General features: G+C 41.8%; 5 protein-coding genes across 25 annotated transcripts in view; 4 read left to right on the forward strand and 1 right to left on the reverse strand.

Annotated features, from left to right (window-relative positions):
• Positions 1 to 3594: 3594 nt before the first annotated feature.
• On the forward strand, positions 3595 to 214022 carry CAMK2B (calcium/calmodulin dependent protein kinase II beta). 19 transcript variants are annotated; one of them, XM_087706258.1, is made up of 26 exons: positions 3595 to 3714; positions 56531 to 56625; positions 103766 to 103825; positions 113461 to 113515; positions 119545 to 119610; positions 130397 to 130469; positions 155629 to 155731; positions 155848 to 155931; positions 157301 to 157395; positions 158713 to 158835; positions 159747 to 159830; positions 165688 to 165730; positions 168793 to 168873; positions 178480 to 178520; positions 178890 to 178961; positions 184583 to 184627; positions 187951 to 187999; positions 191580 to 191699; positions 192548 to 192673; positions 194108 to 194236; positions 195251 to 195379; positions 197033 to 197167; positions 204635 to 204710; positions 205882 to 205976; positions 207236 to 207470; positions 209807 to 214022. In XM_087706258.1, the coding sequence occupies exons 1-25, from the start codon at positions 3650 to 3652 to the stop codon at positions 207466 to 207468; spliced, it is 2277 nt and encodes a 758-aa protein (XP_087562384.1). In that variant the 5' UTR covers positions 3595 to 3649; the 3' UTR covers positions 207469 to 207470; positions 209807 to 214022. The 19 variants fall into 19 exon arrangements, with proteins under 19 accessions (XP_087562384.1, XP_087562382.1, XP_087562385.1 ...); XM_087706256.1 differs by lacking the exon at positions 130397 to 130469 and adding an exon at positions 143427 to 143499 and having other exon boundaries at positions 3596 to 3714; XM_087706259.1 differs by lacking the exon at positions 130397 to 130469 and adding an exon at positions 143427 to 143499 and having other exon boundaries at positions 3596 to 3714; positions 178483 to 178520.
• Positions 214023 to 221616: 7594 nt separating this feature from the next.
• Positions 221617 to 233746, reverse strand: YKT6 (YKT6 vesicular SNARE protein). 2 transcript variants are annotated; one of them, XM_087706277.1, is made up of 9 exons: positions 233655 to 233746; positions 231718 to 231815; positions 231406 to 231540; positions 230724 to 230806; positions 229068 to 229168; positions 227886 to 227990; positions 227625 to 227690; positions 226474 to 226575; positions 221617 to 224339 (listed from the first exon to the last, which is right to left on the reverse strand). In XM_087706277.1, the coding sequence occupies exons 3-9, from the start codon at positions 231507 to 231509 to the stop codon at positions 224304 to 224306; spliced, it is 597 nt and encodes a 198-aa protein (XP_087562403.1). In that variant the 5' UTR covers positions 231510 to 231540; positions 231718 to 231815; positions 233655 to 233746; the 3' UTR covers positions 221617 to 224303. The 2 variants fall into 2 exon arrangements, with proteins under 2 accessions (XP_087562403.1, XP_087562402.1); XM_087706276.1 differs by lacking the exon at positions 231718 to 231815.
• Positions 233747 to 254564: 20818 nt separating this feature from the next.
• Positions 254565 to 268231, forward strand: GCK (glucokinase). Its single transcript, XM_087703507.1, has 10 exons — positions 254565 to 254708; positions 254752 to 254914; positions 255166 to 255320; positions 255940 to 256059; positions 257102 to 257197; positions 258519 to 258618; positions 261726 to 261909; positions 263731 to 263886; positions 265472 to 265705; positions 267871 to 268231. Exons 1-10 carry the CDS (start codon positions 254565 to 254567, stop codon positions 268013 to 268015), a joined length of 1497 nt encoding a protein of 498 aa, XP_087559633.1. The 3' UTR covers positions 268016 to 268231.
• Positions 268232 to 273968: 5737 nt separating this feature from the next.
• On the forward strand, positions 273969 to 280744 carry MYL7 (myosin light chain 7). The gene is made up of 7 exons (XM_087706278.1): positions 273969 to 274112; positions 275292 to 275402; positions 276119 to 276194; positions 278823 to 278927; positions 279812 to 279890; positions 280026 to 280074; positions 280554 to 280744. Exons 1-7 carry the CDS (start codon positions 274110 to 274112, stop codon positions 280653 to 280655), a joined length of 525 nt encoding a protein of 174 aa, XP_087562404.1. The 5' UTR covers positions 273969 to 274109; the 3' UTR covers positions 280656 to 280744.
• A 6348-nt stretch (positions 280745 to 287092) lies between these two features.
• The window catches only part of POLD2 (DNA polymerase delta 2, accessory subunit), a 10953-nt gene continuing 9687 nt past the window's right edge, over positions 287093 to 288358 (forward strand). The window contains exon 1 of one of the 2 annotated variants that reach the window (XM_087706280.1): positions 287093 to 287402. The gene's annotated coding sequence lies outside the window, so the exon portion shown is untranslated. The remainder of the gene's footprint in view (positions 287403 to 288358) is intronic. The other variant, XM_087706279.1, reaches the window with a different exon arrangement.

Consider the following 288358-nt stretch of genomic DNA (forward strand, 5'->3'; position numbering starts at 1 on the left):
ACCTAGAATATGGACTGAGTGAATGATGTTTGAATGTTTATTTTATTTATATGCCGCCCTTTTCCCCCGAAGGGGACTCAGGGCGGCTCACAACTCAAACCAGGGAAGGGGGATACAAACAAAAAATTAAAACGACACAAAACAATACATAATTTAAAACACACGACAGTCATACCATTCGAGACGGGGGGGGGGCAACAATTCTTTAGCCCCAGGCCTGTCGGAACAGCCAGGTTTTAAGGGCTTTGCGGAAGGCCTGGAGGGTGGTGAGGGTTTGAATCTCCACGGGGAGTTCGTTCCAGAGGGTCGGAGCAGCCACAGAGAAGGCTCTCCTCCGGGTAGTTGCCAGTCGACACTGGCCGGTGGATGGAATTCGGAGGAGGCCTAATCTGTGGGATCTAATCGGTCTAGTGGAGGTAATTGGCAGCAGGCGGTCTCTCAAGTACCCAATGATGATTGATTTAATAATGGGTTAGTATGTTGTGTGACCAACTAGCATGTTGCAGGAAACATGAAGAATCAGATTCAGGTAGTCCTTGACTCACAACTACAAACTGGAATTGGAACTTCTGTCACCAAGCAAGGTGGTCATTAAATGAATCCTGTCCAATTTTACCACCTTTTTTTTGCTGTGGGTTCTGTTAAGTGAGTCACTATGGGCCTTAAGCAAATCTGTCTCCTCTCATTGACTTTGCTTCTCAGAAGCCGCCTTGAGTTGCCATGTGCAAGTAGGTGGCAATATACATTTCCTAAATAAATAAAAAGCTCACAAATGGGGATGCCATGACCCAGGCGCCTGCAATCGTCCTAAATGCATGCTGGTTGCTCAGTGCACTGGCATTGGTTCTTACCTGAAGGGTCCTTCTCTGCACACTGCGGGAGAGTCCAACCCACCCAGCTGTCCCGGGGGTGGTGGTGCCATCATCCAGTGACTTAGAATTGTGACTCTTGTGTGTGTCCTCTGGACTTGATCTTGAATCTTATCAGGACATCCTCACGGACTTGTACTCTACCTTATTGTGACATCCTCACGGACTTGACTACTTCCATTTTTTCTGGAGGACGTGGCCACGCAAGGAGGCGTGGCCAGGGAAAAGACTTCTCAGTCCAGGGCAAGCAGACTGTAATAATACCCGTACTTGGACTCTCCCGCAGTGTGCAGAGAAGGACCCTTCAGGTAAGAACCAATGGTCTTTTTGACAGTATGACTGCAGGGATGCTGTGAGGATTGGAAACATAAGGACCGATCAAGACCCCTTTTTTTCAGTGCTGATGTAACTCCCAAAGAAATGAATGGTTGCAATGCGAAGGGTGAAGTCGAGCATTGCAGATCTGGGCTACCTCATTTGAAAAATCTTCCTCAAAACAACTTCCTTCAAATCAAGATAACCCTATTTTGTGGCAGGTCTCAAGAGGTGATGAACGGGATGATCATAGTGAGGATGGTCAAAGTTACAATTCTATAGGTGGCACACAGGTGAGAATCCTGCCATTGTTCTTCAGCATCATCCTAGAGGAGCTTCTCTGCAAATCAGCCTCCCACAGCTAGGCTGTATTTACACCCTTGCACTAAGCTACCCCTACTTGAACCTAGGTATGACCCAGTGGTGGGTTTCAAAATTTTTTGGAACCTACTCTGTGGGTGTGGCCTCCTTTGTGGGAGTGGCTTGCCGGCCATGTGACCTGGTGGGAGTGGCTTGCCGGCCATGTGTTTTCTTTCTCTCTCTCTTTCTCCTTCCTTTTGTCTCTCTGTCCCTTTTTTCTTTTTTTCTTTCATCTCTCTCTCACTCTTTTTCTTTCTTTTTTCTTTCTTCCTTTCTTTCTCTTTCTCTCTCTCTCTGTGTCTGTCTGTCTGTCTCTGTCCCTATCCCTGTCTCTCTCTCTCTGTCTGTCTGTCTGGCTCTGTGGCAGTGGTGGGTTTCAAAAAATTTTGGGACCTCTTCTGTAGGTGTGACCTGCTTTCCGGGTCCACTGGTGGAACCTCTTCTAACCTGTTCGGTAGATTTGACGAACCGGTTCTACCGAATAGGTGCGAACTGGTAGGAACCCACCTCTGGTATGACCCAACCCATCTAGTTAATCAACAGTTCCCTTCCCGTATGTATCCCCAGAGAAACCAGGATTGGTAAAATAAAGAAGGCAAGAATCAATGGATGGAAACGAATCAAGAAGATACAGAATATTATCAAACTTGGAATTAATTTTACCAGTGATTGGAAAAAAGGGGGTGGAGATTAAAAATGTAATCTGTACTGTTAAGCAAATTAAATACCCAGACAACATGATGTTTATTAAGCACTAATAAATGTAAACAATATAAAATTAATAAAATTTGTTTTTTTTTTTTTAAAAAGAGGGGCATAACCTGGAATTGAGGAGAAACTTCCTAACAGCTAGGACAATCAAGGAGTGCAACAGCTGGCCTTCAGATGTTGTGGGTACCCCATCATTGGAGGCTTTTAAGAACAGACTGGAGAGCTACTTGTCTGAAATGATATAGGGTCTCCTGCTTAAGCAGGGGGCTGGATTAGAAGACCTCCAAGGTTCCTTCCAGTTGTTTTTGTATTCTATTCCAAAGCTCTTTTATCTATCATGCAAACTAAAGAGGTGGAACGAATCAGGGCAACAGAGGACCACATTGGCCAAGCAATCTTGCCTCGATTTTCTTGCAAGTAAGCCCCACCCTAGTCGAAGTCCGACTTCAAAGTTTGCATCTCGGACTTCTTTCTGAGGTGCTGACCAAGCACCTGAAGCCTCCCGAGCTGCAAAATGCTGGAGTCAGCATCAGGAAGCGGCTGTCATTGGGGGGGGGGGGGGGGAGAAGGTGGCAGGGCTGGATTTGAGGGGGACTTGCAGTGGCAGAAAGGGAGCAGCTAACTGGACTCAAGCGCCCATCGGTGGATGAGGGAAGCGGCTCTGGGGCAGAAGAGGCAGGAGAACAGTCTCTTTGGCAGGGAAAAGGTTCTAGATAACAGTGTCATTTTCTCCAAGGCCGGCCTGCTTAGGGATTCTTGGAGCTGCACGTGAGAGAGAAAGTTGTAAGGCGGGCTCGAGTTCACCTGGGGAAGGGGGGGGGCGTGGAAGTCACCGGGAAGAGTTTGGGGCTCCATCACACATCTGGATAAGGCTTTCGCCATCCCCTCCTCCGGGTAGCAGAACGCGCGCTGCAATTCAGCCAACGCGGAGGGGAGGGACGGGTCCATCACCCACCCCAGTCCAGAGGAGGGGGGCTTGCAGCAGCCGGAGGCAGCTAAGGGCGCAGGTGGGACTCCCAGCCACGCACAGGCGGCAGCCGCTCCGGGCAGTGAAGTGGGCGAAGCGACACCGTCGAAGTTGAGACGCGCCCACCCGCAAGACAGGCGAAGCGGGGGGGGGGGCTGGTTCGTGGAGACCGGTCGCCCCTCCCTCCCTCCCTCCCCCCCCCGGCAGCTCTCGCGGGCTCTGCCCAGTGTCGGGATCGCTGCTCGCTCGCTCGCTCTGCAGGGGCCGCGCTCCGCCGCCCGCAGCCAGGAGCGGCTCTTCCGCGGACCCCGTTGCTCGGCGCTTGCCTCGCCCCTTCCTCCTCTTCCCCGCCCCTCCTCCCCCTCCCCCCCGCTGCCAGCCGGAGCGGAGCCCGGGCGGCTCATTGCGGAGTGAAGCTGCAGCCGCGATGGCCACCACCGTGACCTGCACCCGCTTCACCGACGAGTATCAGCTTTACGAGGAAATTGGCAAGTAAGGAGCCGAGGCCGCGGGGTCCGCCGGGCGCCAGAGGCGAGAGGCTCCGCCCGGGCAAGTCGGAGTCTCCTTTCCGAGCTCGACGCAAAGCCTCCCCGAGACCGGGCAGGCGGAGACGGGGTGGCGGTGGGAAGGATAGGCGAGCCTTGGGCGCTGCAGCTGAGGAGGGGCGCCGGCAGACCCCGCCAGCCTGCCCGCAGAGCGACCGTCCAGGCCCCGGCCAGGTGGCGGCGGCGCGGGGGGGGGGGTCCTACCCGGCGCTGCGCAGCCATGACGCACGTTGCAGAGCCGCGGCCGGCGGACCCGCGAGGCGGCGAGAGGGGGAGCCGCGCAGCCCCTTGCCGCTCCCTTCGCGAGAGCCGCGCCGCCTCCTGCGGCTTCTCCTGCGCCCTCCGTCGGAGCTGGCGCCGGGGAGAGCGCCGGAGCCGCAGCTCCCTTGCTGCAGTGGCGGCCGCCTTGCCCCCCGAGTGGCTCCCAGGCGGGCAGAGCGAGCACGTGGCGGCGCCGGGGCTGGAGCGGGATGCCCGAGCCGGGAGGGGGGCTGAGAGCCCCTGCGCTCCGGCCCCTCGGCCATGTGTTGCCGAGGGCGGCGGTTCCCGCTGCCGCTGCTTGTTGCGCGCCAGAGCGGGGGAAGCCCTACTGCTCCCGCTTCTGGGTTCCCTCGGCCAAGCGGGGCTGGTTGCCACTGGGGCGATGAGGAGGAGGGGGAGCTCCTGGGGAGGGGCTGCCTTGGGGGGCGAGGGGGGGAAAGCGCCTCGGAGAGAGGGAGGGGGCGAGGGAGGAGGAGGAAGGGGTTAATCTGTTGCCTTTGGAGCCAGCCTGGCAGGGGAGGGGCTGGGCTCGGGGAGCGCCCGGGAGCCGGGCGTATTGCGTAACGCTGGGGAGGGGTCGGGGAGTCCGCCGCTCGCCCATTGGCGGGGCCGCCTTTGCTGCCTTCCGGAGGGACCGGGGAAGCCCCCCTCCTGGGCTTCGGGAGAGAGATTCTGCGGATTTCTCCGCAACGGGTTGGGAGGGGGGGGACTTGCCCATTTCGATCCCCCCCCTTCCCCGCCCTGACTTCAAGAGCTGCAGTTGGGCTGTTCATGAACGGCGGGCGCTCTGCACCTGCTCAGAGGCACTTCGGGCCCCTCCGGGGTAGAGCCGCGTGGCTCCGGAAAGCTAAACCGACTCCAGCCAGAATACTGTCCCGATCTCTGCCTTGCTCGCTTGGAGTCGAGCCAAACCAGGGTCGGGAGGGTCCCGGTGTTCGTCGCCCAGGCGCTGAGAGCGGTTTCCCCCGACACGTGGCCGAGGACAGTCCGACCCCTTTAATTGGGGCAGCCGCAGCCGGGTCCCGAAGCAGCTGCTCTCCTTCCTGCTTCCCACCCTTGCTCCTTCTGGTGGTTCCTCCGCCGCGGCTGATCACAGCCACCCTGCACGTTGAGCGGGGAGAGAGTGACGGATAACCATCACTTCCCCCTTTCTGCGTGTCTCCTCTCGCACCCCCCTCTCTCCTCTACCTTAAGGGCAGCCAAGGCTGGAAGTCCCGCTTGTGGACCTCTTTCCAAGTCAGCTTCTTATGGTCTGTTCCTTTGCACTAAATAGACATTTTTGCAATTCCCAGAGCCACAAGCAAAATCTTACTAGAGCTTTGTGGCAAAAGATCTGCATCACCTCCTATCCAGCCTATTGGAGAGATTTGGGCTTTAAAGCTAGGGGAGAAAAGCTGCTTTCAGGTTTCCTCCTTCATATCAGCCATCCGTTTAGGGAAACACCCCCCCCCCCTCGTTCTTCTCTCCCTTTGGTGGCTGCCTCCACTTCTCCCCCAGAAATGTGAATTTTCCTGGGGTGGCAAAGTCAGGTTTGTGGCTACCTAAGGCATAAAGTAATTTCAGAGATTCCTGGGGTGATTTGGGATGGCTGACCTCTTTGCTGTGCTGAATGAGTGTGTGTGTGTGTTAGTTTGTCTGTGTAAATGTATATTATATAATATACTGTGACAGTCTTAAAAAACAGCTGCTGGTATAAAAGCCATGGAAACAGGCTAAGCAGTGCTTTTTTGCGGTGAATAATGGCATGGGAAAAGCAGAACAGCGGTGGCTCAACTTGATATATTGTTAATTGTTTATTTAGTTTTTAAGGGACACCAGAAGCATTGAAGTCGTCATCCCCCCCCTCCCAACTTGTTTCTTTGGCTTCCCCATTAAGACTTTTAAAGAGGGAAGAAGTAAAAAAAATGATTTAGCATGTGTAAAATGCTTCTCATCTGTTTCACCCCTTCCCCATTTAGATTCTGACAGCATTCAGATGGCTGTTGTGTCTGTGGAAGGCCAGCACTAACGTTTGTTGGCTTAGGAGGTGGTTGCAAATTGTGGGTTGTGGTCATAAATAACAAGTTTTTAAAAGCTGGCAGGCTGTTTTTCCAAGATCAGCCTCTGTCCGGCACACATGCTTTTCAGCAAAATGTAAGAGGAAGAATTACGACCCTGGATGCAACCCAAATGTGTCTTTTCATATCTCCTTTATAATGCAGCTTCTCTTCTCTTTTTCCTTCTGATGCTTATCTGCATTCATCAGGTATTTTTTTTTTAACCTGATGTAAAAGATTCCGAGAACCAAATTTAAAGGAGAGGAGAGATAAGATGCACTTCACCAAATACGATCTTTGCTCACTGGAAATTCCCCCCCCCTCCCCGGCCAGAATTAATTTGTGGCTTTGTACAATAGAAAAACCCCATAGAACTACGGTTACGTATGTGTATTCCTGTCTTATTAAGAGGTGTAATGTTCTTCCTTTATATAGTTGGGTAATATACTGTTATGTACATGCTAAGAGCTAGTCCTTTCGGTATTAATTCTGTGTTGGGATTTCAGCACTGGCAACACAAGGGTTAGATTTATATCATGATTAAGCTCTCTGTTTTGCACTTGGGCATGAGTTCCTTGATGGAAGAGGTATGATGTGGCAGGTAAAGTTAAACCTGAACTGGGGAATCCCAGGTTGAATTCCACCAACAGCCAATTTTGAGAATAAAGGAAAGATCCTCTTGTAAGCTGTTAAAAAAGCTTCTGGGGGGAAAGGGTGGGCAATAGACCTTCCCAAATAGTTCCCAAAAGAATTGGGGAGAAAAAGTGGATGGAACCAAATGGAAGAACAACGTATAATTAACTTAAAATTAGTGACAATTAACAGGGCTGCTCCCCATACATTGAATTATTTTCTCTTTCCCCCTTCAAAATGATAATTCAGTGTGTCAGCTCTTGAAGAGACTTCTGATTAAGGGCCATGTACAGCCCTGAGTTAACATACGTCTAATGGTGATGCTACCATTTCCATGATTGGCTTCATTTCAGGGTCCATGGGCTTATCTTCTGCTGGTCAGGAGGCGAATGCTGCCTCCCTAATCTTCCCCAGCTAATAGCCAGCCAGAGCTATCCAGATTACAGGTTAGTCAGTCAGAGCAAACTCTTAAGAAGAGATGCGAAACATCTCGGATCACTGGGTCCACTTTTTCCACCTTGTACCTTCTAAAGGTCTTGGATTTCACCTGGCCTGTCATTGTCCCCAAAGTGCTTTTTCAAAAGGCAACTGGACTTTTTTCCTTGAAGACTTTTCACTTCTCATCCGTGAACTGAAGAAGCTTCTAGGATGAGAAGCGAAACATCTTCAAGGAAAAACCAAGCAAGTCCCAGTTGCCTTTTGAAAAAGCATTTTTGGGACAACCATGACCTGGATGAAGTGAGTGAGTGAGTGAGTGAGTGAGTGAGTGAGTGAGTGAGTAAGTAAGTAAGTAAGTAGCAATTGCAATAGCTATTGCTAAGTAAGTAAGTAAGTAAGTAAGTAAGTAAGTAGCAATGGCAATAGCAATTGCAATAGCTATTGCTAAGTAAGTAAGTAAGTAAGTAAGTAAGTAAGTAAGTAAGTAAGTAAGTAAGTAAGTAAGTAAATCTTTATTATGGTCAAAGACCAGCAATACACATTAGTTTTTGCAATATGTTAAAAAGTACTGACATTAAGATATAATTAAAAAGTATTGATGTTAAAATTGGAAAATAACATACATGTTCTCAGATTGTTCGGGTCACTCCCTGGTTTACCTGGGTGCAACGCTGTTAAGTATAGGAGTAAATACAATGGTCCAAAGATTGTTAGAGGTATGTCCAGATAATTGGTACCAGGTGACAACTGTACTTCTGTAGCCAATTTTTTTCTTATGGACATAGCAGCCGCACAGAACTTTGCCACTGCACACGTGGTAACCGGGTTAGTGTCCTGGAGGAGAAAGCCTAGATAGAAATGGTCTGCCCTCCCTGGCAATCTCTCTAATAAGGGGAGAATATGTGCAGACCTACAAGCTCTGTATAGCTCGCAGTGTAATAGAACATGTGAATTATCTTCCACTTCTCCTTTACCACATATACAAACCCGTTCTGCAATAGGTGTTCTCTTACACCTGCCCTGGAGGAGTGCTGAAGGAAGAATGTTAAATCTGGCTCTGAAGAAAGCTATTCTTTGTTTTGGGAAGATCAGATCATTTAGATATCTTGCCGATTCCCACACACTCTGTTTGATTCTGTCCCTACTGTGGAGAGGCAACCTATTTAGTTCTTCTTGGAACTCCATGTCCTTCATTCTGTTAATTACTACTTGCTTTGCTTGATCAAAGCCTAGGGACATTAAGAATAATGGTGAGAGCCCATAAGAGCCCATCTTATGACCAATTGCCTGTTTCCAGGGGGAGGGGACCTGGATGATGGAAAATCTCCATAGACACTTGCCTGTCATTCTTAGCCAGGTTGGCTGAGGGAATGATAGGCTTTGGAGTCCAATTCTTCTGAAGAATCTCAAAAAGATTGGATCAGGAGATACATTGATGTAGTGGTAGACTAGAGCCCCCTTTATGAAATATGTAGCACAATATTCTCGTTAGAACATGGAATCTTTTCTCCTTTGTCCTAAAATCAACCTTATTCTCCTTGATTATTTTGCTACAGCTATCTTGGTTTCTTAGCTAGATCTTCTTTTGTCGTTGAGTGATGGTAATCTTCAATTCTGGTCAGTCAGCAATTACTAAATGCAACACCTCAGGTGGATTTTTCCAGAAGCCTTTCACTCCCAAAGATGATCCTTTTTGTAACCCAAAAGAAAGTTGTTTTTTTTGTAGCTTCTCAACAATGGGCAGTGATGCCTTTACATAATGTTAGGACTTGGATTTAATGGGTTTATGAGATTCTCATGTGCATCAGAGAAAGAGAGGCTGTTACGTTGATGTGATAAAATGAGATCTCTAGCGATCATCTTCTCCATCCGTCCTCTGACTGTTGCTGCTGGATGGGATTGTCCGTGGCACGACAAAACCGCGCTCCACTAAAGCGCGCCCGATTAAACCGCGTCGCTGACATCATCAGCAGGACGACAACAGCGACCGCGGAGAAAAAAGGGCGCTTTAAATAGCGCTTTGAAAGCAAGCCGATTCACGTTAAGGTAAGGGTTAGGTTTAGGGTTAGGTTTAGGGTTAGGTTAAGGGTTAGGGTTAGGGTTAGGTTAAGCGTTAGGGTTAGGTTTAGGGTTAGGTTAAGGGTTAGCGTTAGGTTTAGCGTTAGGTTAAGGGTTAGGTTTAGGGTTAGGTTTAGGATTAGGTTAAGGGTTAGGTTTAGGATTAGGTTTAGGGGGGTTAGGTTTAGGTTTAGGGATTAATTTTAGCTTTAGCGTTCGCAGTGTGCTTTTTGTGTCGCACTGTGATGACGTCAGTTACGCGGTTTCATCGAGCGCGCTTTAGTCGAACGCGATTTTGTGGTGGAACCGGGATTGTCCTGTCTTCTCTAAATCATGGGTCCCAACCCTGATCCCTGGACCAGCACTGGGCCACGCAAACAAGCGAAGCCCCATCCGCGGGATGTAGGCAGCATACGAAACCACGCCCCCCTTTGGTCTGCGGGAAAAACTTCTCTCCATGAAACCGGTCCCTGCTGTCCAAAGGTTGGGGGCCGCTGATCTAAGTGGCTGTTTGTTCTTGAGCCCAGCTGGGATTTGAGATTTGACAGCAGGGCTGTTCTTGAGACATTTTGTTCCGGGAGGTGAAGATGTTGTTCTTGCTGTCACAATTCCTGGGGCTGATCCTGCCATAAGACAGAGTGACGTGGTGGGCCCAGGAATCAATTGTGTGGAGTACAGGAAGCTGATAATGTTCTCTGTGTTACACTGTAGTTACAGGTTGTCCTCAAACTGCAACTGTTCATTTATCGAACGTTTGAAGTTACAGCGGCACTGAAGAAAGAGACTTAGGACTGTTCCTCTCACTTAGGATGGTTGCAGTGTCTTCATGGTTGTGTGATCAAAATTTGGACACCTGGCCACAGATATGTATTTGTGAGGAAATTGCAGCGTCCTGGGCTCATGTGATCGCCATTCGTGATCTTCCCAGCCAGCTTCCGACAAAGTCAGTGGAGGTAGTCAGGAGTAGCTCAATGACCAGTGGTTTACTTAACAACTTCAGTGATTCACTTAACCATCATGCCAAAAATGTCAGGCCTTAACCAGCACCTTGCTTAGCAACAGAAATTCCCGTCCCAATTGTGATAGTAAGTCAAGGACTACCTAGAGGAGTGTTTCTCAACCTTGGCGACTTGAAGATGTCCGGACTTCAACTCCCAGAATTCCCCAGCCAGCGAATGCTGGCTGGGGAATTCTGGGAGTTGAAGTCCGGACATCTTCAAGTCGCCAAGGTTGAGAAACACTGACCTATAGAGGGTTACCCCTGAGCTAAGTTGCTTCCCAACAGTGCAGTGAATGACAGCAGTGCCCTCTCTGTTCCAGCTGTTCCCCCTGGAGGGCCATCTAAGTAAGCAAAAAGTTTTGCAGGCTTCTGTTCCCAGTTATTGTGCTAGAGTCAATACTTGGACCATGGAGCAACCTAAGTTAAAAGGTTTGGATGTAATGTATAAACTTCCGTAACTCAGTGATTATTGATAAAAGTCCTGCCTAGGCTGCCAAACTTTAGCTGGATTTTCCTGTTGTCCCCCGCCTGTGCCAGCTCTGTCCCCCATCAAATCCAAGCGGAGTTGGTACTTATGTAAGAGAGCCTCAGGAACCCCAGGGCTAAAACTGGTAAGTTAGACCCCGTGTTTCTCAAATCTTGGCCACCTTTAAAAAGTGTGGCCTTCAACTGCCAGAATTCTGGGAGTTGAAGTCGGCACGTCTTAAACGTTATTGACATTGAGAAACATTTGAGTTAGTCCAAAAGATAGCAGAAGAAAGCTGTGGCAGAGCCTTTCTATATGACTGTTAAAATCTATGTGGAGGTAACCATGAAGTCACCAGGAGTTGAATTTGATTTGAGAAAGTCTTTACAGTTTTCTTGGTATCCACAGAGAAGAAAGTAAGAGGTAGAATTTAGAATCTTGGTTGCTATGAATTTACTAGATGAGGAAGGATAGCTCAGAGAAATTGCTTTTACTGTTTTTCTATAGTTTATATCACACAGTTTATTAGCATTCCATACTATAACTGAAGAATATCTTTTTTTGGAAATGATAGGTTCCCTTTCCCTTATGCTTTCTTTTTTTTTTAAAGGCATGCTTACAAGCAAACATAATTGAATGCACCTCCAAATCATTTTGTCTAGAAAAGTGTATATTGCATATAGTATATTGTAAAGATACTTCTGCTGGATGTTTTGCCCCATGTAAGGGTGAGATAATGCATTCGTTGCATCCTTGAAGAATATAATTTGAAGACTCATTTATCTCTGTCTATGCCATCATACTGCAAGCTAAAACTGGCTTATTTTCAAATACATGGAGAACATCTCCAACCTCCATGTATAGACAAGATGGAACGCATTAGATTTGTCTCTCTCAAGAGTTGAGGAATATATTGAAATACAGGCTGTCTGTAGTGTGAAGAATGAGACGTGCCCACAGCTGGCAAGAGAACTGAGTGAGACCTACAAGCCATAAATGTGGGTCTCTTTAAAAAAGCCACAAAAGTAATCAAAGAATAATTATACTTCTATCTAACCTGATTTCAATTTTTTTAAAAATATTCCTCATGAATGAAACTTTTTATTTTGTTTGCTGTTTAACTGAGTTGGGCCGGGCTCAACATTCCATGAGAGCTCTCTCTCAACTTTGGAAGACAGTTGAAAAGGCTTGTTTTATAAAGCCACTCCCCTCATTCTTGGGTAGTTTGAAGAATCAGAGTTGGAATTTGGAGGAGACTCACATGGATGGAGTCAGCTTTTTAGAGGTTTTAATCCTGGGTTAGCAAGAGCTCAGTGGGACAAGCTTTGAGTACTAAAACGTCAGTCAAGGCTGGCAGTTTTGCAATTTCTAGATTGCGTTTGGAGCTATTCCCCCTATAGAGTTCACTTTAATGGTATATGTAATATGTACATTAGGGCAATGAAGGCCAATCGTATCAGATTGGAGGGGGATGATAAAACAGGAGATGACAAGAGATGCTCTTGTTACTTTTCATTCATTGACATAGGATATAAATAATGTTAATTGCACAAGCAGGATCCAGTTTTGTTGATGGTGCGCAATTGGTTGACAGCAACACTATACAGGTAGCCCTCAACTTAACAACAATTTGTTTAGTGACTGTTTAGAAGATTCAACAACACTGAAAAAAAAGTGATTTATGTCTGTTTTTCATACTTATGATCATTGCAGTATCCTCATTGTCACGTGAGCAAAATTTGGACACTTGGCAACTGACTCATATTTACGACGGTTGCAGTGTCCCGTTGACCCCTTTGTGACCTTGTGAACAAGTCAACGGGGAATCCAGATTCATTTAACAGCCATGTTACTAACTTAACAACTGCAGTGATTCACTTAACAACTATGGCAAGAAAAGTTGGCACATGGGGCAAAATCCACTTAACAAATGTCTTGCTTAGCAATGGAAATTTTGCACTCAATTGTGGTCATAAGTCAAGGATTACCTGTGTTCACTTGCAATGTATTTCAAGTCGAGAAGAATGACTTTTTGATGGTTTGGGTTTCAGTAATGTTTGTTGCCCAGGCCACAGTGACTTTACACATAACACGAAATCCTAAACTAGAGCTTGTGTATCACAGTGTCTGGGTTCACAAATCTAAACCACATTATGGCTTAGCCACAATGGCTTGTTCACTTTGGCAAAGTTTATTTTTACTTCATTATATAGTTTTGGTGGATCTCCCAGGGGTTAGGCTTAGCTACTGTTGCCATTGAAACACAGGAAGGGTCTTCACGTATCCAGTATAGTGTTGCTGTCAACCAATTGACAAGAGCCGAGGTGGCGCAGTGGTTAGGGTGCAGTACCGCAGGCCACTTCAGCTGACTGTTATCTGCAGTTCAGCGGTTCTAATCTCACCGGCTCAAGGTTGACTCAGCCTTCCATCCTTCCGAGGTGGGTGAAATGAGGACCCAGACTGTGGGGGCAATATGCTGACTCTGTAAACCGCTTAGAGAGGGCTGAAAGCCCTATGAAGCGGTATATAAGTCTAACTGCTATTGCTATTGCTATCCACGCTTAACCTAACGAGACTACTCACTTAACTCGGGAGTTCTAATTGCACCCTGAACCATAATAAATTAGTTAAGTAAGAAATGACATGTTCTATTGAAACAGGATTGGCAGTTGGTGGTTGAACATTTCTTGGTCCGCCATGTGTCTTGCTGTGAAGTACATGTGCACTGGGCGATGCCTTTGATGTGTAAAAGCCACCTTATGCCACGTATATTAAGGCAGCTCTTGCTTTTAAGGCACGTGCCTAGGACTATATATATATATAAATCTAATACAAAATATGTCGCTGTTGGTGGATGCTGTCAATCATCTTTTGCAGCCCGACAACATGGTAACCATCTGTGTCCTGTACATTCTGCCTGATTTATGTAGGGTGTCATTTCAGTCTTCTCTCCCCCCCCCCGCTCCCCACACAATTCTTTGGGCTCATCTAATTAACAAGGAAGCTGAATGAAGTATGAAAGGCTGGGAAAACAGGACAGATCGTGTGTTATCTTGCAGAATGTGGTTATTTCCCCCTATTCTGGTAGAGGTGTGAGTGGAAAGCTTTGCTGGAATCTGTTTGCTTCAAGGGCCATTCAAATTAGTTCATGCTTGGATGTAATGCAGTGAAGAAATTTACTGACAACCTGATGAAGGGCCCAGGCAGCCAGTGGTCATGTATTTCTTGAGAAATAACTGCCCTGGGAGTTGGTCAGAACTGAGCAAGAAATTGAAGGAAGAAAAAAAAAAGGCAAAATCAGAGGTTCACAGGAAACAAGGAATATGAAGTATGGAGAGAGAATCTACAACAGTGTTTCTCAACCTTAGCAACTTGAAGATGTCTGGACTTCAACTCCCAGAATTCCCCAGCCAGCGAATGTCCGGACATCTTCAAGTTGCCAAGGTTGAGAAACACTGTTCTAGAATTTGAGACTGGAGAAAGAAAAAGAAATAAGACAGGAGGGAGGAAAATGCTAGTTTCTATCTTAATGTATGAACAGATGGAAATTGACGCTAAAGGAAATCGTCTTCTTTAACCGTGTAATGCATTTAGTTGTTTTTTTTAAAGCAAATACTGAAATTAAAAATGCTCATTAGGAAATGAAGAAATGGACTTGAGTAAAGATGCTTAGGATTGCTATACATAACTTTTCAGAGATACGGAGATTCACTGTGTGGCCTGTTATAGATGACATCTAAGTTCTAGGCTTTAAGGAGAGGCCATCTCTTTGGAATAGATCATTGAGCAGTAGAGTTTCTGGCATTTCAGAATCTAGGGACAGATGGTCCTCGATTTACGACAACAATTGAGCTCAACATTTCTGTTGCTAAGCGAGATAATTGTTAAATGGGTTTTTTGCTCCATTTTACAACCTTTCTTGCCATAGTTAAGTGAATCACTGCTGTGGGTAAGCTAGTAACAGGTTTAAGTGAATCTTTGCTTGTCAGAAGGTCATAAAAAGTGATTGCATGGTTCCGGGACACTGCAATCATCATGAATATAAGTCATTTGGTAAACATCTGAATTTTGATCACCGGACCATGGGGGCTCCTGCAACTCTCATAAGTGTGAAAAACTCATACAACATTATTTTACAGTGAAATGAACTGTGTTAAGTCAAGGACTACCTGTAATGTAGATCATCTCTACCATAAGAACCTAGAAAAGGATGGAGGGGAGATAGTAAGTTGGAGGGGGGGGCGGAAGAAAGAGGTGTATGGAGAGCGGAAGAGGTATATTGGGTTTCTGTTTGAGTTTGAGGTTTATTTTAGTTATATTTCTGGGGGTATTGTTGACAAGAGGAACTGCTGTGATTATTGTTTAATGTTGTATGGCCCCGGTTATGCACAGTATACATGTGACTGTATGAAAATGAAAAATGGAAAATAAAAACATTTTAACAAGAAAAAAAAATTCCCCCAAAAAATAATATGAAAAAAAAAGAATAGAAAGAATAGCAATACAATAGCAGCAATAGCAGTTAGACTTATATACCGCTTCATAGGGCTTTCAGCCCTCTCTAAGCGGTTTACAGAGTCAGCATATTGCCCCCAACAACAATCTGGGTCCTCATTTTACCCACCTCGGAAGGATGGAAGGCTGAGTCAACCTTGAGCCCGTGAGATTTGAACAGCCGAACTGCAGAACTGCAGTCAGCTGAAGTAGCCTGCAGTGCTGCATTTAACCACTGCGCCACCTTGGCTCTAGAACCTAGAAAAGCTTCTGCCAAAATGGGAAATTAGCGGGATTTACATATATTCTAAGCTACGGGTTTGTAATTGGAGGAACCACATCCCAGTAGTTGAGCCGAGGTGACGCAGTGGTTAGAGTGCAGCACTGCAGGCTACTTCAGCTGACTGTAAATTGCACTTCAGCGGTTCAAATCTCACCAGCTCAGGGTTGACTCAGCCTTCCATCCTTCCGAGGTTGGTGAAATGAGGACCCAGATTGTTGGGGGCGATATGCTGACTCTGTAAACCGCTTAGATAGGGCTGAAAGCCCTATGAAGCGGTATATAAGTATGGCTGCTATTGCTATTGCTATAGTATACATCATGGGCCATGAAGAGATGATGAATGTTCTCCTTTTAGTACGCTTTTAAAGGAGCCATCCTCTTTGGCTCTTCCCTTGGAATTTAGCCCACTTTGCATAGCGGTGCGTATCTGTTCTCCTTTCTATGAAGTCGTATGTTGCTTGGAGCACAGTTCATTGAAGATTTTGTTCTAAGAGAAATGGAGGTCTCTCTGGTATAGGATGCTTTTAAGGAGTGGGACAATGGGAATAACATGGATCTCTCTCTCTATACGTGCACACCCATTTTGCCATCTCTGTATTTTATTAATGGTTTGGGATGTGCTTCCAAAGAATAAAAAGAATGGAGATACATTCCACAAGTCACTCAAGTAAGAATAGCAACTGAAATGTGAGCTGGGGCAGTTTTGCTTGCTCTGGCAAGGCTGGATTTTATCATTACAGGTAGTCCTCGACTTACGACCACAATTGAGCTCAAAATTTATATTGTTTAGTGAGACATTTGTTAAGCGAGTTTTGGCCCATTTTGCGACTTTTCTTGCCATAGTTCTTATGTGAGTTGATGAATTAGTAACCCGGTTGTTAAGTAAATCTGGCTTCTCTGTTGACTTTGCTTGTCAAAAGATTGCAAAAGGCCTTGGGATGCAGCAACTGTCATAAGTATGAGCCAGTTGCCAAGCATCTGAATTCGGATCACCTGATCATGGGGATGCTTCAGAGGTGGGAACTGAAAAATGGTCATATGTCACTTTTTTCAGTCCCGTTGTAACTTTGAACGGTCACTAAATGAATTGTTGTAAGTCAAGGATTACCTCTATTACCATAATGTTGTTTTTGCCTTCCCCCCCTCCTCCTCTTAAAGTCATCCTCTGTGCAATGTAAGCCTCCTCCTTGAAAGTCACTGGGGTCCTGTGAGAATTGGTAGCAGGGCTGGGCTCCTGCCAGTTCTAACCTCTTCTACAGAAGAGGTTCCACAAATCTACAGTGCCGTTTAGAACCGGTTCCAGCTCCCTCCTCCCGCCCGTCCACACATCATCAAGATGAAGAGAGAGAGGAGAAATTCTGGGAGTTGAAGTCCACAAATCTTACAGCTGTCATGTTTGAACACCCCTGGGGTTTTTTTCTAAAGGGTTAGGGGTGCAAGGGTCTTGTAACTTGACAGCTTTAAGACTTGGACACTTCAATGCCAGAGTTCCTGAGCCAACATGACTGGAGAAGGAATTCTGGGAGTTGAAGTCCACAAGTCTTAAAGCTGTTAAGTTTGAACACCCCTGGGTTTTTTTTCTAATGGGTTAGGGGTACAAGGGTCTTGTAACTTGACAGCTTTAAGACTTGCGTGCTTCAAATGCCAGAGTTTCTGAGCCAACATTTTGGTTGCTAAGCAAGATGGTTTAGGTTTAGGTTTATTGGTCTTATATGCCGCCCTTCTCCCAAAGGACCCAGGGCGGCGTACAGCATAAAAACACATATTACAAAAGTTAAAAGAAAAGCATTGTTAAGAGCGTTGTTAAGTGAGTTTCACCACATTTTACAAGTTGGCCACGCCCACCCAGTCACATGGCTGACAAGCCACTCCCACTCCAGTTACATAGCCAGCAAGCCATTCCCACCCGGTCACATGGCCAGCAAGCCACTCCCACAAAGCAGGCCACACCTACAGAAGAGGTTTTAAAATTCTTTTGAAACCTGCCACTGATTGGTAGGTGGGTGGTTTCAACTTCCCAAGCTTGAGCCGAGACAGAGTGACAGTTCCAAAGTCATCAGCTTCCAAGGGAGAATTAAGACCCAAATCATCATGCTTTCAGTCCAGCACCTTAATCGCAACCCCACACTGGCTTCCAACCGACTTTACTTCTAAAAATACAGAATAGCTCAGTGCAAACTCAATGCCAAGTAAAACAAACCCCAAGACCCTTAACCTGGCAGGCTGGGTGCTCCTGTGGTTATGGACAATCATGTCACATTTGTTGTTAGTCATGACTACGGATAATGGTTAGGTCTATATAGAAACACCTCTGTTTAATAGCAAGGTCTTAATATCTTTGGGAAACTGTAGAAAAACAACAACGATTGTGAAGTTTGAGAGCCAGATATTGCCTTACAGAATCTCTGAGTTAGTTTATGAGATAGGTATTTGGGAAACTGCAAAAGGATTTGCCTGGTGTCAAGACAGAGGCAACACTATTCACTGCCCAAATTGTGGTGGTGGGGATATCAAAGAGCATTATGGTTTAACTGAAAAGCTAAGCCACATTGAGATCCTAATCTTCAGCCTGTGGTTTAGATTTATTGGATTTATATGCCGCCCTTCTCCCAAAGACTCAGGGCGGCGTACAACATAAAAGAAAACACATATTTCAAAAATTAAAAGGGACATTAAATAAAGTATCCAAAAAAACCCCAATTGATATTTACAATAAAATTTCAAAAACTGAATTAAAATTAACAACCAAATGAATCCTATATTTTATTCTATACAGGCCAGGCTTGCTTGCTGGAAAAGCCAACTTTTTAGGGCGCGTCGGAAGGACCGGAGGTCGGGGATTATACGAAGCTCCAGGGCAGCTCATTCCAGAGGGAAGGGGCTCCCACAGAGAAGGCTCTCCCCCTGGGGGTTGCTAGCCGACACTGTCTGGCCGACGGCACCCTGAGGAGGCCAACTCTGTGGGATCGCACTGGACGGTGGGAGGCTACCGGTGGCAGTAGGTGGTCTCGCAGGTATCCTGGGTTTAACTAGTTTAACTGCTGCATTGCCCTGATTTTGTAGTCACAATCTTCTTAATGGGGCGTGGTGACCGAGTGGTTAAGATGCTGTGCTTGTCAACTGAAAGGTCGGCAGTTGGAGACCCAGTTGGTCATTGACTTAGAACAGTTTGCTTAGTGACTGTTTGAAGTTACAAAGGCACTGAAAAAAAGTGACTTATGACTTATTTTTCACCCTTACACCATTGCAACATCCATTGTCACATGATCAAAATTCAGATACCGGGCAACGGATTCATATTTATGATGGTTGCAATTTTCCGGGGTCGTGGGATCAACTTTTGCTACCTTCTGACAAGCAAAGTCAGTGAGGAAGCCCGGTTCACTTAACACAGTGTTTCTCAACTTTGGCCACTTGAAGATGTCCGGACTTCAACTCCCAGAATTCCCCAGCCAGGGAATGCTGGCTGGGGAATTCTGGGAGTTGAAGTCCGGACATCTTCAAGTGGCCAAGGTTGAGAAACAGTGACTTAACAACTGCATTTCTGACTTAACTGCAGACATTCACTTAACAGCTGTGGCAACGAAGCAGATTAAAATGGAGCAAAACTCACATAGCAATAGCACTTAGACTTCTATAACCCTCCATAGTGCTTTACAGTCATCTCCTAGCAATTTACAGAGTCAGCATCTTTGCCCCCCAACAATCTGGGTCCTCATTTTACCCACCTCGGAAGGATGAAAGGGCAAGCCAATCTTGAGGCTGGTGAGAATCGAACTGCTGGTAGGGAGTGGTGAGTTAGCATGCAATACTGCATTCTAACCACTTAACCATCATGGATCTTGACTTAACAACTGTCTCGCTTAGTATCAGTAATTTTGGATTCAACCGAGGTCGTAAGTCGAGGACTACCTGTACCAAAGGATGGGGTGAGCACCTCTTTGTGTCTCAGCTCCTGCCACCATTCTTGCCCCAGCTTCAGCGCCAACCGAGTAGTTTGAATGCATGCAAATGCAAGTAAATAAATACAGTAGTTACCATTTTAATGTTAAGGGAATGGCATTTCGGTACCTTGGCATATGCTGGCCATGTAACCACTGAAATGTTTTTGAACAACGCTGGCTCCCTCGGGTAGGAAACTGAGATGAGCAGGGTTCACCGACAAAAGGGCGACGGACAAAAGCGCGCCCGACTAAACCGCGGTGACAAAACCGCGGGTTCTAAAGCGCTCCGACGAATGAGCGCTGAATCGCGCCAACAACAGCGCGGCGACAGAAGCGCACTTTAAACCTAAACCTAACCCTAAACGTAACGCTAACCCTAACCCTAAATGTAACGCTAACCCTAACCCTAACCCTAAACCTAAACCTAACCCTAAACCTAACCCTTACCTTAACTTAAATCGCCCTTCTGTTGACACTCTGTTGTAAATCGCCCTTCTGTCGCCGCGCTGTTGTCGCCACGCTGTTGTCGGCGCGTTGATGACATCGCGGTTTTAGCTATGCGGTTTTGTCGGCGCGCTTTTGTCGTGCACACTTTTGTCGGGTCACGATGGGCAGTGCCCCCTAGAGTCAGACACAACTGGGTAAGGGAAACCTTTATTCTCTTAACAGGCTGAATTTAGGCAAGTTGCTTCAACAGATCTGCTGCATTCACACAACCTACACAATTTTGTGCATCAATTGCTGATGATTCCAATTTGAGGCAATGAGTTAATTTAGGATCGCCCTGAAATGGGTGATAGCGTATAAATGACTGGATCCATGAGTCATTTATAAAGGAAGTCCAGATGTAAAAGGTTTCAGTGTTTTGAGTCTTTGGGCTCATGCTGACCTTGTACACTTCATTAGAAGCCACTGACCTCGCTTTAGTCATCATTTCCTGAGAAAACAAGTTGCACCGCATCATTCAACAGTGAGGGACGTAGGCTAAATTAAATGACAAATAACAAGCATATACGCACCATATATTTATAGAGCTTTCCGTAAATATGGAATACTCTCCTCCCCCTAGAGGTATGCGAAGCCCCCACCTTGCTGCAGTTTGGTAAACACGTGGCAGCTGTTTCATTCCAATATACTTCCACTGGCAGCTGTTTGACTGTGGGCATCTATCGTGGGCTTTATTTTTGCTTTTGGGGCATCTATCGTGGGCTTTATTTTTGCTTTTGTTTCGTGGTTCGTTGTTGCTTTTATATTTATTACTATGTTTTTCTTTTGGATTGGATTTCTATGCTGCCCAGGATCCTTTGGGATTGGGGTGGGTTTATCAGTATTGTTAATAAGCAAATCAGTGGTGGGTTTCAAATTTTTTTTGAACCTACTCTGTGGGTGTGGCCTCCTTTGTGGGAGTGGCTTGCCGGCCATGTGACCTGGTGGGAGTGGCTTGCCGGCCATGTGTTTTCTTTCTTTCTTTCTTTCTTTCTTTCTTTCTTTCTCTCTCTCTCTCTCTCTCTCTCTCTCTCTCTCTCTCTCTCTCTCTCTCTCTCTCTCTCTCTCTCTCTCCTTCCTTTTGTCTCACTGTCCCTTTTTCCTTTTTTTCTTTCATCTCTCTCACACTTTTTCTTTCTTTTTTCTTTATTTCTTTATTTCTTTCTTCCTTTCTTTCTCTTTCTCTGTGTGAGTCTGTGTGTGTGTGTGTGTGTGTGTGTGTGTGTCAGTGGTGGGTTTCAAAAAATTTTGGAACCTCTTCTGTAGGTGTGACCTGCTTTCCAGGTCCACTGGTGGAACTTCTTCTAACTGGTTCGGTAGATTTGACGAACCGGTTCTACTGAACTGGTGTGAACTGGTAGGAACCCACCTCTGAGGCAAACTAAGGGGTAAAACCATCCTTTACAAAAGAAAGTGGCTTCCCCCCCCACAAATACTTCTAAATAAACAACAGGGAGCTGGAAAAAAAAAGAACTGCTCCTGTAGTGCTTTTGAATGTTGGTTCTGCTGTCAACTTAAGGCCCTGTCTTAGCTCTCTCTATCCCAGCTTTGATGTTGCAGGAATAATGCAGTAGACAGGGCTGTTATAAGGATTACAGCGAGATTGTGCATCGGGCAAAATGCTGTACAGTAAACACTCCAAAATGCTACGTAAGGGTTCTTGTTGTTAAAGAAATCTCTGGCTGAATTACAATTCCTAGCAGCTCAGCTAGCTTGACCAATCAGAAGAGAAGTCAGAAGCTCAGCAACATCTCAGGTTGCATCGCTGAACAGCATCTCAGGATGCTCACAGGTCTCCCGCTGAATGCATCCTCCCACCCAACACCCTCTTTGCCCAAATGAGATTTCATACTTAGAAGCCCAGCTCAGAATAACAAGAGCTGGAAGGGAACTTGGAGGTCTTCCAGTCCAGCCCCCTGCTCAGGGCAGGAAACCTTCTACCATTTCAGACAAATGGTTGCCCTCTCTCTTCTTAAAAAGCTTCCAGTGTTGGAGCGTTCACAACTTCTGGAGGCAATTTCTGATCCACTGGAGGCAATTTCTGATCCACTGATTGATTGTTCTCACTGATACGAAATTCCTCCTTACCTTTCGTTTTGTTTCTCTTATCCTGCCTTTAGGTGCTTTGGAGAATAGCCAGATTTTTCTAGGACAGGAGTGATGGCTGGGCTTTCGATCAAGTGCCCATCTTCTCTTGATGTGGGTTGTGTCAGCTCCATGACAGATGGCTTTCTCTACAAGTAGTCCTTGACCTATGGCCACAATTGCAACCAGAGTGTGTTGCTAAGCAAAGTGACGGTTAAATAAGTTGTGCTCAATTTTATGCCTTTTTTTCCCCATGGTTATTTAGCATCCTAAGATCACAGGATCAACATCTGTAACCCTCCCAGCTGGTTGCCAACAAGCAAAGTCAATGGGGGGGGGACGCCGGATTCGTTTAACGACTGCATGATTTGCTTATCAACAGTGGCGAAGAAGGTCGTAAAATGGTGCAAAACTCACTTAAGCAATGGAAATTTGGGGCTCAATTGTGGTTGTAAGTTAAGGACTACCTGCATATCTGGAATAAAACAAGTTCTGGTTCATCTTAGGGCCCATGGTTTGGTTTCTTCCTACGACACCTTTCCTATAAGAGAGAGTCACATTTTCCTGGCCAATCCTGAACCAGAGCAGGTTGCCTCTCTGCTCTCTGATTAGATTCCAGTCATCAAGGAGAACTAAGAAGACATTTCCTGGCAGTTAGAACCATTAATCAGTAGAACAACTTGCCTCCAGAAGTTGTTAATGCTCCAACACTGGAAGTTTTTTAAGAAGAGTCCATTTGTCTGAACTGTCAGAAGGTTTCCTGCCTGAACAGGGGGTTGGACTAGAAGACCTCCAAATGCTACCGGTTCGGGCCGGTTTGTCTGAACTGGTGGGAAAAGAAGTTCAGCTGTGCTGTGCTATGGGGGGAACTTTTTTTAAACTGTTTTTTTGGCATTTGGGGTCCATTTTTGCTCCCAGGAGGCTTTCCTGAGACTTGCTAGGCCAAAAATGGGGTGGGTGGGTGGGTTGCTGCAAAAGAAAGAGAGAAAGAGAGAGAGGGGTGGAGGGAAAAAGGAGAGGGACGGAGGACCATAAACTTGGCACTAGATGCAGCTTCAGAGGATACCTTGAAAGAGCATAGCAATACAGGGCTGGAAGGGACCTTGAGGTCATCTAGTCCAACCTCATGCCCCGGCCTGACATTGTTAAAGTCGGTTTCTGTCTTTTGACCCCCCCAGTCACATGACTACATAGCCACGCCCACCCAGGCACATGACCCCCACCAAACGATGCCCACAGAACCGGTAGGAATTTTTTTTAGATTTCACCACTGCTCCAGGTGTTATTCTATTCTATAACCAGGGAAATGAGATGAACAAACGAGGATGCTTTAAGTCTTTCCCCCTTGCCTTAGATTAGATTTTTAAGGGTTGTTTAAGTGTGGTTGTGTGGAGGTGAGCAGCTACTTCCCACTGCAATGGACTCTGCGCTCCAAGCATTCCATTTAAGAATCCACTGCAGCAGGGCCCCAACGGTGCTTTTTCAATAGGCAACTGGACTTCCTTGTTTTTCTTTGAAATAGTTTCGTTTCTCATCCAAGACCCAGAACTGAAGAAGCTTCTTGGACGAGAAGTGAAAAGTCTTCAAAGAAAAACAAGAAAGCCCAGTTGCTTCTTGAAAAAGCACCTTTGGGACCACCACGACCTAGATGACTTGAGAATCTCCATAGACAGATTGCAGTAATGGCTAAACTGAGATACTTGATTTCAGGCTGTTCATTCCTTGTTACAAAGAAAATTATGTGTGTTTTAAATTATCCTCTTTTATCTGAAAATGAGGATTTGTCTGAATAGAAATACGTTCCAAACACAAAAGTTAACTTTTCAAGCTAATATCTTAGCCTAGACTCTAGAACAAGGATGTCCAAACTTGGCAAACTTTAAGGCTTGTGGACTCCGACTCCCAGAATTCCCCAGCCAGGCATTCTGGGAATTGAAATCTGCAAGTCTTAAATTGCCAAGGTTGGGCACCTCCGATCTAGAATGTCCAAGAAATAGCACCCAGGAACCACAACACACCAGGACACTGGTAGTACTGTGAATTTTCCAATTCCAAGCCAATCCCTTTTGTTAAAACATGTTAGTCGGTTAAAGTGCTACTGGAATTAGGACTTTTTTTAACCACCATAAAACTAGCATTCCCTCTTAGGAGGGGGAAAAAATCATAGGGAATAAAGCCCAGAATTTACTCTGAGATTGGAGATCTATCCATGACGGGACTTGTAAAGTATTTAAGGGTTAACTACAATTACTCATTTTCAATAGTAATCATGTGTAAGTAGCATTCAAGTAAGAGTTTTGCAGTATTTTTTGATCTTTTTTAATTTTTAATTTTCCGTTTTCATAACATACAATCACATGTATACTATACATAGCCAGTATCCTATAGGATTAAATAGTAATTACAACAGTTCCTCTTGTCATCAACGCCCCCCCAAAATAAAAACGCATTATTAACTCTTCTGCTCTCCATACACCTCTTTCTTCTCCCTCTCTCCTACTTCCTATCTTCCCTCCATCATCCTTTTCTACTCTACTTCCCCTTCCTTTCTCCTTCTCCTCTCTCTACATTCCACTCCTCCTTATCCTCCTCATCTTCCCCCCTTACCCTCTCTCCTATCCCTCTCTTCCCATCTTTCTTCTCCCTTTTATTTCCCACTCTTCCTCTCCTTGGTGTATTTCCGCTTCCATATCAATATACTTAACATATCCTAGTTTTAAAGAAAAAATAAGAGAAAACAGTATACATGTGGAGTCAAATTACATTAAAATCTAACACCTCTCGTCAAACCTGATATATATCCCTCCCTCCCATCCTCCTCCCTAACCCCCCCCAACCTCCCCTCCCCCGACTTCCCAGAACGCATACACGGTATAAATCTTTAACAAAAACAGTCTAAAATATATTGGAAAAAAGAATAAAAAAATGATAACATCTTTACATTGAACTTAGCTCCTCCTTGCTAAGCTAACTTTAAACAATTTATATCATTCCTGATCTTATTCATAAGTTTTGCAGTATTTTAAATGTACTACAATACAGCTGAAAGTTTTGATGGACCAGAATTGCCTTCGGCAGAGTCTTCGCTGTTTTCTTCATTGCAGCAAAGCTGTTCCTGGAAAGTATTCAGACCATCCATTAGACTCTTCAGAGTACTCTGAATATGTGTGGGATGTTTGGCAGAATACATTAGTCTTATAAAAATTAACTTTGGAGTTTAATATTCAGCAGTAATTTAGATTTGACAGGTTGCGTTTGATGGGCTTCGGATATTGTATTAATCCAGTTACTGTGATTTGTGAAGAAGGTAAAGCAAGATAGTTGAGCACACTGTGCGAATCAAACGGGTGGTAACCGGAATGCAGCACTGGGACTGCTCCGAAGGAGTTTGCTGATAGGCTTCAAATGCAACTGCTTGGTAAAGCATAACCAGCCTGCAGAACAGGGAAACATTCTGTACTTAAATAGCAATAGCAGTTAGATTTATACATCATTTCACAGTGCTTTACGGCCTCCCTAAGTGGTTTACCGAGTCAGCATATTGCCCCCAACAGTGGGCCCTCATTTACTGACCTTGGAAAGATGGAGGGCTGAATCAACCTTGAGCTGGTGAGACTCGAACTGCTGGCAGCAGTCAGTCAGCAGAAGTAGCCTGCAGTACTGTAATTCTAACCGCCGTGCCACCACAACTCTTATTTAACTCTTAAATTAACTGGGAATCATCCTAGCCAAATCATGGTAGGTTACAAACCTTGATATTTGTTTACAGTGGAATACAGATGTTCTGTGTGGCCTTCTGGACATATAGTTAGAGGCGTGGAGCAGTGTGTCCATTCTCCCAACTGTAATCTGCACAGGGAAGTCCTTGATTTATAACTATTCCTTTCGTTACCATTCAAAGTTGCAATGTCACTGATGAAAGAGGGAGATGGCTGGTCCTCACTTACAACCTTCACTGCATCCCCATAGTCACATGATCAAGATTTCAGTGCCTGGCATGTATTTACGACAAGTTCAGCATCCTGGTATCCTTTGATCTTTGTGCCTTTCCCGGCCAAAGTCAATGGTGGAAACTGGATTTGCTTAACAACTACAGTTCATTTAACAACTGCAGTGATTAGCTTGATCAAAAAAAGAATCATTCCTGGATCACTTAACAATCACCTAGCTTAGCAACAGAAATTAATTTGTACCAAGTTACAAAAACTTAAGTTGTTGAGGAGGGTTGTAGAATTTTCCGATATGGTTTCTGGATTTGACTCCCTCTGAAGGGGTCTCTTCAACTTCGGTCTATTTGTGTGACTTGAGCGGGAATATCAAATCTGCCCAGATTGATAGGTGTCACCAGTTTTTAACATGTTTCCACAGATCCATTTCCCTAGATCTGATCAGCCCAAGAATGCCAAAATGGTTGGACGATTGGAAGTGCTCTTTATAAATGCAGAGAGTGGGATCCTGTCCTTAGTTCCCAGTTCCTTGGAAGGCAACCTGTACATTTTTCACTTGTGGTTCACTATTGGGTGAAAATGTTGCCATGAAGCTGGCAGCATTCACCTGCTGATTTCAGAAGGATGTGCTGAGCCTGAAAATGGTCACCTTGTACTGATGACTAGATTGAAGCACAGGCTCAGAAAAGCAGAAATATGGGAAACATGATTTTCTTCCCTTATTTTTCTGCTTTGTCGAAAATAATGGAAACTGGGGAAGGAAAGAAAAGAGGATCTGTTACATGAAGTATTTTCCTCGTGCCCTTTCTCTAAAAATCTAAATTTCCTTTGCCTCTGGCTGAGAATGCCAGGAAAATAGGTATGTATAAAAAGGAGAAGACAGATATGCATTTTCCCTCAAGCTGAATAAAAACACAACTGCATTTTGTATCAGAACTTGATTACATCTTACTGCACAGGTAGTCCTTGGCTTGTGACCACAATTGAGCCCAAAGTTACTGTTGCTGCATGAGAAAGTTAAGTGAATTTTGTCGCATTTTATGACCTACCTTTCCACAGTTGTTAAGTTAGTAACATGATTGTTAAGTGAAAATGGCTTCCCCATTGACTTTGCTTGCCAGAAAGTTGCAAACGGGGATCATATGACCTCAGGACATTGCAACCATCATAAATATGAGTCAGTTGCCAAGCATCTGAATTTTGACCACGGGGATGCTGCAACGGTTAGGTTATTCTACATGGGGCTGCCCTTGAAGAGTGTTTGAAGACTTCAGTTAGTCCAGAACGCAGCGGCGCGAGCGATTGTGGGTGCACCCAGGTACACCCACGTTACACCTATCCTCCGCGAGCTGCACTGGCTACCCATTCGTCTCCGAATCCGCTTCAAGGTGCTGGTCGCTACCTATAAAGCCCTACATGGCATCGGACCTGGGTACCTGAGAGACCGTCTCCTGCCGATTACCTCCCATAGACCGATCAGATCTCACAGGTTAGGTCTCCTCCGGATTCCATCCGCCAGCCAATGTTGGCTGGCGACCCCCCCGTGGGAGAGCCTTCTCTGTTGCAGCTCCAGCTCTCTGGAATGATCTCCCTGTCGATATCCGGACCCTTATGACCCTCCCGGCTTTCCGCAAAGCCACCAAGTCCTGGCTGCTCCAGCAGGCCGGGGGGCTGTGAAACATCCAGCCCCGCGGAAATTGTGAATGTTGCGGTTTTGTTTTTAAAGTGTTGTCTTTGTCTAGTCTTCCCCCTTCCCTTGTCTATTGTGAGCCGCCCGGAGTCCTTCAGGTGTGGGCGGCATACAAGACAAATAAATACAAATACAAATATCCCCCCCCCTTGTTCTGTTGTAACTTCGGTCACCAAATGAACTACCTGTATACAATTGCTTAACAATTATTGTTTACATTTGGGGTGGGGTTGAAGAATGAAAGCAGGCCCCTTTTCCCCACCTAGAAATATGATGTCGTGGGCAGGGATGAAATCAGATTGGAATGCCATCAAACCTTTAAAAAATTGAGATAAAGTAGCAGATCCCACAGCTTCCAAAACAAGCCTGGCTGGGCTGGAGAATATGGAGAACTTTGTAAATAAGAAGAAAGTTTGGTTCTTTCATTGGCCTTGCACAGTCTTCCTTCATAAAGTGTCCTGCCGAACACTTGCTGGGAATTTTGGAACTTTGGGTAGCAGCCAAAGAAGGAAACCAGCTTAGCACTTCCAGTTTTTTTTTTGCAACTATTTGATTTCACAGTTATCCTTGCAAAGCATTCTGCAGTCGGGTGCTAAGCTGAGGGATGGTCGTGGCATGTTGAAGAAGAGCCGAGGTGGCGCAATGGTTAAATGCAGCACTGCAGGCTACTTCAGCTGACTGCAGTTCTGCAGTTCTGCAGTTTGGCTGTTCAAATCTCACTGGCTCAAGGTTGACTCAGCCTTCCATCCTTCCGAGGTGGGTAAAATGAGGACCCGGATTGTTGTTGGGGGCAATATGCTGACTCTGTAAACCGCTTAGAGAGGGCTGAAAGCCCTATGAAGCGGTATATAAGTCTAACGGCTATTTCTATTGCTATGTTGTTCCTGGGTGAACCTCTGTGGCAGGGAGTTCAGACTAAAACATATGAAGAACGGTTGCAGGAACTGGGTGTGTCTAGTTTAATGAAAAGAAGGCCTAGGGGAGATATGATAGCAGTGTTCCAAAATCTCAGGGGTTGCCACAAAGAAGAAGGAGTCAAACTATTCTCCAAGGCACCTGAGGGCAGAACAAGAAACAATGTGTGGAAACTAATCAAGGAGAGAAGCAACTTAGAACTGAGGAGAAATTTCCTGACAGAACAATTAATTAGTGGAACAGCTTTCCTCCAGAAGTTGTGAATGCCCCAACACTGGAAGACTTTAAGAAGATATTGGATAGCCATTTGTCTGGAACGGTATAGGGTTTCGTGCCTAGGCAGGGGGTTGGACTAGAAGACCTCCAAGGTCCCTTCCAACTCTGCTATTGTATTGTGTTATTTTGTTGATTGGTCTTCATTTTAAAACAGGCCCTCCAGAGCAAAAGAGCTTCTCAAATAGCCTGCATCATTTTTCTCCAATCATCTAGAATGTTAAAGCAATCCCACAGATCAAAAGCCTCAACGTGTAGGTACTAAACTCTGGGGATACATTCATGAAGAAGCCCGACAGTCCCAAGGATGCTTTTTCAAGAAGCAACGGGCCTTTCTTTGTGTCTCCTTCAAGACGTTTCACTTCTCATCCAAGAAGCTCTTTCAGTTCTGACTCGTTGAGTTCTTCACTCAGAAATGAAGAAGCTTCTTGGATGAGAAGAAATCCCTGTTGCCTCTTGCAAAAGCATATTTGGGACAACCTTCACCTGGATGACTGAGAATCTCCATAGAACAATAGGCATGACAATTTGAAACCAGTTCTTTCCCAAGTCAAGATCCCTGGTTGTATCCTTTGTCTTGCAGATCAGGCAGGGATCCCAAAACAGTGCCGTACATTTATTCATTCCTTAGTCCTCCGGCTAATTTGGGAGCTCTTTTTACACGATCCCTTAGCCATCCTACATTTGCATTTTTCCACCACAGGGCTTTTCTTTTATGGCCTGGCAGGAATCCTTAAAAGCTTCCTGTTCTGCATGGTGGCAAATCACCAATTGTACCTTTTGCAGCCTACGTAATCTCAGTGGAGGCACTTTGATGGATGGGACTCAAGAATTCACTCCCCCTGCCATTTGCCGGCCAGCCAGGGATGCCTGGTGGCCTCGGGCCAAGGCTGGCGTTAAAAGGTTTGGCTGTGTCCTTCCTGTGTGGTTGAGGGCCGCATGTTGCCACCTGCTGAAGGATGTTTTATCTTGGGATAGGGCAGTGGTTCCCAAACTTGGCAACTTTAAGACTTGTGGACTTCAACTCCCAGAATTCTCCAGCCAGCTCAGCTGGCTGGAGAATTCTGGGAGTTGAAGTCCACAAGTCTTAAAGTTGCCAAGTTTGGGAACCACTGGGATAGGGCATCGTGGCTCACCTGGATATCATCTGAAGGCAGATCAATATGAGATTTTGCGAGTGCTTGTGTTATTTTGTTCTCATTCTGGCATTGATGGGCTTTTACTGGCAGTTCTGCAATATTCACTTTTACGGTGTCTTCTGCCAAAGCAGAGATTTCTGGATGCTCAAACTGAAGTTTCTGGATTGCAAATAAGTTTTGGAAGCCCAACAGACTTTGTCCCCCTCTTCCTCCTCCTCCTCCTTCTCCTCCTCCACATTTAACCCATGCTCCATGTTGCCCTCCTCCTCTGTTTATTTTTCTCCGCAGTGGCTTTGTCCCTTGATCTCACCCTGGAATCATCATCCCCTATTATCAATCCAAGATACTGATGGTTTCTATGGTAACAGCTGCCGATGTCAAACAAGGCCCCTGGTTTTACCCATCCATCTATGTAGAAAAAGTCTCTCCAGGGAAGCTGATGGTACTTTGCCCTCCGTAATTTCTGTAGTGGCCACAAAGAATCTCAAAGGGGGTGTGAGTGAGTGGGGAGGGACATATATTCCTCCTTTCCCCAGCTGTATTTCAGTCCGTCATAGAATGATTGTGAGTTAAGAAAGTCATTTGTAGTGATTTTTCAGGCACAATCTACAGCAGGCTATGTTGATTCTTTCCCCAATCTGCATCTTTTTGGAAGGACTTTTAAGATCATGCAGTCTGATCTCTGTCTGACATTTGATAGCCCAGTTTAATTAAGAATTTGTCATTTGTCTACGTATGCAGGTTATGGAAGCCATGGTAACAGTAACCACAAGGTATTTACTTGATCGTAATTGGCTAGCTTTGTTCAAGAGCACTGAGACACAACCCGATAAACATTATGGCTTAGCCTGGTGCTTCTCAACCTGTGATTCGTGGACCCCTGATGTATAGAGCCGAGGTGGCACAGTGGTTAGGGTGCAGTACTGAAGAGGCCACTTCAGCTGACTGTTATCTGCAGTTCAGTGGTTCTAATCTCACCGGCTCAAGGTTGACTCAGCCTTCCATCCTTCCGAGGTGGGTGAAATGAGGATCCAGACTGTGGGGGCAATATGCTGACTCTGTAAACCGCTTAGAGAGGGCTGAAAGCCCTATGAAGCGGTATATAAGTCTAACTGCTATTGCTATTGCTATCGCTATCATAGGGAGCATAAAGGCTGGAAGAAATATTTTAAATCTTGACTTGGTAATCCATGGCCATGGTCTGTGGCCACAAAAGATAAAGGGGGGTCAGTGGTGAAAAAAAAAGTTGAAAACTACTGGCTTAGTCCAAAGTGTGGTCTCCCAACTTGATACGTTCTTGATTTGCTGGCTTATAATTTCCATAACTCTTTGCTCTCATAACCTGAAGAAGAGGATTTAGAGAGTCCAGCTTTGGTTGGGAATAGGCTCTGCTAACAAGGAGAAGTTAGACTTCCACAATGGTGGGTTTCAAAAAAATTTCCAACCTACTCTGTGGGTGTGGCCTCCTTTGTGGGAGTGGCTTGCTGGCCATGTGACCTGGTGGGAGTGGCTTACCGGCCATGTGTTCTCTCTCTCTCTCTCTCTCTCTCTCTCTCTCTTTCATCTCTCTCACACTTTTTCTTTCTTTTTTTCTTTCTTTCTTTCTTTCTTCCTTCCTTTCTCTTTCTCTCTGTGTGAGTCTGTGTGTGTGTGTGTTTGTGTGTGTGTCAGTGGTGGGTTTCGAAATTTTTTGGAACCTCTTCTGTAGGTGTGGCCTGCTTTCCGGGTCCACTGGTGGAACCTCTTCTAACCGGGTCGGTAGATTTGACAAACCGGTTCTACCGAACTGGTAGGAACCCACCTCTGGACTTCCAGGCAATGAGAAAAAGAAACCCAATTACTCTCGTTCAGCCTTTCTCCACCCTTTTTTACACTAGAGGAGCCCCTGAAATAATGTTGAGATCTTAGGAACCACTGGTAAAAAATAAAATATTTACAGCTCAGGTACAGTGTCCTTGGGGAGGGGGGGGGGACGCACAATCTGTTGTGGAACTCCAGTTGAGAAACTCTGCAGTCGTTCTCCACAGGTATTCTTCAACTTACAACCATTCATTTAATGATTGTTTGAAGTTACAATGGCACTGGAAAAAGTGTCTTACAGTTGGTCCTCGCACTTACAACTGCTGTAGCATCTTCACGGTCACATGATCAAAATTAGGGTGCTTGGCCCCTGGCATATATTTGCAATGTTTGCAGTATCTCTTGAGTTATATGGTTGCCCTTTGTGACTTCCCCAACCAGCTTCTGACGAGCAAACTCAATGGGGAAAGCCGGGTTCACTTAACTATGATTTACTTAGCAACTGCAGTAATTTGCTTAACTGTTCTGTCCCGTCCCCCCTTCACGGCTCGTTAAGAAACGCAGGCAGGCAACTTAAAAGGAAGTCTTTCTTTATCAGTTCTCAGTTCAAACTGGCTTTGAGCCCAAAAATAACATAAATACAAGTCTCCGACAAGAATGCAAAACAAAAACTCTTACAAGCACTGCACTTCGTCCACAGTCTCCACGGATCAGGTTTACATGAAACACCAAAGCACTTATCCAAGTGTAACAAGCATAAATCACGATTAATAATCAAGCAATGTTGTACCAAACAAGGAACACACGAAGGAACGTTGACTCCAGCGACTAGTGGCAGCATCCGTCCTTTTATCTCCAAACTTCCCTCTAACCAGCCCCAGCTGTATAATGAATCTTGATCCCGAAAAGACTCACAGCAGACATCTGCTGAGTCACAACACTTAACATCTGTGCAAAAAGATGATAAACATAACTCATTTAACAACCACCTTAGCAATGAAAATTCTGGTCCCAACTGTGAGGACTACCTGTAATTCTTCATTTATGAACAACCAGGGCTGAAAGAAGGGCTGTTTTTTTTATTAAATAGAATTTATTTTTATTTTCAAAACAAAGACAACACATAAAATCTTCCTTCTTTACATATTGTAGAAAGTGTATCAGTTGGTTACAAAAGGTTTTCGTGCATCTCTTCCACAGTCATCAAGCATAATTCATATTAACTCAAGTATTTTAACTGAGATATTTATACATGTTACCCTTATACCTCCATTTTTATTTGACTATAATTATTTAAACGTCCTTCATCATAAAATATACCAAGATTTAATACATAACCACATACTGGCATTTCATTTAATATTTCTAAAATCCTCCAATAACACTGAATCCTTATGTCCTATTCTAGCTAAACAACCATAATATTTAATAACAAACTTTTCTAATCCTCCTTTCCAAATCACTGTTAGCAATTTTCATCTAGTTTCCTTATATTATACTCATATATATGTAGATAGGTTGTCATCATTATCCCTCCTTTATTTGACTATATCCTGTATCATAACATTTTCCCCCTAATAATCAAAACTTAACTATCTAACTTAATTCTTTGTTATTAACCAAAGAAGGGCTGTTTTAACACAGTGGATTTACACATGCTGTGAACTGTTTCTTTTAGTTTGGCACAGTGTGCAAACTCAACTTTATGACTTGGTATTCTGTACAAACCAGGTGTTTATGGATTATTCATCAATAGGCAGCTACTAAAAGGCTTCTAAGTTTAATGTATGAATGCAGCCAATTACATATTGCTCTAAGCCATTATGAGGTTTGTTTGGTTTTGGTTTAGCTTTATACTCAAAACCAGACACTCTGATTTGGAAAACCTGGTTCCTGGCATGATGCTGTTTGAACTAGACCCTAATGGTTTATTCAGTAATCCAAGGCTTTAATGAACCGTGGCTTTGCATGGTATATGAACTGAGCTACTGAAAGTTAGTGCACTATTCATTAAATCACATCTAATAACATTGCCTTAATTCTTCCGTATTAAGAGTAAAGCAGTATAACCAAGGCGCATAAGGGTTGTTGTTAATTAATCACAATTCCATTTTATAATTGTTGGTTCTGCTGAGTTTCCACAGATGCTCCATCTAATTGAAACTCCATATCGAAATGGATCTAGGGCAATGCCTTTCAAGATTGACAGCTTGATGAGTGGACTTCAACTCATCATTCCCTTTCCCAGCATTCCTTGAATGCCAAACAAGGTGGAATTTAAGGAATGCTGGCAAGGGAATGATGAGTTGAAGTCTACATTCTTTGTCCTGATCGAATTTATTTTAGAAGATTGATAGATACACTAGAATCATTTTCACTGTGATTGAGCCAAGGCTACTGTAAAATGGTGAATTACCTTTAAAAAAAAATTCTTATTGACACAGTTTCTTTTTATACAATATACTAACTCAATTGCAGAGGGTTACTAACCTAACTGCAAGCACAAGAATCATGTCTCTGTTTTACCAAGCCATGACTTTTTCAGAAGTTATTTGTTGCTCAAACATTTCTAACTCTTCACGAATGGAGGGACATCATTTTTCCAGGATTGCTTGTTAGTGTTGTCATAAAAGACAGCTATTAGCTTCCCTATCTTTTGAAGATTATTTTTTTCTAAATATTTCAGGGCTTTTTCCGGTGATTCTTGCCTTTGCAATATGTGTCCAAAATATTTAAATTATAATTTCATTATTAGTGCTTCCATGAGCAGATTTGACTTAGCAATAGCAATAGCAATAGCAGTTAGACTTATATATCACTTCATAGGGCTTTCAGCCCTCTCTAAGCAGTTTACAGAGTCAGCATATCGCCCCCACAGTCTGGGTCCTCATTTCACCCACCTCGGAAGGATGGAAGGCTGAGTCAACCCTGAGCCGGTGAGATTTGAACAGCCGAACTGCAGATAACAGTCAGCTGAATTAGCTGCAGTACAGCACTCTAACCACTGTGCCACCTCGACTTCAGCTGGTATTGAATTATCTGTTCGTTTTGTGGTTCAAGATATTCTCAACAATTTTCTCCAGCCCCACAGCATACAAGTCATCCATTTTCTTTGTTCAGCCATTCTGATGATACAGTTTTCACAGCCATGTATTAGAAATAGCCTTATATTATGCCCATCGTTAGTTCTGTTTTGTAGGGGAAAAAAATAGGAAGGGAGAATGTTATATATTGATTGATTGATGTTCATCCATCGTGTTCAAAGAGGACCTTGACATCTAACAAGTTGTGGGCTGTCCAGGATGTCTCCACAAGGGGCTGGTAAGGACTATACGGGCACGAAATGTTCTGCCACAGAACATTTGCGGGCACCATTGTTGCAGCATTTGCAGCTCTGGCTTTGCAGAGTGCTGGTTTCTCTTGTGCTATGGTTGTTCTTCTCTCCTCAGATGTCTGGCAGCCTTGGTGGATCAGCGTGCGCCATGTCGATCGGTCTTATCCAGGGTTTGCCAGGAGGTGGTGTCGATTTCCAGGGAGGCTTTCAACGTGTCTTTGTATCGCTTCCTTTGTTCCCCCGTGTGATCGCTTTCTTGGTAGTCGGCTGCTTTGAAACACATCAAATTTGGTACTAAACACATTTTGATGTGAAATTTTGTCCCAGTACTCATCATTTGTTTGGTATTCAACCCACAAGCTTAGAATTTGGAATGTCAGCTTGCTTGTGACTCACTACATTATTCCTTAGGAGAACAATTTGTTTCTTACTCCTCATTTTTGATACTCATCGTGCCTCCCAGAGCCAATTAATGAGGAGTACCAATATCTGTGGAGATTCTCAGTCATCCAGGTCATAGTTGTCTCAAAAGTGCTTTTTTTGAAAGGCAACTGGACTATTTTTTCCTTCAGAAAAGAAGACATTTAGCTTCTCATCCAAGAAACGTCATCAGAACCGAGGAAGCTTCTTGGATGGGAAGTGAAACTTCTTCCACCAGGAAAAAAAACAGTCCAGTTGTCTTTTGAAAACCTACTTTGAGAGGCACCACATATATCACTTTGCCTGCCTGAAATGGCAGGATATATATTATATTGATTTAACACATCAATAAGTTCCTTATTGTATAATGTATGCAATACCTTGTATAATTTTCTAAATTCCTTGCCCTTCAGTTCTTTTGCTTTGGTTACTGAGATTGATTTGATTTGATTTGATTTAGCTTTATTTGTATGCCGCCCTTTTCCCTGGGGGACTCAGGGCGGCTCACAATTCAGGGGGAGGGAAGTACAAAACAAGTTATACACATAAGGACAATACATCGTTAAAAACACAACAGTCATACTATTCGGGTGGGGTTGAAGTCTTTAGCCCCAGGCCTGTCGGGACAGCCAGGTTTTAAGGGCTATGCGGAAGGTCTGAAGGGTGGTGAGGGTACGAATCTCCACGGGGAGTTCGTTCCATAGGGTCGGAGCAGCCACCGAGAAGGCTCTCCTCCAGGTAGTTTCCAGTCGACATTGACCAGCTGATGGAATTCGGAGGAGGCCTAATCTATGCGATCTTATTGGCCTAGTGGAGGTAATTGGCAGTAGGCGGTCTCTCAAGTACCCAGATCCAATACCATGAAGGGCTTTGTAGGTGACAACTAGCACCTTGAGATGTCATTCACTGGATATTTTTTTTCTTGTTTTTCTCTGGAACTTAGTGTTTGGTTGGCCAGATATTCTTTTTCGGCTATTGCATTTTGCTTTCCATCTTTCTCCAGCTATTTTGAGTGAATCAGCAGGCAGCCATTTCATTGCTTTTTGCATTTTGGAATATTTTTATTTGCTTCCCCTTTGACGAAATAATGAATTTCAATCCAACATTCTTCGGGCAGTCTGTTTATCCAATCTAATCCATTAAAGGTCTTCCACTCTATAACTATGCTATTGGTTCAATGGTTTTATTTGTCTTCTTTTAATGTAAGTTGTAATTTGGCAAGGAGAAATTCATGTTCTCAGCCTGCCATCACATCCCCACCAGACCCTGATGGGGTTGACTGAATAAAACCTCTCCATCTTGGCTTGAAAAATAAATAGTCCTTTTGATTTTAGGGGGTGCTCATCCAGGGAGCTCTTCTAAATTGCTGAAATAACTCTGGTATGTTATAAGCACTGAATTTTCTTAGCCAAGTTCTATTAATCAACCTCTTGCATTATTTTGTGCACCAGATTTCCCCATTATTCCAGATCTTCTTTTACTTTTGGCTTTGCTATTCCAGGTTCCTCTAGTAAACATAATTATTAATGATGGTGTTGTGTCAACAAGGTTTTGCACATTGGCACAGAAGTGCCCAGGTTCCATTTTACCAGCATTTGGTAAAAGTGATTGGGCTTACTGCTGTCTTAACCACTGTCCATTCTGCCATCTTTCACTTTGTTGACGGTTTTCTTGCTTGTTATTATTTTGGGGTTTATTTGCTTTATGTTGAATTGAATTGAATTGAATTTATTATATTTCTATGCCGCCCTTTTCCCAGAAGGGACTCAGGGTGGCTCACAACCCAAGTCAGGGGGCGAGGGGGATAGGGGATACAAATAGGGGAAAAAAAGACATAGACAAACAATACCACAATTTTAAAAACAACTCAACAGGCACACCATTCAAGCGGGGACAGGAACTCATCATCATGTTCTCCACTGCCTAAATGTTAGCACTCTTTATTTGAAGAAAAGTTTGATCCATTTATTTTCTTAAAAATGAATGAACGGACCTGATGGCTAGAAAGTTGAGACATTGAGGGGCGCAGGATCAAGATGGAGAGCAGAATTCAACCTTTGGAAGAGGAGGGCAAGAGGATTCAGCCGTTTAAGAGAACGTGGCCCTTGAAATCTGGAGTGCAAAGAAGTCAGTTGTTTTTTTGGGAGAGCTTTAACCATCTAGGAATCCAAGGGCAGCAGGGCATGGCCGGATACTTGGCAGGCTGCATCTCTATGTGATTATTATTAGAATGAAGTGGCAAAGGCTAATGCACTAGATCAGGCTGTTTCTGTTGCCAAAAATGCTAACACAGAATGAAAAGCAAAAGGGATCCTGCCTCCGTGGCTAATGCAGCATTCTTAACACTGTACAAGACACCCCATAAATTACTCATTAAGTGGATGCCACAGTGTAGGTATATCAGCAATTAAACTGCTGTATTTCTCCTTCCCGTTTTCATGGCAAAATATTGATGGCATTGATTTAAACTGAAATTAGGACAACATCTTTTCACATTTCTGCCTTCTGGGAATGCTTTTGCTGATACTCTCTGAAGGAGATGTTCTAAATTTTCATTTTTTATTAAGGCAGAACAGACTCAACAGCCGCTAGCAAGGCTGCTGAAAACACAGTGTGTAGCAGTCGTCGTCCCCCCCTCCCTCCCCAAGGCTGTAGTTTTGTACTCTGTGCTGCGCTAGCCAAGTCCGCAATATGAGGCAATGCTTCTAGAAAGCACTTCTGTGCATGTCAAGCTTTGATCGGCTTTGCCTTTAGCTTATTAGGGTTGCTTCCGCATGCAGAGTCCACCCTGAAATCCGAAGGAGTCAGTTATTGCCTTCCCTAGCCAACACATTTTATTAAAAGGCACGAGGCTTCGAAAGCTGTAGTTCCCTTCACCAGATGTATTGAATGGCTAGACTGATGGGGGATTTAAGGTGGAGTGAGACGGAGGAGGAAGGAGAGGAAGACAGAAGATTGGTTGTTCAGATGGTGCTTACACGTGAGACAGATTGCAAGTACATTATGAATTATTAGCTGCACACTGTTGAAAATCTGGTGTACTTACTGAGACTCTCAGATAGCTTGAAACCTTTCCATGTACTGCATGTGAGTTCAGCAGTTTCTCACTCAAGTATGCTGGAGATGGCTAGTTTGAAATCTGCCCATCGCAGGGCTAGCCACTAGAATATAAACTGAAAGCAAACCCTATTCCTTACTAGCACTGATGAGGTTATCTAATTTGGGCAATGAAACTTCTGCAAGAAGCTCAGAGAGCACCAAGGACCCCTCAGTTTGAGATCCATAATGGAGTGTCCTGGAAGTTTGAGATGCTCTGATAGTAATAGCCCATGAATGCTTATTTCTTGTTATCAGATCTGTTAGTCTGGAAAGGGGGCACCAGATTCCTGATTTTGAGCTACCATGGATTTACATGGCTCTCCTACGAGACACCCGGGAGGAGCTTTGTCTGGTAGTATCATACAGTGTTGGCACTGCAGGACCTTGGACAGCGTCAAGCATGCGATTCTTCCCAAGAAATTGTTCTTTCAAGGAAATAAAACATGCTGTTTTAGCGATCACTTCCCGATGGTGTCAGTGGGATCAGGAGCATGACATGCTGTGGGACAGAAATGCTGAGCTGTCCTTTCCATCTTCTGCTTCTCCAGTTTTGCAAAATGATTTATCTCTTTAATATTTTGGCTTTTTCCAATAGGATTGCCCTCAGGTTCTCGTTCAAAAAATTACAATCAGTCTCTGTGCACCAGCACGATTGGGCTGATGAAGAATTAGGTTTTCCTCTCCCAAACTTGGTAGGGATCTGGTCCTGATTAGGCCACTTCTGCTTAAAACAAACCCATAAATAGGGCAGAAAGATTTGAGATTTCAGCTCCTTCTTGTAAGTGAGATCTCCCAAAGTATCATTCTCTGGTCTGGAGAATGCTTCCCGTTCAATGCCTCTTGGGTAGAACCTGAGCAGAGTGAACATGAGGTCCTGTTGAAAGTGGAACTGGAGAGAGCCGAGGTGGCGCAGTGGTTAGGGTGCAGTACTGCAGGCCACTTCAGCTGACTGTTATCTGCAGTTCAGCGGTTCTAATCTCACCGGCTCAAGGTTGACTCAGCCTTCCATCCTTCCGAGGTGGGTGAAATGAAGACCCAGACTGTGGGGGTGATATGCTGACTCTGTAAACCGCTTAGAGAGGGCTGAAAGCCCTATGAAATGGTATATAAGTCTAACTGCTATTGCTATTGCTACCCAGAAAAAAAAATGGCTCAAGGCTCCCATTTCTCAATATTTGTATTTGCTTGGGTAAGTGTTTTGTCACTATTTCCATGCTACCACCCACGCAAATAGGTTTCTTCAATCAGAATAGAGTTGGAAGGGACTTTGGAGATCTTCTAGTCCAATCTCCTGCTCAAGCAGGGAACTTGGCCTATACCATTTCAGACAAGTGGCTGTCCAGTCTCTTAAAAATCTCCAGTAATGAATCACTTACAACTTCTGAAAGCAAGCTGTTCCATTGGTTAATTGTCCTCACTGTTAGGAAGTTTCTCTTTAATTCCAGGTTGCTTCTCTCCTTGATTAGTTTCCATCCATTGTTTCTTGTCCTGCCCTCTGGTGCTTTGGAAAACAAGTTGACTCCCTCTTCATTGTGGCAGCCCCTCAAATACTGGAATACTGCTCTCATGTCACCCCAGTCCTTTTCTCTGGACTGACTAGACTCCTGCAACCATTTATCATATGTTTTAGTCTCCATGCCTTTAATAATTTTAGTTGCTCTTCTCTAAGACTGTTGTTTCTCTTGAGTTTTCTCTCTTTCCCCCATCCCTTATGGGATGAGCCTGTGTTTTTCTGGGCATTGAGCGTTCCAGCTATGCATGTAGCCACCAACATTTTTCAACAAGCCACCCCATTAAGTAAAGTAGAGCAAAAAGAAAGCAAATGAAGAGCAAAATGCTACCTGTTGGCCCCCAGCCCTTCATGTAACATGGGTGCTTCTGAGCAAGTGATTCACAGCTGTAGCATTGCTTGGATTTCAGAGGCAAGGAGCCCCCTCTTTTCTTTTTTCTTTTTTTTTTTTTGCAATTGGCTTCATCAACATTCATGAGACAACTTCTCTTTCGCTGGGGATGAAATCACTGAAATGCAGGCAGAAATGTTTCCTAACCTATGGTTTCCTTCCCACTCTTGACCAGTGTTCCATGGTTGTAGAGCATTTCAAGGCATTTTGGAAAAAGCAGGAGGGATGGTTTCTCTCCTCTCCATACTAGAGGGAAGAAGACCCCTTTCGTCATGCATTTGCGTTTAGGGAGGTGTTTTCTCAGCTCCCTTACTGCTGCCTTGTAGCCTGGTTGCTTAGCAACCATCTAACTCAGCGGTTCTCAACCTGTGGGTCGCAACCCCTTTGGGGGTCGAACGACCCTTTCACAGGGATAGCCTAAGACCATAGGAAAACACATATTTTCGATGGTCTTAAGAACCGAGACACCAATTTTATGGTTGGGGGTCATCACAACATGAAGAACTGTATTAAAGGGTCGCGGCATTGGGAAGGTTGAGAACCACTGGTCTAACTCTTTATTCTTTGTTTCCCTTCATTGTTGTAGGCTTCATGCTGCCTGATTTGATTGATTTGATTGATTTTGATTTTATTATATTTATATGCCGCCCTTTTCCCCTGAAGGGGATTCAGGGCGGCTCACAATTCAAATCAGGGAAGGGGGGTACAGACAGAAAATAAAAACAAAAACATAACAATACATAATTTAAAAATACACGACAGTCATACCATTTGAGATGGGGGCAACAGCTCTTTAGCTCCAGGCCTGTCGGAACAGCCAGGTTTTAAGGGCTTTGCGGAAGGCCTGGAGGGTGGTGAGGGTTCGAATCTCCACGGGGAGTTCGTTCCAGAGGGTCGGAGCAGCCACAGAGAAGGCTCTCCTCCGGGTAGTTGCCAGTCGGCACTGGCCGGCGGATGGAATTCGGAGGAGGCCTAATCTGTGGGATCTAATCGGTCTAGTGGAGGTGATTGGCTGCAGGCGGTCTCTCAAATACCCAGATCCAATACCAAGATATCTGATATGCCTGTTGCCATATCTGCAGTTATTTGAAACAGGAACAACAGCAGCATCTCAAGGGCTCTTTCAGCAGGGAGGGCCAGCAGTGGCCATTCACAAAGTAGTTACCAGTTTTGCAATGAGAATGCTCCCTGGCCAACATAAGCCCTAACCTGGGTGGGAGACCTGTTGAGTGACACTAAAGCTGTGACTGCTGCTAAAACCTTCTTCCCTCCCTGGAGGACGTCTTGTGCCCCAGTCTCTGCATTTTTTGGCTGTCCCCAAAAAGCATCCAAATGTTGCTGCAAGTCACAACATTCCTCGGAGAGCGACGTGACTCGAGACTCTTGGTTTAAAGCAAGTTAGGATTAACCGTGGTTTTATATTCCATTTGGCTCCCCCCAAAATAAGCATTTTTAAGTGTGGTTTTTATTCTCAGTTTAGTTTCATGCCATGGTAAGTGAAAAATGAAGAAGTCGTATTGCAGTCTTGGATTATGTGTGAATCAAGCCACCGAATGGGTTTGTGTAATGTGTTAAGCACTAATTGGTTTGGTTAGTTTTGTATTAGCGTGCTATGATTTAGCCGTGATCTGTTTCACGAGGGAGGAGTTCATTAGACTTTGCGGTAGAGCTTTAAGTGCCTATTGTGACTTCCATCACACCAGCACGTTCATCGCAAGGAGAACAGTTAGTAATTCTTCCCTGGATGATCAATCCGTTCCTTTGCTTGAAATATGTTTGTGTAAGAGTGAGGAAAGCTTGTACTGTAAAATCTGATATAGAAACCCTTTTTTTGGTTGAGGTTACATGCAGAAGGCTCGTGATACCATTAACATGAAACGTCTCTTGACAGCACAATCCTGAGTCATGACTTCCAGGTGCAGCCTTGGCATAAAGTTTCATGCTCTTATCTTTAATATTACTGTCACTGATGTTTCTCAGGGAAAGTTTTGAGGGGCTGAAAAAAAAATGACAAAAACGATCTGAAATCGTAGAACATCAAACTTCCTTTTTGTTTTACAGTGATACTGTAGAGCAGTGGTTCTCAACCTTCCCAATGCCGCGACCCTTTAATACAGTTCCTGATGTTGTGGTGACCCCCAACCATAAAATTGGTGTCTTGGTTCTTAAGACATCGAAAATATGTGTTTTCCGATGGTCTTAGGCGACCCCTGTGAAAGGGTCGTTCAATCAGAGCCGAGGTGGCGCAGTGGTTAAATGCAGCACTGCAGGCTACTTCAGCTGACTGCAGTTCTGCAGTTCGGCTGTTCAAATCTCACCGGCTCAAGGTTGACTCAGCCTTCCATCCTTCCGAGGTGGGTAAAATGAGGACCCAGATTGTTGGGGGCAATATGCTGACTCTGTAAACCGCTTAGAGAGGGCTGAAAGCCCTATGAAGCGGTATATAAGTCTAACTGCTATTGCTAATCCCCAAAGGGGTCCCGACCCACAGGTTGAGAACCACTGCTGTAGAGTTAACTTTTTTTAGGTTGCATTTTTTGAAAGACTTTTAAAAAAATATATAATAAAGAACCACAGGTCAAAAACATGGACTGGGGATTCTTTGCGCAAAATTTATTATTTGCGTCCAGAAACAGACTTTTCTTTGCCAGGTTCCTTTCCTACTTTCCAGCGACAGCACAGAAATACCATATCCTGCTCTTATAATACAGGTAGTCCTCGACTTAGGACCACAACTGAGCCCAACATTTCTGTTGTTAAGTGAGACATTTCTTAAGTGAGTTTTGCCCCATTTTATAACCTTTTTTTGCCACAATTATCAAGTGAATCACTGCAGTTGTTAAGTTTAGGGGCACCGTCGTTAAGCGAATCGGGCATCCCCAATGACTTGCTTGTTAAAATCGGATCACATAACCTTGGGACACAGCAACGGTCATAAGTATGAACCAGCTGCCGAGCATCTGAATTTTGATCACCTGATCATGGCGATGCTATAAAGGTTGTAAGTGTGAAAAACAAACATAAAACTTTGTTTTAGTGCCCTTGTGACTTTGAAACAGTCACTGAATGAACTGTTGTAAGTCGAGGACTACCTGTAATAAAGCTTCAGGTTCTTGATGGCTTTTCCCAGCAGTAAGCCTGCAATTTTCATGGCAGTCAAACATCTGAGAATCAGTTATTCGCCCTTGTTGCATTTTCAGTGGGTTTCTGCCCCATTGCATTCTCCATGCAGCACTTCCCTTGAGAGGCTGAGATACACTATGGAGGTTACGCTTCATACAAACTGGGATCTGGATGATTTTGAGTGTGCCAGTGCCAGATAAACCTCTAGGACAAGAATCAACACATGCTTGAAGGCACAAGGGGGGCAGATCACCAGATGGGAGGCTTTTTTTTCGTGCTTTGCTATGAATCACTTGGTGCTTCAGGGTTAGAGTAACAGTGATTCAAAGTTGCACTAACAGGAACTCATCCACAGCCAATCTCATTAGGTTTTATTTGATGTCACTGTGAATGTTCCTCTCTTGGGGGGAAAAAACTGCTTCCTATTTTGCTCCTTATAAAATTGCATTTGAAAATGAAGACTCCCATTCAAATAATCAACTCTTTCCTACCAGTGTGATGAGGCCTTGCCTATTTTGTAACCTTTTATTCCCCCAAATGGTTGGATCTAGTTCTTGGTTGCCCAAGGTTCATCCACTGTGAGCAAGATGCTTCTTATACGAATCCCTCCATGTAATTGTGTGTAAATACATCCATGAGCTGATGTATTTTTACTCTTCCCACTTAGACGATTTGTTCTAAGTTCAACCCGCGGAGCGGAAATTGATGGTTCTAAGTCCAGTCAGCAAGTTCAAGGATGCCACCTGTGATTAGGAGAAAAATCGACTCCAAGACAAATATATATATAAAGCTGTCCACAGAATCGCTACATAACTATCAGGAAAAACAGAATAAGTAAATGCTGATCTGTTTGGTTTTGATTTGGTTTGAAGGGTGGGGCCAGCTGTTGTGGTTTGTAAACATGGCTTTATATCTTCACCAAATTAAACATAACATAAAGCATATAAAAACCCAGATAATTCAGGCAATCCATTATGCCCAAACCAAAGGAAACACATTGCAGTTGAGTTGGGGTTGTATATCACACAAAGCAAAATGGGATGATATTGCGTTGACTTAATAATGGATGAACTAACAGTCGTGGCTTCCAAACAATAGTTGATAAGCTTAAGACTGTGATGAGAAATCAATTCTGATTTAGAGGAGACATACGCAGTGCATTTGAAAACTATGATCCATAGTTAGTGCAGTGAATGAATTTAGCAATAGCAATAGCATTTAGACTTACATAGCACTTCATAATGTTTTACAGCTCTCTCTAAGCAGTTTACAGAGTCAGCATATTGCCCCCCCCCCCACAATCTGGGTCCTCATTTTACTGACCTTGGAAGGATTTTGTATTTGTATTTTATTATTTGTATGGCGCCCTTCTCTGGGAGGACTCAGGGCAGCGAACAATTCAAGGGGGAAAGGGGAACATAAAAAGACAAATACAAATAATAAAAGTAAACAACAGTCGCACAACCATACATGTCGAGAGGGGAGGGAACTCATCACCCCCAGGCCTGCCGGCAAAGCCAGGTTTTGACGGCTTTCCGGAAGGCCTGGAGAGAGGTGAGGGTCCGAATCCCTGCGGGGAGTTCATTCCAGAGGGCCGGAGCTGCCACAGAGAAGGCCCTCCCCCGGGTAATAGCCAGGTGGCATTGGCTGGTAGATGGCACCCGGAGGAGGCCAACCCTGTGAGATCTAATGGGTCTGTGGGAGGTAATTGGCAGCAGGAGGTCTCTCAAGTACCCAGATCCAGTACCATGAAGGGCTTTATAAGTTACGACTAGCACCTTGAAGCGTATCCGGAGATGGAAGGCTTGAGCCAGTCAGGATCGAACTGCTGGCAGTGAGCAGAATTAGCCTGCAACACTGCATCATAATCATGGCACCACCATGGTTCCTATAAATAATTTACTTGTTTGTAGCTTATTCAGCAAAGAATAAGCACACATGGTTTAAGAGAACATAAACATTAATATCCCTGAATTTATGCTTTGCATGCAGAACACCTAAGGAGCAGTCTCTCAAATCAAATCTGGAAATATTATTTTTTTTGTAATGGTCCAGAGCTCTATCAGCCAATGCAGAGAAAACAATATTGAGCTAGATAGATCTATTGATGTAGAGCATATTCCTAAACCCAGTAATTCCTGAATAATAGATCATACCAACTTCTTTGGAAGTATAGTTTGGCCCCCATGGTCCGTAAAGCAGACTTTTTAGTATTGTTGGTATCCATCTACAGCTTAGCCTTCTACTCTAAAGATAAATTATCAACCTGTAGAAGAAAAGAGGTTGATGAAAGTGGCAGTTAGCTTCATTTTGAAGGTTTCTGAATTAAAATGAAAAAGATGGCCTTTCTAAAAGGTCAGAGATGTATTTCCAATTGAGTAGAGTTTTGGAAATATAGTTGCTACGAGTGGTAAGCACAAATGTAATTTTGGTGGTTTGCAAAGAAGTCTCTTCTTCCCTCCAAAGCTCTGCTCAATATTTGTTTTGATAAACAAAATGGATCGGGGAAGATGGGAAGCAGAGAAGGCTTTCAAACCAATGAATGAGATGAAAAAAGACACCACTCCTTGAAGGTGTTCCTGTAAGTATCAACTTGGCCTCTGATGGTGGTGAGGGGGATGGATGTGAAGCCCCACAGAGCAGAAGAGTTAGCCTGGAGGGCTGGATGAAGCCCACAGACCTAAAGTTCTTCATGTATGGTCTAAGAGGTGGGTTCTTGAATGATTGCTTTTCAGCATCATTCTCCAGGCAATATGGAATTTATTAGAGGGACTGTCTCATCCCACCGGAATTGGCCCATGCCAACAGAGGAGGCATGCGGCAGGCCCCATCAGCCAGGGAATTCTGGCTGGTGAAGTCCAGGAGAAGATGCTTCTCTGCCATTGTGCTTACTCTTTGGAACATCTTGCCTCCCTGAAGTGAGGTTGGCCTTCCCGAAGAGCATAGAGACCTGGTTCTGCCAATTGGCCTGGAGCTCCAATAATGGGGCTTTACATTGGGGGTGGTTGATAGATTAATAAAATAACCCACCTACCACCTGCACATCCAACTCTCTACCTATCCAACTTTTAGTTAGGCGTGCGTATTTGTATGTTTATAGTGGGGGTTTTTTTTGTATTGTTTATAGGTGTAGTATAGTTCTATCTTTTTAATATTGCAAGCCCAGAGTTACCCTGTAGTAATATGGGTGGCCAATAAATTTAAAAATAAATAAGTAAATCTTCTGTAGCTCAGTTTTATTGAACATGTTTATAGAATGGCAGTATGCACTCTGCAAACTCTTCTTCTCCATAGTTCTTAATGATAATTCCCCAAAATGGCATCCCCTCTTTTGCTATATTAAGGAGCAATTTTAAACCTTGAAATAAAGAGTATTTTGATTTTCAGTAGCTCCAAAACCTGGTTTCATGCATTAATCATTTTTATTTCCCTTTGGAATACTGTTAATTATGTCATCCTCACTTATTTTTCTAATCTGAATCAAAATATGTGGAGGGAAGAAGAAACACACATGGGGGGGGTGGGAGAAGATAAAAATTAGAACTTTCATTGGTATATGGTGGAAAATGGATGCAGATCATTGCCTTTCTGTAAGTGACTTATCTAGCGGCCAAAAGTAGTTAGTTAGAGATATTTGGCTGTTTTATTTTGGAGCCTGGATATCAGATGAGAACTGCAGACCATTGTCAAGAGAGCAACTTTAAAGTAGGCCAGGATGTTTTGTCCAATTAAGCTGCTCTTGCTTGCTCTGACTCCTGTTTTTTTTCTTCTCTTGGAGTCTCAAGGAATAAAAAAATATTTCCCATTATCTGCTATCTGATCATATTGTCTAGAAATGCCAGATATGGAACATCAACTTTTAAAAAATATAAAGCAATTATTGAGTCAAAGGCTTCCTCCAAAGTTTCATGGCTCATCTGCTGCTGAAGTAGGCATAGCACTGCAGTCTTAATTTGGAATTCGAGTCTGCTGTCCTGGAACAGTCTTCCCACATATGATGTCTTCCAGATGTGCTGGACTCCCAAAATTCAAAATTCCCTTTTCTCCTGTTAATAGCAATAGCAATAGCAGTTAGACTTATATACCGCTTCATAGGGCTTTTAGCCCTCTCTAAGCGGTTTACAGAGTCAGCATATCGCCCCCACAGTCTGGGTCCTCATTTCACCCACCTCGGAAGGATGGAAGGCTGAGTCAACCTTGAGCCGGTGAGATTTGAACCGCTGAGATGCAGAACTAGCAGTCAGCTGAAGTGGCTGCAATACTGCACCCTAACCACTGCGCCACCTCGGCTCTCGACCCACATGATCTACCCAACTTTTTTTGCCATGGTGTTTAAGCCAAAATGCTGCAGTTGTTAAAGTGGGTCAGGTGGGTCTTAAAGGAACCTGCCTTTCCCCATTGACTTAGCTTGTCGGATGCTGGCTGGGAATGTAGCAAAGGACAATCACATGAGCCCAGGATGCTGCAACCTTCATCAATGGATGGTGGTTGCTAGGCAACTAGAGGTGGACCATGTGAGGATGCTGCAGTGGCTGTAAGTCACTTTTTTCAGTGCTGTTATAACTTTTCTCCCTAAGCAAATGGTTGTAAGTTGAGGACTGCCTGTAAGCCAGCAGCCTCTTGCTGCCAACTACAGATAGTCCTTGACTTACTACCACAATTTGAGGACGGAATTTATGTTGCTAAATGAGAAATTGATTAAGTGAGTTTTGCCCCATTTTACAACCACTCTTGCCACATTTGTTAAGTGAATCACTGTAGCTATTTAAGTTAGTAGCACAGTTCTTTTTTTATTTTTTTATTTTTTATTAACAAAGGTGTAAAATACACACACACAAAACTTAGACGTACACCATATTTACACAATACAATACGAACAGGAGCTTCCTGTTCTTTCTAATAGCAATCATCAATAGATACCGCTCACTTTATATTATTTCCCCTTCCATTGTATTTCATTTGGATTTCACCATTCTTAATCCTCTTATTTTACTCATAACTATTATCTTTTGAGTTTTGTTATATTCCTTCATTGATTTTTGTTTCTTTCCTCCATCCACCTATACCATTTATCCCATATCTGGTAGAATTCTGATTCTTCTTTTCCCTGGATTTCTTTAGTTACTTTGTCCATTTTGGCACAATCCATAACCTTTCTTATTATTTTATCTTCGCTTGGAATTAATTTGTTTTTCCATTTCTGGGCAAAGGCAATCCTTGCTGCCGTAATTATATGTAGTATTAAATACTGGATTTCTTTTTTGTATTTCGCAGACATTATTCCTAATAAGTAGCACAGTTCTTCAGTGAATCCGGCTTCCCCATTGATTTTTCTTGTCTGAAGATCATAAAAGGAGATCCTATAATCTCAGGTCACCTAAATAGGACCCAGTTATCAAGCATCTGAATGCAAGTCACATGACCATAGGGATGCTGCAACGGTCGTAAGAGTGAAAAATGGTCATAAGCCAGTTTGTCAGTGCTGTCGTAACTTTGAATGGTCGCTAAGTGAACTCTTGTAAGTCGAGGACTGCCTGTATCATAATCTCTGCTAATTGAGGCTTTAAGGAGATGATTGAAAAGCTCAAAAAAGCCCTCCCTTATTTCTGCTGTATATCAGGTGACTCTTCAGAGGTGATAAGTAGTTTTTTCTTTGCCTTAATTAGATTGAGAGATTGCAGAAGTTAGTATCGCATGTTTAAACTTGTGATCCTTAGTTTTTTTGTGCAGAGAGTGTGACTTATTTCAATCACTAGGCTGGGTCTACATGTTTTCTATCCCGAAAAACAGGGCTGCTGTTCTAAGGGATTCAGTGTTAGGAAAGGCATCACACAATTAGATATTTAGCCCAATTCAGCTGTCAACAGTCAGAAAAAGAAAAAGAAAACATCTTATCTGAGATCAAAAAGGTTTTCAACATTCCAGTGCCATCATACTTTTTTTTTATTAAAGCTGCAGATCACGCTTTTGGTTATCTGTTGGATGACACAGTGCTGAATTCCAGCCTATTTCATGCAGCAAGATGAAATTTAATTTTTAAAGTTGCCTACAAACACCACTTCAACTCTTTGGCAAACGTTATTTGTGTCACCCACAAAAACCACTGAATCAGAAAGAGAAAAGGAGGAGGTAGGAAAAAGAAGTGGGTTCTTTGTTTGTAAAGAAGCTTCCTTTGAAATCTAACTGAGCATGTGTGTATATGTTACACTTTCAATATACAAAGCAGTCATGCAATACAAACATGGAATTTTATTACAATTAATAAAATAACATTGGACTCTCTTCTTCTTCACTATGCCAAATCTGGCTGCAGATCATTACAAGAAAGTAAATCTTGTTGAATAAAGAGGTTGTTTTTTTGAATCCATACGTAATATGTGCTATGTTTTTCCATCTATTTATTTAGTTTATATGTGATGGAGTTAACCTTTCTTTGTCCTGATTCTTTCTTTATATTTGATGACTTTTCTAATTTCCAGGACAGAAAATATACTTACAATTAGATTGGAAAAAAATCTATAACTTGTTTCCTCCCCCCAATCATTCATTTATTTATTTATAAATTTAGATCCCATCCTACTAGTTCCACTCAGGGTGGATCACCACAAATCCCTTGAAGTTCCTGTGGCCAATTCTTTCTTTGTAGATTATTGGAAACACACTGACAGCCTTATTGGGTCAGTTAAGATTATTAATGCAAACAACAGTTTTCTTAGGGGTGAAAATGGATTTAGATCTAAATCCAATACTGGGTAGCTGTAAATGCACAGCTGGGTGCCTGTGCATTGTGAGGACAATGCAAGTAATAAAATAATGCTGTAATCCCATTCTAATTCAGAGAAAGGCGATCGGTTAGGCATTTACTGTATATAACTCGAAGAAAGGAAAGACAAAGAACCAGAAGGAGCACGTGTTCCTTCATCACACAGTTAATTGCAAATTGGCACACAGTGCAAAAAGCAACTTACAGTTCCACGCAAATTGCATTGTCACAGAAATGACACACAATTGCTTCCCACCAAAACTCACTTAGCAATGAACAAGGGCAGTTTCTCCATCTTCGTTCTTGCAAAACAATTAAGGATGAATTGTATTCTGCAATTTAGTAAATGAATGGAATTGGTCATACAAGATTAATGGGGAGGCGGAATGACATAGGATTGTTAAGACTGCTGTCTTTCAGATTGAATGTGGGCATTTCGACAACCATGAAAGGATCCTCTCTTTTTCTCAGATTAGGAAAACAGTTCAGGTTTCTTAATCTTTAAGGAGCTTCCTACTTTACTACATGAAGGCGTATCATTCTCTATGAAGTTGGGTAACGGTCCCTATCTTTTTCAAACCTAGAACCGTGGATGAGGTGTAAGGACCTATGACTAGTAAAGCTATGAACCTAGTTAAATTAAACTAGCTTGTTGTGAGCGAGAGCTTTAATCAGGGACATGCTGTTTCCATGGTTCTACAAGCAAATTTGGAAATGACTAAAGAAAGCAGAGGCTGATATTCTTCTTTGTCCTAAGCTGTAGTATCTGCTTGGCTTGGGCTTGGTATATATCCTAAACCCACAGAATAGAATAGAGCTGGAAGGGGACCCTGGAGGTTTAGCCCCCTCTCAAGCAGGAGAACCTATACCATCTCAGACAAGTGACAGTCCAGACTCTTCTTAAAAACCTCCAGGGATGAAGCACGTACAACATCTGCAGACAAGCTGTTCCACTGGTTAATTGTCCTCACTGTTAGGAAGTTTCTCCTCCATTCCAGGTTGATTCTCTCTTTGATTAGTTTCCAACAGTGGTGTATTAACCATTAAGCAGGCCAAGCATGTGCTTAGGGCACCAGGCTCAAAGTGGGCACCACAAAGTTGAGAAAGAAAAAAACAACCCAATGAAGATTTGTACAGTATGTACAAAGATCGGGGTACCAAGATTTGTCAGTGCTTAGGGCACCAGTGAGCCTTAATCTGCCACTGGTTTCCAACCATTGTTTCTTATCCTGCCCTCTGGTGCTTTGGAGGATAATTTTTTGTGGCAGCCCCTCAATTACTGGAATGCTGCTAATATGTCAGCCCTAATTCTTCTTTAGACTACTCAGACCCAAAACCTGCAGCCGTTCTTCATATGTTTTAGTCTCCAGGCCTTTGATCATCTTAGTTGCTCTTCTTTCAGTGATGGGATTCAAATAATTTAACAATTGGTTCTCCCCCCTAATGACCATCTGGGTAGGTGGGGCTCGGTGGTCATGTGATCATGTGGGCGTGGCCAACTCAAGGTCACTCAGGTTGATGGACGCTTCGCCTTAGCTGTTACAATGTAATAAGGGTTAACCGGAGAGGCAGTTTCTGTAAGCACGTCATTAAAGATTAGGCTAGAAACAACCCCAGAATGTTTCCTTCCTGCCTTCCTTACAGGATTAGCCCTGTAAAGTGGAAAAAAACAAAAAAAGATTTCTTCCAACAACCAGTTCTCTAAACTACTTAGAAAGTTACCAACCGGTTCTCCCGAATAGGTGCGAACTGGCTGAATCCCACTACTGTCTTCCTTGCACATTTTCCAAAGTCTCAACATCTTTTTTGTGGTATAGTGACCAAAATTGGTTGCAGTATTCCAGGTGTGGTCTTACTGGGGTTTTATAAAGTGGTGCTAATACTTCACACGATCTTGATTCTATGCCTCTGTTTATGCAACCCAGGATTGTATTCGTTCTTTTGGCTGCTACTGCACACTGCTGACTCATATTCAAGCGATCATCCACTAGGACCCCAAGGTCCCTCTCACGGTTACTATTTTTGAGCCAGGTCTAGCCTAATCTGTACTTAACACCTTTGATTTTTTCCTGCCTAAATATAAAACTGCTTTTCTCCACATCAAAATTCATTGTGTTGGATAGGGCCCATTGTTCAAGTTCGTCAAGATCTTTTCAGATCCTGGGCTTGTCTTCTGGGATGTTGGCTATTCCGGCCAGTTTAGTATCATCTGCAAATTTGATGACCTCCCATTCTATTCCCTCATCCAAGTCAATTTTTGAAGATATGGAAGAGTGCTGGGCCTAAGATAAAACCTTGTGGTACCCCAGTGCTTACTTCCCTCCATGTGGGTGTGGTACCATTAAGGTTTACTCGTTGAGTATGGTTTGTCAGCCACTTACAAATCCATCTGGTGGTGATGTTGTCTATTCCACGTTTTTCTAGCTTAACAAGAAGTAGGTTATGGTCTACTTTGTCAAATACCTTACTGAAATCTAAGTATGTGCACAGCATTTTGCTGATCAACTAATTTAGTCACTTTATCAAAGAATGAAATAAGATTGGTTTGGCATGATCTGTTTTTAACAAACCCGTGCTGGTTATTAGTTATAACTTTATTTGCTTCTAGTTGTTCGCAGATCTGTTTTTAAATGATCTTTTCCGGGATCTTCCCAGGTATTGATAGCAGTTTGTTTAATCTTGTTTTTATTTTTTGGGGGGAGGGCGAGGGGATCAGAACATATCCTACATCTAGCCATAGTGATTGGTTAATCATTACTTTTGACTTGGGTTGGGCGACCTTAGCCAGCTATGCAATAAGCATATTTTGACTCAGTATATACTCTTTGGGATTGTGGTGACATACAGACAAGAACACGCACACAAACAAACACACACACGCACACACACACGCACCTGCTCTTTGTGCTCTGATCAGGGTACATTTGAGTACCTCATGACAGAGTGAGGGAATGCAATTAATATTGCTAGTTTCTGGGCAAGACCTGTTTAATTTGTCTGACTTAGCAACATAAATTTTGGGCTCAGTTGTGGTCCTAAGTCGAGGACTACCTGTAGAATTCAGGGAAGTTATTTCCAGTGAAAATGTGCTTGGATGCTCGCATTCTTTGGCGGAATTAAATATTAATCAATTTGGTTTATTTCCTTAAGCATTTATTTTTGCTTTTCACTTGTTATTTTGTAATACTTTCCGCCTGGGCCGCCTACGGTGATAGCCATCCGAATTCTCTCTTAATAAGAATACCATTGGGACTCTCAAGATTTCAACTTTTCCAAAGCAAAACAAGATAGATAGAAAAAATTTAAAAACGGAAGATGATACCCTGAGATAAATGATCAGCATTTCTACTGCGCAACAGTTGGGGTTTTGTTTATGGAATCTCTGTGCGATGAATTGAAGCAACTGTGTGCTTATCAGTGGCTGTTACAGGCAGTCCTTGACTTACAACCATTCATTGGGTGACCATTTGAACTTACAATGGCACCGGCAAAAAAAATTACTTGCAACTAGTCCTTGAACTTTTGACGGTCACGACATCTTCAAATGATCAGAATTTGGGCACTTCACAACCGGCATGATGGTTGCAGTGTCCTGGGATCATGTGATCATTGCACCATTCCCAGCTGGCTTCCAACAAGCAAGATCGATGGGGAGAAGCTGGATTCCCTTAGCAACTGCAGTGATTTCGCTTAACTGTGGCAAGAAATGTTGTAAAATTGGGCACTGGACAATCGCCTTGTAAGTCAAGGACTATCTCTAAACGGATAGTTAGGTAGAATCATCGTTACATTTTATATTATGTCCTTCATCAAAATTCACACATAGTTAATAATAATTCCAAATGATCTGCAACATGATTAAGAGCCGAGGTGGCGCAGTGGTTAGAGTGCAGTACTGCAGGCCACTTCAGCTGACTGCTATCTGCAGTTCGGCAGTTCAGATCTCACCAGCTCAAGGTTGACTCAGCCTTCCATCCTTCTGAGGTGGGTGAAATGAGGATCCGGATTGTTGGGGGCGATATGCTGACCCTGTAAACCGCTTAGAGAGGGCTGAAAGCCCTATGAAGCGGTATATAAGTCTAACTGCTATTGCTATTGCTATGATTTAAAAAACAATCTCTTGATAAAATATGTGTTGGACAGGCTCAGAGTAATCAATCGAACTACCGGTATTTGTCATGTCTAACTTCAGTCTTATTCATTTGAGTGGAATTGGGTCAATTCCCAAATATCACTCTGATGAAAAAAGAGAAGGAACTGTGGAGGATGGGTATTGTCTTTGTAGGCTTGGCACACTTCCCATCAGAATCCAGTTGTCCACCATTAAAACAACACTCTGGATCCTCTCTTATAAACCAACAGTCGTCGGGTTGTCTTAAGATTCTCCCTAGGAGGCAGCTAGTGAAGAACAAGTTTTTGGTCTTAAATGTGACAGTCACATGGCTTTAATCCCATGGTTTTCCTACTGGTTGGAATTGTGGCATGAGGAAAAGACAGCTGTTAGGAGTTGTTGACAGGAGAGCATCTGAGGTCACCGGCTAATGTGTACCACTCTGAGAATTGGAAAAGGTTATAGAATGATATTTCCAAAAGCTCACTGTCCCACAATAGAACAGGATTAATTAGTTTAACAATCCCTGAGGGGGGTGTGTGTGTTTGTCCCACTTTTAAAGTCTCTGAGTTGTGAGACAAATAAAGGTATTTTTTTTAACACAAAAGCCAAATGTTAAAGGTAGTATCAGAAGAGTTTTTTGTTAGATAAAAGCCAATTTCATTCAGAAGATAAACTCACTGGACAAGACCTGGACAAGATGATCCAATATAAATAACTATTCAGATATAAAGGCAAAAGCTGCCCAACATATTAGGCATATAAGGTGAGCTTAGACCAATATTCATCTTCTCCCAACATTTTTGGTCCATTCACACACACAGCCCATGAAATCAGAATGTTTTATTTCAGAGTGGTTTTTTCCCCAGTTTAAGCTGTAGTATAAATCCAGGAAGGGAGAGGGGCAGAGGTGGGTTCCTACCAGTTCGCACCTATTCGGTAGAACCGGTTCGTCAAATCTACCGAACTGGTTAGAAGAGGTTCCACCAGTGGACCCAGAAAGCAGGCCACACCTACAGAAGAGCTTCCAAACATTTTTGAAACCCACCACTGGAGAGGGGAAACATTATAGGGACTCCTCAACTAATGCTCACAATTGGAACCAGAATTTCCATTGCTGAGCACCCAATTTTAGAGAACTTGTTTGCTGTGATTGTTAAGCAAATCACTATTGTTAAGTGAATCACATGGTTAAGTGAAGCACATCCAGCTCTCTGCATCAACTTTGCTTGTCAGAAGCTGGTTGCCAAGCATCCCAATTTGAATCACAAGACTATGGGGATGCTGCAATGGTCATAAGTGCAAGGACCAGTTATAAGTCACTTTTTTCAATGCCGTTGTAACTTCAGATGGTCACTAAATGAATGGTGGTAAGCCAAGGACTATGATTTTAGTCCACCTTGGAGAAGAGAACTCAGAAACTGAAGGCCGAGGACTTGTCTTGATGGCCACTGTCTTCTTGAATGCTCAGTCTTGTTTCTTGATGTATAACCACTGATAGCCATTGGGTGAAATACTCTGTAGGGTTGCATTTATGAATATCAGGAATAACATTGCTGTATTCCACTTACCTAGGAAGCCTAGGAAAGCTGTAGTATGATTTAACAGGAAGCAGTTCAAAGACGGATGAAACTAATACAATGAAATGTAATTCAAGAGAGATTCTGTTGGTGGAGATTCTCCTAATCGGATCAAAGGGTCCTGTTTATATGTGGAAAGGTAAATCGGGAAGTCATGAATCTCTTTGATTCCAGCTAGTTGCGACCTGAATCACAAGCTTAAGTGCTTATGACTGAATTTGCTCTTTTCTCTTTCTTCCCCCCATCACCTTCTCCTTGTCTGCCACATCTGTTAGAGCGTGAACATGGACTAGGGGTATTCGTAAAAGTGTTAACTAGACAGTATGATAAAAATAGTTCTAATATTAGCATGCTAATCAAATGGATGCAAAGCCATACCTTTTTTTCTTTAAAAAAAAAAACAGGTGGAATTTTGCAATGAGCATGTCAATTGAATTTTCCTACCATGCAGTCATTGATCGATCTCTTTTTCCCTGTCCTTCAGGGGGGCTTTTTCGGTGGTGCGACGCTGTGTCAAACTTTGTACTGGACATGAATACGCCGCCAAGATTATCAACACCAAGAAGCTCTCAGCAAGAGGTAGGGTTGGTTTCCTTCTTTCTGCAAAATGGCTGTTGCTTTCTCTATTTCTGCTCTTCTGTTGTTTTGGCTCCCAAAGCTGCTCTCATGTTTAAAGAGACACTCTGAACATGTGGAATGATGAGAAAATAGATTGGCAGTTCTGGCAAACAAGGCAAAAGCTGCCAGAGATAAGGTGCAGAAATTACAGCTTATCAACAGGAGAAAATGGAAAGGCTCTTGAAGAATCAATAGTTCTTTCCACACGTTATTTTCAAAAGTAGTTTGCATCCCCTTTCTTTCCTTCGGTTACTAGGGAAAAGATCATTTCCCAACCATCCCTTTGCCCTTGGAGTCTTGAAATTTATGATGAGCTCAAAGGGCCCAGATATTTATATTTTATAGAGTGGCATGAACTAGTTGGCAGAGGAAATTTATGTGTGAAAAGGAATGTCTATGGGAATAATGAAGACAAAATGAAACAAATTTTGAGTTTGCTGAAGATATGGTATTGTGAGCAGTTGACCTGGGCCATGTGACAGTAGAGCCAGGCAGTAGGTGAAGATGAGAGTCATTAAGCCACGAAATACTAATTTTAGGAATCCTTTAAGCAGCAGTGAGGGCCTGAAAGTTCATTTTACCTTATACTTGGTTTATACATTGCTTTTAGTTCTTTTCTGACAGGAATTTCAGAATTTCACATAATAATCTTTTCTAGTGCCATTTGGAAATAGAGAGATGGTACTCAATGTCAGGGCCCAAGAACCGGTTCCACCACAAATGCGCGTATGACAAAAGCGCGTGTGACTAAAGCGCGGTGACAAAACCACGCCGTCAAAACCGCGGAGACGAATGAGCGCTGAAGCGCGCCGACAACAGTGCGCCGACAGAAGCGCGCTGTAACATAACCCTAAACCTAACCCTAAACCTAACCCTAACCCTAAACCTAACCCTAAACCTAACCCTAAACCTAACCCTAAATCTTACCTTAACTTAAATCGCGCTTCTGTCGGCGCGCAGTTGTCGGCGCGCTTTTGTCGGTGCGCTTTTGACATCGCGGTTTTAGCGCCGCGGTTTTGTCGGCGCGCTTTTGACGTTCGCGGTTATGTCGTGCCACGTCAAGAACCAAGAAGGACACACAGGATTTTCTTTCCTGCAGTTTCTTTTCTTGTTCCTCACATATATTGAGGTGCAGTACATGTGAAAAATGTCCTGATGGATCCCAAACTGAATGTGAGCCCAACAGAAGATGATGGCAAAAGAGCAAAACAATCCGAGGCTGCAACAGCTAAAACGTAGAGCCAAAATCAAGAGAAGTTGTTGCTCCTCTCTATTCTCAGTTGGTTACATTACACACAGAATAATGGCATCCATGATTTTAGGCAGGCTGGCAGGGGAATCCCAGAAGTTGAAGTCCACACAACTTAAAAAGTTATTGAGGTTGAGAAATACTGGATTAGACATTAGGAAGAACTTTGGTCGTAAGTACTGACAATAGAAGTGAAATAGATTGCCCATGGAGCAGTTTCTTCCCTTTCACTGGAGGCTTTCAAGCAGGGATTGGATAGTCCTCTATTACGGTGAATTTTGCAGCGTTGGGGGGATTGGATTTGATGACCTCTTATCTTCCTTCCAACTCTCTGATCAAATCCACAGGACAAGATAAAAGTACTGTATAAGTGGAAGATCCCACTTAAGGGCCTCTGTTCAGGGCAAGAGGGATTGATAAATAAGATTTAACATTCTGCTTGGTTCAGCTCCCTCTTTCCAGATTGTGGCAGCCTCGTCATCCCTGTGTCCATTTCCACACGAATAGTTAGCATTTCCTCTAATTTAATTTTCAAGCCATAATGTAGGATCCCAGAGGAAAACATGACTTGCTTTTTAATGATGATTGCTTAAAGATAAATTCCAGGCACAGCCTAGGCAGGATAACTAACTTACTAATTGGATTACCATAGTAAAGTTTAGATGCAAAGGAGAGGCTGAGGTTGAGATATTGGAGTTTAGAGAGAAGCTGATTAATGGCAGTACTGAAGTGTTTAAAAGATGCTCATGATGATGAGTAGATTAACTGTATGTGAGGCTGTGGAGAATGGTACGGGAGGTGCACAGGACTTGTAAGGAGTAGTTATCAAAAGGCATTTTATTCAGACTATGGAATCACTGTAAAAGACTGATAGGTAAAGCATTGGAAGCAAGTACTTAAGCTAACTTAAGTTAAAGTAGAAATGTGGGAATTGACAGTTACATTTGCAATGCATTTACATCCATGTGGGCCTGTTTAGGATCAGCCAGTGTTTCATTTCTCTTACGGGAATCTGAATCTATTAAACTCTACAGATGTTACACCAAACCAGACAGAAATGCAGCCTTACACAAATATTTCCTGTAAATGGATATGTTGTACATGGGAAAGGAGAAAAGCAGCAGCTTTGCATAATATGCTAAGCTATAAAATAATTGTGCTCAGAACAAATATATTTATTGCTGGATTTAAGCTATGGTTTGTGCCTAAGTGTTGATTGTCCAGTAAATCACCTTTATACAAGATTAATCACAACATCTGAATTCCACCATAGCCTCCCTTGTTCAGACCAACATCCATATTCGTCCTCACCTTGCTGAAGACCTGTCTTAGATTCCAGTTAAGTAGCTGTAGAGGCTCCTGTTAAACTAAGCTCATATTCCTGGTCTGGGTTTGAACTGTTTGGAATTTTACATTAGTAGTTATGGACCAGTGGTGGGATTCAAATAATTTAACAACTGGTTCTCTGTTCTAATGACCAGATGGGTAGGCGGGGCTTAGTGGTCATGTGACTGTGTGGGCATGACCAACTCAACATTACTCAGGTTGATGGGCACTTTGCCTTAGCTGTTACAATGTAATAAGGGTTAACCGGAGAGGCAGTTTCTGTAAGCAGGGCAATAAAGATTAAGCTAGAAACAACACCAGAATGTTTCCTTCCTGCCTTCCTTACAGGATTAGCCCTGTAAAGCAGGGATAAAACCAAAAGAAGATTTCTTCCAACAACCGGTTCTCTGAACCTCTTAGAACGTTAAGAACCGGTTCTCCCGAATAGGTGCGAACTGGCTGAATCCCACCACTGAAAGGACCAAAGGAGCAGTAAGAAATTAGTTAAGTGCACCAGATTAAGGGAATAGCAGTAAATTAAACAATGGAGAACAAAGCAAAGGGGGTGGCGGGAAGCAATGATAATGATAGGGGCAAAAGGAAAAGGATGAGGAATAAAGAATACAACACGGCATCCTATATGAGAACGGTAAACTCATCTGGTTGTGATTGCCATGGCTCAAAATCTTGCTCTCTAAATTGGTCACAGAAGAGGAAATTCACAATTTAAGATTGGAATGTCTTTTGATGATCTAGAGGTTTACCATTAATACAGGGCAGGAGGCAACTTGAAAGAACATGCATGATTGGTTCACTCTCTGAATCTGGGCCTACGTAGAGGGTTTGTGGTTAAGGCACCTTGCGAAGTCTCTCCTCCAACGTCTTTGAGAATAAGGAGACCAACCTCATCCAATGTCAATGCTTTTTTAAGAGCCTTACAGGGAATTATACAATATGTTATTCCCCAAAAGATATAGGAGTCCTGGTTTGGCCTACCTATTTTACAGCCCCCGTCATCTTTAAATTGAAATTAAAAAACCACTTCATTAACATTGGCTCCCCGCCCACCCCCCTAAAACCAGCATGAATAAAGTGTGGGTTGAGAGTCAGCAGTGAGCCCAATCAAAGAGAACAGAATTAGCAGCTCAGGAACTCAAAAGCTCAATTCAGCCAAGGTTCCAACCAATAAAGTATCCTTTGGGCCTCCAGCGAGGCACAACCAAGCTCTAGCTGGAAGAAAATGTTTGGAATTAAATGATTAGTATTTTACACAGCTTTTCTACGTTCTTCCTGTGAGCTGCATTAAGAAGGGTCCTCTGTCCAGAAAAGTAAAGTAAACTGATTGCATATCTATGAAGATTCTCAATCAGCCAGGTTTTCCCAAAGGAGCTTTTAAAAAGGCAACTGGACTTTCTTCGCTTTTTTTTAAAAAAAGTTTCACTTCTCATCCCAGAAGCTTCTTCAGTTTTTCAACTGCTGCTGGTTTTCCAATTCCGTTATTCAAATTCTCCCACCATCACCCCCAAATCAGAAGAGCGACTTGGAATCCCTTAGGAAATATGGGATTTTCTTTTATAACACCGAAACTATTTACCTGTTCTCAGCTTTACGGAAATTTCAGTAGCTCAGCAAAGCAGGACAATCCTACAGCTTATTTATTCATTTCGTTCTTAATGACAGACACGTCAGGCTCATCCCAATCCCACAGAGTTCTGAAGAAGCTTCTTGGAGGAGAAGCGTGACGTTTTCAAAGAAAAGAAAAAAAAAACAAGAAAGTCCAGTTGTCTTTTGGAAAAGCACCTTTGGGAAAACTAATTGCATCTGTTTTTTTTTTTTAATTGCACCATCCAGTTAGCAAGAATTTCATAGACTCTGCATTTCTAATCTATGTTCTGCATCCACATTGCTGGTTGGAGCCCTACATTGGCTCTGATGGATCTCAATTTTTTTTTGTAGCTATCAATGTGGATGGGGAATTGGGACAGAGAAGAAATAGATGCATGACTCTGGGATTGGGCTGAGCTTGAAGTGTCTGTCTTTTAGAAAAACACAAATAAATGAGTTTTCTTGCTTTGCAGAGCTACTGAAACTTCTGGAAACCTACAACAGGTCAATAACTTCTGTTACAAAGAAAGCCCCATGTTTCCCAAGGAAGTCTGAGTGGCTCTTTTAGATTGGGAGGATGGGGGTGGAAAGGGATTTAAACAACAGGATTGGAAAAACAGCAATAGACGAGTCAGCATTTGGGCTAAGTTCAAATATAATGTGCATAATAATACCTTCGCCACAATAAAAAAAATGTGCATTTTAAGAGCATTTCTTGGCACTCCTGTGAATTACAGTAGCTACGAAGATTGAGAAAAAAGCTACTTGCAAATATAAATATATTATTTCATAATGGGAACATTTCAATTATGGTTTAGATAAGTAAATATGGAATAAAAATGCTTGATTGTCATCTAGTTGGTTACTCTAGGACAAGAAATGCTTAGACCAATATCACTTTTGCATCAAGAAGGGCCCCCCATATATTTTTCTGATTTCCTCTTGCCTGATTTATATATTTTGTATTCAGATTCATTTTGTTAAACATTCTCACCATTTGGTACGCAAAGCTTTTAACCTGCCAGTTGGCACTCAGTTTTATCTCCTTAAGATGCTAACTGGTTTCTTATTATAACTGCTTCAGTTATGTTTTAATTGTCTTTCTGTATTTTAATCCTATAAGCTGCTTTGCAAAGAAAGCAGGATGAAAATGATAAAATATTTTTTTTTAGTGTCAAATTCCAATGGAAAAAGCTTACTTAGGTAAAATAATAATAATAATAATAATAATACTTTAATAATAATAATAATTTAATAACTTAAAAATCAAAATTCAACGACTATGGCACAAACCAGCAGTGATAATTCCAGTGGTAATTGGCACACTGGGTGCTATTCCAAAAGCACTGGAATTACATTTAAAACAGTTAAAAATTGACAAAATCACCATCAGTCAAATGCAAAAAGCCACACTGCTTGGATCTGCATGCATATTACGAAAATACGTTACGACGTCCTAGGCCCCTGGGTGGGGCCCGACTAGTAACCAATGCCAAATCTGGCGAAACAACTGGCCGCTGTGATACAATTGTATAATAATAATAATGGAAGTCTGGAAATTATTAGCTGTGCATTTTTTTTTAAAGTTAGGTTGGCAAGTTGAAAAGGGGTTACTGATGAAGATCAAAATTTGTTTAACTTAATTTATATGCCTCCCATCTCATTATCCAGAGTGATTGACTTACAATTACAAAAATTCACAAAGAACAAACAGGAGCTGATAAATATTATGAAGTTTGTTTCTCTCTGAGTGAACATTAAATAAAACATCTAAGGACAAAATGCAAGGATGAATTTTCTTACGATTTCAAGAGCTAATCATAGATCAACTTTTAGGTCTATCACTGTAATTTAATTAAAAAAGAAAAAAAATGCCCATAGCTTTTGCAGAGATTGACTGGGTTCACACGTTACATCACTCCGTAACCTGATTCGAGTTAGCCATTATGGTTAGGATATGCCAGACAAATATAGCTTGTTCGGTATATAGCATTACCAATACCATTGTTTATACGTTAAACTAATCATCCTCAACAAAGGTGTACATTGTCATTTTCAAAATCCTCCTGGGAAATTTGTCTGGGTGATTTGCTAATCAATTTCAGACTCTTCCCTCCCTCCCATCAGCCTTTCTGCCCCTTTAAATTTCCCAGTCAGTTTAACACCCAGGTTAAACAGCTGGAGAATCTCCTTAGAGGCTCATTCCCTTTTTTTTCCCCTTTAAGAGCCCCCTTTTGATTAGGGATTCCAAATTCTGGGTCTTCAAAAGTACGCTGTTGAAATTAACAAATTGTGCCAAGTTTTGCCTGTCTTCTTTAGAAAAAAAATATGAAAGTCAGTAGCTTGTGCATGATTTCAGAGTGATTCCGGCATGGTGATTTTCTTTTTATTTTTTTTCCCCCAATCTCCACCCTCATAGCTGCACCCTTCACATACTTTTTCAGAAATAAATATATCTGTTTTCAAGGCAATTTCTGTCTGTAAGTTCGAAGAACCTTTGGAAGATGAGAAATGACAAAGCTTGCAGAATACAAAATACCTATGCAGCTGCCAAATCTGGATGAGCAATAAAGGAGGGATATCCCCAGTATGTTATCCCCCTCCCCTTCCCTAGTATTTATATTTGCTGAGCATTTTCTTGGAATTAGGAAAGTGCAAGAGGAAAAATCATGGGAAAAGGCAGGATATGTAAAAATGGATTATATGAGGATAGCCTGGCTATGTTGCCTTTCCCTCGTAAAGAAAGCTTTGCAATCTGGGAAAGGTTCTAGGTCAGAAGTGGGCAACCAATGATAAATTTAAGATCCATGGACTTCATGCTGGCTCAGAAATTTTGGAATTTGATCTCCCAAGGATGTAAAGTTTAATGAAAAGGACCAGGGGTGACATGATAGGACAGGACAGAACTGGGTATGGCTAGTCTAGTGAAGAGAAGAACCAGGGGATACATGATAGCAGTCTTCCAATATCTCAGAGGCTGCCACAAAGAAGAGAGATCTATTCTCCAAAGCATCTGAAGACAGGACAAGAAGCAATGGATGGAAACTAATTGAGCCGAGATCCAACTTAGAACTAAGGAGAAATTTCCTGACAGTGAGAACAATTAACTAGCAGAACAACTTGGCTCCAGAAGTTTTGGGCGCTCCAACATTGGTTGTTTTTAAGAAAAGATTGGACAATCATTTTGTCTGAAATGTATAGGCTTTCCTGCCTGAGCAGGGGGTTGGACTAGAAGATCTCCAAGGTCCCTTCCAACTCTGTTATTCTGTTATAGATCTATTGTTATCCCTGGACCCTCAGTTGATTTTTGTACATAGGGGAAACTGCTCTTAGCTGAAGCTAGTACATCAGCTGCTCTGTTCCTGGATAGGGATAGCAGGATTGTGGTGGTTTATTACCACAGATTGGATGACTGTAATGCAGTGTTCCTCAGCCTTATCATGGTTGCTGGCTGGGGAATTCTGGGAGTTGAAGTCCACACATCTTAAAGTTAACAAGGTTGAGAAACACTGTTGAAATTCAGTCCCTCCTGATCAGAAGTTGGAATGCTACAAAATGTGACTGCATTATTGCCTTGGCTTCCAGACTTCTGCCATTTAGATTCAAGACAATGTTAGGGTGCCATCCCCTAAATAATTCAAGCCTGCATTACATTAACACATGCCTGCACTGATAGTTTTCTCCTTAGCATCCATGATCTCAGGAGAAATCTATCACTGGAGACATGTTTTACTTCCTATTCTCCATGTTCCTCTCTTGCAAATTGCTACTTGATGCTGAATCAGAGATGGGTCTTCTCTGAAATAACATCTGTGCTGTGTAGAATGACCTCCCATCTGCTTTGTACCACCATGGATGGTGACAGGAGTTGCTTTAAAACCCAGCTTTTAATGACAATTTTCACCAGCCTCTACATCTTCTTTGCAGTTCCTTATAGTGATTGTTTTGATCTTGCTCTGTTCTGCCCCCCCCCTTTTAAATTCTGTTCTAGAATAGCTTTACAGCTATGGTAAATTATACTAATGAGAGGCTACCTGGAGAGGTTTTTAATAAATAAATAAACCTCAGCTCTTCTATAAACGCTGATTGCTTAGTAAAAGCCTTCTTTGGATATGTCCTAAATAAATTCTGTGGTACAAATCAAATTATTCTTGATGATTATAAAGAAATACTTCCAGCACTGAAAGAATCTGCTCAAGTATTATGTGGATCTTTACCAGAGGTTCTTTTCTTTTTGTGAAACTTGGGTTTAGAATATTTTGAGAAAATTTAATTTTTTTATTTATCACATTTCTTCACCACCCTTCTCTCTCAGTTGGTTTTGTTCATTGTATAGCTTAGCAGGAAATCCTGGTATAATGTGAAGGCACTTGAAAGGAAAAAGCAATGTTCTAGCAAACCCTTTCGAAACAGCAAGTGGGATCATCCTGCTAATTACAGGCCAATTAGCAAGTTTATTGATTCTCTTCAAAACTGCTGGAGAAGAAACTGATACAATGTTCAGGCAATTTAAAATGTACATAAAGAACGCACAATTTATAACAAGAACACACAACTTAGATATTGTTATATAACAATGTATAACAAGGGCCAGGCAAAAGTATTTTTGGGAAAAAATGATTTCATCAAATCATTCTGATTGTATTTGTTGACTTACAAAATTTCACCTAATGACCATTTGAAGTTACAATGGCACTGACAAAAGTGACATAACCTTTTTTCACACTTATGACCATTGCGGCACCCCCTTGGTCAAAATCCAGATGCTTGGCAACTGACTCATATTCAGTGCTGCAGTCTGTGGGAGGGTGATGTGTTCACCTTTTGTGACCTTCTGACAAGCAGAGTCAACGGGGAAATCAAATTCACTTAACAACCATATTACTAACTTAAAAATCACTGATTCACTTAACAATTGTGGCATGAAAGGTTGTGAAATGGGGCAAAACCCGCTTAACAAATATCTCACTTAGCAACAAAGTTTAGGCTCAGTTCTGGTTGTAAGTCAAGGACTATCCTTATATGAATGGATAACCAAATACATAAGTAACACAAAGAAAGAAGTTAGTTGAAGGGATTTTTGGGGTTGAACTAATTTCTAGTGTTCGTTTTAGTGATTAAGTCTTCAAGATAACAGGATTCAATGTCCCCCAGGCTGTACAGAGCCTACCCCCAAGGGGTTGTTGTTGAAAAATAGGAGGAGGAAGAATAATTTGCATGGGACCTTGAGTTATTGAAGAAAAGCCAGGCTAGAATCTTCAAAAGAAAGCCAAATATCCATTGGAAGAATAAGTTTAAAAAGTTAAACCCTGGTACTCATCTTAGCATCTGCTTGACTCAGAATAACAGAGTTGAAAGGAATCTTGGAGGTCTTCTAGTCCATCCTCTGCTCAGGCAGGAAACCCTACAGTATACCATTTCAGAGAAATAGTTATCCAATCTCTTCTTAAAAACTTCCAATGTTGGAGCACCCACAACTTCTAGAAGCACTTGTTCCTGTTCTTGTTCCACTTGATTAATTGTTCTAATTAATGTCAGGAAATTTGTCCTTAGCTCTAGGTTGCTTCTCTCCTTGATTAGTTTCCATCGGTTGCTTCTGGTCCTGCCTTCGTACTCCATCAGTCATTCAATCTTTATTTCAGTTAATGATTATCAGAGCACCCTTTTAATCATTTCTGAGTCCTGTATACTGCAGCAGGAAACACGTCTGCTGGGTGTATATGGTATCATTCTTGTCTGCAGTAAAATAACTAATTAGTCTCATTCCTACTGTGGAAGGCTTCTGCTGATTAAGCCAGTTCTTAAACAAGGAGATTAGTGACTGAAGATCTGATGCTTTTAGACATGCCTGTATGACGTCTAATGCCGAAATGGGTATCTTTCAAGATTTTAAATAGGAACTTTCATATTGATGCTCGTTTCTCTTAAGATGTGAACACTTAGTTTGTTTTTCTCAGTCCAGGTCTTAACATCCTAAACTTCAGAGGCATTTCTAACCCAGTTTTACACACCCTCTCACAATTACCTCTTAAAAGATATTTGAATCTCTACCTTTTCCTGAATTTGGGGGGCTCTTTCCCCTGCTTGATTTTTATGAAAAATCAGCATGATTTTTCTCAATTAATACTTTATTGTTTTATTCCCCTGCGAGTCCATGGATGAGTGCAGGCTGCAGTCCTGTTTTCCCAGCACAGAAAAGTAGGTAGTGATATGTTATGTGATAACGTATAGTAATAATAATAAACTTTATTATGGCTTACACTAAAAAAAATCATTACAAGCTGTATCAACATTTAGTAATGTCCGGATATCATTCCTGCTTTTATATAAAATAATCTCTATACAAACCTACAATCAGAAAAGGAACTGAACGAAGTTCAGCAGCTGCCAAAAAAGCCAACACAGTTCTAGGCTGCATAAACAGAGGGATAGAATCAAGATCACATGAAGTGTTAATACCACTTTATAATGCCTTGGTAAGGCCGCACTTGGAATAATGCATTCAGTTTTGGTCCCCACGATGTAGAAAAGATGTGGAGACTCTGGAAAGAGTGCAGAGAAGAGCAACAAAGATGATTAGGGGACTGGCGACTAAAACATATGAAGAACGGTTGCAGGAACTGGGTATGTCTAGTTTAATAGAAAGAAGGACTAGGGGAGACATGATAGCAGTGTTCCAATATCTCAGGGGTTGCCACAAAGAAGAGGGAGTCAAACTATTCTCCAAGGCACCGGAGGGTCAGAACAAGAAGCAATGTGTGGAAACTAATCAAGGAGAGAAGCAACTTAGAACTGAGGAGAAATTTCCTGACAGTTAGAACAATTAATCAGTGGAACAACTTGTCTCCAGAAGTTGTGAATGCCCCAACGCTGGAAGTCTTTAAGAAGATGTTGGATAGCCATTTGTCTGAAACGGTATAGGGTTTCCTGCCTAGGCAGGGGGTTGGACTAGAAGACCTCCAAGGTCCCTTCCAACTCTGCTATTGTATTGTATTGAAGTTGAACTAGGAATAAATGGCAGAGGTGAATTGTAGGATGAATTTAACAGTAGTATACCTTTTCACTTGATTAAAATAATTTATTGACGAAAAACTTCAGGATAAATATCCCTGCAGTGTACAAGAAAGAGATGTGTCATTGCAGTTTTCTAAATAGGCAAGTAGTCCTCGACTTACAACCACAATTGAGCCTGACATTTCTGTCGTTAAGTGAGATGTTTGTTAAATGAATTTTGCTCCGTTTTACGACTTTTCTTGCCATGGAGGTTAGGTGAATCATTGCAGTTGATAAGTTGGTAAGACAGTTGTTAAATGAGTCTGGCTTTCCTGTTGCTTGTCAAAAGGTTGCAAAAGGGGGATCCAGTGACCTTGAGACCCAGCAATGGTCATAAGTATGAACAGAGTTGCCAAGCATCTGAATTTTGTTCACATGATCCTGGGGATTCTACAAAGGTTGTAAGTGTGAAAAATGGTCAAAGTTGCTGTTGTAACTTTGAATGGTCACTAAATGAACTATTGTAGGCCAAGGTCTACCTGAATGTGTAATTGGTTTCTTCTCGTATTATAGTAACCACCAACTATAGTTAAAGTGCTGCGTGCATTGAGCTAATTGATTATACATAATATGATAAAGCAAGCAAGCTATATAGCAGAATACTCGAAACAATCTGAACTGTGAGTTTGTTTTGATGTACCCGTGTTATTATTTATATGTATTTTTTGACAGGCATTACAGTCTTCATTCAGCTTCTTGCAAAATGCCAAGGATCCCCTCCCCACCCTGAATTAGATATTTGGTCTGCAAAGATCAAGAATGCTACATGGCAGCAAAGAGATTTTTTTTTTTGCCCAAGGTTTTGCAACTCTGATACGCTCACCTTGATCTGAATTACTGGTTAGGACTAGAGAGAGAAGCTTGTGGTTGAGCTAGCATGCCGAGGTATTGCAAAGCTGACACCCCATCAATGTTACAGCTGATTTCCCATTTGTACAATTTAAAATACTGGTGATTTCCTTGAAAATCACAAAGGACACTGAATTCTGCTACTGCTTTTGGGATGGATGATGTTGGGCCAGTCACTCTAAAACCAATCCATCTCACAGGGTTGTTGTGGGGTGGGGGGAGAGGAAAAAGGAATATTTGGATATGTTTGCCTCCTTGAGTCATTTATAAATTATAATGAAGGTGGGATAAAAAATAAAATCCTGAATATTAAGGAACTGGATCTTTAAAAAATCATTATTCCCTCTGTAGGAATGTCCTTCCTTAGTTAGGAATAGCAATTGGTTGGTTGTGCCTCATAGAAGTAGTACTTACCACTTATATACCACTTCACAGGGCTTTACAGCCCTCTCTAAGCAGTTTACAGAGTAAGCATATTGCTCCCAACAATCTGGGTCCTCATTTTATAGACCTCGGAAGGATGGAAGGCTGAGTCAACCTTGAGCTGGTCAGGATCAAACTGTCGGCAATGGGCACAGTTGTCCTGCAATAGCCACCATGGCTAATGTAATGCAGAACCAGTTTTCTTTAAAAAAAAAATCTGGTTCTAGTTCTAATGTATTGGTGGTTGCACACAGCGAGGTTAGAAAACACTTGCTCTTAAGTTTATACTGACCCTATCAAGTAGAGATTTTGTGCAAAATCTCTGTGCAGTAGGAATTCAAAATAAATTATGGGATTTAGCTACACAAAAGACCTACGACTCAGACCATTATTTGCTCCCCCTTTAGTTTTGTTATACAAAAGAGCCACATCATTCTGAGAGTAATTTTCATGAACTGTCATTACGTTCATGGGGAATGGTGTTTATCACCCTCACATTTGAAAGGCTTCTTAATAGTTAACTAGCCACGATTACCTGTAGATGAATGTCCATGTGAGCCTGTGATTCACAACAAGTGGAAGACCTCTGGTTTATGTTGAGTTACGTGTGTGTGTGTGTATGTGTGTGTATCTATATCTATATATCTATATCTATATCTATATCTATATATCTATATCTATATCTATATCTATATCTATATCTATATCTATATCTATATCTATATCTATATCTATATCTATATCTATATCTATATCTATATCTATATCTATATCTATATCTATATCTATATCTATATCTATATCTATATCTATATCTATATCTATATCTATATCTATATCTATAATCTATCTATATCTATCTATCTATCTATCTATCTATCTATCTATCTATCTATCTATTGATCTCTCTTCTCTCTGGGCTATTAAATGCAGTGAGTGTGTGTGAATCTAACACAGACTGAGTCACCACATATGGGGAATTATCAGCCACTTTGCAAAAATGATTTTTTAAAAAAAATCTAAAAGCCTGTTTGGCATTTTATAGACGAATAGATAGTATTTTCCTTAAAAAAGTTGACTGTATTCAAAACTTCTTTTGAGATCCCAATTCTTTACCACATAACATGTAAGAAATTAATTTTAGCCTATGTAATCCCTTGTTAATTGTTTGCTTCATTTCTCATTATTTTCCTTTTTTTAATATATTCTCCAGGACCACTTTGTAGGTCTAACTGTTGGACTTTCTTTAGAAATTTCTGCTCCTCAAAACCCAACAGGTTTTAAAATAAGAATCTTAATTTTTCTTGCCCTCCATTCTTCCTTTTGTCATCCAACCTTAACTTGACGCATCAGCTTTTCTTTTGACCAACACTTCAGATTTCATTTGAGACTTTGAAAGGTATTTATCATTGGTTGATTCTAGATTCACATTCTCTTTACTTGTTCCAAGCTGTGTGAAATCAGAAGGTAGCCGAGTGCAAGAGTTTTTCACAGTTCAGAGTGGGCAGGAATAAGTTCAGCTCAGAAGCAGAAACCAAGCACAGAAATAACCCAAATAATCCATAGATCCAACCAGGCATTAGTCTTTGAGCTGAAGGGTTTTCCTTTCTCTGAATATTGGCTGTGCATTGAATTTGAAAGAGAAAAGAGAGAACTGTGTCTTGGAAATACCAATGTTAACTCGTCCCTTAGAAAGGGCTATGTTTGAATAGAGTGCAACTGAGCACCCACGCACATACTCACGCTTAGCATGATGAGGAAAAGAAAATTGGTACTTGTCTTCTGTTTCTGTAAGCCAGGGAAGAATTATGCTTTGGATGGTTAAAGAGAACGAGGTCTATGGCAGTAGGGTAAGTCGGTGATGCAACCTGGTTAGAGGGCACTTCCACGCATATAAATAGAGCCTGAAGATGCTCCATCTGAACAGAATCAAGCTGGTGCACTTCTGGAGCATAAGGGAAGATCTTCCTCTTCCTCCTCCTCTTCCTCCTCCTCCTCCTCCTCCTCCTCCAAAAAATAAAGACAGGCTACAAATAAATAAAACTAAATAAAAAGCAACGGGTATGCACCAAGTGGAGGGTACATACTTGTGCTGCTTCTGCTCCTTCTCCATCTCCTTCTCCGCTATTTTAAGGCTTTAGCTGCAGTTCTCATGTTTCCTGGCTAAAGAAGATGGGGAGATTTTTGTTGCTGATTTTCAACATGAAGAGATCCAAAGACAGGAAGTCTTCGTGGGACCTTGTGTGTGTGTGTGTGTGTGTGTGTGTGTGTGTGTGTGTGTGTTTGTGTGTGTGTGTGTGTGTTTGTGTGTGTGTGTGTATGTATATCTATCTATCTCTCTCTCTCTCTCTCTCTCTCTCTCTCTCTATCTATCTATCTATCTATCTATCTATCTATCTATCTATCTATCTATCTATTAGATTTTTACAAGCCCTGGTAAGCCCCAATTATGGGAGGAAGCTAACTGCTTCCATCATCTGTCAATCGGCTCGTCACAAGAGTCCATCACGACAGAAACCCAATATTTTTTACTGTTGCCTTTGTTATATTTTGTGTTTTTTTTATTTGTGCTGATAAATAAAGGGAGACTAGTATAGATCTATTTCAAGCTATTTAGCTCTCATCAGCTAGCCATACCCTTACTGGGATTTGAACCTGGGCTATATTGCATACTAGGCAGACATCTTAGCCATTAGGCCACAGGCTCTTATCCGTTATCAGCGAAGCCAGGGTGAAAGGGAATATATATATATATATATATATTCCTGCTGTAGGCCTTTTGGAGAAACAAACAAGCCCAGGACTGAATTGGGCAGTGGTTTAAACAAGGAGAGGCATTGCTTTGTGCTTTTAATTCTGATTCCTGGCAGTGAAGGAGTCTGGCCTCAATGAACCCCTATGTGATTGATTGCAGGTTTGATGCTACAGCCAAACGGTTCTAAAAAGGGAATGGAAAAGAAGGAGGGTGATGTGTTTTATGCTATGGGGAAGGAGATGAGAAAGTGGGAGACTGTGAGTTCTAGAACCACCAGAGGCATGAAGGCCAGCTGGGTGACTTTGGGCCAATCACCAGGAGATGGTGGGTTCTTTCATGCCTTAGGCATGAAAGTTGGCTGGGTGACTTTGGGTCAGTCACTGTCTCAGCTCAAATCATCACACAGAGTTGTTGTTTTGGAGAAAATAGGAGGAGGAAGGTGAGTTTAAAATGTCCATTATCTTCAGTTATTTGTAAAAAATAAAGGCTGGCTACAATAAATGACATAAATGAACAAATATGTACCAAGTGGAGGGCGAAGTGGGGGATCAGGCTGAGGTGATCAAGGATATGTGTTGGAGAAGGGACAAAGTGGCATCTTTCTTAAGTTTCTGATAACTTGGGTAGCATCCCGGTAAAATGGATCAAATATTTGTTGGGGAATAGGTAAGTTCTTCACATTCTGAATCTTTCTCCATAAAGCATCTTACCACTCAGTGGTGGGTTTCAAAAATTGTTCGAACCTACTCTGTGGGTGTGGCCTCCTTTGTGGGAGTGGCTTACCGCCCATGTGACCGGATGGGAGTGGCTTGCCGCCCATGTGACCGGATATGAAGATGCCAACGACACTTGTCAGAACCACCTTAAATTACCTCACACACAGCACTGGCATGCTTAAGAATATGATGTAAACTTGTTTTTTAAAAGGCATCTTTGGTTTGCGTTAAAACAACTTCAACACATGCAATGTGCTGATTGCACCACAAACACAGTAGTCAACCTTACCTTTCACAGAGGCACTGAGTTTTATAAACATGAGCATGATAGTGTAGAATAATCATATCCAAGGACCAGTGGTGGGTTTCAAAAAATTTGGGAACCTCTTCTGTAGGTGTCGCCTGCTTTCCGGGTCCACTGGTGGAACCTCTTCTAACCGGTTCAGTAGATTTGATGAACTGGTTCTACCGAATAGGTGCGAACTGGTAGGAACCCACCTCTGTTACCACTATATCCATAATTTAATTTAATTTAATTGGCTTTCCATTTCTATAGCTCCATTTATCCTTTCCCCATATTTCCATCTGTTCTTATCACCATAGGAGATCTGTGTCCCTGTGGGAGCCTCATATGTTCTGATTCCTCAGTTCAGCTTAATTCAAACTAAGGACATAACCCAGGCAACTTTGAACCTGTTCCAGTGCTTTTCATTTTAGCAGAAGAGCATGTTTCTTAAGCACATGCTGTCTGTATGTTTTTATTAGGTGTTATTTAGAGAGGACAAATCTGTCAATTTCAATTTCTGTTTTTCTCAATTTCTCCTTTCCCCAAATTCATTTTATTTCCATATCAGTTTGCAATGTGGAAAAAAAGGCTCCTGAAAACGTAGGCGGTTTATTATATTTCCTATAATATATTGCAGTTTTCCTTCATTTCCTTCATTGTGTATGCATAGAGAGGGCTGAAAAGCACTATGAAGCGGTATATAAGTCAAAATGCTGTTCCTATTGCTATTTTTCACTAGTATTTTAGTTTTAGTTTTCCCCTGATAGGCACACATACAGATATTTTTTTTAAAAAAATGGAGAGCCACATCACAAAATTCTGCACTTTTTGAATTGTGTCTTTGTGCACTTCATGTTTTGGATTACAAAGAGTGAATTCTAATGAAAACCTGATCAATTTTTCTACTCAATTTTATCGTTAAGGGAAGACATGGATGCTTTTTCATTCAATACGTATATAAATGTGTGTGCTTGTGTATATGTATGTTTGGGAATTACTTTCCCTAAGGACAGATTTCTCTCCAAATCCAGTGTTCCAGATCTCTCTAACGTGAGAGAATTAAAAAAGAAGCCTTTTTATCCTTCCAATCTGGCAGATTTTGAGCAGCAGGGTTTAATTATTGGCCATTCCAGAGTCAGATAACTCTGCTCGGGCAGTAAGATTGATTTGTAAATGTGTAGTGGGAACAACCCTGTTGTCTTTGTAAAATCTTTGGATAAGTTTAGACGGTTGCAAATGCAGCTGAACGCAACAGATTGGCCCAAATCCAAGATGATTGATCTCCCTACATAGTTTTCAAGAATATAGTTTCGGTCATGAATATATTAACTTCTAGGATGGTGTTGGAATCACTGATTTAATTAAGCAGCAGTACATCTCTGTCCTTAACTCTTTGTTGACAAGCTGAGGAAAGAAGCTATTTTAAAGCGAATGTGTCTCATAGGAAGAATTGTGTTTTCCATTGGGGTGAATATCTGGTTCTTTTTCTTCTTCAATGACCTTTCAAAAGAAGCTGATTTAAAGGGTTCTCCAGCAGCTTCATGAGGAAGGATTTTCTGATAGGGCTGCTGCTTTCTTGTAGAAAAACTGTGTGCACGTCTGATGTACACTACACCATGTACCAAAAAGTGGGGAACACAAACACAAATGGCTACTTTAAAAGAGAAAGAAACAATTTGGTTATTTAGCTATATAGAATACGTACATGGTTCCCCTTATTGACAAGTATACAATAAAAGTATACCCACATTGGAATATATGTACATACACATACACTCACACCAGTGGTGGGTTTCAAAAATTGTTCGAATCTACTCTGTGGGTGTGGCCTCCTTTGTGGGAGTGGCTTGCCGCCCATGTGACAGGATATGAAGATGCCGCCGACACTTGTCAGAACCACCTTAAATTACCTCACACACAGCACTGGCATGCATAAGAATATGATGTAAACTTGTTTTTTAAAAGGCATCTTTGGTTTGCATTAAAACAACTTCAACACACGCAATGTTCTGATTGCACCACAAAAGCAGTAGTCATCCTTACCTTTCACAGAGGCACTGAGTTTTATAAATATGAGCATGATAGTGTAGAATAATCATATCCAAGGACCAGTGGTGGGTTTCAAAAATTTTTGGAACCTCTTCTGTAGGTGTGGCCTGCTTTCCAGGTCCACTGGTGGAACCTCTTCTAACAGGTTCGGTAGATTTGATGAACCGGTTCTACCGAATAGGTGCGAACTGGTAGGAACCCACCTCTGACTCACACATATACATTCTTAAAAAGCAGCTTCTGGAAAGAGCCATAACTCAGTGGAAGAACATTGCATGCAGATTATTGACAAGAAAACAATATACACACACATGCATACATTTTATCTACATGTGTGCATACCTATATTCCCACACATGTATATACTTTTAAAGCAGCTTCTGGACTAACTCAGTGGAAGAACTTTTCATGTAGACGTCCAAAGTTTAGTTCCTGGCACATCCAGTTAAAAGTATTAGATCATAGCTGTTGGAAAAGACTTCTGCTAGAAACATGAAGATCAGCTGGCAGTTGGCATAGACAGAACTAAACAGGAGGGAGCATTGGGCCTAAGAGTCAGAGTCGCCTGAATCGCATGATGGATGGCAAATAAATCTGATAAATAAAAAAAATGAAGCCAAGATGGAGAACTAGGTAGCACCAGAGAAATTCAGGCAACAGGGCGGAGGACATGATTAGTCAAGAAAATGGTACAAAATGAATAGCACAGCAGCAAAAATATGTGATTCAGAAAATTGCAGATTTTTAGCTGCAATTTGGGGAATGTTATGGAGGTCATCCTTTAGTAGGTTCAACTATGTTGTGTTTGGTTGGGAGGCTACCAGGAATTCCCATGGTTGATAAATTAGACTGGGAAGTCAAAAGCAATTTGGAAGAAGCAATCCCTTTGGTACAGCTGCCAAGAAAACTATGTGAATGTGTTCATGAACTCAGCAGAAGTCAAGCTTGGCTGGAAAGAAGGATTAACTTTACCTTATATGCCTATTGTAAGGCTTTCAGCAGTCATATCCAGAAAGCCACCAAAGCAGAGGTGCTGCCGGTTCGGCCCGGATCGGGCGAACCGGTAGTAGCAGTGGTGGGAGGCTCCGCCCACCCGCCCAGACACTTCTGCGCATGTGCAAGCATGCCTGAACTGGTAGTTAAAAATTTAACAACCCACCATTGGGGTAGTTTGATGGTCATTTCTTGCCCTACAGCTCCTACCTTAACTGCTGCCCCACTACCTGAACTCGCCTTCTTTATATACGGTAATGGCTCTAACTTTTTATAGGGCAGCACAATGCTATCAAGGTGAGATGGGTCTATCATCTTGCAATCACCTGTGTGGTTTCTTTGGTAATTCTTCCAGGCAACCCATAATCCAATCTTTTTGGTGGCTTTGGTGCAGTGCTGGGTTGCTATATTTGTTTACTACTGGTTTGGGCACGCTCCTGTGCGTGCCGCTTCTGCGTAAGCATCCGGGCGGGTGAGCAGAGCCCCCTGCTTCCGCTACCACCGGTTTGCCCGATCCAGGCTGAACTGGCAGGAACCCACCTCTGAACTACCCCCCACCCCAATTATAAAGAACAAAGCAGTACCTGGGCAATTTTAAAGGTGAGAAGCATTAAGTGTTAAGAGATTAACTCCTGCTAGTTTCTCTATGAGCCCTCTACGTCTTGAGTTTAACTGCTTCCCTTATGATATTTGGTTTCTATGTATTAATGACCTTGTATTTGCAGCATGCTCAGCGGTGTCTAATGAGCAGGCTTGCCGCGCTTGTGCAGCTTTTATCGGTTGTCCAACGGAAAGGCATTTTGGGAGGCTGTTCACCTCAAAAGTACCCCAGCTTCCCCACCCCACTATCGAACTGCTTCTTCCCTTTGAAAGTGTGAACTTCTGTGGAGTGTTTCCATGGAGACATGTTCTAGCTGAATGGATGACCCTCTCCTGCTGTTTCCATCTTCCATCCATTAGACTCGGTATGTCTTCTTTTTTTGGGGCACACTTCCATTGTCATCTTGCTTTCCTTGGCAGCCCTTTTTGCCTTGACCTCAGGAGTGAGGAGGTTGAGGTCAAGGGCAGTTGTTGCTGGCTTCACATCCGTTCTGTATTTTGAGCTGCAGCTGTTAAAACCATACCGTTTCTGCAAAGGTTTGGTGGTGTTGATGAGCATCAAGTATTTGAAGGATGTCAGGATTTTGCTGACAGTTTTGGCTCATTTTGGGGGCAGAAATTAATATGCTGGGGAGTGGCATGATATCACATGCCAGTGCAGGTCATCAGATTTATTTTCAATGTTACTTTGTTGACTTTCTTACTATGTTTGTTTTAAAACGTTTTCGACCAACGAGTTTCATAATACATCTTATTTAAGGGCGGTCATGTCCCTTAGGAAACAGATTTTTAAAATGGACAAAGCATAGCACAGAAGGAAAGTGAAAGAAAAGGGAAAAGGAAATAAAGCAATTTTAATCATCATTTGTTAACGATTATCAACCACTTCTTAAAAGGAGCAATTGGCATGAAAACTTCTGGGGAGGAGGAGCAGAAAAATGGTCTTTTTTTCTGAAAATCAGAAAACGCCCAATGGATCGCAGGGCTGAGAAAGCGGTTAACAGTTTTCCAAACATTGTACCTCCCCCCTGCATCAGCGGGTGGTTTGAAAGAAAATCAAGGAATCCCGTGATGGTGCAGTGGTTAGAATGCAGTATTGCAGGCTGACTCTGCCTACTGCCAGGAACTCAGTCCTGACCACCTCAAGGTCGGCTCAGCATTCCATCCTTCCGAGGTCTGTAAAATGAGGATCCAGATGATTGGGGACAATACGTTGACTCTGAAAACTGCTTAAAGAGGGATGTATAGCACTGTGAAGCGGTATATAAGTCGGAGTGCTATTGCTGTTGTTATCCCTTGCCTAAAGATATTTAGTGATGAATGGGGTGTATTACTAACCCTTTCTTTTAAATAAATGTGGCTAACAAGATTCAGTGAGACTGTAACTTCCTCGAGGATAAGGGGCTGCAAGGAACTTTACCTCCTGCCTGTACATTTCCTTGTTACTCTGCAGAGGCTGTCTGGTGAAGGCTGAAGGAGAAGCGGTTCCCATCCAAATAGTAACAGGGCCTCACTTCCCATGTCTTCCTTCCAGTTTTATCTCCTCATTAATTGGCAGTAGACTGTTGTACAGTAGAGTCTTTCAAACATACGTCCATGCTCCCTTGTAAAGGACCTTCTCCTTTCCACCAATTTTGGGATCTTCTCAGTCTCGGAGACAACTTTTGTGAAGGCCAGCAAGATGGACAGTGAGTTTCCACCAGGTTTTCCAAGGCTCTGGTGACGCTGGTTCGCAGCGCCGAAGTCTTAATTTTGCTTCTCAAGAAAAAAAAAGGTCATTTAGATGCTGAGGAGGAGAAGGAGGTGGATGATGATGATAGTAATGATTGTAAGACACTTACGCTTGATCTGTTACCGAGATGGGTTTGTCCTTCCCCTTTTCTCTTTCCCCCCTCTTTCTCCCTGCTTCCCCTCCTTGCTCCGTTCCCCACCCTCCTGTATTCAGAGCAAAAAGTCCCTCCTCTGGCTCTGCTGCTGTGCTAATCAGTGTCCTGGGTGGGCATGATGGGATTAGCATACAGCTGGGTTAATAGAGGACATTTTGAGCCACTGCAATGCAGGTAGATTGGAGCATGCTCAATCGCACGTTCCACTCCTCTGCCAGTGAGAGCACAGCTTTGCACATTTGACTGACAGCATCCAGCCTAGGCAGCCTTACCAGGCTTGGCCTATGTTCAGCTGCTTCGGAGTTTGACCTATATGCTCCTGAGCCTTTAATTTGTCTAGGCTGCTGTGAGGTCCCACGGTCCCAACACCAGATTCTCTTTCGCTGAGAGTCACAAAACAATACAAAGTAGTTTGAGGCTTCTGCTCCTGCCTCTTACTTGCTTACCAACCTCACGGGAAGAAATAAGAGACTTCTGGTGTGACTCCATCTCCCTTGGACAATTGTGGAAAATACTGAACAAGGCAGTCCAGCCAGCCGGCCGGCCAGTCAATCTGTATTCTGTTAATGCAAAGGCAAGCAGAATAATAGTGGCCATTGTCTATCTGTCTGTCTGTCTCTCTCCCTTTCTCTCTCCTCTCTCCTCCCCCTCCCCCCGGTGTGTGTGTGTGATCTGTGTCTTCTTCAGTCTTGGATCCTCAACCCGAGGCCTGGGAGTTTGAAGGCTCTACATAGGACAGGTAGTCCTTGACTTACAACAGTTCATTTAGCAACCATTCAAAGTTGCAACGGCACTGGAAAAACATGACTTCTGGCTGTTTTTCACAGTTACGACCTTTGCAGCCTCCCCATTTTATCACACGATAAAATTTCAGATACTTGCCAACTGGTTCATAATTGCGACCGTTGCTGTGTCCCAAGTCATGTGATCCCCCTTTGCAACCTTCTGACATGCAAAGTCAATGGGGAAGCCAGATCCTAACCCCACTGGGACCCCTTTGGCTTCCACTTAACACATCCACTCGAGTTCCTCCTTCAGGCCCTGGTTCCTTCTTCAACACCTCTACACCTAACAAATAAATAAAGTCATAAAGTTTTGAAGACAAAGTTAAAAACTAATGTAAACTAATATATTGTAAGCCCTTGAAGCTAACCTTAAGGCACAGCAGAGTACAAATCCCCTCGTCCGCGGAGTGGAATAGTGATGTGCAGTTACCTGTCCTATGAAAGCCGACCTACTTCATCGGGTATAGTTTCTGGCTTTGCAGTCCCCAGTTCGAGCAGCTGGCCATATGCTCAGAACCAGAGCTTTGTTGAGTCCAAAGATCATGTAGTTCTCCTCTTCGTCTGTGGCCACTGCTAGCAAAACATGTGTACGAGGCAGGGGTGGGTTCCTGCCAGTTCTAACTTCTTTTACAGAAGAGGTTCCACAAATCTACAGTGCTGTTTAGAACTGGTTCCAGCTCCCTCCCCCACCCGTAGGGACATCATCAAGATGAAGAGCGAGGGGAGGAATTCTGGGAGTTGAAGTCCACAAGTCTTAAAGCTGTCAAGTTTGAACACCCCTGGTTTTTTTTTCTAAAGGGGTAAGGGTGCAAGGGTCTTGTAACTTGACAGCTTTAAGACTTGCACACTTCAATGCCAGAGTTCCTGAGCCAACATGACTGGAGGAGGAATTCTGGGAGTTGAAGTCCACAAGTCTTAAAGCTGTCCAGTTTGAACACCCCTGGGTTTTTTTTTCTAAAGGGTTAGGGATGCAAGGGTCTTGTAACTTGACAGATTTAAGATTTGTGTGCTTGAAATGCCAGAGTTTCTGAGCCAACATTTTGGTTGCTAAGCAAGAGTGTTGTTAAGTGAGTGTCACCACATTTTACAAGTTGGCCATGCCCACCCAGTCACATGGCTGGCAAGCCACTCCCCACCTGGTCACATGGCCGGCAAGCCACTCCCACCCGGTCACATGGCCGGCAAGCCACTCCCACAAAACAGGCCACACCCACAGAAGATGTTCTAAAAAAAAATTGAAACCCACCACTGGTACGAGGTATTGTAACTGGTGGGTGTTGATAGAGCTACCCTTCGTGAATATGGTGTAATTTAAGTTTAGAGGTTTCTAGTTCGGAAATGGCAGCTGAATATTACGATAACAAATTAGGTAGCTTAATGTGGGCTATTTTGGCTGGGTAATAGCTGTTAGAAATACCCTTTGCCCCATTGACAGAGCCTGCATTGTAAGCTAGAAGGCTGCTCTAATAATGTGTCCACCTCGCTAGAACAGCTAAGCAGGGTTATGCTTGGTTAGTTCTCAAGATGAGAGACTACAGGTAGTCCTCGACTTACAACAGTTAACTTAGTGACCATTTGAAGTTGTGCCGACACTGAAAAAAGTGACTTATGACTGTTTTCCACACTGATGACCATTGCAGTATTCCCATAGTCAGGTGATTAAGATTCAGACACTTGGCAACTGACTCCTATTTATGATGGTCACAGTGTCCTGGAGTCATGTGATCCCCTTTTGCAACCTTTTGACAAGCAAAGTCCATGGGAAACCATATTCACTTAACAACTGTGCTACTAGCTTAACAACTGCAGTGATTCACTTAACAACTGTGGCAAGAATGATCATAATATGGGGGAAACATCACTTGTGTCTTGTATACCAACAGAATTGGGCTCAATTGAGGTCATAAGTTGAGGACTAGTGTACAAGAGAATCCATGGTGTATATAACTACAGATAATCCTTGACTTACAACCATTTGTTTAGTGGGCATTTGAAGACATATGAGTGGTCCTCACGCTTATGGCTGTGGCAGCATCCCTACATTCATGTGATCAAAATTCAGGCGCTTGGCAATTGATGATTTCAGTGCCCCCTGATTATATGATAGCGACTTTCCCAGCCAGCGTCCATCAAGCAAAGTTAACGGGGCAGCCGGATTTGCTTAACAACCGTAGCAAAAAAAAAAAAATTAGATGTGACTCATTTAACCACCCATCACCTTGCTTAGCAATGAAAATTCTGGTCTCCCTTGTGGTTGTAAGTCAGGGGTGGGTTTCAACTGGTTCGCAGCGGTCCCCGCGAACCGGTTAGTCGGCGAACCTGGAAGTAAGTAACTTCTGGGAACGGCGAAGGGCCCACCCACCCGCCCACGTTCCTTACCCGGTTTTGACGAGTTCTGTGCTTCCACGCATGCGCAGGACGCATACAGTGCCTGCGCGATCCTCCAGGAGCAGCTGGAGCATCGCACAGACGCTAGTACGCATGCGTGCGCTGCACGCGTGCACAAGGACACCGCCGGCCCCGTTCCAACTGAACCGGTTGGAACGGGGCGAGAAACCCACCCCTGTTGTAAGTTGACAACTACCTGTAGACTTGGAAGCTGAAAAAACATTCCTGTAAAATACAATGGCAGTCCATTTGATGCAGATACCCAGGCAGTTATCAAGAGTTGAGCTTGACTTGAGGAAGTTCTTACTTTCAGAAAATTCTAGTTTTGCTCAGGACTTTGTGTGTTGTTCTGAGTGGCTAGGAAGTAGACACAGAGGTATCATAAAGGCTTTGCAAGAAGGCTATACAGGAACAAGATCTTAGGTTTTTGTTTTTTAAACGAAGCCAATCACTGTCTGAACATGCAACAATGCAGTGAGAACCATACAGTATATAAGAATTAAGGAATTTGGCTAGACTTCAGAAAAAGCTAGGTATGGTAGTCAAGGTTATGGGATAGAAGATGAGATTAAGAAGATGCAGGCTTGCAATCATCTTAAAAACCCAAATATGGATGTTATAATAAAGATTCCTGATTTTTTTTTTATGCTTCCAAAAAATACAATTTCACAAACTGTAGAAAGTGGCCGTTGTCTATCTTGAACATGGTTGAAAGACAATTTCTTGAATCCATTTTTTTTCATGAAGCTTTACTTTCCCCTTGTAATTGGCAGGTCATTCCCACTTAACTGCTGCGTTATCATTACTTTTAGCACTTGTTGGTAAAAAAATAAACAAATGTTTTCTGCAAAATCACTAAATCAATACTTGAATGAGTCCATTGGACAGTTTGGGATATTGAGTTGACATCTTAAAATTCCTACGGTTGAAAAGCACTGTTCTAAAGTAGAGAATGCCTCTGGAAGGGAGAAAGTGTAACTTCACCTATATTTAAATTCCTGTCTTAAGCTTCAGCTGAACTGAGCCATGTAACCTGAATGTAAGTACATGTGATGGAAGGAACTGTTAGAAGAAGTGTTAATTCTTCCAGGAGGTTTGTGTTGCTGTTGTTATTTTGGATGCTCCACAACTTGCTAGACTAGATAAGCAACAAACCAGGATCCAGACTGCTGCCGACCAGTGTGAGTTTCAGAGGAGGAGGTCAGCTATATAAGTGAACTGAAAGGAGACAAAAAACTTTATGGAGAATTGGAGGCTGAAATATCTGATGCTCTAAAAATTATCTACAGCTAAAACTAGAATCGTCCTGATAGGGTAAGAACATAACTTTGAGGATAGGCATCATATTTCTCTGGGGCTTTTTAAGGATCTGATTTATTATTCTGCTAGCTGGCCTATCATCACTCATTTAATTCCACACATGTATTTTAAAGCACATGGCTCAATTTTGCTTTCTTTTAGATGTGGCATTCTTTCTAGGATTCCAATTGTTTATAAAGGAACAAATACCCTTTGCTCTCTCATTTGTGAAAATAAAACCATCTAAATTGGGGTTTCCCCCCCCCCCCCATGGATCTACTAATTTTTTTATTTTGTTGTTGTTGTTGAATCTGTTTGCTCAGATTCCGGTTTGTAGTTTTTGGTTCCTTATGTCATACATGGCACATACATACATGCACAACACCAAGGCTGAAAATCTTGACCATCCAGAGGGGATCAACCTATTCTCCAAAGCCCCTGTAGGCAAGACAAGAAGCAATGGGTGGAAACTAATCAAGGAGAGAAGCTTGATTAGAAGAACTAGGGAGAAATTTCCTGACAGTGAGAACAATTAATCAGTGGAACGGCTTGCCCACAAAAGTTGTGGATGCTCCATCACTGGAGGCTTTTAAGAAGAGAGTGCACAGCCACTTGTCTGGGACGGCTTGAGCAGGGGGATGGACTAGAAGCAACCTCCAAGGTCCCTTCCATCTCTGGAGGAGTATCCAGACTGGGTTGACCTTGTCCTCTCATTGATTGGATTGAGTCAGATAACCTCTTTGGGCTACGCCCCTTGGCCACCAGGTAGACCCCAGTTACCGACTCAATCCACTCACTGGAAGGTTCACCATTCTTGGATCTCCAGCAAATCGCAAGGAATTAAAAGGAAAAAATATTTGGACCCGACGAATTTTGCCTCCCTGTACTGCAAGGACTGGACTGTCACAAGCCCCCTATTTAGAGCTCTTTTACTGGCTTCTTATAAATAAGACTGTACTATGCCCTTCTGCATTGAGTCAATCAAATGAGGGTTAGCAATGGTCATATTTGGTGGAACAAAATTGAGTAATGGCATCGGTGCAAAGATCTTTGACTACCACTTTCTGCCATGTACCAATTCACCTGCTGAGTAGATCAGCTCCTGCAAACCAAATGCTTGCTTGGTTTGAGCCCATGGAATGACATACAGATAGTCTTCATCTGACATCTGAAACTGAGCATGGCAATTAGAGTTGTTGTGGTGTTCTTAAAGCAGGTCGTCATATGACCGGACCCGTTTTTATGACCTTTTTTGCGGGTGGTTGTTAAGTAAATGCTGCATTTGTTAAGTGAACCCAATGTTTACTGTTCTGACCCCCTCCTCCGTCCAGTAACGAATGCCGAGACAAGCTTAACTGGAATGTACTTTAATTAGCAAAACACCAAAACCTCGGTGGCTGAAAGCCAAGCATAACAAACAGATAAGGCTTGGCAGCAATCCAGCCTGCCAAGCTCACAGTAGTGTCCTCCTGCGTTGACTTCTACAAAGAGGGTCGTGTGCACAAGTAGTTTTTATAGTCTGGAGAGGAGCTAATGACCACCAGCTGAGAACAATCACCTCCTGTAATTGTGTAATTGTTCCTGATGCCTTGTAGCTCTTCGATGGGGTGCATCCAGGAACAACTCACTGCTGGCTTCTGGATCACTCTCCCTTGTCTCCTCCCCACTGGTCTAAGGCTCAGGCACCATCTGGTGGCCAACCAGTCCCTCTGCGCCCTGCTCGGAGTCGGAACCCTGTCCAGGGTCCTCCACATTCTCCAGAGCTGACTCATAAGGCCCCTCGCTGTTGGAGTCTGGTGGCAGCTCCAACGGCTCCTGCTGGGCCACAACACTCTACTATGAGTGAACTGTGGACTTCAACTCCCAGAATTCCCCAGCCAGCATGGTCTTAAAGTTGCCAAGGTTGGACACCCCTGAAATAAACATAGGAGCCATCAGCTGTAGGAATTTCTGGGCAGGCATGTTTTATAAGGCCTGCCTGGGGAACTCTTGTGTTAAGAATCACATCTCTGAATGTCCGCCCACATCTTAATTTCCCCTGGCTTCTTTTGGTGCTATATCATTTAAAGGACATTGATTCTTTAAAAATAAAGGTTTACAGGCTGCAAAGGCTGTTTAGTTCCAGAGGCAAAGCTAGTATTGAAGACCTAGCCACCATGGTTTGGAAACAAGATTCACAAAGCATTCATCTTCCTATTGCAATGTCATCCTTATTACCTTAGATTTAGGCAGCTGCTTCTCTTATTTTGAAAGGCTGATTAATAAGGCTTAGTTAGCTGTGTATTTTTTCAGCCCTTTCTAACTGCATGATGGGCTTCTGCTTGCTGTGTCTCTTTCTGGAGAGATCCGAATCCGGGTGTAGCTTTAGAAAAAGAAGGATGGGTGTTGAAAAGTACGGCAGTTTTCAACAGAAAGGATTGAAAACTCTCAAGCAAGCTAGGAATCTTCATTGCCTTAGAATACGGAGATACTTTTTATATGTCAAAGGTGGTACAATTGGTTCCTCCTCACCTGCAGTGCAAGATGACAAGTTAATTGGTATAACTAACCCATGGTGGGAAAGTCTGTCTCGTATCTTTTTATTTCCCTTAATGGTTATGAATTTTAATGTGCACCTTGAAATCTGAAAATTTTGGGAGCTGACTGGGGATTATCGTTGCTGTTTGATAGGCATGAGCCTGTTGGCGTTGATCGTTAAAATTACTGTTTGCAGAAGAGTGGCTTAATCATATTGAATTCATATTAATTGGTGCAGCTATCGGGCAGAGTAAATTTGTGAGTACTTGTTCCAGAGAGCCAGATGAAAATGGTATTTTGTGCTTTCTAACCAAAAACACGAGCATTGGTAGCTATTTATGAGAAACTGGGCTGTTTCTCCCGAAATAGGCTCATGATTGGAAATGTATTTATGGATTGCATCAGTTTTCCTCTAGTCTAGAAAGAATTTAGTATCGTTTTCCCAAGAATCTACGTAGAATCTATTAACCTTTTGTTGTTGTTGACTAGCTATCTCCTCTCCATCTATCTTCCATGGGACAAGGGAACAGGTACCTATAGAAATCGTAGGAGGAGAGCTGTGTAAGTCTCTAGTGGCCAAAACTTAGAAAAAGCAATTTTTTCCCCTGACTAACAAATTTAATTAAAAGGCAGCAGCTTTTGTTAGCTGCAACGTACCTCATAAAATGGTTAGATTGATGTTGGATTTAAATTGGGGACTTGTCTTTGGAGTGAAAGATCTAATAATAAGGGAGATATGAATAGTAAAATGTTTCTTCTTTGAATTAACATTCATCCATGTCTTTCAACTTTGACAACTTTAAGATGTGTGGATTTCAATTCCCAGAATTCCCCCAGCTAGCATGCTGATTTTCACAATTCAGGTAGGCCTCAATTTATAACAGTTGGTTTAGTGACTAGTCAAAGTTACAATAGCACTTTAAAAATGACCGTTTTTCACACTTATGACTGTGGCAGCATCCTCATATGGCCCTGTGATCAAAATTCGGATGCATGACAACTGACTCATATTAATGATGGTTGCAGGGTCCCGGGTTCACGTGGTCCCTTTTATGGCGACCCTTTTGACAAGCAAAGTCAATGGGGAAGCCAGGTTAACTTAATAACCACGTGGCTAACTTAACAAGTGCAGTGATTCACTTTAGAACAATTAATCAGTGGAACAACCTGCCTCCAGAAGTTGTGAAAGCCTCAACACTGGAAGTCTTTAAGAAGAAGGTGGATAGTCATTTGTCTGAAACTGTATAGGGTTTCCTGCCTAGGCAGGGGGTTGGACTAGAAGACCTCCAAGGTCCCTTCCAACTCTGCTATTGTATTGTATTGTATTAATAAATGTGGCAAGAAAAGTCGGAAAATAGCACTTAACAAATTTCTCACTTAACAACATAAATATTGGGTTCAATTGTGGTCATAAGTTGAGGATCACCAATTTTGACCATGTGACTGTGGGGATACTGCAATGTAAGTGCAAGGAGTCATGAGTCCTTTCCCCCCCCCCCACTGCCATTGTAACTTCAAATGATCCCTAAACAAATGGTTGCAGTGAAGGAGGCAATATGTATGTCAGTGCAAATGACCTAAAAGACACACAGATAGTCCTCGACTTACAACAGTTCACTTAGTGGCCATTCAGAGTTACAACGGCACTGAAAAAAGTGATTTATGATAGTTTTTCACAGTTACGACTTTTGATCACGTGACCAAAATTCAGATACTTGGCATTGGTTCATACTTATGACTGTTGCTGTGTCCTGTACAAGGTACCGTCATTCCCTTTTGTGACCGTCTGACAAGCAAAGTCAATTGGGGAGCCAGATCTGCTTAACAAGGAGGTTATACTAATTTATCAACTGCTTGACTTAACAACGGTGGCAAGGAAAGTCATAAAATGGGGTAAAGCTCGCTTAGCAAATGTCTCACTTAGAACCAGAAATTTTGAGCTCGATGGTGGTTCGTAAGTCGAGGACTACCTGTAATAGCATCCAGATCCCTAGCATGTAAAATGCCCAGCTTGCCAACTGCTTTGATTCCTCCTGGTGTTTCATATTAAAGGAACCTCTCTTTTTCTTTCACGCTGCCAAATTCTCCATCCTAAATCCCTTCATTGAAACGATTATATTGAAGGTACCGAGAGGCAGAGCTTGTGTCCTCCGAGGTGTCTTACTTTCCCATGATAGATATATACAATTGAATCCCCTTGATGCCTAATCCGAGATGGGAACTTCAGTTTCTAGTATCAAATTTTTCAGCCTGCTTGAGGAGGAGCTGCTAGATTGGCTCGCATGGCCAAGGGTTTGTTGGAAGTATTTTCAGAGAACAGAATTGAACCAATCTGCTTCACCCAGTCCACCCTCCCGATATGTTCTTTCCAGTAGAACAGTGGTTCTCAACCTGTGAGTCGGGACCCCTTTGCGGGGTCGAACGACCCTTTCACAGGGGTCGCCTAAGTCCATCGGAAAACATGTATTTTCGATGGTCTTAGGAACTGAGACACCAATTTTATGGTTGGGGGTCACCACAGAACGTATTAATGGGTCGCAGCATTGGGAAGGTTGAGAACCACTGCAGTAGAACAAGCTTTCATCACTTGGACATGCTGAATTAGAAGGCCTGTTTCTCAGTATATTGTTCTTTCTCCAAGAGACCAGGATCCCTCTGTCAGCATTCCTAGTATCATGTAAAATTAAATCAGAGTCCAAGGCAAAATAATCCTTTTGGTTCCAATTTAATAAAGCAGACATCTTAGGCACATCTGTGTTAATCCCAATACTGGAAATGATATCAGAATTCCACCCAGTTAAAAGTTCATGATCTTGTCCCCACAATCCATCATATGGTCCAATCTTCTTCTTCCACGCTGGCATCCACACCCAGCTACTTCCGGTCAGGTGTAAAAGTGCGGAGACAAAGGATGACCTTGGCTTCTAGTAAAGAATGAAAACAATACATTCCACAATCTCACTCCTGTCTATTCCCCACTCCCATCAACTATACTAAAGAAACAGCATAATGAAATAAGAGAAAGTGTGGCAGGCCAAAATTCTAAAAGGAATATAATTGCAGGCCTGACACCCTCTTTGTAACGAGCCGCCTCTTCTCCCTCCCTCCTTCCCTTTTTGTTCCTGTCCCAGTTCCTCTGGGGACATACATTTGGGTGTCATCCTGCTCGTGACAGCACCTCCCTGAGAAACACTTCTTCCTTTAGCCTACTTTTCTGACCTTTTCCCATTCCTGCTGATTATTCCAAACTTTACTTGTTTTGAACTAAATAAACCTCTCCTATCTTTGCCTCCTGTTCTTTTTAAAATGACCAACCCCTTTTCTGGTCTCAAATCCCTCTCTCCTTGCCTATTTGCAGTAGATATCCCAAGCATGTCTTCCCTCATTTTGTAGATTAAAATAGGGACATGCTTACGTCATGTCATGAACCAAAGGTCGCTCCTGAAGCATTTCCCCAACTGCTGTTATTTGTTTCTCCGCAACCTGCTCCGTTTCTTACATGCAGCCATCATTTGTTCTTCCAAAGATTGTCCTTTGCTGATTAAAAACAATATTTTGCTGCTAAATGTCTATGAAAGATAATAATCTTGCTCTTTTTTCTTTTCGATTTGGTTTCTTCCCCATGGATCTTCCATTGATTGGTCTTCTTGGTTTCGCAAATACCACGTTGTTACCTACCGTGCAAATAGTCCTCAGCTTACAACCACTCATTTAGCAACCAAACTTACAGCAGCCACTGAAGAAAGTGACTGGCAATTGGTCCTTCTACTTAAGAATGGTTGCAGCATCGCCATGGTCACGTGATCAAATTTTGGATCCTTGGCAAGGGTCATGTGATTGCCATTTGTGACCTTTTCATCCGGTTTTAGAGAAACTCAATGATGGAAGTTTGATTTGCTTAATGACTATGTGATTCGCTTAACAACCATAGCAAAAGTCATAGAATTGGGTGCAACTCAACTAAATAACCACTTTGCTTAGCGATTCTGGTTCCAGTTGTGGTCGTAAGTTGAAGATTACCTGTGTAGGAAATGGCAATGGATACACCATGAAAAGTCCAAGAGATTTAAAATATACCCCAGTTTGGAAAGTGATAGGATGAATTTTGGATGAAGGTGATGATGAAGTTGATGAAGAAGAAGATAATGATGCAATGTTCATATACTTTATATGTGTGAACATTAAAAAGCATTTTGTGCTAAGAAACGGCCCTACATTGTATAAGTTGTGGTTTCTTGAATGGACCAAAACAGCCAGTTTCTCACCCTGTGCTTAGCCAAAACCAAAGAAACCATGATAAACTTTCACCTCTCTACATCACTATTGTTTGCATGAATAGCTGCAGCTATTCAGAGTTTTAGAGAGACCTTTCTGAGATCCTGATTAGAGAAATGATAATTTAATCCTGGAACTTGGGTGGACAATGTGCTGCACCCTTGACTTTGCTATGGACCTTCCTACTCTTGCCGTGTCAGGTGAATTATTTCAAGTGGTGGCCCTTTGTGAAATCAGTTATGGTTTTGAGCTGAAAGGTCTTCCTAGCCTAGTTTGATGAACAGTGGTGGGCTTTTATGGTGGGCAAAATGACATTTCATTTTGCATTGACTGTAGAATCTAAATCAGGAGTGTCCAACCTTGGCAATTTTAGGATGTGTGGACTTCAACTCCCAGAATTCCCCAACTAGCAAGGAAGTTGAAGTCCACAATGAATAGTTGTAAGTCGAGGATTACCTGTACTGCTTTTTAAAGGCCGTCTGGCTCTTAACGAAGGCCCTAATGATTTTCTGCCTAGCCTGTCTCTTCTACTGGGAAGTTAACTTGGATGAAACCATCACTTAGCTATAGTTCTGCTTGAAGCTTCAGGCCAGGATGGCTTACAAAGGTAGGGGAAACTGAGACTCTGCTTAAACTCATCCCTGGTCCCAGACCCAAAAAGGAGGAAAATATTTATTTTCTAACTCAGTTTTCAACTTCCAAGAAAAAAGATCGTTTTTCCTTTAGCTTTTGTAAAAAGGGAATGATTCCTCGCCGATTCCAACCCTGGGAGAAAGGAACGCTGCCTTGAAAACATGGCAACTGCACGCCAGCAGGATATCCTCCCCCAGCCTCTGAACACTGCTTTGCTGAACATTGTGTTTGAAAGCAGTTGGTTGCCGTGGTGACGCTCCTGACGTGTCATTTTGAGGGGGGATCCCTGAGCATCAGCGGAGACAGCTTGTCGGCTTGCAGATGTCCCTGATTAATAGGCAGCCCCAGCGAGGAGCATCAAGAACTAGCAGCAGATGAAGCTGCCTATCTTGTTAGCAAGAGCCAGACCAGTAGCATGGCTGGCTGTTGCTTGGAATTTCTTGCCTCCTAAAGAACCTTGAAATTTTCTCTTAAAACTGGCAATCAGCCTGGCTATCAGATCTGCTTCAACTTGGTTTTCTAAGCAAAAAAATGACCCTTAACTCCATTTGTTGAGAAAGGCATCGTTTACTACAAGTCAAGTGAATTAACAATAGTGCAAAGCCAGAACTAAGGGTTGGCGCACCAAATTTTCCCAGTTAATTTTTCTCCCTTAGGTTTGGATTTGGATTTTATTCAATTTGTAGGCCGCCCTATTCCCCGAAGGGACTCAGGGCAGCTGAACAAAGCCAAGGGAGGGGAAATTACAAAAAGTGAGACAAAGACAAACAAACAATACAAACAGTTTAAAAGCACAACAGACACAGCAAATTCGAGTAGGGGGGGGGGGGAAACTCAACCCCAGGCTTGCTGGGACAGCCAGGTCTTCACGGCCGTCTGGAAGGCCTGAAGGGTAGAGAGGGTCCGAATCTCCACGCTCATTCCAAAGGGCCGGGGCAGCCACAGAGAAGGCCCTCCTCCAAGTAGTCGCCAGCCGACATTGGCTGGCAGATGGAATACGGAGGAGCCTAATCTGTGGGATCGAATGGGTCTGTGGGAGGTAATCGGCAGAAGGCGGTCTCTCAAGTACCCAAGTCTCTCAAGTACCCTTAGTCTCTTCCCATTGCTTAACTCTCATTGTCCAATCAACTTTTTTATTTTTTTAAATATTTTTTTTTATTTTTTATGTATATGTATATTGGACACAGTGTGACCATCCTGGCGTTTCATCCACCATAGAAACCAAAGTGAAAGACAAATAACATAGATATTACTTACAGACTGTTAGTCTTGTACAATTATTTTTGATCAACGTGTTCATTCTAATGCATATAAAATATCTCATTCCAGGTCTACTTAGCCTAATTTTTTTATGTTCTGACTCCCACCTTGTATTTCCAACCATTGATAAAATCTGTTCCATGTGTCATAATATACTGTCTCTCCTTTGTGTTTTAATTCTAACGTTAGTCTATCCATTTCTGTGCAAGTTAATATCTTCCTTATTATCTCCTTTTCTGAAGGGGTATTTTCAGTTGTCCAATCAACTTTTAACATCTCTGCATGTTGGTATTTTTCTTCCAGGGAAATGACCTTGAATATTTTGGGGGTTCTCACAGAAAACTGTTCTCACAATCCAGCTTCCCCCCAGGATTCGTTGTCTGGATCTTGCTGTTTTATGCATCCCAAGAGGGTGTTCCTGCCCCCTTAAGCAATCATAACACCCTCTTTCAAGCTCGAAAACTTTCAGATATATGGACTTCAACTCTCAGAATTCCCCAACCAGCATTCTGATAGTTGGAAGTCCATATCTCTTAAAGTTGCCAAGGTTGAGAAACACTGAATTATAACCATAAAGTCAACCATGATAATGTTTGGCTGCACTGAACTATAAATTCTGTATATCCCATTTTATACTTTTGTGAATGGTGCAGTGCCCAAAAGAGATAAAGCTGAAAGGGGTCTTTTGTGCAATTTGTGAACCCTGTAAGATTGATCAATCCTTGGTTATTATGTCCTGCAAATGGCATATATTTCTGTTTGGTCGTCTTGCTCGAAGTTCAGATTGGAAAAGTCTCTTTCTTCTTCTTTTCCTTTCCCTTTCCTCCCTTCTCCAGCCACAATTTTGCTGTTCTTCCAAGCAGCATCTCTTTTTCAGATCTGATGTGTGCTCAGAAGTTGTCAAATACATATATTGTTTTTCTCATATCTGGCATCATGTCCCTACATCTGGGACAAGAGCAGTCAAGGTTCAGCAGTGTTTGCATGCAATTTCCATGCTCTGCCAAGAGCAAATCCCATTTTTGTTTTTGTTTCTGCTAGATGGGAAACAACAACAGGAAAAGGAAGATGCTGTATTAAACAAAATCGATCTCTTTTTAATTTTTCCCCCTACCCTACTCTTTCTGTACGGGAAGAAATTATATAAAGGGGCGGTTCCACCACAAAACCGCGCTCGAATAAACCACGCTCGAATAAACCGTGTAGTTGATGTCATCAACAGGGCGACAACAGCGCGGAGACAGAAGCACGCTGTAAACGCTAAACCTAAAATTAACCCCTAAACCTAAACCTAACCCCCCTAAACCTAATCCTAAACCTAACCCTAAACCTAACCCTTAACCTAACCCTAAACCTAATCCTAACCCTTAACCTAACCCTAAACCTAACCCTAACCCTTAACCTAACCCTAACCCTAACCCTAACCCTAACCCTAAACCTAACCCTAAACCTAACCCTAAACCTAACCCTTACCTTAAGTTGAATCGGCTTGCTTTCAAAGCACTATTTAAAGCGCCCTTCTTTCTCCGCGCTCGCTGTTGTCGCCTTGTTGATGACGTCAGCGACGCGGTTTAATCGGGCGCGGCTTAGTCGGGCGCGGTTTTGACGGATCGCGTAAAGGGGCATGTCCATCAGCATGATAACTCCCCCCCCCAAGAGTAAATTGTGGAGAAGAAACTGGTAAAAATAAATTTTAGTTTGAAAATTAACTAGACTTGGGATGTGCAGAGTTAAAAAAAAAAGATAGTGAATCTCCATTGAAAAAGCAGTTAAGTACCGATATATAAACTATTCATTCCTCTTTCTTCCTGGTTTCACGATCCAGAATGGAGAACAGGCAGTCTATTCCCAGTGCACAGACACCTTCAAATACAATATGAGAGAAGGATAGAAATATACACACATCAGTGGTGGGATTCAATCAGTGATGGGATTCAGCCGGTTCGTACCTATTTGGGAGAACCGGTTCGTAACTTTCCAAGCAATTCGGAGAACCGGTTGTTGGATGAAATCTTATTTTATTTTTCTCCCACTTTACAGGGCTAATCCTGTAAGGAAGAGCACAATGCTCTTCTCTTTTCACACAAAGAAGCACCTACACTCAGCCTATGATTAATCCCTGGAGGGAAGTGCATGTAGAGATACACATGTTACTACTTTACACAGAAGAAAATACAGATTCCCTCTAATGACCTCTCCTGTCCCCTCCCATCTCGTCCCCTCCCTTCCTCTCCCCACCTCCCTCCCCTCCCCAGTCACTAGCTCAGTGATGGGATTCAGCCGGTTCGCACCTATTCAGGAGAACCAGTTCGTAACTTTAAGCAGAACCGGTTGTTGGAAGAAATCTTATTTTACTTTTTTCCCACTTTACAGGGTTAATCCTATAAGGAAGGCAGGAAGGAAAATGTTGTTTCTAGGCTCATCTTTATTGCCCTGCTTACAGAAACTGCCTCTCCGGTTAACTCTTATTACATTGTCACAGCTAAGGCTAAGCACCCATCAATGTGAGTTGGACAAGGCCACATTGTCACATGATCACCGAGCTATGCCTACCCAGCTGGTCATTATGGCAGAGAATCGGTTGTTAAATTATTTGAATCCCACCACTGCACTAGCTCCAAGATATTCTTATACTGGTACCTTTGTTACAGACTCCATTAGGGAACGTACCAAAAATATTGAAGGAGGTTGGAGGGTTGAAACTCTAGGGAGGCCAATGGCAGGATTTCTCCTGCTCACCTGAGCTTCACTTTTACTAAATAAAGTGTTTGTTCTGGTGATGAACAACTGTTCAATCCCTAGAGTTCACTAGTTTTGCTCTTCTACTTTTCCCTTTCCAAACATGCAAACATTTGCCTTGGTCTCTCTTTCTGGATGTTCTTGGCCAATGAATGGAGGGCACTGATTGTGGACAGAAGACAATTGAGCTTTTCCGAGTAAACGTTTAAGCGATTAAGTTCCTTGGAAGGACTTCAAAATTTGTAATGGACACCACATATAACAACCTCCAGGAAATGGGCTCTGCATCCAGCAAGAGAAATGTTTGGGGCGTGGGCACCATACTTTCCCCTGAGTTCATATAACACTTTAAGAGAAAATGTGATTTATTTTAACAAAGACGAGCTAAATAAACCATGGCTTAGCAGGATGCACACTCTGGATGGAATTAGCATTTTCATGCTCCCATCTCTTGCATGGAGAACGGCTTGATAGAGTTTTAGTGAGAAATAGAGCAAAGTACTAGCCGAATAATTAAGAATGTTTTTCCCCCCTTCCTGGGAAAGTGTGACCAGGCAGTTCTTATTTTTGGAAACATCGTACGTGCATTGCTTGTGACACATGTGCCTTGCAAGCAGAAAGTGCAAAGGCTGCGAGACATGTGTGAAGTCCATTTGCACCAGAAATTTATTTATCCTTAAGGAAGTAACAAAACCCAAATCCTTTTTAGAAACTAACAGTCGCATGAGAAGTAGAGTTTGCAACACAAACCTTGCTCCCTCTGTGTGTGAGAAATAAGCCGAGCTCAACCAAAAGTTTTAAGAAACTGGTTCACAGAAACAGTTCTGTCACAAGAAAGCAGTGGCAATATTTTTCCCCCACTCTATAACAATAAAGCAGAATAAAAATGAATGAAATGATGAACAATTAAAATGGGAACGCTAGCTTTGTGTAAATATCAAACTAAACCATAATGTAGTTTGATTTTGTATTAAGTACACTGTATGATTCCAGACTGGTTTATATCATTGTGGTTTGTAAATCATGATTTATAGTATTCTATGAATCCAACTAGCTGTAGTTTATTGTACATTATTTTTAGTCTTATTTTGACTGCTGGTGACTGTTTCTACTAGGCCCATTGTCTTCTTCCTAGGGCTGAGATAATGACTGGCCCAAAGTCATGTAGCTGGCTAAGGCAGATCAGAACTCACAATCTCCTGGTGATTGGCCCCAAATCACCCAGCTGGCTTCATGCTTAAGGCAGGACTTAGAACAGTCTCCCAGTTTTGAGCCTGGTACCTTAACCACAGTGATGTGCAGTCAGGAGAGGCAGGGGAGGCAGAGCCTCGCCACTGTCATCATGAAAAGAAAAAAAATGTAAAAGGAAAACGGCTGAGGTAGTTGCTGCCAGAGTCACAGTGGATGACTCTGCTTAGTGCTTAACTGTTTAAAAAAGCCTCTAAAAAAGCGCCCTCTACAGGAGGAGGCGGGAGAACCACGTGCCTCATTTAGTTTGACTTTATGATCACTCGAGCAGAGTTAAGCAAGGGTTAAAAGCCGAAAAAATCCTTATGTAGATGAAGCACATGGTTCTCTTGCCTCCTCCTGTAGAGGGCATTTTTAGAGGCTTTTTTAAACAGTTAAGCAGAGTCATCCATTGGGGACTCTGGCAGCAGCTAGCCCAGCCTGACCTCAGCAGCTCTTGCCTTTTTCCTTTTACATTTTTACATTTTCATGATGGCAGGCAAGAGCAGAGTTGAAGTCCTCTGTGATTGTGAAACAGCTGGAAAAGGTATGTGGGTCGGAGGGAGGGGGAGGAATTCAAAATTAATGTAATTTGTAAGTAATTGTAAGTAATTTGTGTGTGTGCGTGCATGTGTTTGTTTCTTCACTCAAACAAACTCTCAATTTGAGAGAGAGTTTGTTTGAGAGGGAAGAGAGGGAAGGGGGTAGGAGTCGGAGAGGCACGGAGGGCAGCCCGCCAGCTTTCTTTCTCTGTGTCCGGGGCAGCCCACCAGCAGAGGCGGGTCTTTTACCTGCCTCTGCTGGCGGGCTGCCGCTTTCTTTCTTTTGCCCAGAGGCTGCAGCCCGCCTGAGCTGCCCGCCTCTGGGCAAAAGAAAGAAAGCGGATTTTGGCCAGAGGCGGGCAGCTCAGGCGGGCTGCAGCCTCTGGGCAAAAGAAAGAAAGTGCTTTAGACAGTGGGATGTCAGGGGAGAAGACTGCCTCACCAGCCATAAACCTCACCGCACGTCATTGCTTAACCACTACACTAGACTGGCTTTTATTACAAGCCATACTTTAGTGTTATATGTACAATCAAATCATAAAAAACTATAGTATACAATTATTTTAAGTTGTAGAAGAGAGAGAGAGAGAGCAGAAGAATAGTTGTTATGGTTAGAAAACGGGTGCCCTGAAACAAATCCGTTTCAGATCTGTCAATGAGAAGATTGTGTGCAGACATTCTAGCATTTCCTCCATAACAAGATTTTTTAAAAGATAAAGTGATGTGAAAAAACACAGTAAGATTACAATTGGAAAAATCTTTGATCCCAGTGAAATCCATTTGTTTTAATTCTTCAGTGAATCAGGGTAGTTTCATAATGGAAATTTGATTCTTGTTGCAGGATTCAGGTGCACAATTCAGAACAGGATACAGGTAGCCCTTGACTTGCGTTTTGTGACCATTTGAAGTTACAACAGTGCTGAAAAAAGTGAGCTATAACTAGTCCTCATATTGAGGACCATCACAGTTTCCCATCTGATCACATTACTGTATGTGATCTTTCCAGCCTGCTTCCGACAAGCACAGTCAATGGGGAAGCCGGCTGGAAAAGTTGCCAATCAGAATCACGTAATGTCTTGGCTAACGACTGCAGTAAAAACAGGTCATAAAATTGGGTACAGTCACAGGATGCCTCACTTAACTACTGTACCACTTAGCGGCAAATGTTCTGGTCCTTATAATCATAAATCGAGGACCGCTGTAGTCATAGAAAATGAAACCACTGTAAAACAGAGTTAATACTTTACCATGTATGATTTAGTAGTGCTAATAGCCATTAAGTTAGAAAGTTGTATTGGGATATTACGATGCGATCTCTGTTTATATTTATGGCAAAAGGATTTATAATTTACTACAGTTTTAAATCGGCTCCCTAAGCATCTCATAGCAGTTAAACTGTAACATAGTTAAAATAATTAAGTTAAACAGATGAAAGAGAGAAAGTGGGAAGATTTTTGACAAGGGATCAAACATTTCAAAGATATGCTGAAATTTTTTTTAAAAAAAGCTGGGTGGAAGGCAGGAGTTTGGAAACAAAGAAGGGAAGTTTGAAACTAGAAATTTGTCACATTCAGCTAAAAGAGCTACAAAATTCTTGGTGAGCCTTTCCATTTTCTTTAGACAGCCTGACATTAAACAGGCTGAAAGTAGAGAAGACCCATAGGGTCTGATTATTAGTTCTATCTTTATTGCAATTGCATTAACAGAATCTTGCAAATCTGAAAGTACTGCTCTCTTCTCAAAGGTCCTCAAAAGTCCAGTTGCCTTTTGAGAAAGCATCTTTGAGATAAGTATGACCTGGATGATTGAGAATCTCCATAAACATATTGCTCTCTTCATTCACTTCTGTTCTCCCCAATACTAGGGAGGGTCTCTTCTGAGATGCTTTTGCCACCCCCAATGTCTCCTTTGGACTCCCCATTTTGTTCAACAGATCATTGCCTAGTTTGTAGCTCTTTTTCCTGTCTTCATTCCCACACACCATTAGACAGCCCCACGTCTTTAATTTCTGATTCAGATCAGTGGGGTTGCTCATAAGCAGCATTAGTGACACTTGTCAAGCGCGGGGGAAATCAGAAGATTCAGGCCATTCAAAGTAGCATAAAGATTTATTGCAAGCTTAAGCTCTCTATAAGAATCTGAACTATTAACCGTCAAGGGAAATGAGCAGGAATTAAGAAAGCATCAAGGTGGGCTGGATTAGATATCCTGTGGGTGCGCAGGGATTTATGATGGATGACACATTTGACCCCTCCCTCAAGTTCAGCCTGGTCATCTCCTACAGCACTGCTTGGAATGACTTTATTGTATTGATTAGTCCTTGGGCCATATCAAAGTAATGTACATTTTATTAATATTACTAAATGTGCATGCCACCTTTATTCTGTACTCTTAAAGAGGTATACAGAAAAAGGAGCAATACAGAGATTTAGAAGAGGTTAGAAGTCAAGACAGTTTTTTTTTTTGAGTGTGTGAAATAATCAATTATAGTTTCGAGGCTTTAGATCACCTACATAAAGGCAAACATCCATTTTTATTCTTCCTGTCATATTTTACCATATATATTTCTTACAATCATTTTTCAGTTGGGTGGAATCGATGCCCCTTTAATCATGCTTCACTTGATTCATAATAATGGCCTTCAGTGCTTCATTCACTTGCAACATCTAGATGATATGGTTAGAAAATGCACTTTTCAGTGTATCACAGATTAAATCTTCCAAGGCCAAAGGTAGAAAGATATGCCTTAAGAATTAAGAACTGAATGCTTTCTGTGCAGAAACAACCTCTGGGGAGATTCTTACTAGAGATCCTCTTCCATGCAGTCCTGGTTCTTATCTTTGGCAGTGGTCTTGGCTGTCATGCAAGTAATATGTTGCCTTTCGGCCTTTTCATTCGTGTCTGTGTGTGTTTATGTATGTATATGTGTGTTTGTGCGCACATTAGTGTAAAAGAAAGAAAAACTGAGGAACCAGTGTAATTCTTTTTATTGTTGCATGGCGAAACTTATTTAACCTAGTTAAAAATGTGGACGGATGGACAGACCAACAGATAGATGGCATCGGACCTGGGTACCTGAGAGACCGCCTCCTGCCGATTACCTCCCATAGACTGATTAGATCTCACAGGTTAGGTCTCCTCCGGATTCCAACTGCCAGCCAATGTCGGCTGGCAACTCCCCAGGGGAGAGCCTTCTCTGTTGCAGCTCCAGCCCTTTGGAATGACCTCCCCGTGGAAATCCGGACCCTTACTACCCTCCCGGCTTTCCGCAAAGCCACCAAGTTCTGGCTGCTCCAGCAGGGCGGGGGGCTTGTGAAATATCCAGCCCCACGGAAATTGTGAATGTTGTGTTTTTTAAAGTGTTGTTTTGTTTATTTATCCCCTTCCCTTGTTTATTGTAAGCCGCCCGGAGTCCTTTGGGAGTGGGCGGCATACAAGACCAATAAACTAAACTAAACTAGACAGAGGGGGGAGTTTTCATTTAACAAGTGTCTTGTTTAGTGTTTATTTACAACAGTGACGAAAAAAGTAACTTAACTACCAAACTTTGCATTTATAATTTCCATAGGTCTGTAAAGCAGAGCAGAGCAGAGCAAAGCTGAAGTGAGATAACAAGCACAGTTGCAGTATTATTTAGCAGCTGCTTTGCTCAAGCACCAAATTGCTGACCTTAGTTGCGGTTGCTAAATAAGGCCTATAGATACAAAATAGTCATATTATAAAATTGACATAAGGAGCCAGCTTCATTCTCTTACTATCCTATGGTGAAACATGCTGAACTTTGAATAAAAATGCCTACACACTTACATACATACATACCAGAGGTGGGTTCCTACCAGTTCGCACCTATTCGGTAGAACCGGTTCATCAAATCTACCGAACCGGTTACAAGAGATTCCACCAGTGGACCCGGAAAGCAGGCCACACCTACAGAAGAGGTTCCAAAAGTTTTTGAAACCCACCACTGGTCCTTGGATATGATTATTCTACACTATCATGCTCATACTTATAAAACTCAGTGCCTCTGTGAAAGGTAAGGATGACTACTGCGTTTGTGGTGCAATCAGAACATTGCGTGTGTTGAAGTTGTTTAACGCAAACCAAAGATGCCTTTTAAAAAACAAGTGTACATCATATTCTTATGCATGCCAGTGCTTTGTGTGAGGTAATTTAAGGTGGTTCTGACAAGTGTCGCATCTTCATATCGGGTCACATGGGTGGCAAGCCACTCCCATCCAGTCACATGGGTGGTAAGCCACTCCCACAAAGGAGGCCACACCCACAGAGTAGGTTCGAACAGTTTTTGAAACCCACCACTGATACATACACACATACTTTACATACATACATGAAATTGCCATACTATAAAATTGGAGGCAACAGACAGCTATGCCACTATGCATTTCCATCCAACCTGCCACCAACTGTAACATCCTTTAGATTTTTATTCTTATTTTATTGTTAATGTATTTTATTTTACACTCTGGGTTTCTGACTGCAATAAATTGTCTTTCCCTCCATTATGGCAATTGAGCACGGTTTTAAATCCATTTGAGTGCTGAAGTTTTTTTTTTTTAAAGCTGACCTCATCTTATAGGCCTCTACTGAAGTGATAATTACAAGTTATGATAATTTGTCGTTCAGTTTGCAGAGACACAGGAGTCAGGCTTCTGAGGGTGGGAGTAATGGATCCTTCCCTCTTTCTCAAGAACAGCTGTGGATGTTACAATCTCTTGTGATAGAAAAATGTTAATTATGTCTTGCACAAAATACTTCCTTTTGTTCCTACTAAATTTTACTCAATTTCCCCAGTTTTGAGAGAGAATAGTTTCTCTCTCTTTGCTTGCTTAATCCTATTCTTAATTTCCTCTATGTTCAAATGAAAAGAGAGCCACTTTTCATTGAAAAGATAAAATATCTGAGGAGGAATATAACAGAAACCATTAAAACACTTTAATCCTGCATATTATTGGTTTTGATCAAACTACTTATTTTATCCCTTTCAAGAGTAACTGATTAGGTAAAATAACAAGGTATGTATATATTTAGAGCAGGTCAATTTGAGTGTGTTCAGAAAAAAAAATCACAGGGTTTTTGTAACATTTGCTGGACCTTCTTTTCAGTGAAAATAAACCAAACGTTTGATTATTAAGTGGATTGGAACTTTAATAAATAGTAAAACGGCTGAACATCTCACTGTTCCTGAAATTTGATTACTAAGTACAGGTAGTCCTCAGTGTATGACCACAATTGAACCAAAATTTTATGTTGATAAGTGAGGCATTTCTTAATATGCCCCATTTGCCCCATTTTATGAACTTTCTAGCCACAGTTGTTAAGTGAACCACTGCAGTTTAGGTAGTATAACCTGGTTGTTAATGAATCTGGCTTCCCCATTGACTTTGCTTATCAGAAGGTCATAAAAGGTGATCATGTGACCCCAGGATGCTGAAATGGTCATAAGTATGAGTCAGTTGACAAGCGTCTGAATTTTGATCACACAACTTTCAAACTTTAATGGAATTTGTATGCCGCCCACTCCCTAGGGACTCTGGGCAGCTCACAACAAGTAAAAGCATTTAAAACATTTAAAATTACAGAATTAAAATCAACAAAACATCCATTTCATCAAATGGGGCTGGAATAATCAACAACCCCAGGCCTGCCAGAACAGCCAGGTCTTGGTTGCTTTATGGAAGGCCGGGAGAGTGGTGAGGGTCTGGATCTCAGCAGGTAGCTCGTTCCACAAGGCCGGTGCAGCTACAGAGAAGGCCCTCCCTCGGGGCAGGAGGTGGTCTCTCAGGTAGCCAAGTCCAATACCATGTAGGGCTTTAAAAGTAACGACTAGCACCTTGAAGCGGGTCCGGAGACCAATAGGAAGCCAGTGCAGCTCGCGGAGGATAGGTGTAACATGGGTGTACCTCGGTACACCGATTATCGCTCGCGCGGCTGCATTCTGGACCAGCTGTAGTCTTAGGACACTCTTCAGGGGCAGCCCCATGTAGAGCGCGTTACAGTAATCCAGTCTTGAGGTGACGAGGGCGTGAGTGACCAAGGGTTGTAAGTGTGAAAAATGTTCATAATTGACATCGAATTGTCATTGAGCGAACTGTTGTAAGTTGAGAACTACTTCTAACCCTTATTTGAATCACCATCACTCTGGAATAGAATTGGGTTTACCTTTTTTGCTATCATACAGTGGAAAGCGAGATATTCCATAGAGATGTCAGCGTTTCACATTTATGAAATGTCTTCTTTAAGATAACAGGCTGATACTAATATTGATTTCGATTTAGTACCAAATGAAGGGTCATTTATTCAGCTGATTTCTGAGTCTCACTGATTCCAGCTCAGCTTTTCTCTCTCTCTTTTTTTTTTACAGCTTATGCTTAGTATCCCTACCTAACTTGCATTGCATTTTATTACTCTAAAATGAATCTTTATACATTTTGCAATAGTGGTGAATATCTGTAGCTCAGATATAGGATGAGGGTGGAGGTTCGTTCTCCGAGCTTGAGGGTTGGTTTCCGAACGTTTCGTTACCAGGTGAGGGGACATCTTCAGCAGAGTTTAGAGGATGCCAGTGTTGATGTTCTTCTGTTGATAAGAACGAACCTTCACCATATAAAACATATATAACATATTTTGCTTCAGTTAACAAATTTATAAATAAAGTTTATATATTCAACATCTTAGCTGCTTTAGTTGGATTCTCGCAGCTTCCCCAATAGTGAGGTTTGTCAATGCATGTACAGAAATGATGCAGTAGGTTTTATTGTTTGTATTTGAAAAAAGGTAGTTGAAATCAAAAGCTCAAAATTCAAATAGAAAACTGTTCTGACTCCCTTCTCCGTCCAGTAACGAATGCCAAGACAAGCTTAGCTGGAATGCCACAACTCTTTATTAGCAGGAAACATAAATCTTGGTGGCTGAAAGCCCAAACACAACAAACAGATAAAGAACCTTGGCAGCAACCAGACTTCGACAGATACAGATAACAGCTTCTCCAGCATTGATAATTAAGTTGAATCCTGCAACCAGACTCCTCCCAGAGTCTCTCCTTAAATACTATCTTGAAAAGAGCCTAATTACAACCAGCTGGGTCGAATTATCTCCTGTACCTGGGTAGCTGTTCTCTACATCAATCTGCCCGCCATTGCTTGGCATCCAGGACCAACACCCTTGTCTCCTCCCCACTGCTCCAAGGCCTGACGTCAGGAGCACACTCCCTTTGGCTTTCACCGCTGCTCCATGCCTCAGGCGCCTCCTGGTGGCCAACCAGCCTTTCTGAGCCTGCTCGGAGTCGGAACCCTGTCCAGGGTCCTCCACATCTTCCAGAGCCGACTCATAAGCCCCCCCCCCACTGTCGGAGTCTGTTTGTAGCTCCGACGGCTCCTGCTGGGCCACAACAGAAAACTAACTGATGGGAGCAGTGCATTGGGCTACTCTGTTTGGTACTATTTTGTGTTATAGCCAACAGCCCGCAACAGGGATTTCTACTGTGTTATTGGAAGCAACGGAGTTCTGAACTAACTTATTGCTTTCAGAAAAATGCTGATTTATCTCCTTGATATTCTATTAAAAAACAATGTTATGGGATTTGACATACATGGCATGCTAAAGGATGCACATTCTTCTTTTTCCAGATCACCAGAAGTTGGAGCGAGAAGCTCGCATCTGCCGTCTCCTGAAGCATTCCAACATTGGTAAATATTGCTTGATTAAGATGGAAATGGAGAAGAGGGGGACGGGATGGGATGGTGTACATGACAAACATGAAGATTGACTATATTTCTTAACTTGGGAAACTTTAAGATGTGTGGATTTCAACTCCCAGAATTCTGGGAAGTCCATGTCTCTTAAAGTTAGCAATAGCAGTTAGACTTATATACCGCTTCATAGGGCTTTCAGCCCTCTCTAAGCGGTTTACAGAGTCAGCATATCGCCCCCAACAACAATCCGGGTCCTCATTTTACTCACCTCGGAAAGATGGAAGGCTGAGTCAACCCTGAGCCGGTGAGATTTGAATAGCCGAACTGCAGAACTGCAGTCAGCTGAAGTAGCCTGCAGTGCTGCATTTAACCACTGCACCACCTCGGCTCATCAGGTTGCCAAACAGTTACACAATTTGGATTGAATAATATTAAAAATATTCTGGGTGGTACCCTTCCAGTAAAACCAGTAAAAACTTTGCAGGAGATTTCCTCTTTGCCAACCTTTTAAGTACTAGGAAGAAGAGAAAAGTGTGGCAGTTTTTTTAAAAAAAACCTGATTGATCTGTTTTTTTTCCTTATGTTTGTGAATTCTCTACGTAAATATAAATTCTACAGTGATACAATGGTGCCTTTATTTGAGAATTTTACACTGATATTGGCTGGCTTTATAGAATGCTGCCTTGGACAGCTGACCCAGTTGGTTTCTTTTTAAAATCCTGGTAAGATGGACCATATTTTGCCATTTTTCACTTCTGCTGGCTCCAGATTTGTTTCTGACTTAAAATCAGGGTGCAGACTTTAAATCCAGAAATGTGTAGGAGTAACTGAAGTTCATACCCCTGGCAAGGACTCGATTTGGAGGAGACTGGATGCTTCCCAAAAGGAAAATGGGATGAGGTTGTTCTTTGCTGATCTTTTGGTGTGTGGGGGGGGGCGAGGAGGGGGGCTGTTGTAATGTTTTCTCTATTTTCTACCAAACTTTCTCCATTCCTACCAAACATCATGAAATTGAAATTTAGACTCACTCTTAATGGCATTGAATAGTTACTGTGAAATCCTAATAGAGCATCCCACCATTTTATCTTCCAAGGTTGTTTGAAAAAGAACCCGTAAATCAAATGAACGCAAATGGTGTCTCTTCTTCTGCTTTATTTTGAAGAAAAGCGGGCTATAAATGCAAAGAGAGAGCTCCACAATTGTTATTATGAAAGGTGGACGTGCATTTTTTTGCTTGAACAACAGGTCAACCTGCCCACTTTGTTCCCAGTGCTGAATGGAGCCACCTTTAAAGACTTTTGCAAATCCATTGCAGTTGCTAATGACAACAAGGTTGGTAGAAGATTGACCAGGTCTTTCTCCATCTCAACCAAGGAGGCAATTAAAACTGAACACCCTGCTTGTTGCAATGGACCCAGTGTGTTTATGCTAGCTATTCTGTTTTAATCCTTATGGGGCTTTTTGGCACTTTTAGAAAAACCTTCTATTCTCTCCCCCCCACCCCCTCTTCCCAATGCATTCGTTTCTATGGAAACTGTGTCGTCATGAGTATCTTCTGGGTAGATTTAGAGAGAGCCACAAGTGCCAAAGAAAAAGAAACGTTCTTGTATAATGAAATTGAAATAGATGCACTTCAGCTTCAGTGATCTTAGAAAGATATAGGAGACCAGTACAGGAGCAAAAGATTCATGGGTCCAGAAAATTGATTGGGTTGGCTGCATGAAGCTGTCGGATAGTTTGCTTGGGTTTTGACTGCATGCAATATGCGAAGCAGCCTTGATGTCTGTGAACAGCCATTTAGGGCTTAGGACAATGTCCAATTTTGGTTAACTCAGCAAATCATGGATTTGCTTTGACTGACAAGAAATGCCCAGTCTCACTCCCAGCATGTAATATAAAGCCCTTTAGGCTTTGAAGCTGGATTTCCTCAAAAGAGTTTTAAGGAAGTTTAGGTGTTCATCGTCAGGAAAGGCAGGGAGGCATTAATCATGTGGGATCCATTAATCTTATTTCGTTTAGAAATAACGAAATTAGATAGGTGGCAATTATCCCCTGAACTGTAACAGGCACTCTATTGATTGGAAATTGAAATTGAAATTTAATAAATGTGTATGCCGCCCAATCCCGTAGGACTCTGGGCGGCTTACAGAAACAAGATTAAAATTTTTTAAAAAATTAAGAATAAAAATACAGTTATTAAAATTACACATCATCCATTCTGTCTAGGTGGGGCTGGACATTGATCAACAGCCCCAGGCCTGCCGGAACAGCCAGGTTTTGGTGGCTTTTCAGAAGGCCGAGAGAGTGGATCTCTACGGGTAGATCGTTCCACAGGGCCGGCACCGCTACAGAGAAGGCCCTCCCCCGGGGGGTCGCCAGCCAGCATTGTCTGGCCGACGGCACCCGGAGGAGGCCCAACCTGTGAGATCTTGTTGGTCGTTGGGAGATATGTGGCAGGAGGCGGTCTCTCAGGTAGCCAGGTCCTAAACCATGTAGGGCTTTAAAAGTAATGACTAGCACCTTGAAGCGCGTTCGGAGACCCAATAGGGAGCCAGTGCAGCTCGCGGAGGATGGGTGTAACATGGGTGTATCTAGGTACACCCAGTATCGCTCGCACGGCTGCATTCTGGACCAACTGTAGTCGAACACTCTTCAGGGGCAGCCCCATGTAGAGCGCATAGGATAGGAGTCATAGTTCCAATGAATGGTATAATATGAAAAATGGTATGCCTTATGTTTTCCATTAATTGCAAAATGAGTTTTTCCGAATCTCCCCCAATTTGAAACCTTTTTTCCTTTGCTGTGGAGTAGATTTCTCTTGTTAGTCAAAAAGATTTGTATCCCTCTCGGTCATATTCAATCTTCTGTACATTTGGCTTCATAATATAAGTTGTAGCCATGCAGGTGCACCTGGCCATTGGAAGTGAATGCGTTATCAATAATAATAATAATGAATCAGAGGTAGGTTCCTACCTAATCGGTTTGGTACGGGCGAATAGGTAGTAACTTCTAGCAGACACGTGACCGTACTGGTACGGCCCCATCTTGGTTTTCTGTTCTGCACATGCGCAGAAAAATCTTAATGGGAAAATGTAATTTTCCCCTTTTTACTGTTGTGCGCATGCACAGACGTGTAAATGCCCCCCCCCCCGCCCCACCCAGTCACTCCTCACCTCCTGGGTGGCTTCCCTGCCTAAGCTGCCACATGGTGCCATTAACTATAGGTAAGAAGAGACTTGGTTTGTCTCAAAGACCGTAACATGTAAACATTGCCAACAGCAGCTTGCTACCATTATTACTGACTATTTACTTACTTAAAAAACAAATGTATATACATCATGGTATAATTGGAACTAAGATGTGGAGAAGGACTAGCTGTATTCCCAAATCTTTTAGGTTTGCATTAATAGGGGACTGGAATCAAGATCACGCGAAGTGTTAATAGCACTTTATAATGCTTTGGCAAGACCACACTTGGAATACTTCATCCAGTTTTGGTCACCACAATATAAAAAGTTGCTGAGACTCTAGAAAGAGTGCGGAGAAGAGCAACAAAGATGATTAAGGGACTGGAGACTAAAACATATGAAGAACGGTTGGAGAAACTGGGTGTCAGGCCTTCAGTTATATTCCTTTTAGGATATTTGGCCTGCCACACACTCTTATTTCATTATGCTGTTTCATTAGAGTAGTAATTGGGAGGGGGGATAGAAAGGAGTAGAATTGTGGCATGTGTTGTTGTTATTCCTTTCTAGAATCCCAAGGTCATCTTTTGTCTCCGCTCCTCTGCACCTGACCAGAACCAGCCGGGTGGAGATGCCAGCGTGGCCGAAGAAGATTGGACCATGTGATGGATTTATGGGTGTGGGGATAAGATCATGAACTTTCAACTGGGTGGAATCCCAGGAAGCTTTTAGATTTGGGATTCCACAGTTTGTTGCCAACATGTCTGTCTTATTAAATTGGAACTTTAAGGATAGCTCTGCCTTGGACTCTGATTTAATTCTGCATGATATTTGGAACCCTGACAATGGGTATGTCTAGTTTAATGAAAAGAAGGACTGGGGGAGACATGATAGCAGTCTTCCAATATTTAAGGGGCTGCCACGAAGAAGAGGGGAGGGTTTCAACTTATTCACCAACACACCTGAAGGCAGGACAAGAAACAATGGATGGAAACTAATCAAGGAAAGATCCCACTTAAAATTAAGGAGAAATTTTCTGACGGTGAAAACTATTAAGCAGTGGAATGGCTTGCCTCCATAGGTTGTAGGTGATTCATCATTAGGGGATTTTAAGAAGAGATTAGACAGTCTGAAATGACAAAGGGTCTCCTGCAGGAGCAGGGGATTGAATTAGAAGATCTCCAGGGTCCTTTCCAAGTCTGTTAGTAGAGTTAAGAAATAGTTCCATTGTAAGGTCCAGAAACTAGAAGGGGACAGTTTTTTATCATAAATAAATAATCCCCGTCTGAATTCAAACAAAATGCATGGTTGAAGTAAGAATGAACATGAACCAAGGAATGGCTTCAGATTATGATTCATAGAAGCCACGTCGAAATTTGCAAGTTTTTTAGTTCAAATTTCTTTTTGGAAGAAGAATGATTAGTGTTTCCCTTTGTGCTCTTCCAAGATTTCCCTGCTGTGTTGCATGATGCAAAGTTTGGCTTCAATACCACAAGGGGAAAAAAAACTAAGTATTGAGCCTGGTTTCTTCTCCAAATAACCAATGCTAAACTACAGAGATGTTGGTACAATATGATTTTTAAAAAAGGCAAGTTGATGTCTGGGATGGTATGACTGAAGCTCTTTCTGGCTTTTGTTGGTGCCACATGCAATACACAGACAGAGACACACCCACTCAAAATGGATGGAGCTTTAATCTCACAACCCAGCTGCCATCTTGTCTTTTTTTGACCATGCTCTATAGACAACACTGCCAAATAATCTTTCTATGGATGCTCATTCCTCTGCATCCAGAGCTGATCTTGGAATGTGGCAACTGGCGCCTCATCCAAGTTGGGCCTTCTTTCCTTCCTTCCTCCCTCCTTCCCTCATTATTACTTCTTTCATTATGATCATTAATTTGAATTTATTAGCCACCCATCTCCAATGGACTTTGGCAAAAAGTCTACATTTTAATGTCCACAACAAAAACAAAAAGATTACCTCTATAATTAAATTAATAATATCCTTAAGGGCAACCAATCTGCAATTATCACCCAACAGGCTCCAGTGTAACCTAGCATATAATAGCAAGGTGATATTCAATTGTTAAAGGATCTCTGGAATAACTCAGTTTTTCCTTCTTTCCAAAAATATCCAAAGGGATCCTATTCTGTAATGCTGGTGCTGTGATGGAACAATATTTATCTCCTAGTTTCAGCCCTTTTGATCTCATGGAAGTCTTGGATTATATAAGAGTTGTATAGCATCCTGCAGGTGTAAGGCAGTCCTGGAAATACCTGTTGAGGTTGGAATATAATTTGGTTCCCCTCCTAATATTATAAATTTACCACTACTTTATATTCACCCAAATTCTCTTTCTAGAAAAACAGTACTGGGGTTAGGAGGAAAAGAGGTACTGGTTACATTAAGATCCAAAAGGAATTTCTGGAAAAAATAAAGTGATAATAGTGGAGAGAAATCCCCATTGTTTCTAATCCCCTGGACCATGCAGGGATCTCAGTTAGATTGTTTGAGGGAGTTTCTTTTATCCTAGATCTTGGATGATAAGGTCTATGCTTTGAGAGATTGCTGTTTATGATCATGATGTGAAAGTATTCCTTCAAAAATTGTATTTCAATTACCGATAGTCCTTGACTCAAAACAGTTCATTTAGTGATTCTCCAAAGTTAAAACAGCACTGGAAAAAAGTGACTTTATAAAAATCACTATTTTTCACATTTATCCCCATGGTCATGTGTGTTCAAAATTCAGTCCCTTAGCAACTGTCTCATATTTATGACAGTTGCAGTGTCCCGGGGTTATGGGATCCCCTTTTGCAACCTTCTACCAAGCAAAGTCAACGAGGAACCCAGATTCACTTTACAACCGTGTTACTAACTTGACAACTACAGCGATTCACTTAACAACTGTGGCAAGAAAGGTCGTATAAGGGGCAAAACTTACTTCACAAATGTCTCACTTAGCAACAGGAATTTTGGCCTGGTAATTCAAGGGCTAACCGTAGTAACAAAAAGGTTTCTTCAACTTATTGAAGAAGTCCCTCTTGCAACAAAAGTCAGTCTCTTCTTTCTGCTTGTGATCTCATATGTAGTTAGGTAAGTCAGGGCAGTGAAGAACTTAAAACCTCACACTAGGATTGCAGGGAGTTGGGTTCAAACAACCCACCCGCTCTTCCAAACTACGAATCGCACTGGATGTCTATATGGGAGATTCTGAGTCATCCAGGTCATGGTTGTCCCAAAGGTGCTTTTTCAGAAGACTTTCTTCATTTTCTTTGAAGACATTTCGCTTCAATGGGATATGACATCATCTGTCTCCAGTTTACAACACAGTCCTTGCAACAGTTCCAAGAAAGGCTCCAAAGCCATTTGCACTATTCAGGTGACCCCATGACACAGATAAACCTCCAGCTGGCCTTAATGACTTGCTAAAAGAATGCAAATGACCAGCTCTCCGCAAGGAGTATAAATCCTTCCATTCCCCACCACCCAGTCAGAGCTGAAGAAGCTTTTTGGATGAGGAGGGAAACGTCTTCAAAGAAAAACCAGGAAGTCTAGTTGCCTTTTTGAAAAAGCACCTTTGGGACACTTGCGATCTGAATGGTTTGGGGTTCGTCACTGTTGTTCAGCCGAATATATGGGCAACATATATTATGGGCAACAATAATATGGGCAACAGTCCTGTAGGGCAGGAAAGAACAGCCAGGAATGCTGCAGGGAATCTGTTCCATGAATAAGGAAAGTTTCAGCAGAATTTGCAAAATTTGCCACTTTGAATGAAGCTGTGAGGCCAGACTCACACCATATTTGCTAGGTGATCCGCCAGTTTGTTCCTTCTTCTGTTCTGTTTTTAAACAGGCTTCGACACATTACAAGTTTCATTTTTTTTATTATTTTTAGTCGGATTTAATTCTATGGGGTGCAAGAAAGTCCTTTTTGGGGATATGAGGTATTTATAAGCATGTTCCCTGCCCCGCCATGTTCTCCCTGCCCCCAAATGTTGAATCTCTATGGATTTGTTTTGCTTTCTCCTTAACAGTCCCCTTCGGGGGGAAAGGGCGGCATATAAATTTAATAAACTGAAGCTGAACTGAACAGAATTACAGTGCAGGCATGCCACGAGAGACCCATTTATCTTCTGTCCTATTAAAGTCTTCTGTCGTACTCAAATAAACATGTAGCCGAGAATCATTAATTTAAAAAAAAAGCTGGAGCAGATTAAATTCATTGCTATATTGTTAAAATATGTATGCGTTTGTTAAAATCACAGTCCCACCTCCCTTCACTCCATGTTGCTAAGTACTTTAAGGTAGTCCTTTGAATCTACAGAGATTCTCAGTCATCCGATGTGCCAAAGGTGCTTTTTCCGAGGTGGCGCAGTGGGTAGAGTGCAGTACTGCAGGCTACTTCAGCTGACTGTTATCTGCAGTTCGGCGGTTCAAATCTCACCGGCTCAAGGTTGACTCAGCCTTCCATCCTTCCGAGGTGGGTGAAATGAGAACCCGGATTGTCGTTGGGGGCAATATGCTGACTCTGTAAACCGCTTAGAGAGGGCTGAAAGCCCTATGAAGCGGTATATAAGTCTAACTGCTATTGCTATTCCTTTGTTTTTCCTTGAAAATGTTTTGCTTCCCCTCCAAGAAGCTTCCTCAGTCCTGAAGAGAACCGAAGAGAAGTGAAAGGTCTTCAAAGAAAAACTAAGACAGTTCAAAAGTTGCCTTTTGAAAAAGCACCTTTGGGACATTTTGAACTACAGCCAGTTGAAAAACTTCTGCATGTTTAATGGATTAGGTTTTTGACCCCATTAATTGATTTTTTTTTCTTTTCACCATCACTGAAGACACCTTTTTATCCTGTTTTGTTGGGATATATAACCAGGTCCCATAATGCAGCATTGAGCACCATAGGTTCAATTTGAAAAAAATAGTGGATATTAGACTCTTATAAAAACCAATGGTAAAAATGAAATATAATACAATACAATACAATAGCAGAGTTGAAAAGGACCTTGGAGGTCTTCTAGTCCAACCCCCTGCCTAGGCAGGAAACCTTATATACCATTTCAGACAAATGGCTATCCAACATCTTCTTAAAGACTTTCAGTGTTGGGGCATTCACAACTTCTGGAGGCAAGCTGTTCCACTGATTAATTGTTCTAACTGTCAGGAAATTTCCCCTCAGTTCTAAGCTGCTTCTCTCCTAGTTTCCACCCATTGCTTCTTGTTCTACCCTCAGGTGCCTTGGAGAATAGTTTGACTCCCTTTTCTTTGTGGCAACCCCTGAGATATTGGAACACTGCTATCATGTCTCCCCTAGTCCTTCTTTCTATTAAACTAGACATACCCAGTTCCTGCAACCGTTCTTCATATGCTTTAGCCTCCAGTCCCTAATCCTCTTTGTTGCTCTTCTCTGCACTCTTTCTAGAGTCTCCACATCTTTTCTACATCGTGGCAGCCAAAACTGAATGCAGTGTTCCAAGTGTGGCCTTATCAAGGCATTATGAAGTGGTATTAACACTTCACGTGATCTTGATTCTGTCCCTCTGTTTATGCAGCCTAGAACTGTGTTGGCTTTTTTGGCAGCTGCTGCACACTGCTGGCTCATATTTAAATGGTTGTCCACTAGGACTCCAAGATCTCTTTCACAGTTACTACTGTTGAGCAAGTATACTGTACCTGTGCATTTTGTTTTTCTTGCCTAAATGTAGAACCTTACTCTTTTCACCGTTGAATTTCATAAAATGGAAATGGGGGGAAAAAGTAAGAATGAAGGCTTCATAGGAGTCAGGATCTGTGCTTGTCAGATTTTGCTTGATTTTCTTTGGTGCTCTTGAAAATGGGATCCTAGACAAGGCAGACATCTGGATTCTAGGGCAGAAAATCCAGACTTAATTATGACCTAATTTTCTCCCTCCAAATAGGTTTATTGGCAGGGAACAGCCTAGTGCAGATATCACAGAGGGCATTACAGATCCAAATCCAACAAGATTGGTGAGGTGGGGGAGATGATAATAGAAATAGAATTCTTTATTTATTGGCCAAGTGTGATTGGACACACACAAGGAGTTTTTCTCCAGTGCATAAACTCTCAGTGTACATACAAGCAACAAATGGTAATCATAAAATACAATCACCATAAATCAGAAAACATAGATAAAGCAGTGAGACAGCAAAATGCCAACATACTTGGACTCTGGGGGTGATGGGAGTCTGCAGGCCACCTGTTTTGTTGCAAATCTTTCTTGGAGCTGTGTTGCTGAATCCTAGAACTTTGTGAACGGGCTACAATGGGTGCGGTGTTGCTATTCCCCGGGGCTTGCGATCTGTGAGATTATGTAGTGCATCAAATAGACAGAAGGAGGGCAAGGATAATAAAAAAAGGTACTGCAAAATTCAGGAAGTTCTTTGCCCAGTGTAATGTATCTGTTGTGCTTCTTTTGCAGTTCGTCTCCATGACAGCATATCCGAGGAAGGTTTTCACTACCTCGTCTTTGATCTGTAAGTAATACTTGGTTCTGAAGAAATTCTGCACCAGCCCAAGGTCTTTCTGGAACTTGCTCGCCTTTATAAGTCTTCCCCTCTGGGCTTTTCCTTGTGGCAAATGTGTTTTTTGGCTGCCACAAGTTGATCATTCTCTTTGTGGGTTTGCTTACGCCCTGCCTTCCAGCGCCTTCTGAGCAAATGCTGCCTCAGGAGCTGGGCAGGCGTTGCCATCTTAATGGATGTAGGTGGGCGAAGGCTGCAGCTGCACGGCCGCCCTTGGCATAAAAGGGTGGGCAGAGAAGAGAGGGAAAGGGGGCTATTGGGATGATAGCTGTGAGTCAGGGACCCTGGCAGGCTGGAGAGGCCCATTGTTGCTCTACCCTGTGGGAAGACCCGGATTAAGCCAGCTAGGAACCACACAGAAGGTTGGCTCCAGGGCTCCAGATGGTGATCATGCCTTGATTCCTCGTCCCCTTTTCATTTGGTAGGCCATGTCCTGGGCAAAGTATCTGACCGTGGGGGGAGGCACAGAGACACGGTGTGCTCTGCTTGGCTGCCTCTCACTTGATTTCCAGATATAGAAACCAGTGATCTCATCTCCTCCTCCAGCTCTTGACAGCTCCAGTTAAGCAGCAAACTATATTTAGCTGTCCTCTGAGTCAGTGCAGCTCCTGCTTTTCTCCCTCTCTCTCCCCCTTTCTCTCTCCCTTCCCCCCCTCTCCCCCTCTCTCTCTGCTTGGAGTCACACAGACCTTGGCATGGCCATGGCTGCAACAGGAAGGATTGAAAGCTACTGATAGATTTCTCCCCCCCTTTCATATACATTCTGCAGTGGCCAAAGGTGGCTCTTTGCCCAGCTCTAGAGCCCATTCTGGTGCAATATTCTTTCAATTACTTTGTGTGCCATTACTTTGTGTGCCAAATCTGAGTTCCTTGAATACCTGGCAGATTCAGGAACATCTGTGTGAAATGAGAGGATGGAACAGGTTATGATCATCCAATGAAAGTGTTTGAAGAGCTCTAGTGCCTCTAATGCCCAAGACTTGATCTATAGTAATCAGTTGCAGTAATGATATGGGAGATGAATCATCCATTCGGGTCTCTGCTATAAACTTTATATCCACTCCATTCTGTTTCCTAATCTCTGCATTTTTCTGTATCAAAGAGGAATCATTCTTGTGCATTTCCGGCATCCAGCTATTTAACACATGACAGCTCCTCTTCCTTCTAGCCTCTCTCAAAGTTTTTAATTAATCAATTAACATTTGCTGACTTCAAGGGAAAAGTACAAAATCATACACATCTCTGTAAAGTGGTCAGAATCAATTATTTTTGTTTGTAACGGAATATAGGAACAAATCTAATTTAAGTTGACCAAATTTTAGTCCAAAAGCCAAGTTCCTGGCTCAGATATAGATTTGCATCTGTACAGGAACATGTTTCTTGGGCTTGCATTCCATTGAATTCAATGGGCCTTCCAATGGGGTGAAAGTATTTAGGAGCCTTCCATTGGTTTCGCACAATCAAAACAGCCCAGTGTTTTGACCAGGTTTAATCAAACAATGTTCTTGGGGCAAGGATGGTGATTTAGGTGGCCATTCTTTATTCCTGGTGATGAGTTTAATTTCCTTATCTCCATCTGTCTTTTTGGTCAATGGGGCAAGAAGTCCTAATCAGGAAAAACAATAAAATAGTCATTTTGGACTATTCATTCATTCATTCATTCATTCATTCATTCATTCATTCATTCATTCATTCATTCATTCATTCATTCATTCATTCATTCATTCATTCATTCATTATGCCACCCATCTTGTTGAGCACATATGGATTTTTTAAGTACAACTGAACTCTGAGTGCTCATTTGCCATTCTTCATATCTGGCATCTGAACAGAGCCTTGGACAAGCTGTCTGCTGCATTGCCTTTAAGGATATTGTAGGTTATCAAGTCAGTATCCAGCCTGGGTGAATCTGTATGATCATTTTTACTCTGGTGTGTGTGGATCAGTGGTGGGTTTCAAAAATTGTTTGAACCGACTCTGTGGGTGTGGCCTTTGTGGGAGGGGCTTGCCGCCCATGTGACCAGATGGGAGCTGCTTGCCGCCCATGTGACCGGATATGAAGATGCCGACGACACTTGTCAGAACCACCTTAAATTACCTCACACACAGCACTGGCATGCATAAGAATATGATGTAAACTTGTTTTTTAAAAGGCATCTTTGGTTTGCGTTAAAACAACTTCAACACACGCAATGTTCTGATTGCACCACAAACGCAGTAGTCATCCTTACCTTTCACAGAGGCACTGAGTTTTATAAATATGAGCATGATAGTGTAGAATAATCATATCCAAGGACCAGTGGTGGGTTTCAAAAAAATTTGGAACCTCTTCTGTAGGTGTAACCTGCTTTCTGGGTCCACTGGTGGAACCTCTTTTAACCGGTTCGGTAGATTTGACGAACCGGTTCTACCGAATAGGTGCAAACTGGTAGGAACCCACCTCTGGTGTGGATGGCAATTTCTTGGTGCCTCGCCTGAGGGCTGAGGGAGGCTGCCTGCTTTCATCCCGGTTGAGATACAATGTGTGGATGGCAATGTCTCTGCCATTGTCTGTTTTGGCATAAAACATGAGTGGCCTAATAATATAATAGACAGCAGAACTGGGCTTGAAAAATTAAAATAACCACAACAATGAAGCAATCCAAATAAAATAAAACCAGCCCTCAACAAAAATTCTCCAAAAGCAGAACTGTTTTTAAAAACCTGTGGGGGGATTTAACTTGTTAGGAAGATATTTTGGCGGAATTCTGATGGAAAGTTTGAGCAGTGGTTAGCAGTTCTGAAATGAATAGCATTTCAGAACTGCTATGTGGCTTAATGCTGGGCAGACAACATTTTTGTTCTTCAACAGGTTAAGACAAATAAGACAGAGAGAGGGGGAGAGAAGAGGGAGGAAGCGAGGGAGGTTATTACACATTGGCTGATTTAGAGGGGAAGCAGCACGGTGGCCTAGCGGTGAGGACATTTACCTCCTACTTGGAAGGTTGAGAATTCAATCCTAAGTAGCAGCAGGTATTTCTCTCCTAGGGTGCAAAGAAAAAAATATCTGCTGTGAACTCCGCATGGGTGTCGGGAAGGACATCTGGCCAGTAAATGCTTAGATCCACCCAGTCACCCCGATTCTACCCCGAAGTAAAAGATTACAGGATCATAAAAAGGAAGTTTTAAAAAGGAAGAAAGCGGGGAGGGTAAGAAAAGGATATGAAAAAGTGAATAGGCTTAGATTAGTATTTTTGTCATGAAAGAATGCAGTTGAAAGTTGTGTCTTGAATGAAACAAGAACAGTATATGATGGAAGTAAGGCAAATGAATGGAATGCTTAGCAAATAATTCAATACTGAGCGAAAGAAAAAGATGTGATGCCTCCTTGGTTGTTCAAGGTATTTTGTGGATAAGCACATAAAGGTTCACTTGTGGTTAGGGGTGTGTTTGCTGGGAATATGGATGTACATGTAGTTTTGTAAGTGGACGACCCTGTATTGTTAGCTGAGAATCTAAAAGATCTCTGTGTCCCAAAGGTGCTTTTTTCAAGAGACAACTGGACTGCCTGGTTTTTCTTTGACAACATTTCACTACTCACCCAAGAAGCTTCTTCAGCTCAGAGCTTGAATGAGAAGCGAAACATCTTCAAAGAAAAACCAGTACATTTGGGACAACCATGATTTGGATAACCTGAATCTCCATAGACAAAAGATCTGTAGTGTAAATTGCACTGTGCAATAAAAGAGTATGGATCTGAAAATTAATATATTCAAAATCAATAGTTGTGTTATCCAGGAAGATAGCATGGGCAGTTGCAAGTTATACATAAATGCCACACAACTAGAGCAGGCAGATGGGTTTGTTGAATTCCTGCATGGGATATTTGTTAAAAATGGGGAAAAGTTTTGAGAAATTTAAGATGGCAGGAAAGTAGTTGAGAATAAAGCGGGAGATTGAGAAAATTGTAATTGGATGGAGTTGATCAGATCCTCAGAAAGAATGAACAGGTTCAAGAACAAAAGGCGATATGTGAATCAGTTTATGAACAAGAATATCTTGTAAGGAGAAAAAGAAATATAGAAGCCTACTGAATGGTAATCAGGTAAATTAAACTTAGATGTCTTTCTTCCCTTTTTAAATTCATACCTTAAATGCCTTTGGTATATTATTTCTTACTTGTTTACTGTATTTGTTGTAAGGTTGCTTACCCTGAAATAATTAGTCCTCTATCTGGATGAGAAATAAAATATAAGAACTTATCCCAAAGGGGAGAAGAGAGGAAGAAGAAAAAGAATGTGGAGAAATGACCTCAATATAAATATACCATTTTGGGGGAGCTGCAGTGTGATTTTAAATTACATATATTTAAAGTTAGAATTAATTTTCAAAATAAGGTTAGAAAAATTAGGCCTTTTCTGACCAAATAAATACACTTTTGTCACATTAGCAAGCCTTGACAGATGCTCAACAAGCTAGACTTATGGTGGTTTTGGTGAGATTCCTTGATGGAACAGAAGTTGGGTCCATGACAATTTATTTGGGTCATGGGCCAGGCAATTTTATAAGAGGCTGAAAGAAGACTAGAACTTGCAGCAAATGCTCCAAGCCTTTCAGGAATAATTTTGTTCAGTGCAGTGGTGGGTTTCAATTTATTTTACTACAGGTTTGCTCATGTGTGCGTGCGTGCTCACGCGTTTGCACAATGCTTCTGTGCATGTGCAGAAGCGTCTGGGCGAGTGGGTGGAGCCTCCCGCCACTGCCACTACCGGTTCGCCCGATTTGGGTTGAACCAGCCGAAAGCCACCTCTGGTTCAATAGTTATAATGGGAAGAAGGAATAACCTTGAGGAACAGGAGGAAAAAAGACCGATTAAAGAAAAATCTGAGTCCTGGCCAGAATTACCGTGTATACTCGAGTATAGGTCGGCCCGAATATAAGCCGAGGCACCTAATTTTACCACAAAAAACTGGAAAAGTTATTGACTCGAGTATAAGCCTAGGGTGGGAAATGCAGCAGCTACTGGTAAATTTCAAAAATAAAAATAGATTTTTTTACCGGTGTATTCAATGAAATACTTCACTCACCTCATGATGATGATGTCCCGCTGTGATGATGATGTCCCGTGCAGCCGCGGGAGCGATCTCCCGCCTCCTATGACACACGGCACAGTGATTCCTATCATTGGATCACTGTACCAGAGGAGGTGGGACATCGCTATGTGGCTGCTTGCCATAACAAGGAGGAGGTGGGACATCGTTGCAGAGCGGCAGGAGGGGGAGGAAGGGGAATCGTAAGATAGCCCTGCATTACATTAGAACGTGAGGAGGGGGGATGGTGCGCTGCGCGCTGCGTGGCAAACTGACACAAAGGGAGGGGAAACTCACAGGGGCGCCAGGCCATTCACGAGCGTCACCCAGCGGCATGGCCCCGCCCCTTTTTCTCCTCCATTTCGGGCAAATTTTTCACTGACTCGAGTATAAGCCGAGGCGGCTTTTTTCAGCCCAAAAAGTGGGCTGAAAAACTCGGCTTATACTTGAGTATATACGGTATAACATGAGAAAGTTTCTCAGACAAGACCCTTCTTGTCTATGGAGATTCTCAGTCATCCAAGTCATGGTTGTCCCAAAGGTGCTTTTTCAAAAGGCAACTGGAGTTTGTTTTCGCTTGAAGACGTTTCCGCTTCTCAGTTCTGAAGAAGCTTCTTGGATGAGAACAAAACATCTTCAAACAAAAACAAAGAAAGTCCAGTTATCTTTTGAAAAAGCACTTTTGGGAAGACCCTTTCTTGTTCTCATGCAGATAAAGGGATAGGGTAGGGAGAATTACATGCAGCATTGCAAATTTTGTCCCATAACTTTCCTCATTAAAGTAGTATTGGCATGTATACCTTGAACTTCCTAGCCTGGTCTGCTGGGAAGGGCTGACAGTGTTATACTCTCCACATGTGCTATTGACGAATGTCAAACTTTGGTTGAAATCTCCTTTGTGTCCCCTTCCAGGGTCACGGGTGGTGAGCTCTTCGAAGACATTGTTGCCAGAGAATACTACAGTGAAGCTGATGCAAGGTGAGCGGTAACTCCACATCCACTTGTCCTCCCTCCATCCTTCTCCCTCCTCCAGCCCCACCCCCTCTCCCTGTTCCCAGATCCCACTCCTGCTTGAACCTGTGAATTATGAACCCATCTGTGATCAGGGAGGTTGGGGGGGGAGGGGGTTGAAGCCTCATGGTTGCATTCAAAAGATTCCACATGGTTGCAGAGACATTCTCACATCCTTTGGCACCAGTGGTTGCCATAATGTGCCCCATTGCCTCATACAATGCCAGCCAACCCTCCCATGCACTCTTGGACTGCTGCACTTGGTTACATAGTTCACCTCATAGTTGTGGAGAAGAGGCATTGCAGGGTGAGAAGAGATGCACCTATCCTGGTTTCATCCTCTGCCTCCCCTGCCCTCCCGTTTATATAAGATGCAAGCACTCTCAGTGCATCTGATCATTTAAGGATGCTCTCTTTCCCAAATGGACTTTCATCAGAGCAGGTCACTCCCCAGCTACCAGCTCCGTTCTTTGCTAAAGGAAGTGTGACAGGTGAGAGAAGTTTGACTGGGGTGGCTGGAGTGTGCTCCCACTACTACCAACAAGGCTTAATCTGTGGTCGAGTATCTCAGATTCAAATGGGGTCTTAGCCTTCTTATAAAGGAAGCTGTTGTTAGTGTTTTCACACTTTTACTTTCTCATCCTACTTCAACCGTAGAGAGATTTTTATTGCTCTAGGCTGGTTTGGAGGTTGTATGGTCTCTTTTGCAGATGTAGTCTAACCAGGAATAGTTGGGGTAAGAACTGGGGGTGTGCAAGGATGCAGGACTATTGGCCATAAGGAATACAAAATTGGATGGGACAGAATTGAAATTAGGGTTTGCTGGGCAAAGTGTCGGTCATTAGCAAAGAGCTTCGGGAGTTGACGCACCAGGGCCACCAAATTACAAAACAAGAGTTGCATTTGAGAAACGTTCATCGCTACCATACAATGACAGCTGGGTGCCTGAAGTTTGCCAACCTAGATTGGAAGGAGTTCCAGCCTTTGGAGTGGTGTAGAGGAGCAAAGGCTGAGGAGGCAGCAGGAGGTACCAAAGAGATAATTCAAAAACCAAGAAATTCAGATGTCAATTTAAACCAAGAGCCGAGGTGGCGCAGTGGTTAAATGCAGCACTGCAGGCTACTTCAGCTGACTGCAGTTCAGCAGTTCGGCTATTCAAATCTCACCGGCTCAAGGTTGACTCAGCCTTCCATCCTTCCGAGGTGGGTAAAATGAGGACCCGGATTGTTGTTGGGGGCAATATGCTGACTCTGTAAACCGCTTAGAGAGGGCTGAAAGCCCTATGAAGCGGTATATAAGTCTAACTATTGCTATTGCTATAGCTTTCATAACAAGAGATTGTTGACCAAGGCATGAACATGAAGAAATACATTGTGAAGCTATTTCTGCTTTGAATTAAGAAACCTGATTGCCCATTTCCCAAGTGTTCTAGACATTTAGCAATGAAGACTTTCTAAGAGAGGGAAGCCATAGCAATCCCAAGGTTTAGAATCAGGTGTAATTCTTCCCACACAATTCCAATTTTCCTACATTGTTCCTTTCCTATCTTGTTCCTCCACTGCTGCAGTGATGAAAGAAATAACCACAGGAGTGCAGAATAATTCTACTATAAATCCCAGCCCGGTGTATTTGATATTGTATGCTCCTTAGAATAGTAATCCTGGGACAATCATAGTCCAGTATACATCATGAAAATAATATCTTGTGTTTTGCTTAAGCACCTCTGATTTGATGGTAACCCTGCATGAAAACCTTAGATCCTTTCTCATGATGGTTTCCTTCCCATAAAGAATGGCCTAGTGATAGAAAAGCATCCTCTATTAATCCTAAATACAGGTAGTCCTTGACTTACAACAGTTCATTTGGCGACCGTTCAAAAGTTATGACGACACTGAAAAAAAGGAACTTTATGACCATTTTTCTCATTTATGACCATTGAAGCATCCCCATTGCAGGTCACGTGATTTACATGTGGATGCTTGACATTTAACTCATATTTGTGACGGATGCAGTATCTCGGGAGTCACGTGATCCCCTTTTGCGACCTTCTGACAAGCAAAAGTCAATGCGGAAACCCGATTCACTTAACCAAATGTGTTACCCTGTTTCTCCGAAAATAAGACAGGGTCTTATTTTCTTTTGACCCCTGAAATAAACACTTGGCCTTATTTTCAGGGAGGTCTTATTATTTTTGAAGTGCAGGAGGTGGCAAGCATGATCACTTCATGGCTGCTGCTGAGTTGCAATATTTTCAGGGAGGGCTTATTTTCAGGGAAACAGGGTACTAATTTAAGAACTGCATTGATTTGCTTAACAAATGTGGCGAGAAAAGTCGTAGAATGGGGCAAAATTCACATAACAGATTTCTCACTTAGCAACATAAATTTGGGCTAAATTGTGGTCATAAGTTGAGGACTATCTGTATTTGCCTTCAGAACAGCCCTGCTAAGTACATTGGAACTTTAAGTAGGAAGGCAGAAATTCGTGTGCGCGCAAGGTGATTGCCAAAGGCCAGCACTGTTCCAAATCCAATCTATGAACTTGATCCACCTTCACATCTTGCAAAGCCAGATGATGCTTTAAAAGAGTGTTTTTCAGCCTTGTCAACTTTGAGATGTATGGACTTCTTCTCCAGCTGTCTGGAGAATTCTGGGAGTTGCAGTTCATACATCTTAAAGTTGCCAAGGTTGAGAAATACTGCCATAGAAACCTCCTCTTTAGTCTGCTATCTCTTGCCCAAATTAAGCAATGTTCTCTTTAGCCCCCAAAAAGCCAACTCTGTTCTAGGCTGCATTAACAGAGGAATAGAATCAAGACCACATGAAGTGTTAATTCTACTTTATAATGCCTTGGTAAGGCCACACTTGGAATACTGCATCCAGCTTTGGTCGACGTGATGTAAAAAAATGTTGAGACTCTAGAAAGAGTGCAGAGAAGAGCAACAGAGATGATGAGGGGACTGGAGGCTAAAACATACAAAGAATGGTTGCTGGAATTGGGTATGTCTTGTTTAATGAAAAGAAGGATTGGGATGACATTATGGCAGTGTTCCAATATCTCAGGGGTTGCCACAAAGAAGAGGGAGCCAAGCTATTCTCCAAAGCACCTGAGGGTTGGATGAAAACTAATCAAGGAGAGGAGCAACCTAGAACTAAAGAGAAATTTCCTGACAATTAGAGAAATTAATCAGTGAAACAGTGAAACCTCTAGAAGTTGTGAATGCCCCAACACTGGAAGTTTTTAAAAAGAGATTTGTCTGAACTGGTGTAGGGATTCCTGGCTGAGCAGAGGGTTGGACTAGAAGATCTGCTAAGTCCCTTCCTATTGTGTTATTCTGATCTATTCTGTTCTTTTGAAAAAAGAGCTGAACATTGACAGATTAGTATGTGATACCAGTTCCAGCATTTATAGTCAGTTAGCCTTGGAGAAAGGTTAGGTACAGCTAATAGCATAATACCCCCAAAAACTGAATTAAGAACAGGAGTGATAAAACCTATGCAGTGAGTTAAGGAAATAACACAAGCAAGCTACTCACATGCATCAAGGTGTGGTGGGCCAGGCAGACTTACCAAAATACAATACAATACAATAGCAGAGTTGGAAGGGACCTTGGAGGTCTTCTAGTCCAACCCCCTGCAGGAAACCCTATACCATTTCCGACAAATATGAGAGACTTTGTCCAAGAGGTCAGGACCAAAAGAGGTTCAATGGGCTAGGATGTAATTCAAGCACATGTGAATGATTAAAACATGCATTTTATGAACAAGTTGGCTCTCACTTGTAGTTTCACAAAACTATTGGAGGAACCCCAAGTGGCTTGGTTGAACCACTGGATTGCTGAGTTTTGACATTGCTTGCCAGGATAGCCCTTGCGTGCTTCACATCATGTATGAACCAAGCTATTTTAGCTTGTTCAACAAACCACAGCAAGAGAAAACTTAGGGCGATGCGTGTTCCCTGCGTATAAACTAAGTTTTGTAATAATATATGCTTTGTTTTTTTCTTAATAACTCCACTTACTAACTTAATCACTCCACTCAGTTGTCATGTAGATGTGAACTGAAGGAGTCCCCAGATGGAATCCTCAGTTTGTGATTGTGTCGTATCTTATGTGCCGCTTTTATCAAGAAATTGTAAAGAGAAAATAAAAAGTAACGCAAACTAATACAGACTAAAGAAAACAGAGAACACAAAAGAGCAGCAAGAAAAGAAATTAAAAGAAAAAGCTTCCATTTTCTTCTGCAGCTAATATCAATATGATTACGAAGTTCTCTCTTATATTACAATTTTTAAAAAAACCCTCACCTTTTTTCTGTTATTTAATTTTATTTTCTAGTCTTCAAAACCAAAGTTCTTTGTGCCTTTTTTTCCTGTTTCATGCAACAACAAAAAATCTGCAACGAGTTTCCAGTCAGCCATAAATGTAGATATTATGTTTTCTCTAACCAAGGAAGTCATTTTGGTCAACTTTGGAAATTCCATTATCTTCACCAACCATTCCTCCATTGTGAGTGATGTAGAATCCTTCCAATTTGGGGATATAATAATCTCGCTGCAGTTGCCATATATAAAAACAATATTCCATGTTTTTTTCCTAGATGTTTGTCCATTAATTCCAAAAGAAAAGCTTCTGATTTAATTGATTGTTAGACTTTAAAATCTTCTGAATTAGTTGAAATCTTCTGTATGTATTTGTATCTTTTTTTAAAAAACATCCACCACACATGATAAAACATGTCTTCGTGTTGTTCACATTTCCAGCATAAATTTGAAGTACCCTTTATGCATTCTAGATCAGGGGTGTCAAACTGGTGATGTGTCATGCACAGACCATGCCCACCCAACTCTGCAAAGGGAAAAAATAAGTGATATGTCATGTGGGGGCCACATGACATGGTGAGTTTGACACCTGTGTTCTAGATGATTTCTCTGGTGACAAATACTAATGGTACATTGTTTATAAAAAATTCTTTTAACACTAGAATATAATTAAATTTCAATTCTTTCCGCCACACATTTTCCTGTTGATCCATTTGTTTAGTGTAACCAAAATATTTAGCTCATTTTAGTATACATTCTTTTGCTTGTTCTTCTGTCTCATATTTCAATAAAAATTGATACTTTTTAACAATAGCATAATCATCTCATTGGCACATAATTCCATTTCAAAGTCACTCTTCCATTGTTCAAAACTGTAAAATCTTTAATACATTTTAAATCTTTCTAATAATCGGGCATAGGAAAACCATTGACAAATATATCCTTCCATTGTCAAATCTTCTCTTAATTTTACTTTACTGTCTCCTTGAGAAAATCCTAGTATATCACAATAAGTTAAACATGTATGTTTACTTATCGTTTCTCATCTATAAAATGCTTCTTAGCTGACAGCCATAAAGGTATTTTTGGGCATAACCTAGATTTATTTATTTCATACTCTAAAAATAGACCACCTGACATAATGATTTATGAAATCTACATTTACTCTTAGCTTTGTCATATGATAGATATTTGTGCCATCCAAATCTCAGATAATGTTCTTCTGGCTCCAACAGCCTTCTATTTCTTAACAACATCCACTTTAACAGCAACAAATTAACAGCTGCAAAGTATAATTTGAAATCTGGTAGACCCAATCCCCCTTTTCCTTTGCATCTTATAATACCATATATAATATTTAGAATTTCCCCCCTACCAAACAAATCTAGATATATCCTTTTGTTGCTGTTTAAATGGTATATCAATTGTCAAGACAATTATTATTGAAACACAAATAACGTTCTAGGCAAAACATTCATCTTAATCACAGAAATTTTCTCCAACAGTAACCATTATACTTTATCCCAACATAACATGCCTTTTTAAACTTCATTCCATGTCTTAACATAGTTATTTTGAAATAACACACAATTCATACTTGTCATCGTAATAGTCAAGTATTTTATTTTCTCAATGTTAAACCTCATTTTATTCATTAATTCTGTTTGATCTTGTATCTTCACTTTTTTGTTAACATTTTAGTATTCCGTTTATTAATCTTAAAACCCGCTAAACCCCCAAATTCTTTTAATTTATTCACTAAAAGTCCAATTCACTTTGAAAGGTTTGCTAAAAGCAGAACCAAGTCATCCACAAATACTCTTAATTTGTATAACTCTTTTTTTAATCTTTATGTCCATGATTCTCTCATCTTGTCTTTATGTCTCTATTCTACTGTATATTTCAAGAACTGAAATAAATAAAGGGGAACAATGGATAACCTTGCCTTGTTCCATTTTGTATATTACAAGGTTTGGTTAAATCCATATAAACAATTATTTGGCCACCTATGAAGTATAGATCAATTTCACCCTTTCTATAATCTCCCCCCCCCACATCAAATTTGTATCTTCCCAAAATTTAAACAAGAAAGTCCAGTTCAAATGGTCAAAGGTCTTATTTCTGCATTTAAAAAGACCATTGTGTGCCATTGTCCATGTTCTTCTGGACTAACATAATATAATTTAGGCTTCCTCCCGTTTATGGCCAGCTTCTGTCTTCTCCTTGATTATTAAGGTTGCTGTTGCCTGTTAAAACTTAATGTTCCTTGGTGGGCAGGGTTGGTGAAGGGGAAGGTTACCAAGGTGGTGTTGTCAGTGGGGAAATTTGCTTTTGTTTAGACTGAGAGTAGATTGTAGAAGTTTATTTATATGCCGCCCTTTTCCCTGGGGGGACTCAGGGCGGCTCACAACCAAAAAGGGAGGGGGGGGGAAAAACAAACTTTTAACATATAAGACAATACATAATTAAAACACAACATTCATACCATTCGGGCAGGTTACAGTCTTAGCCCCAGGCCTGACGGGATAGCCAGTTTCTGAGGGCTGTGCGGAAGGTCTGGAGGGTGGTGAGGGTATGAATCTCCACGGGGAGATCGTTCCATAGGGTCGGAGCTGCCACCGAGAAGGCTCTCCTCTGCGTGGTTGCCAGTCGGCATTGACCGGCAGATGGAACTCTGAGGAGGCCTAATCGATGAGATCTAATAGGTCGCGTGGAGGTATCTGTGTTGAGGTTTCAGTTAAAGTAGAGGTAGACAACCCGATGACCTCTGGATGTTTTGGATTATCCCTTACTGCTGGCTATGTACCTTGATGGGCCTGAAACCCAGAACAACTGCAGAATATTTAATTGGCTGCTGTGCTGTCCAACTGAATGGTCTCAAGTTCATTCATGCTTTGAACTACAACTGCCCTCATGTCTACTTGGACGTCCAGTGGTCAGGGGTCAGAAGAACTATAGTATATAATGTCTGGAGAGTGCTAGGATGATGATGAGAGAGAGTAATTAAAATCAGTGACTGTTTCCCATTTGCCAACCTCATGTCCTCTGTGTTTTTTTTACTTTTGAAATGGAATCTTGCTGTCTACCGCTTGTATCTATAGCAGAGTTTTCATTGCTTTTTAAGCCCAAGTTCATTGCAGGAGTTCTCTAAAGCAAGTGGCAGAGCAAATTGGAGCAAGAGATTCGGAAAAGGTTCATCCATTGACCTTCCAGATGGTATCCAAATATTCTGCGAGCATCAGAATAGGATGCACACCGTTAAGCTCATAGCCTAACCCACCACGTAGAACTAAAGCACATATTCAGAACTGCCAGATGTACAGCCCTTCCTTGACAATACCACTACATATTGTAGCTGGAGGATTATGTGTTGGAACATGCCTAATATCAGCATTTTTCTCCTGGGAGAAAACTGACTGGTCTTTCTATTAATAGGAAAGATTTGACGTGGGAGAATGTTCACGGATGTGATCTGATGCCACCTAATTGTTTACAATATTTTATCTAAACTCTATTACTAGGGAGAGGTATTGTTAAAGAAAGTCCTCAGTGCTGGAGTGCAGATATCAACATAACCTTGAAGACATTTACCCTACCAAGGTATCAGTAGCTGCAAATTTAACAAAAAAATATTATGCAAATCTGTACTCATTAATAAGAATTTTATCAGCATTGCCCAATATGGCACTTACGGTTGATGCACCTGGAATCTTTAGCCATCAGAAAGCTAAAAAGAATTTTGAGAACTGTTGTCTAGCAATTCTTGCTGGAACAAATTGTCTTAAGGATTTATTTATTTTTTTGCCTTCATGTAGCTTTTAGCTCTTCTTATGAGCTATCTACAAAAGTATTAGTAAAACTACAGAGGTTGACTGGAATGGTCTCTCATATGAGAAGCACAGGCCTGGGGAAGAAGGGGCAGTGATGGATCAAATTAGGATTTCCATTAATAGATTCCTGGAGGGAGAGAGACAAATCCATAGAAGCATGGTAGCACCTAGAAGAGCGTACATTGAATTAGGCTAGGATTGAAAGAGACAAAGAGAAAGAATCTACACTCAGAACATTAGGTTGGACTAATGAGTCTCAATGAGTGGGATCGAGTGATGTACCTATCGTAAGTCTTGTCCATATACAGCAGGGGTGTCAAACTCAAGACCTGTGGGCCACATCTGGCCCACGGGGTACTTAGATCTGGCCCATGGGATTGCCCTAAAAACAGTGAAGGACCAGCCCATGGTGCTTCTGCCAGAAAAAAATGGGCCCCCAAGTGCCATTTTCAGCTGCCACGGCCTCCTGTGACCCCTCTACCTGTGAAAAGGAGGAGCTGACATCGCAACGACACGATGTGCGATCTTGGAGCTCCAAGATTGCAGTTGATACTTTTGCCACTGGACGATCCTTTTGGACCTAAACCATCCCGAAGAGACGGCGACAGGGAGGAGTACGTCCTGCTGATCTCAGGGACACTGCAAAGTCCCTGATTGATCCAGGAGAATCTATTTTTGCCGGCAACAGAAGCGCAGCCATTGAAGCTGCTGAAGTTGTACAGCTCCGGAACGGAGTTCTAAAAACTGAAGGAAAAAATAAACAAGGAGACAAGAAAATTGTTGATACTGATAGTGAACTGAGCGTGGTTGGAAATGGAAAGAGTGGAATATGGAAAAGGGAGATAGATGGACTGGAGTTCTACCCCATATTTCAAAGTATAGAAGAAGAAAAGAGAGAAGAATTGATGGAACTAAGGAGAGAAATTTTGTCAGAAGCATTAGTGATAACCAAAATAAGCTGATTGAAGAAGCAGATGGAGGGTTTTGAGCTTATACAAGATATGCAATAAGCAATAAATTGCGAAGAGAAGTCCATATAAAACTTACTAAGAAATAACCAGAATACTAATGCCACAAATGGCAAGAGACATAAGACTGCACTATTACTGGAAAGACACAGGTTGGTGTAATGAAAGCTGAGCTCCGTTTTTAATGGCAGAGAGTTGCAGGAGGCCATTGCAGCCAAAAATGGAGCTCGGGAGCCTGCTTTCGCTGTCAAAGTACTCAGGCTACCACCGGCATCCGTGATAGGTGTGACATAAAGCTGGCCATGCCCCCAGCCCCCCCCCCAGGTCAAACACAACCCTGATGCAACTCTCAATGAAATCGAGCTTGACACCCCTGATATACAAGTATGAACAACTCCTATTATGTCCCATGGGTAATCTAAACCATGCTGTCACCGCTAGCTTTTTGTATGGAACATGGGAGTGTCCTCTTTCCTTCCCCACTTGAAATAGTGCTACATTAGCTGGACCCAGGTGAGCTGTTCAGAAGGAAATCTAAACAACGAGCAGCTGATGAGGTTGTAGGTACGGTTAGATAATATAGTTTACAGGTATGGAAGCCCCTACTTTATCAGGTCATGACAATAGGTGTTTTTGACTGCTTCTGAGTCAAATTCATAGCAGCACGGTGGCTCAAGTGATTGGAACACTGGGCAGGAGATTAGTAAGTGTGCGGTCGAGACCAGAGAGCTGCCATGGGGCAGGGTTGAGCTCTTGTCCTTCACTCCAGCTCCTGCCGGAGACATGAAAGGAGCTTTCCACTGGACATCTCCAGTACATTTGTGATGTTACTGAATAATCCTTACAACCTGGGAGCGCCTCAGTGCTTTTGACAAAAAAAAGTCAATTTTTTTAAAAGTTGCAAAAGTCGAATTCATGGATTTCCTCCTCCTCCTCCCTTCACTACCTGGTAGACTGTTCCTCCCTTCTCTTTTCAGATGGCTTCTGAACTGCAGCCCCTTAAAGGGTCTCTGAATGCCAAGTGCCTCTTTTAGAAAATGTGGGGTGGGGAGGCTTTTCACCCTTAATATTGGGCTGATTTGCACAACCACTTCAGTCCTCCTAAACATCCTTGGTTGGAAGAGAAGGGGAACTCCGCTGTCTAGCTTGGCTTCCCCATTCTCACACCCTGACTGGGCACAGTTTATGGTGCCATTAACAGTTGCTGACCTGCACTCACCTTGTGATAACCCTGCTGTGGTCTCTGAGCTTTCACAACATTTGTTTCTCTCCTTCTCTCTCGTTCTCCCATATCTCCCCCCTGCCCCCTGTCCCTTTCTGTCTGTCCATCTGTCCTGTGGTTCGTTCCCTTCCCTGCACTCCTTTGGAATCCCTGATTTTGATTTCCTGCCATGCATATTTATGTTACTGTCTCCACTCCATTCTGTTTGGGTAATCTCTCCATCCTTCCTTCTTGTCCTCTTCTCTCTCTCTCTCTCTTTCTCTCCCTCTCTCTCTCTCTCTCTCTTTCCTCCCTGCTGCTCCTCTTCTGTGTGTGGTTCCTCCTCGCCCTCCCAACCCCTGTTGTGTCGGCCTCCCCCTTCTTCCCCACCCACCCCTTCTCTCCCCTCCTTTCCTTCCCGTTTTGTTTTGCAGTCACTGTATCCATCAGATATTAGAAAGCGTAACTTACATTCACCACTATGCCATTGTGCACAGGGATTTGAAGGTCAGTATACATATGCCTTTCGCCCTCTTAGAATGTGGGGTTTGGGAGGATAGAGCACTGCCATAATAAATTGAACCTGGCCAGGTCTGGGGCTTCGCAGTGCCAGCTTCCTTTTCTGGTTTGGCATATGGGGTGGGCAATTATTCAGAGATGGTTTCTTTCCACCTTGAACCTGCATGGCTATATCCTTCTCCTCTGTGCAACACTCCAGCAAGGGCAGATGGGTGCAGGCAGGTAGGAGATCTGGGATGTCCTTCCCACATCATCACACAGGCCCAGTTATATACCCAGTTCCAGATTATCTTGGGACAACAACCCCTTCTGGGCACATGGGGAAGGGGCAAAGTCAATGTGGCATGCTTCATCCATTCATTTTTCCACTTGTGCTTGTGTGTGTGCTCTTTCTCTTTCCCCCTCTCCCTCTTTCTCTTTCCTGGTCTACACTGATGATTTACCACAATGGCTTCCTCCCAACTCTTGCCCCCTTTTTTTTTGTTTCGTTTGGAACCAAAGCATCATCTTATGTCCTCCCAAGATCAGAACTGATACAGGTTGTGGTTGGGCTGGAGTGCATGCCATTGACGCAAAGAAAGGAACACCCAGAGCCTGCTTCAGGATGTTTAGCCTATCTGGATGATCGAGAATAGTTCCTAGATTAGACTTCCTTAGACAATGGGCTCATTCAGCCAGCCTCCCTAGAACCCTTTGCTTTGCGATAGGAAATGGGACGCAGTGGACTCTTTTTTCATTGCTTTGGAGTGCATTATGCACAATATTGATGGGCGCTTCAGTTTCCTGACTTATTTAGTGACTCAGAACGTGGTGCTGTTACATAAATACCTAGCGGTTTCTCTCATTCAGGAACCTATCTTCTGAAAGTTCTTGTAGAATGGGGAAGGGAAATCTAATTAAAAGAAATTGATTTCTCTCCCTAAAAGAAAACTCCTTGAAAATCTATAGGGGACAGAGGAGAAGAGAAAATAGAAGGGGATCAGAAGCAAGATGGATTCCTTTGACCATTTTTGAATGAATAGAGCAGGGGAGATTCATTCAAAGGTTAGCATACATTCTGAACATGCTTCTCTGGCATAATAGCCATTGGAGAAACAAAACATCTAGTCAAATTCTAATTCCTTTGAATGGGGAATGTCATACAGTGAAGAGGATAGAGTGATTTAAAGTCAGCTCTAAAGAAATGGAACCGAACAAAGTATAAATATGTAAACATATGTGCATGCGTGCATGCGGATTACAGTCCATACATCTCAGTCAAGAGGGCTTCGTCTTGTAGAAGATTTATTTGAGTTGATAACAGCACAGAATGTTGGAGAAGTCTCTGGAATAATTGACTATTTGAAAGGTTAGGAAACTTTTATGGAAAATAGACATGGGTTTCTGCCAAGGAACGCTGAAACATTGACTTTTATTCTACCATCCTCTAAGAGAACAAAGACGCAATGGCTATCACCATCTTTAAGCTTGCACTTGGGCTTCTAGAGATGACCAAGGGGGAGGGGGGGTTGTCACTGTGTTTCTGAAATTCATTTGCAAACCAGGCCACCCACCTGAATGCACTGTTACCAGTTCCATTTGACTAGATATGGAGAGTGGTGGCTGGGGAAGCAAGAATTTTCCAGTGCTCAGTGATATATGTGTGCAATAAGGGAGCTGTACAGAGATGCAAGTCGGGTTCTTCAGATTCTTAAATCAACCATTCTGAGACCATTTCTTAACTCAAAAGAAAAAAAAAAGGTAATTTCCATTCTGTTTGTTGGATACTGTCTGGCTCCAGCAAAAACATTCAAATAAACCAGTCTAGCAAATATCTCCCCCCCCCTCCCCAATTCTGTGATCTTCTAACCATCTGTTTGGTTGAATGTTTCTTAATTTGCTTCTTAAACTCTATGGGATACAGTATAGCGAACTGAGTAAACAAAACCCAAGAATGAAATGCTTCTGGGAATGGTTGTGCATGTTGAATTACATTTCACTCTGTTTTTCATTTTTGCCAATCTCAGATTTAGGCTGTTGCATTTCTGTCCGATTTCATGAATGTGGGAAATAATGTATGCAGTTGTGTGCGCATTTTTCTTCATAAATATTTTTGTGTGCATGCAATTTTCCATCCTAGGGGATTTTTTTTACGTGTGTTGTTAAAGTTGTAATCTCTGTCACAACATTTTGAAAAAATGCATTTATCATTATGTTCCGGTTCTCATATAAGTTTCAAAAAAGTGGTTTAGTTGGCATTAAAATGCAGACTGAAGATTTTTTTTCCCTTGACCCCAACTGATTTCTTTTCAACCCCCACACCCCACAAGACAGCTTTTTTCTAATTTTGACTTTACTGATCTTTAGAACAGATAAATTCCCAGCCCTCGATCCAGTCATATTTAAGATTTGAAAAGCAGGCTTCCCCTTCTAGTGCATCTATTTTATTGTTTTTTTATTCTTTAAGTGGAAACTCACAGCACCGTAATTTGTCATTTTATTGCTGAATTTTGGCACTGAGAATTTCAGAAGGGGTAGGAAAAGAGGATTTGGGCTGGCCATGCGTGGATTAGAAGTCTATTGTAACATCTACATGATAACATCCCCAGTGGTCTAGATAGTCCTTTAAATACCATTGGCCCTGTGTATGTGCTTTACCAAAAAAAAGGCAGAAATTACCACCATGAGGCATATATTCAGGGGCTTATGAGCTAGGTGGAGGCTGTTTTGCAAAGCTTACTTTACTTCATAAACCAAGAGAAATTTGGTGTCTTCTCTCCTTCTGTTCAGGAGGAGCAAAGTCCAAATAATGTCAGGGACCAAATGGTTACATCTTAAACATGTTTAAGTGCAAGTATCTTCAAGCTACTGATAGAGCAGGTGGGGTTCCAAAGGAAGCTTGTGGTTTCCTCTGAGGATCTCCTGGCCATGTCCTTAGTCATTGCCTTGAGTATGTGGGTGGCTGAAGCCTTGGACTACATCTCCCCTAGGCAACTTCTACTTATGTGTTCATCTCAGGATGTACCCTGGTTACTGAGAACCTCTGGGAGATGAAGTTCCAGAAAGCCTGGTTATGATCTACAGGTGAAACTCAAAAAATTAGAATATCATGCAAAAGTTCATTTATTTCAGTAATGCAACTTAAAAGGTGAAACTAATATATGAGGCAAGACTCATTACATGCAAAGCAAGATAGTTCAAGCCGTGATTTGTCATAATTGTGATGATTATGGCGTACAGTTCATGAAAACCGCAAATCCACCATCTCAGAAAATTAGAATATTACATGCAATCAATAAAACAAGGATTGTACATAGAACAGTATCGGACCTCTGAAAAGTATAAGCATGCATATACTTGTTTTGGGCCCCTTTTGCAGCAATTACTGTCTCAATGTGGTGTGGCATGGAAGCTATCAGCCTGTGGCACTGCTGAGGTGTTATGGAAGACCAGGATGCTTCAATAGCGGCCTTCAGCTCTTCTGTATTGTTTGGTCTCATGTCTCTCATCTTTCTCTTGGCAATGCCCCATAGATTTTCTATGGGATTCAGTTCAGGCGAGTTTGCTGGCCAATCAAGCACAGTAATCCCACAGTCATTGAACCAGGTTTTGGTGCTTTTGGCAGTGTGGGCAGCTGGAAAATGAAGTCAGTATTCCCATAAAGTTCGTCTGCGGAAGGAAGCATGAAGTGCTCCAAAATCTCCTGGTAGACAGCTGCGTTGACCCTGGTCTTAATGAAGCACAGTGGTCCAAAGTCTTGTTGCTCAGTGGTCCAAAGTCCTCTTTTCTGATAAGAGCAACTTTTGCATCTCATTTGGAAACCAAGGACCCAGAGTATGGAGGAAGAATGGAGAGGCCAATCAAGCATAGTAATCCCACAGTCATTGAACCAGTTTTTGGTGCTTTTGGCAAAAGTTGCTCTCATCAGAAAAAAGAACTTTGGACCAAGGAGCAACAGGACTTTGGACCACTGTGCTTCATTAAGACCAGGGTCAACGCAGCCGTCTACCAGGAGATTTTGGAGCACTTCATGCTTCCTTCCGCAGATGAGATTTATGGGGATGCTGACTTCATTTTCCAGCTGCCCACATTGCCAAAAGCACCAAAACCTGGTTCAATGACTGTGGGATTACTGTGCATGATTGGCCAGCAAACTCGCCTGACCTGAACCCCATAGAGAATCTATGGGGCATTGCCAAGAGAAAGATGAGAGACATGAGACCAAACAATGCAGAAGAGCTGAAGGCCGCTATTGAAACATCCTGATTTTCCATAACACCTCAGCAGTGCCACAGGCTGATAGCTTCCATGCCACGCCACATTGAGACAGTAATTGCTGCAAAAGGGGCCCAAACCAAGTACTGAGTACATATGCATGCTTATACTTTTCAGAGGTCTAATACTGTTCTATGTACAATCCTTGTTTTATTGATTGCATGTAATATTCTAATTTTCTGAGATGGTGGATTTAGGGTTTTCATGAGCTGTACGCCATAATCGTCACAATTATGACAAATCATGGCTTGAACTATCTTGCTTTGCATACAATGAGTCTTATCTCATATATTAGTTTCACCTTTTAAGTTGCATTACTGAAATAAATGAACTTTTGCACGATATTCTAATTTTTTGAGTTTCACCTGTAGAAAGCTCCACAGGGCACAGGACCTGGTTATTTGAAAGACAGCCTATCTCCCATGGTGTATGGCCAGCCAATACAACTTGACAGGGTCAATCCACTCTCGGGCCTTTCAATTAGTCAGTGTTATCATGACCCAGGAAATGCACCTTCTCTGATGGGGTGCCTGCCCTCTGGAATAAAGTTACCCCTGAGATCTTGGGTGGCTCCCACCCTAGTGATATTCTGAAAGGTCTTGAAGGTGCCTGTTTCCCCACACCCTGAACTAGGGTGGACCTTTTAATATATTATTCCCATGTCTTATTTGTTTTCTTTTTCTGTATTAGTTTTGTTTTTTTATTGCTCACACAGTATTTTACTATTTGCTTATTGTGAGCTTTCCAGAGTCATTTGGAGTCTGGTGGCGCCTACATTGAAAGCATTCAATTGTTGGGGTCAGTCTGCTTCCTCTGTAAACCACTTAGAGAGGTGTGTAAAGCACTGTAAAGCGATATATAAGTCTAAGTGCTATTGCTATTAAATTAAGAATTGTTTATGGACGCATGGCGAGCGAGGTATCTCCTCTCATCGAATCTGCAGAGAAAAAAGATATTTTAATTAGGTGTCTCAAATAATAACCGAACCTCAGTAGGTGCTAAATGCAACTCTCAATGGCAATAAAGTCTTCTGTAGTCACAAGATTGACTTGCTTAGAAAAAGATATTCACATGTGCTGGGCTAGATTCCAAAGCTCTTCTAACACTTGGCATCGTTTTCCATAATGTGCAGATGGCTGCTGCCAAGTTAGCCTTTAGAAAAGGACAGTGCTATTTCTGGATCCTGACCATACCATGTTCCAATTTCCTAGAGGAAGTATTTTTCTGGCTTTCCTAAGAAGCCCACAGCTGACATTAAAGAATATGCCTCTACAGAGATCAAGTCAAGCTCATCTCCCGGTGGCTTGGATTCCTCCATGTACATTTTTTGGCCACAGTGCAGAAATGGTTGCTCCTGTTTTCTTCTGGGATGTTTTACGGATTTCCCCAACTTATAGAAACTCTTGCTATTTTCCTGGAGGTGTCCCATTTCCCAAACTGGGCCAACGCGGTTTCATGTCTGAGATCAGCAACTAAAGGCCCAGGTCCATAATAAGACGTAGTTTTATGTTCCTTTCCATAATCCCCAACACTGCAAAGATTTTAAACATGATTTATAACATAGCCATGAACAGCCCAAGTTGGGCATATGTGGGTGTATATTTACCAGGGTGCTTTAACAAAGCTATTTTCGAATGTTCCCTTTAAAATATGCTTCTCTGCATACCAGAAATAAACTTTTTTTCTGCATCTGGGATGCAAAAAAAAAAGAGCACATTTCAATTTGTCATGAAGCAAACGTCATTTCCTAAAATCTCATTGATATTTTGAGATCTGTTAGCGAAGCATTTAGATCTGTTCAACGAGACACCTGACTTTCAGAATACCTATAACAAGCATGTATGTCTGCTTTAGGCTACAGATATAGGTTAAACTCCAACAACGTATTTGTAATAGAGGAAACATCACTGCAGTTGCATTGAAAAGGTGCATTTGTTGAATTGCCATAGGAAGGTTTAGACTTTTTTGATGCCAAGAAAAAAATAGCTGCAATTCCAGTTGTTCACAGTCTCCTCCTATGAAAGAAACCAGATCCTGCCAAGAGTAAAATATAAGAGGAATTCAAATGAACCTGTCTTGGCCAATTCCCCCCCCCCGCCCCCCCCGAAGACTATAAGAAATCATCTCTTCAAGAAGAAGATAAGCACACCAGTTCCTTAACAGCTGAAATAGAATGGGAGTTGCACAATACCAGGAAATCTATCATGATTAATAGCTATTGATAAACTCCCTCAATCTATTACATTCCTCTTTGAAGTGTCCAATACAATAGTAGAGTTGGAAGGGACCTTGGAGGTCTTCTAGTCCAACCTCCTGCCTAGGCAGGAAACCCTATACCGTTCCAGACAGATGGCTATCCAACTTCTTCTTAAAGACTTCCAGTGTTGGGGCATTCACAACTTCTGGAGGCAACTTCTATTCCACTGATGAATTGTTCTAACTGTCAGGAAATTCCTCCTCAGTTCTAAGTTGCTTCTCTCCTTGCTGAGTTTCCACCCATTGCTTCTTGTTCTACACTCGGGTGCCTTGGAGAATAGTTTGACTCCCTCTTCTTTGTGGCAGACCCTGAGATATTGGAACACTGCTATCATGTCTCCCCTAGTCCTTCTTTCTATTAAACTAGACATACCCAGTTTCTACAACCATTCTTCATATGTTTTAGTCTCCGGTCCCCTTTTCAACTTTGTTGCTCTTCTCTGCACTCTTTCTAGGGTCTCCACATCTTTTCTACATCGTGGTGACCAAAACTGAATGCATTATTCCAAGTGTGGCCTTACTAAGGCATTATAACGTGGTATTAACACTTCACGTGATCTTGATTCTATCGCTCTTTTTATGCAGCCTAGAACTGTGTTGGCTTTTTTGGCAGCTGCTGCACAGGGCTGGCTCATATTTAAATGGTCATCCACTAGGACTACAAGATCCCTCTCACAGTTACTACTATTGAGCAAGGTACCACCTATACTTCGTCCAGCAAGGTAGTTGCTTGCTGTCTCCACTTTTTTGAGGTATCCCATGCAAAAAAATTGGTTCCTATTATTTGATCTGAGTCTTCCACTTCTAGATCTATTGGATGATCTTGGGTCCTTACCGCAGAGAGAAGAGGTCTCCCTATCCACTTTCTCTGCCTCATGTCTGGTTCTATATCTCTGTCCTTTGGTTCCATATTTAACCTGTCGTCTTTGTCCTTTTTCTGAACTACAATTCTTGGTACTGTTGCTTTTCCAACTCAGCTGTTTGCTTACACCATTAGGTTTGCACTTTTCTTTAGTAGTGATTCAGTCTTCATCACCAGAGCTTTTTAGAAGAGGGCAAGAAAATATTAGCCTAGCAAGATAGTCCAGACAGGAAGTTGGATCCAATGGACTAATTCTATTTTATTGTAAGATTACATTAACAGTCATTACATCTTGCAAGTCTGAAAGTGCATTTCTCCCCCGCCACCTTTACAGCCCAGGAAAGTAAGGAGGGTTCCTTCTGAGATGGTTGTCACTCCAACATTCCTTAACCATGGGATAAGCTCTTATTTTACTATTCCCCTGGCTGTAAATTCTCCCCCTGTCTTCCAAGGTCATTCCAACAAGGCAATAGGGCCATTGCCCTGGACCACTTCCAGCACTTCCAAGAGCCGAGGTGGCACAGTGGTTAAATGCAGCACTGCAGGCTACTTCAGCTGACTGCAGTTCTGCAGTTCGGCTGTTCAAATCTCACCGGCTCAGGGTTGACTCAGCCTTCCATCCTTCCGAGGTGGGTAAAATGAGGACCCGGATTGTTGTTGGGGGCAATATGCTGACTCTGTAAACCGCTTAGAGAGGGCTGAAAGCCCTATGAAGCGGTATATAAGTCTAACTGCTATTGCTATTGCTATTGCTATTTCAAATAATTTAGTATTTGAAATGATCAAATGGATCAATAGTGTTCAATCAAAGCAACAAATTGTTTCGGTTCTCCCCCCTTTTTTTCTCAATAGACTATTAATTTTAATACCTAAAACGGAGAGGGAAATTTATTGATTTCAATTGCAGCAAGAAAGAAGGGTTTAGTACACGGAGGGAACATTCAATGACCAGTTTGCCTCCTGGGCTTCAAGCTTCTTAAAAAGTTCGTGCCCTAAAGAAGGTCATCTGCACTCACTTTTATAATTCCGCAGTGGTCAATCCAAAGTTTCATTTTGTGGGGAAATAGGAATGGGAGAGTTTTCATCAATGCACATCATAAATATAAACTGGTATGTGCTTAGTTTTGGCTAGTACATGCATCCCTGTAGCAACTGTGACAGCAGCTTGGTAATGAGAATAGTTGTGCCATGATATCTTGAAAGCACTAATGAGAAGGGACACAACCCTCTGATTTGCTTTGCAAAAAGCTGGCAGGCAACTCTCACCAGCTGGTTTACTTGGACATGGCTTGTACGTGACTCTGAACCCAGGCAACTTTTTTTTGGGGGGGGGTAGCTGTTCAAGTCAGCAGAGAAAGAAAGAAGAAGTCAGAAGAAGACAAAAAAGAAGAGGTAGTTGCTGGCAAACAGGAGATATGATGCCTTCAGCAGTCTTAGGGTACATCTCAGTTTAAACCCCTGTCCCAAATTTTTTCCAAACAAGTGCTTATCAAAAACACTGAATTTGTAACTCCCATTAATCCAACCCAGGAATTATCATGCTGGTGGATGAGAGTTGGACAGGGACCCGGTTCAAGTTTCTACTTAATAACGGAGCTCATGGGGTCACTTTTGGCCAATTCTTTTTGCTCAGTCCAGTTTCCCACACAAAATTGACCTGAGAATAAAATGAAAGGAAACCCACGCGTACGTCCTAACTCAAGTTAGGAAAGGAGATAAATAAAGTTGTAAATTAAAAGAAATACTGAGATAATGAAGGTTTTCTCAATACCTTACCTAATGGTGGTTCTCAAGAATATAATTTGGGAGATTTATTGATGCAGAAAATTGGGTCCCGGTGATCGCCAGATCCTACATTGTAGTTTTATAACTGACTTGTTTTAATGAGCCATATGAGAAGCTAGCTGGACATGGATGGTAGGGTAGATAGTTAATAAAGTAAAAAAAAAATCACAACTACTAACTCTTTGCAGTGATTCCAGGAAGACAAAATGGGAATGGCCTAACCCTAGGAGAAGACTGATAACTTCCTGAAGTCATTTTTAAATGTCTCAAAAGGACCAAATACATTTTAATGGAAAAGTCACAACAACTAGCAGATGAGTCCAGTGTTATTGGACTGAGTCCTTTCTCTGCTGCATGTTTCACCTAAAGGACGAGTTTTAGGACTTTAGGATTTCTGCCTTTAAAAATGGCACATAGTGCCAAAAAAAAAAAAGTGAAAAAATGTTGATGTCTCCAACCCAGTGTGGAATCGAGAGCCATTTTACTTTAATTGTACAGAAAAAAAGGACACTCTAAGGTGTAAGTAAAATAATCTTCCCAGAGGCAAATAAAAAGTCATTTAAAATGTATGTTTCCTAAAAAAAATGCCCTAGGTTGATCCCACCTTTTTGTTTTATCAGATAGTGGTACAAATGAAAGCAACTTTGAGATGTGTGAGCTTTATGACCACACATCTTAAAGTTGCTAAGATTAAGAAACACTAGCTTAAAAGAATATATCCTTGTCCGTAAAAAAAGCCACGGGTTCTAAGAGGAACATAGCAACTGTGTATTGTGATTGTTTTAGATAATAATTTCACCCCCCAAAACAGAATTGTCTAGAGGAAGATGAGCTATGCACAATCTTAAAGATCAACAGAGTTCAAATGATGCAGAACTTGAATACCCAAATTTTTCCAAACAAGTGCTTATCAAAAACACTGAATTTGTAACTCCCGTTAATCCAACCCAGGAATTATCATGGTGGTGGATGAGAGTTGGACAGGGACCCGGTTCAAGTTTTTACTTAATAACGGAGCTCATGGGGTCACTTTTTAGGGATAAATATATCAATAGTGTCTAAGAAGGAATTACTCATTCTTGTTAAAACCTACTTTGCAGGTAAATTACTGCGAGTAAGAGCTATTTTCTTATCAGTGTATTTGCACTAAAGTTGCAGCATATTTATGGAATAGCTTTGGGTGCCATGTTGACTGCTACACACCCAAGAAAGTCAGAACTGGCTTGCAACTGCTTGACCAAATTATATCTTTCTGTTTAGGCTTGCTACTGTACACTCTCTGGAAATGGGTTTTGGGGAAGGAAAATTGGTGCTTTTTCCTGACTCCTAATTACCACAGTAGTTAATGGCATATTTCTTTAAAGAAAAAAAATTGTCTATATGCTGATTAAAAAAACCCTTTCCCTGTTACGAAAGCTAGTGTTATTGTCCTATCACGTATGAGATGACTGGAAATAGTTGAGAGATTCCTTCAGCCTTGCTTGAAACTTCCTTTTATAGTCTGAGCAGGTATATCCCCTTTGCCAAGGAGGATACTCCTTTCTTTTCTTTACATTTTTATATGAGCTTAGCAGTCATCCAGTAACATCACCAAAAGGGGTACAGCAGTCATGGCTAATCTTTTTTGCCATCGCATGCCAAAAGAGCCGAGGTGGCGCAGTGGTTAAATGCAGCACTGCAGGCTACTTCAGCTGACTGCAGTCCTGCAGTTCGGCTGTTCAAATCTCACCGGCTCAGGGTTGACTCAGCCTTCCATCCTTCCGAGGTGGGTAAAATGAGGACCCGGATTGTTGTTGGGGGCAATATGCTGACTCTGTAAACTGCTTAGAGAGGGCTGAAAGCCCTATGAAGCAGTATATAAGTCTAACTGCTATTGCTATTGCTAAGTGGGGGAAGCGCAAGGGGTTGTGCATTGGCGTGCTCACACCCATAATTCTATGCGTGAGACACCCCACCACCACCTTTTGCGTGTGATGGACCCATTTTTCGCCATCCCCAGGCTCCAGAGGCTTTCTAGGAGAGTGGGGAGGGCGAAAACGGCCTCCCCCGGAAGTTCTCCAGAGGCTTCAGAAGCCCGAGGAGGGCAAAAAATGGCCCTATGGGTAACCTAACCCAGAAATCCGTTCCCGATGGCATGACATGGGTTCGCCATCACAGGGGTAGAGTCAAAAATTACCTGTTTAATCGTTAATCTTAGGGGTGTAATTATTTCAAGAACAAACATTGGTGCATTAAACCCATTGGAAGCTTAATATACTTAATGCAAGGAACATTGACAGAGAATATTTAGAAAGTTGTCACAGTTGTGGGTTGATTTTCACGCAATGCCATCAGTATATTTTTGGGAAATTGTAGGCTGGGCAGGTTGGACTTCAAGCAACTGAAAATTTCATCCCCCTTAAGCAAAGTCTTCTGCAGATGTCTGATCTCATTTCCAAATGTTATTTGGATATAATCGACTGTCAGTCTATCTAGGGATGGGTCACTGGCAGAAGAAATGGATTTGTTTTGTGCCTATCAGAACACCCAGTTTTCCAAAAACAGACAGATATTCTTCTGAAAATGTCTCCTGGAACTATATAGAAGGGATTGTAAGGGTTAGGGGGTGAATAGCAAATCTAAAGTATCTCACCCTTCCCAGGAATAAACCTAATGCAGGTAGTCTTCAACCTATGACGACAACTGAGCCCAAAATTTATGCTGTTAAGAAAAAAACTTGTTAAGTGAGTATTACCCCATTTTACGACTTTCCTTTCCTCCACGTTTGTGAAGTGGATCCCTGCAGTTGTTCAATTAGCAACACAATGGTTAAGTGAACTTGGTTTCCCCCTTGCCTTTGCTTGTCAGAAGGTCCCAAAAGGGGATCAGATGAGCCCAGCATGCTGCAACTGTCATAAATGTGAGCCGGTTGCCAAGCATCGAAACGTAAATCTCAGTGACCATGGGGATGTGTATTTTTCAACGCCGTTGTAATGTTGTATGGTCACTTAATGGGCTGTTAAGTCAAGGGCTACCTATGCAGTCCCCTAATCGAAGGAGTTCCAGTAACTTCCTGAGGACGAAAGATACTGGACCACAAGCCAATTGGTTACCAAGTTGACCTTAAAAGATCTGAGAGGACCACTGGGAAGAATCATCTCTTCGCTTTGAGCATTATAACATCCCCTGTGTTAATTTCCCACTGTGATTCAACTTTGCAGTGAAGGTCCGTGAAGGGGACTGACGACAGCTGTTGCATATGGAAGGCTCAGGGCAGATGTTAGTGCACTTGTACTTTGGGGTGCCTGAAAGATGCCAGATGCTGATAGCAGGCTTGATTTGTTGTTCATGGGAACTTAATGTCCAGATCAAGGGAGGAGACGGGATTGCTGTCAGTTTTCCTATAATCTCATTAGAAGTGACTATGTTCTTCTGCCTTTCTTGAGTGCAGCGTCAGACATCCATCTGCTGTAGGCTCTGTCTCTTGGCTGGTAGGGTTTCAGTCCCTCTTGGTTTTTGGTCCTTTTCCCTCTCTCGGGGGAGGCAACATCCCCCTTCTCTCTTCAGCCCCACTTTCACTTCCCCACAGTGTGTATCTGTAACTTGGATTTCTCATCTTGCAGAGAGGAAATCAGATTCCTTTATTTCCCCTGCCCCTCCTTTCCTCCTCTTCCTTTTTTCCCCTCTTCCGTTTTCCCTTTCCTTATTTTTCCTGCATTATTCCCACCACCCACCCACCCCCACCACCCAGCCTGTGCGGTTGTTACCACTCACCGTGAACTAACACGCCCCCTGGTGTTTGCATGCAGTCATTGCATCCAGCAGATCCTGGAGGCTGTTCTCCATTGCCACCAAATGGGGGTCGTCCACAGAGACCTCAAGGTGAGTTTTCTTCCCCACTGCTCTGTCCGTCTGTCCGTCTTTGTATCTTTGCATGTTTTTTTTTAAACTTCCGTAAAAAAAAAGAAGTTGGATCACTTCTGAATGGTTGAGACTAATTCCCCTGAAAAAACACCTTCCAGGGTCCTTAGAAAGTTGTGCAATTTGTTTCTTGATCTTGGATTTATTAGGTCATCCCTCTGACAGACTAATCAGAAATCAGCTTAATCTAATGGCAGCTGTGTTGTATGTTTTGCTGTGATCTAGCCTGGCTTGGACTAATAGGGGGGATCTACTGCCTGATGAACCTTATCAACTTAACATTCCAAGCCCTGGGTGAAGCCATCGGTTCCACCACAAAACCGTGTTCGACTAAAGGGCGCTCGACGAAACCGCGTAGCTGACGTCATCACAGCACGACAACAGTGCGGAGAAAAAAGCACGCTGTAAACACTAAACCTAAAATTAACACCTAAACCTAACCCCTAACCCCTAAACCTAAACCTAACCCTAAACCAAACCCTTAACCTAACCCTAAACCTAACCCTTAACCTAACGCTAAACCTAATCCTAACCCTTAACCCAGTGTTTTTCAACCACTGTGCCGCGGCACACTAGTGTGCCGTGACATAGTGTAAGGTGTGCCGTGGGAAAAACACTTTATATATAGTCAATATAGGCACAGTGTTAAATTTTTTAAACATTTTCTAATGGTGGTGTGCCTCGTGATTTTTTTCATGAAAAAAGTGTGCCTTTGCACAAAAAAGGTTGAAAAACACTGCCTTAACCTAACCCTAAACCTAATCCTAACCCTTAACCTAACCCTAAACCTAACCCTAACCCTTAACCTAACCCTAACCCTAAACCTAACCCTTACCTTAAATTGAATCGGCTTGCTTTCAAAGTGCTATTTAAAGCGCCCTTCTTTCTCCGCGCTCGCTATTGTCGCCCTGCTGATGACGTCAGCGACTCGGTTTAATCGGGCGCGGCTTAGTCGGGCGCGGTTTTGTCATGCTACGGAAGCCATCATTCTTTGAGTTCCTTGTAGAGGTGATTAGAATAAGTAAATCCTGCTGGGTCAGACCCCCCCCCCAAAAAAGCTGTATTCCCCGTATTCTATTCCTTCAGAGGTCATCTGGAAGTTCATGAGCAGGACCTCAGCAAAACAGGATTGTAGGCTTTGAAGAAGACCCAGCTATGCTGACTTTATACCTCATGATAAACTGCTTTGTTTTGCCTAGTGAGATGGGAATCTATGGTCTTCATGTTGCCCCACAGCATCCTTACATCAAACTGCTGATTTGGGTTGCATTGTTTTCCATTTCTTTTGCCTCTGAAAATTGCAGAATTGCTTGCTTTGCAGCTTACCTCCTGCCCACCCCCACCACAGTGCGTGCATGTATGTATCCATCCAGATATGCACCCACCCTCTTTCCCATGCAACATGCATTCAATCACCATCCCATGCAACACGCATTCTATCACCATCCCATGTAGCATGCATTCTAGAGCCATAAGAATCCAGATTAAAAGAAGGAAAGATACCTGAACTCAGAATAAGCCAGGAAAATGTGCAAAGTATGGGCCCACATTTGCTACAATTACCAGTAAATCAAGAACATAATAATTTGCCACCTGGAGCAAAAGTAAGGCCAAAATAATCTGGATTCTACATGTTAAAGAGACAGTTGATTTCGGTCTTACTTTACCAAACCGCAAAAGTATAATTGGGAAGCCAAGTTGTTTTGTTCTGAGTTTTAAAGAACTAAGAGGTTGTTAGCTTTCAGGAACATGGAAGAATTAGTTGCAACCATTTCCCTTCAGTGGCCAAACACCAAACTGCACCTTTCATTGAAATTCAGAGGTCAAATAGAGCATGCTTGAAGAAGGATGTTTAGTAGTAATTCATGGTAAGGTATCAGGGGTGCTTTATATCCAGGATACCTAAATTCTAGAGCCTGTGTGATTCCACACAACCAATGGATTGTACAAGTGCAGCTTAGACTGCCTAGCAGGTTTCTTTGGACCTCTTGTGCAAGTCTTGGAATGTGAAATACCTCAGAGGTTTTTCTATGGTCTTGGCCACATTGGCGCAAAACTACTCTTTGCTATCACTGCCTTATTCCAAGTTGGAACTTTAAAAGACAGTCCCCGTTGAATCCTGGACTGCAAGAAGTTTTCTTAATAGGAGAGATGCCATACTTCATGATCTTGTCCAGTGGTGGGTTTCAAAAATTATTCGAACCTACTCTGTGGGTGTGGCCTCCTTTGTGGGAGTGGCTTGCTGCCCATGTGACCGGATGGGAGTGGCTTGCCGCCCATGTGACCGGATATGAAGATGCCAACGACACTTGTCAAAACCACCTTAAATTACCTCACACACAGCACTGGCGTGCATAAGAATATGACGTAAACTTGTTTTTTAAAAGGCATCTTTGGTTTGCGTTAAAACAACTTCAACACACGCAATGTTCTGATTGCACCACAAACGCAGTAGTCATCCTTACCTTTCACAGAGGCACTGAGTTTTATAAATGTGAGCATGATAGTGTAGAATAATCATATCCAAGGACCAGGGGTGGGTTTCAAAAAAAATTGGAACCTCTTCTGTAGGTGTGGCCTGCTTTCCGGGTCCACTGGTGGAACCTCTTCTAACCGGTTCGGTAGATTTGATGAACCAGTTCTACCGAATAGGTGCGAACTGGTAGGAACCCACCTCTGATCTTGTCCTAATTCAGCGGAGACCTTCTAGATCCATCCATCCATCCTGTCATATCTTCTGCAATTGTATATCTTCCTCTGCCAGCATTGGCAACATGCTTTGGGGTTCCATGTGAGACAAGCCTTTCTTTCTGCATGCTTGCATGGCATTTGTGGTCCTGGCACTTTAATGCAGTTTGGTGGATTTGAGCTGATTTCTGGGTAGCTGTTGGAGGACCAACCAGGGAATCCATAGGGTAGGTAGGACGTAGGAACAGCCAAATCCCAATATTTTCAGCAAACCTGAACTATCATTTGGTTCCCCAACTTACTTACTTCTTGCCTTCTTCCACTTTCCTTTAGCCATTCATTTTCCCACCCTTTCCAACTTTTTTTCTTCCTGTTCTTCGGTGTCTGGGTCAAGACTTTAAGCCAAAGAGTGATGTTTGTAGACAGAGCAGCTGTCATCTCTCTTCTTCTAGAAGTGTGCATGCATTCTATGTCTGGTTTAAATGTGTGCAAATGATTTATTTCTGTGAGTTTTCCTGTATTGGGTTTCTGATTGTGGTACACTCCCTGTCCGGCCTCTTTATAACGCTCCTTTGGGTTGAGATGTCACTGGAGTACTATAAAGAGATCGCATTTGATAAGTTTAATGGGTGGTTAAGGTTCGGCAATGTCTGGGTGTGTTGTAGTGGCAATAAAGAAGGGGAATCTTGACAAGACCCCCCTCTTTGTCTCCGTGTCCTGGGAATTTCTTTTTGAAAAGTTCTGTGTCTGTATCTGTTGGTCTTTTATAAAAAAAGATCTGGGCTACCCCTCTCATTCCACTTCTGTGGTTATTATTTCTTGTTAGGCTTTGGAACAGGAATTTGACCAGAGGTTAAATCCTTTAAGATTAAAAATAAATAAAGAAACAAACCTGGCAAAATTGTTTAACATCTTTAACTTTCTGTTCAACATAAGCAGGGCTGAATTGTTTGGGGTGTCAAGCTAATTGGAGGGTTCATTTCTGGAGTCAAGCAAAGCATCCATGTCGGAAAATCATTTGGTTAATTTGAATAGCTGGTTTTGCTTTCAGCAGAATTGCCTTTACAAATGCCTAATAAAATTTGTGCATAAACCTACCTAAACTCTTTACTAGGCAAGATGTGCAAAAATATCTCCAGAGCCTTGGACAATATTACTTAAGTAGGAAAAAAAACCCCTTTGCTTTCCATTCCATGGTTGAAAAGTTTTAGCTTCTGCCAAGAATTTGCCCATGGTAACATGTTTTAGTATGGGAGAGCTTGTGGTTCTTCGTGGTTGCTAAAATAGAATCTCTGAGAGATGAAATGTGATTTCACATGCATGGGATAACGTCTGTGTATTCCGTTTGTTTACTGAATGGAGTTGTGCAATTTTAAACCAGCTTCTATTATTCTAAGGAACGGGCTTTTGTGTGTGCAGTTTTGGGATAATACAGTGCCAATGATAAATCCACCTGTGGTAATATGTAAGTGTGTTCAGGTAGTCCTCGCTTACTAACTGTCTTTGAGTGACTGTAGGAGGATACGAAACTTGGAAAGAAAATAGCTTTGTGACCAATTGTTGCAGAGAAGTGAAATCACATGATGTTACGGTTAATTGCCATGGTGATTTATTTAACAATGAAAGCGGAAGTGGCATTGTAAGGTCATTGTGGTCATGTGTTTTTCCCTTAGTGACCACAATGCTTAATGATGGAGTTGTTGGTTCTAATTGTGGTCAGTAAGTGAGGACTACCTGTAGTGACGAGAAAAGTTCCTGCATTAATATCTCACACTTGTGTACTCATACTTTACTACAAAAGGATGTCCATTTAGCACATCTATTAATATATTTACTCTGATATTTGCAACTAAACAAAGCCTTTGATTTTATTTCTTATGCAAAAGATAAAGTATAAATGAAAATATTCATGTGGAGTTTACTTTATCAAGATGTATGAGGAAATGCAGCCTAAATGGTTCAGTTCTAAATTTAGTATTTCCAAAGGACCAACTAAAATCAAGGGGACTAAATTTAGTCACAATTTTTTCATTTCCTTCAATTTGTTCTAAGGATAACTTAATCTGGAAGCGACCCGTTATCTCCTAACATCTAGTGTTCATAATAACTGGGTGCTTTGAAAAATTAGTTGTGGCAAGGCTGACTTTCTCCAATATCTTTCTGAAAAATAATTACATTTTTTTAAAAGGGATTTTTATTTTAATTTTTTTTAATTTTTCAAGCTCGGAGTTAAAATATAAAACACTTTGCACTCATGATCATCTGAAGTCTTAATAGCACTTTGTAGTGCCTTGGTAAGACCACACTTGGAAATGCTGCATCCAGTTTTGTCGCCGTGATAAAAAAAGGTGTTGAGACTCTAGAAAGAGCGCAGAGAAGAGCAACAAAGATGATTAAGGACTGGAGGGTAAAACACACGAAGAACCGTTGGAATTGGGTATGCCTACTTTAATGAAAAGAAGGTGACATGGTACCAGCATTCCAATATCTCAGGGGCTGCCACAAAGAAGAGGTGGTCAACCTATTCTCCAAAGTAACTGAGGGCAGGACGAGAAGCAACGGATGGAAACTCATGGATCGAAACTAATCAAGGAGAGAAGCAGCATAGTTCTAAGGAGAAATAGACGGAACAATTAATCAGTGGAACGATTTGCCTTCAGATTTTCCTGTGGGTTTTTTCAGGTTGGTCTGATACGGTGTAGGGTTCCTGCCTGAGCAGGGGGTTGGATTAGAAGACTTCCAAGGTCTCTCCCAACTCTGTTATTTCAGATATGAGCACAGCACCTTTGCCTCCCAGTGGAGTGAGATGGGCGTGGTGAGATGGGCGGCAAATGAATTTAATAAATATATAAAATTAGACAGTTTTTTTTTAAATTCATCAAAGAGGAATAGCAAAGAAAATAGATGCGGTGAATATCAAAGGATTGGGACTTTGATTGAAAACATGATTAGATTGTCCCAAGGTGTGTAATTCCTTTCTTCAAAGAAGGATGGAAGGGCAATTGTGCTGATATTTTCTTCTGATGCTTTTCAGTGACATTAGAAAATTGAAATGGGACAACTGCTAATTATCATAGACCAGTGGTGGGTTTCAAAAATTGTTCAAACCTACTCTGTGAGTGTGTCCTCCTTTGTGGGAATGGCTTGCCACCCATGTGACCGGATATGAAGATGCCGACGACACTTGTCAGAACCACCTTAAATTACCTCACGCACAGCACTGGCATGCATAAGAATATGATGTAAACTTGTTTTTTAAAAGGCATCTTTGGTTTGTGTTAAAACAACTTCAACACACGCAATGTTCTGATTGCACCACAAACGCAGTAGTCATCCTTACCTTTCACAGAGGCACTGAGTTTTATAAATATGAGCATGATAGTATAGAATAATAATATCCAAGAACCAGTGGTGGGTTTCAAAAAAATTTGGAACCTCTTCTGTAGGTGTGGCCTGCTTTCCGGGTCCACTGGTGGAACCTCTTCTAACCGGTTCAGTAGATTTGACGAACCGGTTCTACCGAATAGGTGCAAACTGGTAGGAACCCACCTCTGTCATAGACCCTTGGAAAACATATCATTCAAATTATAAGCAATTTTTTTTCTGCATGTTTGTCCTCCTTGATTATAATAGAACACACTACCAAGTTAAGTGTGCTTATGAATGAAATCTCTTTAATTTTTGCTAACTGAATTTATCAGCTCATTTTTTAGCCATTTTCAGAGAAGAAGAATAAGAATGAAATCAGTAAATGAAGACAAAGTATAATTGTGTGTTCTTATTGGGCTGTGAAAGTTAGTGTAGAGTTTGGTCATTCTCTTTTATACTCACAACTTATAGCTAAATTTTAGTTTAGTTTATTGTCATTGCACATGGTACAACGAAATTAAATGCTGTCTTCAGTGTACATTACAATTATAAAAATAAAAACACAAACATACATCCTTTACATTCTATATAATTGAAATTGAAAACCCGATATTGTCCTATATTGTAGAATTCAATATGGTTATTCAGGGGTGGGATTCAGCCAGTTTGCACCAGTTCGGGAGAACCGGTTGTTAACTTTCTGAGCAGTTTGGTGAACTGGTTGTTGGAAGAAATGATTAGGGCAGAGAACCGGTTGCTAAATTATTTGAATCCCACCACTGTGGTTATTGCCCTGGGATAGAAGCTGTTTTTCAGCCTGTCCTTGTTTTTATTATTCTGTACCGTCTGCCAGATGGTAACATTTTTTTTTAAAAAGGGCGCCCAGGATGAGATGGATCTTTGAGAATGTTTTGAACTTTCTGAAGGCAGCGGGAGCTATAAAGCTCTTCCAAAGAGGGGAGAGGGCAACCCATGATCCTCTGGGCAATGACCTTAACTTTCTGGAGCGCCACTATCTGCCACTGTGCAATTAGCAAACCATACACAGATGCAGTAAGTTAGAATACTCTCTATGGTGCAGCGGTAGAAGGTCAACAGCAGTTTTTCATTCAGTTGTTGTTTCCGGAGAAGTCTCAGGTAGTATAATTTCTGCTGGGCCCTTTTGAGCAGTGCTGTAATGTTAGTGCCCCAGGGCAGGTCCTCTTTTAAGATAAGACCCAGAAACTTAAAACTGGCCATTTGCTCCACTCGGTCTCCATTGATAAGCAAGGGCTGTATGTTTGATCTATTCCTTCTATAGTCCACTATAAGCTCCTTGGTCTTATTGTTTATTATTGGTCTTATTTGCTTTTTAGACAAAGGTTCAGTGGACATAACTTACTAATGGTTGTTAACCTTTGCTCTTGATTACCAATAACTGTATACATTAGACCAGTGTTTCTCAACCTTGGCCACTTGAAGATGTCTGGACTTCAACTCCCAGAATTCGCTGGCTGGGGAATTCTGGGAGTTGAAGTCCAGACATCTTCAAGTAGCCAAGGTTGAGAAACACTGCATTAGACATTTGCATGAAATCAGTAAAGTGCAATATTTATCTTGACTTATAATAGTGACTATAAATTGCCCATAAAGTAGAGACAAAGGGATTCTCAAGTTCTAAGTGAATGCTGGCTGGGGAATTCTGGGAGTTGAAGTCCAGACATCTTCAAGTGGCCAAGGTTGAGAAACACTGGTCTAATGTATACAGTCTACTAGGGAAGGGTGTGACCAACCAGCTACATTGGTCTCATGGTATTTTATGATTTGTAGGTAATTCCAAAGACAACCTGTAGCTTCATATATCATATTAAGATATAATGTGCCTTGTTTGATTTTAGTTTACGTTGTAGTGTGAAACTAGCCATTGTAGTTAGGAAGTTTGATTCCCAACTGAGTATGAAGTATAAAACCAGCCACTTAGGGTTTATTGAACACAGCATAGTTAGTGCCATGTGCAAATAAGACCTCCGAGTTTCTTAGCTGCTACACATAGAAATATGCAGTACAGTAACCTGGCTAAATGTTGGCTTCTATTCCGAAAGGTCTTATTGGTATGTACATAAATAATAAAATTGTTTGTTACAAATGTGATTCCCTCCATATTTGATGGAGCTTCTAGGATGTGTCTGCCAATGACTGTTGGGTGGAAGTACTTCCTTGCATTGTTTAATTTGATGTTGCTTATTGGGGCGGGGGGAAGGAAGGCCAGGAAATGGGTTGTGTCACTGAGAAATACCCTGGCCTGAGTTTATAATGCTAGTTCCAAGATTCAGTATTATTTAAGCTGTCTTAAAACCAATACGGTTAGACAACTAATTTAATTCCCATTCATTGTAAGGGTGGACTATAATAGATGTTGCAGCTTGTTTTGGAGTTTCCTAGCTGGGAATTATAGTTCAAAGAAGAACTCTAGCTTGAAATCGTTCAACTGAAGCCTAAGACAGTTGTGAAATTCTAGTGGAAAGTGATGTTCATTACCTGCAGCAGGACTGCAGTGGAGACTTTATCCTTTTGCTGGAAATATGTTTCCACCCCTTAACAGCCATGCCTCTGAAGAAATAGCCATCCCATGGTTGTTAAGAAGCTTTATCTAGGTCTTTCAGGGCAGAAAAGAAAAGTATGAAGAACTGAGAGGTAGACATTTCAATCTCAAAAGTAAGATTGGCTCTGGGTGAGGGTGGCCTTTTCCTACAAAGGCACACCAGAGTAAAGTATATGAGGCTGCCATTACATTGCTCTCGTGGATTTTTCCATTGCTCATCTACCTGTAGATTCCTGTTCTGCAATCGATTATATTTGGGATTGCCTATATCAGAATGGATGGAATAGGCCCACAGATCCTTGTCCCATGGAGATTTCTCAGCCATCCAGGTCATGGTTGTCGCAAAGCGGCTTTTTTCAAAGGCAACTGAGCTTTCTTTTTTCCCCTCGAAGATGTTTCGCTTCTCATCCAAGAAGCTTCTTCCGTTCTAACTGAATGGTGGGGAGTGAAAGGATTTACAACACCAGCAGTTCCAAAAAGTCCCATACACCCATTTATACTATTCAGGTGACCTTGAGGACACAGGTAAACCTCCAAGGGGGCTTCAGCATCTCTCAGAAAGAATGCCAAGAACCATATGGCTACAAGGAATATAAATCCTTCCATTCTCCACCATTCAGTCAGAACTGGAGAAGCTTCTTGGATGGGAAACAAAATGTCTTCAATATTAAATAAATAAAGCCCAGTTCTCTTTTGAAAAAAAAAGCACCTTTGTTGGGTGATCTTCTTCCTTGGGTCAGAGAGATGTAATAGTATCTGTGAATTGATGGCTAGCTAGAAGGATCTTAAGCTTATCAAGCCCTATTTCTAGGGAATTTCTCAGTCATCCAGGTTGCATTTTCAAGAGGCAACTGGACTTCCTTGTTTCTCTTTGAAGACGTTTTGCTCCTCATCCAAGGAGCTTCTTCAGCTCTGACTGGATGGTGGAGAAGGATTTATACTCCTCCTTTTGGAGAGTCATGGAGGCCACTTGGAGGTTTGTCTGTCTCCTCAGAGTGCAATGTGAGTAGTGCAATGGGTGTGGAGCCTTCTTGGACCTGCTGAAAGGACTCTGTTGTGGAGCTGGGTTTTCTGCAGGATGTTTTCTGCCCTGTGGCCCTTCCCTGTTGAACACAGGTGCAGGCTGTTGGGGATGAGCCTGTGTGTTGTCTCCATCTCCGACGGAAGCACGAATGGTTCCTGTGGCCTGCATTTTTCCCCCTGAAAGTCCATTTATTCTCCCACACCATTCAAGGATGCTCATCCCAAAGTGCATAGCTAAATGTCTAAATATCAAGCCCTACTTTTTTTTCTCAGTGGGATATACGGTGTCTCTTATCAATAACTATTGGACTTCCCATTAGTACAGGCTGTAGAGTCTAAGTTCTTTTGCTTTTAATAAGGCGTCCTTCCTAAAACCTCTTAAGAAGGAAGTTGCATGGTTTGTAGACTCAGCTGTGCATGCTTGCATACTGGCAGCCACAGTTTGCTCCTAATCCTTTTCCAAAGCTTGCATACATTCTTTTTCTCTATAATTTGTAACATTGCCAAAGATTTCTAAGGAATGCATTCAACAGGAATACTTCTGTGTCTGCTAACTTTTGAGCTGGGTTGCCTATTTGGATATCAGCTATAATGGGATGCAAAGCGGAGCTTATTAATCCATATTTGTTGGATCAAAAAAAGAAATTCAAACAAAGGATGGAATGGAGGGGAGCCCTTGTGCATGTTTGGTGGGTCAAATATTGTTTGTTGTGTTGTCCTCGGTTTACCAACTGAAAAGCAGAGACCCACCATTATGTTCCTTTAATGTTGCATACATATACATATTTATATATACATATACATATATGCACATTCATCCCATTCTGCTACAGTTATGACATGACCAGAGAGAAGCGGAAGAGAGAATCTAGCCTTATCTAACCTGTCACCACCGTCCAGTCTGCCCCAGTCTCATACTAGGAAATCCAGCATCACACTCCATAGTTCTTGCTTGGAGAAGATCTAATCCAAGCCCCTTCAAAACCAAACGCAACCGAAGTCTCAAGTTCTAAGGGAAGCATCCTCAAGATGTTCTACAGGTAGTCCTCGACTTACAACCGTTCATTTAGTGACCGTTCAAAGTTACAAAGACGTTGAAAAAAAGTGACTTATGAGCGTTTTTTTACATTTAGAGCCATTGCCCTTATCCCCCCATGGTCACATGATCAAAATTCAGATCCCTTCATGTGATCGCCTTTTGTGACCTCCTGACAAGCAAAGCCAGCCTGGAAGCCAAATTCACTTAACGGATGTGTTACTACCTTAACAGCTACGGTGATGCACTTAGCAACTGTGGCAAGAAAGGTTGTAAAAATGGGGCAAAAACTGTCTCACTTAGCCACAGAAATTCTGGGCTCAGTTGTGGCCGTAAATCAAGGACTACCTGTTCTAGGAAACTCTTTCTAGAATAGCAGAACAATATTCCAAGCAGGAGGGAAATCTATCTCCCAAACGTTCCCAAGAAATTAGTTTTTCCCCTGGAATGCTGATTTGTAAACACAAAACATTACATCATGGATGCTTCAAAGCCCTCTCTGGCTCTTTAGTATCACAGCTTGCCTTTTAAAAAGATATGGGTAGATCGGACAGTTAAGGGGGCTATAGGGAGGACACTATATATCATGAGCCAGGTTTAAATCAAGAGCATGAAAGTCACAGCTATATAGTGAAAAAAACATGTGCTAGGAAATGCAAGTGAAGCTGGGTGGTTGTTTATGCCCCTTGCAGTTTTTGTGTGCACCTCCTCCCAATATAGACCCATAGAAGTGCATTTAAAATAAATTGTGAATGTCTTTTCCCAACTTAAACTCATTTTAAAAACAGCTTACTTGGAACTGTAGGAAGCTTGTGCTTCTGAACCTGTTAAGATCTCTCCCTCTAATTCTGAATGAAGGCCACTCACTTTAATTACAAGTTAGACTACAATGTTGTAGATACACACGCAGCAGAGATGAGCCTGGACTGCTAACAGGCCAGTGTTAAACATGTCTACTCACCTTCAATGGATTGAGTTCCCAAGTCAACACATGTAGGGTTGCATTGGTAGAAATACTGGCACAAAAGCAGATTGGATCTCTCATGACGTTGCTAAATCAAATCACGCAAATAACTAGCAGGGAGTTCAGTTATGAGGTCAACACCATTCAGTCCATCACCAGCCATTCATGCAAAGATGAGCTGTACGATGGAGTGTCTCAATTTTAGCGATAATCTTCCACTTAAAGAGGTTCTCTCTAGGTCTGTCTGTTTCACTCTTGTGTGGAGGGGAGGGGAGGATTGCAGATGTCTGATGGCTTCTGCAAACTGGCTGTTGTTGTTGTTGTTGTTGTTTCTTTTTTCTCCCTCCTTCCCTTTTGATTGATACTAACCACAAAACCATACATGACTATGAAAACGTCACCCTGTATTCTGTTGGGTCATCCCGACAGCCGGAGAACCTGCTTCTGGCCAGCAAATGCAAAGGAGCAGCGGTGAAATTGGCAGATTTTGGCTTGGCAATTGAGGTGCAAGGAGACCAGCAGGCCTGGTTTGGTGAGTGCTGGTGGAACTACGCTCCCTTCCTCTTTTCTTTATTTTTTATTTTTTGCGGTGGAGCCAGACGGTTGCGTGAACATACCTGTGTTGGCAATTTTTGCTTTCTTCCTCAGGCTTTGCAGGTACCCCTGGCTACCTTTCTCCAGAAGTTCTACGCAAAGAAGCTTACGGGAAACCTGTGGATATCTGGGCATGCGGTAAGAGAGAGCTATTTCTTTCTACTCTTATCATGGTGGGCCCGTAGAGTTGCAGAGACGGCTTCCCATTTAGACCATGGCTCTGCACCGCTTTGCAGAGCAGCTCACAAAAGTTGGTGTGTCGCCCTCAAAACTCAGGTAGAAGACACACTCTGATAGAACGCTGATAGTTTTGTAGAGTAAATAGTTTGGATACCGATTGAAGCAGGGGTGGGTTTCAGGCGGTTCGCGGCGGTCCCCGCGAACCGGTTGGTCGGCGAACCCGGAAGTAAGTAACTTCCGGGAACGCCGAAGGATCTGCCTGCCCGCTCGCGTTTCTTACCCGGTTTTGACAAGTTCTGCGCTTCCACGCATGTGCAGAACGCATACAGCACCTGCGTGATCCTCCAGGAGCAGCTGGAGCATCGCACAGGCGTTAGTACGCATGCGTGCACTGCGCGCATGCACGAGGATGCCGCTGGCCCCGTTCCAACCAAACCGGTTGGAACGGGGCGAGAAACCCACCCCTGGATTGAAGTCACGTATTATTATAAGTTATACATTTATGTTCCTCCTTACAGAATTTTCAAGATGGCCCAGAGCAAAAAGGAAAAAAGCCTGCAATAATAAACATTATGTTTAGCACTGATACGACCAAAATAGTCAAAGCGGCATGATGATATTCAATTCCGTATGGCTGCCAGGAAAATGACATGGGCTGTGCCTATGTGGTCACCAGATACTGTGCTTGACTAGATGGAGTATATAAAACCTTGTGGTCAAAATGGGGACGATGTCAGGACTTATCAAAGCTCCATTTCTTTTTGTGTGTCCCAAACAAAAAAATCAGGCAATCACACCATTATAGCCGACACGTGGACTTTTTTTTTAACCATGTCTATGGCTGCCCATGGCTAGAAGGGATCTCACTCCAGGTCTTCACCTTGTGGTGAAAACCAGTGAACACTCTAGATGGGATGTGCCTCTTGTTCCAATCACTATTCACCTCCCATTTGCTCAAGCACATGCGCACACAAACACAAACACACACTCCTGGTAAAAGAAGTAGCCTGCAACTCCTCGCACCCTTGCCTACAATTTGGAAATCTATTGTAGATCGCAAGATGAGGATCAGACGCCATTTGCTTGTTTCCTTGCTTGCTTTCTTCCTGTCCCAAATCAGGATGAGTAGGATATGCAACTCAAGATTTGGATCTGTTCACTTACTTAGTTCAGTTTAGATCAGTGTTTCTCAACCTTGGTTGAGAAGCACTGGTTTAGATTATTGCTGATTGATTAATCAAATGGCCATCTTAAAACACATTGCAACGTATCATTTGTCTGTTTATCTATTTGCTTTTGTTCCATTCTCCCCCCCCCCCCGCCCCAGGTGTTATTCTTTACATCTTACTCGTGGGATATCCTCCTTTTTGGGATGAGGATCAGCACAAGCTGTACCAACAGATTAAGGCTGGTGCCTACGATGTGAGCAGTGGTTTCTTTTTCTTGTGTTCCCTCTGTCTTACAACCTGTGAAGTTTCACTGACCGAAGAAAAAAGTTTCAGAAGTTGCTTTTCTTAAAATCATGTATTCGGCTTATTGTAAGCTCCTCAGCAGGAGCTTAAGTCTCCTTGAGACTATGAGAATGCTGTGTTTCCAAAGGGCGTTTGTTTCTCTCTTCAATCGATAGCTGTCAAGATAGATAGCTTGGCTTTACATATCACTGTAAGCCCTAATATGCTGTATTGCTTTCAACTAATTATTTATGAAATAAAGAAATCACGATTTACAGCAGGTGTGTGCCCAGCCTTTCGGCTTGCCTGGGTCGCACTGAATGAAGAGGAATTGTCTTGGGCCTTGTATAAAATATATAATATAGTAACTACTACAACAACAATAACAATATAATAACTATCTTTAAAAAAAATCACATCATAATGTTAAAAGTTTACGATCTTGTGACCAGCTGTCCAGGGCCATAGGCGGGCTATGGGTTGGTCATGCCTGATTTAGAATAATATGTCCATTAAAACAATATTGCCAAATATAATAACAATGATTCAAATGGAATAAATCATATACATCAGTGGTGGGTTTCAAAAATTGTTCGAACCTACTCTGTGGGTGTGGCCTCCTTTGTAGGAGTGGCTTGCCACCCATGTGACTGGATGGGAGTGGCTTGCAGCCCATGTGACCGGATATGAAGATGCCGACGACACTTGTCAGAACCACCTTAAATTACCTCACACACAGCACTGGCATGCATAAGAATATGACATAAACTTGTTTTTTAAAAGGCATCTTTGGTTTGCGTTAAAACAACTTCAACACACGCAATGTTCTGATTGCACCACAAACGCAGTAGTCATCCTTACCTTTCACAGAGGCACTGAGTTTTATAAATATGAGCATGATAGTGTAGAATAATCCTATCCAAGGACCAGTGATGGGTTTCAAAAAATTTTTGGAACCTCTTCTGTAGGTGTGTCCTGCTTTCCGGGTCCACTGGTGGAACCTCTTCTAACCGGTTTGGTAGATTTGACGAACCGGTTCTACCGAATAGGTGCGAACTGGTAGGAACCCACCTCTGATATACATAATTTTAAAAAAATGTCTGTAACTGATACCTCATATTGAGATTTAACAGCAATTTGTGGGTGAAATCTTGATCCATGCCTCAGATTTCTGTTGTGTCTTTGTGTTACTCTAGCATGTTTATTAGAAATACCAACTTAATTGGTCAGGGAAGACCCTCTTCTTTTAATATTAAAGTTGATTTCCTGCAATATCTCCTTCCCTTAGTTTCCTTCCCCTGAATGGGACACAGTCACTCCTGAAGCAAAAAACCTCATAAATCAAATGTTAACCATCAACCCTGCAAAGAGAATCACAGCACACGAAGCTCTGAAACATCCATGGGTCTGCGTAAGTATGATTGCACTTTCCTTCTTGCTTAGATTCAACCTATCTGCTCAAAACATTGTTAAAGGAATCCCAAGTTGTTTAGTGCCCTTAAGAGATTATAATAGTTACACCTTCTATGGTAGGATATTAGCAAAATAATGCTAAGGATGTATAAGCTCCCCAAAAGCTTTTATGAGAGTACCTCTACTGAGTAGATGTTTTAAAGCAGTGGTCTCCAACCTTGGCAACTTTAAGACCTGTGGACTTCAACTCCCAGAGTTCCTCAGCCAGCTTTGCTCTGGGAGTTGAAGTCCACAGGTCTTAAAGTTGCCAAGGTTGGAGACCACTGTTTTAAATGACCTCGTTTATATAACTTCACTATTTTGAGTATTCTGTGGCAAGCCTGACTAAAAGAGCTTGGATGATCCAAGAAGGATCCACTGAGAAGAGGCTAGATGGGGAGGATCCAGGGAGGATCCACTGAGCCACAAGGAGGCCCATTACTGGTCTCCCCCTACAGTTTGTTTGGGCTAACCTTATTGTTAGTGATGCCAATGTTCCTCTCTAAAAAGCTAACCTACATATGCTGCTATTGGGGGGTCTACAGAACAATGGGTTGCATGGTGCTGGGGAAACTGCCTGGGTAGGAAGATACTATAACCACCTTTCCATGGACTGCTTCAAGGACATCCTTCACAGTGCACTCAATATGGTTAACTGGTCCCTAAGCTGTTTTAAGAACCTGCGTGTATTAGATACACCGAAGCCTGTCTCTGTTTCCCAACAAACTCAACTCACCTTACCTTTTTGTTGATTCCTCCCCCCTTTTTTTCTGCATGCACTTTTTTTAATGCCAGGCCAAACACTTTAGATTTTAGCTCTTGGCTTCCCTATCACACTCCCATGCCTTGTAATGTTCTTTTTTTTCCCAGCAACGTTCAACAGTGGCTTCAATGATGCACAGGCAGGAGACCGTAGAGTGTCTGAAGAAGTTCAATGCAAGAAGGAAGCTCAAGGTAAGCGATTTAAGGAGATATGAAGGTGGAAATACACGAGGACCTTCAGTGCCGAATCTCTCTTAGCGGGTCCTGTAAGTGGGATAGTTTTGTTGACTCTGCCCTTAGTAATATAAATCAACATCCTTGGCCTCTTTCCTTCATCATATAAAGATGACTTTTCTTGACCATCTATCATGTTTTGAACAGATTGAACTTCTTTTACATCATCTTACAACTTTTCCTCTTCATAATCTCTGCCATCATCTTCCTATCTTTTTAACTTTCTCAATCATTTTGTCTGTAATCACAGGTTTCAATTCTGGCCTTCCATGTTTTGTTCAATTTAGATTTTGCCTCTTACAAGTTGACTGAATTGTCTGTACAATTTATGTTGACTCTTCCTGCCTCTTCATTGTCTTTCTCTGTTCCAATGTTTGTTTCTCCATTGTCTTCGTGGTGATCATTTTTCACTTTCTCAACTTCTCTACTCTTTTGGTTTTTGCGATTCTTCACCTTTGGGGCTGCTATTCTTAAGATCTACAAATATCTGTTGTGAACTCCATCTGACGTCAGGAAGGGCATCCAGCCAGTAAATGTTCAGCTCCATTCAGTTGCTCCAACTCTACCCTGAATTAAGGGATTACAGGTTCATAAAAGGGAGTTTTCTTAAGATTTGTCGTACCCAATCATATTTCCATGTTCGCCATATCCGTACATCTAATTGTATATGCATCTTTCTATCATTTTTTCTCGTTAAAAATCTAAAAATATTTTTTACTTTTTTTTATTGTTTTTATACACACATAAAGAAGAAAAAATGAATCATCTTTCATTTCATTTTGTAGAAAGCGTGTCCATTGTACAAATACATTTTGTGTGTTTCTTCCACAATCATTACATATACTTCATTAAAATTAAGTTGTACATTTTAGAATTTATGTATTTTACTATCACTATATTTGATTACAGTTACTTAAACTTGTTTTTATCTAAAATCATTTATATTTAAAGACACAACCACCTACTGGCATACTTTCACAATATCAATGAGTCTACCATAACTTTACATCTTTATAACATATTCTAAAAAAAGCGTCAATTAGTAGGATGTCTTACATTCCCTCCACTTTTCCCCCCCAATTCACAAATTAATGCTTCTGTCGGATTTACTTTTACTAGTACAACACACCTGTATATATCATTAAATATTATCCATCAACATTTCCTATTATTATTGTAGGTTAACTAAAAATTATTTACTATTTATCTCATCTCTCCTCTGCTCAGGCCCAAAAGAGATTATACCTTTATAACCAGCTCTCAACAGAAATTTATTAATAAAAGTTATAGGTCTTTTCCCTAATCCCCAGATTGCAATTTATATCCAGTTTATTTTACTAATTAAGGTTATCACTTCATTGTTATTATCATGATTAATTACATGTTAACAAAATAAACATTTAAAATCTAATACACTCTAAGAGATTTAACATTTCTACTTAATAATCACCAAAAGTATCCATTAACATTTCCTTATTGTTATTATAGTTGAAAAGAAAATAAATTGTTTACTATTTGTGTGACGTCTCCTCTCTTCTGTCCCAGATTAATTATACCCAAGTCTAAAAATATTGATGTGATCTCACGCTGTTCTTTTTTTCTGTTCTAAAAATCACCAGTTCTCTTAGAATTTACTATTAAAATCCAGGTTTGTGATACACGTTTCCTAGTTTACATTTCCCCATTTCATCTGTATACTGAATTACCTTAAGGAGGTAAAGTGCTTTTATTCTTTTTTCTATGGAAAATATTGAGACCCATGACATGGCTTTTATAGAAATAAAAGTGATAAAAACACTCAATCTTCTCTTTCTGAACACTCTATTCACCCTGTATCTTTTGTTAAAACCAGAATAAAACCTTCAAAAATACCTGATTAGTTTTTCGATTAGGATGAGGTTGACCAACTTTTTTTCTGCCCTCTAAGATTAATTGCATTATGACTTCCTTGATTTATGATAAACATTAATTAAAATTATTATAATTCTTTTTTTTTTAAGTTTTTATTTTATTTTTAAACAAATAAAGACAAACAGTACATGAAACATAAAACCCTCATCAGTTACATGTAGCATGTTGTTAGCAGTGGTGGGATTCAAATAATTTAACAACCCGTTCTCTGCCCTAATGACCAGCTGGGTAGGCGTAGCTCAGTGGTCATGTGACTGGGTGGGCGTGGCCAACTCAACGTCACTCACGTCGATGGGCGCTTCACCTTAGCTGTGACAATGTAATAAGGGTTAACCGGAGAGGCAGTTTCTGTAAGCAGGGCAATAAAGATTAGGCTAGAAACAACATCAGAATGTTTCCTTCCTGCCTTCCTTACAGGATTAACCCTGTAAAGTTGCGGGGGGGGGGGGGGGAGGAATCAAAATGAGATTTCTTCCAACAACCGGTTCTCCCAACTGCTTAGAAAATTAACAACCGGTTCTCCCGAATAGGTGCGAGCTGGCTGAATCCCACCACTGGTTGTTAGGTTACAAGCATTTGTGCATCACCACTTTCAATTGTGTATAAGCTCACAGATTATCCATATTATAATTCTTATAAAGGTAATAGAAGTAATGGCCATGTTTTGAACCATGACAACTCAGGTTGGTTTTCTGGCAATAATACTGATCTTTAGAAAAGCCAGCATAGCTGCACTGGTCCTTTATATACCTGTTAGTGAAAATGGATGATAGGGAATAAAATTACATGTAAGGAAAGTAAAACATTTAGCCAGATGTTTCAGCCCTGATTTCCAATTCAAAGACAGTCCCAACACACAAAGGGTAGACTGAATGCATTGTTTAGTAGCTGATGTTACTGATGCCAGGTTTCATCTAGCATTTAGGAACATCACTTGTGTCCCCCCCCCCAAATGTGTCGATTGCCACATCTTTACTCAACACACAACGACCTTAGTCCCCCATGTCTCTTGGCCCCACCAGAGCAAGCAGTTGATGGACAAAGACAGTAGCTAAAGTTATAGTTGTGTTGCATGAGAAAAGCTGTGAAGACTTAAGCTGTTCTTTCTCTCAGCTATGTTTCCATCATAGCAGAAAGGAGTAAGGCTGGGAAAAAGATAAGATTTGTCCTTTGTGATAGGCTGAAGATGAAGGAGCTTTCTGGGAATCTCCATAGAGTAGATTAAATGAAATAAAGGAGGAATATCAATTCTCTAAGGATAAAATGACCCATTCATGGCTCCGGAAATAATGTCTATGGGAGAGTCCCACTGTTAGGTTTTTGTCCTACTATACCAAGGGCGTCCAGCCTTGGCCACTTTTAAGACTTTTGGACTTCAACTCCCAGAATTCCCTGCCATGCCATGCCATGCTGGCTTGAGCATTCTGAAGGTTGAAATCTACAAGTCTTAAACTGGCCAAAGTTAGACACTCCTGTTTTATATAGTATATTCAGGAAACTACAGACATGCAGCCTTCCTACCAGGCCAATGTGACATTTGACACACATAATGAACCAGAGGTAAAGTTTATGGAACATTTAAGTTAGCAAGAGAAGCTGCCTTTCAGTTCTTTGTTGGTTTTAAAATCAAATTAAAACTCTTTACTCCTGCTTTGGATGAGGGAGACATTAGTGGGGCAAATAAAAATGATTATCCTTCAGGACATGTTAGAGATAATTTTGAAATTTGCCCCAAAGTTTAGACATCTGTTTCTTTTCTAAAAGTAGCCTATTTCTCATTACAACGCACTCATTACCTGATAATTCTGTGTCTGTTGCACATTATTTCATGTATATTCCGTGTATTGGAAAAGTGATATACTATTACAATGAGCTTAGGGCACAAGCATTTCTCTTCTGTACATTCTCCAGGCCTCATACTAATTGATCTGATTTATTTGACAAGATGTCTTTAACTTTCCAAGCATGGCAAAGGTTAGCTATAATGAAAAGAAATGGAATTATTTCCTTTTTGCCCAACAGCATGTTATCTATATTAATCTTTTCCTGCAAAGATTTGAATGTTAATCAACAATCCACTTCAGAAAATCAGTTCTTTTTAGCAATTAGGGAGGATTTTCTGCTATTCTTCAATGAATCAAGTTTCCAAAGACCAGCTTGTGCTGTCTTTTTAATACTAGTTTTATTTTCATTTTAGAATTCCCTGTTTCAGGGATGGTGGTGTTATGTAAGTGGATTGCAGCTGGGATAATGAAAAACACAAAAGGCAGAATATTAGTGTGTGGAATTTGGTGAACCACTATTTGGGCCACCATTTCTTGTGAAGGTCAACAGATGATTTTAGGCAGGTAGTATTATTATTTCAGCTGGACTTTGCTCAGAGATCTATTATGAAGATAATAACCCTTTTGTGCTTTAGAGGGATGGAGAGGGGCGAGAACTTAATAACAGATTACAAACCCACTTGGAGACCTTGCCTTTGGCTTGAAAGAATAGGACTGTGAGAAATGTGGACACAAACTTTCAGCAATCCATGACTGTTTCTTTTGTCACTTGACTGAACAGCAGGGACAATACAGGCAGTCCTCGACTTATAACTGTTCATTTAGTGACTGTTCGGAATTACAATGACACTGAAAAAGTGACTTATGACCATTTTTCATACTTACAACCATTACAGCATCCCCATGGTCATTTGATCAAAGTTCAGATGCTTAGCAACTGGTTCGTATTTATGACGGTTGCAGTGTCGCAGGGTCACGTGATGCCCTTTTGCGACCATCTGACAAGCAAGTGGTGAGAGTGCAGTACTGCAGGCTACTTCTGCTGACTGCCGGCTGACTTCAATTTGGCAGTTCAAATCTCACCAGGCTCAAGGTTGACTCAGCCTTCCATCCTTCCAAGGTGGGTAAAATGAGGACCCAGATTGTTGGGGGCAATAGGCTGACTCTGTAAACCGTTTAAAGAGGACTGTAAAGCACTGTAAAGCGATATATAATTCTTTTTTTTAAAAGTCAGTGGGGGAGCAAGATTCACTTAACAATCATGTTACTAATTTAACAACTGCAGTGATTCAATGAATTCAATTAATTCAACAACTGCAGTAATTCAGTGAAACAGTATAGGGTTTCCTGCCTAGGCAGGGGGTTGGACTAGAAGACCTCCAAGGTCCCTTCCAACTCTGCTATTGTATTGTATTGTATTGTAATAACTGTGGCAAAAAAGTTCATAAAATGGGCAAAAAGAGGGCTGTAAAGCACTGTAAAGTGATATATAAGTATTTTTTTAAAAAGTCAATGGGGGAGCAAAATTCACCTAACAATCATGTTACTAATTTAACAACTGCAGTAATTCAATTAATTCAATTAATTCAACAACTGCAGTAATTCAGTGAAACAGTATAGGGTTTCCTGCCTAGGCAGGGGGTTGGACTAGAAGACCTCCAAGGTCCCTTCCAACTCTGCTATTGTATTGTATTGTAATAACTGTGGCAAAAAAGTTCATAAAATGGGGCAAAACTCACTTAACAGACAGCAACATAAATTTTTGGGCTCAATAGTGGTGATAAGTCAAGGACTATCTGTACTGCATAGGGGTCATGTTAGAATGCAAATATGATCTCCAGTGATGCACCAACACAACTGTTGAGATTTCCTGTCATCCTTTGAGATCTGAACAATTTCTAGCAAAGAATTTTATACTGATACATAAATACCTTTAAAAAAAAGTCTACAGTATATTAACACCTCTTCCTTTAAGAAGACAGAAAACAATTTGGTGCATTACTTTTTCTTTGTTTATGCTACATAAATTCTATTCCCTTTTTTCCTTCATGTTTAAAGTTCTTTCAAGAATTTCCATTTTACGTCTATTTACTTTTTTCTCTCTGCTTTCTTCCTTTTAGGGTGCCATTCTTACTACTATGTTGGCAACAAGAAACTTTTCAGGTGAGAAAAGCTTTGCTTTGCTTAAATGACAAGCCAAAATAAAAATAGAAAATACACCTCAGTGCTTTCCAAACCTCTTTTAATTAAAATGAAGCAAGCAAGCAAAAAGAAATTCTTCTAAACCACTCTTATTTAGCCTCAGTCTCGAGATGTCACATTCATCCCTTTTCTCTTAATGCTCTGTGTTCTTTGGCATGGCCGTATTATCATCAGAAAGGTTAAACTGGGACCAGAGGTAGGCCCCAAACTTTATTTATTTATTTATTCATTCATTCATTCATTCAGTGATTTAAAAGGCAGGGGGGGGGGAAATCCTGAATGGCCATGAAAGACCTTCCAACAAGCTAGCTTTCATGAGCCCTGCCAAACTTCCTGTGGATCTGTTCTCCTCCTTCATTGTCCTAAATAAATGAAGCCAAAGTCTTTGTATTTGATGCTTTAGCACTGGTATACCCATCCATGCAGGCTTTCTGTGTGGCTCCTTCTGCCCCCCTCCCTCCCCAACTGTCCTCAATTTACATTTCCCAGGTTCCTCCTTACATTTATCTAGCTAACCTGAATGCAGTTTAATCCTGACTCTACCCCAGAACTTACAGGAGTTGCTGAAAATTCCTCCAAAGTCCTTTTCCTCTGTCTCTGAAACAGTCCTCTTATTATTCTAAAACTGTTCCTGGTTTAAATAGGGCAGATTCCTTAGGTTGTTTCCTTAGTTTTGCCTGTTGGGGAGTGGGGGGGGTGGACTTGGTAATCTAATAGAAGGGAAGTCTTGAGAAGGCGCATGCTTTGGACTATAGTGCATTAATCCTTTGAGTTGGCTTTGCCTGGGGAGGCAGAATTGCAGCGAGCTTGTTCCACCCGTGGGTCTTAGTGCATAATGGACATCTGTCCTGGAAACACTTTCTAAAAGAGCCAAGTACTTTCCTACTATGGGAAATGAATTGCTTTTCCTGCCAAAAAAATGGAAACAAACCACATCTGATTTCTAAAAACAATGAGGGTGAAAGATGGCTGAGTAGATGCCTCAAGCAATAGTCCACCTCTACTGTTGTCTCTCCTTCCTTGCTCTCCTGCGGGGGTTTCTTTTCCCATCACTGTTCATGGGCCTAATCAAAGCCCTATGAAATTTCCAGCGAATCACAGCACAATCCATTTTCTCCACCTCAAAAATTCAAATTCTGAAGCTACCAGGGGTTGTAAAGGGCTGTTAGTTCAGATAAAGATATACTATTTATCTAAATCAGGATGCAGGGATTTCTGGGAGGAAACTGTGGATGGTGTTGATGGACAAAGGGACTGGGAAGCTGTGGCATTTTGAAAACATTGGGGAAGAAGAATGAAGATGGGTAAAGATGTTGAAAGAAGCAGTGATCTTCAGCAATAAATAAATAAATCTCAAACTTTTCATTCTACTCCTAGCCTGTTGCTAGCCGGGGGATTGATGGAATCTCCTGGAATTATAGCTGGGTAAGATACTGGATTTTAATAGCTGCCTGATCCTCCCAGATGGAAAACAGGTGATGGCTGCAAGGCACCTGTATTCTGCCATGAGTTTCTCTTACTTCTTCCTAAGTAATTTTATGGTGATTTCCAAATTCTATTTAAAAAAAATTGGAATCACAGTATTTTCTGGATTTGAGGCTTTCAAACTTGGCATTTAAGCATTCCTTGCTAAGTGTGTCTTCCATTAAGAGGTTCGGAATCATAGTGGAGGGAACCCCAGAAGTGGAAAAATGAGGATTGCAGTGTTTTAATACATCAGCGAAGCTCAGGAAGCCAACAGCAGAAGAGGTGCGTGGCTCCCATACTGCATTCCATGCTTTAGCAACATCTAGGAATTCTCTACCCCAACAGTAGGACTTTAATGTTCAACAGAACTTGTTCATTCCACTTTGTTAGGTAAGCTCCCCATTGGGAGAGCGAGTACGTTCAACGAAGCGTTGTAAGAGTTGTGTTGGAGAACACACAAATCAGCATACAGAGACACTGCAGTTTCAATAGGCTTTTACTTTTGTGGAAATAGAGGTATCAGAGTCCATCAAACAGTCCAAGTCATACACGGATAAAACAATCAGTCATCAATGTCTTTCAGTTAAGGGATAATCCAAATAACAAAGTCCAGTATAGCAATAGCAATAGCAGTAGACTTATATACCGCTTCATAGGCCTTTCAGGCCTCTCTAAGCGGTTTACAGAGAGTCAGCATATTGCCCCCAACAATCTGGGTCCTCATTTTACCCACCTCGGAAGGATGGAAGGCTGAGTCAACCCTGAGCCGGTGAGATTTGAACCGCTGACCTGCTGATCTAGCAGTAGCCTGCAGTGCTGCATTTAACCACTGCGCCACCTTGGCTCTATCCATATAAACAGTATCATATAAACAGCCCGGTACACAAAGTTTGCTAACAGTTGCAAAACTTACAATAGCTCACGGCACTCAGATCAGATCAGCCCAGCATCTAACGAACAGAGAGCTAACAGTCATTCTGGCTCCCTCTTATGGCCGATTGAGGAGAACAGCAACCAATCACATTTTACAGTATGATTTAAAGAAACAGGTACAGCATTTTTACATGATTTATATATTGCCAACCCAACCGTTAGATTATATTCCTAACACACTTGCATTTGATTAATCCTGGTCCTACGGAAGCCTTTCCTAGCCATCATGCTTTCCAGGACTCAGTAGCAGAATGAGTACTTTAGAGCATCAAAATCTATGAGTCTAAACCAGGACTCAAGAGTGTCCCTACAGTTGATGGGCTTCCAGTGCAGAGAAAGAAGATTATAATAACTCTTGATCTGACGGAAAAGATCCATGGATTGTGTAAAAGTGAATGCACGTTTGCTACCAAAAGTCATGTCTCTTCATCTCAACTTTTAACTCTAATCTTGTTCTGCTTCCTTTGTCTCCTTTCTTTCCCCTTCTTTCTTTCCCTCTGCCTTTTCTTCTTTCTCTCTCTCTCTCTCTCTCTCTCTGCCTCCGCTCTTCTCTAACTCTTTCCCCCATCCCTTTTCCTACTTGCTGTCCTTTATTTCTTTGTTTTCCACTCTGGCGCTAACAGTGGGCAGACAGACTACCGCTCCTGCCACCATGTCTGCAGCAGCAGCAGCCTCCGGTGCCACCATTGGGTTGGTGGAGCAAGGTAGACATGTCCGGAAGAGACCCTCCTCACTTTCCCCCTTTCTCGTTTTGAAATCTTGAGTGCATGTTGTGTCATCCATCCAGAGCACTTCATCCCACCCTGTTGTAAGATTCAGAGCTAGCCTTTTTTACTTCCAAAGAGCCCAAACGAGGACTTCCCTCTGTAGAAGTCTTGTCTGTTTAGCGGTGTCCGTTCTGTTGCGCTCCATTCAGTCGTGATTAGAAATGGTCATGGAAATGTTACAGGAAGGGATTGAAATCAACTAACGTGAAAGTTGCAAGCCAGCAGTCTCTGTATGAAGCAGGATGAAAGTTGCAGACCAATGACAGGAAAGGACACGCACAATTTGAAGGCTGCATAATGATGATGTTGCCAGAGGTTGAAGAGCTGGTGGGTGGATATTATTTTAGCATATTTTGCAAATATACTATCATATATTATCAAATACCACCTGAGGCTATTACTCTAACAACAAATATATCCAATAGAACATGGGAACGATGAAGAACAGTGGCAGTCTTAATAAAAGGAGAGAGGGTGATTGCCTGATGAATGCATCTAATGGTCACTTGATCTGTCCTTCCCATCATCCCAACTTTCCTTACTTGTGAGGTGTTTGGTGAGATTGTGAGGTGTTGCACATGATTTCTCCTCAAAAATTGCCACGTTGGTCTTCATGACTGAAACTAAATAGCCTATTGCAAGGATACTGCAAGTGCCATCAATGCAGGCTGGTTGCCGAGCGCCCAAAATGCAATCACATGATTGGGAGCCCCCTTCCCTTCCTCTGGCCATCATAACTTTGGATTCAGGTCATAAGTAGCTCTAGGAAGGTCCATCCTAACTTTGAACGGTTGCTAAGTGATCGTTCGTAAGTCAAGAACTAACTGTAAAAGATAAAAACCATTGTAACAACATATAATCCAGGTTGCCCTGGTTAAATCAAGAATCCTCAAACACCAGCAGAGCTTGCCTTATCTCCTGGCCCAAATGCCTGGAACAAGAGAGCCTTAAGAACCGTTAAGCTCATTATAGCTGAAATACTTGCTAAAAGACACCCATGCATTTCCTTATTTGCGTGCAGAAATCAAATATGTTAATATTTCTAACATAGCTCTTTCCTCTTCCAGGCATGGAAAGGGCTATGTTGTATTCATTTAACTGCCAGCAGCGAAGCTCATCCAGTGTCATTTAATCCTGGCAACATTTTTTTGGGTTGGTTCTTTCATAAACAACCAACCAACAAATTGATTTTTACAGTTTGATAGGGATTTTGGAACGTTGCCCGCTTCCCTGCCTGACCAGTCTCTCTGATTTGGAGCTTAAGCATTTGAAATGCAGAAGGAAGAATATCTATTTCCGCTCTTGCTTTGCTGATTATTTGTTATGAGTTGGGAGTTATATTCTTTCCCAAAAAAGAACTGCAGCTTGCTCAGATGAACCTGTTGGTGCTAATAAAAATATGCACTACATGAGTTTGGCTATAACAAGGCATCACCCGTGCATCAAAGCGAATTTGATCTTTGTTTCATAGCTTTGGCTTTCTCTGGAGTTTAATTTCTGCATCAGTAAGGATGATGAGAATTACCATTTTTTCCCTGTTGAAACCAGACAGGAACTCTGATGGAGGTGTTCTCTTTTGCTAAAGAGAACTGTAAATGTATAGATCAGGCTTATTTTGTTAGCATAGCAATAGTAATAGCAATAGCAGTTAGACTTATATACCGCTTCATTGGGCTTTCAGCCCTCTCTAAGCGGTTTACAGAGTCAGCATATCACCCCCACAGTCTGGGTCCTCATTTCACCCACCTCGGAAGGATGGAAGGCTGAGTCAACCTTGAGCCGGTGAGATTAGAACCGCTGAACTGCAGATAACAGTCAGCTGAAGTGGCCTGCAGTACTGCACCCTAACCACTGCGCCACCTCGGCTCTTGCAGAAGATGTAGACCAGTCCTTTCTAGGAGGTCATTCTGTTCCCTGTTCTGCTGTTTAAAACTTAAACCTTAAAAAACTATGTTTTATATCAGAAAACTAATTATGCTTAGCTCTCCCATCACCTGAAACCTCACCATGGTTTGAATTTCGGCTCCTATAACTTTCAGCCATCATGACCTTTGGGCGATTAGGAATTCTTGGACCAGAGTACAAAAACATCTTAGAGCAGGGGTTCCCATGCTGGCTGAGGAATTCTTGGAACTGTCCACATGTCTTAAAATCGCCAAGATTGGGAATCCCTGATCTAGAGACACCAGGCTAGAGAAGACTTGGTGATCATCTTGATTTCACCAAGATGGTTTCAAATGATGCATCTAGTGATCATTAAGCTTCATTAAATACGCAGTCAAATGGTCCCTGCTATCCTTTTGCGGCTCAACCCAAAATTAACCTTGGGTAGGTTAATATGTTTCTGGTTCAATACCCTGGTAGGATTATGAAAGCAAAACCAAAGACAATGCACCAAGTGGTGGATTTCTTTGTAATTTTCTGTTATGGATAAGGTGAAAACAGGGATGAACTAGTAGAAAAATGTAGAAGGACTAGAAACCCAAAATTGGACCATACTTGATGCTGCTACAAACATCTGAAGATGAAATCTAGCTTAGAGTGGAGAAAAGAGGTGAGGCTCATTGCTTTAGAGTAAGGGGTTTAGGGGTCCAGGAGCACACCTTTCTTCCATATCTAATCCATCCAGACAGTTCTTGAGGCATGCCAACGTAAGTTTCCCTTGATGCTTTATTCACGCCAGAACTTCTTGTTGCTTGGTGTAGTCACAGGTTTGTCTGTACCCCAGTTTTGTGATAGTGTGAAAATGGTAAATGGTGCATGGAATTTGTGTAGCCCTGGTGCATGATTTGGGCCTTGACTAGAAGAATTAGAAGTAATTCTTCTCAGACAGCGGAAAAGTGCTTCTGATGTGCTGAAACTGGCTGATGTGCATGCAAGATGGATAGCTCTGTATGGTAGCAGTAATTTGACCGGTCTAAGCTACTTTTGAGTTAATGTCATTCTGAAAACCCACCTTAAGATTTCAGGCTTGGAAAAAAAGAGAGAAAGAAGCAAAAAAGAAAATTAGGTTACTGCATTGCCTGTCTCCTTGATTTTGTACGCCAATTCTTTAAAGCGAAATATCCTACTGCTTTGTGCCTTGTTGTACAGTGTAAAAGCCGTACATTATATTCTTCTCCAACCTATTCCGTCCCAGGGCTTTTCATGTATTGGACCAACTCCCATAATTTAAATGAAGGAAAGACACAAAGGCTCATTTTTGTATTGAACTTAAAACTGCCTCCTTTAAGATCCAAAAAAGGCTTAATAAGTAGGTTTTCTTCTTTGGGAACAGTTATAATTATTCCATTCGGATTCTTCCACTCTGCCTCTGTGGCTACTGCTGCTACATAATCACCAGTAACATCTTTTATTATTGTCATCTGAGAAAATTGCCCCCGCAAGGATTTAAGATATTTTAAAGTTCCAAGTCTTCTTGTTCCCCCTTTATGCTCAGTTTTTATTTACAGCTACTTCACGTATTGCATATTTTTGCTTTACTACAGAAAGTGCTTCTGTTAATCCTGTAACCTTTGCAGTGATCATCCGTGATATTCCAGTCTTGTTTCTCTAATTTAGCATCTTCTTCTAAAATTGAAATTCAAGAATATGTTATCCAACTCATAATTGATAGCAGTTTTTCTAATGCTGAAGATGAAATACTGTAACACAGTGTTTCTCAACCGTATCAACTTTAATACTTCAACTCCAGATAATAAGTAATGGCTGGGGAATTTTGGGAGTTGAAGTCCACAGGTCTTAAAGTTGCCAAGGTTGAGAAGCAATGATGTAGCCAGTTCCTCACTTTCAGAGAGAGACACAGCATTGATGCTACAGAAGCAGTAGAAGAAACTCCAAGAACATGAGATGAATATAGATTCTTCTGGTAGCTGCCTGATCAACACACATTTTGAAATGCATTCAGTCCTCTAATTCTCAGGTGTATTATTATTCTTTAGCTTCCTGATTCTACACGAAAGGTTGATGATTAATATGTGCTATTCTGATTATATTCTGCTCTTGGAGTGAAGCCAAGCCCTTCTCCTGTTGTCCTCTGTCTGTTAGAAGATATTATAAATATCACTGCCAAATATAGAGACTGCTGTAGGGACTAAAATGCCTATATTCAAGAAAGGTCAGTAGTTCTTGAACCTTTTCCTATCACAATTCTTTTCCCTTCCAAATTCTGAGCAATGCAAGATTTTTACTGGATTCATACAATTGCCAACACAAGAAATGTTGATTTCCCCCCCGCTTGCAACACAGTTGTTGCCCTGGCCCATTTCATTTAGTTATTATTTAATATATTTTATTCTGATTCCATACTTAGTAGCGTACACTTCCTGTATGCCGGGCAGAATCACTTTCTGAGAGATAGGTGGCCACGAACACTTTTTTAGTTTATTAAGTTTATATGCCACCCATCCCACTATCCAAAGAAACTCTGGGCACTTAAAATAGATGGGTAGATAAATGATGATGATGATGATGAAGGAGGAGGAGGAGGATAGAGAGAGAGAGAGAAAGAGAGGTGGGAAGGGAGGGAGAGAGAGGGACTATTTCTCAATCTATCACCTTACCATAAAAATGGCCAAAATAAGATCAGTAAGAAAAAGGTAGAAACAGATTGATTGGAAAGGTGGTGGAAGGGAAAACTCTTCCATCATTGATACAGGAAAGAGAGAGGTCCATAACAAGTGCTGAAGGTCTCTTGACCAGTCTCCGGAAGAGATGGTGCCAAAGTGCAGGTGGCCACAAGGAGGCTTGTCTGTAAGAACGAGACTTCTCTGATGACTTCAGTGATCCATACGTTTGTAATGGTGATGAGTGGCTTGTTCAGATTTTTTTAGTTTCTTATATATCAAAAATGGCGCCTTGAATCTGACATAATAGCACCTTGGCAGCCAATTCTGTGGTTGCTTCAGTTATGCACGTAGCTGGATGCACCACTCAATACCTTGACCACTGCATTATCCAACAGCTGAAACTCCTGGACCCAGTCCAAGGAAAATACCTTCATTTAAAGTACTGATTTGCTGACATAACATCTGACAAAATCAAGATACAATGATAATATTCCACCTCCTTCTGATGGGGTGAAGAGAAAGTCATTCCGTGTATTTTCCAAGTACTCTTTGAGGTCAACTTCATCATTTTGATTATGGTGGCTTAAAAACAAAGGACATTGAATTGGATCCAGTGCTATCTGTCTTCTGATGAAAACATGTTCACTAGTAGAAAGGATTCCTCCTTTTCTTTTTACAGCACCTTCCAACATAGCTCATAAATCTCTTGCAGATGTGAAGGATTCTCCATAACACATTTGGATTGATCAGAAGGAAGGAGAACTAGGGGAAATCACCTTGTATAATATTAGCTATATCCTTAATAACCAGCTTTTCTGCATTTCTTTTTGGGGTGTTTGAGGCTTTATATGCTGCTAGAGCTATAGCAATATTGAAGAACAGCTGTAATTTCCTCTTCTGCACCCGGCATAATAAACTGTAATACATTCTGTTGCAGATTCTTCTTATATTTGGAGGCATTGCTATATAGCTAGACCAGTAATTCTAACCTTCAGAGATATATCAGCCATTGCCCCATCTTTGCTTTTAACATAAGAACTTGCCAATATTGTTTCTATCAAAATGCCATTTAAAGAAGTTATTTAATGCTAAAAAGTAGCAGCAATGATTGTAGTCATGTTCCATGAATGTTATATGGCTAAAATGTTCTCAGTCCAATATACAATCCATTTATCATACTTCTTGGGAGTTTATTTATTTTTATTTTATCTGTTAAATTTATTTGCTGCCTATCTCACCGTAGGGATACTCTAGGCAGCTTACAGTAATAAAAAGGAAGGACAATGGAAGGCATGCAAACAGAAGTAAAATAATAGAACAATAAAATAAGCAATGACAAAGTAACCCAACAAGAATAAATACATCAATACGATAACAAAAAAAAGATAACAGAAGAACAGAGTTGGAAGGTCTTCTAGTCCAACCTCCTGATCAAGCAGGAAAGCCAACACCATTTCAGACAAATGGCTGCCAGTCTCTTCTTAAAAACTTCCAATGTTGGAGCACCTGCAACTGCTGGAGGCAAGTTGTTCTACTGATTGATGGGTGGAGGACAGAGAGCAATCTGCCATCAATCCAACAGCCTCCTCCAGGGTGGAACTCCCCCTTTTGGCCCCATTTAAGGAATTCTGGGGTTTGCAGTTCCAATACCTGGGTTTGGGAGGGACTGAATTTTGGAGTGTCAAGTTTATTAGGACGAATTCCACACTTCTACATGAGTCGCAGGTAAACGTGGGAAAAAGTAAAGGAAACCTTTGCAAGCCAGAATATTTAGCATTAAGGGAAGAGTAGGAAAAGAGTTATGTCTTTAAGAAAACCCAAGTGATGTTGATTCTGGTGTCCCAGACTTATACATTGTGGGAAACGATGTCATCTTACTTGGAGTCCATTTTCTATCCTTGAGTTTCCATTCTTCCATTAGTGTGGTGATTGTGTGGCCCATTTCCTCCCTGTGCGTATGAGCAAAGGCTTCTGTGGTGCTGCTTCTGTGATGCTGGTGCTGCTGCTTCACTCCCCCTTGGTGTCAAGACAGGGCCTCTGTCCCAAAGGCTTTGCTTTCTGTCTCAACACTTTTTCTCTCCCCTCCCTTTCCCCCCCTCTTTCTCTCCCTCTCTTTCTCCCCATCCTTCCTCCAATCCTCCTTACTGCCTGTCTCTCTCGCCTTTCCCTCTTCTGTAAATTTCTGTAAGGTAAGCAAACTTTTTGTTGAGTTCTGGCCTTTGATATAATAACTACCAATGGTGGTGACTGGACTTAATGTGGGACCAAGGGGATTATAAGACTGGGATTCAGAAGCAGATGGAGTCATCTTCTTCCGCCGAGGCTGCTCCATCTGACATCAGTACCTTCCATCAGTAGATCCATAATAGATTGTAACTTGGTTTCTTTTACTGCAAACTATACATTCAACTCAGTGGTGGGATTCAAATAATTTAACAACCAGTTCTCTGCCCTAATGACCAGCTGGGTAGGCGGGGCTCAGTGGTCATGTGACTGGGTGGGTGAGGCCAACTCAACGTCACTCAGGTTGATGGGCGCTTCACCTTAGCTGTTATAATGTAATAAGGGTTAACCGGAGAGGCAGTTTCTGTAAGCAGGGCAATAAAGATTAAGCTAGAAACAACACCAGAATGTTTCCTTCCTGCCTTCCTTACAGGATTAGCCCTGTAAAGTGGAAAAAAAAACAAAAATGAGATTTCTTCCAACAACCCGTTCTCCGAACTGGTTAGAAAGTTAAAAACCGGTTCTCCCGAATAGGTGTGAACTGGCTGAATCCCACCACTGATTCAACTGTACAAATTACCTGTTTTTTTGCCCAGATGCAACGCAATAGTCATCAATTGTCCAATCCCTAGAAGATTCTCATGGCATTGTTGATTCCCTGAAGTTCTCTTAATCAGGATCCAAATAACGGACAACCAAGTTTCTATTCACTTTAGTTTTAATCCCTACCACACTTGCTCTTATCACTCTTCTTAATCCCACTCCCAGCCTTGCCATGCATTTCATTTCAGTTCAGCTTTTCCCCCCCCCCCATATCACACTTGGGTCTCTCCTCAGCCAAATAATAGCAACAAGAAGCAATTACAAAAACAAAAACCGACCATGCAATGGCCAAGAAATCCATATTCTCTGAATGACATACTCCAACCTGACATAAGAAGCCACTACTGTAATCATTGAATTTTTGAGGATTATCAATATCTCATGAGTTGTAGGTGGAAATGAAATGATTCACCATTTACATGGAAATCCCAATTACAGAGAAAAAAAAGACCGATACTATATTGGGCGTAATAAGGTCACAATCTTAACACATGGGAAAATAATGCAGCTTGCTTAATGGACTGTAATAGAGTTGCTTCAGTAAAGAAGCAGATGTGACTTGCTTAGAAATCAGAATATGAGCTCCAACCTTGTTTCGAAGATAAAAATTGTTGCTAGGAGCAGAATTGTACAGCTTGGTTGGCGAGAGTCAGCTTGGGTTACAGCTCATGTTTAAGAATTTGGAGATTCTCAGTGTGAAAGGAGAGAGCCTATTTGTGTAGTGGCTAAGGCACCAGGCTATAAACTGGAGACTGTGAGTTCTAGTCCCATGTTAGATTAATTTTGGACTAGTTACTCTCTCTTAGCCTTAGGAAAGAGGCAATGGCAAACCACTCCCATAAGTCTTGCCAAGAAGACTTCAAGGACTAATCCAGACAGTCTACCAGGTATCAACACTGACTTGTAGGCATCCCTAAATGGGAAACTACTGGGGGATGCTAGAACCATGGGACTAGGTTGCATCATGATGGTGATAATATCATCTTAGAAGATGATCGATTGTTGCCAAGATAGTTATAGGGGCATCTCCAAGATTCAAGGTTGTCTTGAAGATTTGGTTCCACCACAAAACCACGGAGGACAAAATCGTGCTCGACGAAAGCGCGCATTTGACGTCATCACAGCGCGACGAAAACATCGCGCTGTGATCGAAAAATGTAAAAATAAAGCGAAAACCTTACCCTAACCCCCCCAAACCTAACCCTTAACCTAACCCTAAATCTAACCCTAAACGTAACCCTAAACCTAACGCTAACCCTTAACCTAACGCTAAACGTAACCCTAACGCTCTAAACCTAACCCTAACCCTTAACCTAACCCTAAACCTAAACCTAACCCTTACCTTTATGTGAATCGGCTTGCTTTAATTTTAATTTTATTTCAATTTTTAATTTTTTTCGTCGCGCTGTGATGACGTCAAATGCGCGCTTTCGTCGAGCGCGATTTTGTCCTCCGCGGTTTTGACAGGTCACGGAAGATTTACCTAGTACAAGAAAGACTGATACTCCTTATTTCAAAAAAGAAAAGAACCTGTATGCAATTCTGTTGAAAAGATCTAGCATTTTCATTGCAAATGTCAGTGTCTCTAAAACGAGTAGGTACTTAGGAGTAGGTCTTGGAGCTATTAGCCCAAAAGAATTAATATTCAAGAAGAAGCTGTCCATGTTCTTCTGCAAGTTCAGCTAAGGGGGAGAAGGAATTTCTCCATGGAAGGATCCTGTCCCACTTTATTCAGACTACTGCTTTGTTAAACAGAACACTGCTGTACAGAGACACCCTCCTTGTGGTTTTGGGGCACAGTTTGGACAAAGTAATGTGTGCCCAAGCCAAGCAAATGGCAGTTTGAGAAACAACAGTGACTAAAATGCCATTGAGCAAAGCTTCCACTCTTTTGTATTATTGCAGACCCATTACTGACTTCCCTGCTTTTGGGAGGTTGCCTGTTTGTGAAACTTATTCATCTGTAGGTTTACTTCTGGCTTGGAGATGTTGGGGCTTAGCCATTGTTCTCAAGTCGCCTTTTAGTAGTTGGATGGGGAAACACTGGGGTTTTGGGGGGGAGGAGGGAAGGACTATTTAGACAGTGCAAAGTATTTCTCAAGACACCAAGACAGTTGCCACTAAAATCTCTTCTTCCCTCCTTATGCAGCAGCTAAAAGTTTACTGAATAAGAAAGCGGACGGCGTGAAGGTAAATATATTTCTGGCTTTTGTGGGACATTCCATGAAAAAGAAAAACAGGGGGAAAGATTTGCGCTTGTGCTGTATTAATGGGAGAGATTGTTCTGCTCTAAGCCCACAATCGTTTTCAGAAACTCAATTAGCAAAGTAGCTAAATAGTAGAAATGAAAGTACTCTTCTATACTCCACGTTAAAACCTTCTGAACAGCGGTGAGAGGAGAGCTCATTCTCTTCCAAAGCTTTATCTGTACGTAATTGCTATGTAAATCATGAAGTGATGCAATCTTTATGGGTTTAAATAGACTTGATATGGATTATCTGAATAAAAAGTGCTTTGTGTTCATTTTTTCATTGACGAAAATGTGTATGTTTGATACAGCCTCAGACAAACAGCACCAAAAGCAGCGCCGGAGTTACCAGCCCAAAAGGGACCCTTCCTCCAGCTGCACTGGTACAGTTTCCCTTCTATTTTTCTTTCTGTTTTTATAAACAAAATTGGGACACTGATTTCCCTGTGGTTTTGCAGTTATAATTGCTCTTTAATGCTTGCTGATACGACTATACATTATTTAAGGACTTCAACTCTATGTTCTGCCTCTAACTGATACTGTTGGGAATCCCTAAATTGTTTCATGCTATTCTTGCTCCATTGTTGGGAAACAGTTCAGAATTTTTTCATGGTCCTCCTGCTTATCCTCCATATATATATATATTTTACTCCTTAGGCAGTCCAAACCAGAAGACCCCATTCAGTTGATCTTGCTAACTAGAATTCAGTTCAATCTTAAATGTTTTAATTTGCTTCCTGGTAACAAAATTAAGCCACAGTGTATTCCACATTGATTAGGATGTCTCAGATTCTCCCATTCAATAATACAAGGCACAAAATAAGGATATTTGAATTGCAAATTAATACTGTCTTCTATCCCAGCAGACAATCAAACAAAAAAAATTTCCCCACCTCTCCCTCAAAAAAAGAAAAACAAAGGCCTCTTTATTCTTGGTCGGAAAAAATGAGTAAGAGTGCCTTATAATTACACCTTGTCTCATCAGTCATTCTGAGAAATAATAGAATCCGGTAACTCTGGTTGTCAACTATTTTTTTCCCACCTCTAAACTCTCTCTGAATCCCATCTGTGGATATCACCCTGGTCTGCTTTGTGCAAATTTGTACTTCGTGCCTGAGTATCAAAACCTCCTTTCCGGATGTGTTCTATCCAGAGGTCATGTTGGTTACAGAAACTTAAATATTCATAACTTCATGGCTACATTACGATTTGGTGCTAAATGAGACTTCAATAGGGCAAGTATGAAATCCACTGGCCTAACCAACAAATGAAAACTTTTTCAGTTTTCAAAAAATGGTTAGAAAAAGAGAATAAAATTGTACAATCATGGAATATGAGAGGTTCTAGAGAAGTCTTAATTGAGCCTTAATCCAGGTCCTTCCTCAATGCTTCAGCACTTGACAGGTGTCCATTCTTTCTTTTTCAAAATACTTTGAGCAAAGTCAATTCCACTCTGGAGGCAATGCGCTACTTGATTTAATAATCATTTGACATTTTTCTAATGTCCAACTGAAATCTGTTCCTTAAATCTGCCATTTAAAGCCACTATTTTTTGATCTGGGTTTTGGAACTGCTCTGATCAATTCTGGCCCAGGTTCTGTATGGTGGAAGGTTCAATTTTCCATTTTAAATCTCTTAAATTTTCTCTAAATATTTTATTCCACTGAGGGCCTATCCCAAGTTTCCACAAGCCTAGCCTTTTTCATAAGTGTAAAAAAGTGCATAGGAATGTACATTATAAATGTTTTAAAACTCCTGGAACAATAATTCTGGGAAATAACTGTATGGCATAAACATTTAATAAACTTTAATTGATTTGCAGAGCCCCATATGTTTTCATAGGAGTTACAGATTCTAGGTTGTTTTTTTTTTAATGTAATTATTGTAAATATATATAGAGGAAAAAGCTGTAAAGTTGGCATTAGGATAATACGTATAGGAACTATTTAAACTTTTCACACTTTGCTCCACTGTCAACAAGTCACTGAAGCATTAACAGGTGAAGGCATTAGAATTATTATAAAAGTTTTAAAGCTCTCAGAAGCTCTATTTGCGAACCTTAAAAATACTTCTATTTTAGTCTTTATTTTCAGTAGATTCATTGCCACATCAAACCTGGATTGATTTTTTATATCTATTTTGTAGCTATTCCTTTTCATTCTCTTCTTGATAGACAAAATTGTGCCATAACCTTAAAGACAGAACAGAAAAAGAAGAGAGCAACAAACTAAACCGCAAATTGACTTTATAAGAAACAAATCTAATCACATTAGTGTGAACTCTTTAAAGCAACAATTACTGCTCTAAATAATTCTATATGAAGCATGTTAGCCCAGATTAAAACACTAAACATTAGTTTTCTTTTAAAAAATGATTGCAACATGAATTTATTTAGTATCCCTTCAAAGGTGGCAAATATGGAATTCTTCGAATAACTTGGAGGTCTTGCATTTGAACACAGGAACAATAGCTTGTGTAGAGCTCTTCTACCAAATAAATATCAGTTTTGTAATAATGTTTTTCATGAAGTCTTAATATACTGGCTTTGCTGGCTAGGAAGTTACCTTGAAGTTTATATTGCTTTTGAAGGGAAATAAAATTCCACAACTGGGATTTTAATGAATCTTCAGGAGGATGCAGATCGAAAACATATTGGGCAGTTATAGGTAATCACATTCTGTGCTTTGCTTATATGGATATGATACAAATTAGACAATGAGACTAATTCTTTAAATGCCTGTGACATTTTTTGATGGAAAGGTTTTCTTTGCCCACTAATTTTTCAGTACAAAATGTATTAAAAGAGATCAAGGGATGGAAACAGCAGGTTTAAATTAAATTGTAGGAATCCAGAACAATACATGGAGTTGTCCAGAAGAGAATAGCGCATATCTACATCATACATAAACTAGGAAGGTTGTGGAGTGTTAAAAATGCAGTAAATGGCCTGTAATCATTGATCAAAACAAGATTGAACTTCTTTCTTATAGCACAAACTACTTCTTTTTTCTATGAGACCCATATTCAATGTTTACAGCCCATTTATCTTCAATTTTCTTTGTCATTCTTCAATTGAAAACTAGTCTTTGAACTGGTTTTAATGATGAAAAATGATATGTATTTCAGTTATTTGGTTCTCTTATGAGCTTAAAAGAGGCACTTTGAAATGCTGTTGTTATATGATAAATGCTACTTTAGAGTATTGGTGGGTAGTGATAATTTCCCAAGCTATGTCAGTCGTTGGCCCTTCCTTTCAACGAGAAAGTGTTAATTGAATAAGATGGCAAATTTCTCTGTAGTCAATTTATGTAGTTGATACTAGGAAAGATTCCAGAAATAAACTTAATAGGACTCTGGAATTTTTTCCCCCAGCATAGAATCACCCTAGATGATAATATATGTTGGGAAAAGCTTATCAGTTTCTTCAGTGTGGCAGGAAATACAGATTCCTTCTGTGATCAAGGGGAACAAATAGTTGCCTTCCAAAGAAACAGGGTTGAAAATGGCCTTTGATTGAGCAAAATGGATGGTCCCCTCCCCACAGCCCAATTCTCCAATTATCTATTAAGCAAGAGCTTGGCTTTGTTGAAGGCAAGGAGGCCAACCCTTCCAAGATTTCAATAGCTAGAGCCCTATGTGGCATATTAAATATTACAGAGCGACTGGTGAAGAATGCATCAATTCAGAGTTTGCCAGTGGGGGAAAGAAACACAGGGTTGGGTCTTGAAAAGAGATGTGAAATCTAAGTTTTTTGCTTCCATTCACTCCCGCTTCCCCTCCCCGGCTGATACTCCCACCCATCGTTCCAATCTCTTCAGATGGGAATTTACTTTCATCTGCAACCCTCAAACACAGTTTTGTTCAGTTCCTCTCAGTGGCAGTCAAGATGCTTTGCTTTTATTGCTAGTTCTGAATAGCCTCTTAAATGGGCAGTGCTGGTGCCTGTGTCAATAGGTAATTCGTGAGTACCGAAACCTGCCTTTTTATGAACTCATTCTTCCAGATCCCCAACCCCTCGCATAAAAAGGACTATTGAGCTGCACCAAGCTTGCACAGTTAGGTCTCTTAGCCTTTACGTCCAACCGCATGAGCCATTATAGTAATTCATATTCTTCCTGGAATTCTTAGCAGGTTTGCACAAACTGGATTGTAGGTATCAGCTGTAGAAAAAAAAATGTCTTGCTTTCACAATTATCTAAAAATGAGGTTTTGGTTCAGCACTTCCTTTCATAGCTGCTGCTGTTGTAAGACATAACATGAGCTTAGGATCAAGCCTACTTTGAAAATACTTTAAGAAGCAGGAACCAAGGAGGTTGCTTTAACAGCTCAGATTAAATTGTTCATCTAACTGAGATTGGACAACCATTTGTCTGAAATGGTTTAGGCTTTCCTGCTTGAGCAGGGGTTTGGACCAGTCCTCCAAGATCCCTTTCAACTCTGTTATTCTGTTAAACCTTATGTTGGGGTCAACAGCAGCCTTCTTCAATCTGATCTCCTTTAAATGCATTGGGACTGCAATACCTCTGGTGACCAGCCTGTCTGAAATGCATCAACTTGGAGAAGGCAGCTGAATGGTGATTGACAGGATTTTTTTAAAGGTTCACGACAAACGAGAAACACCTCAAGCTACCTGCTCATTTAACTGGAAATGCCAAAGATTGAATTTATAAGATCCTGCACCAAAGCATGCATTATTTACTATTGAGTTGCTTCAAAGCTTTATTAACATGCATATGTCTCTTCTCCTTCCCCATTTTATTCACACAACACCTTTAAGCATATTTAGCACCAGGTCTTAAATTGGCCACACATGCATATTCACTGTTACTAAAGTAGGGAGAGATATACATGTGGATAATTCTTAGACCACATCAAATACATTACAGACAAGTTTTCTGGCAGTTTCTCAGTGTTGGAATGGTCCTTCTTCTCCCAAGTTCTCCCCTGTTAAACCACCTGATACTTTAACAGTCAGATTAAAAAAGAGAATGAGTCTCTTATGCTTATATGTTGACTATTCCTGCCAAATTCACTTTAACACCCTGCCTACACCAAGCCATGTCCATATCCATGCAAATTGAACAAATTAGTTTAGTGCCCTAGAATTACCTGCTTCCAGGTAAGTACGTCTTAAAACTGTCAGAAAAGCACTGAAAGTTTGCAAAACAACAACGTACTTTATGGAAGGTAAGTTCTCAGCTAGCAAAACCTCTGCTCAGCTAACTCTAGAATTATATTGGATGGACTTTTCATACCCCATACCTCTTGCTCAGCCCTCTGTTTTGTACCCACCACCTATGGGTGAGAGGTCCAAACTGCAGGATCATCATGGGATGCCCCCATGAAGTGAGGTAGAGATTGGTTCTTAACTCAAAAATTCTGGGCATAGCACAAGTCTGAGGAATGTGCTCAGAGGACCTTCTGCTCTTCTTTTGCTTCGTTTTCCCCTCCTTCGAACTTCAGTGGTACCTGCGTTGTGAGGCTAATTGCCCAGGTAGGAGGGTTGCTTGCCGCTCCCACCTATAAAGTTTCTTCTTTGTTCTCCTGACCATGCTCCCTATTGCAGCAATTTCTTTGGCTCACAAACGGATTATAAACGTAGATACCTCCGCTTGCCCTCTCCATTTCCAAGGGGGGATCACAGCAATCTTATCATGGGGTTCAAATATGATTTTTTGGTTTCATTCATGGAAAATTTTCCAGTTTTGATTCTTCTCTTCCTGATTTATTCTGCCACTTTTTGTTTGTTAATCATTTGCCTTTTGCTGAACTAATTGCCTTTTGCTTTTTTCCCTTCCATTTTGTTCCCCCTCCCCTGCTCTTATGTGGGTCTTGGTCTTTTTTCCCCCCTCTTCCTTTTCCCTTTTTTTTTTCATATTTTTTACCATCATTTTCTGCTCCATCTCCTCTTCCAATTATTGCCTCTTCTCCTTATATATATATTTTTAATTTCTTCCTCTTCTTTGTTCTGTTCTTCTTTGGTTCATCTTTCCTTCCTCTGTAGGAGCCTCAAACCACCGTTATCCATAACCCAGTGGACAGCATTAAGGTACTGCTGCCTGTCTTTCCTTCTCCTCAGTTTTGCCCTTTTTGTTATCTTGGATAAAAATTGACTTTTTTTCTGCTCCTTGCATTGCTGTGTAATTTCACCTCTGGGGACAGACTGTAGGCTCTTGTTGTGCCTTTTCCCATGTACCCGAAATCCTGCACCCTAGACTCTAATCCACTGGCCTAATTAAAGGTGCGGGAAGAGGGCTGTCTTTTGAGGTGTTATGGAAAGCACAAAGTTACAAATGTTTTTCAAAGGTCTGGCCGCCTTGAAGAATATAACATAACCTTATTCTTCAAATATTAGACTTTCCACTATTTGGGGGACAAAGGTGAAGAATTTCCATGGCTCCCTTGCTGGTGGAAATGTTCCCTACATTTTGTACCCAGGTCTTTTAGGCTTAACAAAGAGGCTAATGAAGATGGTCCAGACAGAACAGATGGAATTGAGACAGGGGTGGGTTTCAACCGGTTCACGGCGGTCTCCGCGAACCGGTTGGTCGGCGAACCCGGAAGTAAGTAACTTCCGGGAACGGCGAAGGGCGCGCCCGCCCGCGTTCCTTACCCGGTTTTGACGAGTTCTGCGCTTCCACGCATGCACAGACAGCGCCTACGCGATCCTCCAGGAGCAGCTGGAGCATTGCACAGACGCTAGTATGCATGCGTGCGCTGCGCGCGTGCACGAGGACGCCGCCGGCTTCGTTCCAACCGAACCGGTTGGAATGGGGCGAGAAACCCACCCCTGAATTGAGGGGAAGAAGTTGATAACTTGTCACCTGAAACTAGATCTTCTGGAGGACGGGATTGCCTTTCAAACCTGCTTTCTCCTATTCTGGTCCTAGAATGTGTTGAGACTGCTATTTTGGGTTACTGCAGTCTCTACACAGATTGAGGACTCCAGGTGGGGAAGAACTCCAGATTGGGGAGACAAACCTTCCCCATCTCAAGTTCTCAATCTATGTGGAGACTCTCGTAATCCCAACTATACTTCTAAAAATCTCAACGGAGTGTTTTTGTGCTGGGTTATAGGATGGGGAAGAAAGCCTCAAACTCTGACCCCAGAGCTCCTTCATGCTCAAGTGAAAGAACGCAGCCAGGCAGACTAAAGAGACACATCCCAAGAGGGTTGAGGACCAGCATAGTTGCTCCATGTCACAATCATTCATTATCGGTCCCAGCCTTCACTTCCACTCAGACCTGCATTTTCTTAACCCATTCTTTGCTGCAGGGGCTTTGATTTTTTACCATGTTTATGCTACCTCTTCAAGCCCATTCACTCAGCGCATCTGACATAGCCTTAAGAAGAGAACCAGTTGGCCTTTATTTTATTTATTTTTTTGCGGGCTGGCTGGTTCATTTTTTTAATTTTTTTAAAGGTTGAATCTGATAGAGGCTGGTCAAGGAAACCATATTAGTACCAACCTCCCCATTTATTTATCTTTTCTTCTGGACAGAAGATTTCCTGGCTTAGATGGATTTTAAGGAAAAAAAAGGATAATGCTTTTTCTAATTATGCAACTTCTTTTTTTAGACGAAGTAAAATCGTAAGTCTGAGGAATGGTACCCATATATCAAATTATATTGGGATGAAAAAATCTGGGGAGATGGTGTTGAATGTGGGGCTTTGACTTTCTTCCAACTGGGCAATAAATGGAGGCCACTAAGGTCTTCTGTTCACATTTACGATTATTTCTAGAATGTATTCTTTTCTGCTGCAAATGTTTTGGGGGGGGGGAGAATCGTCTCATGTGAGAAACATAGCTTTTTCACCATGATGGAAAGCAACCCTTGTCTTTAAGGTGTCGCAGAAAACTGTACTGTTTTAAAATATCATCATAATGTTAAACCGACTCTGTTTTTGACAAATGAGATAGGTGGTTTGGGTTCAAAAGAACTTGTGAGGATATCACGTTTGCTGGTATTACTGCATTTGATTCCCCCAGCAAAAATGCAGGCACTCGAGGCAATCTAGAAGAATCAGACACAATTGAACAGAAGGGGGAAGATGTGAATGAGTTAATATTAATTAATATAATACACATTTTTATAAAAGTTACATGAGTCTTTAAAAAAACGAATCATTCTGTTTGGAATTTTGAATTAATCTTAATAGTATGTGAGGGATAAGATTCTATTCTAGGCAGGCCCCTTAATTTAATCCAGTGGTGTCAAACTTGATTTCATTGAGGGCCTCATCAGGGTTGTGTTTGACCTTGGGGGTCCAGGGTGGGCTTGGCTAGCTTGATGTCACTCATATCAGGGGCACCTACGGTGGCCTGAGCACTCTGCCAGCAAAAATGGCCTCCTGGGTTCCGTTTTCGGCTGCAATGGCCTCCTGCAATCCTCTGCCAGGGAAAATGAACGCCATCTGCAGCCCTCCTGAGCTCCATTTTCCCTGACAGAGGCACTGCACGCTGATCCTTTGCTGTTTCCAGGGTGGCCCCACACGCCGGATCTGGCCCCTTGGGCTTGAAGTTGACACTCCTGATCTAATCAATGGCATTTATTTCCATAGAAGCCTTACTTTTAGGAAGAGTAGTAATATCTGTCCCCAGACCAGCTCCACACCTCAAAGGATATCATGCTGTAAATCAGTGTTTCCCAACCTCCACAACTTAACCATAGCTGGCTGGGAAATTCTGGGAGTTGAAATCCCCACATCTTAGTTGCTGAAGCTGAGCTGCCACAGATCACCTTGACAGTCTGAGAAGTCGTAAGTCTAGAATAACATTCTTTGATGAGATGCTTATGAGAAATGAGAACATTCTTACAGTTATGAGCTGGGCCATAATTCTGCAAACAAGAGTGAGCTTATGTCATGACAGATATTCCAGTAGTAGATAGGGTCTGGCACAACTACCGGGAGACATAATTATCTCAAGGTTCACCCATGTGTAGAAGCAAATGCCAGTTGTGCATTTTTTTTTCCTTGTTGTTATAGTTGACCTACCCTGCAACCTTAAAAATGGGACTTCCTGTTCAATTTTGCATGAGACGTCTCTATCAAGCTTACTAAAGATGAGATTTGCATTCTTTCTTCCTTAAGAAGCAAGAAAAACCAAGCCAATTCTAAGCTGGTATACTTGGTGAACCATCTCCCTTGTTTCCTTGGGGCAGATACTTCTATATTGATTAATATGGCAGTTTATTTTTTATGTGGAAAAGGAGATTTTTGAGTATCCCATGGTTTCTTTTCTGAAATATCCAGATTCTCTGGTTTCGAGTTCAAGTTGTACATGCTCACCATCTCCCCGAACATCTACCCGTGGCCAGAGCCGCTAACCTTCTGTTTTCTTTTTCTCCTACTCCTATTTGTCTCCACAGGAATCATCCGACAGCACAAACACCACCATAGAGGATGAAGACACGAAAGGTAACAGGTTTAAGGACTTGGCCCAGAGGTCGAAGGCTTGACATCTGGAGAGTTAGTTATTCGACTTGCATACTCCTGATTGTCTGTGCGCTTGACAATAAATGGAATATTGGAAGCCCTAGCAGTTTACATAAGGAGAAAAGGATGAATGCAGACTCTGTTTAAGACCATAGCTAGGAAGGAAGTTGTGGGCAAATGGAAAACAGATGTGCATGTTCTCGCTTGTTTGATGAATCCTGGCTTATTATGAAGGTGTTGTACCCCAATGTTTGCTGTTGACGCTTGCTGATGACAATCGATCTTCAAGGTTACTTGAGAAATGTCACTTTTGTGAAATCTCTATCTGCCATAATTACTGGCGTTTTATTTTCAGTGCTAATTCAAGTCTAGGCTCAAAACCGCACCTAGCCTAACTCAAGCTCACCACGCCTCTTTTCAAATAACACGTTTAAAGGAATTGTTAAGCAAGTTAGAATGAGTCAGTTTTGCCCTCCTGGAGGGAAGATGAGAAAGCAATATAAATTGAAAGAACTTGATTCCCCCTCCAATCATGATGCCACCAGCATTGCCCACGGGATCTACAGGGCAGGCGCCAGGAAGGTCCAACAAGATGACATTGTATGACAGAGGGGAGATGGGACGCTCCTTACTAGATATAGTGGGATGAGCAGAGATGATAGGACATAAGCAGTCTTGTAAACAGTTCAGTCCTATGCTGTGCAGGAGTTTTATAAGTGATAACTATCACCTTCAGTTCCATCCAGAAGCCTACTGGGACACAGTGCAGCTCACAAAGTAGTGGCATTATATGAATGTATGGGAAACTTCAAAAACTGCCTGCGTTGTTGCATTCTGGACAATGCTCTTGTCATTCTGGACAAATGCTCTTCAAAGGCATTCATAAAGAGTACATTGCTGCAATCCAAACAGGAGGTAGCTAGGATATGAATCACTTTGAGCAAGGCCTTCTGGTCCAGGAATGGGCACAAATGCTGCGCACGTCAACCAGTGCAAACGTGGTTTATTTCACACTTATAAAATAGCACATAGACTTATATACCACTTCACAATGCTTACAGCCCTCAAACGATTTGTAGAGTCAACATATTGCCCCCAACTATATGGGTCCTCATTTTACTGACCACAGAACGATGGAAGACTGAGTCAACCTTGAGCTGCTCAGAATTGAACTCCTGGAAGTGAGCAGTGAGTTAGCCCTGCGGTACTGCATTCTAACCACTGTTGCCACCACGGCTCTGTAGATACTTTTATGTTGGAAGAGAAAGGAGGGAACAGGGGTGGGTTTCAACCGGTTCGCGGCGGTCCCTGCGAACCGGTTGGTCGCTGAACCCGGAAGCAAGTAACTTCCGGGAACGGCAAAGGGTGTGCCCGCCCGCCCGCGGTCCTTACCCGGTTTTGACGAGTTCTGCGCTTTTACGCATGCGCAGGACACATACAGCGCCTGCGCGATTGTCCAGGAGCAGCTGGAGCGTCGCGCAGATGCTAGTACGCATGCGTGCACCGTGCGCGTGCACGAGGACGCCGCCGGCCCTGTTCCAACCGAAACGGTTGGAACGGGGCGAGAAACCCACCCCTGGGAGGGAAGATTGGATTTGTATTGTTTGGGTTCAAGACCTACACATACACACACACACACACACACACACACACACACACACACACTCACACAGAACTTAAGCTGTACTTCCTGTCCCTTTGTCACCAAATAACTTCTGTTTTGAAGCATAACCTTTTATATTTAATAAAGCAGATCAATTGCAGGGAAAGGTGGATTCCTGCTACAGTGTTAGGGTCAAATTTTGTTCCTTGACTAATGAGGGTTAATTTGTGTAAGATAGTTTTGCTGTAATGGATGGCGCATGTGTGTGCATGGTCTACATTTATGCTAGACGGGGCTTGTGTTTTCTACAAGGCTTGAATTAAGACTCCCATCAGCTTGCATTTCGAAGAGAAAACCGTGGGTGCATGTCTAGAGGTGGCTTCTAGTGCTATTGAGCAAAAGGCAAAAGAGGAGATATTCTGAAGCCCAAGAGGTGATAGGAGAACTCAGAAGGAGCACCCTTGGGGAAAGCTTTGTCATATCCCTTCGCCTCATGTAACCTTTCACAAATGAGGGGTGAAGATTACATGAGACAAGTCTTCTCTCAAATCTCTGTGGTTTCTGAAAGAATGTGCATCTTTTTGTATCATTCACTTTCTCCATAGATTGTTCAAACGATCAGTGCCAGGATAGAGTTAGGAAATATGCAATGCTTAAATGAATGTCCTAGATCAGTGGTTCTCAACCTTCCCAATGCCGCGACCCTTTAATACAGTTCCTCATGTTGTGGTGACCCCCCAACCATAAAATTGGTGTCTCGGTTCCTAAGACCATCAAAAATATGTGTTTTCCGGTGGTCTTAGGCAACCTCTGTGAAAGGGTCGTTCGACCCCCCCCAAAGGGGTCCCGACCCACAGGTTGAGAACCACTATCCTAGATTATTGTGATCAAGAGAAATGGGTTTAGGATTTAAGAAGAGCTGAGCTGAGTCTAACCACATCCTATGCTGCTGCTCAGATACCTTTTAAAGAATCGGAATCAATCTTTATTATGGTCACAGACCAGCACAAAAGTTAAACACGTTAAAGATAAATACGTTATCTAGAAATGATTGGAAAATAACTAAGCAAAGTATTAATATGAGTAAGGATCTTTAGTTCTTTAGATCCCTCCCCCTTATTATCATTATACATACTGCACGAGTGGTGGCTGGATTTGAATCCTGGAGGAGATGGTTCAAGTAGAAATTATCTGATCTCCCTAGAAATCTCTCTACTAGAGGGAGAACATACGTTGGTCTGAGGTCCCTGTAGAATTTACAGCGCAGTAGGACATGTGAAATATTTTCAATTTCCCCATTGCCACATGCACACATTCGCTCAGCTATTGTGGTTTTATCATTCCTGCCCTGCAGGAGTGCTGTCTGGCTGTAAAAAAATGCTATTCTACTCTTAGGAGAAGTCAGGTCTTCTGGATACCTCGCTGGTTCTCACACAGCCCATTTAATCTGATTTCTTCTGTGGAGAGATATCCTGTTAAGTTCTAGCTGGGACTCCACGTTTCTTATTCTTCTGGTAGCCACTTGTCTGGCTTGATTGTAGCCTTGGGCTATTAAAAACAACGGGGAAAGTCCATTGAAGGCCAGCTTATGCTCTATTGCCTGTCTCCAGGGAGGGGGAAAGTTGTCTATTAGGACTAAAGGGGTGAAGCCCTCTGGGAAGACTTGAATTTTCAACCAGTACAGATACCTTGTTAAAAAATCCCTACCCAGATAGGACGTGAATGTAATCAAACCTTCCTGCTTGTCATACTTGGAAGTATGTTGCCTCTATGTGTCTGTGAATCTTCCCCATTCTTTTTTTTTTCCTATTAAAATACATTTTACTTTCCCATTCTATGTGTCCTGTTTTGCTTTGTTTTTCCTTCCACCAAAGGTGTCGCTGTTCTTTGGATTTTTTTTTTCCTTTCTGTCTTTATGGTGTTTCTGTTTCTTTTTCTACTCTTTCACATTCTCCCTAGTTAAAAGCACTGATAATGAGCTTGTAAAAAGTCACCTGAATTCAGGATCTGCCCCTGAACTTCCTTCCAGCCTGCAGACATCTGTCATCTCATCTGCTGCTGCTGCAATCACGGCTGCTTGTAAGTTGCAAGGCCCCAATGTTGGCTTATCTGTTATTTATCTATTATCGGGCTGCCCGACTTAAGCAACTCTTGGCAGCTTACAATAAGATGGTCCCCAGTTCCACCTTCCATTAAAGGCTTCTAATTATAAGCCTTAAGCCATGGGTTTCGTTCAGCTATGGCCACAAGCCTGGTTTCCTGTTGTCTGAATGGACCTATTTGAACCTTTAATTCTTCCATTTCTTCCTCTTTGATGTGCCAGAGTTTGACAACATCCACTCTGGATGGACCTTCATATTTGAGCTGGGGCTAAATTGAGTAATGATTTTGCCAATTAATCTTCAGTTCTGGCTGGTCCTCAAATCATGGCTCCAGCAAATCATGGTTTCTTGAATGCAGCTTCACGTTGCCTGTAAATTATTTTAACCAAAAAAAGTAGAAGCTGGGCCCCCTAATCTTGCTTGCAAACTTGGTAGTAATCCAAATCCCTAGGCCTTTTATAGGCTCAGCCATATAGAAGAATGATTACAAAAAAAAAAAAAAAAGAACAAGACATCCGCAATGCGGGGATAAGTATGGTAGTAGCTGAACTTAGACAAAGTTCTTTCATCTTAGCCCTTATTCATATCCATGTAACTTTAAGTCGTTTGCTTCAGTGATGCTAGAAGAAATTTGATTTAGAAAGCCACGACTAAGTAGATAAAACACACTTGGTGAATTGGTTAAAGGATTCTTTGCATCTTTGAGTCATCTTTTCAGAATTTTTTTTTCTACCTCACTGTTACTTTTCGTTGTCCTTCCTTTATCTTCTCTTTTTCCTCCCCTCTCTCCCTCCCTCCCTGCCTTTCTCATTTGTCCTGTCTCAGCCTCCAAGCTCTCTGATGTATTAGGCCTGGTGAAAAAGGGATCAGGTACTACCCCTGTGGCTGAAGACCCAACAAATTCTTCACCCTGCATATTACCAGCTATTGCAAGCCCTCTCCCTCCCCAGTGTAAGTAGTGTGTGAGTGCTAGGATGTGCAGAATTCAACAGCTGCGTAGCTGAAAAGAGTGTTGCTAGAAAGCATTTGTGGCTTGTTATTAAACCAGGTTTAATTACATCTTACATCGCTTTAATGAAATATAATGAATGCGTTCTTGGCTTGGATTTCATTAGCAAAGATTGTATGATTCATTTGAAAGTCCTGCAAAGTAATAATGTCAAATTATATTAAATCAAAAGGTCTACAGTATGATTAGCTTTTTTTAACCTCAGCAGGAAAACAACTATCAATGCAACAAATTAAAATAATTAGTCCCGAATATGAAAAATTCTTGTAGTTGTAGAGAGGGAATAAGAAATAATTCATAACAACAACAGGCTGAAGTTCTGGATTTCTACAAAGATGGAGAATTGTAGAGCATATCCCAAACATATCTAAAACATACAATGAATGGTTGCAAGAATTGGGTATGTTTAGTCTAATGAAAAGTAGGACTAAGGCTGACTTGATAGCAGTCTTCCAGTATTTGAAGGGATGCCACAGATAGGATGGGACCAACCTATTCTCCAAAGTACCTGAGTTCCGAATAAGAAACAATGGGTGGAAACACATCAAAGAGAGGTCCCACCTAGAACCTGTTTGAGCAGGGGGTGGACCTCCAAGGTCTGTTATACTGTTATTGCTCTTGTCCTAATGCGTTTCTCTAATATTTTTCAACTCAGCATTTTAGAAATTTTCTTGCCTTCCCTACTCCTATTTTTTTTAAGCCCCAGCTGCCTAGTTCTCTGAAGTACGAGGTGAAATAAAGTTCTCTGAAGCAGAAAAACCAAATATTTCTAACACTTTGCCCTTCTCACCTTCTGTTGTTGCAAGTCCCATTCCGCCTCCAGTGTAAGTAGATTTCTGAGAACAGCCGAGTAGGAACTGCTCTATAGAACTAGCTTTTCTTGCTTTTTATGGGAGAACATCCCTTCAATGTTGGACTACTCAATCAGTAAAATGCACTGAAAGGATTGATGTATTGGCTTGACATAAATCTTTGTGCACATGCTAGGAACCTCATCAGATTTTGTTCCATGTTTATTATGCAACTCGTGTAATTCTTGGGGCAAAAAAGTCTTCCACTCAGAATTCAGGACTGCACATAGATGCTAATTCACAAAAGCAACAAATGCAATCATTTTTGCGGGCCAAATGAACAGAAGACTTGTGTGCCCCTAACTAATCAGCAATCATTTTGTACAATTTAGCCTCTGATTAATGCCTTAAACATGCAAACCTATGAGGATATTGATGCAAGCCACCTCCTTAATTGTTTGAGGAATGTCCTTCCCTTCAATGGCATGGTTTCTTTAATCTGTCCTCTTGTTTTACTTTTCCCATCTCTGTGCTTTTTTATATTTTGTTTGTTTCTTCATCTTTCTCTTCCACATCTCACCCTAGCTGCTAAACAATCTGATGTCTTAGGCATGGTGAAAAGGGGTCCTGGACCCCCAGATGCTGAAGACCCAAAGCCTTCCATTACCCTGCCTAATCCATCCATGGGTATCGCTAATCCTCTTCCTCTCCAGTGTAAGTAGCAGGGGTATCTCTTGCCTCTAAAGTGGCATGTCACAAATTTGCGGAAACTCTCCGCTTTCGGAATGGGGCAATTTGCCACAGGACAACTCACCATGGCCAACTCGCTGCGGAACAATTCGCATTGGAACAATTCAACAATTCAATTTAATTGTTTAAAATAATGTAAAAAAATTATTTTAAATTTTTGACACTCAATTTTGTCCCTCCTTTGCCATCCTTTCTTTAATGATTATATTCCACCATTTGTTTAATTTTAGTGTAATTCTTGTTCCACGGCAATTTGTACTGTGGCAAATTGGCCATGGCAAGTTGTCCTATGGTCAGTTGCCATGGTGAGTTGGTTGCACCGAATCAGGTCCTAGACACCACCACCCCGCCGGCTTTCCACCTTCCTTTCTTCTAAATGAAGGTCTTGTGCTTAACGATGAGCTATTTCCCTCGTGCAGTTGCACAAGAAGAGATCAAGAGTTCTCTTCAACATTCCGAGGTGCCGATTACCTCCCTCCGTCCCATCAGATCGCACAGATTGGGCCTCCTCCGAATTCCATCCGCCAGTCAGTGCCGACTGGCGACTACGCGGAGGAGAGCCTTCTCAGTAGCAGCTCCGACCCTTTGGAACGATCTCCCCGTGGAGATTTGTACCCTCACCACCGTCCAGACCTTCCGCACAGCCCTTAAGATCTGGCTATCCCGTCAGGCCTGGGGATAAGATCCTAATCCGCCCCACCCGAATGCTGAATGAATGTTGTGTTTTACTGTTTTATTTCATTTTATTCACATATTTTATGTTTTGTCTTGCACTCCCTCCCACGAATTGTAAGCCGCCCTGAGTCCCCTCAGGGAAAAGGGCGGCCTATAAATGACAAATAAAACTAAAAACTAAAAATTCTGCTGCTACAAAGAGGGATTTTTCCGGCCCTCCATTTCTGTTCTGCTTGTTGCGCCATTTGTTTTGTTTTCTCATTTTTCCCCTCCCTTCCCTTTTCTCATCTACTGCCATCGCAGCTGCCAAACTCTGTGATGTGTTAGGCATGGTGAAAAGGGGCTCTGCGCCCCCCGAAAGTGAAGAGCCAAAGACCTCCAGCCCCCTTTCTGAACCACCTTCCATTGTCATCAATCCTCTGTCTCCCTCGTGTAAGTAGTGGAATGTCCCTGGGATTTCTCTATTATGATTCCTGCAACTGACATGAGCCCTTTGTGGGTCTTTTTTTCAACATGAGAACTTGGCTTCCTGTTCTGACCCCCCTCGTTCCACACCAAAACACACTCCGAGCCAGAGATAAATTACAGCATTTAATTAACAGACAGACAGGTCCTTGGCAGCAACCCAGCACAGACTAGCTTGGGCAGCAGTAAACACAGATAAGGCTTGGCAGCAATCCAGCTTGCCAAGCTCATACAAAGTTCTCCGACCTTCGATTCTGTGTTAACTTCTTCAAAGAGGGCGTGTGCACAAGTAGCCATTTTATAATCTGGAGAGGAGCCTAATGACCATCAGCTGAGTGCAATTACCTCCTGTAATTGCGTAATTGTTCCTGATGCCTAGTAGCTCTTCAATGGCGTGCATCCAGGAACAACTCACTAGTGGCCTCCGGCTCACTCTCCCTTGTCTCCTCCCCCACTGGTCCAAGGCTCAGGTGCCTCCTGGTGGCCAACCAGCCTCTCTGCACCCTGCTCGGAGTCAGAACCCTGTCCAGGGACCTCCACATCCTCCAGAGCCGACTCAGAGGGCCCCTCGCTGTCGGAGTCTGATGGCAGCTCCAACGGCTCCTGCTGGGCCACAACAGCTTCCCATGGATTTCCCCTTTAAGAGATTATTGTTGATTTTCTATGACTAGCACAATCCTGCTGAGCTTATCCCTAGTCCCTCACAAGCAGCATGACTCTAATCCTGAAAAACTCTTATTCCAGAGGTTTCCACTGAAAGCTGTGTGTAGTCTCTAGCTTCTGGAGGTTTTCGGCAAGGTCAGGTTGCTTTAGAACAAACATGATGGCAATTCAGAAACTGAAAGGAAAGGTGAGGGAAATAACACATTGATCAGGGCTGAAGTGCTTCCAAAGAAGTAGAAAGCTGCCCCATTGGGGACTGTTCTCTAGCAAGAATTTGTACCTGGTAAAGTAATTTGTGCTGGAGATGCTCTAATAAATCAGGAAAAGGGGACAGGTTTCCAGCTGGTTCTCAGAATTAGTAATTTATCTTGTGAAATAGGTCAACTTTGTTTCAGCCAGAAATCTTCCTAACTAATACAGAATCAGAGACAAGGACAATTTGTAAGTTGGGCTTCCTTGTTTATTCATTCGTGGGATGGGTAAAACATTGCAACTCTGGGAAGCATGCAATAGATGATGATGAACATCAGTTAAAACACAAACAGGCAACCAGGAACTCATATTCACATCTCTCTCCAAAAAGGAAGCTCCAATCATCCAAAGCCCGAGGGGAAAACCTCATGTTTTATTGCCTTTCTGAAGACCAACTGGGTCAGGGCTAGCCATATTTTTCAGAGAAGGGCAGAGAGGTCAGGTGCCACAATAACAAAAGTGATAACCAGCACCTTGAATTGCACCTGGAAGCCTATAAGAAACCAGTTTAGGTTGCGAAGAAGAGTTGTTACAGGGACAGATAGTTTTTCATAAAATAAGGGAACAGTCAACAGCCTACCTATAAAGTGCTGAGCCTGAATAAATAATTCACATATCATTTTGCGGACTCCTTTCCCCACACCATTGATCTGTTTTGATTTGTTTATTTTATGGTTACCTCCATGCCTTCTTACATCTGTCTAGCGCCAGCCTCCAAGTTGTCCGATGTCCTAAGCATGGTGAAAAGGGGCTCTGGAGCCCCAGAAGCTGAGGGGCCACAGCCTGCTGCCACCCAGTTTTTCCCATTTCCACCCATTCCTAGTCCTCTTCCTTCAGATCGTAAGTAGCGCAAGTGGTGCTGAACCAACAGCTGAGCCCTGCTTGATCTATTCAGACTTGAAAGAACATTCAGTTCTTGTTGTGACACTGCAGGTGTAAAATAACAGCCTAACGCTTACTGCCATGTGCCTTTGCCTGGATGGCTAAAGCTTCACTAGGTTACTCTAAATGCAAGCTGAGGAGGTGGGATACATGTGCATGAGAGAACCGGATTGTGCAGATTGCAGTGTATGCAGATGGCTTGTGCAAAAGTGGTCTGGGCATGAAAGATGTGTTGTGCTTGTATCGAGAAGTTAAACCTAGAAGGTACTGACAAGTGTTCTGCAATCAGTGGCTCTAACCATGTGTAGATGTTGAATCTCAGCTCCTTTTAACGTTGGCTGGCATTGGTGAAGAACTTACAGGTTGGATTTACTTGGAAGGGCGGATATTGGCCAAAAGCTTCTGAAGAATCTATGTTCCATGTTTCCATATTATGTGCAAATGTTTTCTCTGCCTTTGGCGTGGCACCAGGTCAATTCCTGTGCCTTTATTCAGTATGTTTAATCCATTCTATTCTCTTTGTCCTTTGGAAAAGCAGAATTCTATTTTTTCCCCAACCAACATCCCTGAAGACATATTGCTTATACTGTAGCCATGGCCTTATTTTTTTGCAACCCACACAACTTCACCTTAGGCAAATTTGGGGATGGAGAGAGGAGATCCAAGATGGCCCCAGTGCAGCAGGTGCTGATATTATAATTCGTAAGCTACCTTTCCTCCAAAGCTCAAGGCAACTTCATGGGGAGGTAGGTTGGGCTAAAATAGAATGACTGGCCCAGCAGGACTGTGACCCGTCAAAACCGCGCTCGACTAAGCCGCGCCCGATTAAACTGTATCGCTGATGTCATCAACAGGGCGACAACAGCCAGCGCGGAGAAAGAAGGGCGCTTTAAATAGCGCTTTGAAAGCAAGCCGATTCAACTTAAGGTAAGGGTTAGGTTTAGGGTTAGGTTTAGGGTTAGGTTTAGGGTTAGGTTAAGGGTTAGGGTTAGGTTTAGGGTTAGGTTAAGGGTTAGGATTAGGTTAAGGGTTAGGATTAGGTTTAGGGTTAGGTTAAGGGTTAGGTTTAGGGTTAGGTTTAGGGTTAGGTTTAGGATTAGGTTTAGGGGGGTTAGGTTTAGGTTTAGGGGTTAATTTTAGGTTTAGCGTTTAGAGCGTGCTTCTGTCTCCGCGCTGTTGTCGCCCTGTTGATGACGTCAGCTACGCGGTTTCGTCGAGCGCGGTTTAGTCGAGCGCGGTTTTGTGGTGGAACCCAGCAGGACTGGCTGGGGAATTCTGAAAGTTGAAGTCCACAGGTCTTAAAGGTACCGAGATTGGACACCTCTACTTTTGAGGTTGACATGACCCTGAATATCCATAGTCCTAATCCCAAACATTAATCATCATCAGATCCCTTTGGCTGTTTTAATTTTTCAGATGGATTGGGCCAATAGGTTACATTGCCTGTGATTACTTTCAAGGGTTAATGTGTTAATATGTTCTATAATAGTACATTAAACATTTTATACTCTTGTTGATATATAATGGGATCTTGCTCATTTTTATTCAGAGGCAAGTCCTGTTGTAGTCAGTGGTCTTATTTTCTAGTGTGTAAGATGGAAGCCTTAGCGGCTATCAGTTGTGTTAAGCTTATGCTATGTTAATAATGCATTTATTTGACTGAATACTTGACAAATAACACATTGATTTGGCTTGAGCTTTTCAAACAATATAGAGTGTACCATCTTTCTGATTATTGTAGCATTCCCTTACCCAAGCACCAGATGTAGGGTTCATTATCCCTGTGTTTCTCATGCAACTCCTGCCCTTGTATTCCAATATTTTTCAGACCACAATTATAAATATTCATTGGAGTTTCTAAGTGGCCTTGATTTAAGTGTGCACTGGTTGCTTAGTATTTCAACTAAGTGATTTCAAAGTAGCACCAATTTTGCCCACCTTCACTTTTAAATTACATGGATACAGACATTTATCTACAAATACATAGTTTTCTGTTACTGTCCCAAATAAGTGTACTACAGATCTCAGCTTAACTATACAGTATTTTACATAAATCTGCTATCAGATGGAAGAAATCTTAGCTGTTTAATCAGTTAATTCAGGGGTGTCAAACTCGATTTCATTGAGGGCCGCATCAGGGTTGTGTTTAACCTTGGGGAGCTGGGGTGGGCGTGGCCCGGATGGGTGTGGCCAGCTTGATGTCACTTGTCTCAGGGGCGCCTATGGTGGCCCAAGTGCTCTGCACAGTGAAAACGGGCTCCCGAGCTCCATTTTCACTGGCAGAGGGTTGCAGGAAGCCATCCCAGCTGAAAACAGAGATTGGGAACCTGTTTTCTCTGGAGAGGCACCACGGGCTGATCCTTCACTCTTTCCAGAGCAGCCCCACGGGCCAGATCTAAGCACCCCGTGGGCCAGATCTGTCCCCCAGGCCTTGAGTTTGACACCCCTGAGTAAGCAGTAGCAATAGCAATAGCAGTTAGACTTATATACCGCTTCATAGGGCTTTCAGCCCTCTCTAAGCGGTTTACAGAGTCAGCATATCGCCCCCACAGTCTGGGTCCTCATTTCACCTACCTCGGAAGGATGGAAGGCTGAGTTAACCTTGAGCCAGTGAGATTAGAACCGCTGAACTGCAGATAACAGTCAGCTGTAGTGGCCTTCAGTACTGCGCCACCACTGCGCCACCTCGGCTCTATAATAATTGATTCAATACGTGTACATCAAAACTATTAGATATTACCATCTGCAGTTTGTATAATTTTGTTAGACAAATAATAATGTCCAATTAATTGATGATTGGGAAATAATTAATCAAAGATAACTGTCTACCTTATGCATGATTATCTAGCAATTATAAATATGCATGCTTGCTCTCACCTATCAACACCACGAAGTAGACCAACCAGAAAAATCAACTCTAGAGGAAGATTAGAATTCTGTTGAAATAGGCTACAGCAACACAATCTTGCAAGCTTGTGCTTCTCCTCGCTTCCCTTTTTATACCCCAGTGATTGAGGGAAGGGCCAACTTGAGTTTCTTCTTAATACAGGTAGTCCTTGCCTTACAATAGTTCATTTAGTGACAGTTCAAAATTATAGTGGCACTGAAAATGCATGTGACGTATGACCATTTTTTGACACTTCCAATCATTGCAGCGTCCTTATGGTCATGTGATCAGATTTCCAATGCTTGGCAACTGGCATGTATTTATGACGGTTGCAGTGCCCCAGGATCATGTGATCACCTTTTGCAACCTTCTGATAAGTAGAGTCAATAGGGAAGCCAAATTCACTGAACAACCGTGTTTAATTTAACAACTGAGAGTTGAGGTGGCGCAGTGGTTAAAGGCAGCACTGCAGGCTACTTCAACTGACTGCAGTTCTGCAGTTTGGCTGTTCAAATCTCACCGGCTCAGGGTTGACTCAGCCTTCCATCCTTCCGAGGTGGGTAAAATGAGGACCCGGATTGTTGTTGGGGGCAATATGCTGACTCTGTAAACCGCTTAGAGAGGGCTGAAAGCCCTATGAAGCGGTATATAAGTCTAACTGCTATTGCTATTGCTAACTGCAGTGATTCACTTAACAACTATGGCAAGAAAGTCATAAAATGGGGCAAAACTCATTTAATAACTGTCTCGCTTAACAACAGAAATGCTGGGCTCAGTTGTGGTCATAAGTCAAGGACTACCTGTATTATCTTCCTTCTCAGGACCGAAGAAATGCTTTTGTCATTTTTGCATATAGCATCTGACTACGTGATACACGGATGCTTTCCTGGCTCTCTCCATCTCCCAATTAAGTCCAGGGAACCTCAGGCAGGAAGTTGTCATGTCAGTTTCAATTAGGACATGCAAATTCTGTTTCATTTGAAAGCCTTTGGATCCCGAGTGGCTGCAAAACTCCCTTATTCAAGCACCAAATGGAGATTTCAAGTGAAAACAAGATCCTGGAAGTTACTGGAGGTAGAAAAAATAAATGCCATTTTCTTGATCCTCCAAAAATCTTCTAGTCTGGCATCCAACTACCGCAACTTCCAAAAATCCTGAAAAAACAAACATCATCATCAACAACAACAAAAAAACCCATGAACTTGTTTATGAGTAGTTCAGGAACTCCAAGTTCAGTGTTTTTAGAAAATGCAGACTTTTAGACTCGATCACCCAAACATTTAGGCCTTCACAGAAATGGCCCAGAAAGGACTATTGGTAATTTTTTTTGTATTGCTCCATCAAGGGTTGATATAGCTGCTTAATTTGCACTGAGCAGCAACTGCCAAGGAAATGGAAAAGAAGTTTCTTTTTCCTGTTGGAATTTTGAGTCACAAGGTTTGGGACTCAAGGTTCTCTTTGCCCTGAACTGTCCTTCTCCGGCTCAAAAGCTGGGAGTCCTTGACACTGGTGTACATTTAGAAAGGATGCATGACAGCTTGGCATGTTTGCAGCTGGAGGGAGACTCTGGCACAGCTGAGTTGAGACTCCCACAATGGTGCCACAGCATAGAGAATGCTACCCTTTCAAAGAGGAAGTAGGCATGACCAACAGGGCCACAGGTAAGAACTGGCCTTAGTCTGAAGATTAAAGCAAAGGCAATTTCCCTCCTTTTGTCAGCAACCAGAAGCGTCCTTAGGAAGCACCATTGCACGGGTTAAGGGTGATCACTGGCATTTGCAAAGTGCAATGTATATACTGAGCATGGCTGAATGTGAATCAAATTATCAGTTGATGTGCATTTTCAAAGCTTGTTAATCTGGATGGTTTAAAGTGCTCTCATTTCTCTCCGTGTGTTGGCTTGGAATAAATCCTGTTTGTGTGGAGCTGACTTCCAAATGCATGTGCATTGGATTTCAGTCTCTAACCTCAGTTCGTTCTCTCCCTCTCCCCCTCCCTCCCTCCCTTCCTCCCTCTCTCTCTCTCTCTCCCTCTTTAATGTGGAATGATCTCTGTGCAAAATGGGACAAACCAGGAATGAGTATTCACTTAATGAAAAAAATGATAACCTTCCTTGAGTAGGCCAACTGTGAAAACAAAAGAAGCCTTGGAAATTTGCTAAAGTAAATAGATGTAAAATAGAAGTAAAAAGAGAAAAATTTGCCCTTTGTGAAGCAGCAGCCGGAGAAGAAATAGTTAGGGCATTCACAGATGACTGTGGACTAATCCGTGACCCGTCAAAACCGCGGTCCACAAAAGCGCGCTCGACGAAAGCGCGTACGTGATGTCATCACAGCGCGACGAAAAAAATTTAAAATTGAAATAAAAATAAAATTAAAGCAAGCCGATTCACATAAAGGTAAGGGTTAGGGTTAGGGTTAGGGTTAGGTTAAGGGTTAGGGTTAGGTTTAGAGCGTTAGGGTTACGTTTAGCGTTAGGTTAAGGGTTAGCGTTAGGTTTAGCGTTAGGTTAAGGGTTAGGGTTAGGTTTGGGGGGGTTAGGGTAAGGTTTTCGCTTTAATTTTACATTTACCGATCACAGCGCGATGTTTTCATCGCACTGTGATGACGTCACGTATGCGCTTTCGTCGAGCACGCTTTTGTCTACTGCGGTTTTGTGGTGGAACCGACTAATCTGTCATATCATTTAGGATTGAGCAATATTTGGGGACAATTCTTTGCAGAGTGGGATTTATTGCTCCATGAAGCTTTTAGCTGTGGCTCAGATAAGGCTAAGGAAAAGAGTTACTGTTTCCCCTTTGCCTTTTTTATCCATTTAATTTATCCCAGGAGTCATCCACATGTGGTAATTTGTAAGGCAAAATCTATCAATTCTTGATTTCACTGGCTCCATCTCAATCGTATTACAGTCCTGATAATGTATCAGAAATCAGTCCACGTTTGTTCAAGATACAATTATTTGGGGGTGATCTCCTGTCTTCTGAGTGAGTTTTCCCGTAGTATAAGCACGTACAATTTGTTCTCTTAGCCTTGCATTCTTCTTAACAGCAAGAATGCTACCTCAGTAACAATTGGATATTTAAAACTCGAGAGCATCCAGAAAATTGGTGGAATCAGCTGGTGATAAAACACTGCCTGTCTGTCGCTCATTTGCATAGCAAATCTCTTTGTTCATAGGCTTAGTTAATTTGGGAAAGGAAAGTTAGCATCTCCATGCAGAAATGGATGGAGTTGTAGCCACTGATTCACTTAACAACCACCGTAAGCATTGTCATATAATTGGGTCTGACTTGACTTACAACTGCAATGTATTACGGTGGACATTCCAGTCCCAATTGTCATAAGTCAAGGACTATACCTGTAATACATATCACTGAGACCCACAATTGGATCTCTTATTGGACATGGTTCATTAGAAGTACTGACTTGCAATACATTTTTTAGATTACTTAACATCTCCTTATGGCTTATGGCTCTGTTAAGAGTTAAGATCTAGAGAAGAAGGGAATTTATTTTCAAGGTAGGGTTGGTTGCTTGCTAACCAACCATGAAACGGGGTTTCAGTCCATGTGAAGACAGAAGTCTAAAAACTGCTTAGGCTCCAAGGAGATGACCTAGGTGAGGCCGGTAACATTGTTATCTCTGCCACTAGAGTGTGTTTCATTATTCATAGCACTTGCTTTAATTGAGTCACTTGAGTCATTGTAATTCCTGCATCTCCCTGTGTGTGCTGGTTTCAGAGATATGTGGAGATTCAACCCACATTGTAAGAGGACAATAGATTTCTCTGTGGAAAAAGGAATGCCTTGATCTTTGAGGCAAGGGTGGAATCTTATAATGTGATGGAAGCTGACAACAGGTTATTGTTCCCTAAGTTGTATGATTGCAGTTAAATCAGTTCTGCTCCGGTTCATAAGGTTAGGATTTACTTCTTTTCTATGATGGAAAGCTAGTTTAGGATGTACATACAGTATATGGTGAATAATCTGTGCATCTGATTTTTGAGGGAGTCTGTGTGTTTTAGACACACGATTAGTCTTTTCCACATTCTTTTAGGGTGGCATCAAATTCTGAAGGACCATATCCATACTACTACTGATATTAACCCACCTTTTCTCCAAGAAGTTCATCCTATGCTACCTTAGTTTAACTCTCGTAACGATTTTGTGCAGTTTCCAAACAATTGGTCCACTGTTTCTTAAAGAGTTTGAGGTCAACCAGAGTTTTGAATTGAGTTCTCCCTGGTTTAACTCCATCACTATCGTTGGTTAGGATCAGGATTGCAGACAGTCACTGTATGACAGCAAAGACCTAGCATGTTTTCTTTCTCTTTGTTGCCTACTAGTGATGGTCCAGATATTTGCAGCCAAGATATAATAACATTGCCCTTAAGATCCTAAAGAATAGTGGGAATGGAGCATGTTAAAGCAGTATTTTTCTGCTTTCTGCTTGACATGAAAGGTGTTCACTCTTGATCATATTGTTAATTTTCCCCATTTTTCTTTCTTCTCTGATTCTTTTTTTTTTCTTTTAACCTAGCCCGCAAACAAGAAATAATCAAGATAACGGAGCAGCTGATAGAGGCTGTGAACAATGGAGATTTTGAGGCCTATGCGTGAGTAGGCTGAGTGTGAGATCTCCCAGGAGCCCCTGGTCTCACAACTCACTATTTTATATGCAGTTTTATATGTATTGCTTTTTTTAAAATGTAAACAGTGCCAGTCATCGATAGAATTAAATTTGCTTCCCTATTTTAAAACAATGCTATGTTTTTATATCTTATTATCTGTAACATACCTCCCTGCTTGACTGGGTGGGTCAGGCTGATATAATGGGTAGATGACCCTTCTGCATGTAACCTGACTCCATGCCGTGGATGGATTTAAAGTACACCAACAACACCTTGAATTGGACATGGGAGCAAATCGGCACTCAATGCAGCTTGTGCAGCTAAGGTGTTACACTCACATAGCCACATTATTTGATGCCTATTGTAATTTAGCAATAGCAATAGCAGTTAGACTTATATACCGCTTCATAGGGCTTTCAGCCCTCTCTAAGCGGTTTACAGAGTCAGCATATCGCCCCCACAGTCTGGGTCCTCATTTCACCCACCTCGGAAGGATGGATGGCTGAGTCAACCTTGAGCCGGTGAGATTTGATCTGCTGAACTGCAGATAGCAGTCAGCTGAAGTGGCCTGCAGTACTGCACTCTAACCACTGCGCCACCTCAACACGGGAGTTCCCTTTTGACTTTTATTCTACCTAGAAAGCAGTAGTTTATTCTTGTAAAAGTTCTCTATTCATGCTTTATGCATCAGCTGTGTCAGCTCATTTGCATTTTTCTCTGCCTGGCCTGTTAGTAAATTGGATTTGCTAAATTTGAAATTTTGGCTTTGGGTCAGATTTGAGTGGGCTCAACTTGAAAGGTTCAGATTGAAATGTCCCTTCCAGCTTTCTGCTTTTATAATCCTCTGGTTAATTAACAGCTCAGCTATGGCTCTCTTAGCTATATCATGCATCTGATATAGTTTTGTGATACACATTCATTAGCTAATTTCTCAATTGAAATTAGTCTTAGCCCCTCTGTATATGTTTTGGGGAAAAAGGAGAGCAATACAAGCTCCCAAACCCTGTGAATATCTAGACCTGTCCGGAGTGCATTCAGATGCTATGCAAGATTTCTACAAATGCTAAGAAGCTTAAGAATTATTTTGCCTTCCAAAAGAGTAAAAAATGAAAAAACAAACCCTTAATCTCAATTTTCACATTCTCTTTCTCCCTAGAAAAATATGTGATCCGGGCCTAACTTCGTTTGAGCCTGAAGCGCTGGGCAATCTTGTTGAAGGGATGGACTTCCACAGATTTTACTTTGAAAACTGTGAGTAGAGCATTGCATAATATAAAAGTGAGCAATCCCAGCGCTTTGTGGCCCCCAAAACATCCTTGAAATGTATGGGTTTCAAATTTCTGCCTCCCCCTCCTTTTTTTCTGAACAGATTCTGAAGCAAAACTAGAGCCTTGGTGATTGAGCCTTCTAGAAGAGAAAGATACACACTTTTATCCCATAGAAAATAGTCTGTCCACCCAAATTTGTGTTCAAATTTAAAGAGCAAAAGGGTGCCCCAAATTCCTTGCAAAAAAACCCTAGACTGAACTGAACTAAATTAAACAAGCTAAGCAAGAAAACTGTTGCTCCTCCCTGTTCTAGTCCTTCCTTTTATCACTGAAGATTTGTCTTCTTTGGTCTTAGACCAGCTGCCAAAATTAGATTTCTGCCTGCCCTAGCAGTTCAATTTTAGCTAGGAAGCCTGTAGATAGCAAATAAAACAGAAATTATTTTGTTAAAAAAAGGGGGGGGAATCAAAATAGATTAGCACAAATAAGCAACTAGATCAGCCCATCTAAAATCTTACTTATAGAGGTTCTGCTGAAGCTTTGATGCTGGATAATAGGACTTTGCAACATTATAGGTGATGTAAAAATTTTTTTACAAACCAGTTAAAAACCAAGTACCTTTCCAGCCAATGAAGCAAAAGTTTTCCTGCTCTTCCTTCCTTCACTTCAGGCCAAGTAGAATTCTAATCACTAGTGCCTAATTCAGTCAAACCTATCCAGTAATCCATATCAGCCAGAAAAACCTGATGAGATCCAATCAAATCAACCATTTTTGTTAACTTTTTATAAATAACTCAAGGCAGCAAATATAACTACTACTACTACTACTACTACTACTACTACTACTACTACTACTACTACGTCTTCTTCTTCTTCTTCTTCTTCTTCTTCTTCTTCTTCTTCTTCTTCTTCTTCTTCTTCTTCTTCTTCTTCTTCTTCTTCTTCTTCTTCTTCTTCTTCTTCTTGTTCCTATTTTTCTCACAACAATAAGGCTGAGAAGTAGATTGAGTTGAGAGAGAGCAAGGATGTCTGGCCAAAAAGTCTCCCAGCCAGCTTTCATGCTAAGACAGGACTAGAACTTCTGGTTTCTAGCCTGATGCCTGAACCACTAGACTAGACCAAACTGGCTTGTGTTTTTGTTTTGTTTTTCCTGAAAGAGAAGGGGCTAAAAATGACTTGCCCTTCCCTTGCTTTCCTGCTGTGTACAGTTTCCTAACCAGTGCCCTGTTTGTGCCCTTCTAGTGTTATCTAAGAACAACAAGCCCATTCACACAACCATCCTGAACCCTCATGTGCATGTCATCGGGGAAGATGCTGCCTGCATTGCCTACATCCGCCTGACACAGTACATCGATGGGCAGGGCCGTCCCCGTACTTGCCAGTCTGAAGAGACCCGGGTCTGGCACCGCCGGGATGGCAAGTGGCAGAATGTCCACTTCCACTGCTCGGGAGCTCCGGTGGCCCCACTCCAGTGAAGGTACGAAGGTGGCAAATGGGTGGCTAAACTCCATTTCCTGGAACGATCAACTGTTTGTGTTGGTCGGTATGGAGCACATGCTTGTGTTGGATTTGAGAGAGGAGGGATCCATGCAAGACCTAATTGAGAGCAGTTGTTCTGCTTTTTTTGGCTTTTTCCTAGTGTCTGAAGCTCTGGTTTTTTTTTGATGGGTATGCAAATGTTCCATTCTAACTCCAAAATTAGTTCACCCATTCCAGAAGATCAGGCTGAATGTGGACGATCACTCTGACTTCGCTTCTTGTGACTTCTTCTTCAGCTTTCCCATGGTCCCCCCCTCCCCCAGTTTATTTAATCAACTTAAGAGTATGTGACTTTGGTTTTCAAGAATGTATATGTATGCAATCACTCTGCTTAAATGAAGCTGTAAGAGTCATAAAATAAAGGAGTGTTGCGTCATGATTCGTTTTTGAAGCAGAGTTCTAAGCTCTGGCAAACTTCTAGAAAAGGACTAAGTGCTTGGAAGAAGGAGAAAAAGGAGTGGCAGTGGTGTCCTTCTAACATAGCCAGACAGCAGGATCCCTGTTGCAAGAGACAAAACCTGACTTCTAATCAGTTACAGGTAGTTCTTGAGTTACAACCACAGTTGGGGCCAGAATTCCCATTTATAAGCAAAACGATTTATCAAGAGAGCCATGCCTGATTTTACAACCATTTTTACCATGTTGTTGGGAGTATACCCCTAGTGTTGGGTAGGCAATATAGATTCATATACAGTAACAAACGGTCGATGTTGCTTTAAATGGGTGAATGTACTTATCAGCTGTCATTAACTTTGCAATAAGAGGGAGTCAGGAAAGCTCTCTCTCTCTGCTTGTCCTATGCTTGATGACTACTTGCTCGCTTGATGACTGGAACGTGAACTGTGACTGTAAGCAATTGTTTGTACTTTGAATTGTGTTTGGACAAACATCTACTATCACTGCTTGTGAAGCTACTGTTAGTAGTAAAGCTACTTGTTTTCACTAGCAGTGTCTGAGACTCTATTCGTGTGTTTCTTCTACTAGCAACGTTCCTTCCCCTCTAGCTGTACATTCCGCTGTGCTACTCTCTGTCTCCCAACGGAGATACCCCTAACAGTTGTTCTGTGACTGCCTGCAGTCATTAAGGGAATAATGCGGCCTTTATGCCTAGCCAGCTTCCCCTGTAGAGTTTGTTTGTTTGCTTGCTGGCTGGGAAGATCACAAATTGTGACCTCAGGACATTGTGGCCAACATAAATACACGCCAGTGGCCAACTGTCCGAATTTTCCCCACATGGTCATGTGGAGGCTATGAAGATTGTAAATGTGAGGGCTGGTCATAAGTCACTTTTTTCTCGGTGCCATTGTAACTTCGAACAGTCGCTAAACGGATGGTTGTAAGTCAAGGACTTCCTGCATTAAGGGTTAAGGTAATCCAACTTTTACAGTAGAAGAGGTTTCTTTTGAATTTGATTTTAATCAGGAAATGGTTGGATATGTCCACGATGCTACTAATGTCCAGGCTCAAGGCTGAAACTGAGTTATGGATAACAGCCTCAGGATTGTGGGAAACGGGGGCCAGGTCTCTTGCATCGCACGTGGTTGCCTGCCTCGTGGGCAGAATGGGACAACTTCTCGTGGCCATCTCGCCACGGGAAAACACCACGGGGAAAACGAATTCCCCGTGGAAATTCGAACCCTCACCACCCTCCAGGCCTTCCGCAAAGCCCTTAAAACCTGGCTGTTCAGACAGGCCTGGGGCTGAAGAACTATTGCCCCCGTCTCAAATTGGTATGACTGTTGTGCATTTTAAATTATGTATTGTTTTTGTGTTGCTTTAATTTTCTGTTTGTATCCCCCTTCCCTGGTTGAGTTGTGAGCCGCCCTGAGTCCCCTTCGGGGGAGAAGGGCGGCATATAAATAAAATCAACATCCAACATTCAACAACTTCTCGTGGCCATCTCGCCACGGGAAAACACCACAGGAAAAACCACGGGAAAACTCACCACGAGAAAACTCGCCACGGGAAAACTCATTGCGGGACAATTCAACAATTCATTTTAAGTATTTAAAATTGTCTTTAAATTATTGTAATTTTCTGTGATTCACATTTCCTTTTGCATCCTTTGTTTAATGATTATGTTCCACCATTTCTTTGATATTAGCGTAAGTCTTGTCCTGCGGCGAGTTGTCCCACAGTGACCTGGCCACAGCTGAGTTGGCCGCAGCAAGTTGTCCCATGGCGAGTTAGCGGTGGCGAGTTGTCCTAGACCCCCTCTTGGTGGGGCTCTTGAGCTGTTCCTCACGATGTCTCCATTTTCTCTTTGTCTTTCAGAATTCATGCTGGCTGTTCTGATTTCATCCCGAAGGAGATGGTGATTTCAGCTGAGCCACTAGCCGGGAGCAGCAGTGACAAGCACGCGCCCGCATGCTCGTGTCCCCCCCGTTCCCTCTCCTTCCCCTCTTTCATTTCCAGTGCCTGTGTTTGCAAAGAGAGAGAGACAGAGACAGAGAAACACATAAGAAAAACAAAAATCCAAGTAGACTCAATTATTTAAAAGAAGAAGAAGGAGAAGAAGAAGCAAACCCAGCCATATCCATCCAGCTGTCTGACTTGCAGCCTGACTATAATGCACTCACCATCCCTATCAGTTCCATTTTTTTTCTTTTTTTTTTTTCTTTTGGTGTGCAGCTGTTCAGGTGACCAGATGTTGCAGTGAAAAATGTCTCAACTTCAAAAAAAAAACAAAAAAAACAAAAAAACGAAGATCCCATCTCCTCCCTGCATCCATCCCAGTGTTGAACAGTGTTCGTTTGTTTAGTGAATACACATCTATATACACACACAAACACACACACACACACACTCTTAATTTACCAGACCTTGGTTCAGCCGGCTTCAGATGCAGTGGGACACAATCTGTCCGTGCACTTTTTTGCATCTGCTCCTTGGCCGTTTTGACACACGTGTAAAATACACATTTGCCATTTTACACATGTATTTAAAAAAAAAAAAATTACTGCATTTTGCAATTTTTTTAGATGTGATGGACATCCCTTCCCCCATGAGTCTGTTAAACCCAGGATCTATTGTAAATATTATATACATATATAATGTGCGTGTGTTTGTGCGCACGCGTGCACACACACACACATACACAAAGCCAAACGCAGAGCCCCCTTTTATAGTATTTGCATTCTCTGCCAAAAAAAATCCGGGCCTTTTTCCCCTCTGGTGATTGTGTTCGCGCTTGGAAGTTTGTGATCAGTGCTACCATTTTGTTTTGAAGAAGACCCCCTCCCCTCCAGGCCCCTTCACTTCCTTTCTCCTCTAGCTGTAGTAGTGGATTACGATGACGCTAATTATTCAGCCTCTTCATCTGATTTTGTTTGTTTCCTTTGAATAGAGGGAGCGGGATCCTATTGGTGGTTTTGCTTTTTGGGCTCCTCCCAGGCTAACACCACTGCCAATGATTTTCTGGTAGGCTCATGACTGCATCCCTCCTGGGATGGTCTGTAGATGACGTATAGAATTACCTTGGAGTTACATATAGGCCTCTCTGCAGGCTTTGGGATACCTGTGTAATTAGCAATTGACCTTTTACTAGCATCTTGATCTCTCAACAAGGGCTACTAACACTGGAGTTGTGGTTGTGTCCCTACCGTGATTTGTTATTAGGATGGGGATTGCCCTTGCTTAGTGGGACTGGCTGGGAAGTTGTAATGTCACTTCAAAGTGCCAGCAAGGAAAGAGTCAACAGTGCTAAAACTCAGCCTTATCTAGTGCTGGGAAGTTATCTATCCAGCAGAATGAGGAAGAGATGCTTTCTTATACTCTGTAAATGCTCAGCCTGCCCACCCCTTTTCTCATTTCTCTTTACCTTCCGTAGGGTATGTTGACTTAAAAGGAATAGGAAGTGACTGTTTTGGGGAGGGGGTGCTTGGAGTTCTTAGCCTAGAAGAAAGAGAGCTGGTCAAGGTAAAGTTGCATAGGCCATTCATTCATCTCCGTTCTCTTTCTCAATCTCTCTCCCCCCCACACTCTCTCTTTCTCCTCCCCCCCACCTCTGTAATAGCAGACTTTGAGAAAATTACTCTTCAGGGAGCTCTAGATTCAGGAACTGACTCAACGGGTGACCCCAAACAAGCGACACCAAAGGGGGCAAGTCTCCCCATGGACCAAGTGCTAACAGAATGTGATGGAAGGTGGCGTTGTGGGGGTCTTTCATGGTCGAGGGTGGTGTGAATGATGTCAGATGCTGTGGAGCAGTTGCTAGTGCCAGCTTCAGCTGCTCCAGGGTCCCAGTGGAAGATCTCGACCATTATCTTCTGCTCGTTACATCTTCATGCCAGGAGGCTCATATTGGCCATAACAGATGTACAGTGTGGCATTTGCCAGAATGTATTAATAAGAAAGCTCTGTTTTGTTCTAATGGGCTCTCCCCTCCCCCTATCTTTAAATATTCACAAAGGGGACATCCTCCTCCCCCTAGTAGCTTGCTCAGCATACCACAGCTTCAACTGGTTTCCTAGCATGTGGTGGTTAATTAGGCCCTTGTGACCACAGAGTCAAGTGAGTGATGCCTCGTGGACCATGACTAGAGGAATAGATTTTTGGGGAGAGGGGGAGGGCTGAAGTATCTTGCTACGATGTGCAGGGCATAAAACTCTATTTTGACAAGTGGAAATCCACATTGTTGATTCCTGCCAGGAAAGATTTCAAGGCAAAGTTTAATGAGATGGTTGCTTTGAAGGGAGGGATTTTTCTAGTAATCTCTCTAGAGATGGAGACAAGTTGATTTCAGTGGGCTTTGCTTCTGAGATGGTATGTGAAGATATGTGCGTTGCGCACAGACAGAGCATCAGCTAAGTGGGAAATCAAGTGGGTTGACGTCAAGAATCCCTTACTTAGAACTGGGTGATGGATTGGGGGTCTTTTGAAATCCTACTTTTCTTACCCAAAAGCTTGGAGGTTGTTTGGACAGTCCCGTGGGCTTCTTGTTGACACTCCTTCTTCATAGCTTGCTTCCAGTCGTCCTGTTGTATAATTAAATGGTGAATTCTAGGTGTGCTCCAGGGATGATAGGACGTCATAGGGAGGAAGGCAGATCCCATGTTGCCAATTTTTCCTTCAACCTTTGGATAGTGAGATGTATCAGAAGAGGCTGAGAAGAACTCTTCCTGTATGCTTTAGAAGCTAATAAAGCCTCTTGGTTCTATTATCTCACCTGTGCCCTTCTGTGGGCTTCACATCTCTCAGTGGTGGATGTTCTTATGTCTGTAATAAAGGTGGATTCCCCTGACTTAGGGGAGTTTAGTTAACTTTCATATATTCAAACAGTAGTCAGAAAACATGCATGCAGAAAATACAGTTGTTTCTAACTTTTTTTTTTTAATTCCAGAGATAGAATTGATGGACTAAGCCAGATCTTCACATTTTTATAAAGGGATCTTATCTAAAATTACAAATGTTAGTTTACTATATTAAAACAGGACTGGCATACAAGGTCTGTCAGGAATGGAAAGTATGTTAGCCACTAGACTGCACTGCCTCCCTTTCCATGTTCATATGAGAGCAAAATAAATGTTCCTAGGTCTCAAGTGTTTTCCTCTTTCTATAAATTACAGTTTTTGCCTTTAGAGGAACTTCTGTCACCAAAACAAACTTCTGTCACCAAAACAAACGTGTTGATTTCCTAGGACTGTTGATTTCAGAACAAGATTATTGAAAACTTAGATTGCGCAGGGAATCCCCTCTTAAGTGATGTGAGCGAAACATAAATGCGAAGGCAATGCCGCTTTTGGAACGAAAGGTTGAAGTGCTATTTTGCATAACACAAAAAATGTGCAATTTAGGGGCTGAAAATCCCCAAAGAGACTTTTTTTAATTAGATTTTTTTTAAAAAACATTTTTGCATCACCGCCTGACTTCCGCAAGTGTCCATTACTTTACAATTCGATGCGAATGGAATTAATTCAGCCTTTCAGTCAGATGTAAATAATGCAAAATTCCAATCCCAATGTTGTTTTTAGAACTCCCATAGTCTATAGTGATAGAGATGGGTGAATGTAACCAAGTTCAAATGCATTTCTCTTTTTCGAATCTAAAGTTTGTTATGTTACCTTTCCCCATGTCAGCTCATGATTCCCCCCCTAGAATTTTTGTGCATGGTTTTTAATATATTTTCCCTTAGGTAGAAATGAGGAGTAAGTGATAAGTTGGCTCTTGGGCAGTTGATTTAAATTGAAAGTAACTGTTTTTCTAGGCACAAGTCATACAAAGTTTTCTAAAGTAGATTTGCTGAAAGGAATGATATAAAGTTACGAGGATTTCAGCAATTAAATGTTTCCTGCAGGAGCCCATTTATCTCCTAAGACATGCCAAAAATTTTGGTATCCTTTCTTCTAAATCAGGTTCTCAGTATTTGCAGGGCAACTAGTCGCTAAAATGATTAATATATTTCTGTGCCTTCTCAGTGAATTAAGGTATCTCGTTGGGATTAAAGTCAGGCAAGAATAAACAAGTCATTTTTTCACAATTAAAATTTAACTTAAATGAAACCACAGAACTATACTAGGTTGTAAAATAAAACGAATACAATTATTGAATGTCACTCATATAATCATTTTTATAGACACATCAGAGTTTGTGGCTATAGTGCTACCTGTTAGGCTGGTAGAAATAACAGAGACCCATATTTCTAGGGAAGCTGAACTAAATGGCCAATGAATAAATAAATAAATGGCCAAAATCAAGTAACAATTAGCCAGATGACCAATAGTTTTACTTATACTCTGCAGAAATTAGAGTTTTGTTCATTTCAGCTGTATTAGGTGAAACAGAGATGATGCTTTCTGTTGTTGACCCACTGATGGATTGTAGTGATTAAATTTAAACCTTTGGTAAAATAACAGTACATTACAAAAATTATTTCAAAAATAGTATTCTGTGATTTATACAGTCATTTAAATAAAGACAACAATGCTGGTGGTTTATAAATCCCGGGTGCCACCACAGATAGAAAACCAATGACACAAGATTGGTACTACTTAGAAGTCTAAGCTCAACTACTATGCATGAGCAACATTTAAAAAAAACAAACAAACTGGGAGGGGGGATTACAATAAGATTTGTGAGGACCCTATCCTTAATTGTTGCGTTTTAGTGTGCATTTCTTAAACTACAAACTTTCATGCAAAATTCAGAATCTTGTGTTGGTCTCATGGAAGCCCCCCTTGCTTCTAAAACCTGTTATGTGCTCACCAGAGGGCAGCAAAGTTGTATTAAAACCTTGGGTATTTCCATCAAAGTCAAATACATCCTTTCTGAATCTTAAAAGACATCACCTACTACAAATTCCAAATTTGCTAGAAAATACATCCCATAGCCTTCCGCCTGAGAATCCTGAGTTGCAATCTAAGGCAACTTAGATTTGCGAGCCAAGGTGGCGCAGTGGTTAAATGCAGCACTGCAGGCTGACTGCTAGATCAGCAGTTCAGCAGTTCAAATCTCACCGGCTCAGGGTTGACTCAGCCTTCCATCCTTCCGAGGTGGGTAAAATGAGGACCCGGATTGTTGTTGGGGGCAATATGCTGACTCTGTAAACCGCTTAGAGAGGGCTGGAAGCCCTATGAAGCGGTATATAAGTCTACTGTTATTGCTATTATTATTATTGCTGTTATTGCAACTGAAAGACAACAAGTAAGGGAAGGCTGGCCCCTGCTATTCAGAAGGGAGGCAGATCAGTCAGGGAGATCACTGGTGTATCCTACCAGTTTAAAAGAATTGAGCTGTCAACATATGCATCAAAGGAATATGCAGCAAAGGAAACTCCTGGGACATTATTTTACCAAGTGTATAAATTTACTGATAGAGCCATATAAGCACAGTAGAAAGCCAGTTTTGACTTTTTGCGTGAAAACCTGCATAGTTAAAATCCTCCTTTCCCCTCCATTGTCCATTGTCCAGGGTCCACCAATCCAGTGCAATCTCTTTGCACTGCGAGTGGAAGTGCAATTATATGAATTATATGAAAGTGGAATTATTTGTGACATGAGCCAGGTTGTAGTAGTTGCAAAAAAAAACAAAAAACAGTTAAACCGACTGATTTTTAAAATTGATGCTCATGGAGAACAAAAATCGAATTAATGACTGGACCCAAGTTTTACTTTTGGCAATTCCACTGTCTGTATTTATTTAAAAAAAGGCCATTTCATCACATCTTGTATGTAATCAGGTATATGCAAATTTCTCGCACAAGTCTTGCCAACATTTAATTCTGCAAAGTTGAACAATGCTTGGCTCTTGTCCAAGTGATAAACCATTGATAAATGAAACCAAATGAGCAGCCGCTTCATATGCAGGTCTTAATTCTGCACTTGCACCATCACTTCAATCTACGGTAACTAAAGTTCATATCATCAGAAGAACAAGTTTAGACATAGAGTATGGCCACTGCTGTTAGGGTGGGAATAAAAAAAAAGATGACAAGTTGCATTTAGTCACAAAATTACACCAAGTACTGTGGCTTTTCTCCTAATAGTCAATCACTTTCTGAAAAACTTCAGTCTGCAACCAGTATCATCTTATTCAAGCCAGCTAATTGCTAAAACAGAGTGAAAATCAGATGAGAAGGCCAATTGAGCAAGGAGCTTGTGCAAAAGTGAGTCTTTCACGTGTGACCAGTTTCAAATGTCCTGATGGGTGTGTGCTTACCCAATCCCCAAGTTGCCTGTTATGGTGGCTGGCAAGAGATCTAGAACTCTTGCTGAGCAGTTATCCCTGCAGTGAATGATAGGAATATTGTTAATTCTAAGGAAGCACCCTTCATTCCCAAGTACTTCAGATTAAACCTACTTTGTGCCTACCTACCTTGCCTTGCTTTTATCCTACTACAAGTGTACTACTCTTAACTGGAGTCTGATATTTTTGGCAGTCTCATATGAAACTGATGGGTTTCATTGCTTCTATTGCTTTGTGCTTTGTGGGAGAAACTTGTCTGAGTCTTTAAAAAAAAAAAGTCATTGTCTGTATTCCAATCGGCTCCCAGTACAAGAAACACAACTTTGCATGATCTGATGCTTCGGGGGATTCAGTATCTTAAAAGCTAGATTGATTGCATGTCCTTGGCAAGAAGAACAGTCAAAAATAGACTGCAAATACATTAAATAGTATGAGCACACCGAGGACTTAATGTGCCGTTGTAACTATGACTTCATTTGAGATTTGGAAGGTACTAGAGCTGCCAAACTACCTCCCAGAGAGAGTTACGTGCTTGATCAGAAATTAGAACCTGTTAGCGAAAGAACACAAATTGGCAGTATTTTTTGAGCAAAAGGGTTTGTTTTTCTGGAGAGCGATAGTTGCTGTCAGAAACCAAAGCTGATATTTGAGACAATGGACTAAGGGATTAGTTGAGCCGGGATGGTGTGATGTAGTCTCCTTAAAAAGTGGCATGATTATTGCTATTCTCTGTGCATGTTCTAAGGGAGTTGCTTCTGGTGTCATTTCTATGGTGTCCCATCTAATTTTGTTACTATGGTGTCCCAGATCTTTGGCCCACAATGATACTGCTTTCTAGTATGACTTCTGTGATGGCTTGCTTGTCTTGTCATCCTACTATGGCTGGTATGCAAAAAAAATGATAATACAAATATCAATGTTAAGTTGTGTTTTGGCTGCCTACAAGCAGGGAAATCCACACATCCCAGAGACACAACAGGGGAATCTCTAGGGCCCAGCTATCGTTTTACAGCATGACGGACAGGACCAATGGGAAGCAAAGACGAGTATTGAATTGCATACCTGTTTTTTAGACATTCCTATGCAAATTCACATCCTTGAACATCTCAGAGCAATCCATACGGTTGAAAGTTTTAGCAACTGGAGCTCACGAATGAACTATTGAAATGGAAGACTCGGTTCTTGTTTTGGTCGACCACAAGCATCTTAATTCCATGGGGATGCTACGCCGTGGTGGACAGGACAGATTTTAAGTGACACTTTCACTTGAAAATAGTGGGGGGGGAGCATTTGGGCAAGCATTATTTTGTGCCTTATGGCTAGACTGTAGTTCAGTGGTTTAGACTATGTTCAGGCAGATCTCACCCGTTTTTTGCACTTTAGTTGTTTCTTCCATCTAAAACTGCTCCTGTAGCACGGACAGCTGCTTAAGATCCATAGGTTCCCCTCTGGTTACAATAACCAAGGGCTCAGTTGCCCCTTGCGGTTGATAGCGGAGTAGGAAGCCTCTTTCGATCTCTTGTGATGCCGTCTTGAGTTTTTGAGGCAAGGGTGAGGCCATCCTGCCCGTTAAGCGTGAGCAACTTGAGAAGAGGAAGGAAGCACACTTTGTGTGATTGCGCAAACCTGGCAGTTGGAGGCCTTCTAGCATGGAGACGTTTCGTAGCATTCAGGTGTCCGCCGTAGGGTCCAGGTTCTCCTTGAAGACCACCCCCATCATCTCAGTGCAGTATTTTGCATGGTTAATGAATGTAAAAGATAATTGGACCAAGAGAGAACGATGGAACGGGGGAGGGAGGGAGGGGGGGAGGCGTGAGCAGGCATTGGGGGGGGGGGAAATGTCCCACCAGCACTGATAATAGCGTTGAAAGCACTTTATATCAAGAGATTAAATCTCTTAACAACTGCCCAGTCCTGAGATTGGGCTTTGCACTGCACCACCGTAATGGCTGGAGTGGCATTCAGCGGAGCACAGGAGTGCAAGAAGACTTAAACCTTGCTCCTTTTTCTAGATGAAGCTTAAGGGAGGGGGGGGGTGTTCCCTTGTATTGTTACCCTCCCCAACACAGTTGTTTTCCTGTGAGCATGCTGAAGAACAGGAGGCGGGCTGCTTGCTGGGATTTAGGTCAAATATCATTTCCCCCCCCCACCTCCGTACACAAGACACCCGCATCGACACTCGCAGCTCAAGTGGGCTGTAGTCCCATCAACCCCCTGCACGCGCGCATACACACACACGGGGAGGAAGTGCTTCCAAGACAGGATTGTCCAGGGAGGAGACAATGTTTAGAGCCAGTCGTTTCCAGCTGTTTTGCCTTTGGACCCTTGCGTTTAAAACAGTTTTTTCTTTCTTTTTGGCATTTCTTTTTTTTCAAGGGGAGGTGTTGGAAACAGGGGAGGTGGGTATTCGAATAAACATGCAAAAAGGGAGATTTCACAGTGGGGGGGGCATAATATAATATGCTTGTATGGTTTCTGTGGAAGACTAACTTGAGAAGTGTCTCTACATCAATGTATATGAAAAAAAAAAAAACTTACAAGCCGCATGTTGAAACAGGTGTTTCATTATTAAACATTAATGTACCAGGGTTGCCTCCCCTTTGATGTTCACCTTGTTTACTATGGAACTCAGTACATTGCTGGGATTATTTTTAGACTGGGGGAGGGGGTTGTATTTTTTTTTTTTTGCATGACCTTAAAGAGAAGAAAATATATATCTATAAATATATATATACATATATAGATACGTGGCACGACAAAACCGCGTTCCACTAAAGCGCGCCCGATTAAACTGCGTCGCTGACATCATCAGCAGGGCGACAACAGCAACCGCGGAGAAAAAAGGGCGCTTTAAATAGCGCTTTGAAAGCAAGCCGATTCAAGTTAAGGTAAGGGTTAGGTTTAGGGTTAGATTTAGGGTTAGGTTAAGGGTTAAGGTTAGGTTTAGGGTTAGGTTAAGGGTTAGGGTTAGGTTTAGGTTAAGGGTTAGGATTAGGTTTAGGGTTAGGTTAAGGGTTAGGTTTAGGGTTAGGTTAAGGGGTAGGATTAGGTTTAGGGTTAGGATTAGGTTTAGGGGGTTAGGTTTAGGTTTAGGGGTTAATTTTAGCTTTAGCGTTTACAGCGTGCTTTTTTCGTCGCGCTGTGATGACGTCAGCTACGCGGTTTCGTCGAGCGCGCTTTAGTCGAACGCGGTTTTGTGGTGGAACCATATAGATATACATATATAGATATATATACATATATAGATATATATATACATATATAGATATATATACATATATATATACAATCTCTATTGAGAACTAAAAGCCAAGCCAAGCTGTTAGTCTGTTCTATGAATGCTGGTGGATCTTTTTTCTTCTTTCTGACGTAACTTTCCCTTTCTTTTTCTTACCATTTCACTGTCTTTTCTTTCTGAGCCTTGTAAGTGTAAAAAAAAAAAAAAACAACCCAACCAATTCCGACTGTTTTTGTCTCGGAGAACTGCAAATAAAATAAAATTTAAAAAGAAACACATGCACACACCCAAACATGAAAAGGGGACTGGAAGCATTAGAAAAGAAAAGAAAAATGTCTTCAGTGTGTTTCTGAGCTTTTATGACAAGCTTTCGTTTTTTTTCCGTATCCTGCTTTTTAGACGCTACCGAGTCCATTTTAATATAAAAATACAGCCGTCAGCCTTCCTGGGGAATTAAAGAAGGAAAATATTCTTTGTTCGCAATTACACACTTGAAGTCTGCGTTCACGTTTAAAACCTGTGCTCCTGGTCAGGTTTTTATGATTGTTGTATTTGCATCCTCTGACTCAATCCAGGCAGAAATGAGAAGAATAAAATAAATATAAAAAAGGAATGCATCGATCTAAGGTTAGATGAACCGATGCGAGGGGTACACTTGCAAACGCTGCACAATTGAGCCTAAACTTCCTGTTACTGAGACATTTGTTAAGCGAGTTTTGCCCTATTTTATGACCTTTCTTGCCACAGTGGTTAAGTGAATCGCTGCAGGTGTTAAGTTAGCCACATGTTAAGTGAATCTGGCTTCTCCATTGACTTTGCTTGTCAGGAGGTCACAAAAGGTGAACACAGGACCGTGGGATGCTGAAACTGTCATAAATGTGAGTCAGTTGCCAATCATTGGATTTTGATCACGTGACCATGGGACTGCTGCAATGCTCATGTGAAAAATGGTCAGAAGTCACTTTTTTTTCAGTGCCGTTGTAACTTTGAACAGTCACTAAATCAGTGTGTCTCAACCTTGGCAACTTGAAGTTGTCCGGACTTCAACTCCCAGAATTCTCCAGCCAAGCTGGGGAATTCTGGGAGTTGAAGTCCGGACATCTTCAAGTTGCCAAGGTTGAGACACACTGCACTAAATGAACTATTGTAAATCAAGGACTACCTGTATTGATCAGGATAATATCCATCATTCCAGGAACGCTTGAATTGATGAGTAATTTCAAATGAAGCCTTTTGCAGTGTCCCAACCTCCTGCAGGCAATTTTATTTGTGGAGGCTCTAAATACACTTTGGCCTACTCTCCTATGTGAGAGGAGAGGATTCCTAAGGATTCCTGGGCTAACTCCACTAGTTGCCATTAAACTCCACTAAGAACATAACATTGAATGCAGCAATTTAAGATATTCATTCTTCATTTAATTGAAGACTGATCATCTGCTTCAGTGTCATTCAGCTTCAAGTTATGGTTACTTTATTTATCACCTAGGACCGTAGAAAATACCTGGTGGGCATGGCACTGGAACAAGGTGCTTTAAGGTTACATGCTCTGCAAGCCACCTCAGCTGGATTGATATAAAATATTCAGCTAAGATAGGGTGGTTTCATAGTTTGGGTGTTGGGGAAATGAATTATCTCATGGGGGGGCTCAGCAGGTAAGACACTGGTCTTGTCGGCTGGAAAAGCCGGCGGCCCAGTTCAAGACCTGAACGCCATGCAATGGGGGTGAGTTCTCGTCCTCGTCCCAGCTCCTGCCAACTTGCAGTTCAAAAACATGTAGATGTGAGTAGATTAATAGGTACCACTTCGCTGAGAAGTTAACAGTGCTCCGTGATGTCATGCTAGTCACATAACAGCAGAAATGTCTTCAGACTGCACTGGCTCAATGGCCTTGACACAATTGGCAACAACAGCCGAAGTAAAATCTGCAGAGACTCCTTTACTTTTTACCTTCTTGCCATATGAGGTCATAATTTTTGGTCATAATAGAAATTGAAAATTGCTGAATACAACATACTTTAATCCAGACATGGAGTTCAAAATCATGGAAATGCAGCCAGTTTTTCTGGAAGAATATATTGCAATATTGGAAGCATATCTAACGATTGCATCCTATGAGAAATATGACTCCAACTAAAATCCCCACAATAAGACACAACCAATTCCAGATGATCAAGTGACAACTTTATATATTCCAATAACCAGTACATACAGACATTAAGCAATATTTATTAAAATACAATCTTTAGTAAAAGCTTCCACGTTAGAAAGAGGTTAGGAATTCGTGAGCCTAAGGGGCAAAATAAAGTAATGCAAGCAGGTTTCTACAGTACTGTACATTTCAAATCGCAGAATAAGGAGAGGAGAACTCATTTTCTTTTAACAGCAAGTAGCAGCGAAACTCACTGCAGTGTTCCGTCTACCCTCTTAATCTTTTGGAGCAAAGTTAGCAGTCCACAAAGAACTGACCACTGCAGAAATGGTCTTTACAGAAAATATGACAGCCCTTAGGTTGGTGCATCTGAAGCAGACATTGGAGGAAGAAAAAGAATTAAGGCTGGTGATTTCTGGCACTACAAGGGTACTGCATCAGATCTGCCAATGCAGCCTCTGCACGAATCACTGTTCTTTCACCCAGGTGTCTTCCCCCAAAAAACGGCTTCACAAAGCAAATGTAACCAAGTTGTCAAGTCCCAGGAAGCACCCATCACTGTTCAAGTCAAACAGAAATGCGTTCAACCCCCAGGTTGCTGACTTGTTCCACTTCACTGTATTGACCCTAGGTTGACGAATATATATATAAACTGTTGGCTCAATAAGTTTATCAAGAGCTGATGCAACTGTGCGCGACGGACACATTTTAAGAAACAATGCAAGCCAGAAATATGATTTCTCCTCAGAGTCACATTCAACTTTGCCTTAAATTGCCCTTTGTCATTCTGTCATTTTGTCTCCTTGGCACTAAGTGGTTCCTTGCAAAGGGGCAAGGACAGCTTCCTGGCTTTTTATGTTTCTCTTCTGGAATGGAGACAGCCCAGTCAGTGATGTCAGTTTTATCAACAGGGTTAGGAAAGCTGTGCCCAAGAGGTTACAGGTTACTCATCCTGAGCCTAGAAGATGGACTTCTGTCCATATTGGATTAATACACCATATTGCCAAAAGTATTCGCTCACCCATCCACATAATCAGACTCAGTTTGTGAGCGAATACCTTGGGCAATAGAGTGTATATCGGAGGAGTGGTCATTCCACCATAGGTGGGTGTGCACAAACATGCCACTGATGGGCAAAAGCTCCAAGGGGCATGTATTTTCCTACTGCCTAGCTGAATTGCTTCACAAAAGACTCCTGGTTGGGGATCAGCTGACTTTAGGGGGGGCATGGTGTGCAGACATGTCCAACCCAGTTACAATAAATCAAAACACTTGGGGAGGAAGGCAGAAATACAACTGTAGAACGGTATCCCTACCCACCCTGGCCCCCACCCTGCGAAAGACAGAATGGGCCTTGGAGCCGAGACACCACTGACGGAAAGACAAAAGCATTAACAACATTTCCTACATTTACACAAAACCAGCGGGGACGAATTCTCCATCTGTGGGAGAAAGTACTCTTGGCCGAGGACATTACAAGACGACAACAAGCTGCGTGGCTGCAGCAACTAACACACACACACACAGACCCAATACAGGATAGCTCATACTCTACAAGGCTCTGGTAAAATGGCTAGTGTAAAACAGCAGCTTATTCTTTTGGGTGCAGTATGTTCAAGAAGGGCTGCTGGTTAATACCAGGGCAGGTTCACTGTCAGGGCAGCAGCCATAATACGCGAGAAGGTATGCCAAGGGTTGCAATACAGCTCCCCGTTCATTCCACCTCCTGCTGAACAGTATAGAAATGGCAAGCCATCAGCTAGAATGAGTTACCAGCTTTTCATCAATAAACCCAACCTAAACAAACTGCACTATCCAAGGGCAGGCAAGGAGGTTGTGCCACACGATCCCTTCTTAATGACATCACGGGTTTGATCAGCGGCAACGATACCAGATTAAAAAAAGGGGACCTAAATGCTGCTGTTCATATCCTTGGCAAAAACAAAAGTCTGACTCAAGATTGGAAAGAAATTTCCCACCTAGAATCAGAGAAAAGGTAAAAAAGCAGATCCATATTAAGTCCTAAAACCGCTTTCCCACCTCTTTGGAATTTCTTCTATATTACTAAAGTATAATCAGTTCTCGGGCTGCCTTAAGAGATCTTTTTTTTCCTTTCATGCAGAATGCAGAGATCCGTATTCTCTGAATAATTCTGAGTGGGTTCAAAACGGATTGGGTTTTGCTTCACTTCCGCAAATCGGCATCCAACATTTTAAGACACAAGGACACTGTGCAATGCTTGGGGGGCGGGGGGGGGAGGCATTTTTTAGATGGCCAAACTCTTTACCTTACTCTTAAGTATGCACAAGGATTCCACATCTGTTTGTAGTTTTGGAAAGGAGCAGCAGCAAATCCCTACGCAGGCATCAGCCAATGACCAAAACAGGAATATGTGTAAGCACCAGGAACCATTCTCAACTCCCTTTGGGTCATCAACCTAATATCCCAGATACTCTCTTTCCATGAAAGGGTTTGTTTTTTTTTCAAATAAGGTTTTAATTTCATGGACCACACACACACCCATCATGGTATTTCTTGCCTCCGGTGTGGCTGAGACAGCTGAATCTGGAAACAACAGCTGCTGCTACTGCTGCTGTAGTAGTTACATGTTAGGTGCTGCCTCTCTCTCTCTCCAGGAGTCATGAAATCAGATCAAATCCAGACAGTCCAAAGCAGGTGGTGAAGGTACACGGTGGGTGGAGTCACATGATGTCACAGCATGAATTCTGTTTCCGGGCCTTCCAGGTGAGGAGAGATGGGAAGAAATACACACTTATTACAGACAGCCCTCAACTTACAACAGTTCATTTAGAGCAGTGTTTCTCAACCTTGGCAACTTGAAGATGTCCGGACTTCAACTCCCAGAATTCCCCAGCCAGCGAATGCTGGCTGGGGAATTCTGGGAGTTGAAGTCCGGACATCTTCAAGTTGCCAAGGTTGAGAAACACTGATTTGGAGACTGAAATTACGACGGCACTGAAAAAGTAACTTGTGACCATTTTTCACACTTATGACCGTTGCAGTATCCCCATGGTCACGTGGATTTACATTCAGGTGCTCGGCAAATGATTCGTATTTATGACGGTTGCAGTGCCCTGGCGTCACGCGACCCCCTTTTGCGACCTTCTGAAAAGCAAAGTCAACGGGGAAGCCAGATTCACTTAACAACTGCGTTACTAATCTAAGAACTGCAGTGATTTACTTAACGAATGTAAAATGGGGTAAATCTCACTTAACGAATGTAAAATGGGGTAAATCTCACTTAACAAATGTCTCATCATCAGACATTTTGGGCTCAATTGTGGTCGTAAGCTGAGGACTACCTCTAGTATATAACCTATGCTGGTCATGAACTGGGTCATCATGATTTTATGAACTTTTTGCAGCGGTTGTTAAGCAAGTCAATTGTCCACAGTGGACACTTTTTGCCAAAAATCAAAAACAAACACCAGTTTCTCACCAAAAAAAATGTACATTAATGACAATGGGATCCTACAAATGTCAATAAAAACGGCCCAGTCATCAAACACTTAAAATACAATCATGTGACCACAGCGAGAGGCACAGCTGTCAGAACTTCGACTCTGGGTTGTAAGTAGCCCTGTGTAGATCTGTTGTAACTTCTAAGGCTCACTAAGCAACCAGTCATAACTTGAGGACTACTTGCATAATAAAGAAGCTTTGCGATCAGTAAGCATTGCATTTACTCAGTCATCTTTTACCAATCTTTATGCACCTTCACAATGAGCAACAGTTCTTTGTAAATGTATATTCATAAATAATAACAGCAGCAACAGCAACAACTGTATTTTGGCTCTAAATGCAATGCCAGGAGATAGTAATGCAATATACTATTTGTTTTTGTTTTTGTTTTGCCTTTATTTGTATGCCGCCCTTTTCCCTGGGGGGACTCAGGGCGGCTCACAATTCAAAAAAGGGAGGGGGAAAAGACAAACAATAGACAATACAGCATGTTAAAAAGAAAACACAACAATCGCACAATTCGAGTGGGGCTACAATCTTAACCCCAGGCCAGCCGGGACAGCCAGATCTTTACAGCGGCGCGGAAGGACTGGAGGGTGGTGAGGGTCCGAATCTCCACGGGGAGTTCGTTCCAAAGGGACGGAGCAGCCACCGAGAAGGCTCTCCTCCGAGTAGTTGCCAGTTTGCACTGGCTAGAAGATGGGATTCGGAGGAGGCCTAATCGATGCGATCGAATCGGTCTAGTGGAGGTAATTGGCAGTAGGCGGTCTCTCAAGTATCTATCTCCTGGCATTAGCCCCTTTTCAAAAGGCAACTGAACTTTCTTGGGTTTTTTTCCCTTGAAAGTGTTTTCTCTTCTTATCCAAGAAGCTTCTTCAGTTCTGGCTGAATGGTGGGGAATAGAAGGATTTATAATTTTTGCAAGGCATCTGGTATCTGAAGGTCGGTTGTTAGCTTCTTTCTGAGAGTTGTTGAGGCCACTTGGGATTTATCTGTATCCTCAGAGTCACTTGAATGCAAATGGGATGGAACCTTCTTGGGGCTGCTGAAAGGACTGGGTGATCGATAGGAGATAGCTGGTGTCATATCTCCCTCCCCTTCTGTTGAGAGGGGTCTGTTCAATTTTAACCTAAGATGGTCTCTCTTTCAAATCAGTGAAAACAAAAGGGAAAAATCAAGAAAGCCCAGTTGCCTTTTGAAAAGCAACTTTGGGACAACCAGGACCTGAATGATTGAGAATCTCCTTAGACTTTAATGACATTTGATTTCCAGGCCAAAGTGTCCACTGACTAAAAATACCCCATACATTTGTTGCCTCATACAGTAACTCATTGCAGGAAGATAAGAAGCACTGTCTATATTACAGAACACTGGACCAAATATACTTACAGTTTTGTAAAAGGCTTTAGACTGATTTCCAAGAATCTCTGACTTGGCCACTAAGTCATCCAGTTTCTCTCCTCGTTCTAACAAGGACTCCATTGTATTGTGCTGAATGGAAAAGAGACGCAGTTGAGAGAGAGAGAGAGAGAGAGATCCCTGACTTAGGAACCCAGCTGCAGAAGAGACAGCAAACACAGGAGCCTATGAAGTGTGTGGCTACGATCGCTCTGCATTAGCAAGTTTAATTTCGAAATGTTCCCTTCTCCCACCCTCTCAGCCCCCTCCTATCAAGTGGAAAAAAGCTTAGGAAGAGCCATTGTGCTTTTCACATCAGTTGGGTCTTTGCCTACATTTGCCTCATAAGTTGACCAATGGTGGCTTGGTCTATCACTACATTAAATCCATCCTTCCACTTTTTCTTTGGTCTCTGCCAGGCAGCTACCAAAGAGCCCTTTAAAGAAATGTAACCAAAAACAAAAATGTTTGCCTCAAATGAATAGTTTTTGCCATCCTACAAATGCCATCTTCCTAATATTTTAAAATTAGAAGCAAGAATTTGCTCTTCCCCCCCCCCCCCCCGTGCTAAAAATACAACACTCTAGAGACCACGGACAATGGTGGGGGAAATGGCTTCCTTGAGGAAGGACACAAAGCGGGACATTCACTGTTTTACTCCACAATTCAAGAAGCATTTTGTTCATTATTGCTATCTGAGCATCTCTGATGACACCATAATAACCAACAAAAAGGAGGTCACAGCTAAGATGAAAAATTAGCCATGACCTACTTTTATCTGATTGCATCATGTTTTCATCTCGGCTTGAAGAATTACGTGAGATCATTAAGAGACTGAATTAAGAGCTAACCAAGCGTCAGGTACACCTAGAACTATATTCACATGTACAAAAAAAGGAAAAGAAGCTGTGTTTTTATAGAGCATTCATGGAGTCAAAAGAAAATGATCCTGACAACTGTAAAATAGGATCTGCATTTATGGAGTCTGCACTCTGAAAGGTCATACACAGACCCCCCATGCCAAATAAATCTCCTCACTAAGGTTTCCCCTAGAGTTTACTTTTTTAAAATTATTGTCCTGCTTCCAAATTTTACCGGTATCTAGCAATCACCATATTAATAGCAAGATGCTGACCACTTACCAGGATAACTTTGGTCTCATCCAATTCGGCTTGCACTTTTGTCATTGCATCGGCATCACGGGGATTCTTAAAGACAGATACAGAATTTTATTTGATGTTGTTTTTGGCAGGACACCAAAAATTGTCATTAAGGTGTGTATCCAACATTATTTAGGGAAGGCGATTTCTTCAAGCAATGAAGAAATCATTGCAAACTAAAGCAATGCAAACTCAGGCCCTATTTCAATTTTTTCTAACGATTTATATTCATTCCAACCATACCTGATATTTACTAAGGTATCCATCCAATGCTGTATAGGTTATCGTTGTTGGAGATCCAGAAGGCCAATCTATCCGATTAACTTGCCTAGAAAATTCATCAAGAACCTACATACAGAAGACCAAAAAAATATATCTAAGAATCCTTTTATGCAGATTTTCAAAGATGTCTTACATTCCTTTGAAGGAATTATACACAGTACTCCCCAAAAAATAGAATAAAAAGTGATAATATATTACATTTTTCTTGAAGTTCAGACAGTATATTGGAATTTATAAATTCTAGAATTATATAGCAGGAAGGGATTCTATGAAATGAAAAGCAGAAAGAACAAAAGTGACAATGATTAACAATATTCCCAGATGGCAATGACTCAGACAATCTGACGATAATGATGATTTATTATTAGACTTCCATAAGAGTTTATTTAAACCCAATTCAGATAACAGAATTAAATTTCTGAATGCATTTTACATGCTGTTAATCAACTTCAAGTTATTGAAAGTATTCTAAGACACTTAAAAATTTCTTCTCTGTCACTGATTTTTGTGTCATTTGGGTAGACTTTCTGTTACTTTAAAATTTTTGTTAGGCAAAAAGCTCAAAAACTTGGGTGTATCTTAAAGAATTGTGGGCTTAAAGCTCCAGAATTCCCCAACCAGCATAGCTATTGCTAAACATTTTGGGAGTTGAAATCAATACATCATAAAACTGATTGGGAAATGCTGCTCTACAAAAGGTCCTACTTGCTACAATACTTTAAGCTTCCTCTTACTGAAAGCAACCGTGAATATATACGACTGAAATGAATTTAAATATTGATTTTAATCTATTTTTTTTTCTTCATCAACCTCTCCTGCATCATTACACACAGTCAGTCTGAGTGAGTATATATGGCAGTCCCAATGGGAACATTGCTTTATAAACAACTTTGTTGCTACTGCTTTACATCTAGCATATTTCATTCCCTAGTTTTGCAAAGTCTTTATTAATTCCAAATGACATTTTACCCTAGGCTAGGCTGGTTTATAAGATATGATTAACACAAATTACTTTAATCTGATATCCAAACTGAATCAGAGCTCTATTTACAAGCAATTTTAACTATGAAAGCCACCCACTCTGCATTATCTTGCAGTCCATTTGTAGATATTCAAATCCTCCCTGCACAAGCTGGTATTTACCTTATCCAACAATGTGAAACAAACCCGGGATGGATATTCATGATCTGCAATTACCACGCCAGCCAAACCATCATTCCGTACATAAACATGGCAGAGGTATTCTGAAATGAAGAATAACATGAATGACGTACATTTTCCCCCGTATAAAATCCCACAGAATTTGTGAAAAAGAACCACAGACTTGTACAGATTCTCCCAATTCATCAGTCCCTTCGCTTTTTTTTAGATACAAGTTGACTGAGCTCCTTAAGTCTCAGTCTGAACATAAGATTCATTTTGTTAAAAAAAAAAGAGAATCCAGCTTCCAAGCAGAAGAAATAGGAATCTTGCTTGGGCCACATTCCAAGGTATAGGTCCGTGATGGCGAACCTATGACACATGTGACACATGTGGCATGCAGAGTCCTCTCTGTGGGAACGCCAGCTGTTGCCCCAGCCCAGGTCCACAGCACATGTACACTGCCTCCCGCTGCCCGGCTGGTCTTCAGGTCTCTGTTGTACATGCTTTGGGGGGGGGGGGGGCTTCCCTGATCTCCAGTTTCTTCCCACCCCCCCAGTATGCCCTAGCTTTCTCCTGCATTTCTGCTGCTTGTGCCTTCCCCGATCTCAGCAGGTTCCCCCCTCCGCAGGTGCCTCTCCATGGCAGAAATGCAGGAGAAAGCTAGGGCGCGCTGGGGGAGAAACTGTGGAAATCGGGGAAGCCTCCTGCATCAACCTGGAATCCAAAACAGAGGCCGGAGGGGCCCCACATGCAACAGGGAATGTGTGCACATGTGCGGGGCTGGCCGCATGTGCAGAGGGTGCTAGCATTGCATTTTGGGGATTGGGCACAAAGAAGGTTAACCATCATTGTTATAGGTTATATCCATAGGTTATATGCTCATATGTATACATGACCAGAGTTCCAACACACTCAAAGTCCCATTAAACACACACATGCACCCACACAAACATCTACAAGGAATGTGAGTATATAAGATGTAACTTTAGAGAAATAAATGTATAATTATAGTTATAACTGCTGTAAAGATTGGAAGCCACTTTGTATAGTTTTTCTACTTTACTTTCTTTCTTGCACTTTTAATTCTGATTTCTTTTTTCTTCCTTATTGTATATTAGTTTGTGTTAGTTTTTTTTAAAAAAAGTAACTATTTAAAAAAAGTTTAAACTTTTACGTAAGATTTAACAGAACTGAACACTGTACACAATTCATCTTGCTATTACAATTTACCTTACAAAAAAATCAAAACATGTAACATGTTTGGATGAAGTGGTTCTATCTCAAACTATTGGCAGTGTGTGGTGGATTTTTTAATCAAGAGCAGTTTTAGAAGAAACCTGTTTACTGTCTCAACACCCAACACAAAGGATCATGTGATGCTGTCATCCAACTTTAATAGCAATCACCAACTTGCCAGATACTAAGATCATATTAATCAAATTCCTAAAAAATTCAATTATTTAATTCAGTTCGACCTAGAGAGATCATCCAGAACATTCCCTTAGGTAACATGCTTCCGCCCCCTTAAAGAGTAGTTGTTATCTACATCTTCTTTATTGGCATTATTTTCAATGTCAAGTCCTAAATATTTGCAGATATACACACCTTTATTTGTTTACTATAGTTCTGTCTAAGGCAATGCTTATGTATGCCCACCTTGTTCCTTTACAGAAGCTCTGCTTCCAAGCTCTGAACGCTCTACTATCAGTTGACTTGTGAAGGTCATAAATTCTTGAACGCTGAAGGTTAATAATTAAAAAAATATAACAATTAGTTACCAAACCATCTATATTCAAATGCACTGTAAAGTAAATAAATTTTATTAGCAGAATCACCTGCTAATAAGAGATAATAATTACATCATAAAAATAGTAAAAGACATGATGTAGATGACCAGCCCAAGGCCAAGGGAAGGGTCAAGTGCCTCATCAATCTGGAGTCCCTTCGCACCCATAAGACATCGAATTCCATTGACTCTTATCTACCAACTGATGGTAGTTCAGATTCTTCTAAGAGTGTTTACGTGCAATAAATCTGTATTCACTTGAACCATTCTGGTTCCTGATTTCTTGCGCTTGACACATGGTGTTGTTTTTTAAAAGATACTAATTTTTAAAAGCAGCATACAAATCATTTAAAAAGCAGCGCATGAACCCATAACAGTAAAATAAGGCCAAGGGTAAATGAGTGGGGAAAAAACGAATCAGTTTAAATAGGAATTCAATGTATGTACATCATTAATTCAATGCAACAAATTCGAAGGGAATGTCACAGTGCAGTTACAGGAAAGCCTCAAGGGGAGAAAGCTAACTGATCCTAAAACGGAGTGAAGACCTACCTGGATCTCTGGAAGAAGCTAAATGATGAGATATCATAAGCAGCTTTCAGTAAGTGCACTTTGGGATCACCTTTGTAAAGAACACTTAGACTGTAAAGCTTCATCTTTTTTATCTGTTCAACCTTTCTCGATAACCTGAACAAAGAAAAAAAAAACTACCTTAATCAGTAATAAAGTAAAATATTACAAGATTAAATGCAAACATGAATTCCTAACCAGAGACCTATCATCATTTTACATGGATACTTTATATAACAGAAAACATAGGCTAGCAAAACAAACTCTCGTATTAAACGCAATGTACTTATTTACCTGAAGGTTTGTCTAGAGCTTGGGGTGCATGATTGTCCTCTGAATTAAGAATGAAATTACTCTGCAATTAATCTTGATATTAAAGCAGCTGATTCATTCTGGGAGAATAATAGGAAGCGGAGGTGAGTCAGAAATGGCACTACAAACTTGAAGGACAAGTTGCCTGATCTAATTAGGAAGCAGTAGGTAATCTGCTCCCAATCCAACATGATTTGGCACTTATTCATTATTCAAAACTCATTCCGCCATCTTTGGACCATATGGGTAATCCTTGATTGGATTCCCTTTTATCTTATTCCAATTCCACTCCCTGATAATCCAACTCTAAATGTAGATGACGGAAGGTACTTTCCCATACCAATAGGCTTCCTTTCTTAATTTTCTAACTTGAGGCACCCTTGTCTATGGTTTAAACATCACATTTCCCAACTGATTCCTGACTTCTCAGTTGAGTATAGGTAATCCTTGACTTACAACAGTTTATTTAATGATCGTTCAAACTTACGTCACTGGAAAAAAGTGACGTACGGCCATTTTTCATAGTTACAACCATTGCAGATCCCCGTGGTCAAATGATCAAAATTCTAACGCTTGGCAACTGACTCATATTTATGACTGTTGCAGTGTCCGATCATCTTTTGCAACCTTCTGACGAGCAAAATCAATGGAGAAACCAGGATTTATAAGTTACATCATTAACTTATTAATCGTTAATTTACCAACTGCAGTGATTCTGGCACAATGGTGGCAAGAAATTTGTCAACTGGGGCAAAACTCACTTAACAAATGTTTCACTTAGCAACAGAAATTTTGAGCTTAGTGGTGGTCATAAGCTGAGGACTACCTATATGTGAACAGTGACGGTATTTTCTTGGAAAAAATAAAGGGCAACACTTCACCCAAAGGGGGCAAATCTGAAAGAGGTCTGTAAAGTTAAAACCATTTAATAGTTTCTAACTTGACTTTACAAAAGAAAATCCAAGAGCAAAAACCAAGAAAAACTTCCCACATTCCAACACAAAGACATCAAACGATATATGCAAATTTATTTCAACCAGACCATTCAATTTCCATTATTTTTCCCAGGAAGGAGAAAGACCTTCGTGGGAAGGTCTTCCCATGCCAGAAAGGGTTACAGTTTGCACAATAATCCTTGACTAACAACAGTTTATTTAGTGACTGTTCAAAGTGACAACGCAACTGAAAAAAGTGACTTACAACCTTCGTAAGCATCCCCATGATCCTGTGGACCAAAAATCCAGATGCTTGGCAACTAGTTCAAACTTATGACCATTGCTGTGTCCCAGGGGTCTGTGTGGTCCCTTTTGCAATCTTCTGACATGCAAAGTCAATGGGGAAGCCAGATTCATTGAACAACTAAGTCACTCGCTTATCAACTGCACTCGCTTATCAACTGCAGTGATTCACTAGCAAGAAAAGTCATAAAATGTCTCACTTAACAAATTGTGGTCGTAAGTCGAGGAATACCTATACAGGGACCCCCCCCCCATCCACCCCACCCCCCATAAAGGACCCAAGTTGTTTTTAAAAAACCGAATCAATCTACAGGAAAGCTTTCTGAAATAAAGGGCCATCTTTTGCCATAAAAGACGGGGACGATGGGCCATTTGTTCGTTTTAAGATTTGTTTTTTTCCACGCTCCATTTTAAGGCCCCTCCCCCGACCCAGAAGCCAAACCGAGAGGCCGCCATGTCCCCCCTCCCCGCTGCATTCGCACCCCCGTCGGCCACTCCAGTCTCCAGCACCCACCACACCCTGGGCCGCCTTTCCCGACTCCCTCAAGCCAGCTGGCTGGGGATAATGGGCGTGGGTGTCCAACCAGCCCGGGAGGTCTCTGAGGAAGTATAACAATGGGTGGGGGATTCCTCGCCGCGCTCCCGCCCAGCAGGTCGTTTCGCTTCCCGCAAGGAACCCACCTCACGACCCGAGGGGAGCCCGGCTCGGCCCCGCGTCGCCTCGGAGACGGCTGAGCGGCCCGAAACAGTGATGGAAGCGGAAACCGGCACGCCCTTTGACCCCGTGACAGAAGAGCCGGAAGAGCTGCCAACTCGACGGCCGGCTGAGCCATAGAGTTACGAACAATGTAGAGCTAGGAAAGGGGAAGAGTCGCCCCGCGCCGGCTGCTGCCGCGCACGCGCCTAGACATTGCTCGGAGCTGCTGGAGGGGCCGCGGGTGGCGAGGGGAAGGGCGGGGGAGAGATCGCTTGGCTGCTGCCGGACTGTCCTTCTCGCTATGTGGGAGTTGTAGTCCACCACAAGGCCAGGTAGAGCAGTGTTTCTCAACCTTGGCAACTTGAAGATGTCTGGACTTCAACTCCCAAAATTCCCCAGCCAGCATTCGCTGGCTGGGGAATTCTGGGAGTTGAAGTCCAGACATCTTCAAGTTGCCAAGGTTGAGAAACACTGGGGTAGAGTGCCACGTAAATAGTCTTTGTAAAATTGAATCCAAATGAATAGGGCGCTGCCACAAAGAAAGAGGGGTGTGTGTGTGTCAAATTATTCTCCAAAGCAATAGCAATAGCAGTTAGACTTATATACCGCTTCATAGGGCTTTCAGCCCTCTCTAAGCGGTTTACAGAGTCAGCATATCGCCCCCAACAACAATCTGGGTCCTCATTTCACCCACCTCGGAAGGATGGAAGGCTGAGTCAACTTTGAGCAGGTGAGATTTGAACCACCTAACTGCAGATAGCAATCAGCTGAAGTGGCCTGCAGTACTGCACTCTAACCACTGCGCCACCTCGGCACAAAGCACCAGAATTCAAGACAGGAAACAATGAATGGACACTAAGGAGAAAAGCAATCTGGAATTAAGGAGAGACTTCCTAACAGTGTGGACAATTAACCCACTGGTTAATTGCCTTGATTAATTGCCTTGAACAGCTTGCCTTTAGAAATCGTGGGCACGCCATCACTGAGGGGTCTTTAAGAAAAGACTGGGCAGCCACCAGGATGCTGATGACCTTACATCACTATAATGGTATAGGGCAGTGAGGGCTAACCTTTTGTTCGTCATGTGCCGAAAGTGTGCGGCGGCCACACCCATAATGCAAGGTGCGCCCGGCACCACCACCACCACCACCCGGATCTAGTTCTGGGCCTGAAAGTTCTTCTGCACCAACCTGGAAGCCAAAACGGGGCACGGAGCGCTGCCTGCCCCCCCCAATGGAATGTGATGCCTCACATGCATGCGCCCCACTCCCTGCGCATGCATGCATGTGTTCCCTGTACATGCAGGACAGAGACCCGAAAACCAGCTGGCTGGCAGGAGGCGCCCGCACATCTGCGGTGGAGATGGATTGGGTGACAGCTGATGTGCCCGCAGAGAGGGCTCTGTGTGCCGTAGCACGACAAAACCGCGCTCGACTAAGCCGTGCCCGATTAAACCGCGGCGCTGACGTCATCAACAGGGCGACAACAGCGAGCGCGGAGAAAGAAGGGCGCTTTAAATAGCGCTTTGAAAGCAAGCCGATTCAACTTAAGGTAACGGTTAGGTTTAGGGTTAGCTTTAGGGTTAGGTTTAGGGTTAGGTTAAGGGTTAGGTTTAGGGTTAGGTTAAGGGTTAGGATTAGGTTTAGGGTTAGGTTAAGGGTTAGGTTTAGGGTTAGGTTAAGGGTTAGGTTTAGGGCTAGGTTTAGGATTAGGTTTAGGGGGGTTAGGGTTAGGTTTAGGGGTTAATTTTAGGTTTAGCATTTACAGCGTGCTTCTGTCTCCGCGCTGTTATCGCCCTGTTGATGACGTCAGCTACGCGGTTTCGTCGAGCGCGGTTTAGTCGAACGTGGTTTTGTGGTGGAACATCTGTGTGCCACTTGTGGCCCAAGTGCCATAGGTTCATCATCTTGCTTGAACAGGGGCTAGACTAGAAGACCTCCAAGGTCAAGAATATAGAGCTGTATTCTGTAATATATTCTTGGATATAGAAGAGTGACGGGGCTGCCGTCCTTGGTTGCAACTTTCTGGGGCTATCGTTGTTAAGTACCGGGGCTGCCGATCTGGGCTGAGCCGGGTTTCGCTGATTGCTAAACGTAGCCGTGGATTGGCTGGCCGCCTGGGAGCGGTTTTACAAACAGCCGTCTGATGGCTTCTCTTCTCTCCCTGTTGTAATTCAATGCTAGCTTGTTAATAAATGGTTCACTGCAACTTGGTGTCTGGCGTTACCTCGGCCTGCAAACAAAGCAATCGTGATTCTGCTGTTTTAAATGCTGTGTTAAGTGCCAAAACAACATGCCGTTTTCTAAATGTCAGGAACAAGGCAGTGGCATAGTTGAGGTATAATTTCTGGGTTTGGTGCAAGCAAGGATCCTTGCACGTGAGAGTGGAATAGCTGAGCCCCATTCAATGAAAGATTTTAGTCCACCTTCCTTCTTGTTGCCGCAGTCCATCTTCTGCGCAGCAAAATGTGTCTTTTGCCATGATTGGCAACTGAAAAGATCTTTGTACCAGTAGTGGGATTCAAAACATTTTACTACTGGTTTTGTGGGTGTGGCTTTGTGGGTGCGGTGTGGCATGGTGGGGGAAGGATACTGCAAAATGCCTATTCCCTCTCCACCCCACTAACCTGCTTTCCAGCTCTGTTCTCCTGTTCAGGGCAACTAAAGAAAATCAGCTGGGAGGCAGTGGGGCTGGGGGTCAGCCTATTTGCCGGTTCTCCGAACTACTCAAAATTTCCGCTACTGGTTCTCCAAAACCTGTCAGAACTGGCTGAATACCATCTCTGGTTTGTATCTCTGTAAGCACGTGAATAGGACGATTACACATCAGTTCAGCCACCTTGTGGAAATATGGAAGAGCTACCTTGCAAAGCTAACCAAATAAGGAGAAACACTACCATTTTACATAGTGTAGGTAAAAAGCCACTCAAATCTTCGATTGTTTCCTGGAGATCCTTGGACATTTTGGGACGATTTGATTTTTTTATACTACTGAATCTTTTGTACTTGTAGTGCAAGAGCTAAGAAGCCAGGAGATCCAAACTTACTGATCAAGAAGTGTCACGATTAACTCCAACCCAAATGGAGGCATTTAATTTATTATGGACACCCTCGCCCTCAATTCCATAACTCACAATAGGGCTGGCTCTTTTTTTATGCCTCCTAATTGTACTAATCTGCCAATAGCGAAACCTGGTCTGGTTATAATCCCAATCAATTAGAATAATTGAGCTGCACTGGCTGCCTATTGGTCTTCGGATACGCTTCAAGGCGCTAATGGTCACTTATAAAGCCCTTCATGGTATTGGACCTGGGTACTTGAGAGACCGCCTGCTGCCAATTACCTCCAATAGAGCGATTAGATCCCACAGATTAGGCCTCCTCCGGATTCCATCCGCCGGCCAATGCCGGCTGGCGACTACCCGGAGGAGGGCCTTCTCTGTGGCTGCTCCGACCCTCTGGAATGAACTCCCCGTGGAGATTCGAACCCTCACCACCCTCCAGGCCTTCCACAAAGCCCTTAAAACCTGGCTGTTCCGACAGGCCTGGGGCTAAAGAGCTTTTGCCCCCCCCCTCGAATGGTATGGTTGTTGTGTGCTTTTAAATTGTGTATTGTTTTGTTCGTCTTTTTTATCCCTTATCTGTATCCCCTTCCCTTACTTGGATTGTGAGCCGCCCTGAGTCCCCTTCCGGGAAAAGGACAGCATATAAATGCAATAAATTCAATTCAATTCAATTCAATAAAGCTGGAAGGGACCTTAGAGGTCTTCTAGTCCAACCCCCCGCTCAAGTAGGAGACCCTACTTAATTGTTCTCACTGTAAGAAAGTTTCTCCTTAATTCCAGGTTGCTTCTCATCTTGATTAGTTTCCACTCATTGTTTCTTGCCTAGCCTTCTGGTGCTTTGGAAAATACAGGTAGTCCTTGACTTGCAACACAACTGACCCCAACATTTCTGCTGCTAAGTGAAACATCTGTTAAGTGAAATTTGCCCCACGTTACGATCTTCTTGTCACAGTTGTTAAGTGAATCGCTGCACTTGTTAACTTAGTAATCTGATTGTTAAGTGAATCTGGCTTCTGCATTGACTTTGCTTATCAGAAGGTGGCACAAAGTGTTCACAGGATTCCTGGACAAGGCAACCCTCATAAATATGAATCAGTTGTAGAGCACCTGAACTTTAATAGTGACCATGGGGATGCTGCAGCAATTGTACGTGTGAAAAATGGTCATGTCTTTTTTTCCCCAGTGCTGTTGTGTTCTGACCCCCTCCTCCATCCAGTAATGAATGCCGAGACAAGCTTAACTGGAATGTATTTTAATAACAAGACACCAAAACCTCAGTGGCTGAAAGCCAAGCATAACAAACAGATAAGGACCTTGGCAGCAACTCAGACAAACTCAGGCAGCAATAAACACAGATAAGGCTTGGCAGCAATCTAGCCTGCCAAGCGCACAGTACTGTCCTCCGACATTCAATCCTGCGCTGACTTCTGCAAAGAGGGTTGTGTGCACAAGTAGCTTTTTATAGTCTGGAGAGAAGCCTAATGACCACCAGCTGAGTACAATCAACTCCTGTAATTGCGTAATTGTTCCTGACACCTAGTAGCTCTTCGATGGCGTGCATCCAGGAACAACTCACTACTGGCCTCCAGCTCATTCTCCCTTGTCTCCTCCCCACTGGTCCAAGGCTCAGGTGCCTCCTGGTGGCCAACCAGCCTCTCTGCGCCCTGCTCGGAGTCGGAACCCTGTCCAGGGTCCTCCACCTCCTCTAGAGCCGACTCAGAGGGCCCCTCGCCTGTCGGAGTCTGGTGGCAGCTCCAACGGCACCTGCTGGGCCACAACACTGTTGTAACTTCAAACAGTCACTAAATGAACTGTTGTAAGTCAAGGACTACCTATATTGGGGGTAGACGTGAGTTAACTATCTGCAAAGTTATTTCAAGTTAAACAGGTGCTTCATTCTAGGAAATGCCCACTTGATGTTGCTAACTCCAGGTTGGTTGTGAAAACACCTTTCTCCCTTTTCACAAATATATGCCCACTGACCTCCCACCTCAGAGAAAGGATGCTGATGACCTTACATCACTACAGGTTGCTAAGCTTGGCAACTAATTGGCAGAGGCGGCTGCAGCAGCAGCTACAAAAATAATATGGTTGCTATGTCCATTTGAATTAAGCCCTATTTCCATGGTAGCTCTTCCGCACGACAGCCTTAATAGCCAGGATGGAGGGAGGTGAAGTGCGGTGGAACTGCAGAAGGGTTTCGCCCATCACTATGGCAATGCAGGGTTAGTCCTGAGACACCACCCCTCTTCCCCGGAAGCAGGCCTTGTGGACCTCAGAAATGGGACAGGATCTCCAAGCACTAAAGTAAGTAAATGTAATGTGTCCAGAAAAGCCCCAGGCCGGGTTACTCAGGAGTCAAGGAGTATTTTTCTCACTGTGAAACAGCTCACGACTTGGTCTTCGCCAAAATGTTGATGGACAAAAGGGATCTTTGGACAAGGGAGGCACCTGCTCAACACCACACAAAGTGACTCGCTGGAACCAAGAGAGGAAGTCAGAGAAATCCCCAGGCAAGGAGAAACCCAGAGACCAGAAAGTTCACCGCTTCAAACGTCGGTTTCCAAAGGAGATGAAGTAACATTGTGCCTTGACATAAAGCCACCAGAGAAAGCGGAGTAAAATCGAGAGGCAGAACGAGGAGAGCTGCCTTCTCTGTGAAGGGCGTACAAGGGTGTGGTGGGGAAAGAGACAGAGAAGGAAAGCGTTTGGCCTTGTTCGTTTCTGGACTGTGGGCAGATTGATTTAACCACCGTCTCCTGGTCTGTGCTGAGAATTGCCCCCATGCTGGATCACAGAAATAGGATGGAGAGCTTCCAGAAGGAAAGGGTAAGGTCTTATCTCTGTTTTCTCATTCTGGGAACTCCAGGGTGGAGCTGAGTTTTGCCATTTTGAAGGCCACTCACCCAAAATTAATGCCTGGGAGCATTCTTTAAATGGAGGGGGATACAGCGCAAAGCCATAACCAAATGCATCTAGATTTATGTACCCAATTGCAACAGTCCAGGGTTTGATGCAGCAAAGAGGCAAGGGAGATCTTTGAGTCATTACAGGTAGTCCTCGACTTATAATCACATTTCCATCGCTATCTCCTCCAGGACACTAACCCGGCTACCACATATGCAGTGGCAAAGTTCTGTGCTGCTGCAATGTCCATAAGAAAAAAATTGGCTACAGTATAGTACCATCTTGTACCAATTATCTGGACATACCTTTAACAATCTTTGGACCATAATATTATTATCCACTTTTAATGTAAATACTTTTAATTATATTTTAATGTTAGTATTTTTAATATAGTGTAAAGACAAATGTATATTGCTGGTCTTTGACCGTAATAAAGATCTTACTTATTTACATTGCTAAGTAAGATGATTGTTAAGTGAATTGCACCTGATTTCATGACCTTTCTGCCACGGTTGGTAAGTGAATTCAATGAATCACGTGGTTGTTAAGTGAATCCAGCTTCTTCCATTGACGTTGCTTGTCAGAAGCAGGCTGGAAGGTTGCAAATGGCGTTTACATGACCATGAGATGCTGCACCTGTCGTAAATACATGCCGGTTATCGAATATCCGAATTTTGATTATGGGGGGATGCTGTGATGGTCGTAAGTGGGAGGATCAGTCATGGGTTACTTTTTTTTCCAGTGCTGTTGTAACTTTGAACAATCGCTAAATGAATGGATGTAAGATGAGGGGGATACGTGCCCCACTTGATTGCATCTGATACTAGGAGCAAACCCTCATTGCGGATAGCAAAAGAGGCAGATCAGTGGGATAGAAAAAATCCATCCATTTCGTTTGAAAGAATCGGGAAACTTTATTTTCTAAACTCAACTGGATAACTTTATCGGTAGCCAATTACATTACAGCAAATTAGAGATATCTTTTCAAAGTTAGGTACAGGCTGCAGAGCTGTCTTTCCATGGTTATTGAACTATTGATTGTTCTGAAATTGAAATGGGGACCCCCAATAGGATTTTGCTAGCCTTGAAAATCCCCATTCCTTGATTTAAGAAGTTAGATTCCCCTTCAAGGCATTTTGCTTTTTTCCCCATATTTTCTACCGAGCTCCCAAAAGGGACTGCTTCCATTTTGACACATCCTTCTAATTGTCTTGCAATACAATCAGTTTATAAGTGAGGCTGAAATATAGCGGCATTTCTAATATCAATCAAGCCTGAAGGCGAACTCATACAGTATGTCCAAGCAACACCCAATTACTCTTGTTCTCAAAAGATCCAGGGAAACCCATCTAGGGATACTGTTGAAAAGTTGAATTGCAGGTAACTAATGCCTGTTTCTTCTTGGCCTCCATTCATAGTAACCATACATGGAAGTAGCAGCACCATATGAAGATGTACTTATATATAAGCCATAAGAAAAGGAATTGGCTAGTCCAGAAATAATATTTCAGGAAATCAGAATTAGAAGCACACCAAGTTTCATATCTTGCAGATATTTTGCACTTTTCTTAATGTAATTTTAATACTGAGGCTTTAATATTTGTTGTATTTTGGATTGATATAGACAGGTTTCGTTGAATCTGCATCAAATGGGTAAGCTAATTAAGCGGTCAGAAATCCTAGCCGGAGCTGTTGGGTTTTTGCAAAGGTGTGTTCCTTATTCTCCCATAAGATCCATTGTGTCAGAAGGGATTTAGTTTAAAGGTCCACGGGATTTTAAAGGGATTTTGCTAGTGTGCAGTACACTTCCTTGATCCAGTAATAACTTATGATGCGGTTGCAGTAACACAGGAAGGATGAGGTAGCTTTTCACTTAGGTCAGCAGAATATATAATGTTAACTCACAGCAATTTGCTCTTGAATTAGGTTACTGTGACATGACAAACGTTTTTTTTAAAAAAACTTTTGCCTTTCATCTGAAGGCTAAAATATTTAAAGAATGATTGCAGGAATCGGGTATGTCTAACTTAATGAAAAGGACTAGGAGCAGTGGTGGGTTTCAAAAATTGTTCGAACCTGCTCTGTGGGTGTGGCCTCCTTTGTGGGAGTGGCTTGCCGCCCATGTGACTGGAGGGGAGTGAGATGAGATTGAATGTTCCTTTTACTGCCCGCTGCTATGTATTGTTGTTATTGAACAGGCTTTTCAAATCCATTAATAAAGCACGAGTGTGTGTCTGTATGTGTGTCTGTGTGTGTGAGAGAGAGAGGGTGGAACAGTGGTGGGATTCAGCCGGTTCGCACCTATTCGGGAGAACCGGTTAGTAACTTTCCAGGCAGTTCGGAGAACCAGTTGTTGGAAGAAACCTCCTTTTGTTTTTCCCCACTTTACAGGGCTAATCCTGTAAGGAAGGAAACATTCTGGTGTTGTTTCTAGCCTCATCTTTGTTGACCTGCTTACAGAAACTGTCTCTCCGGTTAACCCTGATTACATTGTAAGAGCCAAGGCGAAGCACCCATCGACGGGAGTGACGTTGAGTTGGCCACACCCACCCAGGCACGTGACCACGAGCCCTGCCTACCCAGCTGGCCATTAGGGCAGAGAACTGGTTGTTAAATTATTTGAATCCCACCACTGGGGGGAGAGACTGTAGTCTGTATTACCTTCCCTTTCCCCACAGTATCTAATTTTATAAACCTCAAAGTCGTCTGTGATTTCTCATGCCATTTCCTCTCATCAATATTGTCTAAGCAAATACTGCTTACCAAGTGCAAGATTTCCAGTCAGGAAAATTAGATTCCGTGTTTTATATTCTGATGAGTCTTCCTGCTTCAGCTCATACTGTCTGGCTATTTCTAAGCAAACAAAACAATCCAAGACACAACTTCAAAGCTTACGACAATGGCTTTTTATTCCATGGATGAGGGCCAGACTCACCGAAAAAACATACACCCTTCATGCCACTGAGGGAATGGGATTTGTAGTTCATAGAGTTCTCAAATATGTCTCTCCGACCTTCATATTGTTAGTCCAACACTCTCTGCGGCTGCATTATATTGCTAAACTAATAGTTAAGTGGAACAGGCCAGGTCATTACATGGTCTTTTAAATATTAACTCTGTGGCGGGAATAACCATTCAACAGAGGAAGAGAAATCTGTCAAAAAAACAACCCCACCCCCACTTTGGATCTCGTGCAAGAAAGAGGACATTCGAAGTTTGTACATAGTTTGTTCCATTGCCATAATACAGATGACTGCTTTCTTCTGCGACCTTTCTCGAGTTAATTTTAATGTCACAGGTTTGTGCACGGGGAGAGAAAATAAACTTGGAAATACTTTTTGTATTAATCAGCAACTGGGAAACAAGATTGTTCATTGAAAATGATTACAAAGAAAGAAGGAAGCTGCATTCATATGGCCCATGAATGTGCCCCAAGGAAGAAATCATGATTTATAAATATCAGAAGCTGGATCAAGATAAACGGGGTGGGGGGGGGAGGAGAGCGGGAGATATTATGGGCAGCACAGGTGAATATCTAATATATGAGCCTATGTGAGCCGTAGCATATGGAAGATTGTGATTAGAACGTAAGAGGAAGAAATGAATGTAGAAACGAGATGGAAGATAAATAGAGATGTTAAGTACAATGAAGAGAAAGGGGAAATATTTAAAGGTCAGAATGAAAGTGGGTTAGGTTTTTTTTGGGAACAGTTGATGCAGGGAAGTGAATTAACAAGTTCGGTTGGGAATGAAAAGGTTAATTAGAAAGTTTGAACTGGTATCGAGATTACTGGAATTCATAGAAGATTGATAGCTGTATTGTATACTTTAGTGAATGGTGATAAGAAAAGAAGTAGATAGGAGTTTCAGGAAAATTTCTGCAAGGTTCTGCAATGAAATTTCAGAAGAAAACGTTAGATCACATAAATAGAGAAACAGGAAAGAGACAAAAAAAATAAAGAATAAGTACTTCTGCCATCTGTAGACACAAAAATGAAGGAAGGAACAACAATTGTTTGATGGCGATCTACTTAGAAGAAAGTCTGTTCATTTTGAATCATAATTTAAGTATTTGTAATTCTGCTGAAGTTGTCATAGCAACTGTTCTACAGAGAAGTCTAACTGGGTGTTCTTTCGCTTTTATTCTTATTCTCCATTTGAAAATGTTCATATCCAATAACAACTTTATTCTTGCTTAAACTCTGAGCAAACACAATCTCCTTTTGGCTCACCTCACAAGGTTGATTGCAGGCAATCATTATGTTTACACTTGTTAATATAACCAGGGCCCCCCGGTGCCCTCGGAAAAGGACATTTCTATTTCCGGGCTTAATATTAATGCTAGCTTAATTATCTGAAGATATGCATAGATAGACACACCAAACCTTAAATTCAAATTATTAAAATATAGTGTTCAAATACTGTAGTATGCTATGCCCACAATTACTTTTTTTTTCTGGCTCAATGAAGGGATGTCCAACCTTGGCTACTTTAAGACCTGTGAACTTTCAACTCCCAGAATTCCCCAGCCAGCATGGGGAAGTTAAAGTTGCCAAGGTTGGACACCCCTGGTATATGAGTCTGATTCCATTAACAACAGAGGAGATGACATGAAACCTGGTTACTTGAGGTACCACTGCCTTCCCATAACATTTGCCTGGCAGTTTTGATCCCACAGGGCTGGCACCAGAGGTGGGCTTCTACCGGTTCACACCGGTTTGAGGGAAGTAGTGGTAATTTGGCCTTGGTCGCAGAACCGGCAGCGACCCAGGCTGGCCACACCCCTGAACCTGTTCCCTGATCGCCGCTGCCATTGTCAGCATGTTTTTAAGTAGTTTGCACAGAACAATTTACAGTGAACTGCAAAGCGGGTGGAAAACAAACTGGTATTAACACCGGTAGAAACCCATCTCTGGCTGGCACCCTTATGTTCCTTCATTTATACCATATCATCTCTCAGTGACATTGACCCTCGAAGCATAACTTGTCACTGACAACCCTTCCCTTTCTTTTCCCTCTCTTCCCTTCTTCTTGTTAGCCTGTACTCTGAATTTGTTTAGAAGAGCTGTGAAGACCTGGTCCTTCACCCAGGTTTTTAGTGAGGGAAAGCAAGAACCCTCCTTTATCATGCTTGCCATATTTTTTTCTTCATTTAAAAAAAAAGTTTTATAACTTATTTGATTATTATGAGCCACCCTCCGTGTCCGTTCCTCCAGAAGCAGCAAATGGGAGAAAGGCTCAGTTTGCATGTACTGTACTCTATTTGCACGATCTGAGTTCCTGACATAAATTTCCTTTCCAATATTGATTAGCATTGATTAAATAAATAGATAAATTAATGAACAGGATGGTAAGACTGGATGAGCTTGGGTTCCAATTCCGAGTGATGTCCTTGTTCCCCTTTTGGCATTTCCTTGACTATTTACCAGAAGAAACCGGTCCCACCAAGAACGATGTTGAAAGAGCAGCTGGTGATCTGCAAATAACTGGAATGAAACTGATCCAAGTGAAAATCCATTAGCACATAAAGTCTCACAGCTGGTTGATTTCTCTCCAACCCAGCTACGCAACCTGTAGGGAGAAGGAGATAGGGAGAGGCTTGCCCATCGCAACGTTGGCTCATTAGCTTGAAAAAATATGTGCAAGCCACACAAAAGAATGGGTTTGTCTCAGGAAGCAACTGGTACGCATGGTGGGAAGGTTATAGGGGACTTACAGAAAATACCAAATTACAGTGTGTACCACGTTTGCAGAAGTACAAATAAAATCAAAATGAACTTAAATGTCTGAGAATGGCTACAAGACAAATATTTTTTATAAATCATGTAGAACTAGATCTTCAACAGAGATGTTACCTATTTCACGATATATGAAATGCAGAAAGAAATCATTTGGAATTAATGGACACACTAAGTCCTCTCCTTAACCAATGTCTTTGTATTTATAAAACAATTTGCCACAATTACCTGTATTCTTTCATCAGGTATCTGCAATGTTTCTCTTTGGCTGAAATTTGTCAATGCAGCAGATTTCCTGGCACGTTCTGCTCTGAGTAATATATAAAAAGGAACAATGACAGAAGGCTCTAGATGCGAAAAGAAATCAGTGGTGTGATAATTTATGGGCAAGACAAACGGGCACTAAAAAGAAATGATAGCATAGCGCAAGTCTTTGCAATTCTCTTTCACACATGAGACCCTCTCGGCAAACCTATCGCTGCTTAATTCCATAGCTACTGATTCAGTCCTGTCTTGTCTTGTCCTTTCCATTCCCCCCTTAAAGAAGGACGTGCTCCATTAGAGGTTGTCGATAAAGGAAAATATTGCGCAGCTTCAGCCTCGAATATCCAATTGTGAGATACTGCCTTTTCAGCAGCACTCGGGGAAGATTGCACTAGCAAGAGAGGAAGCCGAGAAAGGAAAAAGCCTAAAAAGCAAGGCACTTTTCCCCTTTTGCTTAATCCTCCCTTAAACCGCCTTTCTTCGTGACTCCCGCCTCATTGGGGCTGCTGGAAAAGGAATCACACCACTGCCAAATGAAGGCCATTGAAGGAATAGCTCAGACAAGTATCTTAAGGGTATTAATTTCATCACCACAAGAAAATGCTAAGAACAACAGAATGCCCAGCCATGAAGACAGGTAGTCCTCCACTTAAGACTACTATTGAGCCCCAAATTTTGGTTGTTAAGTGAGGATATTTGTTAAGTGAACTTTGCCCCACTTTATGACCATTCTTGCTACAGTTGTTAAGTGAATCACTGCAGTTAAGTTAGTAACAATGGTTGTTAAGTAATTGATTTTGATTTTGATTTTGCTTGTCAGAAGCTCACAAAACATGCAGCCAACATAAATATGAACCAGTTGCCAAGCATCCGAATTTTGATCATATGGGGATGCCACAAAAGTCATAAGTGTTGGTTTTTTTAATGGTGGATTATTTTTAATATGGTGGATTATGCAAAATGTTTTTAAAAATGAATAAAGTTTACCCCTCAGTTATTGCTGTTAGGTATAACTACTGATTGTACTGTTATAGAGACTAACTTGATTCTGTATTTAATAACGGCAGCAAGACTGCCGTTGGTGGCACAATACTGGAAGAAGGAAGGTTTACCTACTATTCAAGAATGGACATTAAAAATAACAAACTTAGCAGAGATGGCTAAAATATCAGCATATCTCAAGGACCACTCAAATGAGAAATATAAACTGGAGTGGAGAAGATGGATTGACTACATTCAAAATAAATACGGGACTAAGAAATTCCAGATAGTTTATGACTGAAGAAGCAAGGAATGATATAATCTGTTTAGAGTTAGCCTAACAAAAGAGGAGTTAAAGCTCAAATGAAAGATGATACTAACTTTCTTTAAGTTTATTTTAGAACATCTTTGTTAAAGATTTATATCCTGTATTTGTTCTGGGAAGTCAGGGGGGGGGAAGGTGGGGGGGTTGGGTTCGGGGGGAGGGAGGGTGGGGAGGGGAAGTAAATATTTGTAAAAGCTTTTTTTCCCCCAAAATTTTCAATTAAAAAAAGTCATAAGTGTGAAAAATGGTCATAGGTCACTTTTTTCAGTGCGAATGGTCACTAACGAATGAACAGTTGCAAATCGAGAAGTTCCTGTACAGGATACTTGGGTGTCACCATGCTTTGATTCTTAATTATTTAAAGTGACATATAGGAGGAGGTACCAAAAGGCCGAGAAGCTTACATAGCAGGGGAGGCACCATGATCCCACCATGAGGACAAAATTTGAAACCGACAAAATGTGGAGCAGTATTTTGGAAAGAAGTCGACAGAGAATGAAGAGAATTGTTCTGAGGTCCATTGGGAAGAACTTTGGTAATCCTGGGGCAACCACGCCTTTCATACAGAAAAGGTTTACTCGAAAAGATTTGGCACGTTGTACTGAATAAATACTAAATAAATAAATACTAAATATAAATAATGTACTCGTAGTCGGTATCAGGGGTGGGTTTCTCGCCCCGTTCCAACCGGTTCGGTTGGAACGGGGCCGGCGGCGTCCTCGTGCACGCGCGTGGTGCACACATGCGTACTAGCGTCTGCGCGACGCTCCAGCTGCTCCTGGACGATCGCGCAGGCGCTGTATGCGTCCTGCGCATGCGTGGAAGCACAGAACTCGTCAAAACCGGGTAAGGACCGCGGGCGGGCAGGCAGCCCCTTCGCCGTTCCCGGAAGTTACTTACTTCCGGGTTCGGTGACCAACCGGTTCGCAGGGACCGCCGCGAACCGGTTGAAACCCACCCCTGGACGGTATGCATGTAGTTCTCCCTCTTTTTCTTTTTCCCTCCTCGGCAACCTTGTGAGGTAGGCTGGGTTGAAAGAAACCAACCAGCTCCCACAACGGAAGACATAATATACTGTCATGTAATTTATTTTACACTGCAACGCAATATAAATGAGAACATATTTATTCCTTGTAAACTTCCCAGAGTCACTTAGGTGAGACGTGCAAATATAGAAATTTAATAAAATAAATGAATAAATTGCTAATAGATACAACTGCAAAACTGGGATTGACTATTTGGTTGATGAGGTTTAGAGGTTTATTGGACTTATATGCCGACCTTCTCCCAAAGGACTCAGGGCGGCGTACAACATAAAAACACCTATTACAAAAGTTAAAAGAAAGATTAAATAGAACATCCAAAAAAACCCAATAGACATTTACAATGAGATTTAGAAATTAAATTAACAATTAACAATTAAAATTAATAATTTATTTTATTCAGGCCAGGCTGGCTTGCTGGAAAAGCCAACTTTTTAGGGTGCGTTGGAAGGACCGGAGGTCGGGGATTATGTGAAGCCCTGGGGCAGCTCATTCCAAAGGGAAGGTGCTCCCACAGAGAAGGGTCTCCCCCTGGGGGTCGCTAGCCGACACTGCCTGGCCGATGGCACCCTGAGGAGGCCAACTCTGTGGGATCATACTGGACGGTGGGAGGCTACCAGTGGCAGTAGGTGATCTCGCAAGATGGTGATTATGTACCATCCAGTCATTTTCAGCTCCTGGCAAACACATAGGATAAAGGTAGCCCTCAATTTACAACAGTTCATTTAGTGACCGTTTGAAGTTACAACAGCAGTGAAAAAAGTAAGTTACGACCATTTTTCATACACTTACGATCATTGCAGCGTGCCTGTGGTTAGGCGATCAAAATTCAGAGGATTGGCAGCTGACTCATACTTCATTTACGATGGTTGCAGTGTCCCCTGGGTCATATGATCTCCTTTTGCGATCTGACAAGCAAAGTCAATGGGAAAACTAGATTCACTTAACAATTGTGTGACTAACTTAACACCTGCAGTGATTCACTTAAGTCTGGCAAGAAAGGTCGCAAAACTCACTTAACGAATGTCTCACCTAGCAACGTAATTTTTGGCCTCAATTGTGGTTGTAAGTCAAGAACTACTTGCAGCCTTTTCCATGTTGAACTGTCCCTAACCTGGTCTTCGTGCAGCTGTATATACAAATAAGTAATATTATTCTGCATTTCTAAACCCTATAGTAATATTCAGATTTCATTGACAAAGGAAATTCAGTTAAATTTCAATGGATTCTTTTTCTTCTTCTTGAAGTTGTTTGATTTTCCAAGTCTAAAACCAACTCTTGCTTAATGCCAGTGAGATCTTATAAAGAGCTAAATTGTGCCTGGGTTAGAAATCAAAATGCAGGGTGCAGTTTGAGGGGAGATTATAAAATAGAGGTTAAGATGAATTTCAAGGTTGGAGGTCTCCTTTGGTCTCCTGTTTTCTCTCTTATCTATTTGAACAGCACGTGTAATTTAGAATGACTCTTTTTCATCAGGTAAAATATTTTAGTGCAGCATCCAGGTTTCTAGTCAACCATTAACTCCAAGACGTCGTTTCTCATCCAAACAATAAATCAGCTTCTAGCTTGAACCCTTCAGACAGTAATTCATAATCCTTTTTTTGTGGTTAGAAAGTTACCTTTACATGGACAACTAGCACACTAGGACAAGAATAACAGAGTTGGAAGGGACCTTGGAGGTCTTCTAGTCCAACCCCCTGCTCAGGACGGAAATTTTCAGACAAATGGCTGTCCAATCTCTTCTTCAAAATTTCCAGTGTTGGAGCATCCACAACTTCTGGAGGCAAGGCGTTCCACTGATAATTGTTCTCACTGTCAGGAAATTCTTCCTTAGTTCTTGACTGACATCTCCCTCCCCTCCTCCCCCCCGATTATGGATCTATTTTATGATCAGCATTCCCACTATTACTGAAGTTCAGAGTATGAGTTTGGTTGTTCAGAAAGCTCTACTCACGTTCCCCAAATGTCAGCTCTAGCTTGCACTTAGACAGGAGATCTCATGTGACCATGGGAAGTTGAAAAAAAAAATACCTTGGCAGGAAACATTGGATATCTCCTAAAGATATGGATTCCTGGAGGCCTTGGTTATGGAAGAAGATCTAGGATATGTTAAGGTCTGGCTGTTCCCATACAAATTGAGCCATACTGGAAATATTTTTCAAGAGTCGTGTCCCAGGTCCTTTCCTGTTGTAGAGGGAGAGAGGTAACCGTTGAAGCATGCAAATATCCCTCCCCTGCTAACTCATTCTGCCTCTTCTCTGTTGACATTGAGACAACAGACAAAAAAATGTGGTTTTCCAGCCAGTTTTGGGAACCTTGAGTTTGAGATAACATTTCATAATGATCTGATTCAGTCTAGGTTGTTCCTAGATAATGTATCTTTTTTTTCTACTTTTTTTCCCAATTGCTAAAGAAGTACATAAAATTGGGAGAACATCAAAGTCTATCCAATCCCAACTCTTTCAAAAGCCCCATAATGTTAGATAGAACACGACAGAAATATTTTTCCTCTATCTCCATGTATGAACAAAAAAAGTCCTTTATTTTTTATACAATATTTTTGGTTTATTCATGGGTTTGATATGTATGTGGATTTTAAATTTGTTCATTGCCTGGATTATTTTTAAGCTATGCATTTTTTTTAGGATATACATATAACTTCTCAGTCATGGAGCTAATGTGTACTATATTCATATTTCCAATAAATAAACGGATGTATATAAATAAAGGAAATTGGACATATTTATGCTATAGACATTATAGAAAGTGAGTAGAAATTAATGTTCAAACTTCATAGTTTTGCGTAAAAAGAATTAAACTTCGACAAGTTACACTGTAAAGGGCAAAGAAATTAGACAAAATGAATACAAGTAGATATGAAAACATTAATTAATTAATTAATATAACTACATGATCGAATTGATAAATTGACTCTTACAGCTTGAAAATTAATGAGTAGTTACAATCGGCCTCTCCTCTCCCCTTCTCTCCCTCAGGCTTTTCCCCCCACCAGAAGCCTCTCCTCTCCTATCCCCTTTTCTCCCTCAGCCTATCTCTCCTCTCCTATCCCCTTTTCTCCCTCAGCCTATCTCTCCTCTCCTATCCCCTTTTCTCCCTCAGCCTATCTCTCCTCTCCTATCCCCTTTTCTCCCTCAGTGTAACTCCTTAGCATCAGAGCGTTTTTCAGGTGGAGAGGGGGAATAGAATGTCTAAACTCCCATCCTGCAGGCTGGATGAGTTACACGCTGGCCATGCCCATGCCCACATGGCAGTTGGAACACAGTTCTTTTCAAGTGGGGAGGGGGAGTAGAATGTCTAACTCCTTAGCATCACAGCGTGTTAATAATAATATAAGAAATACTGGTGGTCATTTTGAAAAATCCTATCTTAGCGAGCACCTAGAAGCCAAAAGGAACATACGTGCCAAATTTCAAGTTTGTAGACTTTATGGTTCTGGAGATTTTGTGATGATACATGAGTGATATTTCACACACACATACTCACACACACACGTACTCACACACACACACGTGTGTGTGTGTGTGTGTGTGTGTGTGTAAAATTTTATGGGCCACTCATCTTACCTCAAGGTAACCCTGGGTGATCTACAATCATAAATATAAACATAAACGTTTTGGAATGTTTTGTGGAAAACTGTTAGTAGAATGGTGGTATCAAGGAGTCATGGTAGCGCAGTGGTTAGATTGCAGTATTGCAGGCAAGCGCTGTCGACAGTCTGGAATTCGATCCTGACTGGCTCAAGGTTGACTCAGCCTTCCATCCTTCCGAGGTTGGTAAAATGAGGACCCAGATTGCTGGGGGCAATAGGTTGACATTGTAAACCACCCAGAGAATGCTGTAAAGCACTGTGAAGCGGGATATAAGTCTAAGTGTTCTTGTTCTCTCAATGGCTGAACAATTGTTTCAGACAGGAAAAAGTTCATGCCTGGCCACAATCTTGTCTATTCCTAAATCGATTTATTCAAGGAGCCATAAACGTACCCATTCCTTGAATGTTTGAATGGGTTTCTACCTTGTGCTGAGTCATGGCTTGTTTCAACACTGTTGGTGGGGCTCACCCATAACGCTGAGGTATAAAAGCATGATTAACAATCCACATTGCCCAGAGCCACCTAGAAACCGAAGCTCTTCAAAATCCCTAGGAGGCTAAAGGATGAGTTGCCTGCAATGCTATTTGCATCATTCTTGTTAGTGTTGCAATAACGGCTCTCCGTTTTCTGTGCTGCGGTAATAGCTGGTGCTCTTTTGCCTCTGCCTGGTGAACCTTTAAACGTTGGGGTCTAGAAACATTGCCCCCTGATCTGGGCGATACTCAGCCTGGAGCTTAAGCAAACAAAAGAAACAAGCAGCTGAGTTGCCTTGTCAGTTTCAAAGACCAAGTGGCTGAGTGTGTTACAGGAAGGGAGCAGATCCCAGCCTTTCTCTTCCAGCACAGACCCTCTTTTCCTGCTGGGAGAATTTTGAAGACTACCCCATTCAGTGATGAAGAAGAAGGTGTTTGAGACCTTGAGACCGGTAAGGAGGATGCTCTCCCCCACCCCCCAAACCTTTTTCTTAGGCTTTAAAAAAAATATTCCAAGGAAACTGCCTTATTATTTATCATTTCTGAGTGTGTAACCAAAGGATGCAGGTGGTGGGATTTCAGTGAACGCAGAGTGCATCCCTCCTTCTGAGGTCTGTTCCTCTTGCCTTCTGATCCAGATTTCTCTACTAATTTGGAAAAAATATCCTTTTAGAATGCAATTCTTGTTAAAAGCTATGAATGGACGCCATCTGTTTCTCGCTAGTTTTCCATGTTCAATGGACAGGACACTTTCTCTCTCAGAAGCTGGAACAAGCAATAGTGGGTGAACTCCTGATGCTTTCTGATGCCCCCTGTTGCTAAGATTTCTAGTGATACCTAACTGATCATGGCTGGAAACAGGATACTAGGGGTATGTGTGAAATGTGTCCAGCAAGTCTTCTCCTGTGTGCCTGCAATGATATGAAAGACTTGGGCAAATGTCCTTTGTTTCTGAAACAAAGTCTCACCAATTCTATAGAAGAAATAGGCATTTCTATCAATCTATCGTGACCCGTCAAAACCGCGGTCCACTAAAGCGCGCCCAATTAAAGGGCGTACGTGACGTCATCATCAGCGTGACAAATACAACTGTGGAGAAAAAAGGGCGCTTTAAAAAGCGCTTTTAAAGCAAGCCGATTCACTTAAAGGTAAGGGTTAGGGTTAGGGTTAGGGTTAGGGTTAGGTTAAGGGTTAGGGTTAGGGTTAGGGTTACGTTAAGCGTTAGGGTTAGCGTTAGGTTAAGGGTTAGGTATAGGGTTAGGTTTAGGGTTAGGTTAAGGGTTAGGCTTAGGGTTAGGTTTAGGGTTAGGTTGGGGGGGGTTAGGGTACGGTTTTCGCGTTAATTTTAAGTTTACCGCTCACAGCGTGCCGTTTTCGTCGCGCTGTGATGACGTCACATACGCGCTTTCGTCGAGCGTGCTTTAGTCTACCGTGGTTTTGTGGTGGAACTATTCTATTTAACTAATGTAAACTGAGCTGTGGTGATGCAGTGGTTAGAATGCAGTACTGCAGGCTACTTCTACTGACTGCCGACTGCCTGCAATTTGGCAGTTTGAATCTCACCAGCTCAAGGTTGACTCGGCCTTCCATCCTTCTGAGGTCAGTAAAATGAGGAGCCAGGTTGATGGGGACAATATGCTAACTCTGTTAACTGCTTAGAGAGGGCTGGAAAACACTGTGAAGCGGTATATAAGTTTAAGTGCTATTGCTAAACTGTTTGTTGGATCAGTGTAATATTAGCATACTATTACTTGAATCAACATCCCTAGTAGGATGGATTTAGAAACACATGTTATCATTGCCCCATTACAGAGGTCAAGAATGATCACAGTTTAATGATGCAATAGTATTCCAACCTGACTCCAGTCTTTTTTGGTTGTCCAAAAGTGGAATTCTGAAAGACTAATGTAAATATTTAAAGTATGTACTATAATTAGGCTAACCTTTGAAAGTTTTAAAGAGCAAACTAATCAATAAAGTGCCCCCCTTGTTTTAACCAGTAACTAAAAATAGAAATGTGGGAGGAAAGTGCAGGCTATTTTGATAGTGTGATCATTATTTAATTAGCCATCATTCCATAAGTAAACTTACATTATACAGTTTAAGTGGACTAGAAAGTGGGACAATGATAAAAAAAAAAATCTGTGCATCTGAATTAGAATTCTAGAATTGTGAATTTATGAAGTTCTTGTATTTTTAATGTTTTCCCCCCACTTATGTTGACTAACAATCTTGGGAAGCAGCTGTAGATTGGAATCAGTGGACAAAAAGGAGGGAGGTTTTCCCCCAATTCTCAAGAAATTTGAAATGCAGAAAAATGCAACCTGATTTTCTCTCTTGTTAAATCATTGTTGGTTTAGATATTTTGTTGCCAGTGATTTATTCATTGCATTGATACCGGGTCCTTCAGATAATCTAGAGCAGATAGTATTTAGCCTTTTTAAAAATTTCACAACAAGGGAAGCTAGCCACAATTGCAGTTGAAGACATGGATTGCCTAATAATAGCCATGGGAGAATTGGAAGATAATTTCCCCGAAAAGTACACATTTGAGAAAGCGATTTATCAGATGCAGATACAAACAAGAGAAGAAGAGGAGATCAAGGTTATCCACTTTCAAAATACAAGTACAGTATGCTTCTACTTGAACCTTTCTTGTGTTTCTCCTCTCATAGGTGGAACAGATCCTATCTGAATTCCAGCTACGGGAAGAAGATTTGAAGAAGGTGATGCGTCGGATGCAGAAGGAAATGGACCGAGGCTTAAAACTGGAGACGCATGAGGAGGCCTCGGTGAAGATGTTGCCCACATATGTACGGTCCACACCAGAAGGATCAGGTACTTGTTGCCTCATTAGAAATGGATGATGGGAGATGCAAACTTAAACTCTTATTTTTTAAATCTCCATTGCATTGTCCAAAGACTATCCTGGAATTGTAGTCCTGGGCTAGAAATAGAAGCATGCTAATGTTAGCCAACATCTTATTGAAATGCCCACTAAATCAGTCATGGGGTTCTTCTGGAGGAAATTGGTCCAGGTTGTTTTCCAAAGACATAAATTGACATGGTGTCACACTCTGGGGTTACAGAAGTTGGAGATTTCCTATCTTTGGATCTTGGAGGTACCAATTTCCGAGTGATGCTGGTCAAAGTGGGAGATGATGAGGAAGGGCAATGGAAGGTGAAGACAAAACATCAAATGTACTCCATTCCAGAAGACGCCATGACAGGAACTGCTGAAATGGTGAGTTGATCATCAGGCCAAAATGAGAGGTGGGCTAGATTTTCACAACACAACAAGCTATTCAATGTATATGCTGCCCCCCTCACTGATAAGGCACCTCTGCAGAGCAACTCAAAAGAGACATAATCTATGAAATTTTATATATTGGTCAAATTCCAAAAAAGCTTCAAGTTCCTACAACTATTAGAAAGTCAGTGGAGTGGAGTGATTAAAGTGGATGAACTAATACTGGGAAGATCCAAATTCATGTTTCCCTCCAGTCATGGAAACTCACTGGGTTTCCTTGAGTTAGTTTCTCTTGATCAATTAAATCTGCCTCATGGTTTGGTTGCTGTACCAATAAAATAAAGACGAGCTCATTGAAGCCATGTTTAAGTCAACAGTTGAGCCAAAGTTGTGTAGAAGATGGTGTTTCAGCAGCTATTACATGTTACAAAAATAGCACAATTATCAAAGTCCTACTGGGTTGTTGGAAGGACGAGGGTGCCTCGCTCTCACCCTAGGATCTTGTGTCTTGCTTGTTGTCAAAGAACTTGGGTTCTTGAATAAACACTTTGCAAGAAGTGAAAGAAAATATTCACAAAAAGGGCAATAGAATTTTTGTCTCTCTCTCCCTCAGCTCTTTGATTATATTTCGGAATGCATCTCCGACTTCCTGGGCAAACATCAAATGAAGCACAAAAAGCTGCCTCTGGGCTTTACATTTTCCTTCCCTGTTCGACATGAAGACATTGACAAGGTGAGATCTGAAACCAGGAATTTGGAATGATTCCTGCTTTTGACTGCATGACTTTCTCAATGGAGCGGATGAATCATTCATAATCATGTAGCCCAAAACTATTGGAGGGTGTGATGTTCCTTCTGTCTCCATGTGAGGGAAGCCAGGGAGATAATATGCTAAGCAACCAAACAAGTAAAACCCAATCCCCTTGTGCTATGGAAGCTCAGAAGATGATCAATTTCTATAGAAAATTACTTTTGTTTTAAAACAAAGTGAAGTACTTTGGTGGTGTCAGCCTTGAAATTCAGCATAAAACCTAGATAAGGATAGAGGTAGTTCTTATCTTACCATCATTTGTTTAATGACTGCCTGAAGTAACAACGGCACTGAAATATTGAGTTCCACTAACGTGCAAATCTGCCAAGGGAAATGTGTCACTCTCCTAGTGTAAGTGGATGCATTGTAAGTGAGAGCTTCCAGACAGATTCTTTAGCATTGAACAGACCATGTTAGCCATGAACCATTGTATGATTTCTGTAGGATTGCAGACATTTTGCAAAATTATAGCAATCCTGCATTGTTGCTTTATCTCCTATAAAAATATTAAAGGGGAGTCAATAGATTTCTTACTACAGTAGCTGCTAATGAGACGGTCATAAGCCATTGTATTTTATAACTTCAGTTTTTTCTTTTGTCTCTTTTCTTGCTTTTCTTTTTCTTTCTTCTTTCTTGTCTTATCTTTTTCTTTAGGTTTGCTTTTTTACCTGAGTCAAAATACTCAGTAAATATAGATTTTAAAATTTTCTTACAGCAGTGTGAAGAGTTTGTGAGGATGTTGTCATTCTCACTTGAAATCTAGTCCAAGATGATCAAAACCAGACAATCTTCAATTATCCTCCATTGCTGGTTCCCTACATCTGCAGGCCTTTCCGATTATGATGTGGCTTTTCTCTTTGCTCGAGACAAACTTGATATATTGATCTATATTGTTTGTTGCGGCCATGGAGTTGTGCTTGTTTTGCAAAGTTTGGTCTGATTCTTTCCATGTTCTGATTTGTAGGGAATTTTGTTGAACTGGACAAAAGGCTTCAAAGCATCTGGAGCTGAAGGGAACAACATTGTGGAGCTTTTGAGAGACTCTATCAAACGAAGAGGGGTGAGAGCAATAATCATTTGAAAAATGCCTGGCTTCTTTTCAGCTAATTCTCAGGATCAGCCTTCTAACATATTGGGTGGCTTACTCATTAAACATGACCCTGTCTGCTTCAGGGGTGGGTTGCTAATCCCGTTCCAACCGAACCGGCGGCGTCCTCGTGCACGTGCGCAGTTCACGCATGCGTGATGAGAATCGCACAGGCGCTGTATGTGCCATGCGCCTGCGTGGAAGCGCAGAAGCCTTCAAAGACCGGTAAGGAGCGCGGGCGGGCGGGTGGGCCCTTCGCCGTTCCCGGAAGTTACTTACTTCCGGGTTCGCCGACCAACCGGTTCGCGGGAACTGCCGCGAACCGGTTGTAACCCACCCCTGGTCTGCTTGCTCTCTAAAGAACTGTGAAACTAAAATAAGATGTTTCGATAAGGAACTGCAGGAAAAATGTGGGAGACGGGAGCCACAGAAATCACTGAACCTGTCCTGTATTCCCTAAGCTTAGGCCACCTTTTTCAGGCACTGTCATATAAGATGAAGAACTAGATGGACACAATGTTGTGCTTTGCTTTTAGCAGCAGAATATTTAGGCTTTTCCTACCCCAGATGGCAGGCGGAAGACTGTAATATTGCTATTTATGAAGATTTTTAAATTGGGAATGTCAAGGTTAAACTTCTGGTATTATAAGTCTTAAAATCATGGCAGTGACTACAGAGACCTCTGTCCTTATCCATCATTAGAAATGAGAGACCCTAGGAGCAAGGGAGAACAATTTAGATAGAAATAATCTTTTCTTGGAGACTGGAGGTGAGGCTCACCTCTTGATTATGTTACTTTCTGATTAGTTTCAGTTATCTATAGGTACAGAACAATCCAGATGCATGACGTCTCCTAGAGTAAGGATAGATCTCTTCTCCAAGGAGTTTATAGCCTATTCTTCAACACAAGGGAGAGGGAAGGAAAGGGAGGGGGGAAATAGGAAGGATGGGAAATCTGTTTCCCTCTTCCAATATTCCAGATTTGCAAGAATGCTTATAGAATGGCCACCTTCAAACCCAAAGACACATAACAAAAGGAATATAGCATTTATTTTGTAGTGTGGTGTGACAAATCCCCTTTTGCTTTTGGGCAGAATGTTAGGAAAATCCCAGAGAGGTTTATCTCGATCTCTAGCCAATTTAAGAGACAACAACCTCCAACTGTGTCTCTGCCATCCAACATCCTTGGAGTTATCTGGTGGTATCTTTCTGTGAAGGTGGTCATTCCACGTGTGTTATTTCTTGAGATGTCCTTCTAGAAAGATAACAGGGGCTTTTTTTCAACCCACTGCAGGATTTTGAGATGGATGTTGTTGCAATGGTCAACGACACAGTAGCAACGATGATCTCCTGCTATTATGAGGATCACAGATGTGAAGTTGGCATGATTGTGGGTAAGTGGACCTGCCATGTTCATATACTTCCCCTGGGCACAACCATTGTAATCTGAACAACTTCTTGCTGATTCAAACTGAACCTAGTTTTACAGGGAGGCTGCCGTAAAACCTTCCTCGCTTGATATTATCCTGGTGGCCTCCACTGCTCTTAGTCAACATGGCCATAAAATGTATTGATTGGAGATGATGGGGATTATAGTTAAACATGTTTGGAAGACAGCACTTCCAGCCAGTGATTTGTCGAACTAACAGTTCTCCAACAAATTCTGACTGCAGATGTTTGTATGGATATTGTAGAAAACCATGGACATTGCTATTTTGAGCTATGACTTCACCCCAAAGCAATATCTTCTAAAAAAAAAAACCTGGATGGTGGGATGGAATGCTGTCTAGATTCCAGAGGACCGAGAGACATTACAGTTTAGATAGTTTGTGTGGGGTAAGGTGGGTAAAGACGGTTCCTTCCTAATAGTTTCCAAAGCATATATTTCATGGTGCTTTATTTTGCTTTAGCTTAGTCTGTCAAACTGCTTTAATTTGGCAATATTTGTGTCTCTGGGTGTGGAACAGTGAAAGAAATTGCTTGGAAGAATCTCAACAGGTCTTCCTTGGGTTTTGGAGCCTGATAGCACAATTAGTACATCTTTGCAAACGGTTCTATCCCCATCTGGTGCTGGTTCATTCTCTGCAGACACTGAAACTCCAGCATTGATATACGTACGTTTAACATTCCTTGATGTTCCTGTTCGGATTTTTGAAATAACACAATGGGAACAGAATGAACAGGCTTTTTCCTGTAACAGGCGGGTGCTAAAGAACTACAAAGTGAGGCAAGAGTTATGCTCCATTTATCTGAAGATGAGCAATACGATTGGCAGTACAGAGAGTAGGTTGCCTTGAAATTTGTGTTTTGGGTAGCTTTTCTTCTTCAGGTGCTCACTATGACCAAATTCTTATGTGGCTATTATTATGTTGTGACTATTCTGAAAACAGCTGTTAAATATATCAAGTGGACATTGCCTAGCAGTACTTTTTACCAGCCCCCGAGGTCTTTCTGACATTCTAGATATATATTAGTTGCAGCAACCACTGTAAGGACTCTGCTTCACTTGATTAAATGCTAGCTAAGGGACTCGCAGGTGTTTTACAACATGGGACTCAGAAGCCCTCTGCACAATCTCCTTCTGCAAGGTTGTAAATTCTACACTGTTGTCAGTAAGGAGAGTCCTTGACTAGATCTAGCCACCATTCAATGGACCTTCCCCAGGCTACTTACAATCCAGATATGAAGTTCTGATGACTGCTCCCCAACCCCCCAACCTCCCCGCCTGCAGTCATATGATTGCATTTTGGGTGCAACCAACCCACATTTATGGCTGTTCTCAGCATCACATGAATATGATTTATGACTTTTTTTTTTTGCAGAAAACCAGTATTTATTTTCAATTTCCAGCAAAAAAAAAAAAAAAAACCCACCTCCTATCCATTATGAAAAATGGGTTCACCTAATGATTGCAGTATTCACTTTACAAGTATTGCATTTGTTTAATAACCATGCAAACAAGTTGTGAAGTTGTGTGTGATCCAGTGGTGGGATTCAGCCAGTTCGCACCTATTCGGGAGAACCGGTTGGTAACTTTCTAAGTAGTTCAGAGAACCGATTGTTGGAAGAAATCTCCTTTTGTTTTTTTCCACTTTACAGGGCTAATCCTGTAAGGAAGGCAGAAAGGAAACATTCTGGTGTTGTTTCTAGCCTAATCTTTATTGCCCTGCTTACAGAAACTGCCTCTCTGGTTGAATTGAATTGAATTTTATTATTATGGTTAACCCTTATTACATTGTAACAGCTAAGGCGAAGCGCCCACCGACCTGAGTGACCTTGAGTTGGCCACGCCCACCCAGTCACATGCCCACCGAGTCCCACCTACCCAGATGGTCATTAGGACAGAGAACCAGTTGTTAAATTATTTGAATCCCACCAGTGGTGTGATCACATGGTCATCTACCAAATAACCAACATGACATACAACTATAATTATGTGGTCCTAAATCAAGGACTACATATATGTGTGCTGCATAAACTTCATAATGTAATTCTCTTACATTTAATGAAAATAAGTACTGAGGGTGACATGATAACAGTGTTTCAATATCTAAGGAATTGCCAGAAAGAAAAAGGGTTCAACCTATTTTCCAAACCACCTGAAGGCAGGACAAGAAGCAGGACAGGATGGAAACTAATCAAGAAGAGAAGCAACCTAGAACTAAGGAGAAATATCCTGATAGTTAGAACAATTAACCAGTGAACAGACTTGATTGTGTGGGTGCTCTAACACTGGAGGTTTTTAAGAAGAGATTGAACAACTGTTTGTCTGAAATGGTATAGGGTTTTTTCCCGTGACCCGTCAAAACCGCGGTCCACAAAAGTGCGCTCGACGAAAGCGCGCATTTGATGTCATCACAGCGCGACGAAAAAAATTAAAAATTGAAATAAAAATAAAATTAAAGCAAGCCGATTCACATAAAGGTAAGGGTTAGGTTTAGGTTTAGGTTTAGGGTTAGGGTTAGGTTAAGGGTTAGGGTTAGGTTTAGAGCGTTAGGGTTACGTTTAGCGTTAGGTTAAGGGTTAGCGTTAGGTTAAGGGTTAGGTTTAGGGTTAGATTTAGGGTTAGGTTAAGGGTTAGGTTTAGGGTTAGGTTTAGGGTTAGGTTTGGGGGGGTTAGGGTAAGGTTTTCGCTTTATTTTTACATTTATCGATCACAGCGCAATGTTTTCGTCGCGCTGTGATGACGTCACGTACGCGCTTTCGTCGAGCGCGCTTTTGTCGTCCGCGGTTTTGTGGTGGAACCGTTTTTTCCTGCCTGAGCTAGAAGGTTGGACAAGAAGACCTTCAAGACCTTCCAACTATGTTATTCTGTTACTCTGTTATCAACCTTTATGTGTTCTTTTAGTAATGCACTGAGATTAGTTGGACCTAAAGTAAAATGTCAGCTTCCAAAAATCTTCAACATGGACCAGGATAATAAAGACATGTCAAGAACCCCCCGATGATGCTGTTGGGCTATTGTTGACTGGGGAAATCTCTTTGCCTCTCCTTCTCTTAGGCACAGGCTGCAATGCTTGCTACATGGAGGAGATGGAGAATGTGGAACTGGTCGAAGGCAATGAGGGACGAATGTGTGTGAACACCGAATGGGGGGCTTTCGGGGAGTCGGGAGAGTTGGACGAATTCCTCTTGGAGTACGATCGTGTGGTGGACGAAACCTCATTTAACCCCGGTCAGCAGCTGTAAGGAATATGTCAGATAAAGTTAACCTAATTGTTTATTCTTCTCTGATGTCCTGGGGAACAGGAACAAGGCACTGAAGCTGGCATGAAAGCTGTGGTCTCACTGTAACACCTAGGCACAAGTCATGAGTTTGGGATGGTCACCAAGGCAATTCCTTGTGATATCATTCCCTTTCATGGTGCTAATGTTAAGGTTAATGTTTCTCAACCTTAGCAACTTTAAGATGGGTGGACTTCAAGCCCCAGAATTCTGGACGTTGAAGTCCAAGTTGAAGTTTAAATATGGAGATTCATCTGAAAATTGCCACAATTAAGAAACGCTCAATTAGAGAGTGACTTCTGTTGTGCTTTTCCAAGCTTAAAGTAAAGGTTGGAAATCTTAATTCTTGAAAATTACTTTGTTTTAGGAGTAATCCGTTAGGATTCATGTGCGGTGTGGAGTGGGACCCTTGTTTATTTTCTTTTTTTTCTTTCTCTTTCTTTCTTTCTTTCTTTCTTTTTTTTCTTTTCTTTTCTTTATGCCAGCCCTCCCTTCCTCTTCCTTTTTTCTTTTATCTGAAATCCAATTTTTCTCTCTCCCAAACAGCAGATTGCCAGGGAAGAAACAAAGAGCTCTTACCAAAATCTGGACTGATTATGTGCACATTTTAATAAGTACAAAAATCACATGACATTATTTGGGCTATATGTAGCCCATACTTTCTGTATGCTTTGCCTAATCTGGCCACCTTAAGATGTCTTGGGTTAGGATATTGGGACAATATTATGGTATGGGGGGAAATGGCCTAGAATAGAGTTTTTTAACTTGGAATGTCCAAGCTTGTTGGTGTTATGTTGGTAGCTTCTAGTTGTGGGAACTTCGGTTCCACCACAAAACCGCGGTAGACAAAAGCGCGCTCGACGAAAGCGCGTACCTGACGTCATCACAGCGCGACGAAAACATCACGCTGTGAGCGGTAAATGTAAAATTAAAGCGAAAACCTTACCCTAACCCCCCAAAACCTAACCCTAAACCTAACCCTTAACCTAACCCTAAACCTAAGCTAAACGTAACCCTAACGCTTAACGTAACCCTAACCCTAACCCTAACTCTTAACCTAACCCTAACCCTAACCCTAAACCTAACCCTTACCTTTATGTGAATCGGCTTGCTTTAATTTTATTTTTATTTCAATTTTTACTTTTTTTCATCGCGCTGTGATGACGTCACGTACGCGCTTTCGTTGAGCGCACTTTTGTCGACCGCGGTTTTGACGGGTCACGGGGAACTTCGACTCCCAGAATTCTCAGTAAGGGGTATGTTGGCTGAGATTTTGAGAGTTGACATCCATCCACACATCAGGAGGATGTTCAGGTTGAGTAAATCTACTTTAGAATAGAGGTAATAGCATTCATGGTTTCCTTTCTTGGCCTCATAGTAACAAGCAGGACATGAAATTGAAAAAAACCCTTCTAATACTGAAAACATCATAGACTTGAGATTTAAACTCTGGCACAAATAACCTGTGCACACATTGGTTACTGGAAAAAAAAAGTCAAGTTAAGCAAAGAGGGAAAGTGGTTGTTTTTCCTTCGTTCAGAGAAAACAACCTCCGTTGTTAGGCAATCAATCTTCCTATATGAGTGGATTTTGTTCAAACAAACTGCAGTGATTTCATCTGACACACTAACACACTTGACCTTCCCTATTCTACATATATAAATGATCCCCATGCCTTGTTGGTATTGATGCGCCTGCCTCCCACCCCCCACCCCCCCATCACCACCTACCTGCACGGAGCTTCTCCTGCATGTGACCAAACTGTGCCTTCCTTTCTCCAGGTTTGAGAAGATCATAGGGGGGAAGTACATCGGGGAGATTGTACGGCTGGTGCTGCTAAAACTGGTCAATGAAAACCTACTCTTCAACGGAGAAGCTTCAGAAAAGCTGAAGACCAGGGGATCGTTTGAAAGTCGTTTTATTTCACAAATTGAAAGGTAGTCAATACTGTAGAAAGTTTACTTGGGGCACTTCGGCATCATCAGAACTAATAGTTCTCGGTGAAAATAAGTGGAAAAGGTTGTTTTGATGACACTAACAAGTTTTTGAACACCCTGGGGGAAAAAATGTTGCAATGCAGACTGGTGATTCCTCCCCTTACTACCTACCAAATGTCAGGCATTTTAGTTTTTTGTTATTTAGTCTATTTTATCCATTCTTCTGCAGCAGTTTTATTCTGTTTTAGCTTTATGTTTCATATTAATAATAATTTGGTTTTCAAAAAAGAAGGTGCTGATTTGCAAAAAAAAATAAATCAATGTGTACATAAAATCTATCCTAGGGAGTGAATTTAAAGTGCCATAGGCTCTTCTAAAGTGGCAGAAATCTATCTGGCTGGGAGTATAAAAATTCCAATAGAGTCTCATCCTCATCAATTTTCTTCTGCAAATATTATAGACTCTTCTGTTAATCAGCCATGCTAAATAACAAGTCAAAATTAGCCGTGGCTTTCTAATTCAGATTTTCCATTGAGGCTTGACAGATTTTCACTGAACCGTTCATGAAATTTTCATGATGTGAATGGTTATAAATGACCATCAGTTCCATGGCTTGAGAAGGAAGAGGTCTTTATGATTTATTCGCGCAGCAATAGATTTTCTGCTTTCCAAGGGAATACTGGGCTTTCTTCAGTATAGATTATTTTAAAAAAAAGTAATGCCAAACATAGGTTTCCCCTGTAAATTGTCAGGCAGTTAGATTAGAAAGCCAAAAAATGTTCAATGAGAAAGCAAGGGCAAGCCATCAGCTTAATGCTATCGAGAAAATTACATGGATGTGTTCATAAAGTCATTGGGGACTGACCATGACTCAGAGGGATTTTTTAGTTTTGGAGGAATGCAAAACAATCTCAGATCAGAATACTTCATCCTCGTGTTGTCCTATTCCATGATTCTACAATGACCTTTCCAGGTATGCTGGAAACGGATTAACCCTCACATGGATTGCTCCAACCTTGAACCTCTTTAGCGACATTCCCTAACCATTCTGCTTTCCTCTAGATTCTCAATGCAGTCTGGCTTGCTTTCTTGGCTCCCTCACTGTATCCATCTGATAGACATGATCAGTGGTGGCATTCAAATATTTTAACAACCGGTTCTCTGCCCCAATGACCAGCTGAGTAGGCAGGGCTTGGTGGTCATGTGACCGTGTGGGTGTCGCCAACTCAACTTCACTCAGGTCAAGGGACGCTTCACCTTAGCTGTGACAGTGTAATAAGGGTTAACCGGAGAAGCAGTTTCTGTAAGCAGGGCAATAAAGATGAGGCTAGAAACAACACCAGAATGTCTCCTTCCTGCCTTCCTTACAGGATTAGCCCTGTAAAGTGATAAAAAAAACAAAAGGAGATTTCTTCCAACAGCCGGTTCCCCCAACTGCTTAGAAAGTTACCAACCGGTTCTCCCGAATAGGTGCGAACTGGCTGAATCCCACCACTGGACATGATTCAGAAAAGCTTTTCTTAGAAAAAAAATTAACTTGTGATTCTGCTGCCCTAATGTCTTTATATTTCCATTTTGCTTCCAGTGACGCTGGTGACCACAAGCAAGTTTACAATATTCTAACCTCTTTTGAGCTGTTGCCCTCTGCAATGGACTGTGACATTGTTCGGATGGCCTGTGAGAGCGTCTCCACCAGGGCTGCCCAGATGTGCTCAGCTGGGCTGGCTGGGGTTATCAATCGCATGAGGGACAGCAGGAACGAGGAGACGCTGAAGATTACAGTGGGTGTTGATGGGTCAGTCTACAAGCACCACCCTAGGTGAGCCCTTGACACCACCTTGGTTTCCTTTTTAAAAAATATAATTTTTATTGAAGATTACAATAGAAATGGAAAGAAAGAAAAGATTGTAAAGAAGTAGCTTCCGATCTTTTTGACAGCATTTATATTTTACTCTCCCTCCCTCCCTCCCTCTAAGGTCACATCATAATTTCCTTCTTACTAAACTACTCTTTCTAATCTTCAGACTCATAAATCACAAGTTCATTTCTCTCTTTTTTTCCAGCAAAAAAGCCATAAGGGGTTTCCAATAAATGTTGTTGTTGATCTGTCTCTAATGAAACAAATTAATTTTGTTATCTCTGCTAGTTCTGTTATCTTCACCAACGGTTCCTCAATTGTTGGTACACTATATTGCCAAAAGTATTCGCTCACCCATCCACATAATCAGAATCAGGTGCTCCAATCACTTCCATGGCCACAGGTGTATAAAATCAAGTACCTAGGCATGCAGACTGTTTTGACAAACATTTGCGAAAGAATGGGTGGCTCTCAGGAGCTCAGTGAATTCCAGCGTGGAACTGTGATAGGATGACACCTGTGCAACAAATCCAGTCGTGAAATTTCCTCACTCCTAAATATTCCACAGTCAACTGTCGGCTGTATTATAAGAACGTGGAAGTGTTTGGGAATGACAGTAACTCAGCCACGAAGTGGTAGGCCACATAAACTCGCCCAACATCAGTGTGTGACCTCACAAATGCGCTTCTGGAAGAATGGTCAAAAATTCCCATCAACACACTCCTGAACTTTGTGGACAGCCTTCCCAGAGGAGTTGAAGCTGTTATAGCTGCAAAGGGTGGGCCGATGTCATATTGAACCCTATGGATTAGGAATGGGATGTCACTTATAGTAAGTTCATATGCGAGTAAAGGCAGGTGAGCGAATACTTTTGGCAATATAGTGTATTTCATAATGTTTTCATTTTTGTGCATATAACACTCCCAAAATAATAATCATATATCAAAATAATCCTCCATTGCTCTTTTCCAATTGCCTATGCATTAATTAATTCTTGCCTATACAAGAAAAGTTCTGATTTCAGTCGAATGTTGATCTTTAAAATCCTTTGTATCATTGTACAGTATACAATTGAACACAGAAATTGTTTTAAACTCCAGCAAGGATCCCTTTTAAGAAGTGGGTGGCTTACCAGTTCATGTTGTTCAGAGTTTTGCAGATCTAGCAGAATGTTGTTCAATTTATGCTCCAGCGTTTCCTGAAACCCAGAGAACTGAATAAACCTAGACAGTTTTGGTTTTATAAACAGGGTCATCATATTGTGTTAAGTACAACTGTAGAGTTGCAACACTGATATCTGCTTGGGAGGGCTCTGAAACCCCTGCCTGTCCAAGAGTTTTCTTCTGGGGTTTGGAGGAGACTACCGTATATACTCGAGTATAGGCCGACCCGAATATAAGCCGAGGCACCTAATTTTACCACAAAAAACTGGAAAAGTTATTGACTCGAGTATAAGCCTAGGGTGGGAAATGCAGCAGCTACCGGTAAATTTCAAAAATAAAAATAGATACCAATAATGTTTTTGAATATTTATTTCAAAGAAAAACAGTAAACTAGCGGTGTATTCAATGAAATACTTCACTCACCTCATGATGCTGATGTCCCGCTGTGATGATGATGTCCCGTGCAGCCGCGGGAGCGATGTCCCGCCTCCTATGACACACGGCACAGTGATTCCTATCATTGGATCACTGTACCAGAGGAGGTGGGACATCGCTATGTGGCTGCTTGCCATAACAAGGAGGAGGTGGGACATCGTTGCAGAGCGGCAGGAGGGGGAGGAAGGGGAATCGTAAGACAGCCCTGCATTATATTAGAACGTGAGGAGGGGGGATGGTGCGGTGCGCCCTGCGCGGCAAACTGACACAGAGGGAGGGGAAACTCACAGGGGCGCTGGGCCATTCACGAGTGTCACCCAGCGGCATGGCCCCGCCCCTTTTTCTCCTCCATTTCGGGCAAATTTTTCACTGACTCGAGTATAAGCCGAGGCGGCTTTTTTCAGCCCAAAAAGTGGGCTGAAAAACCAGGCTTATACTCGAGTATATACAGTAATTCAAAAGGGTGATCCTGGAAACACTGACTCTTCCTTTCTCTTTCTTCCCTCCCTGTTTTCCTTCTGTTCACAGTTTCAAAGAGCGTTTCCATGCATCTGTTAGGCAACTCACTCCGGGCTGTGACATCGCCTTCCTGCAGTCAGAAGAAGGCAGTGGCCGAGGAGCCGCCCTCATTTCTGCTGTAGCGTACAAAATGGCTTGCATGATTGGCCATTGAGATGGACCATGAAAGAGAAGCTATCTTCTAGGAAAGCTTCTCCTCTTCTCAGCGACCCCAGGATGTGTTGCTTTGGAGTGTGCCAGGAGCAGGACCAGGAGGAGGAAATTATTCCTGGGGAATTGAATGAACACTGGACAGAACAATGGCTGGATCAACTTTGGGTTCCTTCTAACTTCTCTGTGTAGAGAATGCAATTATTCTTTCAAACGTCAACTTTTCCTTTTTCTTCAAATTCTTCTATAACGCATGAAGGTGGGAGGGGATATGGGTTAGAGTTTAACTAATTGAGGGGTATTCCATTTATATATTAAAACAATTCATGTAGTTCTGAGGTGGTCTTGAGTGAACAGGGAGGCAGTTAATTTGCTGGGGGGGGGGAGGGAAATTGCTCAATAAAAAGATATTGACCAATCGGTCGATAAGAAGAGTAACCTGAAAATTGTTTTTCCCAGTGAAATGATTATTGGAGCCTTGCTTTATAGAATGCAGAGCATTGCACTTAGAAGTTAGCAAAAGGACAGCACAGATATCAAGTCTAAAGTGTAGAATCATCCAAAATGTGTCACTGGTTCCTTTAGAAAATTTGATTCTAAGATGATTAAAACAAGGGCCCCTATCAACATATGGTGGATAGATATGATCTCCATTTCAATGTCTCTAGTAAATGTTGATGCTGATTTTCTTCCCCAGGTAGTTATTAATTCTGCCTTTACGTGATTTGGGCTATATTATCTCCCCACTTGCTTTCAACCAAAACACAAAGATCTCCTGCCTGTTTTTTCCCATTGGATTCACATGGCACCGCCTAACCCACTTGAGACCAACGTATTCATGGTTAGCCACAAATATTTCCTCCTTTCCTCTGACAAGATGCCTTGAAGCTGCTCCTGCTAAAATCTGTTATGACTTTGTCATCTTTGTCTTGGAGAGAACTCAGGGCTATGACGAGATTCAAAGACGCTAGAAGCAATAAAGGGATCGCAAATGAGAATAGCCAAGTTCATATTCCTTATAGTTTCAACCATGGGTGGAACTCAACTAATGAACAGAGAAAGGCCCTAAGTGAATGGGTCGAATCTGAAATTGAGATACTCTCTCCAGAAATAGCACAACCCAGGTGTTTGAAGCTTCATTTGCTTTCATGACATTCCAGATCTAGGTCAAACGTGAATCCAGGAGGCCTGAGAACAAACAGATTATTCTCTATACCAACGATGACGCTATAAGAGTGGGAGAGTGTCAGAGTGACCGGTTCATTATGCCTCTGGCTGAGTCCAGGGGTCACATTTTTCCCTAGTGAATGTGGGCTCAGATAGGATTCACTGGTGTTTGGGTTTTAACATCACCCAGATTTAATCTATTTGCAGTAGAGGTTAATTGCCATTTCAGTTCATAAAACATTAGACTACCACATTGCCTATTGTTAACAAGCATTGGAGGAGTCTTGGCAGGGTATAAAACGTCAGTTCTGGAGCCCACATCCTTATGATTCTCTTTTTTAGCTTTCTTTCTTTTTTCTTTAGCTCTGGTTCTATTTTTAGAGGCTGAGAAAAATAGAAACCGTAATACTTCCTCTAAAACCACAGATCGTTTGCTAATTATGAAAACGTTTTGCAATTTCCCTACATGGCTGAATTTGGGCTGAACAACGATTTGTTGATATCCAGATAATAAGCCGATTAATGGGGATGGGGATGCAGTTGGACAAAAATGCCAGTTAGTAAAGACAACGATGATATGAGTTGCAGTGGCTGGAATTGACGATTGGGTGAATGCTATAAAGATTCTAGTCCAGATGTACTTAAGATGAAGTAAAGAAAGATGTAGAGTAATGAAAAAGGTGGGGGGGAGTTCATGAAGCAATTTGTATGAAAGATGAAAAATGAAATGAAAGATGAAAAATGTACAGACAAAATCAAAAAAGATAAATCAGAAAGATAAATTTATGAGCAGGTCAGAAAGTGGCAAACGGACCCATCTATTTCTTGGATGTTTAGCAAAGATAGGCTGGAATACAAACATATTTGCACAATTTAAAAGCACACATAATTCTGCTTTTTTAATGGAATATCTTGCCAATCTCCATTTTCCCTATTGAATTTTTGGTCATACAGTTGCTTGGCTTAGGCACACTTGTTTTCTTATCACTGGCTTAATATTGTTTATTTTCCTGTTTTGTTTTACTATCTACTATTTTTTTCATAGTTTTGGGGGGTCTTTTATATTAAAAGTAACCTACATTAAAATAAATTAAAATATGGGTAAACGTTATCCCTGTGTCATGCTTTTTCCCATATTTATTCTATGCACTAAATCGGAATAAATACATAACTGCAACATCTGTATGGTAAAGAAGTAATATACGGAGGAATCACAGGCAGGCAGACAAATATGAAAGTCATCCTTACTCTTTAATTTATTTTCAGGCTAATGTGTACAGGATTTCAGAATTGTTTATTGGAGTGGGGTAGGAAACACTCAAATACACAAACAGTGATATAAACTTAGGGAATAATTTAATAACATTAACTTGTAGAGTATTTTTAAAAATATGAGTATATATAATAAAGTGAATTACTAGTTACCATATTACAATTCCTAAAGAACATAACATATACAGTCATCCAGAGAATGCAACCAAAAAAAAGAGGATGTAAATATAAGAGACTGCTTATAATGTACAAACAGCTGTATTTATGCTGCAGTGGTAAATTTCAAAGTTATCATTTAAATGAAACCAAAACACAACTCGTCCCATAATAGTGGCAGCTGACATGGTAATCCTCTAAAATACATGGGAAAACTCAATTGGCAAATCCACGTTGGGTTAGGATTAGGTCTCAGGGAGAAAAACGGACATCAACAATGGATTTGAAGGGAGGCACGGCTGACGTCATGACGATACGACATGCGATCTTGGAGCTCCAAGATCGCCGTCGACATTTCTGCCGCTGGATGGTCCTTTCAGACCTAAACTGTCCCATAGAGACGATGATAGAGAAGGGCACATCCTGCTGATCCAAGGGACATCACAAAGTCCTGGTAGATCCAGGAGAAGCTCTTTTTTCTAGCCATAGAGAAGTAGCTATTGAAGCTGCTGAAAGTTGGGACAGCTCCAGAACGGAAGGAAAGTGGGAGAGAAAATGTGTCAAATTGGTGAGATAAATTTTATTATTAGAGAAGAGAACACCCAAAAAGATCAAAAGTAAAATTAAAATTGAAGACAGAAGAGGTTAAGCGGTGAGATTAAGCCTGAGTCAACTTAGTGGTTATCTTTCTTTAATTTTTTTATGGATGGAATTTTTACAAATGCTTCTTACTTTTTAAACTGGACTGGTTTTTTTCTTCTTCTATTTTTCTTTTTTTTAAATACTTATTAAGATTTTCTTTCTTTTTCTTTTTTCAACTCTCTATTGGATTGTTTTTCTAAGAACCTTTTTCCTTAAGTTTGGAATATAAAGAGGGGAGTAAAAGCAGAGGAAAAAGAAGTAACATTGCTACTTGGAGGCTTGGAGACTTGGAAATATTGTTTTTCTTTTTTCTCTTTGAACATTTGATCTATATTTCAAGGTTTCTGAGTTTGTTTATTGAAAATGATAGCGGGAAGAGCACGGATTTTTTATACAGGTGCTCCTCTGGGGTACTATCAGTAGCTGGACTGAAGTGAAAAGAAGACCTTGACTTAAAAGGTTGCAGTGAACTTGTTTGGAATTTAATAATAAAAGTTTTGGGTGCTATAGTGGCAGTGTTTACTACTTGGAGGAATGGCGCAACATGAAAAAGAAAAGGAATTAACATTGCAAATGATTATGCAAGAAATTCAAAAAATACAAGTAAGAACAGAGCATTGAAAAGAGAATGGAGAATATAGAACAAAGAACAGAAAAAATAGATGAAAAAATTGAGAATATTTACCAAATGATGAAATTTGAGGACAGAGTTCAAAAAATTGAAGAAAAAGATGAACAAAGAGATAAGAACGTTGTTGATATTGACAGCTGATTGAGCGTGGTTGGAAATGACAGGAGTGGAATATTGAAATGGGAGATTGACAGATTGGAACTCTACCTCAGATTCCAAAACATAGAAGAAGAAAAAGGAGAAAATTTGGCAGAAGTAATGAGAGAAATTTTGGCAGAAAAATCCGTAATAACCAAAGGGAAGTTGATGGAAGGAACAGATGGAGGGTTTCGAGTCTTTAGAAGATATGCAATGAAAAACAAATTGCCAAGAGAAGTCCATATAAGATCTACCAAGAAAGCAATCAGAACACAAATATTACAAATGGCAAGAGATATAAGATTGCACTACTATTGGAAGGATACTGGATGATGTAATGAACTGTTATAATAAAAACTAATTTAAATTTAGTTAATTTTAGAATATTATGCATAAATGAAGTAATAATAGTTATAGTCCAATAAATGACTAACAATGATAAGAATGCACATATATATATCCTAGATTGATAAAAGGAATTTTATACAAATTGTAAGTGAGGACTATGGAGAGGATGCTCAAAAGTTTTATAATTAAAGAAAAACAATTTTATATAGAATATAATATAAAGATGCAATATTATTGGATGGTTTTAGGATGAAGTAATGAAATGCCATAATATAAATTTATTTTAAATTTAGAATATCTCACATAAAAGGATGTAATAATAGTTATAGTCAAATGAATGTTTAACAATGATAATTGCATACATATTAGATTGATGATATGAGATTCTATATAAATTGCAAGTGAAGACTATTGTGAGGAAGCACAAAAGCTTTGTAACCAATCGACATACTGTATGTAACTGGAGGGTGGTTTTTGTGTTTTCTGTGTGTTTATGTTTGTTTGTTTTAAAATAAAATTAAAATATTTAAAAAACAACAATGGATTTGAAGGGCATGATGCTGAGAGTGCTGACTTTTCATGCCTACCTTATTCACATTTCCTGATAAAATACATGGGAAAATCCCATTGGGAGGCAAATCCATTTAGGGGATTAATCTATTAGTGTCAGCATTCCAATTAGCACCCAAAAGTAAATCAGAGTCCAAGCAAAGTTCCAATTTATTAAGAAAGTCATGTTGGCACATCTGGGAAAACCCGAATCTGAAAGCTTCCTGGTTTTCCCCACCTAGTTGAAAGTTCAAGATCTTGCCTCCACACCAAGTCCATCACATGATCTAATCTCCCACTGCCATGCTGGTAGTTCCACCCATCCAATTCCGGTCAGGTGCAGAGGCGCCGAGACAAAGGATGACCTTGGGTTTCTAGAAAGAATTTTGTTATGGCTACATAGTATGTAACTCCTTACAATCCCCCCTCCCATTTTCCCACAAAAGAAAATGCACAGTAGAATAATAGAAAGTGTGGCAGGCCAAAGATCCAAAAGAAAAGATGGCTTCAGGCCTGATGATTAGTTTATTGGCAGGATCCCTCCTGAAGCTTGAAGGGAGCTTTCTTTACATATAACATGTTTCTATCGATTTTCTGGAAGTTTGATGTTTTAAATTTTTAATTTTAAAGATTGAAGGGGTGAATGGTTAGTAAACTCTTCCCTCATTGTGGGCAAAAAGTGCAAATGAACTTTATTGCCCAGGAATGGGGGGGGGGTGGAGGTAGGGGTGGCAGCTTACAATATTGTTTTTCTGCTCTTTGTTAATCAGCCTAGCGGCATTCTCACTGGCCCATAGTGAGTGACTCTAGCAAGCCTGGTAGGTTTGCTTTAAGTAGGAAATTCTAGTTTAAGTAGGTTTGCTTTAAACAATTTCATGGATAAAAATGGTGGGTGTGTCCTGCAACCAACTGTTAATATATATATAGCACCCATTTGGGGTCAGTCAGGAAAACTCTGTTCTAAAGGGAATGCCCAACTTGAACATCCAACTTTTTTCCATCAGTGAAGCCTGCTAAATGCTATTCCCTGGCCCTTATCAATCGTTATAGTGTCAGAGCTAGAAGATAACCAAGTTTGGCTGCCTTCTGCAACTGAGTTCCTAATTTAGCTCACTAAGAGATAAGCTCTGAGATATAGGCTGAATTACCCTCAATACCAACTGGACAACTTTTGTTTTTCAGGAGGAAACCCAAGATGGTGAGTAAGACCTCATATCCATTGTTGCTCTGTTGAATGTCTTGCAGACATGTACCTACCTACCTACCTACCTACCTACCTACCTACCTACCTACCTACCTACCTACCTACCTCTCTCTCTCTCTCTCTCTCTCCCTCTCCCTCTCCCTCTCCCTCTCCCTCTCCCTCTCCCTCTCCCTCTCCCTCTCCCTCTCTGCCACATTAACTTTAAGATGAGAAGCCTACATATATTTTTTCCAGCCCTTAGAGTGAACAAGCAAGCAACAGTTGGGCATTTATACATGCAAAAAAAAAAAAAGTTAAGTAAAAAATGCATGTTCCAATCACGCTGGAAAGATCTCATATCTCAGGGAAGGTTGAACACAGTTTTTGTAGAAAGTCAATAAGCAATTGCTGAATCAAAATAAAATTGTGGCATGCTTTAAGGCATACTGCATCTGCTTTAACTGCTTCCAGGGATAATCCTTATTTTTTGAAAGCTGTTTCATTTTGGTACTCCGGTCTTTCAGATCCTTTGCTTTGCATGGAGATACTGTTACAAAGAAGGGTTGCATGGAAGCAAAAAAGGGGCTTTTTTGTAATGGGTAGGGTTCCCCCCTCTTTCTCTCCATCCATCCATGGAGTTCAGTGAATCTACAGAGGGTATAGGAATTGAGAATGTCAGGAATGTTATGTATCTTGTTTCTTTCATGCTTTATAAGAATATAGAGGCTAGTCTGTTTGGTTGTTCTACAGCAATATTTCTTAAAGTATGGTCCTAGGACCCTTAAGAGATCCAAGACCCTTTCAGAGCTCCTCACAATAGTTGCCAGATATGGAAGGTATCTGAAAACTTTTAAATCCAGGGCACTCTTCTCATAGTATTTTTATTTGCTGAAAAATATAGGTTTCTTTGGGAATAATATTATATGTTAATTTCTAATGAGTCTATTGCTTGTCTTAACCTGAGTCAATAAATATATTCCACGGAGTCATCAATTTTAATTTTTCATATGGTGAATGTTGATAAATATAAGCCGTTGAAGCAAAAGCATTTTGAAGGGTCCTCCATAGGTTTTAAAAACAGGGAATGGTTCTGGGAGCAAACAAAAGTTTAAGAACTAACAAGAACACCTTGGTATGTATTAGCTGGGCCTTAGGACTGTGGATTCTCTATTGATCCTTTTTTTCTTTTCCCAGGCTAGCAGAAAAGCCGGGACACGAAGCAAAACTGCTGCTAAGCGGGCACAGAGAGGATCTTCCAATGTCTTTTCAATGTTTGAGCAGTCACAGATCCAGGAGTTTAAGGAGGTGAGCAAATCCTAGGACCCTGTAGCTAAGAAATTTTCAATCAAAACCGTCCAGCTTGGATCCGATGCATGCTTCTTTTTAAAATATTTCTTGTGTCATGTTATGCTGTTCTCTTTTAATGCCATTTCAGCAGCAGCTTTATTGCGGTGATTATACTGTACTTGTTCCTTTCAAAGGGGAATTTTTTTCTTGAGACTGCTTGATCTAGCTAAGGATAATGATGTCAAGTAACATGTGAATAATCAGATTTTAGCCATATGGTGACGACACAGAACCAAATAAGAGTGGAGGCAATACTTATCTTGAATGGGAAGATGTTTTGCTCTGTTTGACAGCCAGTTCCTTCATTAATACAAACAATAAAGGAGAGGGTGTGGAGTATCTTGCAGGGATGTTTAAATAATAATAATAATAATAAAAGAATAGGTACCTTCCAAATCCAGATTTGGTGCAGCAGCTTTATTTTTCGGACTGCTGTTTATCATTTGCACATTTCACCAATACAGGCTAGGAGAAACTATATGGAAGATACTGCATGCAAACCAGGGAAGGAATAAAAATAACACTTGTGGCTTCTGTCAAGCATCAAGGATTGCTAAAAAGAACAGACTCATATAACAGTCTGAAGAATGTGGTTCCTGAATATACGAGATAGGAACATATTTGTATGAGTAATTGTGCTTAAGGAATCTGAGCAAGTTTGCTTATTCTCCAAGGCATTCAGCTGCATTGACCAGAATCGAGATGGAATTATCAGCAAATCTGATTTGAAGGAGACATACAGTCAACTCGGTGAGTGACTTTACTCTGGTTATGAAATAACAATCTGAGCAAGTTCAGGAATTTTTCTTTACTAAAGATCTTAGCAGATAGAAATAAAAACAGCCTGGGTCTTTCCTGGGACTTGACTGCCAGTTTTCTAGCAGAAAGTCATAAAATTCTGATCTCTTCCAAACTTGAAAGCCAGATTCAATCAGATAGTATTTTTATCTACTGCTTTATTCATGGACACAACTAGGACATTATATAGTAAATTCATGGTAAAGGTAGTAAGAAGCAAAGGGTTATACTAAATAAGGCCCTGGAATAGTGGAAAATAAATTAAACCATCTAGACCAGGTGTGGTCCAACCAGAGGTGGGTTCCTACCAGTTCGCACCTATTCGGTAGAACCGGTTCGTCAAATCTACCGAACCGGTTAGAAGAGGTTCCACCAGTGGACCCGGAAAGCAGGCCACACCTACAGAAGAGGTTCCAAAAATTTTTGAAACCCACCCCTGGTCCTTGGATATGATTATTCTACACTGTCATGCTCCTATTTATAAAACTCAGTGCCTCTGTAAGGATGACTACTGCGTTTGTGGTGCAATCAGAACATTGCGTGTGTTGAAGTTGTTTTAACGCAAACCAAAGATGCCTTTTAAAAAACAAGTTTACATCATATTCTCATGCATGCCAGTGCTGTGTGTGAGGTAATTTAAGGTGGTTCTGACAAGTGTCGTCAGCATCTTCATATCTGGTCACATGGGCAGCAAGCCACTCCCATCCGGTCACATGGGTGGCAAGCCACTCCCACAAAGGAGGCCACACCCACAGAGTAGGTTCGAACAATTTTTGAAACCCACCACTGGATCCAACCTTAGCAACTTTAAGACTTGTGGACTTCAACTTCCACAATTCCCCTGCCAGCCATGTTGGGTGGAGAATTTTGGAAGTTAAAGTCCACAAGTCCTAAAGTTGCTAAGGTTGGACACCCTCGAGTTGGACTATTTATTTAATTTGTTCAGTATTGCTTACTCTGATCAGAACAGCTTTGCAGGTCTGAGGTAGAGAGAAACATTTCTCATGTTTTCAGCTTTCACTCCTGTGGTTGTTCTTTCCATGCTAGAGACAACAGGGATGTTTTCTTTGCAAAAAGAGAGAGAGCACGTATGTCTTTTAGGATTAAGTTCTGCTCTCCTCTGTTCTTAATTCCTTCTTTTTTTAAAAAAAAATTTTTTTCATTTTCATTTTCATACACTCACATGTGTACTGTACATAGCCAACACCATACAGCATTAAACAATAATTGCATCAATTCCACTTGTCAACAATGCCCCAGAAAATAGAAACCTAATATAGCTCTACCGCTTTCCATACACCTCTTTCTTCCAGCACCCTCCAACTTTCTATCCTTCTTTTGAGGTATTAGTTACCTTTCTCTGGACCAAAATGCAAAATTTGCAGTGGTCTTTCAAGTGGAAGTACAGAGAAAGGCGGGGGGAGATGAGGAAAGATGGAATTTGCTTATCTGTAGCACTAGCTGTAGTAGTGTTATTTTTGGAGCTTTAAGTGCTCCTCTTCAATTCTGGAAGGTGTTACTGTTAATAAACAGTTCGTCAGTTTCATAAGATGGAATGAACCTTCCCTTTTTATCATACATGCAACGGCTGGTGCACTGTGCCTTAATTTGCCATTGGAAGGCCCATCAAAGGGCAGCCTTTTGTTTCAAGGCATTCTTTCTTTAGCGGAGAGGAAGAAAATCTGAAGGTCCTTGGACTGGATGTGGCCCCTCAATTCTAGGATGCAAGACACCAAGATGTCTAAGTATTGCTTCTAAAATTATAATGTTTAATATGCAGGAGAAAATAGTTACTGATAGAAAGAGAATATTTGTAGCTCAGAGTTGAGCCTATGGGGGGCTTTGGAGCTCTCTAATCCTGGTTGTTTGCTTGCAAACGTTTCATTACCAAACTAGGTAACATAATCAGTGCTAGCGATTGTAAAATTATCACATTGTATATGAACTGGTTCACTGTTTTGTCCTGGTATTGTCTTGTTCTGAAGGCCATGTTAAGGGAAAATATATCTTCAAATGATGCCCTCTCGGAAAGGGCAGCTATTGGAAGTCCGTTGGTAAGTAGAGATGTCCGTTGGTAAGTAGAGCCGAGGTGGCGCAGTGGTTAGGGTGCAATACTGCAGGCCACTTCAGCTGATTGTTATCTGCAGTTCAGCGGTTCAAATCTCACCGGCTCAAGGTTAACTCAGCTTTCCAGCCTTCCGAGGTGGGTGAAATGAGGACCCAGACTGTGGGGAGCGATATGCTGACTCTGTAAACTGCTTAGAGAGGGCTGAAAGCCCTATGAAGTGGTATATAAGTCTAACTGCTATTGCTATTGCTATCAAAATTCCCCAAATCTGATATTCTCCCCAGATGTTGGGAATTTGGATTATTTCCTCATCATCTAGAAGATCTCCAAGGTCTCTTCCAACTCTGTTATAAGAGTGAAAACAAAGCATTCAGGAATTGTGCCTTGTTCTGTTCAAACATTCCATATCTGCTATATTCTGGAAGGCATTTTGGACTCACAATTGGACTAAGCAAACAATAGACAATATATCCAGCTAGGAATATTGATTGCGATCTGCTTTCTCTCTACAGGCAAATTGAATGTGAAGGATGAAGAGCTGGAAGAGATGCTGAAGGAAGGGAAAGGACCAATTAACTTCACTGTCTTCTTAACACTCTTCGGGGAGAAACTGAATGGTAAATTAGCATTATCACATCTTGGAATTTGCTCATTAATCAAGATGAGACTCAATATTTTCCTTTGATTCCAACACTCCCAAATTTCCACTTCTTCTTAGAATGTTGACATTTTTTCAATCATTTCTCTCCCAAGAAAGGAGGGAACATCTTCCCCATACAAGATTCACTCTTAAGCTACAGTTACAGTGGTAGGGTTCTACTATTATGCATGCAGAAAACCCCAGACTTTATCTAAGACATCTCCAGGAAAACAAAAAAACTTAGAAATCCTAGAGAGGTGCTGGCAGTCAGGGGCTGCATTTGCACCATATATGTAACCAGATTAAATGAAGCTTTAACAAATACATTCATACCATCTAAATTTGATTAGATTTAATGGGATGTATGTCTTCAAAATAAGTAAAGAAATTTGGGTAAGTGCCTCTTTATTTATTAGCAGGCGAACATGTTGCACAAAACCAGCCTGTTTCAGTGACTTTAAATTCAATGTATGGTACCAACCCAGGAAATCAATTAATTCAATAACCACGTTAAGTAAAGATTCACATTCTTGGGATTGTGGGGTGATCAGCAGCATCCTAAAGCCTTGGATGCATTTTCTGGAAACCTCACAGTTGTTGTTTTAATGTGATAGAAGAAGAGAAATATTAAATCCATGACAGTAAACATATTGTCTATTTTAATTCAATTTAAATAACGTGAACTCCAATTTAGCTTTATGATAGTCATTATTTAGAAGGTTGCTTCTGGCCAAGTGTATCCTCTAATCTGGAAAACATTGTGCACATGCCTGATTTAAGCAATATTGAGTCATTCATATCTAATGAAAAGAACTCCGAAAGGCAGTTTTATCTGTTCCTAAGTAACCATATCTTCCGTAGGTACTGATCCAGAGGAATCCATCCTTGCTGCCTTCAAACTCTTTGACCCAAATGGAACTGGCTTAGTGAACAAAGAGGAGTAAGTTCAAGAACTGTGTGTTTGTGTATGTGTTTTATTATCCCTTCAGGCCTTCTATTGAACAACCAAAACCAGAGTTCGGTAGGCAATGTTTTCAACGACACTGACACTTAACTTTTAAAAATTGTTTTTCAGGTTTAAACAACTTCTGGTAACTCAAGCTGACAAGTTTTCTCTTGAAGAGGTGAGATAAATCCCTTCTTTGGCCAGAAAATTCTTCTCACAAGATCGCCAAAGCTGGGAGATGCCTTTCTCTCCATATATCAATTGATCTATGCTTGATATTGATAGAATTTGGTTCAAAATGGATACCCTTGGCTACATGTTCAGACATATGTGATTTTTAATGTCACTTTTCAGATCCTGAGGTTTTGTCATCAGAAACCTGACAATATTGCATTAGATCTATTTAACATATCTATTTCCTTTTTTTGAAACACCTCACCAAATTTTGGAAGTTTGCTTTTGGTGAAAACTTTATCTTGGTGTTCTCAGGAGCTGTTAGAAAGACTGGGAACCCCAGTGTGACCAATGAATTGTTTACCATTGGCCAGGCCTTTGATGGAGAGAGGAATCCTCGGGGTTCTTACTGCAAGACCTTGAAAAGTTGATTGACTGTGATTTCCCATACTTACTCTAGACTCTCTGTTTCTTCCTATCTAGGTAGAGCAAATGTTTTCTCTTGCTCCCATGGATGTAGCTGGAAATATTGACTACAAATCTTTGTGTTATATCATCACACATGGAGATGAGAAGGAAGACTGAAGACCTGAGTAGGGCGAGGACTGGAGACAACTCCCATTCACCCACCCTACTTTGTTAAAGATTACAATAAACAATTGCATGAAAAACAAGGAGACCTTGTTTATGACAGGTGGGAGAAAAAGATGAAGAATAGAGAGTAGGGTAGTGGGTTTGATCTTGGGTTTGCGTGGTGGATATCACAATACATCTCATCTGGTGGACACCAGATTGGGGCAAAGACATGGTTGCAGCTCACTGACTTGCTAAATAAGTTTTGGTCTTGTCAGTGCCAGACTTGGGCATATGCCAACCTAGGGCCAAGAAAAATATGGGTTGCTCACCTTAATATGGACTTCTTGAGCTTTGCAATGAGATAATAGGCTAATTCCAGCTCCATTCTATGATGCTCAGAAGAAATGGAGATTAAGCTATGAGTGCTATCCATCCTGCTCAGCAAATGCCACCTGAGGCTCCTCCTCCACTCTGCATAATGATATAGCCAGTCCTACCTTCTGGTTGGGTTTATCTGAGCATATCCCAGGATAATACTGCCTTCTTTTAGGAGACCACGTTTAACTTGAAACTCTTGATTGATTGATTGATTGATTGATTGATTACATTTATATGCCGCCCTTTTCCCCGAAGGGGACTCAGGGTGGTTCACAATTCAATCAGGGAAGGGGGTACAGACAGGGGGATAAAAAAGACGAAACATAACAATACAAAATTTAAAAACACACAACAACCATACCATTCGAGAAGGGGGGCAAAAACTCTTTAGCCCCAGGCCTGTCGGAACAGCCAGGTTTTAAGGGCTTTGCGGAAGGCCTGGAGGGTGGTGAGGGTTCGAATCTCCACGGGGAGCTCGTTCCAGAGGGTCGGAGCAGCCACAGAGAAGGCTCTCCTCCGGGTAGTCGCCAGTCGGCATTGGCCGGCGGATGGAATTCGGAGGAGGCCTAATCTGTGGGATCTGATCGGTCTATTGGAGGTAATTGGCAGATAGCTCTTGGCTTATTTTTAGCCAAGTGGATTTGGGCTAAAATGAGACTTTTTCAACACTTTCACTGCCACCACCAATCTGCAAAAAAAAAAAAAAAAAAAAAAGCTTGAGTAGCTTTGGTGTGGAAGGAGAATAAACTCATTTACAATGAGCATTGGGAGAGCAATAGCACTTAAACTTATATACCACTTTATAGTGCTTTACAGCCCTATCTCTAAGCGACTTACAGAGTCAGCCTATTGCCCCCAACAATCTGGATTCCCATTTTACTGACCATTGGAAGGATGGAAGGCTTGAGCCAGTGAGAATCGAACTGTTGGCAGTGGGCAGAATTAGCCTGCAATACTGCATTCTAACCACTGCGTCACCCTGGTGAAGAGAGGAGGACACAAAACATAATTATGATGATCATAATTCTTTAGATTTCTTATTAGCTCAATCATCTATAAGTAGCTTTCTAGTTCAATCCCCCAGAGCTGTCATTGAATCTGGTCTCATCCATTGAGTGGTGTGTATTTGTAGGAGGGAACAAAATGGAAGCAAATGGCAAAACAGACATCTGAAAGTTGCAGTGTAAGCTCTCTTTGTACTTGCACTATGGTGTAGTTGTTTCCTCTTTGCTCATGCCCACGAGGATGCAGTTCGTGTTATTGTAGTGTTATTAAGCTGTACTCTAAACTTCCCCTTGTATTCCAGTTCTCCAAATTGATTGCAAGTGAGCGTTTCAAATACTATTTCTGGGAAACCATTATTTTGATTCAGTTTCTGGAAGGTTAAATTAGAGGTGAAGATAATAGGGTAAACAAAATTATAACACATGCTATTTGTCATATAAATATAAATAGCACTGACAAGTAAGCTCAGACCTGAGTGGAGGGGATGAGAGGGTTTAACTCTTTCCAACTCTGATTCAGACCAAAATCACTTGTAATCACACAGATTGCAACCTGTATTTTAAAGGGAATGCAAGTCATTTACTTAACTGAATGGAACATTAAGATGCTCAACTTAAGAAGAGAAAATGTTAAAATTAAATATTCATCTTCCTTTATCAGGTTCTTAATTAATTTAAGACCCCTCAAATATTTTCAAGGTAAATATTTGGTCCAGCTGTCTTTTCAAGTAGATAACATATCTACTTCGAAGAGGCAGGGTTTTTGCAACAGACTATGGCACAAAAAATAGAATCAGCAGATTTGTTGGATCTCTGACAGAGATCATATACTGTATTTCCCTTCGAAATGGGAAATAACAAAATAAAAATCTCTCCAATAGTACACTAAGTGTGTTGGCATCTACATGAAAGTGCTGATGGTCAATTGGATAAGAACAGAATGAAAGACTTCATGGGGAGAGGGGTCCTACCGGTTCGCACCGGATCAGTGGAACCAGTAGTGGAAATGGTGACGGGGTCTCCAAACCAGTGAGGACGGCATGCTTGCCACGCACCCGAACCGGTTCCCTGGTTGCCGCAAGATCTTTTTTGGACCCTTTTAAATGTTCTGCAGAAGCGCAGACCTCCCTGTTTATAGGCAACTGTGCATGTAAATTTATAGGCAATATTGCACGCGCACCAAATCAGCAGTAATGCCGGCACACAGACACACACCCGGAGTGCATGCCTTTGAAGAATGTCGGTTCAACAGCCTTGTTGGTTGCAGAGCTGGAGAGAAACCTATCTATTTTACTTATTTATTAGATTTATATGCACCCACCTCACTCTTATAAATTTAAATAAATAATAATATCTAGTAGAGGGTAATAACATGTTGCAGCCTTTTGTTGCAATATCCACTGTAATAGCAGTTCCATAAGAAGTGAGTCCTAACATAAAAAACAATGCTTTAGAAGAATATACCTTTTTGTCCATAAACTTTTAACATCGTTTCTGACACTTTGACGATATTGAAATATATTATCCACTTTAAAGCAAACGTTTATACTTGATTTCTTTTTCAAGTGGACTGCTCTTTTCTACTCTGAGTTATGTTGCATGAATCCTCCATTTGAGGGGTGAGGCGGGAGAGCTGTTCAGCAGGAAGAGCAACAAATCCATAGAGAAAACTTGCTGTATCCTTAAGGGCAGCTGTCCAACTAAAATATAAGAGGCTGGGAAGGAGGAGATACTGCTGTCAGCATTCCAAAGACCATGCAGAATTAAATCAGAGTCGAAGGCAAAACTATGATTAAAGTTCCAATTTAATAAAGCAGGCATGTTGGCATATAGCTGTGGGGATTCCAATTCTGGAATTTACATCAGAATCCCACCCAGTTAAAAGTTCATGATCTTGTGCCCACACCCACAGTCCATCACATGGTCCAATCTTCTTCTTCCACGCTGGCACCCACACCCAGCTGCTTTCGGTCAGGTGTACTAGTGTGGAGACAAAGGATGACCTTGGCTTCTAGCAAAGAATGAAAAACAATACATTCCAAAATCCTACTCCTTCTATTCCCCCCTTCCATTGACTACATTTAAAGAAATAGCATAATGAAATAAGAGAAAGTGTGGCAGGCCAAAATTCTAAAAGGAATATAAATGCAGGCCTGACAACTGCATTAGCAGAAGACAGCAAAGGCCTGTTACTTTCACAATTACCCCATGAACCTCAGTTTCACTGCAAAAAATGAGAGAGCTGGTCCTTAGCCTTGAGAAAAAATGGGGATAAATTTTTCAGGTCATATAAGGGTGTCACCAAGACAAGAAACACTTTTAGTGTTTAGTCCTCATATTTACGGCTGTTGCAACATCTCCAGAATTATGTGATTAAAATTTGGGCATTAATCAGGTGGCTTTTTAAGTGAATCTGATTTCTCACATTGAGTTTGCTTGTGGGGAGCCAGCTAGAAAGGTTACAAATAGTAATCACATGACCTCAAGCAGGACAATGCAACCATGGTAAATACATGACAAATTTTAATCACATAACTGTGGAGATGTTGCAACAGTCATAAGTGTGAGGACTAGTTGTACATCTTTTCAGTGCCGTTGTAACTTCAAGCAGTTGCTAAACAAATTGTTGTACGTCAAAGACTATTTGTAAGAGTCTTCAGATAATGAATTGAGGATTCCAGTTGAATCTCTTAATGGTCAGCATAATTTGAAACCTGGAACCAATTACCTACTTAAAGTTGGGGCAATTTCCTCTTGTTAGATATGTCCAGCCATCTGTCAGGGATGTCTTAATTTTGATTTATACACTGAACAGATGGTTGAAGTTGAGGATGCAAATGGCCCATTCCAGTCTATGATTCTTTGAGCTGGAAGACATGTTTAAAATTGAGGTGAAGACTTTGAAATCCCGGTGGTTTCAGACATGATTTTTCCTATCTTTTCTCCTGTTTTTTTTTTTAAATTATAGCTGATTTATTAAAGAAGTTGGTGCCTCAATTCTTGGCTTCTAAAATGAAGCCCAAATGTATCAGCAGAACCAGCTAATGGCTAACGCAAGTATACAGATTAAAATCACAATCTATAGGTATTTTTCTTCAATCCTCCAAACACTTGCAGTCAAACCTAACCATTCTGTGTTTTGTTTTTGTGCTTTGGACATTATAGCAATCTCCCCTCCCTTTAAAGGGATTTGGGATGATTTGCTATTTCAGGAGAACGTCAGAAAACAGTTATTAGATGCTCTCTGATCTCTGTTGTGATGGAGTGAGTTTGGTCTATCATTTCTAAACATCAGAGCATGGTATTTATCACAGAATGAAATAAAACCCATGTCAAGCTGCACTCAGGGCAGATTGTTTTGGTCACCTCTTGTTAACAGAAGTATTAGAAAACTTAGAATGCTATCACTGGTGACAGAATCAGCAATGCATGGTTAATGAAACCTGGCTCTCTCTTCTAGTTTAAATTGACCTTCTGTGCAACATAGGAAATGCTAGACTTGCCTTTTATGCCTAAGTAGAACTCTCTTTCCAAAGAGTATTAAGTACATAATATACAATATAATAAGCCCAAGGTAAGGCTAGTAGATACTTTGGAAAGTGTTGGTTAGGCAAAATGTGGTCAAATGCTTCAATGGAAGCCAGATGGTCATTGATCCTGAACTCCAAGCCCAAATAACCATGGAGACCAGAGCCATGAAGACAACTTCTCTGATATTGTAGTTGAAAACACTGAAAGCATGATATGGCCGTGCTATAAACCATGCATTGTTTTCTTGAGAACATCCATTTTACACCAGGCACGAGGGGCAACTGGTTCTCAGATCAGTTGTATCTTTCAGATGAATGAAAATATGCTGTAGCACCAAAGAGAAATACCAATCTAAGGGAAGTGGTGGCTCAGTGGCTAAGACGCTGAGCTTGTCGATCAGAAAGGTTGGCAATTCGGTGGTTCGAATCCCTAGCACGGCGTAACGGAGTGAGCGCCCATTACTTGTACCAGCTTCTGTCAACCTAGCAGTTCGAGAGCACGTAAAAATGCAAGTAGAAAAACAAGAACCACCTTTCATGGGAAGGTAACAGCATTCTGTGCGCTTTCAGCGTTTAGTCAGGCCGGCCACATGATCACAGAGACGTCTTCGGACAGCATTGGCTCTTCGGCTTTGAAACTGAGATGAGCACCACCCTCTAGAGCAGTGTTTCTTAACCTTGGCAGCTTTAAGTCCTGTGGACTTCAATTCCCAGAATGGGGGATTTTGGGAGTTGAAGTCCACAGGACTTAAAAGTTGCCAAGGTTGAGAAACACTGCTTTAGTCAGGAATAACTAACACATGTGCAAGGAGAACCTTTACCTTACCATTTTTTAAAAAGATATGTTGTACAGGATCTTCCTTCCTTCCTCATTTCCTAGCTGAATTATTGTAGGACACACCCAAAGGTATCTGGGCACCAAATGCAGTTGTTTTTATAAGTTTTTTGAACAACCTACAACTGTTAAGATTTCCTCTAAAACAGTTTATTAGCCTGTCTTGCAATGTTCTAAAATGCTAATTTCCCGGTTAAGTGAAGTAACACTTGGCCTTTAAAATTGCCACCATCCTTATTTTCAGCATGGCTGGAGTGACCCTTAGAATAACTTAATATTTATCTTCCAGGCTTGCACTGAAGTTTTTCCCCTTTACATTTTTATGGAAAGGGCAGATATTCAGTGCTTCTGAATTCAGTCCGTGTTGGGGGTTCTAAAAGGTTTTAAGGATATGGTTTTTCCTCTGCGCGGGAATCCAACACGCAACACACCCTGAAATGGATTGAGCACATGCGTCGTTGAGAGCCGGGGGGGGTGGAGGAGGGAGGCGGATACGCCCCCTCCTGCGTGCTGCAGACCCAGCCGTTCTAAAACGCCCTCTTGTGTCGAAGAAGAGGGGGGGGGGCAAAAGCGACCCGGAAATATAACTTCAAAAGCGTTCTCGCTCTACAGGCGTGAGTCTATGGAAGAAAGAAAAGCCTGCGCGGCGCCTTACATCACTTCTCGTCGACGTTTCTCACTCCCTGCCTGGATTCGGCGCGCTTTTCCTCTTGGTCCTCCCGGGTTTCTGCGCGGGACGCGGGCTCGATCGGCGTGAAGGAGCCGCTGACTGCTGGCTTTTGACGGGGGAGACTCCCTTTTCCTCCGGGTCAGCGCTTGAAGCGGGGGGGGGGAGAGGAGAGGGCGTGAATTTGTATGGCAGGTGGGGATACGGCAGGTGAAGCACCCGGGTGAGGGAAGGGAAGGTGGGCGAAGGCGCTCCGCCGGCCATCGGGAGCCTTGGAGGAAAGAGCTGACCCCGGCAGGCAGAAGTCTAACAAGGGAAGCCTTGGGAGTTGGCCTTGACCTGGTAGGTTTCCACAGTTTCTGCCAATTCTTCTTCTTGTTGTTGTTATTGTTATTATGTGGTAAATCTTTGGTGAGATTCACAGCCTTTGGCTGGTTGATAGCTCAACACCTCGAGTCCTAACCAAGGACCTAGGAACCGTTAAGGTAAATGATGATGATGATGATGATAATCTTTGGTGAGATTTACAGCCTTTGGGGCTGGTTGGTAGCTCAACAACTCGAATCCTAACCAAGGACCTAGGAACTGTTAAGGTAACGTCCAAGCAGGATGGTTTTTTGTAGAGTCAGAATGTTCAAGTCAGGTAAATTTAGAATTTTCAAATAGCGAGGTAGCCCTTTAGGTATTGCTCCAAGGGCTCCAATCACAATCCGAACAACACACAATTTCTTTTTCCAGTCGCTTAACTTCAATTTGCAGGTCCCAGTACTTTGCAATTTTTTCTTGCTGTTTATCTTCAATTTGTGCATCTCCAGGTATTGCAATGTCAATGAACCATCCTTTTTTTTCTTTTCAACCATTGTTACGTCAGGTATGTTGTGGGCCAAGTGCCTGTCAGTCTGGATTCTGAAGTCCCACAAGATCTTGCCTTTCTCATTCTCTAAAACCTTCTCAACCTGATGGTCCTGATGGTCCCAGTGGTTTTTGCTGTACTCAAATCCAAACTTTTGGCACAATTTCCAGTTAATGATCTTAGCAACGCGGTCATGGCGTTGTGGGTAGTCAGTTTGTGAAATTTTGCTGCACCTGCTGATCAAGTGGTGGACTGTGTCATCTTTCTCATTACAGAGGTGACATCTGTTGGTGGTAACGTTGAATTTTTGCTCAGCTCAGCACAGGAGTCAACCTGATAAATGGCTGCCAAAATTAACATCAGACCAACAGTCAAGAAGTAAACAGCAACCCAATCAAGGAACTGCCTAACAAGCGAACAGTAAAAAGCCCAAACGACCCCCAAG

The sequence above is a fragment of the Thamnophis sirtalis genome, unplaced genomic scaffold (genome assembly GCF_051295495.1).
Source record: "Thamnophis sirtalis isolate CommonGarterSnake01/CBP01778 unplaced genomic scaffold, rThaSir2_p1.2 scaffold_2, whole genome shotgun sequence".
In the NCBI taxonomy this organism is placed as follows: Eukaryota; Metazoa; Chordata; class Lepidosauria; order Squamata; family Natricidae; genus Thamnophis; species Thamnophis sirtalis.

Bases quoted from the DNA above. Each gene is read 5' to 3' on its own strand.
- GCK (XM_087703507.1), top strand. From the start codon at position 254,565: ATGGATTGCCTAATAATAGCCATGGGAGAATTGGAAGATAATTTCCCC. The intron at 255,321-255,939 runs GTGAGTTGATCA...TCTCTCCCTCAG, and splicing joins TGACAGGAACTGCTGAAATG to CTCTTTGATTATATTTCGGA. The intron at 263,887-265,471 runs GTAGTCAATACT...TTTTGCTTCCAG, and splicing joins TTTATTTCACAAATTGAAAG to TGACGCTGGTGACCACAAGC.
- YKT6 (XM_087706276.1), bottom strand. From the start codon at position 231,509: ATGAAGCTTTACAGTCTAAGTGTTCTTTACAAAGGTGATCCCAAAGTG. The intron at 230,807-231,405 runs GTAGGTCTTCAC...ATTAACCTTCAG, and splicing joins AGCTTCTTCCAGAGATCCAG to CGTTCAAGAATTTATGACCT. The intron at 226,576-227,624 runs GTAAGTGGTCAG...TTTTCCATTCAG, and splicing joins ATGAGACCAAAGTTATCCTG to CACAATACAATGGAGTCCTT.
- CAMK2B (XM_087706258.1), top strand. From the start codon at position 3,650: ATGGCCACCACCGTGACCTGCACCCGCTTCACCGACGAGTATCAGCTT. The intron at 158,836-159,746 runs GTAAGTATGATT...TTTTTTTCCCAG, and splicing joins TGAAACATCCATGGGTCTGC to CAACGTTCAACAGTGGCTTC. The intron at 195,380-197,032 runs GTAAGTAGTGGA...ACATCTGTCTAG, and splicing joins CAATCCTCTGTCTCCCTCGT to CGCCAGCCTCCAAGTTGTCC.
- MYL7 (XM_087706278.1), top strand. The intron at 275,403-276,118 runs GTGAGCAAATCC...TTATTCTCCAAG, and splicing joins AGATCCAGGAGTTTAAGGAG to GCATTCAGCTGCATTGACCA. The intron at 279,891-280,025 runs GTAAGTTCAAGA...ATTGTTTTTCAG, and splicing joins GGCTTAGTGAACAAAGAGGA to GTTTAAACAACTTCTGGTAA.